Below are 288,358 nucleotides of genomic sequence, written 5' to 3'. Positions count from 1 at the left end.
GCAGAAAAAAAGCAGAAACAAGCTATGGAATTAAATAACGGGAGTAATTAACAGCAAGAATCGGCTTCTCATTAAGAAAGTGATTGGAGTGAAATTGGTTGGAGCTTGAATCCCCAGTTTAGTTGGTCGTCTGTTGGCTCGTTTCACGTCTCATTTCTGTTTGGCTTCCATTTAATGAAGAAAAGAATCAATTCAGAGGAGTGAATCCTTAAAAACAGGGTGATTAAAATGAAAACGAAAAGGAGTTAATTAGCAGTGAAAACTGATCACTGATTAGGAAAAGGGTTAGAATGAAAACCTGCAGCCACTGCAGCCCTCCAGGCCCGGAGTTTGACACCCCTGACTAAGGATTTCATTGAAATATAGTGAAGCCTTATTTTGTATAGTGGCCATCATCACAATGTACAAGACAATTACAGGGGGTCCTCGGGTTATAACGTCTCGACATACGACGTTTCCAGTTTACAACGCTCACTCCCATAAAAACTTTAAAAAAAATTGAGACGTGAGAAGGAATAAAGGTAAGGATTTTTTTTACACTCATTTTTTCTGTTACTACAGTACAGCGTACAGTACAGTATATTTATGTCCTTTTCCTTTTTCTGTGGCTTAGTTGTGTTTTTATGTTCTAGATCAGGGGTAGGCAACGTCGGTCCTGGAGTGCCACAGTATGTGCAGGTTTTTGTTCCAACCCAGTTCCTTAACGAGAACTCAATTATTGCTGATGAAGCACATATTGCTTAAGTGACATTTTAATGCTTCATTTTAGTGGTCTCGCTTGTTTAGGTTCTCCAACCTTAATTGCTTATTTCAATCTTAAACTGCTGCATTCAGTGTTTTAATTGCTCCTTATTAGCAATAAGATGTAAAAGACGAAGCAGCCAGCAGTTCTCCAGCTAGCTTTTTTCCAAGTACATCTGTGTGTGTTCATCGTGCACTGTTTGATTTAATAAAACACTTAATAGAAAAATGTGACAGACTGAAAATGATCTGTTTTAGGCTTCATATCATTTGGATGATATCCTTGGAAAGGAAAAAAATCTACAATATAAGAGCCTTACATTGCACAGACTAACAAGCCATAAAATTAAATAAGGTCTGAGATTGGCAATGATTGGTTTCTAATTAAGCAATTGGGTTGGAATGAAAACCTGTAGCCACTGCGGCTCACCAGGACCGACGTTGCCTACCCCTGTTCTAGATTATGATTTTGCAAATGTGTTAGGATAGGTAAGTGACTTAGGCTAGGGTGTGTTTCGACTTACACCAAAATTCGGGTTACATCACTGTTGTAGGAACGGAAGTGTGTCGTAACCCGAGGACCCCCTGTCTGTACGTTAAACTGTACAAGGGTCAATTACTGTTAATGCGGTCAGGGCTAACCACCGTAGAGGTGAACAAGGAGGTCTACTAGGGCAGTTTTCTGGGAGTGGCGTTTTGTCAAACATCATAGACTTTGCTATAGAAAAACTTAACATCAATGTGGACACCAATGCGCTCTTTGATGTAATATGTTAAGGTTCAACCAGTATTTTCCCCTGGCTGGAGGTTCACAGTTGTGTTTTTGTTTTTAATGTCTAATTTCATGTCATTTATTTGTATTTATGCTTCTTCTGTTCATTATGTACATTATTCTTTGTGTTTGTTTGCGAACAGACAAACAAAACAGACTTGCGGTTTTATTTATATACTACAGATACATCAAGCTATGTATGCCTAAGCCTACTGTTAAGGTTCAGCCACCATTTTCCCCCTGGCTGGGGGTTCACAGTTGTGTTTTTGTTTTTAACGTCTAATTTCATATCATTTATTTGTATTTATGTTTCTATTATTTATTATGTACATTTTTCTTTGGGTTTGTTTGTGAACAGACAAACAGATATCCAAATGACTTGCGGTTTTATTTACCGTATATACTCTTTTATAAGTCGGGTCTTGAAACCTGAAAAATCGATCATAAAATCAGACCCCGACTTATACGCCCGTTCAAAAATGCGAAACTTCAGTTTATTGTTTACACCTTCTTGCCTCCTCCAATCTCGCATCAGTTTCTCAGACACATTGAATTTTGTTGCAGCAGCGCAGTTACCAATTTCTTTTGCTACTTCAACGACCTTTAATTTACAACCAGCTTCACATTTTCTTCTGATCGAACGCTCCATCGTAGATAAGGGATGCTCTTACGATAAAGGTGTATGAGGGTGTGAGACATAAAAAACACAAATCAGTGCAAATGTCGCTTCGGAATAGTTTGGGTATTACCATGTGGTCACACAGGCACAATACACAGAAAGACAAGGCCGTGTGCTCTGTGGTTACTCTCTCAGGTGGGCGTTAGCATATCGTAATTTCTTGGACCAATAGCGTGTGTTTTCTGCATTCAACTTATACGACCGACATTATAAAATACAAGAACTTATACGATAAAATCAAGCCTTGACTTATCTGCGAGTATATACGGTACATACTGTTGATATATCAAGGTTCAGCCAGCATTATTCCCCTGCCTGCGGTTCAAAGTGGAGTTTCTTGTGTTATTTTATGCCATTTATTTGTATTAATATCTATTATGTACATTTTTTTGTGTTTGTTTGTAAATGAAGGTGCCCTTGGTTGTATTCCTTGTGTTTTGTGGGTGGTTCCCCAAGGGGTGGGGTCACCTGCCAATCAACACCAGGAATGACCCTCCTCCCTATTTAAGGGAGGACCTCCCACAGTTCCTGGAGAGCTTCTAAGTCTTTGCTTTTGCCTTTTGATTTTCTGGATTTTTGTACCTGGGTTCTGTTTGGATTTTGTACTGGTACCGTGTTTATTGATTGTTGAAGCTCTGCTCTGTCTTCTATTATGATTTTTGGATTCTGATTTAGGACTTTTTTGCAGAATTGCCTTGCCTCGTCAGGTATCCTCCTGTGCTCTTCTGAGCTTTGTGCTTGCACAGTCTTTGTGAAAATAAATCTTTCTATATTTAATAAAGATTGGTCTTAACCCTTTGAGTTTCTAGTTGGGGTTTATGATAATAAAGTGGGCAACCTATGAATGTGTTAATCTACCTGTGCTTTTGAGACTCCTGAGTTCTTTTTTTAGAATGTAGAGCTCGTTATTAATTTGCGATTGATATTCTTCGATTTCGGAAATTCTGTGTTTGTAATTTTAAACTTTCAAGCAGAATATTAGGCAGTATGGTACACTTGATGATTTAGCAATTTCAAATTTTAAATGTTGTGTTTCACCAAATAAACAAAACATGTAACACTAGAACTCTTGGCCTCTATATTTCTTCACAGTACCTCAAAATCAATTGAAATGCAACATATGCGCACCGCCGCCTTTTTGCTTACAGAAAAAGCACTACTAATCTTAAAATTGACACATCATCACACTCCTAGTCATCAGACCGAGCAATGGCATAGCCACCATCAACAAAACAAGGCCACAAAGAGACTTCAGAGGACACAGTCAAAAAAAAAACAATGTGAGGGACAGAAGCAGGAGAACAACTATCAGATATAAGGCAAAAATTTTGAGACAAATCAGTGTTGGAAAGGTTGCAGAGACTTCAAAATCATGAGAAACAAAGTAAAGAAAAATTTCAAAATGGTCCGAAGGGTTTTGGAATCTGTGTAGTTGTATGAGGAAGTTTACCCCTAACAGGGCCTTCTATCCCAACACATCCTGATTGACAGGCCATGACCTCTGTGGATCCGCCCACGCCGGGATGTTCCTAGCAACAGGAATCAACAAGAGCACCAGCAAAATGGCAGTGATATAACGGCCAAAATCAAAAATAAATGAAACGATGGCGCAGTGGTAGCGCTGCTGCCTCACAGTTAGGAGACCCGGGTTCGCTTCCTGTGTCCTCCCTGCGTGGAGTTTTCATGTTCTCCCCGTGGTTTGCGTGGGTTTCCTCTGGGCATTCCGGTTTCCTCCCACAGTCCAAAGACATGCAGGTTAGGTGGATTGGCAATTCTAAATTGGCCCTAGTGGGTGGATGTGTGTGTGTCCTGTGGTGGGTTGGTGCCCTGCCCAGGATTGGTTCCCTGTGTTGGCTGGGATTGGCTCCAGCAGACCCCCATGACCCTGTGTTCGGATTCAGCGGGTTGGAAAATGGATGGATAAAACCTCCAACATATGCAAACAGGCCCGGTTCTGCTGGTCATGCAAAGGGTGCATGCACGAAGGTGGCCGAACATAGAGGGCCGCGGCCGCCCTCAACAAAACGCAGGCTCGGCGCGGGGCTCGTCTTTTCCCGTTGAATGTTGGTAACTTGCTTCAAAGAAAAATGGGCAAGTCACAACACGTGAATTGTGGCAGCTCAAGTACGCAGAACATCAATCAAATGTTTTTGTAGTGTTCAGTGTTTGTTTCTACAATCTTTGATATTGTTAAAAGCACAAGTTTAAACATAATTTTGGAAGTCATTTTACCTGTAAATCGGGAGGTAAAGTATATTAAAGTATTACATATCTAGTTCATACGGTTTGGCATGAAGGGACTGTATTAATATAAATTAACTTGTAATATTTTTCCTTAACTTTAGCATGATGTGAAGAAATAGACTTTTGCTAAAAATGTGTATTAGTGAGAATATGAGGCAACGTCTTTTTCAAGAAAATTAAGTCTATAATTGGCACTCGCTTTATATTCAGAATTTTACTGATGAATTAATTAAACTTGTCGCCGATTTGTTAAATGCGTAAGTCAAGTTTTCTTCTACCTAAATTTATAATTTTGAATACACTGGTTTAGAATATGAGTGATAGGTATTATAGGGTGAGGGGGTGGCTGAAATTAAATGGCATGATGGTGGCTTCACCTCTAGAATCAGACCTGTATGCAAAAGATATTCAAAGTAGGGCAAGAACTATTCCTGAAGAATTTTAAAGGCCAATGAACAACTGGGAAACATCAGCCTGATCTGAGGCCTCACCTGGAGTTCTGTCTTTAGGCTCCAAAAAAACACACAGTGGCACCCAGGGTCATCTTAATGCATGGGCATGCTGGGCAGTTGAGCATAGGTGCCCCAAGCTGTATGGTTTACCAATTGAGTATCATTTTTATGTTGAAACATTTGTGTTTTTCAAGGCTCATGTTATACTGTTCAAACATTTGTGTTGATTATTCTTTGCTGTACAGCATGTTTTTAATTTTTAAACACTGATTTTGTTCGAAGTACCAATACAATAAACATATGTTTAAATTCATCAACTATTTTTGTTTTTTATTCCTGTGAGTGGTTGTGTAGGTAGGGGCCCCAGTGCACAGCTTTGCCCGGGGGACTATAATGCTGTTTAGAAGGCCATGGAGTCACCAGAGAAAGTCCCATGGAAAGCAACTAGGATGAATCTGAGACTGCAAAAATGTTATTTTGTTATATGTTACTTACCCCTTGCAGTTTGTTTGATGAGAAAAATGTTTACTCTCAAGTTTTCATGCAGAATGGAGATAACAAAGTTTCTGATTGAATGGGAATCTAAGTTGACCAATGCTGGACAACAGCAAACAATATCAAAAACCTCCCTTAAAGAATATTCAGGTTACTCGTGTCGCATAATCTACATGTCAAGTCTTAAGTTCACATCTAGTGATGGGAGAACTTTGTTGAGTTTGCTTTGCCGTGAGTTGTGAGAAATAAACGGGAAGTTTGGTGAACTTGTTGAAATGCTTTGAAGTCAATAGGAACTAAGAAACTGAACAAGTTTTGAGTGGATTATAATGCTCAGTCAGTCATTTTCTAACCTGCTTAGTCTTGAACAGGGTTGTGGGGGTCTTCTAGAGGCTATCCCAGCCAGAAAAAGGTGGAAGGCTGGAATAAAACCTGGACAGGGTGCCAGTCCAACTCAGGGTGGACACACACACACATCAACCACACACTAGAACCAATTTAGGATCACCAATCCATCTAACCTGCGTGTCTTTGGAATGAGGGAGCACCCAGACAGGGGAGAACTTGCCAAGTCGACACAGGGAGGACCTCCTTATTGTGAGGCAGCAGTACCACCCCTTCACCAGTGTGCCTTCCTGAGATAAAATTATACTTAGAGTCCATAAAGCTCAGAATCCTTTACCTCTGTCTGCATCTCTTGAGCTCCCATCACTATGATTAAGACTACCATGGAACCTGTGATGCAGGGGATCAGTGTTACATACTGCGGGGGGCTGACCAAGTCTCTTTCTGACCTGCGTTACATAGCGGGGAGCATAACATGCATGCATAACATAACAATCCAACAGTGAAAACTCGACATGCTGTGCAATGAATCAATGCAGAACAACAAAGTATTTTCAAAATATTCTGATTATGGTTCACTAATGTACCCCTCAAATAAGATTACTACGATTTTTTTTTATTTCAGGGTACAAATCCATCTGGAATGCCAATCGAGTAGTGAAATCCCACAATTGTGTATATACTGTAAATTATTCATGCATCCTGGAGAAAGCATATGACAGGGTGCCTTGAGAGGAGTTGTGGTATTGGTAGAGAAGTACGTAAGAGTTGTACAGGATATGTACGAGGGAAGTGTGACCGTGGTGAGGTCTGTGGTAGGAGTGATGGAGGTGGGATTACATCAGGGATCGGCTCTGAGCTTTCTTATTTGCAATAGTGATGGACAGGTTGACAGACGAGATTAGACAGGAGTCCCCGTGGACTGTGATGTTTGCTGATGACATTGTGATCTGTAGCGATAGTAGGGAGCACGTTGAGGAGACCCAGGAGAAGTGGAGATATGCTCTAGAGAGGAGAGGAATGAAGGTCAGTAGGAACAAGACAGAATACATGTGTGTAAATGAGAGGAAGGTTAGTGGAATGGTGAGGATGCAGGGAGTAGAGTTGGCAAAGGTGGATGAGTTTAAATATTTGGGATCAACAGTACAGAGTAATGGGGATTGTGGAAGAGAGGTGAAGAAGAGAGTGCAGGCAGGGTGGAATGGGTGGAGAAGAGTGTCAGGAGTGATTTGTGACAGACGGGTATCAACAAGAGTGAATGGGAAGGTCTACAGGGCAGTAGTGAGACCAGCTGTGTTATATGGGTTGGAGACGGTGGCACTGACCAGAAAGCAGGAGACAGAGCTGGAGGTGGCAGAGTTAAAGATGGTAAGATTCGTATCGGGTGTAACGAGGATGGACAGGATTAGAAATGAGGACATTAGAGGGTCAGCTCAAGTTGGACAGTTGGGAGACAAAATCAGAGAGGCGAGATTGTGTTGGTTTGGACATGTCCAGAGGAGAGATGCTGGGTATATTGGGAGAAGGATGCTAAGGATAAAGCTGCCAGGCAAGAGGAAAAGAGGAAGGCCTAAGAGAAGATTTATGGATGTGGTGAGAGAGGACATGCAGGTGACGGGTGTAACAGAGCAAGATGACGAGGACAGAAACATATGGAAGAAGATGATCTGCTGTGGCAACCCCTAACGGGAGCAGCCGAAAGAAGAAGAAGAAGTGAAGCAGATCGGGCAGAGCCATGCTTACAGTACACATGCGTGAAAGTTCCACGCATGCGCGACACAACTCAGGCAGGTAACGCATGATTAGGCAGTGACATCCCCATCCAATATGGATGCTACAGCTCTGTGATGTCATGCTGGCCTTGCAAATCATCATGAGGCACTGGAAAAAAAAGCTCTCTTAAACCAGCCGCACGGAGTTGTCTTAAGGGAAACATTTGGAGCATTTTGATGATCATCACTAGTCAAAACATACAAAACACATGGTCTTTTACTAAACATATTAAATAAACCACTTCCGGAGAACACTCTCATGAACAAAGACAGAATGTGCTCAGATGTGCTCAGGTAGTACAATCGTAGCCTAAGATTATCAGCTGAAGTGCTAAAATGATGCTTTAATGAGGCGTTATTGAGCATCAGACATGATTTGACGCTCAGTCAGTGAGAGCAAAAAGACTTGGGGCAGCTGCAGGTAATTCCCATATAACTGCAAACACAAAATAACAAAATGATTAAAATTTGTTCCACAATAACAAATTCGTTTCTAGATGCGAGTCTTGCAGTAGATTTCCGACAGATGGCGGTGGAGCCAGTTTAGAGGTTGATAGAGAGGAAGAGGCGGGTCCAGGTGATGAGAAACCAGAAGTGATGTCATGACATGTCTCGCTGTCTATCATTGGATCTGCAGGTGAAAACAGAGGAGAGACATTAGGCGACAGCGCCAGTCCTCGTTCCGGGGTGGAACTTCAGTCAAATGAGCCCTTAGGTTGTGTTCCAATCGCACGTGTGTGACACCACACTTGAGGCAAATACAAGACACTGAATTTAACGTTAGTAATATCTTCATTAAAGCTGAAACAGGGGATGAGATTCTCAATTTCATTAATTCACATCAGGTTCTGGGGAGCATCATAATACTGGACAGGTTGGCATCCTGTTCATGCAAGCAGGGCCGATTTGGAAACGCCAATCAACCTATCACATACATTTGGGAGGAAAATGCAGATGGGCACGAGGAGGAATGTAAAAATGTAGCACAGCCTGTGAGATTCAAATTCAGAAAGCTGATCCACAAGACAGCAATATCTTAAAAAGACATGAAAGCTAAGTTCATCCGTCCAACCTCAGAGGGCCATTCCAAAACACCTGTGGTGCGATCACAGAGAATTCCTTTTCTCTCGTCTTTTTTAAGCAACATTTCGTGTGTAAACGGTCGCTTATCTCTTTAGAAGCCAGTCCTCTGCATGTCAGGCTCCTCGGCAGACGTGAAGCCCTCTGGCAAGATGTCACACATGACAGATTTCACTGTAGGTCTCTAATTTGACTTTAAGGCACCCAAATTAAAGAGCTTTCGCTAATACCAGGTGTTCTGACTGCACGCAGTGTTTATATAGCTTTCTGCTTGCAGACGCTTACGTTATCCTTCATTTACGCTTCTTTCCTTATTTATGGTGTACGTTTGTATGTGTGTGTATGTGAATTATTTGACATTATTATAGTCCTTAGTTTATGGCAATCTTTGTAATATTTTAATCTGAAGACGTTACATCCTTACAGGGTATCTATAGTTTCTATGTTGATTTTTGCAGGTTCGTTGTGTTTACCAAAATTACAAGTTTTATTGATTTACAAGTGAAGGGGGACGTGCCATGCCACCTGGGAATTTTCCCTTTGGCAAAGGTGTTTCCACTTTCAGGATATATTGGGTCATCTTGAATTAAATTCTGAAAACCTGTTGCTACTAGCATTAGTCTGGAGAGAAAGAAATTATGAGAAATAATAATAGGATTGTCCCGCTATTTTTAAACGTGCAATACAATTTTGTCAGGTTAAAATATCTAATTAATTGTTAAGGAATTAAGAAAATTCAATTCTTCCTTTCGAGATATGTCTCTTTTTTAATTCTCTTGAGGATTTTCCTTTACACAGCTCTGTCTAATGCTTTATAGAATATGATATTTACTTACATTTATTTTGCCTATGGAAATTGCAGATCCCAAGTGTACGGTGTATTTTCGCTGGTATGTGTGCAGTTAGAGCACTGGCAGGTAAAACAAGTCAGTCAGGCTCTGAAGTGTCCACCTTGTGCTTCACGGTACATTTCTGAGTTTTTGATGCCGATGTCACATCACGCGACTTCTAGTTATTGTGTACTCTGCCCACATAGTAGTGAAAAAGGTGTCACAAACTCACACAAGAGCCATAGCAAGGTTTGGGGCAGCCACCTGTATATTGTTTTCCTGGCTGCTAAATTGCAAAACAAATGCTAGCACTGATGTGCACAAACCAGAGTCCAAAACAGAACTGAGGGAATAGGGGAAAGGTGGAGGCTTTTAAAGGTCAGTATATGAAGTGACGTCAAAGGGGCCAGGATCTTCAACCATAGGCTCGAGCCCAGACATGACATCAAGGGGGCCGGAACCGGAAAGGTTTTCATTCATTAGTTCGGACCCGGAAGTGACGTCAACAGGGCCAGGCGGAATTTCCCATGAATGGTCTGCAGGAAAGCGAGAAAAAGAATCAGTGCACTCTGCCACATCCTGGTCTGATTCGGAATTGCCCTCATTCAAGCCCTTTAGCTGCCTCCCATGCACACATGTGTGACAAAGGACAAACTTTAAAAATCAATAAAAAAATGTAATTCTGGCCCAGCAGAAATTAGGTATCCTCCAATGTCAAATGTTGGCACTGTATCTGATCATGTTCAACTCTGACGGGAGAGCGTCCCCCACGTGGGGGAGAATAGCACGTGGCCGTGGTATCTCTGGCAGTCAGCAGCTACCCTCTAAAATACACGTAGCTCTGATCTCTCTCTCAAAAACGTCAAACGTTGTTCCTTAACAATCTCTAGATGATAATGTCTGGTGAACAAACAGGTGTTGCTAGCTAAGTGGAGGCAGGGTACGCTCCAACACGTGGCGAGGGGTAGAGCGACTCGAATGGAGGCTGGCACGTGAGTGAGGATGGCCCCGCCTCCTTCCCCTTGGCCCGCAGCCTCTCTTTCAGATTTGCGCAAATAAATCGTTACCGCAAGCGAACTATGATACATAGCGTGATGAGAGAAGTTGCTAAAGCAACCGGAATGTTCAAACAAATTCTAGAAAAAAAAACAATCTAAATCCGTTAAGTAGTTCTCTTGTGAAAAACAGGCAGATGTTGGATTTTATATATATATATATATATATCTATATACAGTGCTCAGCATAAATGAGTACACCCCCTTTAAAAAGTACGAATTTAATCAGTAGCTCAATGAACAAAAGAACAATGTCCACAATGTTCACAAGGCTGAGTTTTATTGAACACTTGTTAAACTCCATAACATGAAATTAAGGTTAATAATATAACTTAGATCACAAAATCTTCAGTTTCACTCAAATTGGTTGAAGCAAAAATGAATACACCCCGCAACAAAAACTACTACATCGAGTATTTTGTATGACCACCGCGATTCTTAAGGACAGCACCAAGTCTTCTAGGCATGGAATGAACAAGTTGGCGACATATTGCAACATCTGTCTTTTTCCATTCTTCAAGAATAACCTCTTTTAGAGCCTGGATGCTGGATGGAGAGTGATGCTCAACTTGTCGCTTCAGAATTCCCCACAGGTGTTTGATTGGGTTCAGATCAGGAGACATACTTGGCCATTCAATCACCTTCACCCTGTTCTTCTTCAGAAATGCAACAGTAGCTTTAGATGTGTGTTTTGGATCATTATGTTGGAAAAGTGCACGACGACCAAGTGCATGGAGTGATGGCAGCATCTTCTCCTTCAGTATAGAGCAGTACATTGTTGAGTTCATGATACCATCAATGAAATGCAGCTCCCCAACACCAGCAGCACTCATGCAGCCCCACGTAAGGACACTGCCACCACCATGTTTCACTGTACGCACCATGCATTTTTCTTTGAAATCCTCACCTTTACGACGCCATACAGTTTTGAAACCATTAGTTCCAAAAACAGTGATCTTTGTCTCATCACTCCAGAGTACAGAGTCCCAGTAGTCTTCATCTTTTTCAGCATGGGCCTTAGCAAATTCTAGGCGTGCTTTTTTGTGCATGGGCTTTAGGAGAGGCTTCCTTCGTGGACGATACCCATGCATGCCATGCCTCTGCAGTGTGCGCCGTATTGTGTCATGGGAGACGGTTACTCCAGTTTGGCTTTCTACTGCTTTAGCTAACTGCAGTGAACTTGCATGGCGATTTTCTTCAACCTTTCTCATCAGAAGACGCTCCTGTCGAGATGTTAACTTCCGTGGACAGCCTGGACGTCTCTGTAAGATGGTTGCACTTCCATCTTTCTTAAATTTTTGGATCACTTTTGCAACAGTATTTTGACTTATATGTAAAGCTTTGCTGATCTTCTTGTAGCCCTCACCTTTCTTGTGTAAAGTAATGATTTCCTTTTTCAGATTTTTTGACATTTCTCTTCCATGTGGAGCCATTGCTGACAGCATGAAATGGGAAGAGCTTTTCTGCTGGACACCTCTTAAATGAATCATTAGACTCACCTGTGGTTGAATGCCTGTTAATTGGACTTTTGTAGTCTTCAGTGTGGCTTTTCTCCTAAGACTATAATTGGGGTGTACTCAGTTTTGCTACATGGGCTTGAATGAATTTGTTAGGATAATCACTTTTTTGTGTGTGCAAATTAACAAATCTTGTTTGCAATCAATGGCACACATTTGTGGGAGTATTTTGTAGTACAGTATCTCATAGACAATGTTGATACTGAAAGGAAACTAAAGGCTTTTTGATAAATGTAGTGGGGTGTACTCATTTATGCTGAGCACTGTATATATATATATATATATATATATACACTAGCCGTCCCCTGTGGCTCTGTCCACGTAATAGTGAATAGTAAAAATCAATAAACAAACAGGTATTACTAGCTAAGTGGAGCCAAGGTACACAACTAGACGGACTCGATCAAAGGCTGGCGTGTGAGTGAGGAGGGCACTGCCCGGCTCCCTACTCCTGACTTCACGCTTCACCCTCCTCTCGGCCCGCAGCCTCTGTCTCAGGTCAGCATGAATATTTCGCTCCTGCAAATGAACTATGATTCTTAGCACGATGAGAAAAGTCACAAAATTAACTGGAATGTTCAAGCAAATTATAGAAAAAAACCCAATCTAAATCTGTTAAGTAGTTCTCTTGTTCGCTAGCTAAGCGGAGGTAATGTACACCCCAGGCTGTCGCATGAGTGAGGAGATCCCCGGCCCCCCCTCCCCTTGACTCACTGCGTGTTTCTTGGATTCATTTAAATAAATCGTTACCGCAAGCAAACTATGATACTTAGCGCGATGAGAGAAATCATAAAATCAACTGGAATGTTTAAACAAATTATAGAAAAATACCTGATCTAAATCCGTCAATTAGCAGACAGACATACAGACTGACAGAAAGAAGTTGGATTTTATATATTGTGACAGATTGAGGTCTCTCTTGACCCCTTGAACCCTCAGACCACACTTCAGACACCAGGTGAAAGTCCAATAATTATTTATTTGGACACTAATAAAGTGCACAAAACACTTACAGTCCACAATACTCATATAATAAACACAATAAACAATCAATAATCAATCCTCCACACTCTCAGACGCGTTGCCACCCTTCCACCCAGCTCAGCTCCATGTCTGGGATTTCCCACAGTCCTTTTATAGTCCTTGACCCGGAAGTGTTTCGCCCTCTCTGTCCATGTGACTAGGAACACTTCCGGGTCAGATAAAAATCCTTTTTCTTCACCCATTCCTCCTGTTCATGTGACTTGGATGTACTTCCAGGGCGTAGGGCAAATAATCCTTGTTCCTCCCTGCAGCGTCCCCTAGCGGACCCCATGGCATCCAGTAGGGTTAGGGATAAAAACTGCATTGTCCAGGATACCCTGCTGGCATTCGGGGCACCTCCATGCTGCAGGGAGGGCTCCACCTGGCGGCCTGGGGGTATTGGCCGGGATGAACGGCCGGCCACATATCACAATACAGTGGAACCTCGGTTTGCAAGCTTAATTCGTTCCGGAAACGTGCTCGTAGTCCAAAGCGCTCGTATATCAAAGTGAATTTCCCCATAAGAAATAATGGAAACTCAGATGATTTGTTCCACAACCCAAAACTATTCATATAAAAATGATTAATACAAAATATAAAGTAAAAATACATAAACCAAATTAACCTGCACTTTACCTTTGAAAAGAATCATGGCTGGTTTGAGTGAGTTTCTAAACTCGTGTGGGATTGCACCCAACGGGACGACACGCGGAAGAGCGTCCCAAAGCAATCACAGTCTCCCAGCGCTGTAGCAGTTCGCTGTAAAAGCGAATCTGAAAAGATCGTGGACATGCTATAAGCACCTGCCTTCGATGGGTGATACAAGGAACATAATAAATGTGCAGGGCCCTGCCTGACTGCTGTGTCTGTTTCAAGCTGAATAAAGCTGGTGTTACTAAAGTACTGAAACTCAGCTTTGTGTTTTAGTGTGCAAGACGGGGACTCGCTTGTCACAGCACACACACGAGCGCACACACGCACACACACACACGAGCGCGCACACACACAGTCACAATGCTAATGCTGTAGTAAACAGTATACGCTCATACGGATGTTTACTATGAGTGAGGTACGCCGACTCAGACAGAGAATAGGAGACGATTGCCCACAATCCCGCAGCGAGAGAGAGAAGAACCATCAGCTCAGTTGTGATCACATGACGCTCAGCAGACAAAGAGTATACATACTACTCGTACTGCAAGACTTTGCTCGTTTATCAAGTCAAAATTTATTAAAAATTTTTGCTCGTCTTGCAAAACACTCGTAAACCAAGTTACTCGCAAACCGAGGTTCCACTGTATATATATATATATATAGAGAGAGAGAGATATAAATATAGATGTTAGGCTTGCCGAACCATGTCAAATTAAACGACTGAAAATCACTGGCTGTATTTCATGACAGCATACCGACCTTCCAGCACAATCCTACTTGCCTCTTTTTGTAACAGCCAATATGGTGCTGCCTGGCAAAGCCCATGCTGTACAAAAGGTTTACAGTTTGTGGCACCCGGCTGGGGTTCATGCCCGGACGGGATGCCCAGGAGGACCGGAGGAGGGCTTGTGCCTCCTCCAGAACACGAGGGGGCATCCTCCCTGGTTGCTGTGGGGGCCACGGGTACAGAGCATGGAAGCTCTACCCTGTGGGGGCCCATGGTCACCGCCAGGGGGCGCCCCAATGCCTTGGGAGCCCTGGACCTCAGCACTTCCGCCACACCCGGAAGTGCTGGGGGGAAGAGGATTGGGGACACCTGGAGGACTTCCGGATGCACCGCCAGAGCTTCCGCCACACAGGGGTGTGGCTACAGAAGCTCCTCAGGATGCACCTGGAGTCCATCCGGGACGTATAAGAGTTATTGGCAAGAGTCGGGAGGAGAAAGACGGAGTTACGAAGAGAGGAGTGGAGGCGGACCAGAGACAGTACGAGGCATTGTGTTGTGGCCAAGGACTCAAGGAGTGTTTGGTGCTGCGGCACTGGGTTTGTGCCACAAACTGTAAATATTAAGTATAATAAACGTGTATGTGGTGAAATCAACATGTCTACCTGTCTGTGTCCGGGCTGTTCCCCACAAGTTACAGTACGACGAGTTCATACACATTCTCAACCTGTTTTTAATTCTTTCCATTCAGTTGTGCTATGTATGGCATGACACATCAGACAGGCGAGCTTCTCTCCATGTTTCGAGATTGAGAATCCTTATTCCTGGTCACTGCATTCTATGCATTGTAGTTCTGGATGAGCATTGATTGGTTGTCAGCTCTCATACACACAGAGCCCATCCCTACAATTAAAGACAAAATCAAACCTGTTTGAATTGATTGGAGTGAGTCACAGACTAGTTGGAGCGAGTCGCTGGGTATGTCAGACTATGTGACTGAATTCATGGGTGTGCACCCCTTATGTAAATCAAAACTACGAAAAATCAAAGGAAAAGTCGTCAACACTGACATAGTCTTAAGGTATAAACATAAGAAAGAGTTAAATCCATGCTTAAAGTATAAAAAGAACTAAACAAGCAATTTAACGGTTGAGGATCTGCAGATGATCATTAAGTGAAAACGTTTAACCAAGTAAGCTTCTGAAAGTTGGTCAGAACAGCAATGGAGTTTTTATTGTATTAATAGGATATTCAATGGCTTCATGTCCTATGTCTGAATGAATAGTGTAAGAGATCAAACAGAGCACAATTAAGAGTTCGGGCACCACCAGGTGACGCCGTATAATTGGAACACAAGCAGTAACTGCAGCAAACGTCTTTTCAGACAGGAGTTCCAACGTAAACTGATTTCAAAATGGCCATAATTCCTTCTGGCAGGATGAGGAAGGTCCAGGCAGACAGACACTGGAAGTGATGTCAGAGATGTTACAGCTGTCAATCATCCAGTATGCAGAGGGATGAAGGGGAAAGACATTAGAACACAGCGCCAACCCCTGGAGCGGCTGGCAATTACAATCACCATTGCCCCCCAATGCGCACGTGCGTGACAATATTTTATGAACTGGTTAATCCAATATTATGAGCAGAATACTTATTAAGCTACCAAACCTTCCCAGAGTGCATTCAGATGAACTGTGTGGACTTGCTATTCCAGCCTGCATTTAAAAATTGGAGGCAGTCCCCTAATGATGAGGTAAAGGTGGTCCTGCATCTGGGGATCCACTCACAAAACACAAGGAACATAGCAGAACATTGCATATATAGAAACTAAATAAACTAAAAATAATATAAAATACATGACTAAGTAAAAAAGTAAAAATACATATCAATATTTACATAAGCGTGTCTGAGGTTTGCCTTACGGGCTCATTGAAAGGTAAGCACGACCACTCCAGGACGCAAGGGGGTGCTGTCTCTGACAGTATCATCTCCATTATCACTCACTGCCTTGAGAGACCATCTACGGAGGGAAACTGACTCTGCCTCTTCCAGTCCCGCTGCTATAAAACTGAGGTGGTCCCGGCCGAGAGCAGGCCAGAGAGTAGAGCTCCCACCTGAATGCTGACACTGAAGTCCTCTTATTTATTCTTTAAGTTGACACTGCTTTTGATTAACCTTTATTTAATGCACCATTTTAATAAGTTTACGGCTGTGAAGAGTGTTTTCAAAAGTCTCTATTTTTGGGCAAATGCCGGGGTAGCATGTATAGAAGGTAATAACAGAATTAAATGTCTGGTTTTTTACATGAAAACATAGAACTGCGGACAGGGCCTTAGGTTGAACAGATGATGTGAAGTCCTGGGTTTGTATAAATACCTGCTTTTCTCTGTGCCTGCAGTGTTTTTCCTCCCACTATTTCAGTGTTTCTCATACATCCCAAGCATAATTAATTCAACTTAGAATTGCTAGTTAAGGTAACCTGCACATCTCCGGTATTTGGAAAATTTGTGGCAGATGAAATGTGATGGAAGTCAATGTAAAGTGTTATGTGTAGGAAGTAAAAAGGTAAGGTTTGAATTTACAATGGGAGGTCTGAAAAATGAAAGTACACCTTATGAGAAGGATTTAGGAGTCGTAGTGGACTCAACACTGTCAACTGCCAGACAGTCTTCAGAAGCCATTAAGAAGGCTAACAGAATGTGAGGTTATATTATATTATACAATCTCCAGTTAATCCAAAATGCTGCTGCAAGAATTATTACAAGAACAAGAAAATACGAACACATAACTCCAGTTCTTAAATCCTTATGCTGGCTCCCGGTTAAGTTTAGGGCAGATTTCAAAAGGCTCCTTTCAACATATAAAGCATTAAATGGCCAAGGTCCAGCTTACTTGTCTGAATTTATCAAAACTTACAAACCAGAGAGTATATTAAGATCTCAAGATGCCAGTCTGCTTATGATTCCAAGAATTTATACAGTAGGAATTAAGAGTTAAGAGATATTAAGAGTGGTGTTCCACAGGGGTCAGTGCTAAGGCCGCTGCTATTTTTAATATATATAAATGATTTAGATAGGAATATAATTAACAAGCTGGTTAAGTTTGCAGATTATACCAAGATAGGTGGATTAGCAGATAATTTGGAATCCGTTATATCATTGCAGAAGGATTTGGATAGCATACAGGCTTGGGCAGATTTGTGGCAGATGAAATTTAATGTCAGTAAATGTAAAGTATTACACATGGGAAGTAAAAATGTGAGGTTTGAATACACAATAGGCGGTTGGAAAATCGAGAGTACACCTTATGAGAAGGATTTAGGAGTCATAGCTATTGACTTCCATGTTCAGAAGCCATTAAGAAGGCTAACAGAATGTTATGTTATATAGCGCCTTAATGTGTGGAGTACAAGTCCAAGGAGGTTCTGCTCAAGCTTTATAACACACTGGTGAGGCCTCGTCTTGAGTACTGTGTGCAGTTTTGGTCTCCAGGCTACAAAAAGGACATAGCAGCACTAGAAAAGGTCCAGAGAAGAGCGACTAGGCTGATTCCAGGACTACAGGGGTTGAATTTTGAGGAAAGATTTAAAGCCTTTATAGTTTAAGCAAAAGAAGATTAAGAGGTGACATGACCGAAGTGTTTAAAATTATGAAGGGAATTAGTCCAGTGGATCGAGATGGTGACTTTAAAATGAGTTCATCAAGAACACAAGGACACAATTGGAAACTTGTTAAGGGTCAATTTCACACAAACATTAGAAAAATTTTCTTCACACAGAGAATACAATTCAGTACAATACAATTTATTTTTGCGTAGCCCAAAATCACACAAGGAGTGCTGCAATGGGTTTTAACTAGGCCATGTCTTTTAGATAGATAGATAGATAGATAGATAGATAGATAGATAGATAGATAGATAGATAGATAGATAGATAGATAGATAGATAGATAGATAGATAGATAGATAGATAGATAGATAGATAGATAGATAGATAGATAGATAGATAGATACTTTATTAATCCCAAGGGGAAATTCACATACAGCCCCCCAGCCTTGACTCTCTAAGAACAACAACAACAACAACATTTATTTCTATAGCATATTTTCATACAAAAAGTAGCTCAAACTGCTTTACATAATGAAGAAAAGAAAAATAAAAGACAAAATAAGAAATTAAAATAAGACAACATTAATTAACATAGAAAAGAGTAAGGTCCGATGGGCAGGGGGGACAGTAAAAACAAAAAAAAACTCCAGACGGCTAGAGAAAAAAATAAAATCTCTAGGGGTTCCAGGCCACGAGACCGCCCAGTCCCCTCTGGGCATTCTACCTAACATAAATGAAATAGTCCTCTTTGTTTTTAGGGTTCTCACGGAAGGACTTAATGATGATGGTCATGTAGACTTCTGGCTTTTAATCCATCACTGTTGGAACATCACGGTGTTTTGAGTAGATGGTGGTGACCACCACCAAAAGGACACCGGAAAAGGAAACAGAAGAGAGAGTAGGGGTTAGTACAGAGAAGAAGACAAATTCCCCCAAAAAAAAAAACCCTTGTAGGGAAAACAAATTGAAGAAACCTTGGGAAAGGCAGTTCAAAGAGAGACCCCTTTCCAGGTAGGTATGGCATGTAGTGTGTTTCAAAAAAAAGTGGGTCAATACACAGAACAGGAAACAAGTAATCTTCAATACAATATAATAGTGCAATAGAAATATTACAAGGACAGAGCAGAATTCAACAGTAGATGATATCACGGAATATGATTCGGATTTGGTCAGAGTCCTGGAGACCTCGGCCATCAAGCTGCCTCCCCTATTGGCCATTCCACAGCCAAATCAGCACTGGGCTAGCCAATCTGATGAAAGATCCCCTCTACCCGACGATTCCTGCGATCCTCCATCAGAGATGACTTTACCTTAGGCAGGCAGAACAACTTGGCAGGTGGGCAATGGCACCAAGTGCCACATTTGAGTACCGAGAAGGGAAAACAGAATAGGTGAGTGTTAGTAACAAATTAAAACTATCATATTACTTATGTTTTAGTGCTATTGACTAACAACAGAGCTGCAGTCTGTACAGTTAATCAGCAGCTCTAGTCAGGGTGTGCTAAACTGAAGTAGTGAGTCTTCAGCTGGGATTTGAAACATGACACCAAAGGGGCATCTCTCATAGTAGCAGGCAGACCATTCCACAATTTAGGGACCCTGTAACTACAGACATATGGAATTAGTGACCAAATAGCATGGTAGGACATAAAGGAACTTTCAAAACTCGACTTGATGTTATTTTAGAAGAATTAAGTGGACAGAACACAAGTAATCCTCAATACAATATAATAGTGCAATAGAAATATTACAAGTACAGAACAAAATTCAACAGTAGATGATATTACATAATGCAATTTAGATTTGTCCTGGAGACCTCGGCCATCAAGTTGCCTCCCCCTATTGGCCATTCCACAGCTGAGACAGCACTGGGCTACCCAATCTGATGAAAAGACCCCTCTATCCCACAATTTCTACGATCCTCCATCAGAGATGACTTTACCTTAGGCAGGCAGAACAACTTGGCAGATGGGCAGTGGCACCAAGTGCCACATTTGAGTACTGAGAAGAGAAACAGAATATGTGAGGGTTAGTTACAAATTCTAATTATCATATTACTTATGTTTTAGTGCTAATGACTAACAACAGAAATGCAGTCTGTACAGTTAATCAGCAGCTCTAGTCAGGGTATGCTAAACTGAAGTAGTGAGTCTTCAGCCGGGATTTGAAAGTTGAGACCTTAGGGGGATCATTTATATTAGCAGGCAGATCATTTAGCAGTTTAGTGACCCTGTAACTACGGACACATGGAATTAGTGACCAAGTAGTGTGGTAGACAGTAGGACATTAGGGACTTTCAAAACTCAATTTGATGTTATTTTAGAAGGATTAAGTGGACAGGACTGGTGAGCTTTGTTGGTCTGAATGGTCAGTTCTCCTTGGGACTGTTCTAATGTTGATACTCAGAGGAGAACCTGCACCAGCACGGGGAGAAGGTACACACAGACAACAACTGGGCAGAAGATTTGAACCCACTGAAGCCATGAAGAAGAAGTGCTACTCATGGCTCCATGCTCACTACCTTTAGCAGGCAGAAATAAATGTAATGTAGTGACTTTTGTGTAATGTGAACCTCTGATGAATCCTTCTCTTATTAACACAGATGGGAATTTTACTAGGAATGCCTTTTTTCTGTTTAAATCTCTCTTGGTTAATGTCCAGCTGGGAAGCTGGCAAACCTCTTTTGCAAAACACTCAAAGCATTCCTTTTGGATTTTCCAGTAGGATTTCCGGAACTACCAGCAGTCCTTTTTATTGTTGCCTTTGCTGCTAGTTAACTGACTTTCTTAGCTAATTTTGCCATTAATAATCTGGTAATACTTCAGAATATCATTGGCAGTAAGAGTTATTTATTCTGCAGTTATTTATGAGGTATCTGACCATGCAGGATGATATTGTATGTTATCCCCAAAAGTCGCCTTATAGGGTGGCACAGTGGTAGTGCTGTTGCCTTGCAGTAAGGAGACCAGTGCTCACATCCCGGGTCCTCAATGCGTGGCGTTTGCCTGTTCTTCCTGTGTCTGGGTGTTCTGGTTTTCCCCCTGTTGCCCAAAGACATGCAGGTTAGGTTGAATTGGCAGTGCCAAATTGGCGGTGCCAGGATGTGAACCGTGGTCTCCTGACTACAAGGCAGCAACGCTACTGCTGCATCACCCAACCTGAATTTTAGAGGTGGGCTTTTCATGACTTTGTCATTACTTTGTCTGCCACCTGTGTCAGACTGGTGTTACATATCGACCTGATTACCTGAATCTCAAAGACAACATAATGGCTCCTCACACTTTTTCATTGGTCATATAGTTCAAATCTCAAGGTGCCATATCCAGGCTTTTCCTTTCTGTCAAGGGCAAACTGAATCTGTTCAAGCATAAAGTCAGCAGTGTTGGTTTCTCCCGGCCTTCAATGGGTTTGTCCAAGCTGATCAACCATCACTATGGCAATTCCAGCCATTAAAAAGGAAAGGTCAAAGCCAATGTGGCAGCAAGCAGTCGATCATGCCTTTCTGTTCCCTCGTTATCTGAATTGACCCCCAGCTGTGAGTTATTCACAATGATGGTGTAAGCTACAAAAAAAAAAAAATATTCAAAAAATATTTCATTGTTTAATTGGGCACAGAGAGCTTTTATCACGTTGACCATTTAATGAGTTTCATTCTCTCTTCATTAAAAATGTAATGCTTAGCTGTGTGGCTTAGAGTAAAGAAATTGGAGAAAATGACAGTCCCGAAATGAAGCCAGTCAGGCAGACAAAGAGTGTCGGAGAGCCCCCAGCAGATTATTTATTTCATATGCATTTTCTCACCTCTTCTGGGGGTCAGAGTCCAGCAGGCTACAGCTCTATAGCTACCAAAGGGCATTGAGAGGCGCCAGTAGTTAGATGGGCGTATTGAAAGGGAGGGGGGGCAGACGGCGGCCAGCACTTAGGAAAAGGCTTTTTTATTGGTTAACAAAAGTTTAAGAGGCGTCTTGGTGGGTTTATTCCCTTTATTGTGTGTCGTGGAGTCTCGAGTGTCTCATTTCATTATGGATTTCAGAATTCCCTTTTTTTTTAATTTTGAGATTATTATCCATTTACATAACCACCTTAATGTAGTTTCAGAGTCATGGGCCCTAGCCATGTGGCCATTGGGTTGCTCAGTAGCAATGAGCAAAACGGGGACATTTTGATTTATATACAGTGATAAGAAACTGACTGCAGATTATTTTGCAATGGAACTCTAAAAAATGATTTTTGTGTCTGCGTTAAAGTAAAAAATCATCAAAAAAACATCAGAACTGGCTGCAGTTTATTAAAGATACTACATAAGGAACAACAAGGTCAGTCAGTCAGTCATTATCCAACCCATTATATCCTAACTACAGGGTCACAGGGGTCTGCTGGAGCCAATCCAAGCCAGCACAGGGCGCAAGGCAGGAACAAATCCCGGGCAGGGCACCAGCCCACCGTTGGGCACACACACACACACACCCACACACCAAGCACAATTTAGGATTGCCAATGCACCTAACCTGCAATGTCTTTAGACTGTGGGAGGAAACCGGAGCACCCGGAGGAAACCCACAGAGATATGGAGAGAACATGCAAACTCCACGCAGGGACGCAGAGAGGACCCGGGAAGCAAACCCAGGTCTCCTTACTACGAGGCAGCAGCGCTACCACTACGCCACCATGCTGCCCCGAACAACAAGGTCACTTTTCAAAAACATTTTTATGACTCACCCTACCTCCGTTACTCAAGTAGTTTTCCTTATTATAAATACAAACATTTTTTTTAACATTATAACTTGAACACACAGACTTCAAGGACTACAACATGTCAAACATATTTATAAAATGTAGCAGGTCAGGTAAACAGCCCTTAATTATAAGTAACACAGTCCAGACGGTCAACAAAGCCACAGTATCCAGGATTTGAACTTCTAACAGTGAATATTCATATCATTGTCCATCAGGCCGACGCGTCCATCAGCACAGCATTCTCAGGGTTAAGTTTGCATTCCCTCTTCCTACCTCTTTGAACTTTCTTTTTTGAGTTACGTTCATGCTAGATTCATTGGTGTCCCCAAATTTGTGTGTGAGTATGCAAGTGTGCCTGCCCACCGCTGCTTCTTCCCTTGTGTCCCTTTGCCCAGTGTTGCCGGGAAAGGCTTCACTCCTACAATTCAAAATTTGATTAGGAACGTTTGAGAATTTTATGGTACTATTGCCTCACTGTTAAGATTACTAGCATTGACAAGTGGCTGAATGCTCTTGCAGATTTCCCTTACTATTATTCTGTAGCATTTTTATTAATATTGCAAAACTTCCAAACCAGTGTAATCATGTGCTGCGATGAAGCCATTAAGGCATTAATAGAGTCACTGTCACTAGTATGGCACCTACTGGGTAACTAAAGGTACCTTCATTCTCATAAAATGCAACCCATTGCATGGCCAAAGATGCCACTTTAGATAGATAGATAGATAGATAGATAGATAGATAGATAGATAGATAGATAGATAGATAGATAGATAGATAGATAGATAGATAGATAGATAGATAGATAGATAGATAGATAGATAGATAGATAGATAGATAGATAGATAGATAGATAGATAGATATTTTTATTTTTAGGAATCAGTCAGACTGGCTACGTGAATGGGGGGGTCAGGCTGTGCTTAGTCACGGATCCCATATCAGTGCTGGGGTTGCTGTGCTGATTTCCAAAACTGTAAATTTACAGATCACTAATATTAGTGAGGTGGTGGCTGGGCGCCTGCTGGTGGTGCAGATTAAAGATGGCGATCAGGACCTCGTGTTCATTAATTCCTATGCACCAACAAATGGAAGAGAGAGGATCTGTTTCTTTGATTCATTGAGAAAGGTGGTGGAATCGTTTATTAATGGGGAAATTCTTCTACTAGGAGGGGATTTTAATTGTACAGAAAATGCTCAACTGGATCGAAATGGTGCTGAGCCTCATCCAGCTTCTGTCAGAGTATTACATACTTTATTACAGCAGTCTGATCTGGTGGATGTATGGTGGAATAATTTTCCTACAGATAGAAAATATACCTGGGTAAAAGGGGGGGGGGGGGGGGGGGGGGGTGGCCGCATTTCAATGGCAAGGTTAGACAGGTTTTACTGTTCAAGACATCTTTTGAATACAATCACCACTACTTATATCTGTCCTTTCGGTTTTTCTGATCACTCGCTAGTAGCATTAAAGCTCACCTTTTCTAAAAAACTTTTATTTAAGTCTTTCTGGCAATTCAATGTTTCCCTGTTGGATGATTCAAACTTCCTTCAGTGCTTTGAATTTTTCTGGCAGCAATGGACCCTCACTAAATTCAAATTCACTTCCCTCAAACAATAGTGGGATGTCTCGAAAGTACAGATTAAAGCTTTTTGCCAACAGTACACCAAGCAAATGACGAAGAGGAGTGTGGACCATATGAAAAGCCTGGAGGAGAACATCACTGAACTACATGCTACTCTTCAAAAAAATTTTGATAAGGATACCTTTGAAATTTTAACAGCAAAAAAACATTCACTGTCTCAGCTTCTGGAGTTGCAGGCTCAGGGGGCTTCAGTGAGGTCTCGCTTCCAGAATCTGAATCACCTGGACGCACCCACAAGGTTTTTTTTTTAGTCTTGAAAAGAAGGAAGCACAGAGCAAGACAATCCATATGCTCCGTGACACCAACGGTCAAGAACTGTGTACTACAGGGGAGATAAGAGACTTTGCTGTATCGTTTTACAAGAATTTATTCAAGGAGGAAAGCATGGATGAGGATGCAAGGTCTGAGTTTTTGGACGGTATGCCAACAATTTCGGAAAAGTTAAAATTACATCTGGACACAGAGATTAATCTGCAGGAACTCTCCGACTCGCTGTCTAATTTAAATGTTGGAAAGACTCCGGGGATTGACGGGATTCCAACAGAATTCTATAAGCAGTTTTGGCATCTGTTGGGACCAGACATGCTTACAGTGTTTCTGGAGAGTATTAAGGTTGGTGAATTACCACTGAGCTGCAGGAGAGCCGTCATCGTTCTGCTACCAAAAACAGGGGACTTGTGTCAAATCAAAAACTGGCGTCCCGTGAGCCTATTGTGTACAGACTACAAGATCTTTTCAAGGGCCTTGGCCAACCGCCTGAGGAATGTAATGGACTCCATAATTCACCCGTGTCAATCATACTGTGTGCCAGACCAGTCAATTCATGACAATATATTTGTATTGCGGGATGTTATCTCAGCATGTAATCTGTGTGGGGTTGATTTGGGGATTCTGTCCCTAGACCAGGAAAAGGCTTTCGATCAAGTAGATCACCGATATTTGTTTAATACACTGAAAAGTTTTGGTTTTGGGGACAGTTTTATAAATATGATAAGGCTGTTATATACTAATATTTTTGGTGTTTTAAAAGTCAACGGTTCGTTGAGTGCCCCGTTCTCAGTAAAAAGAGGAATTCGACAGGGCTGTGCTTTATCTGGAATGCTATATGCTTTGTCAATTGAACCATTTTTACGTCAGATAAGTCGCAGACTGCAGGGTGTGGGTTTTCCTATGTGCCCAACTGTTAATTTTAAATATTTGGCCTACGCTGATGATATTGTCATCTTTGTCACATCAAACGATGACATTAAAATGTTAATTTCATGTCAACAAGTATTTGAGAAAATATCTTCAGCAAGAATCAACTGGGCCAAAAGTACCGCTTTTTTGATTGGCTCCTGGACAGCATGTTCACCACCAGATCTGCCCTTAGAAATGAGGTGGGACAGAAGGTGTTTTCGATATCTCGGGGTGGTGATGGGTGCTGAGGGGGTGGATAACAGTAATTGGGAAGGATTTTTAGATAAAGTAACTATGAGACTGAACAAATGGAAGTGGATTGTGTCTAAGCTGTCTTACAGGGGACGTGTGATTGTAATTAACAATTTGATAGCCTCTATGCTCTGGCACAAACTTGTGAGTGGGGACCCTCCTCCTGGGCTTTTACACAGAATCCAGAAACTTCTGGTTGATTTTTTTTGGGTGGGCCTACACTGGATTAAACAAAGTGTACTGTTTTTACCTTTGGAAGAGGGTGGTCAGGGGCTCATTGATGTTGTCTCTAAAGTTGCACAATTTCGACTTCAGGTTCTGCAGAAGGTTTTTTTTGTTTCTCATCCTCTGAGTTGGAGAGAGATGGCGATGGGTTTCTTCCGCCGAGTGGGAAGCTTTGGTTTTGATAGACAACTTCTGGTGATGAACATTCACAAAATGGACCTGTCCAGCCTACCCCATTTTTACAAGGGAGTCTTATTAACGTGGCACTTTGTCTTTAAAAGAAACTTTGCTACATCTGGTTGGTTGGCTGATGAGCCTTTAGTTTTCAACTCTGTTTTTTCATGTCCTCTGTTGTTAAGCGATAGTTTTGTTAAAACACTCATCACACATAAAATACTTACACTGTCCCAAATTTATGATGACAGCAAGAAGTCCTTTATTGACCCAGCAGTGCTATCTTCAATACTGGGGGTCAAGTCAGTCAGAATGCTTCAGAGTTTTTTATCATTCATGGCCAAAGATTATCATCGGCTGAACAACTCGATCAGACCAGCGAACTCAGAGATGGAGGTCTGCCCTGCTGTTGATCTGTCCTCGCTCACCGACAATACGATCGTGTCATTCCATAAAGGGGAAGTCGTGAGTTTTAAGTCTCTGTCAAAGGGTGACCTTTATAAATATTGTGTAAAAACTATACACTTTGCAGCACTAAAAACAGCATATGACACGCCATGGAGAGAATATCTGGGGGTGGAAGGTGGGAGTGCACCTGCTTGGAGGGAGATATATAAGCCCCCGAATAAGAAAAGAACAGCAGACTTGCAATGGAGAATTCTGCATGGGATTGTTGCTACCAATTCCTTTTAAAAATAATTGAGCAGAAAGAGGATGATACTTGTATATTTTGTGGACAAAAAGAAACAATATTCCACTTATTCTTGCAATGTATGAGACTTAGTTTTTTTTTCATTTTTTTAGTGAAATATGTAGTAGGTTAATGGGGAAATTTAACAATATCATGTTCATTTATGGAACAAAATATAATAAGGAAAATCGTCAAAAAGTTCAGCTATTAAACTATTTATTGGGTGAAGCAAAATTAGCAATTTTAAAGAGTAGAAATAACAAATAATCTGGGACAGGGGCTACTGATGCTGTGTTGATTTTCAAGATAAATGTATGCTCCAGAATAATAATGGAATATACGTATTATAAATTGATGAATACATTAGATTTATTTAAAAATGTGTGGGGGATTAAAGGGGTGCTTTGCTCAATTGATGATGGAGAACTACAAATGAATGTATGAGACATTATTGAAGCTCTCTCTTTTTTTTTGATTTTGTGTTTTCTTATAATGATGTAAAATAGATGATCTAATCAAATGGTGTAAAATCATAATATTTCTGTTGAAGTTATGATTTGGGACTTTTTAAGTGCTTGTTTGATATGGGCTCAGGGGGTTTGAATTGTAAATTAGAAGAATGGAAAAGTTTTTGGGGTCATTTCAAATTAATATAAGAAATAGTATATCAAATACGGACAGCAAGGGAATTGATTCTCATTTTGATGCAGCAGCCTGTAAAATATTGGTTATTTGTTACCTGTTATATATGAATTTAGTTTATTGCTATTTGATCAATAAAGGTCTTTTTAAAAATAAAAAAAAAAAATAGATAGATAGATAGATTATGAAAGGCATTATATAATAGATAGATAGATAGATAGATAGATAGATAGATAGATAGATAGATAGATAGATAGATAGATAGATTATGAAAGGCATTATATAATAGATAGATAGATAGATAGATAGATAGATAGATAGATAGATAGATAGATAGATAGATAGATAGATAGATAGATAGATAGATAGATAGATAGATAGATAGATTATGAAAGGCATTATATAATAGATAGATAGATAGATAGATAGATAGATAGATAGATAGATAGATAGATAGATAGATAGATAGATAGATAGATAGATAGATAGATAGATAGATAGATAGATAGATAGTAGTTTATTTGTCTCAAGGTCAGACTTAGCTTCTGCAGAAGTATGGTGTGACCAGGCTTTGTGTGCTCAGGTGCCACTCCCTTCATAAAACTCTCCCACTGGGCTCCTGAGACACAAACTCAAGTCCACACCCAACATGGAATGCAAAAGTAACCATCTTAGCCAGCCACTACAAAAGAGCCCACCATCAGCACAAGTAACACTTTGGCCTCTGACTGCTAGGGTGTCTCTTCTTCACGGTAGCCTTGTTTAATTTGAGCCCTGCTGCAATTTCCTTTCTTTTCAGGGAATCCAGCCCTCCATTGCTCCAGCTGTCTTTCCCGATTACAGCTCCAATGTAGTTAAGTCCAATTCAAGCAGGGCGAAGATCCAAGTTTGTGTTCTGGTGGCCCACAGGGTGTGTGCTATGAAAGGACTACCACCTGAATGAAAATAACCCAATTAAACTGGGAAATAAAGAGGTGCCCTTTGTGCGTGCTAACATTCGGAGCTCATTCCGAACAGCATTTCTAGGTTATGACACACTTTCATTTCTAGTTAAACAACCGTAGATCATGGAATGAAACTTTTGAAAGTGTGCCGAAAACAGTCAGGAAAGGTTTAGTCTAAACTCTGATGTACTGTACATTTATGTATGAAGGTGTCCTGCTTTCTTCTAGTTTCTTGAAGCCTGGATTTTTTTTTATTACTTTAGGAACATCAATCAAGCTCCTTTACAAAATGTAACATGAAACAAAGGCTTAATGTTTGTATTAAATTATAAGCATGTTAGAACCTGATGTACAGTGGATTTATGAAAGGAGCTTTCAACTGCTTATTTGAACGCAGAAATCTAATTTCCAGATTTCTTTTAAACCTTCTTGCCCACACATTTATTATTCTCTTACTGGTGAAAATTTTTATACTTTTCAAATGTTAATGCTGACAACTAATACTCTTCTTCCATAATTTGGTCTGCATGTTAGCAATCTGTACCAACTCGATGGTATTTGTCATTTTCTGCTGTGGCAGCTGTTTCAACTTCACGATACACCTGGTTCGCTACTCCCATTTTCTTTGTTTATGCATCTGTTTTTGGTTTCTTTTTCTGTAAACAGCTCTGGCTGAAGCCATAGGTCCTTATTTAGATGGTTGGCTCAATGGTTCAAATTTCACTAATTGAGAGAAGAGGTTCAGGCTTGCCAGGCTGCCAGGTCTGCTAATGTGCAGCTGCTTACTGAAGATCAAGAAAGGCAGAGGATCACATAGTAAGACAACATGAAATAACATAAACAAGTAGTAGTAGTCTTCAGATTCTTACTCTCATGTCCAACTAACATGCAACACATCATCACTCACAGGCATGACGAAAATGGAATTGTGTACCTGTTTACGTTCATTCTTACAGTTAAAATAAATGTACAAGATGTGATCAAAAAATACGGCGAATGATTCAATACAAAAATAATTGTTACAGTTAAAGACACATTGCCATTAATCCCCCTTAAAATACTCCCTGTCGACATATCCCATCATTCTTGCCACTTTCTGAAGCAGTCCTGGAAGTCCTCTTTCTTGAATGTGTTCAGTTCTGCTATCATGGCTGCCTTGATGTCCTGAATTGATTCAAAATGTTTACCTATCATGGTCATTTTGACTTTGGGGAAGAGCCAGAAGTCACATGGTGCCAGATCCAGTGAAAAACGTGAATGAGGACACACCGTAATGTTTTTATTTGACAGAAATTGCTGTACCAGAAGTGATGGGTGACAAGGGGCATCATCATGATGGAGGATGAAACCGTTTGCCTATTTCTCAGGTCATTTTCTACGCACATCGTTTCTAATAAGTCCTTATAATATTTAGAGTTCACCATATTGTTCCTGGGTACAAACTCAGCTCGCACAATTCCAACAAGATAACAAACTACAATCATCAACACCTTGATGTTAGATCTCGATTGACGTGCTTTTTTCGCACAAGTAGAACTGGGTGATTTCTATTGAGAACTCTGAACTGTGGTCTCAGGATCATAACCATAGACCCAAGTTTCATCTCCCGTAAAAATCTGGAATCTGAAGCAGCACGATCGCACAACTCCAATTGATTGTTGATTGTCAAAACGTGTGGAGCAAATTTCACCTTCACTCGCCTCATGTTCAAATCTGATATTAAAATGTTTTGACTGGAACCATACCTAAGAGATGTTCAGATCCTCAGAAATTTCCCTAATAGTCAATTGCCTGTTTGATGGAATCATTCCGCTTACTCTTTCAACATTCTATGGGATTTCTGATGTTGAAGGACGTCCCGATCTCTCTTCGTCTTCAACCGATTCACAACCATTACGAAATCGCTTGAACCACTTGTAAACCATCTTCATGGTCACTGCAGCATCACCATAAACTAATCTTAACATTTCACGTGTTTCTTTAGCACTTGCTTGCACTTTGAAACAAAATTTCATGTTAATGCGCTGTTTGCAATCCGTGATTTACAGCACACTTTACAACACACCCTTCTCTCGACCGTAGCTCACAACCGACTGACTGTAGCGAACAAGTCGAAATTTGTCGCACATTGTTACTAAGGTTCAATACATATTGAAAATCCCTGCCTTTCCATTGGATGGTGCTCGGCAGTGGCAGTCACCGTATTTTTTGATCACACCTCATACTAAACATATTAAGTTTAGCTTATGTCACGGTCAAATCACCTCAAATTTTAGATATAAAGTTGACTTAAAAGTTGTGTTTGTCTGGTATACAAATATACACCATTGAATTTCACTCTACCAAATTTTGCACAGATTCATATTTATACATGGGAAGACCAAAAAACTATGTTTGTTCTAAAATGAAGCCAGTGCCCTCACCTCGGGCAATGCCAGGTTGTCCACTTTTATTTCACACTGTTGAATCACTCGTCAACACATTTTGCACAAATTTGTACGGGGGGAACACCATAGGCTATTTTTCATTCTGAAATGTAGTTGGTGCCCTCATTGTAGGCAGTGCAGGTGAGTTCCCACACCCTGGGCAGTGCCCATCCTCTTTGTTCATATTTGTCCTGCAAAAAAATCCACACTATCGAACTTCTCTACACCACATTTTGCACAGATTTCCTATTTGTATAGGTGAACATCGTAAGCCATGTTTCATTTTGAAATTTAGCTGGTGCCCCCATCCTGGGCAGTGTAGATTGGTTCCCCCAGCCTGGGCAGTGCTCGGCCCTCTATGCCAGGATAATAAATAATGCTTAATGTGTGTTTATACAGTATGCAAGTCCACACCTTTGAATCTGTCTCTACCGAATTTGGCACAGATTTCCCATATGTATAAGTGAACACCATAGACTATGTGTCATTTTGAAATTTAGTTGGTGCCCCCATTTTGGGCAGTGCCATGTAGCCCTGCTAGCATAGTAAATAACACTTAATGTGTGTTTATACAGTAGCAAGTTCACACCTTTGAGTCTGTCTCTACCGAAATTGGCATAGATTTCCCATTTGTATAGGTGAACACCATAGGCTTTCTGTCATTTTGAAATTTAGCTGGTTGCCTCATCCTTGGCAGTGCCATGTACCCCTTCTAGCATAATAAATAATGTTTAACGTGTGTTTATAGAGTAGCAAGTCCAACAAATTTTGCACAGATTTGTATGGGGGAACACCATAGGCTATTTTTCATTCTGAAATGTAGTTGGTGCCCTCATTGTGGACAGTACAAGTGAGTTCCTGCACCCTTCGTCAGTGCTCGGCCCCCTTTTGTTCATATTTATCCTGCAAAAAAAAATCCACACTGTTGAACTTCTCTACACCACATTTTGCACAGATTTCCTATTTGTATAGGTTAACTCTGCAGTTTGCATATCAGGAGAAGGTGGGAGCGGAGGATGCCATCATCTATATGCTACACCGATCCCTCTCCCACTTGGACAGAGGCAGTGGTGCTGTAAGAATTATGTTTCTAGACTTCTCTAGCGCCTTCAACACAATCCAACCTCTGCTCCTTAGGGACAAGCTGACAGAGATGGGATTAGATTCATACCTGGTGGCATGGATCGTGGACTATTCTTAAAGACAGACCTCAGTATGTGCGTCTTGGGAACTGCACATCTGACATTGTGGTCAGCAACACAGGAGCGCCACAAGGGACTGTACTTTCTCCGGTCCTGTTCAGCCTATATACATCGGACTTCCAATACAACTCGGAGTCCTGCCATGTGCAAACGTTCGTTGATGACACTGCTATCGTGGGCTGCATCAGGAATGGGCAGGAGGAGGAGTATAGGGACCTAATCAATGACTTTGTTAAATGGTGCGACTCAAACCACCTACAACTGAACACCAGCAAAACCAAGGAGTTGGTGGTGGATTTTAGGAGGCCCAGACCCCTCATAGACCCCGTGATCATCAAAGGTGACTGTGTGCAGATGGTGCAGACCTATAAATATCTGGGAGTGCAGCTGGATGATAAATTAGACTGGACTGCCAATACTGATGCGCTGTGCAAGAGAGGACAGAGCCGACGATACTTCCTTAGAAGGCTGGCGTCCTTCAACATCTGCAATAAGAAGCTGCAGATGTTCTATCAGACAGTTGTGGTGAGCGCCCTCTTCTACGCGGTGGTGTGCTGGGGAGGCAGCATTAAGAGGAAAGACGCCTCACGCCTGGACAAACTGGTGAGGAAGGCAGGCTCTATTGTTGGCATGGAGCTGGACAGTTTAACATCTGTGGCAGAGCGAAGGGCGCTCAGCAGGCTCCTGTCAATCATGGAGAATCCACTGAACAGGATCATCTCCAGACAGAGGAGCAGCTTCAGCGACAGACTGCTGTCACTGTCCTGCTCCACTGACAGATTGAGCAGATCGTTCCTCCCCCAAACTATGCGATTCTTCAATTCCACCCGGGGGGGTAAACGTTAACATTTAACATTATACAAAGTTATTGTTTGTTTTTCACCTGCATTATTATCATTCTTTAATTTAATATTATTTATTATATCATTATGCTGCTGCTGGAGAATGTGAATTTCCCATTGGGATTAATAAAGTATCTATCTATCTATCTATCTATCTATCTATCTATCTATCTATCTATCTATCTATCTATCTATCTATCTATCTATCTATCTATCTATCTATCTATCTATCTATCTATCTATCTATCTAACACTGTAGGCCATGTTTCATTTTGAAATTTAATTGGTGCCCCAACCCTGGGCAGTGTAGATTGGTTCCCCCAGCCTGGGCAGTGCCATGTACCCCTGCTAGGATAATAAATAATGCTTAATGTGTGTTTATACATTATGCAAGTCCACACCTTTGAATCTGTTTCTACTGAATTTGGCACAGATTTCCCATATGTATAGGTGAAGACCATAGGCTATGTGTCATTTTGAAATTTAGTAGGTGCCCCCATCCTGGGCAGTGCTATGTAGCCCTGCTAGCATAGTAAATAATGCTTAATGTGTGTTTAGATAGATAGATAGATAGATAGATAGATAGATAGATAGATAGATAGATAGATAGATAGATAGATAGATAGATAGATAGATAGATAGATAGATAGATAGATAGATAGATAGATAGATAGATAGATAGATACTTTATTAATCCCAAGGGGAAATTCACATACTCCAGCAGCAGTTTTATACAGTATGCAAGTCCCACACCTTTCAATCTATCTCTACCGAATTTGGAAAAGATTTCCCATTTGTACAGGGAAGACTGCAGGCTAGGTTTCATTACAAAACTACCAACTTCTGGTAGCACTGGGTGTACCTGCTAGAATATCTAAATATCTATGGCTGCTCAGTCAAACGCAACTGAGACAGGATGTGCCAGGCAATGGAGGCTGACACCCATGAATATACCAATGGAGAGGCGCAGAAAGAACACTGAGAGTCATCATTAAACACAGAGCGCATTTACAAGAATGTAAATGAGTCTCCACAAGTAATAAGGGTGTCTCTACCATTGGCGGTAGTCAGAATGCGAATGGGAGGTGAGCAGCGTGCCTTGAAACGATCGAATCTCAGAAGTAGGCCTTACGGGAATGCAACCGAGGGAGGAAATGCCAGTCAAGATGGTACTGAATAAAGGCGTAGGACAAAAGCTGAGAGTATATATAAGGCAAGAGATATCAAATATAGTATAATGGAATCCAATCTAATCTATCAAATGACTAAGGACAGCAAAAAAAAATTCATGCATCTCATTACATTCACGTGAAGTTGCGGACTTAGTTAACATCTCAGTCCAATACATCAAATTCTGGATGAGGTGGAACAGGAACTTTGCGGCATCAATATGGGTCTAAACACGCTGCTGCAACTGCATGATGCTGTTGAGTCAGGGTGGGCTAAACTCCTAGGCAATGTTTTCAGTTCCTCGCTAAATCCTTGACTCAAAGAATACAAACTGTTTTAGAACATTAGAACAATCCAGTCGAGAACAGGGCATTCAGCCTAACAAAACTCGTCAGTCACTTAAGTCTTCTAAAACAACATCAAATCAAGTTTTGAAGGTCCCTAATGTCCTACTGTCTACCACACTACTTGGTCACTTATTCAGTGTGTCTGTGGTTCTCTGTGTAAAGAAAAATGTCCTGATGTTTGCCTGAAATTTACCCTTAACAAGTTTCCAACATTTTCCCCGTGTTTTTGATGAACTCACTTCAAAGTCACAGTATTCGATCCACTGGACTAATTCCCTTCATAATTTTAAACACTTCAATCCCCTTAGTCTTCTTTTACTTAAATCTGGATGCATAGAGGGTCCCCCATCCAGTACTTGAAGGGTAGACCTAATAAAGTGGCCACTGAGCGTGTACAGTAATAGGATTTGTAGTCTACAATGGTAGAAGTAAACCTATGCCAATGAATGAGAAGTCCATCTTGAAGGTATGATAGGTGAACTGGGGTGGCTACAGGGCAGTGGTTCATGTAAGTAACTGGTGCCAGATATATTCACCCCAGCCATTAGATGATATTAATGAAACAATAAGCTTTGGATAGATGTGGTGGAAAACAAGCAGGCCAGGGCTGAGAATAGGTGCCTGGACCTTTCAAATCAGAGGTGCAGTAGCACCCAAAGCCACCAGATGGCACTCAGCTGATACGGTCCCAGAACTTCATATGACATCTCCTGAAAGTGACATTGCAGTTATCTCTGTATACCCACAATAAATAGAGAGTTAGAGGCGAGCGCACAACAGTGTGTTTGTGAAGGACAAGCTTGCTAGCTTGGAGTGTACTTCTTGGTAAGCCATGCCTAGTTAGTAAGGAAGCTTGGCTTTCTCTCGCTATTTAGTTTATTCCAGCAGCAGAAGCCATAAAATGGCAACAACTGAGTTGGGTTAAGTGAAATTGAAACTGTCGTGTTACGTATGTAAGTATCAAGCTTTCCTTTCACGTGTCCTTGTAATTCTAATGGACTTCTTTGGGTTTTGCTCTGATTGAGGTGACGATCAGAGGTGCCTTTGTCAATACATACGTTTCTGTGAAAAAGTAAATGCACCCCGTATTTGAGTAGACCTTCATGAATGCAGTGCCTACAAATAAAGGTGATACACGTGAATAAAACACAAAGACAATTGGCCTTGTCAGTCATTTACTCAAAAAATTAAATAGATGTAATAGTCTAATAGAGGAAAAAGAAAGTCCACCCTTGGCCTCAAAAGCTGCTCATTTCCCTCTTTAGCAGGTAACTTCCCAACAGTCTCTGACATCAACTCGGTGAACGTTTTGAGCACTCCTCCATGCAAAATTCATTCAGTTTTAAGGTGATTGTATTTTTTTTGCATTTACAGCCCATTTCAAACCCCCCATATCCCCCCCCCACCCCCCCACACACACACACTTTAATGGGGATTCAAATAGGGAGTTTTCCAGTCCTTAACCCTCCATTTCTTCTTTCTGAGCCATTCCTTGATGGATTTGCTACCATTTTTAAAGGTCCATTTCTGGACCAACTTCAAATTTCAGACAGACGCCTTCATGTTCTCCTCAAACACTATGTGATATGATGCAGAATTCATAGTTGACTCAATGACTGCAAGCTGCCCAGGTCCTGAGGCAACAAAGCAACCCCAAAGCATAATATTTCCACCACCATGCTTCAAGGCTGGTATGAGGTTCTTCTCATGAAATGCGGTGTGTGCCAAACACTTTTACTGTTACTGTGGCCAAACAACTCAATCTTGGATTCATCTGACCAATGCATGTTGTTCCAGAAGGTCTGGTCTTTGCCCAAATGTTCAAAGGCAACCTGTAGTCATCCTTTAATGTTATCTTTTTATAGGAAAGGCTTTTTTTCTGGCACACCTCACCTGAAACGTGACTGTTATAAAGTAGGACAGAAATAACAATAAAGAGTTGGGGCACCACCTCAATGACCCCATGTAGTTGAACGATTTCAACCAAAAGAAAAACTGTGAAAACGTCTTTCAGATGCAAGCTGGATAACAGAACTGACTCAAGGTGGCAATTTTTGAGACACGAGGTCAAGTGGCACGAAGGGGAGGGTCCAGGCGGAAGAATACGGAAATTACATCTGAGATGGAGTGGCCATCAGTCTTCCGTTCTGCAGAGGGAGGAGAAGAAAAGGCGTCGGTATACAGCGTAATTACCATCGCCATAACCCTTTGGCTTTATTCCATGTGCTTGTGCGCAACACTGCATATACAATTTATGTAACATTATTTACAAATCTTTTCATCAAAATTTGATTATTTAGCAGTCAATTAAACCTTTTGTGTTTATTAGCCTACTGGTTTCACTACCCATCTTGGAAATCTTAGTAATCAATGTAGACCTCAGCGTTAATGTTTGCTGTGCACCATGAATTTATTTTGGAATACATATCATAATAAAATCATTGGATTTGTCATTCCTACAGAGGGCACATCATAAACATTTGTAGTAGTTAAATGCATTACCACAAATATTTCTAAAGTGCCATCTGTGGGAATGACAAATCCAATGTCTCTGATACATGCCTCTAGGTATGAGATTAGTGAAAGCAGTGTTAATATTTGCAATGCGTCATCTGTTGGAATAATAGATGCAAAGTGTTTTATTACTACAAATGTTTGAGATGCACCGTCTGTGGGAATGACAAAATCAATGCATATGTCTCTGATATACACCAATTTGAATGGGATTTGTAAAAGTAGTGTTAATGTTTATGATGCGTCATCTGTTGGAATGATAAAAGCAACGCATATGGCTCTGATACAAGCCATTTGGTATGGGATTCATAAAAACAGTATTAATGTTTGTGATGCATTATCTGTTGGAATGATAAATGCAAAGCATTTTATTGCTATAAATGTTTGTGATGCGCCATCTGTTGGAATAACAAAGGCAATGCATATGTCTCTGATATGCACCACTTGGTATGGGAGTCATAAAAGCTGTATTAATGTTTGTGTTGCATCATCTATTGGAATGATAAAAGCCATGTATATCTCTCTGATATACACCAATTGGTAAAGGATTTGTATAAGCAGTGTTCATGTTTATGATGCGTCATCTGCTGGAATGATAAATGCAAAGCATTTTATTACTACGAATGTTTGGTATGCGCCATCTGTTGGAATGACAGAGAGAGTAACCGTAACCATGCGGACATACAGACAGACTTATACTCTTATTATGGTGGATTTTTTGCCAGTTGTATTTGATTTATTCTTCACCAATCATGCAGCACACAATAAGAGCCTTGAATGACATTTTTATTTCATGCCCCCTTCCCATATTAAAATTTACAGCTGTCAATTCTTTTCCATTTAACTCCTGACCCAGTGACCCTTTCACCTGCTCATTGCCTTTATCTGTCAGTACTGTGGCGTCCATTGAGAGAAACCGCTCGCTTCTGTTCAAATCTCCGAAGTGCATAACACCCATGAATGCTCCCCTGAGTCTCGTTCACACTATCATTTCTCAGCTAATGAAGTGTCTACAAGTTGACACGTCCCGACAGGAGGGCCACCTCTGGTGTGGCATTCCTCGGCTGGCTGAAGGTGTTAAAATGGACTAAAGACTTCTGACCTCTCCGACATCCTTTTCTGCCACATTGCTAGTCCACTATGGGAGTGTAGGGTTTCTTCATGTGATCATCCCGGACCCTGGCAGCAGCTGATGTCTTTAAAAAACCTCCTGCTCCATTTTACTTTCAGCTTAGTGGATCCTCTGTCGTGACAGGTGAGAGGATCAAAAAAAATAAAGGGTCTTCCTTCTTCCACCTGCGAGAATTACAAATGAGAGGATTTGCAAAGCTTTCCATCTCACGCAGCTCACTAAACTCCTGGGCCTGTCAAGCGACTAACAGCTTAAGTCTATAATTACAAAAACCAACCAACCACCACTCCCACACCCACCCCCACAGGTCTTCCAGGCATTGCGTTTTACAAGACAAATAATGAGCCCCCAAAAGTGGCCGTGTAGGCTGGTAGCAGAGCTTGCCGGGCTAATGAACATGCTTCTCTGGGATAAGTTGCTTTTGTTGCTGTGGAAGCTGGAATGTGGTAGGCTTACGGGAATCTGAAGTTAAAGCAACGTCTAAAACGTCTGTCCGCAAAGCCTTTGTTGAAACAATTTGAGACTGTACTTGGTAGGAAAAACATGATTAAAAAATAAAAGAGTGAATGGAGTGAGGGATAATGGCATCCTGTCTATCTGTGGTAGTTTCTTCTGCTCAATGCTGTTAGTCCTCCAGTGATCCTAGAGTGTCAGGTTTACAAATGAATGGATGGACAGACGGCATATTATTATTTATTTCCTGGGCACTTTAATCCAAAGGGACATGCAAGTCACAAACAAATCTCAAATCAGCCTGTAATGTGCAATAGACTCAAGTTAATTAAGTGAGTGTCATGGTGGAACTGTGCTGACCACACTCACATTGCTGGGTTTCAACTCTGTGTGGAGTCAATATGTCCTCCCTGTGCTTACAGTGCATTCAGAAAGTATTCAGACCCCTGTTACCTTTTCACATTTTGTTGTGTTGCAACCCTGCACTAAAATGATTTAATCTTTCACTCCCATAAAGCAACACTCAACATCTCAGAATGACAACATGAAACCAGGATATTAGAGGCAGTTAAAAGTGGAAGAATCCCACCGACACATCTACGTAAGTATCTACTCAATACTTAGCTGAAGTCCCATTGACTGTGATTCCGGCCTGGAGTCTTCCTGGGTTTGACGTGACAAGCTTTGCACACCCACATTTGGGGATTTTCTGCCATTCTTTTCCTGAAGGTCTTCTCAAGCTCAGTCGCGTCAGGTGGAGACCATCAATAGCCAGCTGTTATAAGATCTCTCCAGAGATGTTTGATTGGGTTCAAATCGGGGCTCACTCCAGGATATTCACAGAGTTGTCCCTAAGCCACCCCGTGTAGTCTTTCATTTGTCCTGAGGCTCGTTGTCATCTTGGAAGATGTAACATTTGGCCCAGTCTGAGGTCCAGAGCACTCAGGAGAAGGTTTTCATGGAAGACATTTTTGAGCTTTGCTTTGTTCGGCTTTCCTTCCGACCCTGACTTGTCTTCCAGTCCCAAACCCCACAGCATGCTTGACTGTATTGCACAGGTGATGAGCAGTGCCTGGTTTCCTCCAGACCTGAGGCCAAACACTTCAGTCTTGGTTTCATAAGATCAGAGAATCTTGTTTTTCATAGTCTGAGCGTCCTTAGGGTGCATTTTTGCACCTCCAAGGGGATTCCATGTGTCTTTTAGGAAGGGATTTCATCTGGCCACTCTGCCATAAAGCCTGGATTGGTGGAGAGTTGTGGTGATGGTTGTCTTTCTTCCAGCTCAACACAGGTTCTCTGAAGATCTTCCAGAGTGACAGTTGGTTTCTTGGTCACTTTTCTTAACCAGGTCCTACTCGTTCGATTGCTCAGTTTGGCCAGGCAGCCAGATCTAGGAAGAGTTGTTCATGGTTGTTGCAAACTTCTTCCATTTAACAATTATCAAGATAACTGTGCTCTTGAGAACCTTCAGTGCTGCATGAAGTTTTTTGTAGCTGTCACTAGATCTGTACTCCAACACAATCCTGGAGGCAATTCTTTCAACGTCATATCTCTTTGAGACCTTCTATACACAGCTATGTTCCTTTCCTGATCAGTCCAATCAATTGAACTGTCCCCAGACAAGGTGTGGACACATCTCAATGATGATCAACAGAATGAGATTCACCCGAGTCACATTTCAAGCCTCATGATAAAGAGTCAGAATACTTGGGTCAATGTGATATTTCATTTTTGTTATTTTTGAATACATTTCCAAAAATCCCTAAAATCCTGCTTTTGCTTCATCATTCTGGGGTACTGAGTGTTGCTTGATGAGGAAAGAAATGAATTAAAATGATTTTAGCACAAGACTGCAACCTTACAAAATGTGAATAAGGTGTAAGGGTCTGAATATTTTTCGAACGCACAGTATATGGGTTTTTCACCCACAAAAGACATACAAGTTACATGGATTGGTGTGTAGAACCCTGCTGTGCCCAAAGAAACCCAAGGCGGCGCAACACAGAATCAGGTAGGAGTTCAGGGTGATGTTTGTAGATGGGTGCAGAATCGGCTCAGGCACAGGAAGCAGAAGCTGATGGTGTGCGGAACCTCATTAGAATTGGCCGATGTTAAGAGTGGAGTTCCACAGGGGTCAGTGCTAGGGTCGCTGCTATTTTTAATAAATATAAATGATTTAGATAGGAGGGCAGCACGGTGGCGCAGTGGGTAGCACTGCTGCCTCGCAGTTGGGAGACCTGGGGACCCGGGTTTGCTTCCCGGGTCCTCCCTGCGTGGAGTTTGCATGTTCTCCCCGTGTCTGCGTGGGTTTCCTTTGGGCGCTCCGGTTTCCTCCCACAGTCCAAAGACATGCTGGTTAGGTGGATTGGCGATTCTAAATTGGCCCTAGTGTATGCTTGGTGTGTGGGTGTGTTTGTGTGTGTCCTGCGGTGGGTTGGCACCCTGCCCAGGATTGGTTCGTGCCCTGTGTTGGCTGGGATTGGCTCCAGCAGACCCCCATGACCCTGTGTTCGGATTCAGCGGGTTGGAAAATGGATGGATGGATGGATTTAGATAGGAATATAAGTAACAAGCTGGTTAATTTTGCAGATGATACCAAGATAGGTGGACTGGCAGATAATTTAGAATCCGTTATATCATTACAGAAGGACTTGGACAGCATACAGGCTTGGGCAGATTTGTGGCAGATGAAATTTAATGTCAGTAAATGTAAAATATTACACATAGGAAGTAAAAATGTGAGGTTTGAATACACCAGCGGTTCTCAAACTGTAACAAAAAAGGGGGGCGCAAATGTTGCCATATGTGGTGTAATTTCGCTATTCGTAGGAAAATTTAAAACTTTTAGAGGTGTATCGGCAGCAAAAAATATAGGAATACATTTTATTAGGGTTCCAAAAAAACGTTAGGGGGCGCAATTAAAACTGTTATGAAAACTTGGGTCGTAAATACTTAAAGGTTGAGAAACGCTGGAATACACAATGGGCAGTCGGAAAATCGAGAGTACACCTCATGAGAAGGACTTAGGAGTCATAGAGGACTCAAAGCTATCGACTTCCAGACATGTTCAGAATCCATTAAGAAGGATAACAGAATGTCAGGTTATATAGCACCTTGATGTGTGGAGTACAAGTCACAGGAGGTTCTGCTTAAGCTTTATAACGGACTGGTGAGGGCTCATCTGGAGTACTTTGTGCAGTTTTGGTCTCCAGCTACAAAAAAGACATAGCAGCAGTAGAAAAGGTCCAGAGAAGAGCAACTAGGCTGATTCCAGGGCTACAGGGGATGAATTATGAGGAAAGATTAAAAGAGCTGAGCCTTTACAGTTGAAGCAAAAGAAGATTAAGAGGTGACCTGACTGCAGTGTTTACAATTATGAAGGGAATTAGTCCAGTGGATCGAGACGGTGACTTTAAAGTGAGTTCATCAAGAGCATGGGAACACAGTTGGAACTTGTTAAGGGTAAATTTCGCACAAACATTTGGAAGTTTTTCTTTACACAAAGAACGATAGACACTTGGAATAAGCTACCAAGTAGTGTGGTGGATGGTAAGACTTTAGGGACTTTCAAAACTCGACTTGATGTGTTTTTGGAAGAAATAAGTGGATAGGACTGGCGAGCTTTGTTGGGCTGAATGGCCTGTTCTCTTCTGGATTATTCTAAAAAACTGTAACGATAACTCAAAATTAATTTTAGCATGGCTCTGAACTCATGTATAGTAGAAATAAATATAAATGCCAGCCAATCATTACAGGGTACACTTATGATGTATTAAAGTCTTCCCAGGTGTACCATTAAAAGAAGCTTCTCTTTAGGCAGCTTAACTGGAATGGCAGTGGACTAAACTCACCTAAAAAACGAGAAAAGAGAGGAGAATTCTGTGGATTAATGTGAAGGAGGAGTCTGAGTGAAGATGATTGAAGAAAATCAAAGATGTGGTTGGTGTCTGAGTTTGGGGTGCAGGGTGCCCACTATCTTTCACAGCTTCTACGATGTGGAAGAAATACCAAAGCATCTTAAGAAAAGTCCACCCAGACAAAGGGAGAACAAAACAAACCGCACACAAACACCAACTGGCACCAAGATTCAAACCCAGGACTCATCAACTACATGACGGTGCCACATTCAGAAATTAAAAAAGCTCAACATTAAATTTTTAATGCCCGCCTATCCTAACAAGCAGTAATAACAAGATGGGGTCCATTGTTCGTAGTATAGAATGAGAGCTGTCAAAAAAGGGACAAATGAGCCACAGTGGTTTGGGGCAGCCACCCATATATTGTTTCCCGGCAGCAAAAGAGTGAATTGTTGTGTACATTTGAGTACAGATTCGAGACCAGAACAGAACTGTCTTGATGGGGCAAAGATGGTGGTTTTAAAGGAGAGGACAGGAAGTGACATCGTCAGGGTCGGAACCGGAAGTTGTGTCCTCAGAACCAGGCGGAATTTCCCATAATCAGTCTGCAGTGGAAAGAGAGGAAGGGTCAATACACTCTGCCACCCCCTGGTCTGGCATGGAATCACTCTCATTTAGGCCCTTTAATGCGCACTTGTGTGACAGAGTGAATATATACGGCCTGCAATTAAACAATTAGGAGGTGACCTAGGACTGAACAAAATGGGCATAGAAAATATATGGATGGTGCAATAGTCTATTTGACTTGGCTCCAGTTTCATAAAATTGTTTAAAAATATGGGTAACTGCTAACCACAGTGGGCCATTAACACACAGGAGCTGGGCGGTCTTCAGGTTAAACAGATAAAGTAAAAAGACAATTACGCAAATGGAGCATAGAAGCCAAGAACAGACTGTGCTAAGGATTGCAGGACAAGGTGGGAGGCGAGGTTAGAATCTGTAACCTTGTGCTGTCAAAGTGTCTCCTTAAGCCATTACATCATGGTGCCTGTCCCCGATAAGGAGACTGCTCTTCAGGCCCAAAACAAACACAACTGAAAGGGGGGCTGTCAACGGTCTGTAAACAGTCTGATGTTCCCAGCAAGAGACTTCAAATAATGAACTTAAAATCCGCACTAAAATGCATTCTCATGATCATTGAATTGCTTTCTTCATATTATTAGCACTGATAGTCTTTAAACTGTAGCGAAATTTAAAAATACAATGTCCTAAAAATGGTAAGACATTCCTTCACAATGTGAAGTTTGCTGTGCATTTGTGCAACTGCACAGACTTTCACAGGGACAAAGCATTTAGTCAGCGGATGCCATTTAAGTCCTGATTTGAGAGTTCAGTAGTTCAGCATCAGCCACTAGGTATTGTTGTCCATACTGCACAAAATCCTTTCCTTCTAAATATTGTAGCACCTCCCTGGGTCCAGAACTGAGAGATATACATGTGGAATATCTGGAGAAGCAGCCCATTAAGCAGCAGGTAGGGGAGTGTAGACACTGCACTTAGAGGGCACTTTGATTGTGCCTCCCGGCTGCTAAAGCCCATCGACCCTGATGCGTGGCCATCGGCAAGTCTCAGATATGGACCCTAGGTGCCTCAGACCCCAGGTGAACGGACTGAGGTGGTACCAGGCAGTGTGTATGAAGTGGGGGTCCACATCAATGACAGGTTGGACTGGTCTCAGAACAAGTAGGAACTATAGAAGAAAGGGTAGAGCAGGCTCATCTTCCTTAGGAGACTGTGCTCCTTTAATTTGGGAAGTAACATCCTTTACATCTTCTACAGCTCTGTAATGGCTAGTGGATTTTTTTATGCTGTGGTGTGCTGGGCTGGTAACCTTACTTCAAGAGAGGCCCACCGAATCAATAAGCTGATTTAAAAGGGCAAGCTCAGTTATAGGACCCCCTGGAGGTAGCAGAGGAGAAGAAAAATTAAAACAAAACTGAGTGCCATTATGAACAATGCTACACATCCTCTCACTGACACACCAACACTGAGGACTTCAGGCAATGAATTTCTTCATTTTTTATACCAACGGGAATATGCCTGCTTAGCGCCTCACTGGGACTGACACTGCCAAGTCAGAACTTTTCTTTCTTTTTAACTTTCTTGCTTTATAGTGTGGCCACCAGGGGGCGGTCCAGCTCCCCAAACACCTGACACAAAGGCTCAGACACAAGTATAAAATGAACAAGAGGATTTATTTTGGGAAACTCTTCTCCTGGAAGTGTTTTTCATAGCACAGTCACAGTCACAAACCAGCACACAGCAATACTCTTTGTCTTCTCTCTGTAACTCTCTGTCTTCTTCATTTTAGTCTCTGCCTCCTCCACTCTTCCCAGCAAGCTTCATCCTTCCTCCCAACTCTGGCTTCCAAAGATGAGGCAGCCAGCTTCTTTTATGCTACACCCAGAAGGACTTCCGGTGTTCCGGAGCTGTAGCTTAGAAGCACTTCTGGGTGAGGTGAGAGCCCGACAAAGTAGGGTTCCCCATTCCCTGCAGCAACCCCTGGCAGCACCTATTGAACCCAACAGGGCTGACTCCAAGAACTCATGTTCCCATGATGCCCTGTGGGAAACCGTGGTGCTGCCACAACCCAGGGAGGCTGCCATGTAGCAGTGTGGGGGAGACAATGCCCAGGGAAAGCTGTCTATCCCTGTCCTTCCATCTTGAGAGCATCCTTGCCAACTGTCCCTCACATTAGTGATTCTGGTGTGAGTTCAGACCAACTGTGTGTGTTTATTTATTTAGCCAATGTCTCTCTAGGGACAAATAAAGTCTTGTCTTATCGTATCTTATCTTATCTTATCTTATCTTATCTTATCTTATCTTATCTTATCTTATCTTATCTTATCTTATCTTATCTTATCTTACCTTATGCTGTCTCTGAAGCTCTCAGAAGCATGAGAGAAGCAGCTTCTGAAGAAGCCAAAAGGGTCCTTTTTAGGGCTGATCACCAGCATTCAGTGGAAAGACGCTAATTCCATCCCTCTGTCTCTTGCACCCCAGGCTCATTACAATATCGTTTCTCTCAAATCTATAAGGCTGCCTATTTGTCTTGTGTCTGACTATAAACCTGTCATAACACACCACTGCCCAAAAATGTTGGCAATGCTTCCTGAACCTCATCCAGAATTTACAAGATCCATCCATCCATCCATCCATCCATTTTCCAACCCGCTGAATCCGAACACAGGGTCATGGGGGTCTGCTGGAGCCAATCCCAGCCAACACAGGGCACAAGGCAGGAACCAATCCCGGGCAGGGTGCTAACCCACCGCAGAATTTACAAGATAAGTCTGCAAATGATTCTATGGTTAATTTATCTTCTCATCTCATTTCCAAGCTTGCTTAATCCAATTTTGAGTTGCTGGAGTGGGATGGGGAGTTGTGGAGCCAATCCCAGCAGCACTGGGTGCAAGACAGGAAACAGAGCAGGAGACAATGCCAGAACATCACAGAACTGCCCCAAACACACAGACAAACACAAACCACAGCTATTCAGAGAGGTACAAATGATATTATTTACTGTATATTGATTTTTCAAAAACCTTATGAGAAGCAACAAAGGAGTATTAGTGGAATCTACCACTTTCTCCATCCAGACTGTACAAAAGCCAGTAAGAAGGCTAGTAGGACATGAGGTTATATAGTATGTTCCCAACTTTTTGACTTCTGGACCAACTAAAGTATGAGAGACGTTTCACTGACCCTGTTGGTGGAAATTAGAGAACAGAGGGGGTGTCCCTCATGGAGTTTGTGGATCATGGGCTGCTGCCGGTGGGTTGTGAGTAGCTATTGTTATACTGATAGTGGGTCACAGCGCGTCATGAGTGGCTCATGCTTGATAAATGCACTTGACTCACCAAGTATTAAAGCCATCGACAACAGAGCTCGATCTGTCTACAGAGACCCCAGCCCCTCAAGGTCAGAGGATCATCCTCAAATCTCCAACCTCCACCCTTAAATGGGTTGCAAAGACAGGTTCATGGAATAAAGTGGGGTCACAAGACCATAAAGGTTCGGAAACACTGGTCTAGTTTAAGAAGCATTTAATTGGAATCTCAATCCTTGGAGTATCAAGGAATGTGAAAATCTGGAGTATCGAGTGTTCACATTTGCTAATATTACAATAATCATCAGAGAACTTTTTTTGTTTCGCACAAAGTACAACAAAAACATGAAATAAACGATCAAGTAGTGTGGCACAGTGGACTTTAGGGACCTATAAAACTTGACTTAATGTTACTTTGCAAAAATGAGGTGGATAGGATTTCTGAGCTTGGTTGAGCTTAATGGCCTGTTGTCATCAAACTTGTTCTAATATTCCAATTTAGACGAGACAATTAACCTAACCTAACCTAACCCTCACATTTTATGAAGTGAGAATTGGAATGTTGAGGTACCTGGAGAAAACCCCCTCAAAACACGGACAGAACATGCAAACTCCATCTAAGGAGCACCTCGACATGGCTTACTCACTGCACCGCTGTGCTGCCCCTGCGCCGCCCCTGTGCTGCCCCTGTGCTTGATGTAAATTGTCCCACTCGCAACTGAAGATCCTGTTTCCCCAGGGTATGTGCAGGTGGTCCTGACGTCGTGCAATTTAAACACTTGGAGTGGGATATTTCTTCCTCCTCTGTCCTACAGCCCAGATCTTATTCTCTGAGATTTCCACCTCATTGGAGCTGCCTTGAGTGTAGAAAGGTTTGAAAGTGATGATGAGGTTATTGCAGGATTAGGACTGGCACAAGAAGGGTATACATGCTCTTGTTTCCCACCGGAACATTACCTCTTGAAGTGGGCTGGGGATTGTTTAGAAAAATGAGACGTGTAGCAAATACATTTAGTCATCTGCTAAGTAGGTCCAAACAATAAATTAGGAGAAATAAAAATAATTGTGTGATGAACAATTCTGGGGAACCCCCTTGCTTTATAATATTCAGTTTTTCGGGTGGCAAAATGGTAGACAATGATTCTCCTGATTCCTTTGTATGTGTGTGCCTGCAATGATGGACTGGTGACCCTCGCTGAGGTTGCTCCTGAAAACCTTGAAGTGGATTAAGTGGGCTTGAAAATGTTATATTATATCTTGTCCTGCTACTTAGATGTTTACACTGAGGAGTGTGGTGTTACATAACTAATTAAATTATCACTGGAGACGACGCATTAAAATGATGTTGTCTTACAGCTTTAAATGCTGCTCTCAGCTTTCATGGCTTCAATTTAAATTCCTCTTAGACAAGTGGCTCGCTGGAATACGAAACTCCCTGACGGTGAATACCTGTGGGTCTTTCTTGTTGAAAGTGCACTTAACTAGCAATCACTATTTACCTTGTAAAATGGACATCCTAAAAACTGTCTCCTATGTCTGATCCTTTCCTCTTCTATCTCATCCTGTTGATTTTTACATTCTGGGTATGTTTTCATGCTCCGGCAATCACAGCATTGTCCTGAAATGATGATTCCGAAAGAAGAGCTAGAGAAGTCTTTGAGATCAAATAGTTCCTTCCTATTTCAACAATGCAAGTATGTTTTTAATTGTGCAAGATTTAAAAATCTGAATTAGGATTAAGAATCAAAACAGAACAGCAGGCCGTCTGGAGTTCTTCTGCTTGTTAGCTGGACTCCTCTTTTGAAGTTATTGGCACCCTTTTGTGTCCATAATAATATACACACGTCTGCTCAATGGGCAAGCGTCAGCTTATTGGCAAATTTGATAAAACATCAATAATACATATTTACAATGGAAGCATATATGGAATGTCGGTACAGAGTGAAAATTAATGTGAAGATCGTATTAACACTGACTTAAGATGCCAGTGTTGTCCAGATTTGTATAGTGGGTTACAGCAAGAGAGCAAAAGTTTGTCTTTTTTAAAATGTTCGCCCTTTTGTCATTGTGGCCCAAAATCTATGTGTCCCATTTGTCATCTGCACTGCTATTTCTCTTCTCATGAGTTGAGTGTTATGTTTCAGCCAGGATTGCCACCCCGCTACTGGACTTCAAAGTCTTATTTAATGTCTGTTTTCTTAATATTGTTATTCACTTAGTTTCTGTGTCTCTATTGTTATGTTCCATGTATTTTTTTGGTGGTTCCCCAAGATGTGGGACCCATCTGGCCATCACCGACTGCATTATAAAGTCAAGAGTTTCCTGGCGGTCCATCTTGAATGCACTTGGGAATCAGTGAGTGTTTCTCTGTGGTTTTTTATGTACTTTTGTGATTTATTTGGAGTTTTTGACTGTTTAGATTCATCGGGTTTTTGACAGATCTCGATGCTTTAAGGTCTCCTGATACCAAAAACATTGACATCTTGATGATTGGTGTGTGTCTGTCTGTGCGTGTGTCTGTGTGTCACAGCTTCTTGTGGACGTTCCAGAGCTAGTAGATCACTAGTGCTTTGATTGCACTGGAGATACTGCAAAAATAGCATACGTTGTGATGGGCGACCACGGCCATTACCCACCCGGGAAGCCAATGGAATGGAAGGACCAGGGGAGAGAGCATTTCTGAGGCAATATCTCCCCATGGGACATCAGAGGGCAGCCACCCATTGTGGCTGTGGCACCAAAGATTCTCACAGGGCATGCTGGGAGCTGCAGTTTGGTGCAGCCCCGTTGGGTTCCGTGGGGGCTGCCAGGGGGAGCTGCAGAGCCATTCAATGGATTTCCACCACACCTGGGAGTAATTTCATTTTATCCTGATGAACCACCTGGAGCAGTACCAGGTGCTGAATAAAAGGAGCCAGAGTCGAGAGGAGGTGGACAAAGCTTGCAGGGAGAGGAGTTTTTCCCCACTTGATTCTAGTGTTCATCAGGGGTCTGTTCTGCTCCTACTCTGTCCAATGCTTGTATGGACTGGGTGTCGGACAAGGTCGTGGGGTCCAGCGGCTGTGGGGCATATGTTGGTGAAGAAAGATTCATGGATCTTGACTTTGCTGACGATGCTGTGATCTTCGCGGAGTCAGTGAAGGCTCTGATCGGGGCGCTGGAGAGACTGAGTGAGGGGTCTAAGTGTCTGGGCTTGTGAGTGTTCCGATAAAAACTAAGATACAGGCCTTTAATGACCTCTTGGCCATCAGCAGTATGTCTGTCTGCAGAGAGAGTGATGACCGCGTCAAGAGGTTTACTTACTTTGGCAGTGATCTCTGGTGACTCGTCCTATGAAGTCAGTAGACGGATTGGGAGAGCATGGGGGGGGTCATGAGGTCACTGGAAAGGGGTGTGTGGTGCTCTCGATATCTATGCAAAACGACAAAGGTCCAAGTCTTTAGAGTCCTGTTTTGTTATATGGTTGTGAGACATGGACACTATCCAGTGACCTGAGACGAAGACTGGACTCCTTTGGTACTGTGTCTCTTCGGAAAATCCTTGTGTACCGTTGGTTTGACTTTGTGTCGAATGAGTGGTTACTCATGGAGTCCTGAATGAGGCACATTACCTGTAGTGTGAGGGAGCGTCAGTTACAGCACTACGGCCATGTGGTGTGTTTCCCAGAGGGTGACCCGGCTCGTAAGATCCTCATTGTTGGGGACCAGAGTGGTTGGGCCAGGCCAAGGAGTTGCCCACATAACACCTGGCCGCGCCAGATAGAGGGTCATTTCTGAAGGGTAGGAGTGGACCTCATGTCTGCCTGAGGGGTTGCCAACCAGGATCCCGAGTTGTTTCATCGTGTAGTGGGTGCGGCAACGCACTGTACCAGTGCATGTTCCCCAACTTGACTTGACTTGACTTGAATTGTGGAATTGCAACAGCAAATTTAGAACACATGGAAGGTGAGGAGCAAATGCACTCTCTCCGCTCTCTCTCACTGCTATAAATGTAACATTCTTTTTAAATATAAACCTTACCGATATGCGTGTAAAGAATGCTGATGAGATATGAAACATAACCAGTAGTCAATGTGCATGCTGCCAATTGAATAGTGGATAAGCTCTTCTTTTGGGTTCATATATTTGTAATTCTGGCCCTGAAGGAGTCACCAGCCATGAACCTCACCACACGTCACTGATTTGAAGGTATGAGTGTGTTAAATTCCATCAATTACAACAATTCACACTTACAGTAGCATGTGTGGCCGGGTGCAGGAATGGCAGCTTGTCCAAAGGAAAGATTTGGGGCACCAACAGGGTCGTCCTGTTTAATATCCAAAAGTATAACAAAAAAATGTGTGCTCATTCGGTGTACGTGTCCCACAAAACAGGGCTGATAATCCAAATAAAGCAATTGGCTGGTTAACCACAAGTTAGGTCACTCTGTAGCAGAGTTCTGTCTGGCAAGTAGCTAAAAATGATTCCTCCTTCTGGGAAGCTTGCGCTTTTATGGGGAGTGAAGCGGAAGGGGCGGAGTCATTTGCCCTCACTGGGCGGTTTCTGGACACTGTGGGGAGACAAGTAGATGACAATGTTAGCAATAGCGCCCCCTGTTGTACTGGAGGGTCATTACATACCTCGACAGAGCCTATAATGAGATCCTCTTATATGCGTGATTATTGATTATTTTACAAATTAGGAGATGAACATTATAAGAAATACAAGATCGTAGCTGCAGACCACGTGGCTCGTTTTTCTGACATCTTTTATATTTACGAGCCTTGATGAAGTATATAGGAATCCATCTGTGAGAGAAATGACATTAAGTTAGGCATGCGATAACATCACAGACATAACAATAATGTATTTTGAGTTGAAATGCACCACACATGGAAGCTGAAAAAACTTTTCTATGTTGTTTTTTTGTGACTCTGATATGAGTCTGGTTAATGGATGAAGAAAAACAACAGAAGAAAAAAGTGTATGCAACCATGAAGGAGGCAAGCAGCATGTGAGCTCATCAGAGCTTAGCCAAGTTTCTTTCATGATGGGTAAGTGATAAGTTGGCATAAATGATATTTTGTCTGGACAGAAGGATCATTCTGTACCTAATGTTGTTATGTGAGCAAGTCAGAAAAACACAGCTGCTTTTTTGAGAGCTCCGGTGGGTCTATAATATACTGTATACTGTACTATACCATCCTGTTCTGTAGAAGTGAAGAAACTTCCACCAGTAACAGAGCCAGTCTGGGTTATGAAGCGGTTAGAGATGAATCACCATTTCTCACCCAGGTCACTAGAAAGCAGACAACCCTAGAGGTGCCAGAGATGCCTAAACTTCTATACTGTTAAATTATGAGGTCATGAAGAGCCGGGGCACTCGTTAGGGTCTGTGGCATGCAGGCAAGTTTTTAAATCAAAATGGGGTGGCTCAGGCCCCATAGGGGGTCTGGGTGTGTTCGTGCAGCCCCAGGATGTTTACTGGAGACACTGGGGCTGATCGCACTTGCATGTGAGGGTGCAGCTGGTTTTCTGATTGACTTTCTGTGAGTTGTAATGAGGACACCACCACCATAGAGGTGTAAAGGAGAGCCTGAGCGAGTTAGAAGGGGAAAATCTTGAAAAAGAGGTAGGCAGAACCAGGGTGGGCGGTGGTCCTGTGGAGGATCGAGCTGACGGCACTCCAGGGGTGGATCATTCCTGCTGACCACTTATCAAGAATTGGGGACAAAAGAGGCGTCTTCTCTAGGACGTGGTAGATGCCAGGATTTGAGGCGTATTTGACACCAAAAACCAAAAACTAAAGGCACCTAAATCACAAAGAAGGTGAAAAAAAACGTTTAGTCTAAGGCAATATAAAAGAGCTAAATATTGTTTCTTTTTCACCACAAAACACACAAAACATATACTTATCATTATTAATTTTTTATATTTTTAGAAAACAATTGGTAGCAATAACTGCATGTAATATCCTCCACTGTAGATAGATAGATAGATAGATAGATAGATAGATAGATAGATAGATAGATAGATAGATAGATAGATAGATATGAAAGGCACTATATAATAGATAGATAGATAGATAGATAGATAGATAGATAGATAGATAGATAGATAGATAGATAGATAGATAGATAGATAGATAGATAGATAGATAGATAGATAGATAGACGGGTCCTCCCTGCGTGGAGTTTGCATGTTCTGACCGTGTCAGTGTGAGTTTCCTCCCACAGTCCAAACACATGCAGGTTAAGTGCATTGGCGATCCTAAATTGTACCTTGGTGTGTGCTTGGTGTGTGTGTGTGATCTGCCCGGGGTTTGTTTCCTGCCTTGTGCCCTATGTTGGCTGGGATTGGCTCCAGCAGACCCCCATGACACCTGTAGTTAGGATATAGCAGGTTAGATAGATAGATAGATAGATAGATAGATAGATAGATAGATAGATAGATAGATAGATAGATAGATAGATAGATAGATAGATAGATAGATAGATAGATAGATAGATAGATAGATAGATAGATAGATAGATTTTAATTTTAGTATAGTAGGCAGGATAAGATAGACAGAAAGAGTCTGTGGTTTTCTTTGCCTTGTTCTTTATGTTTTTACAGAAACAACTGCTTTTCAGTCATGTTGGTTCCTTTTAAGAAATTTTATGTAGCTACTTGTTTTGAAATTCTTCCATTGTATATTTCTATTAAAAATAAAAAGCTAGTAAGAGCTTGATGAAAGACGTAATATTCAAAGAGAAGAGAAACAACAGAAATGTTCCAAACAGTAGACTTAGTGACCTGGAAGGAGCCCCTTACTGTCTCCACTGCTAGTGCTCACTAAACGTGTGTCTCCAGGCGTAAGGTGGGCTTTATTGATTAAAGTCTTAGCCTGTAAAGTGCAGGTTTGCTAGTTCAGCGCTCACTGGCCCAGTGTGTGAGTTGACCTGCCTACACTCTGATTGCAGGTTTATGATTATATCATCGTAAATTGTACATTGAAGTACTGCCTAAATGTGTGGCGTCATGCAGTATGTGTTAAGCTCCTTGGGCTGTGGCTCACAGCAGAAAGTTCCAATAGAAAGTAAACTTTGCATGGAGGGAGTGTTGCCCTCTAGTGGCTTTGTCTGGAAAGTGAGTCCAGTATTTTGGTGAGCCTGCAACTGCTTACATTAGAGAAACACAACTGTAGTTATCAGTGGGCTTAAAGTGACTGTGATCACAGAAAGAAAAACTATTAAGTGTGTATACATGGGAGTGATGTACACCGAAGTGGATGAGCAGACATCAAGGATGTGAAACAAAAATGCATTAATTGGAAGACAATGCTGTAATTTACTTGGTTTTTGTATTGAGCACAATGTGTTGGTGTTCTCTTTATAAAAGAAAGGGTAAAAATCAGCTTCGATCAGAGTATCTTTGGTATTCAGTTTATTTATTATGGCTGAGGAAAGCACAGCAAGCTCCATGGATAAATGTTTGGGTTACCAACCCGGTCATCCCTATTTAATTCTGTCCACAAAATAACAAAAAGGGCTGCTATGCACGCCATTATAAGGTTCAAAAAAATAAACCAAACAAGAAAGCCTTCAGTCTAAGCAAATGTCAGGTTCTGGTAAGGGTGGAAGGAGCTCCATCTTGCGATGATGTTTGTTCCAAACTGAACAGCTCCTTCTAGCAGCTGCTGACTTTATAGGTGGGGACCTGGAAAGGGCAGAAGTCATTTGCCCTCACTGGGTGCCTCCTTTGTACTGCGGGGGGAACAAAAGTGGAGAAGGTTAACGCAAATGGGGATCACCGGACAAGACATCACACATAGTGCCATACTTATGACAAATGTTAGATGACGATAACGACATCAATAAATTATGCAATATGATTATAGCCCTTATAAAATTATTAAAGATTTAAAGACCAGGTGGGAATGGAGAACAGGAAGACGAAACATACCGTAGCAACGCTGATGCATAGTGACACAAATCTTTGTGATCCTTAAATTAAATATTAGATGGGCCTAAGAGGTCCGGACATCCAACACCTATCTGAGCAATCTGCTGGTGTTGGTTATTGATCAATAAATCAATCAACAAGTCAATCAAACTTGGACTTGTATCTCATCCTTTGTTGGGTCTGCCATTACAAGGCATTTAAATGATCTCATTCAAGTCAAACCTGGGCACCTGCTCATATATTTCTACCTGCAATACCAAAAAGAACCACAAGGTTGTTGCATCCTTTACTTTGGGGTTTCTGGGGTAAGACCGCCAGTCCAATTATTTCTCTTTCCTGCCATTGTCCATATTAATTCATGGCCATACATACTGCATTTTCAGTCTGTACAGTTTTATTTCATACTGTGTAGGACCTTTACAGTGTGTGAAATAAAACAAGTGCAGAATAAATAAGGAATAGAATAGGAAAACATGAGAACCTGAGGTGCACATCATTGCTTGCATCAGCCATCCACTAGCCTGCCCACTTAGTCCACAAGGATATGAATAATCCTGGATGGGACACCAATAAAATGAAGATGCCATTGAGAAATTTCAGTTGGGTGAAATGCAGCCTTTGTTTTGTAGTAAATCCTAAATGTACTGACAACGCCATAATCTTCAGTAAAGAATATCGAGAATCTTCAAACATACATCAGGAAATCAAGAACAACATGACGGAACTACATCTACGAATAAAAAGTAATGTAGCAGTAGTAGTAGCAGTACCAGTAGTTGTTGTAGTATTGTAACAAGTATTGAGTACAGTGAAATTCTTACTCGTATGTCACACCAGCATGCAACACAGGCAAGGCATGGAAGGGCAGATACAAGTCAGTCAGACTGAAGGAGACAGGATTAAACCAAAACAGCAAAGACAACTGAGATCCTTAAAGGAAGATGAAATCAAATGAGTCCCCATGAGAATAATTGTACCAAGCGCCACATGTCATCTTAATTGGTGACTTTAAACCAGCCTTATAGGAACGAAGTGTGTGTGGTGTGTGTGTGGTCTGTGATTGAATATCTCCCTGTCCAAGCTTAACTCCAGAGCTGTTAGGTTAACCTGCAACACAGAGCTGGATCAAATGTTGTCCATAATAGATGGATGGATGGAGTAATACTTGTGCACTTTTAGGCGACGTCCATACTATTACATTTTCATAGCTATTAGTCTCCATCTTCGCCTTTTGTTCACACTACTGCAAAAAATGGAGACCTTTGAAAACGCTCTCCAGAACCGTAAACTTCTGAAAATTCCAGCTTGGTCTTGCAATGTGGATGGGTGAAAACCCTAATTTCCAACCATCCATCCATTATCCAACAAGCTATATCCTAACTACAGGGTCATGGGGGTCTGCTGGAGCCAATCCCAGCCAACACAGGGCGCAAGGTAGGAAACAAACCCCGGGCAGGGCGCCAGCCCACCACAGACCCTAATTTCCCTTTGGGATTAATATAGTTTATCCAATCTAAACTAACCTAATCTAATCTAATCTAATCTAATCTAATCTAATCTAATCTAATCTAATCTAATCTAACAACAACCCTAATCTTAAAATAGTAATGGGAGACCCTGATGTTAAAATTAATTTCTTAGGGTCCTATATTTTTTTTTATATCTACCCCTACACCTTAACCTAAACTTAACAAATATATACTAGCCCTAATCTTAATAAGGCCCTAATGTTAAAATTTAACCCTAGAGATCCTTGAAACAATTAAAAAAATGTAAATAGTGCATTTCTTCTAGGTTTATAGGATGAATTATAAAATGCTATATATTTCAATAATGTGAATGGACACAGCTTTGAATAGACATGACTAATTTATTTTTGAGGTTTATATAGATCTGAATGATTTGAAAAGTTTATATCATAGCAGATCTTTAAAAGACAGTATTTTAGGATTGTTAATATGTGTTTATTATTCTCCAGGAAAAGAATATTTAGGGCATTCATTTATTTATTCTTTATTTTTAAAGTGAAAAAAGTATGATTATACAACTGTATGGTAACTGCAATATAAAATATATTTCTATGATGAAAACTAAGTGTACCAGAGAATAGCATTTTTGCCCTTCATTCTCTCCTAACCTAACCTAACCTAACCCTCACATTTTATGAGGGTTAATCTTATTTTATCTAATCTAATCAAATCAAATCAAATCTAATCTAATCTAAAATGCAGACTTTCGAAAATGCAAACACTAACCACACTCCGATTTGTTCATGTTTATAATGTAGGCCTTCCCTGACTGAATTCTGCACATTACGACGTCTCATTCCCTAATTGGTTACCCTTCACTGAAGAACACCACATTCCAACATAGCGGATATCTAAATTACGTTTTCTACAATTTGAACTCCATATAATTTAGTGTTTCGCTATAATTTTGTGATGTATCTCCTGGCCCTTTACAGGATTTTTCCACCGATACACACATTCCTAGTGTAGGCGAACGTCTACGTCTTTTGCGTTTTTGGTCGTTTCAGTGTGGATGGAGATATAACTGTAAATGATGTGAAAATGCTAGTATGGGTGGAGAGCTCTTCTGTTTAAAAACACTGTTTTTAAATGAAAATGTAGTGGTGTGACCATAGCCCTAGGATGCTTGCCCAATGTGTTTTTAATTACTTTGACTCGACCCATTGACGTAATTTGTTGAAATTAGCATTTACTTTTGAAATGCTATAGAAATGCCTGCAATTTCTATCAACGTTTACTATAAACTATGAATATGGCACCACTGCATACAAAATTAGCCAGACATTTTGTCCTAAAAATAAGTCAGTATCAGAATTCGTCCCAAGTTGAAAGCTGAGGCATTGTCTGTCACGGGGTGTTTGGTAGGTGGACCCTGCCTGACGCTTTTGGCCAAGCCCTCTGCCCTCATTTTTGCAGCCTAGTCATGACAGGTTGTAAGCAGCAGACATTATAAGACTAGCACACCACAGGTGCTAAACAGCAAATCCTGCAGCTCATGAAGTCATTAAACACGGTAAGAGCTTACAACAAGTACAGTTCAAAAACGCTACAACACGTCTGAGTGAGCGAACTGTTTTCACAATTTTAAACCAGCTCTGCACACTCACTGTGGCCATGATCTAACAGGCCCACCACGGGTAAGTGGCAAGTCACTCAATGACTCACAATGTTTTGTGGTAAACACATAGGGAAAAAAATGTCGACAACATATTAAGTCATAAAACTTTAATTAAGCATTAAATTAAAATTACAAGCCATCTTGTCAAGGAGACATCCTCATACTGCTGGAAAGCACCGTTTAGTTCGCCTTCATTTATATGCAATATCATTGGCTCACAGGTGACCCTAAACTGGACAAGGGGTTGGGGGGGCTGTCACTAGAATAACTCCACTAAAGCTTTAGAAATCGACCAGTCAGTCAAATGTTCAATTATTATATATCTTTGGTTGTACACATTGTTTGTGTAATGCTTCACAGCATTTTATATACAATACAGAGCTATTCATAGAGATCCCTGATTTAAGCGCTCTTAAAATTTCAATCAATAAATTTTTATTTTATTTGACGACATGCAGAACATCTCATTTTGATTTTTGTCTGAAAGAAATCTGCAAAAGAATATCGATTGTATTATATACTAGCTGTGTAAGCCCGTGCTGTAAAAAGCCTGGGGTCCTAGAAACTATGGAAATCGTCAGAAAAAAAACCTGAAATGTAGAGATGTCAGGTAATTGAAAGGAACTACTTAGGGAATCTCTCTCCAAGGACGATTCGTTTGGCCGAAGTGCTCGCATCACTTGTGCATTAGCGGATAAGCGAGTGACTCTTTCTTCAGAGGATTCGTTTTGCCAATGTGCTTGCATCGATTGTGTATTAACAGCGGGAGGAAAAGTAAAAGGGATACTGTTTTGCCGATGTGCTCGCCTCACTTCGGTGTTAGCAGCTAAGCGACTGACTCTTTCTTCTGAGGTTTCGTTTGGCTGATGTGCTCGCCTCGCTTGTGTATTAGAGGGTAAGCAAGTTTCTGTTTCCTCGGAGGTGAAGCTCTTACCCCGACTCCATCTCTCACTGCCGGGCCAGACAGGCACACACACACACACACACACACTTCCACGTGTAGACGTTTATATATAAGACAGAAAAATATATGCTTTAATCAGAAACACTGTATTAAAAGCAACATCAATATTAATGTTCATACAACATCTTTCATACAGCATCTCCTCCTGCCTGATTACTGACTCAAAGAGGTTCTGTCAGACATGTCCTAGCAGAGGATGAGTTTCTTTTTTAAATTAATATTTAAAAAATTAATGTTATTTTATTAATAATAATTAATATTTCTACCACATAGGTGAAGGCGCGTGATGTCACAGGCTGTATCACCGGTGGTCACGTCATAACAGTCAGGGCCCGTGGTAAAAACAACAAGCCGGCGACCAGGCAAATCAATGGCACACAATAGTTGGAAAATGTAATGGTTAAAAGTAACAATACTAAGAGAAATATTATAAAAATAAGAAAAACTATAAAAATTAAGCATACATGGACAAAAATCAAAATTTATAACATTGTCCATCAGCAAAACTATAACTATACTTTCTTTCATTATCTAACATAGCACCTTTACTTGATCTATCTATCATATAGTGCCTTTCATTATCTATCTATCTATCTATCTATCTATCTATCTATCTATCTATCTATCTATCTATCTATCTATCTATCTATCTATCTATCTATCTATCTATCTATCTATCTATCATATAGTGCCTTTCATAATCTATCTATCTATCTATCTATCTATCTATCTATCTATCTATCTATCTATCTATCTATCTATCTATCTATCTATCTATCATATAGTGCCTTTCACTATCAATCTATCTATCTATCTATCTATCTATCTATCTATCTATCTATCTATCTATCTATCTATCTATCTATCTATCTATCTATCATATAGTGCCTTTCACTATCTATCTATCTATCTATCTATCTATCTATCTATCTATCTATCTATCTATCTATCTATCTATCTATCTATCTATCTATCATATAGTGCCTTTCTTTATCTATCTATCTATCTATCTATCTATCTATCTATCTATCTATCTATCTATCTATCTATCTATCTATCTATCTATCTATCTATCTATCTATCTATCTATCATATAGTGCCTTTCATTATCTATCTATCTATCTATCTATCTATCTATCTATCTATCTATCTATCTATCTATCTATCTATCTATCTATCTATCTATCTATCTATCTATCTATCATATAGTGCCTTTCATTATCTATCTATCTATCTATCTATCTATCTATCTATCTATCTATCTATCTATCTATCTATCTATCTATCTATCTATCTATCTATCTATCATATAGTGCCTTACTTATCTATCTATCTATCTATCTATCTATCTATCTATCTATCTATCTATCTATCTATCTATCTATCTATCTATCTATCTATCTATCTATCTATCTATCAGATGTTGTCCTTTCACATCGGTCTGTTAAGCAGCCTATGAAGAGTGCTATAGTAAACTAAATTGAATGAAATTGGGCTCACTGTCTTAAAAATCTTTGAAAAATGCAATGACTATTTAATGTAATTATTCAGCCTCATTCATGTGACACACTATCTATCAGTGATTAACAAAGCAAAATGATGGTATTTCAATCCAACAAATAGTAGAATGCACTAGTAATGTATCTGACAGAGACACAGTGACTGGTGATAAAATGTCACCTCAAGGCTGTTTATTATTTCATTCATATCTGTGATACTATCAACTAAAATCCCGTTAAGGAAGTGATCAACGAAGAGAGATTGCTGTATTTATGTTTTCTTCTTATCTATGTACGCTGTTGCAGAATTTTATTTTACATAACAGCTGAGATCACCACTGTAATGGTTCTAAAGGACATCCATTATTACAACTGATCTGACTTATAAACAATGTGGATTCACAAATACAAATGCTAACAAAAGTGGAAATCACATAAACTTATGAAAGCTAAGCTAATTTGCGTAACATAGATGTAAATACACACTTTACACCCATCAAAATACACAGAGTAGTGCAGCCCATCTTATCCTATGTTTTGTATTGATGGAAAGGCTCCAAAACACCTACATAGATTAAAGATCTTCGGAAAAGAAAACATTTTATTGAAAAGGAACTTCTTATTTATAAATGAAAGAGTTAGGGAAAGAATTACGATCGAATCACCTCCATGGGAAATGTGCTGGAAGTGATGGGCACATGAAGTCTTGACTAAACAGAAAATTTCCCTTACAATCCGTTGTCAAGCCAACTCAAATCAAGTGGTTTTGTCATCCCATCTGTACACCATACTGCAGAATACAGTGGCATGAAATAACATTCTCCAGGACTGCAGTGCAACAAATACATAAACACAGGACAAGACAAGTAATAAACTGTACTATACTATACTATACTATACTATACTATACTATACTATACTATACTATACTATACTATACTATAAATAGATATAGGTAAATAAATGAATAATAGGTAATACATTGGAGCAGATAGTAATGAATAAATAGTTACATACATTCATAAACAAATAAATAAATAAATACATATCCATACAGCAGTAGTAACAAAAGTAACAAATGTACGGCATATAAATAAATTATTAGGATCAATCAGATCTATGGTAAGGGGGGCCGGCACAGAGTTCCAAACACCCAAGGGGTAGAAGCTGATGCAGAACCTGGTCAGACTGGTTTGAATGCTATGGTACCTTCTGCCAGATAGAAGTGAGACAAAGAGATCATTCGAGGTGTGGCAGTGGTCCTCCACGATGCTGTATGTGTTCTGGATGCAACACTTAATAAAGATTTCCTTAATGGAGGGCAGAGAGGTCCCAGTGATTTTATTCTATAGGATGTAGGGTCTTGCAGTCAGAGATACTGCAGTTCCCAACCCAAACCATGATGCAGCTGGTTAGAACACTCACAATGGTGTCCCTGTAGAATATGTCTTTATTCACCAAAGGAAGCAGAGACGCTGCTGGGAGGAAGAGGGGATGGAGGTGGTTTTAATTGACCAAGTAATGTCAGCTGCCAGGTGCACACCAAGGGAGTTTGGTGCTCTTGACCAGTTCCACCACTGAGCCCACGATGTACAATGAGCGTCTGGGCCTTCCTGAAGCCTTTCATCTTGTCCTTGTTACACCTGTACCAGCCCACCAAACGTCATATCTCTATTCTGCAAGCTGGCTCCTCAATTCTCTTTTCTCTTAGCTGACTGTTCCCCATTGCTGATAAGACCCACCATAGTTGTGCCGTCAGCAGACTTAATGATGGTGTTAGAGCTGCAGCCGGCCAGTCAATCTGTTGACGGTCGTGACTCAGCAATTTTGATTGGCTACTGTAAAATAAAACACAAAAAGAATGTAATAGCAAGTACAGTATGTTCAATTTATAATGTCAGTCATTTTCTTCTTCTTGAACAGTTAAGTCCTTTCACGTTTACAGTGCACTGCGCTCTTACCTGACTTCATTCCTGTTGTTGTGCGATCAGTTCCAGTTCGTGTCTGCTGCTTCTCACCGGCCATCGCACAAATCCAGTTACGATGACCGGTAAATCCTAATTTGCACGGTGGTGGAGGTGAGTAAGCGTTGTGACGAGAGTCGATTTACGCCTCTCGCTCATTCCACTATACACTTTGGCGGACTAAGGATGCTAGATGTTTGTAGAGTCTGTTGGCTCCTAATGTGAAAATGTGCTATAAGATTAATGTTGTTGTGATTGTATAAGAGATAAATGCGTAAATGAACCATTTTAGTGACTTCTTTCGTGTCAGCAGATTTCGCTTTGAAGCATAAAGCGGTCTGTGAGAGCTGCGCACGCGTGCACGACAGCGCCACGCGCTCCCACTGAAATGACAGCCGTGGGTCACCTCAGTCTCCACCTGTCACGGTCACTTGTTGCAGCTTACACTCTTTGGGGTCCTTGATCCCCTTCAACACAGTAGGGATGGTGAAAGTTCAGGGGATTCACGCTGCCGACAACATTTTTAAGTTGTTTTAGAAAGCAGGTGGACCCCCTGCTCATTGGTGTTCAGCACAAAAGAAGTAAATAATCAGCGCTCCCCCGCGGGGCACACACATCAGTACGGTATTGTTTGGACAGGAGGCTGATTGTTTCTGAATGGTGAAGGAAGTTGCATCAGTATGCATACTAAATGGGCAAGGAGTGGCTTCTTAGTCAGGGACACAGTCCTAGAACTCAGAGTCTCTCCCTCTCACTTTATCACTCTCACACAACGGGAAATGTTTTGTCTCGCCGTGCTTCGATCGGAGAGTTCACTTGGTTATGCGTGCGCAACGGACAGCTGGAAAAAGCGACTATGAGGCGGGCGCCTCAACAACACTTTGACACCTGACCAAATCGGATTGTAGGGGGCATTAATCCCCCCATCGTCACCCCCCACTCCCCTACCCCGCCTTCCACCCCGACCCCCTACCATTCACTGGACCCCCACACCCCCACCCCACCCCCTCACTCTGGATACTTTCTGTAACGCATGCATCTGTCATCATGAATCAACGAATACGAGCCAGGAGCTGCGATACTTATCTCAGCATAAAGGTAAGAGCTGCAACAGTTCCTACCTTTTACTGCTTTGTATTGTCGGACATGCCTGCTCAGCTTTGGGTTACCGGATCGGAAAACAAAAAACAATTCTAAAGGCGCTTCTTACGTTTTTGTATATCAAGAATGTTTGTTTGATTGCACCTGTGGAACACAGTAAAATAACTTTGAAGGTGCGGGATGTGAACCTGAGTGCACCGTGTGGGTGGGATACTTATTATGGTGGTGTGGTGGTCTGTGAGTGTGTGTGTGTGTGTGTGTAGGGGGGGGGGGGGTAAGGGAAAATTCCTTTTTCACAGACAATAGCTCATTGGAATTTCGCTCTCCCCTATTAACAGCAACCTGATCACAGGCTGCATTTTCCCACAAATACTGATGGGACAAGTGAAAATGTTCCTGCGGCGAGTTGTACTCAGTTGACTCAATGACTTATTATTTGTTGTGCTGCTAGCTCTTAAACCTCTGATTTTGTAAGGCAGTTTGAATCCTGCTCTCTCTGTAGATCTTTGACATCATATGTAGAATAGATACACGTCTTATCAGTCTCCAAGCTGATTTATCAGTCACTCGTCAGAGCCCCTTTTATTACCCCACCTATGAAAGGCGGATGTGCTTTTATACGTTACTTATTTATGATTATTACTACGAATATGTCACAGACTTTTTTTTTTCTTAACAAACCTCTGATCTGTTTCTTTCCGAACGCAATAATGACAGTCTGCACTTTGAATCACTCAGTATTGACTCTTAAGAAGTTTCACTTCACTTCGTACACTTACCGGCTTTAGATATCAACACCTTATAGCAAAGTGCTTTGTTTAAAAATAAAAAAAGATTTTCAGATGGGAGAGAAATGTTAACATAAAATATAAAATAACCCTAAAACGGCCTGTAACGGAGTTCATGGTGAAATACGTTATAGTAAATAGAGATGAGTGGAGTGAAAACATAGCATCAAATCTATCTACAGTATCTATCTATTATATAGTGCCTTTCATTATCTATCTATCTATCTATCTATCTATCTATCTATCTATCTATCTATCTATCTATCTATCTATCTATCTATCTATCTATCTATCTATCTATCTATCTATATCCTAAGTACAGGGTCACGGGGGTCTGCTGGTGCCAATCCCAGCCAACACAGGGCGCAAGGTAGGAAACAAATCCCCGGGCAGGGTGCCAGCCCACCGCAGGGCAGATACACACACACCCACACATAAAGCACACAATAGGGAAAATTTAGAATTGCCAATGCACCTAACCTGCATGTCTTTGGACTGTGGGAGGAAACCGGAGCACCCTGAGGAAACCCATGCAGACACGGGGAGAACATGCAAACTCCACGCAGGGAGGACCTGGGAAGTGAACCCTCTATCTATCTATCTATCTATCTATCTATCTATCTATCTATCTATCTATCTATCTATCTATCTATCTATCTATCTATCTATCTATCTATCTATCTATCCTAAAAATTAATATACATATGTGTTTCCCATGCTGTCTACTTCATTATGCACATTTATTGATCTACATTATTCTGCCAATTCTGGTATTCTGTGGCAAATACCAATCGAGCTCCACGATGCCCACTAGAGGACTTTGGGCCCTCAGGCCACCCTCATGAAGTCTGTTTCTGATTGTTTGGTCAGAGACATTCACACCAGTGGCGTGCCTGCTGGAGGTCATTTTGTAGGACTCTGGCAGTGCCCATCCTCCTCCTCCGGTCCTGCTGATGGGTTAAGGACCTTCTACGGCCCTGTCCAGCTCTCCTGGAGTAACTGCCTGTCTCCTGGAATCTCCTCCATGCCCTTGAGACTGTACTGGGAGACACAGTAAACCTTCTGGCAATGGCACGTATTGATGTGCCTGCCATCCTGGAGAAGTTGGACTACCTGTGCCACCAACTTATGTAGGGTCCAGGAATCGCCTCATGCTACCAGTAGTGACACTGACCGTAGTCAAATGTGAAACGAGTGACAAAACTGATGAGGAGGGAAAAATGTCAAACCATTCATTCCTGTTTTGGGGATCGTCTCATTGTTGCCCCTCTAGTGCACCTGTTGTTAATTTCATTAACACCAAAGCAGCTGAAACTGATTAACAAGCCCCTCTGACCAGATCAATAGCCCAGAAGTTCCATTGTCTTGATGCTATACTTCGATTGTGTTTGTTTCATTTGTTTGAGCAGTATATATATATATATATATATATATATATATATATATATATATATATATATATATATATATATATACAGTGGTGTGAAAAACTTTTTGCCCCCTTCCTGATTTCTTATTCTTTTGCATGTTTGTCACACAAAATGTTTCTGATCATCAAACACATTTAACCATTAGTCAAATATAACACAAGTAAACACAAAATGCAGTTTGTAAATGGTGGTTTTTATTATTTAGGGAGAAAAAAAAATCCAAACCTACATGGCCCTGTGTGAAAAAGTAATTGCCCCCTGAACCTAATAACTGGTTGGGCCACCCTTAGCAGCAATAACTGCAATCAAGCGTTTGCGATAACTTGCAGTGAGTCTATTACAGCGCTCTGGAGGAATTTTGGCCCACTCATCTTTGCAAAATTGTTGTAATTCAGCTTTATTTGAGGGTTTTCTAGCATGAACCGCCTTTTTAAGGTCATGCCATAGCATCTCAATTGGATTCAGGTCAGGGCTTTGACTAGGCCACTGCAAAGTCTTCATTTTGTTTTTCTTCAGCCATTCAGAGGTGGATTTGCTGGTGTGTTTTGGGTCATTGTCCTGTTGCAGCACCCAAGATCGCTTCAGCTTGAGTTGACGAACAGATGGCCGGACATTCTCCTTCAGGATTTTTTGGTAGACAGTAGAATTCATGGTTCCATCTATCACAGCAAGCCTTCCAGGTCCTGAAGCAGCAAAACAACCCCAGACCATCACACTACCACCACCATATTTTACTGTTGGTATGATGTTCTTTTTCTGAAATGCTGTGTTCCTTTTACGCCAGATGTAACGGGACATTTGCCTTCCAAAAAGTTCAACTTTTGTCTCATCAGTCCACAAGGTATTTTCCCCAAAAGTCTTGGCAATCATTGAGATGTTTCTTAGCAAAATTGAGACGAACCCTAATGTTCTTTTTGCTTAACAGTGGTTTGCGTCTTGGAAATCTGCCATGCAGGCCGTTTTTGCCCAGTCTCTTTCTTATGGTGGAGTCGTGAACACTGACCTTAATTGAGGCAAGTGAGGCCTGCAGTTCTTTAGACGTTGTCCTGGGGTCTTTTGTGACCTCTCGGATGAGTCGTCTCTGCGCTCTTGAGGTAATTTTGGTCGGCCGGCCACTCCTGGGAAGGTTCACCACTGTTCCATGTTTTTGCCATTTGTGGATAATGGCTCTCACTGTGGTTCGCTGGAGTCCCAAAGCTTTAGAAATGGCTTTATAACCTTTACCAGACTGATAGATCTCAGTTACTTCTGTTCTGATTTGTTCCTGAATTTCTTTGGATCTTGGCATGATGTCTAGCTTTTGAGGTGCTTTTGGTCTACTTCTCTGTGTCAGGCAGCTCCTATTTAAGTGATTTCTTGATTGAAACAGGTGTGGCAGTAATCAGGCCTGGGGGTGGCTACGGAAATTGAACTCAGGTGTGATACACCACAGTTAGGTTATTTTTTAACAAGGGGGGCAATTACTTTTTCACACAGGGCCATGTAGGTTTGGATTTCTTTTCTCCCTAAATAATAAAAACCATCATTTAAAAACTGCATTTTGTGTTTACTTGTGTTATATTTGACTAATGGTTAAATGTGTTTGATGATCAGAAACATTTTGTGTGACAAACATGCAAAAGAATAAGAAATCAGGAAGGGGGCAAATAGTTTTTCACACCACTGTATGTTATAAAAGAATATCTTCAGACAAGATGAGACTATTTCCAAGAGATTTTTTTCAAGTCCTGCCCTCCTCTCAACTATAAACGGCCCACACCCACGGTCCTCTCACCTCTCATTTGTGTGAATGCTTTTGTCAGACACAGTTCCTGCGCTCTTATAAATTTTTATGTTTTCCTCACTTTAACTTTATGTTTTCCTCACTTTAACTTCTGAATAAAAGAAGACGTAACATATTCAAATCTTAATGAAGAATTTCATCACGAAGGGTTATTAACAGAAGAAATGAGTACACCAGCAATCCTAACACCAAGAAACGATGAACTCAAATGAATTAACACAAAAATTGTCGATTGGTTACACCCCAAATTGGTTAAATGCGTATCAATAGACTCTGCTGAAACAGTTGGTGGTGATGTTGCGGAAGATGAAAACATCAACTTACAATACCCTGAAGAATATCTACAATCGTTAACACCGTCTGGTCTTCCACTTCTTTGCTGTTGAAAGAAGGATGTATCGTAATGTTATTGCGTAATTTATGTCTGAGTGATGGGCTGTGCAACAGGACAAGATTAGTTGTATTCAAAGTTGGTCAAACAATTCTGACATGTAAAATTTTACCAGGCGACCAGAAAGGTATTGTAGTACATCTTCCGTGGAAAACATTAGAAACCAAAGGAGATCTTGATATGCCATTCGTATTAAAACATTTACAGTTTACCGTGAGAATAGCTTTTGCTAAGTCAATTAACAAATCACAGGGACAAACATTTGAAAAAGTTGGTTTATTTATTAGAAAGAAAGAAACAAAATTCACTCATGGGCAGTTATACATTGCGTTGTCACAGTTTTACAGTAAAATTGTAAGTTTAAAAAGTATTTGCATGTTAATTTCAAAGCCAAACATAATGAAAATGTATAATGCAACGAATACCTCTAATGCAACATGAAACATTATTTCTTTCAATTTATTATGTTTTACTATTTTTTACTATGGTTAATTACTCACTGTGATGTAAAATAGTTAGTTCTATTATGCATATGTAACAATTCCCATGAAAATAACAATCTGTTTAAATTGTACATCCGCATCCCCATACAAGAGTGGCAGAGCCATGAAGTGGCTAGTCCATAGCGCTTGCACAGGGATTGGTGAGCGAAGCGAGCAGGGGGCAGAGCCCCCTAGTATATAGGGCACCATGGCAGATGTTAGCCGACTTGCTGACCAACCAAGCGTTACCTGGTAGGTAACTACCCATACAATCAGATTGTGATTCAGACTACGAATGCCATGAATATATATACAGTATATATATATTTATATATATATAAACTTTGATTTTTCTTTACCTGTGGGGCACGTCTTCCCCGTGACCCACAGGCACAACACAGTCCCAAGCACATCAAGCAAAACCCACACAGAACGTCTTTGCACCACAACTCCTCCCAGCAAGCATAGTCCTCCTCCTCCTCCCGACTCAGGCTGTCAGAGTGGTGGCTGCTTGCCCCTCTTATAAGGGTGTGGCAAAAACACTTCCCATAAGGGCTCAGGAGTCCCAGATGCAGCACCCCCTGGCAGCGCCTACGGAACCCAATAGGACTGCACCAAACTCCAATTCCCATGGAGCCCTGCGGGAAATCTGTGAACAGCCAGCCTCTTTAGCAATGACCTTTTGTGTCTTGCCCTCCTTGTGCAAGATGTCAATGGTCGTCTTTTGGACAACTGTCAAGTCAGCAGTCTTCCCCATGATTGTGTAGCCTACAGAACTAGACTGAGAGACCATTTAAAGGCTTTTGCAGGTGTTTTGAGTTAATTAGCTGATTAGAGTGTGGCACCAGGTGTCTTCAACATTGAACCTTTTCACAATATTCTAATTTTCCGAGATACTGAATTTGGGACTTTCATTAGTTGTCAGTTATAATCATCAAAATTAAAAGAAATAAACATTTGAAATACATCAGTCTGTGTGTAATGAATGAATCTAATATACAAGTTTCACTTTTTGAATGAAATTACTGAAATAAATCAACTTTGTCATGATATTCTAATTTTATGACCAGCACCTGTATAACATAGTTTGACGTCTAATAGGCTTTTCCTTAATACCTCCCATTATCCGACATTTTCGTTTATCCGACGTTCTGTTGGCCCGTTTATGTCGGATAAGCGAGACTCTACTGTGCTGGCGAAGTGTAGAATCTTGTCTGCGTATTTAAACGAGTCCACACGCATTGTAATACCAAGGAAACAAAAATTAATGAGAGACGCTATCTCTTCCAACTTTTCACCTCGAACAGATACTCAAAAACATTCATTAATCGGAGTCTACACAGCAGACGCCAAAGGAATCAGCATACAATCGACGTAAATCAGAACCCCCACCCCACCTGGCATTCACTCCCATATCACCATAATGTGTCAGAAGGCACGGCACGCACCCTGACCAAGTGGGGCATCAGAATAGCACATAAACCCACGAACAATCTGCGCATGGTCCTGTTTAATGCTAAAAACAAGAAATCGACAGCCGAAACACGAAACGCAGTTTATAGTATTCCATGCAATTCTTGCTCAGCGGTATACATAGGACAAACGTCAAAAAGAATTTCAACACGTGTACAGGAACATCGCAACGCCGTCAGAAGAAAGGACGAACTATCTTTGATATATGCACATACTAAATCGACAGGACACACATTCAACTAGGACAACGTAAAAGTAAAATTTAAGGCCAGTACTAAAAGTGCCAGAGAGTTGGCCGAGTCTTGGCTATCAGATGAAAACGCCATCAACAGACACTTGGACATAAACCCAGCATATGCTAACTTAAGAAGAACATGTACACAATAATTAAACTATACAACACCCCCCCCCCCACCCCCCTTGATCATACTGACTTAGTCACCTCCAACCCCCCACCCCACTGAATGTGTTGCTATATATTGCCTTTGATTCTTGTAAGTCTAAGCATTATCCTCTGATGAAGACCCCTGATAGGGGTTGAAAGCTCAGGAATAAAACTATTTTATGATACGTGATTCGTTTTTTCTCCCTTCGTGGATCTCCAACTGCAAATATATATATATATATATATATATATATATGCACATTTAAGAACTCTTTTAAAGACTGAGCACTTTACACTCAGACCATTTGAACTCTTCATGGCCCAGGCCTATCGAGTTTATGCAGCGTGTTGCATGTCCAAGGGCGCCTCTTCCCTGCTTTACCAGGATAGTTTTGCATGTCTCCATTCCAGATTTGCCTTGTTTCAGCCTCACAAAACATCAGGGACAATCCGAAATAAACAGACCTCGAGATAAAGCAGTGAGGGCTCAGATCGGGCGTGACGTCTACAATGAAGCCAAAACAATTAGCGCAAAACAAACATCAAACACGTTATCAACCGAATTCGAGACATGGAGCAGGTGTGCTGCTAAATAAAAGAAAAATAAAGAAGCGGGAGTTTCATTTACAGAAATTAACCGAAATTACGGCTTAAGAAATGCACGACAATTAACTAAAACGCCTCCTAATTAAAAACCATTTCATACTGGTGAAGAGCTGGCTTTTCAGTTTATTACTTTTATTACCGAGCTCTTTACCTCGCTTGAACTCAGCGTGTTTACAGACGCCCAGCCCTCTGCATATGCAATCTCATACTCTTTTCATTTTCTAATAATTTCCCATGAGTAATGGCTGTCAGTAGTGTTCCTGAAAAGCAATAAATCACAGCTGGACCGTGGACTGAAACACCTTGTTCCCTGTCTGGGCCGAGTCAGCATGCTCTACCTGGATGTTTTGTTTAAATGGATTTGTAAGTGAGACCTGGCATCACACTTTCTGTCTCCTGCTGCATGCTGCTGTCTTTCCATAACCTGTAATGAAACAGTGGAATTAGGAAATACACAGAAGGATGACTGCGGTGGGCTGGCGCCCTGCCCGGGGTTTGCGTCCTGCCTTGTGCCCTGTGTTGGCTGGGATTGGCTCCAGCAGACCTCCATGACCCTGTAGTTAGGATATAGCGGGTTGGATAATGGATGGACGGACAGAAGGATGATGCACAGATGACCTCATTATCAATGCATAAAGAGAAGCATAGGAAAGATAATAGTGCTGGTTAAAAGCTAAATAAATAATTCAAAAGAAGTAAAAACAGGTTACTGGAGAAATTAATAAAGAGCTAAGAAAACACTGGCCTTTCAACAATAGTGAAACTGAATACGCCACTTGAGAATTGTTGTTAAAAGGCCTTTCAGAAAGGGCGTGCCTTTTAAACATACAAAGCCAATAGTCATTGTTCACAAGTCTTTTCTTTCCAATCTCTATCAAAATATTGTTGGAAAATATTCATGCAGAGTAATATTATGGCAATGATGAGTTATGGCTCCTTTCACTGAAAACTCCAGAGAAAAGGTCCTTCCAAAGCAATTCAGACTTCAGGACACATGGAACCAGTGCAGTGAGTGATAGTAATGGAGTCATTGCAAGGTGGCAATCGTAATTCTTATTAGTTATTATTATAGTTATTCACCAATAAGACAGAGGTTGGGAGCATGCGCGGATTACAGGGAGTTGTCGCACCCACTGCACGATGAACCACCTGGTTTGAGATCCGAGTCCGGCCGTGCAACGGGTGACACCTCAGCACCACACTGAAGAGTGGAGTGCCAATCCTGCCACCGACCCCCTGGTTTTCACTGCAAGTTTGCAGGGCTGGATGCAAGTTAACGTCATACCCAGGACAGAGCTATTGCTGGTAAAAGGCCCTGCTCAGGGGCCCAACGGAGCAGAATCACTTCTGACGTTTATGAGATTCGAACTGGCAACCTTCCGATTGTGGGTGCAAATCCTTAGCCTCAGGGCCACCACTCCGCCTACCAATAAGACAACAGACATAACATCACAACTTATTATGGACGGAACACATCTGACAGTAAATTATTTGGATATTGAGACATAATTCTTAATATGAACATTCCAATCCCTGTCATACAGGACCCTCTAAAGCAGGGGTCTCCAACCTTTTTTCCCCTGAGAGCTACTTTAACAATATGAAAATGGCTAAGAGGTACTCATCTTTAATAACGTTTATTCTCATAGCTTATTTCAACCCAAACAAACTGAATAAGCTTGTTTTGCCTGATCATTTATAAAATGTTGGTGTCCACAACTCACAATTTGCATTAAAACATCACAGAAAATATTGAGTTCACCTGCAAGTGTATTTTGTGTGTCTAGTGTAGCTCACACTATTGAATTAAAACGTGAATGCTGTCAAAATAAAACAATGCAATTCCAAATCCACAGGTATGACTTATTCATTTGTCATTTTGTCACATGTCACTGTGTCACTTTATTCACATATCCAGTCTCATGTGTGATGTGCGTTTTTAGTTAGTCAGATGACTGGCACTGAGGTGTATGGTGGAGTTGAGCCACTCAGGTTCACTCTTCTGGAGTCATTTAAATGTTGGTCTGTCAGTCTTGTTCTGAACTTTAACTTCAGGACATTCATGTCAGACTCACAGAGGCATGGAGACCCAAACAAAGCCGACATTTTCAGAGCTGCTTAGTGAAGATTCTTATAGTTATCTAGCTCTACTAAGCTCCAGAAATGCTGAGAATGCTGTTGAGACTTTAACTGCACATTATTTTGAAGGTTTAGTCATATATAATATATAAAATCCAATGTCTGTCTGTCTGTATGTCTGTCCGCTTTTCACGAGAGAATGACTTAACAGATTTACATTGGATTTTTTTCTATAATTTGCTTGAACATTCCGGTTAAATTTGTGACATCTCTCATTTCGCTGTGTATCATATTTATTTGCATGAACCTGAGTGAGACGCAGCGAACAAAGGGGAGGGGAGCGGGGCCCTCCTCACTCATGCTGCAGCTTTGGGGCGTGTGCCTTAACTCCATTTAGCTAGAGAACGAGGGAACAATTGAATTCAACTTTGTTAGATAAAGTGTTACTTAGGACTTGATAAGTTTGAGTCCGGATATTCTCTTATGTGTAAGCCACATTGAAAAGAGAGATTGCAATTCAGATTGTGGATCGTGATTTTGTGTTAAAAGGATCGTGATATGATTTTTTGGAAAGATCGCCCACCCCTAATTTGACTAATCAAGTTTTCAAATGTATGTATTGTTCATTAACCCTTTGGCGAGCTGCTTGGAAAGGGGCTGTGAGCTACCGGTAGCTCACGAGCGATGTGTTGGAAGCCCCTGCTCTAAAGTGTGTACAGACCAATGTGTGTGCGTATAGTATCTATCTATCTATCTATCTATCTATCTATCTATCTATCTATCTATCTATCTATCTATCTATCTATCTATCTATCTATCTATCTATCTATCTATCTATCTATCTATCTATCTATCTATCTATCTATCTATCTATCTATCTATCTATCTATCTATCTATCTATCTATCTATCTATCTATCTATCCTGCCAACTATTCTAAAAAACTATTCTATCCATCTGTGTTCCCCTGCCATCTACTTTATGCTAAAATGTACATTTATCGATCTACATTATCCGGCCTATTTATTTTATGATCCTGCTAACTACGCTTAAAATGCTATACACAATATATCTATATTTTATCCAGTATGACGCCATTCCTATTTATTTATATTTTGTAATTCCAACAACTACACTCTATCTATCTATCTATCTATCTATCTATCTATCTATCTATCTATGGAAGTATTGGATCGGCATTTGTGTTTACTACGCACTAAAGACATTTGGGTTTGAGATCTAAGGGTGAATTTTATAAGATGAGAGTTCAGAATTTCAGCTCTTACTGTATGTCATGGTTTTGACATCTAAATGTGTTGAACAATATAGAAGATAGCACCTTTTATAACAAACCCTCCAATTATTTAGATGAGGAAAGGTATAGGAACACTCTGAGTCCATTTGCCTCGCTCCAGATCAGGGGATGATTCATTGTCTTGTTTCCAGTTAGCTTGTTTTTGTTTTACACTGCAAAGTTTTAAGTGAACTAAACATGCCAGTAAAACCCATGTGGACTTCTTTTCGATAGATTTGTCAGCAGCCATACCATCCGTACATCAGAAGTGGTCAGCCACTTAAAGTTAAACATGTACAGGCCTGGCCAGTACTTCAATGAGAGATTATCAAGGAATAGATTTACTTGATGCTGGAAGCGGCGTTGGTGAGGCCAATGGTCTGAATGTGGATCCCAATGCCCCAGTGCAGTGATGGGGACGCTGTGCTGTAAAAATGGTGCCATTTTTAAGGTGAGACATAAAACAGAAGTCTTGACTCTCTGTGGTCATAAATGATCCCTGGGCATCCTTCATAAAGATCAGGGTGTATCCTGATGTCCTGGCTAAATTGCCCACCATGGCCTGGTCATTCTGACCCTCTAATCATCCCCTGTCTCTGATTGGCTATCCCTCTCACCACTTCACCACCTAATAGGTAATCTATGGTGCTTGGATAAAAACAATCGATGAGTGAGTTGGGTAGGGGTTCCCCATTCCCCAATGGAGTTTCAAAATTATCTATCCTAGGGTTTCTTAAAACTTTTTGTACTTGTGACCCAATCTTGCCCTTTTTAGTGACTTCGAGATCCATTTCTTAACTATTGTCAGAAGTGGAGTGGGGGAGGGGGGGCTTAGAGAATTCCTGCCAACTGTCATAGCGAGGGGAGGAGGAGGTCCCATCATTAATCGCTGCCGATCATCATAGTGGAGCAATGTTGTTTGCTTATTCAACCCATAGCGGCACACTTTGCAAATCATACACAACCCATTCCCATTAAATACAATGGCGACTCTTGACACTGTGTGACTCAACAGCAGCAAACTGTGATCCAAAATCCATAGTTTAGGAAAACCCTGGTCTGTCCAGTATGTGGATTCAAAGATCAAGGCGTGGCCCCTTGGGCTACATTAGGGGCTGTACAATTGCCACAGAGATCAGAGGACTGCCAGTATCGATCGTGAATATCTGGGAATGATGGTGCTGGGCACCAAAGATCAAGGACTAAGTAAAGCCCCCTGATGCCACCCCCTCTCAATGCTACTGTTCCAGAAGCAGCCACGCCAGCCCAAGCCATGACATTACCTCCACCGTGCTAGACAGATAAGCTTGTATGTTATGGATCATGAGCAGATCCTGTCTTCTTCCACACTGTAGCCTTCCCATCACTTTGGTAATGGGTGATCTTGGTCTCATCAGTCTTTAACATTTTGTTTTAGATATTTTGTGGCTCATCTCTGTATTTTCTTGCAGATGCCAATATGGCTTTCCAATTCTTACTGCTGATGAGTGGTTTGCATCTTTTGGTGAGGCCTCCATTTCTCTGCTGTAATTGTCTTCTGGAAACTATGAATTGTGAAACCTTCACCCCTGCCCTGTGTAGATCGTTGTCTTTTTTCTCATAGCTCTGTCTTTCTTCTGTCATCACCTGTTGTTGTTTACCTTCACTGTCCCATTTCAGAACATTCCAGATTGTTGCGTTAGCTATGCACAATGTTTGTGCAATGCCTCCAATTGATTTCTCAGATTCCAAATGGCTCACTTTTCTCCTATAGACAGCTCTCTGCTCGTCATGTTGGTTTATGCCTTTTAACAACAAATGCAGTCCGCACAGGTGAAACCCAAGGTGAAAGTTCATCATATTCACAGCTGTTTATCGTTGAAACGGTCAACCAAGCAAGACACACTTGGGGAACAAGAAACACCCGTCACTCACACGGACCCAGGCTTTTACTCGCCTTAAAAACTGGGTGGTCTGTTACAAAAAGTGCCATCTTGTACACTGTTTTAACACCTCCAAGATGGCAATACCAGGAAATAAAAGCTGAAATTCTGAACTCTCATCTCATACTCATCTTTTGATCTCAAACCCGAATTGCCTTCACAGTATAACAAAAAACAAATGCATTGGTCTGGCTGTTCCAATACTTTTGGATGGAGCTGTATTTGATATTATCCATATTACTAACCGAGAATGCTAAACCGGATGGACGCAGGGACATCCGGCCATGGGCCGTAGCCGCAAAAAGACGTACTGCGCAGGCGCCCCAAGAAATGAGGTGCTGCGAGAGGCGGCCGCGACCACAGAAAAAAGGAGTCAGCACAGAAAAAAGGGGTCAAACGCAGGCGACGCACACAGCGCCGCACGAAACCCATTGCACACGAAACTAGCACACAAAAAAAAAGAAGCCGCTCGCGCCCACCTGCAAGCACCCACCCCCCCCTACAAGCACCGGACGGGACACACACAAAGAGGACGATTCAACAAGCCCCTGACACACAAACACACCCAAAGCCCCATTTCTAAAGGAACCGTCCATATTAAACATACGTCATCTCAACACCTTCACACTATGCAGCATAGGTGGATCTCCTTACAATAAACCACTATTAACCGTTCAACTGCAGAAAAGGCTCCATATTAACAGTGAGTGCGATCCTCCTTATTACTTATCCATATTTCGCACGCTGAGGAACAAACAAGTCATGAATACACGCTCACGGGTACAAAACGATTCGGCTCGGATAACGGGACCAAACACACGAACCCGCATGAAACAACAAAATACACGGCGGCGCATACAACGCGCTTCTGAAACTCCGGGAGAAAAAAATGTCTCGGCTCCAAAAACGCAAAGCTCAACTAACCCCGTTACAGAGACGTGCCCAAATGGACAGACACAATGAACGTAGACGCATACAGCGCGCGTCTCAAAGTGCTGCATTGAAACAGGCACGAGTTCAAACCAAGAGACCTCGCGTCTCAGACATACAAAAACTGGAGCGAAGAGACAGCATAAATGAACACAGACGTCTACAACGCGCATATGAACTGCCAGAAAACAAGCAAGCAAGGCTCCAAAAACAGAAAGCTCAACTGACCGATTAACAAAAACGGACAAGGCTCGATACAAACAATGCACGACGTAGACTGAAACGGACTTTTCGCACAGCACAGGCGAATCGATTACACCTCCAAAATAGCGCGTCCCAAATACTGGACATGCAACAACGCGCCTCTCAAACGCCACAAGCAAAACCTGCCCGTCGCGGACATCAACGCCAGACACCTGCTAAACGCTTGCGCCACTTGGCTGACAACGCGTTCAATAATGAGTGCACTATTGAGGAAAATTCATTGGGATTAATGAATGTCATTTGCAATCATTGTCATTCACTTAACTTCCCTGAAGAAACAACTCGCAATACAAGTAATGAATTTACACGTTGTTGTCAAAAGGGTCAGATTAGACTGCCTCCTTTACATTCATATCCTGAATATCTACAGAAGCTTCTAACTAACGATGTACCTGAAAGTAAAAACTTTATGAACTGCATTAGATCCTACAATAGTTCATTTGCTTTTGCATCTACCGGAGTACATATCAGGCCACCAAAAGGCAATGGCCCATACTGCTTTCACATATGTGGACAAATATGACATCCGTCTTGCGAAACTGTTAATTATTGATGAATGTACAATGGCATCCAGTCACTTACTCAACACCATTGATAAACTTCTACAAACGTTGATGAATAATAATATTCCCTTTGGAGGAAAAGTACTTTTATTAGGAGGTGATTGTAGACAATGCTTGGCTATTGTTCCACATGCCATGCGCTCAGCTATTGTTCAGTCCACCTTAAAATACGCAGACAATTGGCATTGCTTTCAAACAATACAGTTAGTACAAAACATGCGATGTCCAGATCCAGAATATAACAATTGGCTATTACAACTGGGAAATGGTACACTCATCAATACAGATGGACTTCACCCAGATATTATTACAATTCCCCAATCCTTTATCTGCGACGACTTAGTTACAGAGATATTTGGAACAGCAATCTCATTGGACCAAATACCCCTTTTAACACAACGAAGTATATTATGTCCAAAAAATATTAATGTTGATCACATTAATAACCAGGTCATTTCATTACTTCCTGGAGAGGCACGGCTCTTTCTAAGCTCTGACAAAGTTGACTCTGATGACGACAATGAACATCTGAATTTCCCCTTAGAATATTTGAACACTATTAACCCAGCCGGATTACCACAACACAATCTTAGCCTTAAAAACGGAACAATAATCATGCTATTAAGAAACCTTAACACTAAACAGGGTTTATGCAATGGCACACGTTTAGTCGTCAACACCATGACACACAATGTTATTCAATCAACAGTTCTTACAGGATCACATGCTAACAATACTGTTCTCATTCCTACAATTGACCTTACGAGTTCTGACCTAGAATTACCTTTTACATTGAAACGCCGACAGTTCCCCATTAAACCTGCATTTGCCATGACCATCAACAAATCACAAGGACAAACCATGGACAAGGTTGGCATCTACCTCTCTGAGCCCGTTTTTGGACATGGACAACTTTATGTTGCCTTCTCACGTGTTCGACGTTCATCTGACGTTAAAGTTAAACTTATAAATGCTCCATGCCAAGGAAGACTCATTCAAGGACAGGACACCATCTTTACTACTAATGTTGTGTACAAAGAAATATTCCAATAAACCATTACTCTGTGCCAAACACTGTATTTTTTGCTTTCTATATGCATCATCCACACCTCCACACTATTCTATATCTCATTCATACATCTCACTCTTTCTCATGCCCCAACGCCAGGGGTTGGCGAGCGAAGCGAGCAGGGGGCGGAGCCCCCTAGTGAATGAAGAAGACACACATGTGACAATCATCAGATATTTCAGGGTTGTGTGGCTGGAGCCGCCTATTATTATTATTATTATTATTATTATTATTATTATTATTTATTTATTTATTTATTTATTTATTTATTCTTGCCTATTAGGAAATGTGCTCTTAAATATTCACCTGACCCCTGATGCCAGTGAGATTAGGCCCAGTCTGTTCCCATTGAGTCAAGAAGGATTCACCACATGTCTACCAATAATGCCCTTTAAATGGGTGGCAGCTGGCCATTAACATCAAGTATTACCAGCTTCCTCACTAACGGTTTTGTACCACTGCAGGTGCAGAGGTGCTCAGAAGCCTCCCATTATCTCTTTTAAGATGCTGCACGTTTTTGAGGTCTTAAGCAGGTGTCACGTATTGGTTGATTTTTTTCCTCTGTAGATGCCACTTGGGCTGGACGGACATCTTGGCCAGGAGAGGGGATGGTACCTTACCTAGACGGGAGGACCAAAAGGGATGGATGGACAGCTCACTAGGAAAGAGAGACGTCACTGGAAGCTTTTTATTCCCCCAGCACGCTAGATGGCAGCAGCCCCGGATGTCAGTGCTCATCAGGAAACCAGCAAGGCATGCCGGGAGATGTAGTTCGGCAGAACAGACCTGCTGGAGTCACTGGGGGCCACGAGAGCGCATTGCAGGGAAACAAGCTTCCTGTTATAATGGACTTCCATGGGACCTGGAAGTGCTTCCATCGGGCAATCGCCCTGGCACTGGAAGTACTCCCGGGTCTGTAATAAAATGGACCGCACTACCTCCCAGCTCTGACTCCTCTGGATAAGGGAGTGCTGGGGGAATAAAAAGCTTCCAGCGACGTCTCTCTTTCCTAGTGAGCTGTCCGTCCATCCCTTTTGGTCCTCCCGCCCGGGTAAGGAACCATCCCCTCTCTTTGCCGGGATGTCCGTCCAGCCCATGAGGCATCTACACCTACATGAAACCTCATGAGATTATAGCTATGACTATTGATACAACTGGCTGCATGGATTCTATCTGTGTGGAGTCTGCACATTCTCCTTGTGCCTGCACAGGTTTTCCTCAGAGTACTCGGGGTTTCCTCTCACATCGCAAAAAGATGCGCAGATTAGACTAACTGGAAATTCTCTGGGATTTTGGGGTGTATGTTTAATGGTTCCTGTAGTGAACTGGTCCACAGTTAGGTCCTACCTTGCATCAGATGCTACAGCCCCTACAACCTTCAAATGAATTAAATGATTTTGAGAATGTTATGTTACTATTATTACCATCAACCCATGGCAACCTTTGACACACCGGTGACCCACTGGTTAGGACGACCCACTGTGGCCCACTTGCAGACCAACAGACGGCAACCTGCTACCCACCGTCACCACAATCCAATGGCTGAGAAACAATGCATTACGTGGACCCAGCAAGTGTGCGCCAAGAAGTGAAGCGAAGATCGGTTTGTGCTTCTCCATTACCAACAGTTAAAGTAAGCGCACCACTGACCCACAGAGCCTTCATTGCAATGACCTGCATACTTGCCAAACAGCCGAACCCAGATGGAGTCGTAAGTCATCACATGACTTTCTACGGAGTGTGGCCATTAACTGTCACTTGCCCTTACATCCCTCTTGCTTTGTGTTTCTTGCTGTCTCTGCTCAATCAACATTCTTTCTTTTTCTTGTGCCTCACATAGATTTTTAACTTCTTTCTCATGTTCTAATCACTCGTCATCTGAAGAAGAACGCATTTTGGGTCGTACTAATTCCCGAGTTAATTAATTCAAAGTACAGTAATCCCTCACTTATCGCGGGAGATAGGTTCCAAGGCCGACAGCGATAACTGAATTTCCGCGAAGTAGGGACACCATATTTATTTAATTATTTAACGTGTATTTGGATGTTTTTAAACCCTCCCTGTATTGTTTACAACCCACCCTTTACTCTATTAATAACAGGGACAACTGCTAAGCAATATGAAATCGGTAGATAAGTTTACACTTACTGTATAGCGAAGTACACGTAGCTATATATGACGTGATGATGGTGATGAATATGCTGCTCCGTAAAAATGATGACGATGAAGGTGATAATCCCCTGAATGCAGTAGCAAGAGCACGTTAATGCTGAATGAGTGAGATGAGACTTCCTGGTTAATGCAACGCTCCGTCGCTGAGCCAATCAGCAGCACACAGGAACTTAAGTGCGTGCTCTGATTGGGTAGCTTCTCAGCCATCCGCCAATAGCATCTCTTGTATGAAATCAACTGGGCAAACCAACTGAGGAAGCAAATACCAGAAGTAAAAAGACCCATTGTCCGCAGAAACCTGCGAAGCAGCGAAAAATCCGCGTTATATATTTAGATATGCTTACATATAAAATCCGCGAAGTCGTGAATCCGCGAAAAGTGAACCGCGAAGTAGCGAGGGATTACTGTACCAACATTTTAAAAGATATTCTTGAGGAAACCACACAACATGCATGACCCTGACATGAGTAAATGCTGCTATGGAAGTGGGCATTGATGGATGCTGGATGGTTTTCAGTATGTAAATACTGCTATGTTACACCCGGGGCTGGCGCCACCATTACGGCAAATTAAGTATTCACCTAGGATGCAGACCATAATGGGGGGGGACCCAGCCAAACAGGTTAGCTACATATCAGTCGGTTGGCGTACTAATAAGCTTGGCCTAGGGTGTAACATGACCTAGCACTGGCACTGGTTACACCCGGGCACAGTTGGTTACTGGATGGTTTTCTAAGTTATGCCAGACAGTTTAGTATGTTATGCCAGCCACAGATGGATACCAGACAGACACTGGCATTTTGTCATTTGTAATTGACTACATATTCCATGAGAAAATGTTGGGGTCCCAACCTGGTCGTCTCGTCCAACCCAACAAAATTAACGCAAATAGTCACTCTGGGCAGAAAAATGGAACAAAATGGCCTGAAAAGTAAGAGAGAAGTAGTCAGACTTGACAGTTCCCAGAATGTCGGTCATTTGTCACCAGATAGGAGCTCCATCCTGTGGTGCGTTCTGTTCAGAATGGAACTCCTCCTTGCCAGTGCTTGTGGAATTGACAGGTGGGGGACTGGGAAGGGGAGGAGTCAATTGACCTCACTGGGCATCTTCTCAGTACTACAGAGGAAACAGAAGAGGACAAGGTTAGTGTCAGCGCCCCCTCTTGACCCGGAGTGGTAGTACAAACCTCAGATGAGCCCGGAGAGGGATCCACAGATGCACACGTGTCACACATTTATATCCATCCATCCATTATCCAACCTGCTATATCCTAACTACAGGGTCACAGGGGTCTGCTGGAGCCAATCCCAGCCAGCACAGGGCACAAGTCAGGAAACAAACCCCGGGCCAGCCCACCACAGCACATTTATATAGATATATAGAAATAGTGAATCTGTATAAGACCTCTGTCTATGAAACAATGTACATAATACTTGTATACTGATTACTGTTACTCCGGTGGGCTGGCACCCTGCATTACTGTTATTTTTAGATAGATAGATAGATAGATAGATAGATAGATAGATAGATAGATAGATAGATAGATAGATAGATAGATAGATAGATAGATAGATAGATAGATAGATAGATAGATAGATAGATAGATAGATAGATACTTTATTAATCCCACCGGGGAAATTTTATCATTAGTTTGACAATACTATTTTAATAAATTCAATGCTATTAATTCTAATAGTGAAATGCATTACTTACTCTTTACAGTTTGCTAGTCCTACTGTATCCAGAAATGGTCATAATTTTGAACGGAGTAGTCACAGGGCTGAGTTATTACAATAAGAATACTCACTTTAGCAGATGAAGTAGCTTTGCTTTTTAATTAATTGACGAGGACAGTCCTCTCCCAGATGGCTTTGTTTTGTTTCTTTTTTCCAAAAGCTGCAGTTTTGATTTTGTGCCCTTTGATTCAGTGCCAGCGCTTTCATGGTCCTTTGTACCTGTGGCCCCCATTGCAGCCTTCATGTTCCCATGAAACGTGAGACAATGCTGTGTTTTCATAATTGGCAGAACAGTCGTGGCGCTACACCCTTGCCATCAGAAGTGCTCTAGCCTCAGGCCTGCTGGAGCAAGCAAAGCATGAAAAGTCTACTCTGTTTACGTCTGGACGGTGAAAGGTGAAAGAGCTAAAGGGCAATTTAAAAATCCCACGATGCAATCTGATGTTTAAAAATGAGACCATTTTATCTCTGTGGTTTGCAGGCGTAAGTCTGCTGTGTTTTGTCATTTTATTTTTTTTTTGGTCAGATTTTGTTTTCTGTAAATCCTTCTGAGACTGATGGATGACATTTAATTTATGCATAAAGAAAGAAAGAAAGAAAGAAAGAAAGAAAGAAAGAAAGAAAGAAAGAAAGAAAGAAAGAAAGAAAGAAAGAAAGAAAGAAGTGATGTAAACTTTTATTTATGCATTTGGGTCAAATGACTTTCAAAATTATCAGAAATAAAGTCCAGTAGGATGTGCAGCCTTTATGTTTTATAGAGCGGACATGAGACACATCTCGCTCCTGTAGGTTTTCATTGCTATCAAACTCTTAATCAGCATCGACTTAATTTCCGTAATGAACACCACTGCAAGGTGCTGCCCCAAGTGAAGAAACCGAAGCAGCCTAAGTCCCTTGCTCAGGACCACACAGAGAGTCATTCATTACTTTCTCATTTAATTTGGGATTTTTTCATTCAGAGAAGCCAGCAGCGTGGCTTGTCCTCTTTTTAGGAATATTAACAATAACCCAGTCTAGGATTACAAATCAAGCAGCAAGGCAAGTTGCTAATTTCCATTTAAAAATCTGGAAGATGTGGAGCAAAAAAACAGGATGATAGTAAATGGAAGGTGTAATCATAAGGGGGCGCCACTGAGCCCCAAACCCAGTACACAGTAACATCCAACACACTTGTAGGGTTTACTCAAAGTTCTTTATTAAACCTTGGCATGTTCCAGACCACTTTTCCAAAGATCAGTTGTACAATCACAATATGCTGAGTGTTGCCCGCTGCATCCCGACACTGACTCCTTGATGTGAGGCAGCGGGCTCCTTTTAAAGCTGGACCCGGGCATGCTTCCATTGCCGTGCCATGTCTTCCTGGATCACCTAGAGAAAGTAGGAAGGTCCTTCCCTGACAGCACCCTCTATAGGCACCCAGGGACCCCAACAGAGTTGCACTTCTGGATTCCAACTCCCAAGCACCCTTGCAGGTGTCCTGACTGGGCTGTCACACAAGGTCCACTGCCACCAGGCGTATGGGGGAATGGAACTGCTTCCGACTTTTGGCTTCCGCTGGTTTATTCATTATTTTATACCAGTAACGGTGTACTGCACGATAACGTGCAGTGAACACACTTGACTTGACCATTCCTAGTTTCTTTCTCTGTCTCTGTTTACCATTCATTTGCTCAGAGGTTGATGTGCTTGCTGCTTCCTGAGCAGATCTTCTTTTCTCCACCCTAGCGGCCCTCTTCTTCTCTTCTTTTGTCGGCATCTTTTCGCGTTAAAGCTGATTAAGTCAGTGTTTTTGTTGCTATTACTTAGTACGTTTTCTTTCATTTTTCACTTGAGCTGGCACTTAAGTGTTCAATCTGCCTCAAGAATGATTTAAGATATGAAGAGGTAGGGGAAGTGATGGCAAAGATGGTAAGGGTTTAAAAGAATGGCGCCCGTGCACATGCGCTGCACGGTTGCCCTGCTGGCCGCTGCCAAGAGTTGATTCTACAGTAAAATAAAATAAAAAGAGGAATAACCTTGGAGGTCAATCATCACCCCGAAAGCGAATAGTAGACGTCACGTAGTATATGTGTACCAAATTTCAGGTCAATAGGTCAAACGGTTTGCAAGCTACAGATGATTTAAAATCCTGGACAGACAAACGTGAACTGCTGTCTTCTTTGTCATTTTCATCTCTTTGTTAATTGACAGCTGGTTAAGAACACAAGTCACAACTGAGAATGCAGCTGTCTAAGGGTTAGGTTAGGGAAAACATAAGGCTCCCATAGGCCCTGTCCACAATGCTGCCAAGATGAGCTGTTTGTTTCCAGTCTGATGGGTGCCCAGAATGCATGGGCCATGAAAACCAATTTTTTTTGGGCTGTCACCGAGGTCCCCTCATGTTCAAACCTGTTGGGAAATGTGTCTGGAGTAGTTTTATCCAGTTCCTTTCTGCCCTTTTCCTCTCCCTACTCTGCCACCTTGGATTATGTTCCTCTACTGTTACTGTTAAGGCTTCCAGACCGTGTGTACATTACTGGATAAGTTTAAGATATTATTTTTAATTTCCCCATCTGCAGGTGATGAGGTCACGGGGGCAAATAGTTTTAAAACTTAGTCCAACGAGAATTGGCCAGAATTTAGGTTTAGGATTAGGGTTAGGGTTAGGGTAGGACTGTTTTCATCCACACGAACCTCAGCATTTTGAAACCAGAGACTTCTGAAAAGCAGTTCACTTCTGAAAACACCGGCACAGTGCTGCAATGTGGATGGGTGAAAACGAGTTTTGGAATCGCAGACTGTCTGATTTTTATGTGCTTATTACGTAGTCCTTCCATGATTTGATCCTGCCGATTACAACATCTCATTCCATGAATGGTCACCCCTCATGGAAGAAAATGGTATTGCCTCGTAATGTAAATAGAAGAGTTGTTTTCTGTGACGCTCGTTGTGTTGCTTACCTGTATGAGTCGAAATTGTATTTTGTACAGGTTCAGAAGGCAAATAATTTACCAGTTGCCTGTAGCTGGCGACATTACTATCCCATCAAGAATTTTTACGCCAATGAGCACGCGCCCAGTGTAAACGGACGTCTGTGTCATATGCAAATTTGTTCATTTTAGTGTGAATTAAGGCACCTCCATAAATGATGTGAAAATGTTAGTGTGGGCTGTTTTGATTTGAAAAGGTTGTTTCTAAGTGAAAACATAGTGGAGTGGGTGTAGTCTAAGGCTAAGAGAGGTGATTTGTGGTTGGCAGTCTGAACAAGCGAATTAACTAAAATGAAGCACAATGGTGTTGCTTGACAAACAATTATCTTCTAATTAAGAAACCGACTTGTGTAATAGGATTAAGTAATAATAATAATAAGATCCATTGTACATTATTATACTTGTGCTCTTACTTTCTCTCGAATGAACCTGTTAGCATGACAGAAATGACCGCAGACATAAGCATGACCCTGCACTGGGAACCCCGCACGCTGCGCACAGAATGTGACGATATGGACATGGCACTGTGTATCCAAAGTGGTGAAAACATTTGCTCAGAACAGCAAGTAATTTGAAACTTAGGAATCGTTTATTTCTAGAATTTTCCATTTACTGTTTTCAGCCCATGATAAACCGCAAATTGATACTGAATTCACAGATGCGGGGCTTCTACTGTATTTGTAGTTCAAAAAATATATTAAAAAGATTTAATCTGAAATATAAGGAAACAAATGTTTCCCTTAATATACTGTAACGGCACATGTACAAATATTTTGTGTATCAGATATGCAATACACTGTGTGTTCACACCCAGACAGATCATTCATGGCTTTTTACCTGGAAAGTGATGGGATAGGAAAAGGGTCCTTGTTGTCATGAATCTGGAGTTTGTTTGCTGTTTACTCATAGTTTCTTTTCTCATTTAATAAACTTTTCTCAATTACGGTTTAAATTTTCACAATATTTTTGTGTTATGCAATTCATTATTTCACCTTCGTTGAGTTAATACGTTATGTATCACATTTGTAATTGCCGATTTGTTTTCAATTATTCTTCTGCTGCAACATCATTGCTGTTTTCAGATGAGTGCTGCCATTTTGTGTTTCGGTTAACCTGACACATAGACACATTCCTAGAAACGTTCGCAGGAAGATGTGTCTGCATGGCGTCAGCAACTGCATCGTCTTTTTAAACCAGCTCTTTGGCATAGCCAGTGTCCAAATTTTCCAAAAGATTTAATCACCACTAATGAACCTTGCTCATCTTTAGTTTTCAGTTTTCAGAGTTATGTTTTTAGCTTTGGTACTCGTTCCATCAGGTCCTCCTGTTTCGGACTCCTGTTATATCTTGACAACATTTCATAATTGTTGTCCATTTCCTAGTCCAACACTTCCCTTCTATTGTCTGCCTCGGCAGTCAGCCCAACTGTGACCTTAAACTAGATAAATTAATAAATGGGTAGATAGGTGGATGGATGGATAGCTTTAGTAAATTGTTAAATACTTAGTGATGTGGAAATTATAGAGAGAGAAGTGCTGCTTAGATTAAATAGGCTGAAATGTTAACAATTTGAGTTTGAATCGGAATATCTTTATCGTCATTGCACATTTCTTGCACAATGAAATATGCAGTGCAGTCCCCTATGATGTACATATATCTAGTCATTCAAAATTCATCACACTTTACACCAGAATAAATTTACACAAGATATAAGTTAGAAATTTACACTAAGACATACAATTCTAAGCTGAAATGGAGTTCAGTTCAATGGATTTTCTTTAGCTTTTTAGTGCAAGTCTTTAGGGTTCTATAGTGCCTACTTGATGGTAGCAAGGAAAAGAGGTGAAGGCAGGGGTGAGTTGTATCCCTCCAGATGTTGCTAGCTCTGTGGAGGCAGTGAGTCTTGAAGATATCTTCCAGTGAGAGCAGAGGAAGTCCTTTGGAGCTGTATTAATGACTCTCTGTAATGCCCTCCTGTCATGCTGCTGTGCAGTTGGCATACCACGCTATACTACAGTACGTCAAAACACTCTCAACAGAACAGTGATGACACGACACGAGCAGCTCTGCAGCCAGGTTGGTCTTCTTAGGTGTCCTTAAATAACAGAGCCGCTGCTGAGCCTTCTTAACTAGGGCAGTGGAGTTGGATGTCTATGTGAGGTCATCAGTGATATGGGTTGCTAAAAACATGAAACTGGAAACCCATTCTATTTCTTCTCCTATTATGTTTAAAGGAGACTGATCCTCACGTGGTCTCCGAAAATCCAGAATAATTTCTTTGAGATTTTTGGTGTCCAGTGATAAGTTATGTTTAAAGGAGACTGATCCTCACGTGGTCTCTGAAAATCCAGAATAATTTCTTTTGAGATTTTTGGTGTCCAGTAATAAGTTATTTAGTGAACACCATTCTATCAGTTTAGCAACTTCATCTCTCATCCCCACCTGAGATCAGCCCCTCCACACAAACTTGACGGTTGTATTTGTAGGATGTATGGCGACACAGTGGTATGTGTACAGGGTATAAAGAAGAGGATTCAGCACACAGCCTTGTGGCACACCAGTGCTGAAGATCAGACTTGAAGAAAAATGACGACCGAGTCTAACTATCTGTGGCCTGTTGGATAAAAAGTCCTTGATCCTCATACACTGAGGACTACTGAGGTCTTGCTGGGGACAACAGTGTTGAATGCAGAGCTGTAGTCCACAAACAGCATTCTCACATAAGTCCCCCGTTGACCCGAGTGAGTTAGTGCTCTATGGAGATTGCCACACCCACCACACGACGAACCACCTAGATTTGGATCCGAGTGCAGCCGTGCAACGGGTGACACTTGTGAGTTATAGCAATAGCATCCTCTGTTGGACAGAGTGTTTTTAAAGTGTTTTAGGACCATCTCTCAAAGCACTTTGTTATAATGGGCGTGAGTGCCACTGGTCTATAATCATTTAGACTGCTGATGTTAGACTGTTTGGGCACTGGTATGATAGTAGCCGATTTCAGACATGTAGGTACCTTAGCCTGTGCCATAGAAAGGTTAGAGATGTCAAACACCTCTAGGGCAGAGTAGTGGCTCTGAGATTAGGGATCTGCGTCAGCAACTGGTTTGAATTCCATAAACGCCAGAAGTGAATCTACTCTGCTGGGCTACTTGAGCAAGGCCCTTAACCTGTAATTGCTTTGTCCTTGGTATGAAGTTAATCCTATTGCAGGGAAAACTTTGGGGTTGGTGGCAAGACTGGCACTCTAGCCACTGTAAGAAACCTTACACTGTTCCAGTGTAGTGCTGAGGTGTCACCTGCTACACTCGGGTCCCAATCCAGGTGGTTTATCGTGTGGTGGGTACGGCTCCTTTCCTAACCTCTCTCTGTAAACATCTCTGCCAGTTGAACAAATCACCAGGATCAGATAACATTTACCCTTGAGTGCTTGAGGATAAGTGAGTGAGTACATATATAAACCCTTGACACATATTTTTAGGAAATCACTGCACACCGGGGAAATTCTGAAGGACTACAAAAATGGCAGATGTTTTCCCATGTGGAGATTCAGCCCCTTAACACAGACAGACACAACACCAGATGTTCACAAAACACACACGTTTAGTCTTCCTTTTGGTGTACAGCACCACACAAAGTACAAATCAGCTATGTTGCTCACAGTCCCTTCTTTCCTTTACTCCCTCTCAATTCTTCGTCCGCCTCTACTTCTCTCCTCGCAAGCTCTGTCCTCTTCCTCCTGACTCCGGATCATCTAATGGAGTGAGGCGGCCCCTCTTATATTGTCCCCAGATGTGCTCCGTGACGATCCTGGTGTGGTGGAAGTGCTGCAGACCAAGGCTCTGTAATCCTCCGGGTACCCCCTGGTGGTGGCTTCTAAGCTCTGATCCCGTGGCTCCGATGTAGACCAGGGCGGCTGCCCTCTCATAACCCGGTGGAGGTATTGCCCCTCTCCCGGTCTTTCCACCTTCCAGGCGTCCCGGCTGGGCAGGATCCCAAGCTGTCTACCACAGCCATTATATAAAAAGGGTGGCCAGACAGATCCAAGCAACTATAGGCCAGTAAGCTTAACGTGCACCACAGGAAAATTAATGGAAGGAATTACTGCTGAGAACATTGGACAACACGTGGCAAGAACAGGAGTTTTAGTGAGTAGTCAGCGTGGGTTCAGGTGGGGAGGTCGTGTTTTACTGATATGCTGGAATTCTCAGAGTAACTAACAGTAGGATACAATTGGAGTTGAGCTTATCATACTAATTATCTTGATAATCAGAAATCAAGCACAGGCGGCCGCTGCTATTTTTAATATATATAAATGATTTAGATAGGAATATAAGTAACAAGCTGGTTAAGTTTGCAGATGATACCAAGATAGGTGGATTAGCAGATAATTTGGAATCCGTTATATCATTACAGAAGGACTTGGATAGCATACAGGCTTGGGCAGATTTGAGTCAGATGAAATTTCAGTCAGTAAATGTAAAGTATTACACATTGGAAGTAAAAATGTGAGGTTTGAATACACAATAGGCGGTCAGAAAATCGAGAGTACACCTTATGAGAAGGATTTAGGAGTCATAGTGGACTCTAAGCTATCGACTTCCCCACAGTGTTCAGAAGCCATTAAGAAGACTAACAGAATGTTAGGATATATAGCGCCTTGATGTGTGGAGTACAAGTCCAAGGAGGTTCTGCTCAACCTTTATAATGCACTGGTGAGATCTCATCTTGAGTACTGTGTGCAGTTTTGGTCTCCAGGCTCCAAAAAGGACATAGCAGCGCTAGAAAAGGTCCAGAGAAGAGCGACTAGGCTGATTCCAGGGCTACAGGGGTTGAATTATGAGGAACGATTAAAAGAGCTGAGCCTTCACAGTTTAAGCAAAAGAAGATTAAGAGGTGACCTGACTGAAGTGTTTAAAATTATGAAGGGAATTAATGCAGTGGATCGAGATGGTTATTTTAAAATGAGTTCATCAAGACCACGGGGACACAGTTGGAAACTTGTTAAGGGTAAATTTCGCACAAACATTAGGAAGTTTTTCTTTACACAAAGAACGATAGAAACTTGGAATAAGCTACCAAGTAGTGTGGTAGACAGTAAGACGTTAGGGTCTTTCAAAACTCGACTTGATGTTTTCTTGGAAGAAATAAGTGGATAGTACTGGCGAGCTTTGTTGGGCTGAATGGCCTGTTCTCGTCTAGAGTGTTCTAATTACAAATGTGCACCCATAACGCCCTGATGGTTGATCCGCCACTGCCTGCAACCTTCTATTGGGATAATCAGCACCAGGAAATGAATGAGTTCATCCCATCTTATTGCAGGCTGCATGGAGGCCATTCTTGTGAAAAGCTCCTGGTTAATGTTCCCAAACATGTCATGTCTGATATGTGGATGAGTCAGTGTTGGGACAAAGGACACTACCACCCCCATCACTGTCCTACTCGGTGTAGGCCTGTGCCTTAGAAATAAGCACACTGAGGCTAGAGGTCTCCGTGCTGCACTCCCTTTTTTTTTTTTAAACAGTTTCCCACGTCTTCCCTTTCCCATTGAATCCCCCCGGAGTCGCCTTCCTCGAGTGTCAAGCAGTCAGTGGAGACAGATAGCATTTTTTTTTTTTTGCGTCTGGATTAAGGCCCCAGGACAGGGCAGGCAGCGTTGCAGGTTAATAACATTTGTACAAAATCCTCAGCGCTGCATCAACATGCTTGTGGTGCAGTGCTGGAAAGCGGCTTTTTTTCTGTACGCGGAGGTGGGTGTATTGTTTCGAAAAGGCAGCAGCTAGCAGCTGTTTGTAAAAGAGAGTGAACAATGAAGGCCTTGTTGGTGAAAACCGGGAGACAGATTGCACAGCGGGCGTAGTGAAACTCGGCTAGAGTGACAAACGGTGAAAGGCAAAATGCAGAAAAGGGGGTCGGATTAAAAGGCATCGGGGGCAGTAAACTTTTATAAAAAAAAAACAAGGCTCCAGTGAGACCTGGTGCTCCTCAGTCCTGGTAATCAGTGGCACACATCATCGTGGCATGGAGTTTCACAGAATGGCTGCTACTTTGGGTTTGGGAGGAGGTTGACCAGGCGTTAATGGGCAGGTTACAATGTGGTTTGTAGGCGAGGTGACATAGCATAGGTCACAAGTGATGGCATGCTAAGTGCGACATTATGGCTTTGTCAATACCAGATATTTAACCAAGCATAAGAACGCAACAAAATGTGGATAGACGCTGGTGTATAGGCATTAGAGGGGGAATCTCCGACCTTTTATCCCCTGAGTGCTACTTTTACAAAATGAAAATGGCAGAGAGCTACTCATGTTTTCTAATGTTTATTCTCATAGCTTATTTCAACCCAAACAAACTGAATACGCTTGTTTTGCCTGAACATTTATAAAATGTTGGTGTCCACAACTCACATTTTGTATTAAAACATCACAAAAAATATTTAGTTCACCTGCAAGTGCATTTTCTATGTCTGTCTGTATGCATTTTCTAGTGCAGCTTTTCTCACCCTTTAAGTATTTGCGACCCAAGTTTTCATAACAGTTTTAATTGCGCCCCCCTAACATTTTTTTGAAACCATAATAAAATGTATTCCTATATTTTTTGCTGCTGATACACCGCTACAAGTTTAAAATTTCCCTACGAATAGCGAAATTACGCCCTTTTTGTTACTTCGTGCCCCCCGCCCCACAGTTTGAGAACCGCTGTTCTAGTGTATCTCACACTATTGGATTAAAACGTGAATGCTGTCAAAACAGAACAATGCAATTCCAAATCCACAGATATGACTTATTCATTTGTCATTTTGTCACATGTCACTGTGTCACTTTATTCACATGTCCAGTCGCATGTGTGATGTGTTTTTTAGTTAGTCAGATGGCTGGCACTGAGGTGTATGGTGGAGAGGAACCACTGAAGTTCACTCTTATGGAGTCATTTAAATAATCGTCCATCAGTCTTGTTCTGAACTTTGATTTCATGACATTCATGTCAGACTCACAGAGGTATGGAGACCCAAACAAAGCAGACATTTTCAGAGCTGCTTGGTGAAGATTCTTAGAGTTATCTGGCTCTACTAAGCTCCAGAAATGCTGTTGAGACTTTAACTGCACATTATTTTGAAGGTTTACTAATATATCATATATAAAATCCAATGTCTGTCTGTCTGCATGTCCACTTTTCACGAGAGAACTACTTAACGGATTTAGATCATGTTTTATCTATAATTTGCTTGAACATTCCGGTTGATTTTGCGACTTCTCTCATTTCGCTATGTATCAGAGTTCGCTTGCGGTACCGATTTATTTGCGTGAATCCGAGATCCACACAGCTTGCCGAGGGAAGGGGCCTTCCTCACTCACTCGTCAGCTTCGGAGCTTGTGCCTTAACTCCGCTTAGCTAGCGAACGAGAGAGCAATTGAATTGAACTTTGTTTGATATTTAAAATAAAGTGTTAGTTAGGAGACCAGAAGTCCACATGACCGTCATCATCAAGTCCTTCCATGAGAACCCTGAAAGCATGAGGACTGATTGATATCATTTATGTTAGGTAGAATGCCTAGAGGGGGCTGGGTGGTCTCATAATAATAATAATTCATTAAATTTATATAGCGCTTTTCTCAGTACTCAAAGCATTATCCACACAGGGAGGAACCGGGAAGCGAACCCACAATCTTCTTACTGCAAAGCAGCAGCACTACCACTGTGCCACCTCATGGTCTGGAACCCCTGCAGATTTTATTTTTTCTCCAGCCGTCTGGAGTTACCTTACTTTTATTCTATGTTAATTAGTGCTCTCTTATTTTATCTTATTTTGTCTTTTTCTTTATCTTTCTTCATCATGTAAAACTACATTTTTTGTATGAAAATGTGCTATATAAATAAATGTTGTTGTTGTTGTTGTTGTCTTGATGAATGTGAGTCCGGATATTCTCTTAAGTGTACGCCACATTGAAAAGAGAGATTGTAATTCAGATTGTGGATCGTGATTTTGTGTTAAAAGGATCGTAATATGATTTTTTGTAAAGATTGCCCACCCCTAATTTGACTAATCAAGTTTTCAAATTTATGTAGGCTTCATTAACCCTTTGGCAAGCTACTTGGAAAGGGGCTGCGAGCGACGTGTTGGCGACCCCTGCATTAGAGTCCTTGTTAGATTGTAACAACTGGCAAATCCCAAATTAGTGCCACACTCAGACCCAAATGGCAGTCATAAGCGAGATGAAGAATATTGTGTTTGTATTTTGACTGGCATCCTGGCTGGAGCTGTGCTGCCTGAGATCTTTACCCCATCGGGATGCCAAGGGCATGGAAGGAAGGGGAAAGGCAGCTTACTCAGGGCATTGCCTGCCCCGGGCTACGTTGCTACCACGGATTTCCAACAGGGCAACTACCATTCCCCTTGTGCCCTGTGATTCCAGAAGTGAGACTTCCTCCTGCAGTTATGCAAAATAAAAAGAATTTCTGCTAAAAATGCATCTGCTCGTGTGGACCTCATCATACTAGACACTGTACCCTACTAGGAATTCATTTTCTGTTTTTAAAGCTATTCAGTTTTTTTTTTTTGTTTGTGTTCATTTTTTGGCTATGCACTCTTACAGAGGGAGCTGCACAGCTGCTTCCCGAGTCACGGCCGCTGGTCGCATTGCCACTTTTACTAAGAACATCTCAAGCTGCTCTCTTGGCACCGTCCGCCGATGACAGGTTAGTTCTGAGTATCATCGAGATGACAGCCCTGCTCTCAGATCTACAGCCTCACCTCTGCAGCACTCGGGTTTTGAAGAGCTGATGTCATGCACTTTATTTACCAGGTCATCACTTGTCAGCAGCTGCTTTGTTTCCATGAAAGACGCCCGTCTGTGGAATTTGTGTGTTATTACAGAGACAGGAAAAACATCCATTTGCCAATGAATCTGATGGAACGTTCCTGCTTACGCAAAGACGCTGAGACTCTCACATGGGGAAAGGAATGGTGTTCCGTACTTGGCGTCCTTAGTTATTGTGGAACATTTGAAAAGGAAGCTGCAAAATGGACTCTACAAATATACTGTTAAAAAAAATGAAAGGAACCATTTCTAATCTGAGTATAGCATCAAGTCAGTGAAACTTCTGGGCTATTGATCTGGTCAGTTGAGTAGCAGAGGGGCTTGTTAATCAGTTTCAGCTGCTTTGGTGTTAATGAAATGAACAACCGGTGCACTAGAGGGGTAACAATGAGACGACCCCCAAAACAGGAATGAATGGCTTAACAGGTGTAGGCTACTGACATTTTTCCCTCCTCATCTGTATTTTCACTCATTTTGCATTTGGCTCCGGTCAGTGTCACTACTGGTAGCATGAAGCCATACCTGGACCCTACAGAGCTGGCACAGGTAGTCCAACTTCTCCAGGATGGCACATCAATACGTGCCATTACCAGAAGGTTTGCTGTGTCTCCCAGCACAGTCTCAAGGGCATGGAGGAGATTCCAGGAGACAGGCAGGCAGTTACTCCAGGAGAGCTGGACAGGGCAGTAGAAGGTCCTTAACCCATCAGCAGGACCCGCCGGTATCTGCTCCTTTGGGCAAAGAGGAACAGGATGAGCACTGCCAGAACCTACAAAATGACCTCCAGCAGGCAGGCCACTGGTGTGAATGTCTCAGAAACAAACTTCATGTGGGTGGCCTGAGGGCCCAACGTCCTCTAGTGGGCCCTGATCTCACTGCCCGGCACCATGGAGCTCGATTGGCATTTGCCATAGAATACAAGAATTGGCAGGTCCACCACTGGCGCCCTGTGCTTTTCACAAATGAGAGCAGGTTCACCCTGAGCACATGTGACAGACGTGAAAGGGTCTGGAGAAGCCGCGGAGAACGTTATGCTGCCTGTAACATCGTTCAGCATGACTGGTTTGGTGGTGGGTCAGTGATGGTATATCTGGGGAGGCATATCTATGGAGGGACATACAGACCTCTACAGGCTAGACAACAGTACCTTGACTGCCATTAGGCATCGGGATGAAATCCTTGGACCCATTGTCAGACCCTGTGCTGGTGCAGTGGCTCCTGGGTTCCTGCTGGTGCATGACAATGCCCAGCCTGATGTGGCCAGAGCATTCAGACAGTTCCTGGAGGATGAAGGAATTGATGCCATTGACTGGCCCCCACGCTCGCTCGCCTGACCTCAATCCAATAGAACACCTCTGGGTGGGATATTATGTTTCGGTCCATCTGATGCCACCAGGTTACACCTCAGACTGTCCAGGAGCTCAGTGATGCCCAGGTCCAGATCTGGGAGGAGATCCCCCAGGACACCATCCGTCGTCTCATTAGGATGTTGTCAGGCATGAATACAAGCATGTGCAGGCCATACAAACTACTGAGTACGATTTGAAATTGCTGCAATAATATTTCGGCAAAATGGACTCGCCTGCCCCATCGTTTTTCCCTTTTGATTTTCAGGGTGTCTTTGAATTCAGCCCTCTGTAGATCATTTCCATCAACCATACCAGCCCATATCAGTAGACATAGCCAGCAGGATTCTTTATTTCCCATTGAGATCTGATGTGTTTTCAAAGTGTTCCTTTAATTTTTTTGAGCAGTTTATTTAAAAAAGACTGATGTTTGCATTTATGGTGTTTGACAGATCAGCAAGAACGACAGGGAAGGTCTACAGGATGGTAGTGAGACCAGCTATGTTATATGGGTTGGAGACAGTGGCACTGACCAGAAAGCTGGAGACAGAGCTGGAGGTGGCAGAGTTAAAGATGCTAAGATTTGCATTGGGTGTGACGAGGATGGACAGGATTAGAAATGAGGACATTAGAGGGTCAGCTCAGGTTGGATGGTTGACTCGCTGTGTGAGAAGGGCCAAAAACATTCTCAAGAACAAAACTCATCCTGGAAATTCTTTGAGCTCCTCCTGTCAGGAAGACGCTTTAGGCCAATCCATGTACGCACAAACAGACTAAAAAATAGCTTTTTCCCATCTGCCATAAACTTTCTCAACTCTGAATCTTCTCAGTCTGAGATCATTTTTAATTGAACATGTGCAATAAGCTATATTGGTAATGTGCAATATACTAATGTAATACAATATAGAATATGTAATGTACTATTTATTCATCAACAGGTGCAATAACAATTTATGCTGCTGTACTTTGAGCAATAATAATTTGCTCTGGTTACTTGATCACTTAACACTGTATATGACATATTTGGAATTATTTGACTTTTCTTTAAATGCACCTTGGGGCTGTCACAAAAAGTAATTTTGTTGTGTCACACAATGACAATAAAGTGCTTGAACTTGAAAGTCAGAGAGGCGAGATTGTGTTGGTTTGGACATGTGCAGAGGAGAGATGCTGAGTATATTGGGAGAAGGATGCTAAGGATAGAGCTGCCAGGGAAGAGGAGAAGAGGAAGGCCTAAGAGAAGGTTTATGGATGTGGTGAGAGAGGACATGCAGGTCATGGGTGTAACAGAGCGAGATGATGAGGACAGAAAGATATGGAAGAAGATGATCCGCTGTGGCGACCCTTAACAGGAGCAGCCGAAAGAAGTTTGCATTTATGGTGTTCTGTACACTGCACCTGTGCCTTATACAAAGAGAACAGTGGACCCTTTGAGCATCTCACAAATTAATGGTCTGTAGATACCAGCATTATAGGTCATTTACTTATACGTTGGACTTGCAAGTAATTCTGTGACAGATGGACAAACCTTATTATACAGTATATACTGTATACAGATTGCTAATTAATGTTGATTATTCTCTTAATTGTATCTTGAATTGTTATTTGAATTGGGATCCTTTTTGTGACAGTGATTGTTGAACGTTTAATTTATTAACTTGTACTGCATTATTTTATGATTTTTAAATGTATATTTACTTCATTGTAATATTTGTAATGTGAGTTTTATTACTGTTTATCCTACAGTATGTTCAAAGCTTACTGCATGGCACATTGGCAAAGATGAACGTGTTTCTGATCCTGAGAGGAAAAAAGGATTACATTACAAATATAATCAAATGTAAATAATTAGTCATCTGCCTGCTCGGCAAAAGATAAAGTGTTTTTGGATTTTTCCGTGTAGCCTTCAGCTGTGCAATGGCAACACTGAACTTCCAGCTGCTTCCCGTGTTGAGATGCCTCTTAGGCTGCTGTTTCCTTTGACATTTAACTTGTCAGATGATGCTTGGCACAGAACGAAATGCTCTCTGTTTCCCTGTTTCTCAAGAAAAAAAGTTAAAAAAAATTCTAGAAAAGTAAATAATAATAAAAAACCACCCTATCAAACAGAACTGTAACCCAATTTGAAATTTATTAAAATATAGCATTTTTTAAAGCCAGGTGCTGCAGTGATTCACAATGCTGTCTGATAATCCTGTTGTCTGGGTTTAAATTCCACACCTGCTTATTATTGTCTGTGTGGAGTTTGCAGTTTTCTCCCCAACTCTGTGATGATTTTCTTGCAGGTTGTCCATCTTCCTTCCCTCATCCCAATAATACATGTGTCTTAGGTAAACTGGCAAGTGTAAATTAGCCTTGTGATTGTGTGCAAGAGTGGGCCTTGCAGTGGACTGGCACCACATCCAGGGCTGGTTTCTACCAGGGTAGGCAATTAGATTAAACAGGTTTGAGAATGAAATGTACTACTATGGTAAAACTGGAATGACATTTACATTTTCAATAACAAAACGATGGTTGTGTGTAAAAAGTCAGTTTGTGAAATACTCAGACCAGCCTGTCTGGCACCAACAGCGTTCAAAGTCACTTCAATCACCTTTCTTCCCCATACTGATGCTCAGTTTGAACTTCAGAAGGTTGTCTTGACAATGTTTAAATGCCGAAATGCGTTGAGTTGCTGCCATGTGATTGGCTGATTAGATAGTTGCATTAACAAGCAGTTGAACAGGTGTACCTAATAATGTGGCCAGTGTGTGTGTATTTATATATATATATATATATATATATATATATATATATATATATATATATATATATATATATATATATATATATATGTATATGAGTGCAGTGAGTGTGTACACCTGATGAGCCCAGTACGTGTTGCGTACTCTTTGCATTATTTGACAGTAAACTATTTCAACCATATATATATATATATATATATATACATATTGTGGACGCTCAGGGTCACTGTTGCCCTGTGAAACCCACCAGACAGACGTTCCGGACACACGTTTTAAAGCACCAAGGATAATTTAAAATTATTTTCTTCAATACAGTGCACAAAGCACCATAATCACCACAATTCTCAATACAAATAATCAATAATCAATAATAGTACACTAATCCTCCACTCCCAGCAGCTTCATCACCCAATCCTCCTAACTCCGGGTCAACTTGCTGGGTCTCTACCAGTCTTTCATATATTCCTTGACCTGGAAGTGCTCCTTCTCTTCTTCCGGGTCAAACGCCACATCATCAGTCCTCAAGTAGCCCGGAAGTACTGTGGGCTTCCATCCTCCTGACTCCGAAATACTTCTGGGTTGTAGGAAAAGTAGGAGTCCCCAGGTCCTTTATGAGGTCCCCCTGGCGGCACCCACGGCACGCAACAGGGCTGAGAAAACGGACTCCATGTCCCAGGATGCCCTGAGGGAATCTGGGGCACAGTTACTGTCCTGGGATGCTGCCACCTAGTGTCATGGGGGAGGCAGTGTCCTGGAAAGGCAGCCTTCCTCCATTCTTCTAGTTCAGGGACGTCCCGGCCGGATTGAGCTGCCGGCCTTCTCTCTCAATGTATATATTTATATATTGTGACGCTCAGGGTACGTACAGCACGTACACAGACAGGAAGGACACGACTTTGCCATGCAGCACACGGTTTATTTGTTCAAAACACAGTCCAGCACAAGCCCATTTCACAGTCCTCCACTCCTCCTCAACAGCTTTGTCCACTTCCTCCCTACTCAGCAATTGGCCCCCTTTCATAGGGCATCCGAAAGGAGTCCAGGTGTCCAATGAGCTTCTTCCAGCAGCACTCTCCAGGTGTGGCAGGAGTTCTGACAAATAGGGTCCTGTTAAAGTCCAGGCAGCCCCTGGCAGTGGCCATGGGCCCCAGCAGGGTTGAGCTTCCATGCTCATAAACTGTGGCCCTGCTGTAAGCCAAGGGGGCTGCCGTCTGTCGCTCCGGGGGAAAAATACTCTTCTCCCCCGGTCCTTCCATACTCAGGGTGTATTGGTTGTTGATGCCTTTCTCGGATGGGAGGTCATAGCAGAAGGACAGGAAATGTCAGCTTCCCATTGTCATATTTCCCCCCGAGTGGCACTGAGTGGCATCATCCCCTGTTGGAGCTCCCATTTGTACAACTGCAGAACATAGTGAGAGTGGTAGTCCTGATGGTTTTCCTATTGAGGTACTTGAGTGCTGCCAGGGGGAGCTGCAAGGGAGCAATGTCCCTACTTTGGGGGGCTTCCTCTTGACCCTGTTGTGCTTTAAGTGCCTTGAGCATGGGAAAGGCGCTATATAAATAAAATGTATTATTATTATTATTATTATTATTATTATTATTATTATTCCAACATTCAGTGTTTAAGTTCAAAGAATATCCGACTTGGCCATTACTCTTCTGTGTTCAGCTTAGGTTTATAGGGACTGAGGAATTTGTTTAGCAGTATTTGCTGATAAATAGGAACTAACCCCGGACCTGACACCAGGCCTTCACAGGGCAAACATATACATAACCCATACAAAGGGGACATCCCACAAAACCCTAGAGATAGGGGGCATTTTAGAGGGTACCACCGAATCTACACAATTCCACATTCAAACCTGGAGCTATAATGAACCACCAAAACAGAAGATTGTGCTCAATTACTAGGAAATGAGCAGCAAATGATGCATTTGGGCAGACTTTATGGGTCCAGATCCTTTGGGTCTGATGCACCTGCTTACACTGTAATCTTAAACTTAAAAGTGTTGCGGCGTCTTTTCCAGGTTCCCAAAATTAAGCAACTACTGAGTTGGCGAGGTGGGATCCAGCATGAGTCAAACACGTAACAAAAGAAAATTTAACGTCAAATAGAAAGGTTTAGTGAAAATGTACAAGGGAACAAAGCACACAAAATTCAGAAAAAAGTTTTCACACATGCAGAATAAAAAGGAAAAAGGGAAAATAAGTCTTCTTCTGTGTCTTCTAAAGAAAGTGGCTTTAACTTCATTGTTGATTTATATTCCTTCATATGTTCGGTGTTGTAAATGTGTTTTTTGTCTTTTTGGGTCATGTTCAAGTTGACTGATCATAAACCCGATTGCCTTTCTTTCATCTTTCAAGCACAACAGCACGGCCTTGAATTGAAGAAACCGTACCACTGCTTCTTTCAGTTTCTTAGTCTATGACATCTTTTACGGTTTCAGTTTTCTCTTCCCTGCTTGTTGAGTTTACTACACAGCCTTTGATTTCGGGATCATCTCTATATATAGAAAATCCAACGTCTGTCTGTCAGTCCGCTTTTCACGAGAGAACTACTTAACGGATTTAGATCGGGTTTTTTTCTAGAATTTGCTTGAACATTCCGGTTGATTTTGCGACTTATCTCATTTCACTATGTACCAGAGTTCGTTTATTTGTGCAAATCCAAAAGAGATGCAGTGGGCCGAGGGGAGGAGGACAGGGCCCTCCTCACTCATGCGCGAGCTCTCAGGGCATGTACCTTACCTTTGCTTAGCTAACGAACTATAGAACTACTTAACGGATTTAGATCAGGTTTTTTTCTAGAATTTCCTAGAACATTCCGGTTAATTTTGCAACTTCAGAACTACTTAACGGATTTAGATCAGGTTTTTTTCTAGAATTTCCTAGAACATTCCGGTTAATTTTGCAACTTCTCTCATTGCGTATTAAAGTTAGACTGCGGTACCAATTTATTTGTGCGAATCCGAGAGAGACGCAGAGGGCTGAGGGGAGGGGGAAAGGGCCCTCCTCACTCACGCGTCAGCCTCGGGGCATATATTACATCTGCTTAGCTAACGAACGAGAGAACTACTTAACGGACTTTGATCAGGTTTTCTTCTAGAATTTGCTTGAAAATTCCGGTCGATTTTGCGACTTCTCATTGCGTATTAAAGTTAGACTGCGGTACCGATTTATTTGTGCGAATCCAAGAGAGACGCAGAGGGCCGAGGGTAGGGGGGCGGGGCCCTTCTTACTCACGCGTCAGCCTCGGGCCGTATATTACATCTGCTTAGCTAGCGAACGAGAGAACTACTTAATGGATTTAGATCGGGATTTTTTCTAGAAATTGCTTGAAATTTCTTTTTGATTTTGCGACTTCTCTCATTTCGCTATGTTTTTATAGTTCACTTATTTGTGTGAATCCAAGAGAAATTCAGCGGGCCGAGGGGAGGGGGACAGGGCCCTCCTCACTCACATGCCAGCCCTCGGGGCATGTACCTTACCTTTGCTTAGCTAACGAACGAGAGAACTACTTAAAGGATTTTAATCGTGTTTTTTTCTAGAATTTGCTTGAACATTCCCAGTTAATTTTGCAACTTCTCATTGCGTATTCAAGTTAGACTGCGGTACCAATTTATTTGTGCGAATCCGAGAGAGACGCACAGGGCTGAGGAGAGGGGGAAAGGGCCCTCCTCACTCACGTGTCAGCCTCGGGCCGTATATTACATCTACTTAGCTAGCGAACGAGAGAACTACTTAATGGATTTAGATCTGTTTTTTTTCTAGAATTTGCTTGAAAATTCCGGTTGGTTTTGCGACTTCTCTCATTTCGCTATGTATTTATAGTTCACTTATTTGTGTGAATCCAAGAGAAATGCAGCGGGCCGAGGGGAGGGGGACAGGGCCCTCCTCACTCACATGCCAGCCCTCGGGGCATGTACCTTACCTTTGCTTAGCTAACGAATGAGAGAACTACTTAACGGATTTTGATCGGGTTTTTTTCTAGAATTTGCTTGAACATTCCCGGTTAATTTTGCAACTTCTCATTGCGTATTAAAGTTAGACTGCGGTACCAATTTATTTGTGCGAATCCAAGAGAGATGCAGAGGGCCGAGGGGAGGGGGGCAGGGCCCTCCTCACTCACACGTCAGCCTTGGGCCGTATATTACATCTGCTTAGCTAGTGAACGAGAGAACTACTTAACAGATTTAGATTGGTTTTTTTTCTAGAATTTGCATGAACATTCTGGTTGATTTTGCGACTTCTCTTATTTCGCTATGTATCAGAGTTCACTTGAAGGAGTGTTATGTGTTTACGCTAATCTGAGACAGAGGCTGCGGGCCTAGGGGATGGGGAAGCGTGATGTCAGGAGTGGGGAGCCGGGCAGGGCCCTCCTATCTGTCCTATTTCACTACTACGCAGGCGGAAGCCGCGGGGGACGGCTAGTCTTTAATGAGGAAAGTCCCCTTCAACAGGTCTTTGTGGCCATTTGTGTTCTGGCTTTAGCAGGAAGCTTGGGCCTTGAATCCACATCTTACTTTGGATGAAACTTCTTATGGTCGATCCTCCTGATTCTTGGTCAGCTGGATTTAATGCGGCTGTGACACACCTCCATTGTGAGGACTGAGAGTGTTCTCTTATCACAGTTAGCAACAAAGGTTCTGAAGTGAGCAACTTCATTCGCAATGTACCTTAACCTCCTTAGCATTATATTTTTCCTCAAAAAAACATGTGAAAAAGATTACTTTTTGTGGCTTGAAAAATAACATTATTAAATCTCATCTTTCTACTGTAAAACGTGCAAAACACTACAAGTCAGAATTGTAGAAAGTATAATAATGATACAAATAATATCAAGGCCTTCAGATGGAAAGTTTTCTGTCGAAAATGTAGATGCGTTTTTCCAAAGTTACCAAAGTTCAGCAGCTCTAACTCAAAAAAATGGGATTCAACAAAAGCCTGACTGGTAGAAATGATTCCACAGACAAAATATCTTCGTTTTTAAAAGTTTAGTTAAAATTCAAAGTAAAACAGTTCACACAAAAAAGAAAATTAAAATAGCAAAAAAATGGAAAATTCTTATTAAGAAAAGTTCCGTTCAAAGCTTAAATCTTGTTACATCTCAAATCGTTACTATTTGCTTAACATTTCTGAACCATTTCAAAACGGTCAGAAAACTGTCTGCTTATGTCTCTGAGTACTGGGACCTGTTCTAAACACAACTGAATCTGTTATCACACTGTTTCTCAGTTATAGCAAGAAGGTTCTATCTCTTACTAACTAACTTATAGGGGAAAAGACTATACCATTGTCTATGACTATGGAAGAAATTATATTCTATTCAAATTAAGCAAACATTAATATGAGTTTAACTCAAAACTTTAACTTTCTAAGTGTAGCCCAGGTAGAAATGTGTTTCAATCACTAATTAATGTAAAATTGTAAATGTTGTGTTGTAAACTGTTAATTTTAGTGTAATAGTTTGTTTATGTAGTTATGAAGACTTTTATTTTGATAACCGGAAGTGGTAGTAAAAAGGGCGGTAGGAGAGAAGGTGGAAGAGATGAAAAAAAAGAGAGAGTGTGACACCGAGGTGGTGTAGCAGAAAGTTTGAGAGATAAATTATCAACCAGATAATTTACCGGGTATACGAACTGCTGAGATAGACGAAGAAGTTTGATTAGATATTCGCAAGGTCTGTCTGGTGAGGAACGACTTGTTAATTCAACGAGGGGAGTAACGGAGCGAACTACCAGAGGCAGGAGTTAACTCAGCTCAACATGCTAATGGTGAACATTTGCTTATTTGGATGACGGAGATATTTTTGGATTCACTAAACAGCGGCTACCTTCGCATAGACAGAGGCAGAGTGGTCAGAAGGATTTCTTGGACTGATAACAACATTGCCAAGTAAGGTACCTTTCTCATTTTATTTTGTTGCTCCTGTTGGAGTGAAAGGACTGATAAGTTTTTTGTCGCAACGTTCCCAAGCCACGAATCAGGCCTGCAACATTTTGTTTCAAATAGAGTGACAAGACTAAATGTGTTTTATTTTAGTATTAACAAGTAAACCCCATTCTAGGAAATCCTAGAATGGCAATCAGTTTCTGTTCCGTCCGATATGTGGATGGATGACATATCATGGAGGGCGGGTACGTCTGGGGAAATGTCATTTAATCCAATAGGCATATCTGTACTAAAGCGGTTTCATTTTGTGGAGACGTGAGTCTGTTGCCTTCGCTGACACCGACCGCTTCAACAGATTATGTTGTTTGGGGGCCACCTACTGACTCTGGGAGGCCGCTGCGTCTGACTGTGGGGCGAGCGCCACAGCACAATATGTGCCTCGGTGGGAAGCCGCTGCGTGAAGACTTATCATGGAGGGTATATGCGGTGATGTGGGAGGTCGCGTCCGGGCGGCCGTACAACCTGGCGTGCACGCTGCACCTCAGGTGTAGTTCACAGGTCGTAGTCTCGTTTCTGTGTTTTCTTTGGTTTGAGCCGCGACTCCTTTCGCAAGTGCGTTGTAGGCGCGTGCATTGTCACAGTTGGTGTGAGCCGTGACTCCTTTCGCAAGCGCGTTGTAGGCGCGCGCGTTGTCACAGCATGGACCTTTGGTTTGAGCCGTGACTCCTTTCACAAGCGCGTTGTAGGCGCGTGCGTTGTCACAGTTGGTGTGAGCCGTGACTCCTTTCGCAAGCACGTTGTAGGCGCGCGCGTTGTCACAGCATGGACCTTTGGTTTGAGCCGTGACTCCTTTCGCAAGCGCGTTGTAGGCGCGTGCGTTGTCACAGTTGGTGTGAGCCGTGACTCCTTTCGCAAGCACGTTGTAGGCGCGCGCGTTGTCACAGCATGGACCTTTGGTTTGAGCCGTGACTCCTTTCGCAAGCGCGTTGTAGGTGCGCGCCGTGTCCGTACATCCGGTGAGCCCTGCGCCCATCCGGTTTACAACCTTCAGTTAGTAGTATGGATAGTGTAATATAGTTCCTGATTATTTTCATTTTATTAATTGTATTTGTTGACTTACAGTATAATTAAATGGGGAGTTCATTATTGTTTTATAACCCAGTTTCCTGGTGTTTATTATAAGTTTGTGTAAAATAAACTATTGGGTTAGGAACGAATGTTAACAGGTAATTTCTTTTACCATTATTTGTTATTATCTAACTTGTGTATTGATAGAATTAATTAATAATGTTTTGTTCAATGTAACCTGAGATGTAAACTATTAAAGTAAGTAGAATCCTAACAAATTAGACATTAGAGTAAAGAACTTGGGCCCCTTTCTACACACAGTTGGAGTAGACGGGCTACATAAGATTGGCTCTTACATTTATTAATAATAATAATATCAACAGCACACTGTACATGTGCAAGTGATGCAAGCATCACATTCGGATTCACCAGGTGGGTGTAACAGAGCAAGATGCAGAAGACAGGAAGATATGGAAAAAGATGATCCGCTGTGGCAACCCCTAATGGAAGCAGCCGATAGAAGAAGAAGAAGAAGAAGAATTTCAGTTTCACGGATCGTCTTAATTTCACTGCCTGAAGACAGATTCACTTCATCATCACTTCTAATGAGAGGAGTTTCTTATGATGCGCCATTATGAGGCTAGGAGATGACGTGTCTACATGGTTGCCCGGGTAACGTTTTACACAAGGCACTCCCACACTGTTGCCCGAGTAACCCTTGCCACTAACGCTGTCACCACTTTCGCGACCCGAATAATGACACGAGCTGTGTGTACGCTGTTGCCAGAGTGACACTCAGGACTAACACCTTTAGCTCGGTTTTTACAGCCCAAGTGACGCTCGGCAGTCCAAAAAGTTGACTCTTGTATGGGAATTTGCAGTTCACGTTTCAGCATCTTCTCTGTTTTAACAGCTACTGTTAATTCCAACCTTGGTCTAGTGACAGGTTTCAGTGTTGCCTCTCTGGACTGCCCCATTAAAAATGAACAATGTCTCTTGTGTTCTTCATGAGTCAGGAGAAGATAAGAAGCAGAGCCATTACCATCTTCTGAAGTGTTGCCAAAGTGATGCATTTGTGCAAACTTTATGTGTCCAAATCCTGTGGGTTTGATGCTCCTGCTTACCTTGTAATCCTCAAGTAGCTGCAAATCGTCCATCCTTTTTCTCCATTGCTGGACTTACTTAACTTCCACTTTTTCATCCCATCGGGTTCCTTAAAATAAGTTTAGCAGGCAGTATAACTGGTGCTAAAAACCCAAGGGGGTCATAAAGTGAACTGACAACTGCCAGAATACCACATCTAATGGCGGGCCTGTCTTGTAACACACATGGAAGTGTCTCAGGTTTGTTCTTGCTGCAGTACAGTAGGTGGCAGTGCATTGCCCCCCAAAAAGCAGGAAGGCATCACACGAGGGAGTGTCACTTTGGACGTCTCATTGTTTGAAAGAATTCTGCTGAACAAAACTTATGAAATGAGACCTAATCCACACTCCCTCATCAAAGATATAAGGATTGTGGGAAAAAATGTAAAAACTGAACAAAAAGGAAATCTAAACCCTGCTTCTGTCAAAAAGAAGTCAAAGGGTAGCTCCCATGGGGTAGTGAAGCATTGATAAAATATTCCTTCTGAGCATTATAATCCAAACAGAAACGGAGACAGGAAACAACATACAATAATATTTACATCATGTAATTTCATTTGTGGACTATGAACATCTTTTAGGCTTGTATTTGTACGTGGGTACTCTATTACAAAATGACCATATCTTTTCCCTGCTATATAAATTGATCATTTGTTTTTTTATTTTCTGCACACTGTAAATCTCTAATAAAAGGTAAAATCTTATTCTGTCCTCGGACTTCTGAGTTTAGCAGAATTGCTACACACAAGTGGTCTGATGCTGCCCGGATAGGCTACGGCCCTCCCCACCACTCTGATAGTTACCCATAAAATCAAAATAGGGTGCTGACGGCTGGCCTGGCAGCAATGAACCCAGAACAGGAATCAGGGTTATGGCATCATTCCATATCACTTTTGAAACTAGGAAGGTGGACTTTCATTGAATGAAAAAGTATCATCCATCAATAAACATATGGAAGATATTATCAGGAAATCCAATGATTGAAGTTTTTAAAATCTTAAAATTAATAATAACTAGGGGGCTTTGCCCCCTGGTCGCTTCGCTCGCCAACCCCCGTTTTTGTTTTTCCAGATACACACTTTTAAGGTTTTTTTTTTTCTTTGAATTGTTGCTATTTCATTAGTTTCAATTTTATTTCAGAACTTGGGTAAAAACAATATTTGGAATCTATACTGAATCTTTTAAATGAGGTCCGTGAGACATGTGTTTAATGACTGTGTACCCTAATTCAGGATAGCTCTCTCTGTTTGGAATTTCAGCACAGACAAACGATCGACGTCATCAGCAGTTAATAATTTTTTTTGCAAAGTAACCAATAAATGCACGTGAGGTAAACCCCGTTTTTGAAATTCTCTGACTTAAACTTCAAAGCCTTACACTATTTACATACTTCTGACATAGATAGATAGATAGATAGATAGATAGATAGATAGATAGATAGATAGATAGATAGATAGATAGATAGATAGATAGATAGATAGATAGATAGATAGATAGATAGATAGATAGATAGATAGATACTTTATTAATCCCAACATATCACCTGTGTCCATATATTTGATCTCTATTCGCCTTTTCGTTATTTCTCTGAGTAATAATTTCTCTTTCTTTGCGCTAATACGTCGTTTTTTTCTGCTTTCATATTCTGGATTCTTGCTCTGCATTTGTTTCGCGCCCTAGTTTTGTAATCTTTTTATGATGTTTTACTTTGTTTTCTACTCTGTCTTTTATTTCTGACCTCACTTTATCCTGCTTTTGTTTCAATGACACCTGGTCTGTGGTGATTATTTTCCCTTTTTCGAGTAATAATTTCCATTTGTTTGCGCTCCTGTGATCTTTACTTTCTTTTTTTTATACCTTCTAATTTTTCTACTTTCATATTCTTTAACTTTCTCCACATGTGTATCGCTCCAAATATTTTTTTTTGAGCCTTTCGAATTCCACTGCTTTCATAATCTCTAACCTGCTCTGCATGCGTATAGCACCAACATCCCAATTAGACATGCTTTTTTTTCAATCCCACTTGTTCCGGGCTGATAATTACTTTCCTTATTTCCTGAATTTGCACCTCGATTATTCTTTTTTCTTTTTTGTCTCTCCAATGCTTTTGAGTCTCTTTTCTCTGCGCTGCTTTCTTCTTCGCTTTGTCGTCTACGCTTCATTTATAACGTATTGTCCTTATACGCTTTATATGCGCTGAGAGCCCTGGATCTGTGTGTGCTCAAAGCCAAAACACGACTGACAGTGTTGCTGGCTGCCCTTGCTCTTATTTATTTGTAAGTAGGGTGTGTCTTGCAAGAATCTGATGTTCTACGTCATCGCAAAGCAGTCCTGAGTCAATCTCTTGGCACAAAGTCTCATTTTTAAGGTCCCTGCGAGACGCTCCGTGGCCAACCTCTCTAGTCTTGCGGGTCTTTTAAGTGTCTCCTGTGATCTTAACGTGAAGATCACGTATCGTAGCCATACTGTTTCTCTATGCGATTTTTTTTTATAATAGAGAGATAATAATTCTTTACATTTATATAGAGCTTTACTCACTACTCAAAGTGCTTCAGTGAGGGGGGGGGGGGGGGGGGGGGGGGCACTACTAATTTGTAGTATCCACTTTTTATGATCTACATGACAAAAAAATAGGTGGGAGAGCCCCAGAAATCTCAACATCTTGCATTACTAGACATCGAGATGAGTTGAATGGTATGTCGTAAATGAGAGTTTTCTCAAACCAGTGAGTCAGGAGATGTTAGACAAAAAGTGTTGAAGTGATCTGAAAGCATTCATGAACACAATGTCCATAGAAATCCGAGGCGGACACTGGAGAACATAAAAGCTCAGAAGTGGACCATCAACGAGCTTGGGATTTGACTCAGCAGGCGAGATATGATGTGAGGCAGCAGTGCTAACCAGTGTGCCACAGGGCAATGCCTGAAGGCAGACCTTAGCAATCAACCAATCAATCACTCAGTGTTTATTTGATACCAGTAATGGCGCACTGCTATAACGATAACATGCAGTGAATACACTTGACTTATAGTTTTCATCCTCTTCTTCTGTATGTTTAGCGTTCGTTTGCTCAGAGGTTGATGCGCTTGCTGCTTCCTGAGCAGCTCATTTTCTCCACTCTAGCAGCCCGCTTCTTCTCTTCTTTCATCGGCATCTTTTCACATTAAAATTGATTAAGTCAGTTTTTGTGTTGTAATTACTCAGTACGTTTTCTTTAATTTTTCACCTAAGCTGGCACTTAAGTTTTCAATCTTTCTCAAGAATGATTTAAGATATGAAGAGGTAGGGGAAGTGACAGCAAAGGTAGGGGATGAGAACGGTGCCCGTATGTATGCGCCCTGCTCCGAGAGTTGATTCTACAGGACCGTTCTTAGGCATAGGCAAACTAGGCGACCACCTAGGGCCCCCACTGCCAAGGGGGCCACACCGGGCACTTTTGTTTTAACCAAATAGCCTACAACTTACAGGTCCATATATTTCAGAAGTACAAATTCCCTCTGGTGGTGGAATTATCAATATGGTTACGTGTGAGCAAAGAGGAACAGGCAGAATCGAGGTGACGGAGTGGTGGGTGGGGCCCCAGTGGGAGGGCACTGATAATCCACCTCGCCTGCCTCCAAGCGTCTGCGCAACAAATCGATCACGCTATAAATAACGGAAGCGTTATTACGTAAGCGTTCCACAAAGCGACTCGACAGTGGGTGGTTTGCTCCGTCCCTCCGTCTGCTCTGCTATAATTATACATGTAGGCTATCTTTTCCGTTGACTAGTCGCATTATCATTAGTCTGTGTATACATGTTCACGAGTTCTATCTGGCAGTAACATAATCAAGAACACTGGTCTATGGTCTACTGTACCATCAGTATTTTTGTATGTACAAGTGAGTAATCATTAGCTAATAATGCAACTTGATTTTGTCCTCCCTGTTTGAAAATGAAGCGAGCTCATCAGTCTGGTGCTGCTAAACGTAAGAAAAAGCCGCTGATAGAATTTTATTGCTTCGCAAAGTGGAGCTCTGTTGAACTTTGTCACTCGCAAAGAAGAAGGTTCTAGCCTTAACATTAGTGGCAGGGACGCAAATCTCTTGTCTGAGGTCCATTTTGCAACTTCACAATTCAGTTTTATCCTCAGCTCCAGTGGGGGTGGTGCCCCCTACCTACGCTCCATGCCTATGGCCCCCAAAAACCTAAGAACGGCCCTGGATTCTGCAATAAAATAAAAAAAAAAGAGGAATAACCTTGCAGGTCAATCATCACCCTGAAAGCGGATAGTAGACGTCACGTAGTATAGGTGTACCAAATTTCAGGTCAATAGGTCAAACGGTTTGTGAGCTAAAGGTGATTTAAAATCCTGGACTGACAACACAAACACTGACTTGATCAGTTTTAACGCGAAAAGATGCCAACGAAAGAAGAAAAGAAGCGGGGCGTTAGGGTGAAGACAAGCAGAGCTGCTCAGGAAGCAGCAAGCGCATCAACCTCTGAGCAAACGAATGCTAAACGTACAGAAAAAAAGAATGAAAACTAGGAATGCTCAAGTCAAGTGGATTCAATGCACGTTATCATGCAGTGCGCCGTTACTGGTGTTCTTATAAATGATGTCTCTTTATGACATTTCTAAAGCAAATGTTTATATATTGCAATGTGTACTGCGACCCAAAATACTTAACTCCTGTTACCTCTGCATTATTCTCTCAAACTGGAAGTGGTGAAGAACTGACCAGTCAGTTCCCGGAATATTTGCACATTCATTTCCTTCAAACATCTCATCATCATCCTCATGTTACATATTGCTGCCCACCGTACCTTTCCTAAAGACTCACAGATTACAGATCAGTGTAACACAATAGATATGATAACATTGCGTGTATTATTAGCAGAACTATGAATAGAACTCCTGATGAGAAATCTAATTTGGCTCCCGGCCACTCTCCCACATGTGCTAGGCACAGATTCCCATATCTGGAAGCTGTCACTCATCACCGGCAATGATTTGTAAAAATACTTTCAAAAAAAGAGTTGGTTGATGCTTCCCCCACACTGACAGCCTGAAGCAATTGTCTTTTGACTTAGCATTTAACAGGCCGTGCATTTATATCCATCACACACACAATGTAGTGCTAACTCAAGTGGTAACTGCTCCTAATTTGATCCTCCTTAGGAAAGCTGGGCTTGAAACTTAGTTTCTAAAATGTTTGCAAAATCATAGTGCCGGGATTTTTACATATGATGATTACTGCCTCGAAGGTCTTTGGGAAAGCGTTGAAATTCAAATTCACCTTCCTGTATGGTAGACAGTATGGCGTTCATAGTAAGGAGGTTTGTAGGTTTAACTCACATTCCTGGTTAAAAAGAGCCACTAAGGACATAACGTAACACAGGCTCAAATTTTTTGCCATTGTACAATTAGACGAGTTTATCATATAATATCATATAAAAAAAGAGTCAATCAGTATAGTATTTAGGTTCAAGTGTATGATCATGAGTACATACAGTACAATGAAATTTATACTCTCGTGTCTCCCACAAACTAGTAATGCAATACCAACAATATATAAAAAGGACAATGGATGTGACCACATTGTAAAAACAAATAGGCAGACAAAACGGATAAAAAGGGCTGGGGAAACAGAGGAAGTCCTGCCAAATAGCCAGTTGTTGAGCTACACAAGCTGAAAAAGAATGAATACTGAATAATAATAATAATAATAATAATAATAATAATAATAATAATAATAATAATAATAATAATAATAATAATAATAATATGGGAAAGAGTAGTGGAAGCTAGGTTAAGAAGTGAGGTGATGATTATTGAGCAGCAGTATGGTTTCATGCCAAGAAAGAGCACCACAGATGTGATGTTTGCTCTGAGGGTGTTGATGGAGAAGTAGAGAGAAGGCCAGAAGGAGTTGCATTGCGTCTTTGTGGACCTGAAGAAAGCCTATGACAGGGTGCCTCGAGAGGAGTTGTGGTATTGTATGAGGAAGTCGGGAGTGGCAGAGAAGTACATAAGAGTTGTACAGCATATGTACGAGAGAAGTGTGACTGTGGTGAGGTCTGCGGTAGGAGTGACGGATGCATTCAACGTGGAGGTGGGATTACATCAGGGATCGGCTCTGAGCCCTTTCTTATTTGCAATGGTGATGGACAGGCTGACAGATGAGATTAGACAGGAGTCCCTGTGGACTATGATGTTTGCTGATGACATTGTGATCTGTAGCGATACTACGGAGCAGGTTGAGGAGACCCTGGAGAGGTGGAGATATGCTCTAGAGAGGAGAGGAATGAAGGTCAGTAGGAACATGACAGAATACATGTGTGTGAATGAGAGGGAGGTCAGTAGAATGGTGAGGATGCATGAAGTAGAGTTGGCGAAGGTGGATGAGTTTAAATACTTGGGATCAACAGTACAGAGTAATGGGGATTGTGGAAGAGAGGTGAAAAAGAGAGTGCAGGCAGGGTGGAATGGGTGGAGAAGAGTGTCAGGAGTGATTTGTGACAAACGGGTATCAGCAAGAGTGAAAGGGAAGGTCTACAGGACGGTAGTGAGACCAGCTATGTTATATGGGTTGGAGGCGGTGGCACTGACCAGAAAGCAGGAGACAGAGCTGGAGGTGGCAGAGTTACAGATGCTAAGATTTGCACTGGGTGTGACGAGGATGAACAGGATTAGAAATGAGGACATTAGAGGGTCAGCTCAGGTTGGACGGTTGGGAGACAAAGTCAGAGAGGTGAGATTGCATTGGTTTGGACATGTGCAGAGGAGAGATGCTGAGTATATTGTGAGAAGGATGCTAAGGATAGAGCTGCCAGGCAAGAGAAAAAGAGGAAGGCCTAAGAGAAGGTTTATGGTTGTGTTGAGAGAGGACATGCAGGTGATGGGTGTAACAGAGCAAGATACAGAGGACAGGAAGACATGGAAGAAGATGGTCCGCTGTCGCGACCCCTAACGGGAGCAACCGAAAGAAGAAGAAGAAGACTGAATAAATGATGGCATGCTGCGAGAGGAGTGGATTGGAATTGTTGTCTTGGTTGTCACTTTCAGTACAGTCCAGCTGCAGACTTCCATCTCTCCACTTTATTGATGAGACAATCAATTTTTTCTTTTAGTGATTTTTAATCCTCTTTTCACCATAGACAATTTCTTGTATTAGGAATTTGTCATTTTTCTCAAACCTTAAGTTGCTCTCCAGAGAGCTTTGGTGTAACAGCGCAGGGTCAGCTATTTGTACAGGGCCCCTGTAGCGATTGTAGATTAAGGGCCTTGCTCAAGGTCCCAACGGAGTAACATTACTTCTGTCAATGCTGGGATTCGAACTGGCAATCACTGATTTACCAGCTCAGCTCTGATATCACAAGTCATGATATATGACATTTCGAGCCATTTGTGTATTTCTCAAAACACCGATTGCGTGTTGTTTTAATAATACATTCTTACACTAGAGTTAAGGTTAGAGATGTGGGAGTGTTAACTTACCTTATTCAGGAGTAATAATGACTATTGAGTAGGCATGTCTGATATAGGCGTGACTCTACTTGGAGTGTCACGTGACATAAACATGCAGTGTGATTGGCTATTCAGTGGAGCTCCTGAAACTCTGCCTTTAAAATTGGTGGTGGAGGAGGAAGACACATGGATAACACAGAAAATAAGTTTGTGAAAGGGAAGGTGATTTGGGTCACACAGGCATGTGAAGGCCAAAGTGCGTTGAGTGAGTTTTAGATGGGAAGGGCGATTTGGGTCGTATGAGGGTTTGAAGGGGAAATCAATTTGGTTCAAGTGTCATTTTGAAGGAGAAAGTGATTGATGTCATACAGGGTTTTTGAAGGAGGAAGCGAATCATGTTGCGCAAGCTTTGAAAGGTGGAAGTGATTCGGGTCATGTGATCTTTTGAAGGAGGAAGCTATTTGGCTTGCGCAGGCTTGTGAAAGTAATTCTTGTGCGGGCTTATGAACGGAAAATCAATCCAGTGTGCATGTGTAGTGCTAGACACATTGGCACGCATGTGTGAGTAGGTGACATTCTCAGGGCTCGGGACAGGTAAGCCTTACCACCGCTGGAATGAGAGGGGACTCTGTCGCTGATGCAGCATCTCTTTTCTTCACAGTTTAGAGGAATGTTGGCCGGATGATGAAGGACCTCACTTCACAGACCTCACCTTGTCACCAAACCCTACTTCTTCTGAGAACCAGTCCCTTAAAGAAGGCAGTCATTCTTTGACTCCATAGCGAGCCGGTTGAGTGTACCTTTCTTTTGTATTTTAGCACCCGTGTGTTCTATTTATTTTCCCTCTTTTGCTGATTTCCAGCTTTTGGCATTAAACAAGCACCTACTGTTTCCCCAATACTTTGTTTGACTCGATGTATTTTTGTCAGTTTTAAGGTTTTAACATAGCAAGATTCCATTTTTGTCATGTATTTCACATTTGGAGTTAAATTAACAAAGTCGTTTCTTGTTATTGTGTTTTCCGTTGTTCATGCAACATCTAGTGGAAATTGTCATGTGATCTGTTTCGTCGTGCTGACGATGGCACCTTTGTGACAATATAAATATGGTGGTGATCGACACAGTCATCTCAATAATAGTGTTAGTTAACAGATTTTTCAACTAAGTTCTGATGTTAGGATTGCGTTCAGGTTTTTGACTCCTGATTATTGTCTTGCCCTTTGATTCTGGTGGCTTGGCTAATTTTTATTTCTTGGTTTTTGACCTTTTGCTCTTTCTGCTCATGTCTTCATCATTTATTACGAGGAATTGCTTCCTGTGGTTTATTTGTGGATTCAAGATAAATTGAAAAAGCACTTTCTCTGTTAACCATCTTGCTGTCTAGAGCCACGTGATCGCACAGCAATGGATGTGACATTTAAATAAGACTGTGGTTCATTCAGTCTTCATCCCGCCATTCATTAGAGCAATTGGCTACCGAGTTACCAAGTATCTAACTACACTAATGAATAGCATTAGGACTGATTTTCGGTTTTTGTGTTCCATTTCTGATTGAAGAAGGTTTATGGATATGGTGAGAGAGGACCAGCAAGTGATGGGTGTGAAAGAGCAAGATGAACAGGACAGAAAGATATGGAAAAGGATGATCTGTTGTGGCGACCCTAACGGGAGCTGCCGAAAGAAGAAGAAGAGGAAGAAGTGTTCCATTTATGATTGATGTATTTTGCTCAGCCCTTTGATTCTTGTCTGCCTGGTTTTGTTTTTCACTGACTAGCTCTTGCTTATTTTATACAATACAATGCAATACAATTTATTTTTGTATAGCCCAAAATCACACAAGAAGTGCAGCAATGGGCTTTAACAGGCCCTGCCTCTTGACAGCCCCCCAGCCTTGACTGTCTAAGAAGACAAGGAAAAACTCCCAAAGAAACCCTTATAGGGAAAAAATGGAAGAAACCTTGGGAAAGGCAGTTCAGAGAGAGACACCCCTTTCCAGGTGGGTTGGGTGTGCAGTGGGTGTCAAAAAGAAAGGGGTCAATACAATACAATACACAGAACAAAACAAATCCTCAATACAGTATAAAAATAAAAATATTACAAGCACAGAGCAGAATTTAAACAGTAGATGATATCACATAATAGGATTTGGATTTGTTTAGAGTCCTGGAGACCTCGGCCATCAAGCTGCCTCCCCCATTTGGCCAGCCAATCCGATGAAAGGACCCCTCTACCCCACGATTCCTGTGATCCCCCATCAGGGATGACTTTACCTTAGGCAGGCAAAACAACTTGGCAGGTGGGCCGTGGCACCAAGTGCCACATTTGAGTACCGAGAAGAGAAACAGAATAGGTGAGGGTTAGTAACAAATTAGAACTATCATGTTACTTAAGTTTTAATGCTAATGACTAACGACAGAGATGCAGTCTGTACAGTTAATCAGCAGCTCTAGTCAGGGTATGCTAAACTGAAGTAGTGAGAATTCAGCTGGGATTTGAAAGCTGAGACCGAAGGGGCATCTCTTATAGTAGCAGGCAGACCACTCCACAGTTTAGGGGTCCTGTAACTAAAAGCTTGACCTCCCACTGTTATTAGAACATTAGAACACTCTAGACGAGAACAGGCCATTCAGCCCAACAAAGCTTGCCAGTCCTATCCACTTATTTCTTCCAAAAAAACATCAAGTCAAGTTTTGAAAGTCCCTAATGTCTTACTGTGTACCACACTACTTGTTAGCTTATTGTAAGTGTCTATCGTTCTTTGAGTAAAGAAAAACGTCCTAATGTTTATGCGAAATTTACCCTTAACAAGTTTTCAGCAGTGTCCCCGTGCTCTTCATGAACTCATTGTAAAATAACCATCTCGATCCACTGGACTAATTCCCTTCATAATTGTAAACACTTCAGTCAGGTCACCTCTTAATCTTCTTTTGCTTAAACTGTAAAGGCTCAGCTCTTTTAATCTTTCCTCATAATTCCCTCCCTGTAGCCCTGGAATCAGCCTAGTCGCTCTTCTCTGGACCTTTTCTAGTGCTGCTATGTCCTTTTTGTAGCCTGGAGACCAAAACTGCACACAGTACTTAAGACGAGGCCTCACCAGTGCGTTATAAAGCTTGAGCAGAACCTCCTTGGACTTGTACTCCACACATTAAGGCACTATATAACCTAACATTCTGTTAGCCTTCTTAATGGCTTCTGAACACAGAAGTCAATAGCTATGACTCCTAAATCCTTCTCATAAGGTGTACTCTCGATTTTCCGACCGCCCGTTGTGTATTCAAACCTCACATTTTTACTTCCTATGTGTAATACTTTACATTTACTGACATTAAATTTCATCTGCCACAAATGTGCCCAAGCCTGTACAACAACAACAACAACAACATTTATTTATATAGCACATTTTCATACAAAAAGTAGCTCAAAGTGCTGTATGCTATCCAAGTCCTTCTGTAATGATATAACGGATTCCAAATTATCTGCTAATCCACCTATCTTGGTATTATTTGCAAACTTAACCAGCTTGTTACTTATATTCCTATCTAAATCATTTATATATATTAAAAATAGCAGCGGCCTTAGCACTGACCCCTGTGAAACACCACTCTTAACATCTCTTAACTTTTAATTCCTACTGTATTAATTCTTGGAATCATAAGCAGACTGGCATCTTGAGATCTTAATATGCTCTCTGGTTTGTAAGTTTTGATAAATTCAGACAAGTAAGCCGGACCTTGGCCATTTAATGCTTTATATGTTCAAAGGAGGATTTTGAAATCTGCCCTAAACTTAACCGGGAGCCAGCATAAGGATTTAAGAACTGGAGTTATGTGTTCGTATTTTCTTGTTCTTGTAATAATTCTTGCAGCCGCATTTTGTATTAACTGGAGGTTGTATAAAGAACAGTTGAACATCCAGTGAACACCACATTGCAGTAGTCAATCCTACTAGAAATAAATGCATGAATTAATTTCTCAGAGTCCTGTATATTTTGAAAGCACCTTAATTTCCCAACATTTTTAAGATGGAAGAAACATGATTTGGACAACTTTGTAATGTGCGTTTTAAATGACATGCTACAGTCAAAGATATCTTCTAGACTGAGATAACTCCTAGATTGCGGAGACTGAGTTTTCCATCTCCCGATTGTTTTTCTCACAACAATCCTCGATTGCCTGTTAGCATCCATAACATCAGTAACTTAAGACTTGCATATTTTCATAATCTTCAGGACATGGGAGGACAAGTGGAGTAGAGACAAACATCTGCAGACACGGTGCCCAGGCCAGAATTTGAACATCACGCCGGATGAAGGTGTCAGTGCCAACATCTGTGCCACTATGCCATCCCATTATCCTTATTATTCAGAAGTAGTGCAAGTTATCAGCTTTAGATTTGCTGCTGGTATTTGTTTGATACACATGCATTCCAGCTGCCTGTCTGAGCCTCAACATCTGCAGAATTTTTTTTTCCCCTTAAACAGTCCTGTCTGGTGTGAAAGTTTTCTCACAAAGTGCTGCGCTTGGAGATCTCCAAACAGGATTTACTGCACCGTTATTTACACAGCTGTAGCTGGAGATTAAATAGAGCCACCTTATTGTGGCTTTACACGTCAATTCTGTAATGCTGGATAAAAGGCTGTACAGTAGATGCCTTAGAGCTTCAGTTGTTTTAATTTCCTAAGAATATTAGAATGAATAAAAGCTTTCATCTTGGTAACCATTACCTTTAACGTTATGATAGAAAAAAAGGGAAAATTAAAAGGTGCATCACTGGTGTAGTAGGCGGGATAAATCGTGCCATCCTCTAGATAAGCTTGTAACTCTTTAAAGACCAGGCACATCACGCACAGTATCTAATTTAACTTCCTTAGTGTTATATTTACCCTGAGAAAAATGAGCCAAAAACTTTGAATTTTTTTCAAGCAGATAAAAAATTTATTACATATAAAAGAAACATGTAAACAGTAAAACGTCAATAGAAATACAGTAGGAAAGTTGTGTCTAGATTCACTGCTGCACTAATGCAGATTTAGTACACATCTGTCGTGTATTTTGAACCAGCACATAGACCCATGTTTCTTTACACACTTTCCTCATAATACATGAGTTTCCCATAAGACTGTTTTCCAATATATATATAAAAAAATTCTTTTTAAAAACCATGCTTATATTAAGTTAAAAAGTGTGCTAAAAAGTAATAAATAAGTCTCTCATACATCACTTGTAAAATAAATGGTGGGAACTTTTGCTAAGATTTTAAGAAGTTTTTTTTTAATGCTGATGAAAAGTGCCCACCTTTTATTTTACGAGTGATGTATGAGAGACATATTTATTACTTTTTAGCACACTTTTTAACTTAATATAAGCGTGTTTTTTAAAAAATATTTTTAAATATATATATATATTATTTGCAAATTTTTAGTCTTAGGTTTGTTTTAGTATAATTTTGTAATCAATATTTTAACACTTCCTTTAATATTTTTATCAATTACTAGCGCCATCTATTGGTGAAATCTTGAACTATTCTTCATATCAAAATTTCATTTCTTAATTTACATGGATTAATTGATCAATTAGTGAAACTGATTATTGATTCATGTATTGTCATCGGAAGTGAGTAAGTGTGCAAAATTTCAAGTCATTTGAACAATAGGAAGGGGGTTAAAAATCGATTACAAGCTTTGTACCAGACAACAAACAAATGATCAGACTCGACACACTTAAAAGGTTTGGGGCAGCCACCCGTATGATGTCCCTGACTTTAATGGGTTTTGAAAATAAGACAGTAGTGTCTTCTATGGAGTCCAAACAAGAACTGTTTAATAGTGGTTAAGATGGCAGCTTTACATGCCAAGACCGGAAGTCATGATTGATAACTGGAAGTGACCTCCTTCTGACGTCATAACCGGAAGTGACACTCTTCTAGGCGCCTGAACCGGAATTGACGTTCTTCTGGGCACCAGAAGTGATATTCTTCTAGGCAATTGAACCGGAAGTGGCATTCTTCTAGGTGCCGGAACTGGAAGTGACGTTACTCTAGGTGCTGGAACCGGAAGTGACATCTTTAGGGATGAGTCAGTCCTTTTTGTCCATTTTTGAATATTTTGGTTATATTAATATTGCTTGCGTTTATTATTTGTATTCTTTGTTTGAATTTTGTCTATGTATCGATGCCTTGGTTATGTCCCATGTATTTTACATTTACATTGCATTTATTTATTTGGCTGATGCTGTAATCCAAAATGACTTACAACATTTATGATTCAAATGGTTACATTTCTTTTGTTTTTCCAGTTGGAGCACAGGCAGGTCACGTGACTTGCTCAGGGTCACACAGTGTCATTGGTGGGATTTGAACCCACAACCGCATGGTTTAAAGTCCAAAGACTTAATGACAGCACCTCACTGCCAGCCTATATTTTGTAGGTGGTCCCCTCAAGAGGCGGGGCCACCTGCCAATCATGGCCAGGAACTGCCCTTCTGCCTATAAATTCTTAGGGTCTCCCACAGTTCCAGGTGGTTCAAACCAATGCATGTGGGTGTTTTGGTGACTTTTTACGTTTCTACTGTGCTTTTATCTGGACTTTTTGATTTTTTACTAAATTTGATTACATTTCTAAAATTCTGTTTCCACTTTGTCATTCTGGGTTATTGAGCGTTACTTGACATAAAGAAAAAACAAATTTAGAAAGTTTTAGCACAAGACTACCACGTAACGAAATGGGAAAGAAGTGAAGGGGCCTGAATACTTTCAGAATACACTGTCAAAGTGAAAGCAATAAAGAAATGACATTTTGAGGTGCCCACCCCAAAATTGGATTGTGATTACGCAAAATGTTTGCCACCTTGTGTCTTCACTACTGTTGCAGATCCAAAAGGAAATTTTTGGGCTGTTTTGTTGCTCCAGAGTGAAATGAGCAGATTTCATCAAACTGGCTACATACACCTTCAGAGAGCTTTCAGTTTGATATGTGTAATTATACCAGATAGATAGATAGATAGATAGATAGATAGATAGATAGATAGATAGATAGATAGATAGATAGATAGATAGATAGATAGATAGATAGATAGATAGATAGATAGATAGATAGATAGATAGATAGATAGATAGATAGACACACACACTTTTAGTCTGAACATAATGCCATATAATAATAGCAGTAGTAATAATACCAAATCCTGGGCATTAACATCTTTTGACTAAACATTTGTTCACACTTATGCTTCAGACAGTAAAAGTGACCTCATCTGGTGGCCCTTCCAGGAGTTGACAAAGCAATTTGCTTTCCTACAGATGTTACTGCTGCTGACATGTGTGCCCACCATTGGTCAGCTCTTATAATCATCGCTGGGCTGTGCCAGCCAGCTGCTACTTAAACCCACAAGATGAGCTGAGAGAGAGAAAATGTGCCAAAAATGGCCCATAACATGGCATGTAGCATTATCATAATCGCTTCAGCATCCAGAAATGTGCACAGATGCCAGCAATAAAATCAGATCTCAACAGCAATATCCCAGAGCGGTGTGATTTGAGAAAGGAAAGGTAAAGTACTGTGCTTCCTGTAAGCAACATCACTGAGCAGTAAAAAAGGAGCAATCTAAATAACGTTAGCAAATGTGCTCATTCTCTTTTCCCAATGTCATTAAAATTGCCCACACTCAGCACACGAGTTGCAGGTTGCAGATGGTTTGACCCATCACTGCCTTTTGAAAGCAAAGTAACATTACATTCCCGATTACATCAATTAAACCACATCACAGGGAAACTGAATACATGATCAAACCCGTTTTATGTATGTCGAGTATAAAGAAATCTTACACAACACTCCATTGTACAAGTCCTCGGAATTTTTTTGCCCTCCAACTTGATGAGATATAAGATGCGCAAATTATAAACTAATCTGTTTTATCAAGTTACACTTTCCAGTACAGGATCATTTGTATTTGAGTATATTAAGGGACACGATGACTCACTCAGTTATACTCACATAGTGTAGAATCCTCAGTCAGTTGACCACAACTTCGGGGACTGGAAGAAGGAAGGGAAGTTCCCGTATGAAATGAGGAAAAGTCAAAGAGAACATTGAAAATCTGCAAAGAGAGGTCCAGATACAGCGAGGTGACAACGGGTCCATTTTAAGCTACCATTTGCAGAATTTACAATTTGCCACTTTGAAAGCAAAGAAAGCAGGAAGCAAGTATTTGATGGGAAGCATCTATCTATCCTTATCATATACAGTGCTTATCTATCTATCTATCTATCTATCTATCTATCTATCTATCTATCTATCTATCTATCTATCTATCTATCTATCTATCTATCTATCTATCTATCTATCTATCTATCTATCTATCTATCTATCTATCTATCTATCTATCTATCTATCTATCTCCTGTACATTAGTTGATTGGGACCCTGGCTGTGGTGGAAGGCTCCTTACCCCGCAGGGCTGCATGAGAGTTGTAGCTTTACTGGGCAGCCCTGTTGGGGTTCTCAGGTGCCACTAGGGGGAGCTGCTATTCCCTATTATGGAGAAGTTCTACCAGACATGGAAGTGCTTCCAGGTGGCAATCCTGTCGCAGAAGTACACCAGGGTTCGTGTTGAAAAGCAACCGTCTAATCTAGCAGTCAGAGTCAGGAGGGCATGGACAAGGCTTGCTCGGAGGCAAGTGAAGGTGGAAAGTGGAAAATGGAAAGGAAAGGAACTTGAAAGGTGGCCGATTTATCTGGTGATTTAAACCTGTAGAAGGTGTTTTGTTTTGGATAAAAACTTCTTTCCTCAAACCTGTGATTGTGTCTGGGTGTTTGGGGTGCAGGTGTGCTCCTAAAGATTCCTAACATTGCTCTTTTTCTGTGACTAGCCAGGGAAATCACGGTTTTGCCGTTTAGTGGGCCTTTTTGGGTTATTGTTCAGAACTGTATGATTAGGAACTCTCAAGTTCACAACAGTTGTAAGCAATGATTACTTACTGACTCACTCACTCATTTACTCAATCAATTAGCACTGTGCTTAAAAAGTACATTTTGATGATTTTACTATTTAAGAATCATTAGATTCAATTCAGCACCTTGAGGCAATCAGTCAGTCAGTCAATTACGTCTCTCACAATCGCACTTACTCATCACTCACTCTCTAGTCCAACATATACCAGACTGTATCTAACCAAACCACTTCATGAGCAAACAAGTTTCAGTTTAACCTCCAACAACTTAAATGAGCCTCTGGTCGATCACTCAGTCAGTTCAGCATTTACATGAAGACATCTTTAATGATTTTTGTAATAATGGGCTTTGGCAGCTGTGATTTCTATGTAAGCTAAACCAGTGTAGCCCAATGACAAAAAGCAATCAGATTTCTTCCCTCCAGCTGCTATGCAAGGCTACCAAAACAGAAAGCTTTGATTACCAAACATGTACGCTTTGTAAACCTGCAGAGCAGCTGAGTACAGTCAAAGGTATAAATTATCGGATAAAAGACGAACAAAGAGGGAGTGAAAATAAAAGCAGAGCCACGGGCTGAAGAAAGGATGTGTATGATTTTTAAATGTGATCATCTAGATGCTGCCAAACTGTATAGGGTTTCTGGTTTAAAGTAGATGCTACTCTTCTAAAGTTCACTTTCGCTGCTCCAGACGTTTATTGCCGTACATTTTTTATGACTGCTATGGTCACTTCTTCTATGGTGAGCACTTGATCTTCTTGACACATGTAAGCCAGCAAACCACAAACTTATCAGATAAAGAGAATTAGTTTGTGCCCAACAGGTACACACCACACTAAAGATGGACTTCTACATGGTGGTGTGGACAACAAGGAAAGGAGAACCTTCCTGAGAGCTCCATGAGCCTCACTAAAGTGGAGAAAATGGTGTCACCTTACCACATTTTCTTGCTGTTTCTTACAATCTTCAGACTCCTCCAAATCCCTTTCATCTCACCACCTAACTGGCAGCTTCTCAAGCAGATGTTGTTAGGCTACTGAAAAGTAGAAGGAAAGAAGAGTAGGACCAGGGGCCTCATGTATAAATGGTGCGTACACACAGAAATGTTGCGTACGAACGTTTCCACGCTCAAATCGCGATGTATAAAACCTAAACTTGGCGTAAAGCCACGTACATTTCCACGGTACCTCATACCTTGGCGTACGCAATTTCTCCGCTCAGTTTTGCAGACTGGCGGCACCCAGCGTCAAAGCAGTGCTACTGTTCCTGCGTGGTCACCCTTTCTTAATTAGCTCCACATTCCTGACGCGGCTTTATAAATACACTGAAACTAACTGCATATTGTTTATTAGTGTAATGCATCTGATTGTAATTAACCTGCAGCAATATAATGGTCCAGGGAATAGCCATAGTATTCCAAATACCATAACTGCTTTAGCGTTGTTACTCTCAATGCATCTTCTTCTTCTTTCAGCTGCTCCCATTAAGGGTTGCCACAGCAGATCATCTTTTTCCATATTACTCTAACTGCACCACTCGGAGTATTTATATCACTGTATCTGAGTGGGGAATCACAGCAGCAGCTGATCGGAAAGAGAAATATCGGTATACAGCATGAAGCAGACGCTGCCTGAGCCACGGCAAAACGCTTCTGAGACTTCCCTGTACGGACTTCGCGGTTTAGAAAAAGTTTCATCCCAAGAACTCTAAACACACTCAATCAGTCCATCAAGTGCTCCTTGTAGAACTGTTTGTACTTATAAGTACAATTACCTCACTGTAAACTTGCAATACAGTTATAATATTGCAGAACCTGCGCCACTTTATGAAGCGCATATTTACATATGATGACAATATCATTTTTAAGATGAAATGCAGCAAAATATGTTGATTGTATTATACAGATAAAACTTTAACTTCATTTAAATAATCTTTATTGTTAATAATTAAACATGTGAGGACAAGGTGCCGCAGCGCTAGCTAGTTCACATATAGCTCCTGCCTTGCGTTGTATTCTTGCTGGTGCTGACGCGACACTGGAAGGATAGACGGATAGAATAATTAAACATGTACTACGAAGATATTTCAATGTTCCTTAAAAGTTTTGAAGAATCGGCGTTCTAAGCTTACAGATGGCTTCACGTCTATTACAGAGCTGATTGTGTGGTGATTGGGTATTTGGAGAAAGAAAAGTAAAGACAGGAATTGGAGGTTAGTACGTTTGAAAGAGACAGTACTTCTGTAATAAATTATTTCATCGAAGGTCGCGCATGGCGCAGCAAGCCTCTTGCGTGAGACATGAACAAGCACCGTGTTCCCATGTTTAATAACATGCTTTCATTCCTATCATCATGAAAAAGATATCACGTATACATCTCAGTATTTTAATTATTCAGAGAGCTGTAATATCATGAATGTAATGGATTATGTGTCCTGTTGGAGAAAGAGAAAGCCCGTTTAAGAAGCAGGTAGTGATTCACACACATAGAGCACATAGAAGATCGAATACAGAACAAAGCATTTAATGTGCCACTTTAGTTATAATGGGATTTGAGAAACTAGAAAATTAAACGATTTTAAGATGAAGTTTATGATGTTCTACTTTAATGGCAAAATAAACTGCATGATTAAAGTGGAAATTTCGAGATTAAAGTTGACATTTCGTGCTTTTTTCCCACTGTGTGCCTATTTTTTTGTCTGTACCCTAATAAGCTTTCATATGACATTCAGACGGTGGGCTATGACTCGCCTTTTCACGGCGACTCTGATATGTGATTTCTTTTTTATTTTGGGCACTGTACGACTTTGTGAACTTGAGAGTTCGAGTTTGTCCAACACTCTGTCACTTGATCAACTTCCTTTTGTTGATTATACCACTGTTTAAACCAACAAATAGTACGTTTTTCCTTTGCCTCCACTTGGTATTCGCTGAAATTCTTTTATTTCCCCCTGTGCTTTTCCCATTGTCTTTTCACGGAAGGCTATTTATATCGATTTGCATATTCAAAGAGGCGTAATTCTGGGTGGAGTTGGGGCGGGACAGAAGGCGCGTGCACGTACGTTACTTTAAACACTGATCAGGATTTATGTAATGGAAGAACGTGAAAGTACATACAGATTCCTGCATCTGGATTTTTCTGTGCGTACGCACATTCCCACTTTTGTGCTTACGCCATGTTATAGTGTGAGTTCTACGTATGGCATTATACATGAGGCCCCCGGAGAGGAGACTTAGACCAAAACGATAGACAAGTCAAAAGCGAAACCCGAAAATCGAAATTGCGTGAGTTAAAATCAAGATAAAGATTTACTTTGAAAGCAAGACTGCTGTTGAGAATCGGTCCTACATAAGGAGACACGTCAAATCTTTGACCTTTTGACTCGCCATGTGGTGATGCCGAGGTCATGACCTCCAAGGACACGCCCCTAACCACTAGAAGAAATGTAGTTATGATCCATCCATCCAGTATCCAACCCTCTATATCCTAACTACAAAGTCACGGGGGTCTGCTGGAGCCAATCCCAGCCAGCACAGGGCGCAAGGCAGGAAACAAAGAAAGAGAGCTAAGACAGGTCCTTTTGGTATCATTTTATACATTGTACTTGTGTCAGGTGGGATCAGAATTGTAGTTAACAGGGGACTTCTATTGTATTATTACTAGTCATGCTACCTGAACGTACCTGCCTTTTAAGGCAACCAACTTTTATCCTCAATTTGTGTGCCCTCCATGTGTACATCAGGCATGTAAGTGTAGAGAATGAGAACATTAAAGTGCCAATTCATAACATTTCCCGAAAACCTAAGTTTTTTTATCCCCTCGAGTGCCTGTCCAAACTTCGAGTGTACGACTCCATAATAATATACTTGAAACTCATAGGGGAACAACTCTCCCGCTGCCATTAGCTCAGAAATGGTACCATAAGTTTGAGACTTTGACATTTTAGTGAGATACTGAAGCTCATTTGTATAAGAGATTCCTGACGGCATCATTGTAAATGGCTGACACCTTGACCAATTACTTAAAATATGTCGTACAATGTCAGTCCAAATCTGTACCGCTAAATACGGAGAGTCATGCACTAAATAAGCTATAGATGAGAATAAGCAAGCACCATCTCCCCTGATATTTACTACGCGGTGAGGCATTTGTACTCCATCAACATTAATTATTTCCAGAGACATAATTTTGTCTATTTTTCCAGCGCATCGCGCACAAAAGCAAGGGAACGATGGGAGCACCAGATTACTCTACTCACATTGCGTCGCTTCGTACCGCAAGCCGCAAGTAGTAAGTCTGTGATAAGCGGAATACCGCTACGCTTTGCACTCACGAGACGGAAGGACAATCCCGACCGCTTTTATATAGTAGGATGTTTGGAGGTTGCAGGTTCAGGAGCACTTGGGGTCACCAGAGGAGTTCTAGAGATATGTCTGCAGGTCTTCCACACCCCAAACATAATTCCTTAGGGACACTAGGAAGCATTCATAAGTAGGGTATACGTGTCCTTTATGGCCATTGGACTGTCTGTCTGTCTGTCCGTCCGTCCGTCTGTCTATTTGATACCCTCTGGAGGAACACTCTGTGTCTGCATGACACAACTTCTCCAGCATGGAGGATTTTATATAAACCTCCCATTGAAAAAAGAGTTGGGGACCTGCAGTGGAGGAATTTACTGTATATGTAGAAATAGCCACCAATTCATTCTGAAAAAACCATTGGCGCTAGAGCAACAGATCAGGGTCCATTTTGCTTTCAGAAAGAAGCAATTTAACACTTATTTCCATATTGTACCACATTAAAACCACTGTTGCATTTCTTTGCTTTATTGTTTATGGAATTGGGAATTGTATTTAATGAACTAATTTATATTTTTGGAATGTCTGTGTCAAGAATATGTAAAAGGGATTGTTTACTTAGTAATTTTTTGTTAGGCCAAGATGGCAATTTTAAAAACACGAAGAAATAGGGATAAAGATGTGAAAAACACTGATGCTCTATTTTGGGGTGTTTAGCCCCGTATACTGTAAAGCAAAGAAGGTCAAATAACTATAACAAATCATCAGACACAAAAGGATGGGTGGACGGACATTTTAAAGAGCTGGACCAGAAATTAGGAATGTGGAATGCTGGGAAGGCATGGTGGTGGATGGGTAGTAGACGTCATAAGTGGGGGACCAGAGGAGAGAAAGGGACCCGGAAGTGTTGTTCTCTTAGGTGTCCGGGTGGTGGCGGTGCTTCGTCTTTTCTACAGAGAGAGAGAGGTTAGTACCCTGCCATTGTCCCCTGGCACGACTTGTCACGATAAGCTTTGGGTCCTTAAGCTGCTCCCCATGCGCTTGTGCGTATCTATCTATCTATCTATCTATCTATCTATCTATCTATCTATCTATCTATCTATCTATCTATCTATCTATCTATCTATCTATCTATCTATCTATCTATCTATCTATCTAGTTTCCAACCCACTGAATCCGAACACAGGGTCACACAGGGGTCTGTTGGAGCTAATCCCAACCAGCACAGGACGCAAGGCAAGAACCAATCACCAGGCAGGGCGCCAACCCAACGCAGGACACACACAGACACACACACACAGCACACACTACCATTGCGCTACTGTGCCGCCCTCTATCTATCTATCTATCTATCTATCTATCTATCTATCTATCTATCTATCTATCTATCTATCTATCTATCTATCTATCTATCTATCTATCTATCTATCTATCTATCTATCTATCTATCTATCTATCTATCTATCTATCTATCTATCTATCTATGTGTTAGTATAAATGTACTGGTGATATATTCTATTTTGGGAGACTGATTACCATAAAGTCAATAAATAAAATATACATTGATTATGTGACATTAACTTGATTAGTACATATATTTAAAAAAAACTAAATTCCTTAGATGAAACCAAAAGATCTGAAGCAGAAGTGCAAGCAAATTGGGATGCAAGTTAAAAAGAAAATTGTGCAATGAGATGAGATGTGCAACCCTTTGTAATTACCATTGAGAAACACTTTCTTGCTTTAGAAGTTTAGTCCCGGAAGTCTTTTCAAGTTTAGCCAACCTGCAAGCCTTGCATTTTTAACTCTGTAGTTTATTGTCTAACGCATTTATCCAAGGCAATTTATGAGATCAGGGCACAAGGCAATTGTTGGCACACATCCTTTATGTTCGGGGGAACAAGAAGAAGGTGAAGTCACTTGGTTGAGGTGGCACAGTAAACTGGAAGTGGAAAGTAAACCAGCAAGTCTGTGATTTAAACATCAGTGGCTTAGCTACTAAAACATCATGCCTGATGCAAAGCACTTAGTAAAGCACCCTTCATAGTGAACTAATAGCTTGAAATGTCACCTTAAATTAAAAAAAAAGAAAATCCGTACACTCAGTGGCCACTTTATTAGGTCCTCTTGCTCTGTAATGCGTAGTTTGCTCCTCCAAATGGCTGTGGCTCAGCACGTACAGAATGCAGACCCAGTCGAGAGGTTTAGCTGCTGATTGGTCTAACATGCAAATGGACACGATTGAGGTTGGTGTGACTCTTAGTGCCAGAATGTGGTGGCTCCAGCATCTCAGAAAGGGCTGCCCTTCTTGGATTTTCACTAAATTGTAGTCTCCAGAGATTACTTAGAGTGGGGATATAAATAACAAGAATTCAGTGAGCGACAGGCCTTTGGGCAAAAACACCTTGTGTGGTTAATGAGAAAAGTCAGCGGAGAATGACCAAACTTAGTCAAGCTAACAAAGAACCCCCCAATATATCAGGTGCTGTTTAGGACATGAATCATTCTTAGCAGAGCACAATGAAACACTTACACTAAACCACCTCAACTGGTTCCTCTCGACTCTTCTTTGGAACTCTAATGAATCGGTGAGCTTCTCACTCTGTCACAGAGTGTCTGCCCAGCCATCCTACGACAGGATATCATTTCTGACGCTTGTACTCGCAGTCCCACTCATTCAGTCCTTAACCACAGCTCATGGCCAACAGGAAGGACAGGGATGGGCTCCCACTTCACCAGCACAGGCCAGTTCAATGCTTACAGAGCACTCCAATCTACTGGTTGATCTCACATTCCCCATTTTTCCATCTCAACTCAAGAACAAGATCCTGAAATACTTAAACTCCTCCATGGAGGCAGCTGTTCCTCCCTCACCAGGAGTTAGATTTAAGATATCAAGGCAGAGCCGAGGATATGAGGGTGTCTGGATGGTGAGGCTAGGGGTGACATCTTTGCTTTATCCAGATGATGTTGTCCTCTTTTCCTCATCTGACTGTGACCTTCTGCCTGCACCTGAGTGTAAACACTGAGTGAGTAAAAGCACAAATAATGTGGCAATTATGGACGTTTTGACATCTCATAAAGAATGACAGGCAACTGACATCCACTCCGTATGCCATATTTGTTACGGTTAACTTCCTGAGAAAAGGCCTTAAAAAAATACCTGCGCCGCATTCCTAAGAAGCGTATGCATGTTAAGCAGCTTTTACCCAAAGTATTTCTTCCTCCAGGGTCTGGTGAGTTTTAACATTCTTTTTATGACCCCTAAACAGGCCTTTGCTTGCAGAGTAACATTTATTATCCTGTGGTTAAAACAATAATTGCATTGTTGTTCATCCTGTTCCTTTATTTGCTGATGTGCCACTTTTTGAAGAAGGAAATCCCCACGTTGGGTTTTAATAATCAGGAGCTAAGCAATATGACTGGGAGCTTTCACGAATTTCCCACACCAGCTTTCCTCCATAGGACCTGCCGCATTCTGAAACTGTGTTACCTTGGGCTTTGTGGTGTTAGTGTGCTGGAGCTTCGGCTACCAAACCACCTCCTCCTCCTCTGAAGTGGTGCCTGCCAGCGGGGCATGGGCTCACACGGCCCACTGGACTGATGAACAGTCTAGCAATGCTTTATTCACTAATCGTTAGTCTAATGACAAAGGAATATCAACCTACACTCAGTGGCCACTTTATTAGCTCCAATTATCAAGTAGTAGGTAGGACCCTCTTTCACCTCAAGAACTGCCTCAATTCTTCAAAACATGGATTTAACAAGGAGCACCAAATGTTCCTAAAAAATTCTGAACCATGCTGAGTTGATAAAGTAAAAAAAAATTCATCCTGTGAACCTCTAATCTCAAATCTTCCCTTTTTGGACTGAGATATGGGAACTGTGCAGACCATTAGAGAAAATGGAAGTCACTGTCCTACAAGAACCAGCTTAACAGTTTGGTTTTATTCGATATGGTACATCATCCTGTAGGAAGTATTCAAAGGGAAAAGTGCAATTGATGCACTAAATAAACTGAGCAAAAAGGCTCGTTCAGTCTTGGGCTGGAGTCACTGGTGGCAGTGGTACAACAGAGGTCACACAGGAAGCTGCTGACGATCATGGACCATGACTCTCACCTCCTGTATGAGGTTTTGGCTAAGCAGAGGAGCACATTTAGTAACAGACTGAGACAACTGAGATACTCCAAGGAGCGTCCTGTGTAAGGTCACTTCTACTCTTAGCCATCAGGCTCTAGAAGGAGTCAGCCCTTAGCCATGGTGGTCTTGTTCCCCGTGTGCTGAATGCAGACATCTAGACAGACAACGATGGTATGTGCTATCAATTAGATAGTGTCTTATCTATCTATCTATCTATCTATCTATCTATCTATCTATCTATCTATCTATCTATCTATCTATCTATCTATCTATCTATCTATCTATCTATCTATCTATCTATCTATCTATCTATCTATCTATCTATCTATCTATCTATTGGCCCAAACCCCCTACACGAACACATCAAGAGTCCCAGGTGCAAATAAAGGATGGTTTATTCAATCCATATTCCTTCTTCAGTAGCACAAAGTAGCACACAATTCACAATAATCTCTCTCCTTCCAGCTCTTACCATTGCACTGCCCTCCTCCAGTTGAGTATTGCCTTACTTCCTCCCAGCTATAACAAACCTGGACATGGGAGTGTGGTCCCTTTTATTAGGCCACTGCCCGATGGAAGTACTTCCGGGTCATACAGAAGTCCCATTTTAGGTGATGCATCTACCTGTAGCGCCCCTTTGCAGCACCCAGGGTTTCCACCAGGGCTGTGTTGCCTGGTTACACTTCCCAGCATGCCCTACTGGTTCCATACTGGGCACCGCTATCCAGGGCCACTGCCATCTAACATGCTGGGTGAGTAAACAATCCCTAGTGACATCTTCCAGTTCTGGTAGGCTGTCCATCCATCCTATCTGCCCCCCTCTTCCCCTCTTTTAAAACCATCACCTCTTTTGGCTGTGATGCTATCTATCTATCTATCTATCTATCTATCTATCTATCTATCTATCTATCTATCTATCTATCTATCTATCTATCTATCTATCTATCTATCTATCTATCTATCTATCTATCTATCTATCTATCTATCTATCTATCTATCTATCTATTATATAGTGCAAAAACTCAGGATGATTCAAGATGGCAGTGGAACCCCTTAAGAGGAAGCCAAAGTAGAAGAGGTGGGCTCAGGGGGCCGTGACCCAGAATTGACGTTACTGGTGTAGTCAGTCATCAGATCTGTTAGGGAGGAAGGGGGAGAAGCATTAGGCAGCAGCGCCAGCCCTTGACTCAGGGTGATTTTACTGTTTGATGAACCTGCAATTTGCCTCCCAGTCTCATGTGTGTGACACTATATATGAATAATCACACACATATTGTCTAATAATGTACAACTTTGTATACAATCCACTTTAGCAACTTCCTGATATACAATGGCATACAATTAGAGTGCAGGTAGGCAATGTGACTAAAAGCCATGTGATATTACGTGACATTTCCATAATCTCAGTGTGCTCCTGTGAAGGCCAGTCACGTAATCATGACCAGCAATTCACTCCTACTAGCCAAAAACTTGCTCTGAGAAGGTCACATATTTTGGATTTTGTTTTTAGTTGCAAGGGCACTCCCTGTGCAAATGAGCTGACAACCAAGCTTGGTTTTTAATGTTTTCATTATCATGGTGATTTTTGTTCTGCTTTTCCAGATATTCTGATTATTTAATCCATTACAAGTTAGTGCATTAGTAGGTCTGACATTGAAGAAGTTGCAGCCTTTCATCATTTGCTGTCATCTTCCCAGCTGCCTGCTCGGCGCTTGTTGTTAATTGTCATTATTAGGTGTAACCACAAGGGGGTGCCACTGAGCCCCCCAAACCATAGAAACAGTAATGCGCAACAAAATTCCAGGTTCAAAAAGGGATTTTAATTGTCATCAACATCTCCTCCAGAACAGTAGCAAAAATACAGCAATACACAATTCTCATTCCACCTCCAAGAGAGTGCTGCCCACTGCCTCCCGGCTCTGACTCATTTAAGTGAGGCGGTGGGCTCTCTTTTAAATTCAACCTGGGAACTGCTTCCAGGACCTGCCTCACTCGTCCAGAGCACTTCCAGGTCATCCGATGACCCCAGCAGGGCTAAATCTCTGGAATCCAATTACAACGCCACACTGTGGGTGTCTTAACCCAGTCCAGCCTTGAGGCCTCAACACTGCCACCTGTAGTGTGGGGGAATGAACTGCTCCCGGTATGCCTACTCGCATAGTCCATACCATTAAGGCCTACTGACCGAGCAAGACTCCTTCCTTTATCCCAGCCAGGATGCCCATTCTTCCTTCCTAGCACCTACATAGGATACAATTAAGGGAGCAAACTGCACAGCAAAAAAAGGCAAATTAACAGGAAAACAACCAAAATAAACAAAGCATTTAAAGTTATGAGAAAAATGCAAATGTTTCTAAACATCTCAAATCATACTGCCGTGCTTTTCTGAACGTAGAATAAGAGAAGAGGGGAAAAAAACAGACAAGCAAATGAAAATGAGATCAGTTAGAGGTAAAATGACTCACGGATTGCGAAACTGGCTGAACAAAAATCTGCAGCCACAGGGAGGGAGTTTGAGAACCGACGGCCAAGACACACCTGTTGAGTCAGCCGTAGTATTTAACTCTGCAATCTTGCCAATCAATATTTGTGTAAAATTGTGCCTTCAAGGGTCGAAGACATTCCACAACACTTGTACAACACGATACCCAAACACGCAGGGTGTGCTCATGGAGCTGAACGGCATCGACATCTTCCTCAGGCAGTCCTCTGGTGGGCAGTCCATCCATCCTATCTGGCCCCCTCTTCCCCTCTTTTAAAACCATCCCCTCTTTTGTCCGTGATGCCCCTCCAGTCCCAGTGGCATCTATCTATCTATCTATCTATCTATCTATCTATCTATCTATCTATCTATCTATCTATCTATCTATCTATCTATCTATCTATCTATCTATCTATTGGCCCAAACCCCCTCTTATTTTTTTGTTCTTTATTTCGCCTTATACAATTTCTTGTATTAGGAATTTGTTAGTTTTCGCGTACCCCTAGGGGTCAGAGCGCAGGGTCAGCCATTGTACAGCGCCCCTGGAGCAATTACAGGTTAAGGGTCTTGCTCAAGGGCCCAGCAGAGTAGGATCTCTTTTGGCAGTGACAGGGATTCGGACCAGCAAGATTCTGGATACCAGTGCAGATCCTTAGCCTCAGAACCACCACTCCGCCCTATCTATCTATCTATCTATCTATCTATCTATCTATCTATCTATCTATCTATCTATCTATCTATCTATCTATCTATCTATCTATCTCCACTCCGCCCTATCTATCTATCTATCTATCTATCTATCTATCTATCTATCTATCTATCTATCTATCTATCTATCTATCTATCTATCTATCTATCTATCATATAGTGCCTTTCATATCTATCTATCTATCTATCTATCTATCTATCTATCTATCTATCTATCTATCTATCTATCTATCTATCTATCTATCTATCTATCTATCTATCTATCATATAGTGCCTTTCATATCTATCTATCTATCTATCTATCTATCTATCTATCTATCTATCTATCTATCTATCTATCTATCTATCTATCTATCTATCATATAGTGCCTTTCATATCTATCTATCTATCTATCTATCTATCTATCTATCTATCTATCTATCTATCTATCTATCTATCTATCATATAGTGCCTTTCATATCTATCTATCTATCTATCTATCTATCTATCTATCTATCTATCTATCTATCTATCTATCTATCTATCTATCTATCTATCTATCATATAGTGCCTTTCATATCTATCTATCTATCTATCTATCTATCTATCTATCTATCTATCTATCTATCTATCTATCTATCTATCTATCTATCTATCTATCTTTTATATAGTGCCAAAACTCAGGATGATTCAAGATGGCAGTGGAACCCCTTAAGAGGAAGCCAAAGCAGAAGAGGTGGGCTCAGGGGACCGTGACCCAGTATTAACGTTACTGGTGTAGCCAGTCATCAGATCTGTTAGGGAGGAAGGCGGAGAAGCACTAGGCAGCAGCACCAGCCCTTGAGCCTACTGAGCCAGCTGGGGGATTTCAAAGTGTGGCCTGGTGGTGTGTAGTATCGCGTTTTGACCATGTTTTTATACAAAGTAAAGCAACATCCATCTCAGACTTAATGTGCAAGTATGCAAGAAATGGAGCGTCTCGCAGCAGGAAAACTGACGGTTGGTAGGTGTCTGCACATGCACAAGCGTGTCATCCACTGAGCGGCTCTTTTACTTTCTAATGACGGGTTGCGTCGATTTCACAAAGAATGCTTCACCATTGACAATTTTATAAACTATCAGAAGTCAGTGATGCAGAGTCGGTGACTCTTGGCTAAACGGACAGATATGCACGATGGCTTATCAGATTTCTTATTTTTAACATTTTTGATGCTTCTTTTAAAAGTTTAACAGGGCAAGTTGAAACTCATTATACACTACCAGCAAAAAGTTTTAGCACACCTCAGTTTTTCTTCACATTGAATCAGCTGAAATGCAATGAATGACCTGAAATGGTGAAAAGGTAAGCAGTAACCTGCCAGAGCTTTAAATGTAAAGTTTAGGTTAGCAAAAACTGAAAAAGAGGAAATTTCAGAAAATTAAAAATGGGCCTTCTTCAGGGAACAACTAATAGGTTACAACCTACAAAGGGTCTGCAGCAATTCAAGTAAATGAAGCAAACAATTTGCACAGGTGTCCCAACTTCTGTTGATTACTTAAAATCCCCCTCTGTGTGTCTTAAAGCAGAGTTGGAACAGACTGTGTTACTGCACCCTCTGAAGTACGACTTGGACAATATTACACTGTAGAAAGGTGTAAATTCCAGTGATAATGGCAAGAAAACAGCAATTAACAAATGAAATGAGACAGAGCCTTATTAACCTTACAAATGTAGGCCTTTCATTTAGAGCAGTGCTTCCGAACCTTTTTTTGGCCATGCCCCACTTAGGTCGCTGTAAAATCATGTTGTCCCCCACTGTAACATATACCTTATTCTTATTATTACCTGTTCAAAAAGTGAACTCCTACTCACGTGGAGGAAGCCCATAATGTCATTAATTTGGTCTAAACAAGCTTCCAAAAAACACGGAAACAAAAGAGAGAAAGGAGAGTTTTATTGCAGTTTGCAGCTGATTACCGTCCTCTACCCCTGAATTTTGACAAAAGTCGACATCAGCCCTGAATCAGTTAAAGCAAAGTGTCAGTTTGTACTGTGAAGAGGAGACATTGTGCTGCAGGTTTGACAGGGCAAGTGGCAGGAAAAAAGCCATCACTTAAAGGACAAAACAGAGCCTTGAAATGCCAGCTGCGCACTACTGCAGACTGGAAGAAAGTCTTACGGACTGAGAAATCCAAATTTGAAATTTTATGTTCATCACACCGTGTGCTTGTATGCCATCGAGTTGGTGATAATATGGTTCCTCAGTGTGTGACATTAACTGTCAAACATAGAGGAAGGAAGAGTGATGGTCTGGGGGCACAGGTGGTGACTGGCACAGACTGACTGGCATTCTGAATCTAAAGGGTAACCACAGTTTAGCTGTTATATCATCAAAAGGTGCAGGCTACTTTAATGAATCACAAATTTGAAAAATCCTTAATGATTCTTCCATCCATCCATTTTCCAACCCGCTGAATCCAAACACAGGGTCACGGGGGTCTGCTGGAGCCAATCCCAGCCAACACAGGGCACAAGGCAGGGAACCAATCCTGGGCAGGGTGCCAACCCACCGCAGGACACACACAAACACACCCACACACCAAGCACACACTAGGGCCAATGTAGAATCGCCAATCCACCTAACCGGCATGTCTTTGGACTGTGGGAGGAAACCGGAGCACCCGGAGGAAACCCACGCAGACACGGGGAGAACATGCAAACTCCATGCAGAGAGGACCTGGGAAGCAAACCTGGGTCTCCTAACTGCGAGGCAGCAGCGCTACTACTGGGCCACCGTGCCACTCCCTTAATGATTCTTTGACTTATTCATTTTTTTTTATTTGCCATTGTTTATTTGTTCTATTCCTTGATTTCATGAAACATTAAGACATTAAACTGCGTGCATTTCCATAAAAATTGAAAAAACGGAGGAGTTGTAAAACTTTTGACCAGTCATGTAATGTGTTGGCCAAGATGATAGGAGAAGCTGAGGAGGAATTTTAAACTTAGGGTTCGAATAGTATATAGTAACCCTTAACAACCAAAATGAATGCCAAAAGGATACTGAGACAAAAAGAAAAGTTCTTCTGCTCTAATCCCTTCCGCTTTCAGCAGGATTATTCCTTTTCAATTATACAGAAGTGCAGGAGCACATGGCAGTGCTTTCTTCTTATTTTCTTTTTTTACTTTCCTCTAATTGAGAAATCAGTGTTTTTGGTCTTCTTTCTTTTTTTTGTTTTATTTACGTAGGCTTGCCTTTGGAGCTGACCTACATTCAACATTCTTACTTCTCCTAAAAGTGTAAATGTGGCTCTTCTGCTCCAGGGTTTCTTAGCTGCCCTCGTTCTTGTATTTATAATCCTAAAACTTTTGTTAGGGTTGCTCAAAGGGGTCCATTGAGAGCTTTCCTGTTGCCATTGTAACAGCGGGGATACAAATACAGCCCTGATATTCTGCAAGAAACATTCAATCTGCTGCTGCTTCAAAAAAAAAGTGCTTAGCTTAAGCTTCTGAAGTGGGCACTGCAGTGTACTGGTGATGCCTGCTTCCCAAATTTCATTTTGGAGACGCTCAGAGATGTGGATCTTTAAACAAATACATTTTTTAATGTACAGTATGTGTGTACTGTATAAATAATATTGTTTATTAATTTATATAATTGATTATATACAATTAATTATATGTAAATGTATATAATGAATTATATATTTAACATGGTAATTCTTTTGTCCTTGTTCTGTTTCCATACTCAAAGCATGACAAACCATGTAAGATGCATATGTAATTAAAACAAGATGTTTCATTACAGAATCACAAGTGAATGACAGTTCTGCAACTCATAATGATTCTGTCACGAATCAAATGAACAAGAGTCATTAGACTGATGTCTCGGGCAGTGACTTGTTCAAGAATCAAATGAATGTGAATCGTTACGCTGTTTCTAGTGTAGTGACTCGTTAACAAATTAAAAAAATGGGAATCGTTACACTGATTCTTAGGTAGTGACATGTTCAGGAATTAAACAAATAGGAATCGTTAGGCTGTTTCTAGTGTAGTGACTCGTTAACAAATTAAACAAATGGGACTCGTTACACTGATTCTTAGGCAGTGACTTGTTCACGAATTAAACAAATACGAATCGTTAGGCTGTTTCTAGTGTAGTGACTCGTTAACGAATTAAACAAATGGGAATCGTTACACTGATTCTTAGGCAGTGACTTGTTCACGAATTAAACAAATACGAATCGTTTCACTGTTTCTAGTGTAGTGACTCGTTAACAAATTAAACAAATGGGACTCGTTACACTGATTCTTAGGCAGTGACTTGTTCACGAATTAAACAAATACGAATCGTTAGGCTGTTTCTAGTGTAGTGACTCGTTAACGAATTAAACAAATGGGAATCGTTACACTGATTCTTAGGTAGTGACTTGTTCACGAATTAAACAAATACGAATCGTTAGGCTGTTTCTAGTGTAGTGACTCGTTAACGAATTAAACAAATGAGAATCGTTACACTGATTCTTAGGCAGTGACTTGTTCACGAATTAAACAAATACGAATCGTTACACTGTTTCTAGTGTAGTGACTCGTTAACAAATTAAACAAATGGGACTCGTTACACTGATTCTTAGGCAGTGACTTGTTCACGAATTAAACAAATACGAATCGTTAGGCTGTTTCTAGTGTAGTGACTCGTTAACGAATTAAACAAATGGGAATCGTTACACTGATTCTTAGGTAGTGACTTATTCACGAATTAAACAAATACGAATCGTTAGGCTGTTTCTAGTGTAGTGACTCGTTAACGAATTAAACAAATGAGAATCGTTACACTGATTCTTAGGCAGTGACTTGTTCACGAATTAAACAAATACGAATCGTTACACTGTTTCTAGTGTAGTGACTCGTTAACAAATTAAACAAATGGGACTCGTTACACTGATTCTTAGGCAGTGACTTGTTCACGAATTAAACAAATACGAATCGTTAGGCTGTTTCTAGTGTAGTGACTCGTTAACGAATTAAACAAATGGGAATCGTTACACTGATTCTTAGGTAGTGACTTGTTCACGAATTAAACAAATACGAATCGTTAGGCTGTTTCTAGTGTAGTGACTCGTTAACGAATTAAAAAAATGGGAATCGTTACACTGATTCTTAGGTAGTGACATATTCAGGAATTAAACAAATAGGAATCGTTAGGCTGTTTCTAGTGTAGTGACTCGTTAATGAATTAAACAAATGGGAATCGTTAGACTGATACTTGGGTAGTGACTTGTTCGTGAATCAAATGAATGAGAAATGTCAAACTCATTTTCGGATAGTAACTCATTTATGAATCAAACGAACGAGAGTCATTAGACTGATTCTCAGGTAGTGACTTGTTCATGAATCAAATGAATGAGAATCATTAGACTGATTCTACTGTAGTGACTTGTTCACGAATTAAACAAATGGGAATTGTTAGACTGATTCTTGGGTAGTGACTTGTTTATGAACCAAATGAATTAGAATCGTCAGAGTAATTCTCAGGTAGTGACTCGTTCATGAATCAGATGAATGAGGGTCATTCACCTCATTCTCAGGTAGTTACTCGTTCACAAATCAAATGAATGAGACTCGTTAGACTGATTATTGCATAGTGACTCATTTGCAAATAAAATGAACGGGAATTGTTAGACTGATTTTTGGCTAGTGACTTGTTCATGAATCAGATCAATGACAATCATCAGACTAATTCTCAGGTAGTGACTCGTTCATGAATCAGACAATCGAGAGTCATTAAACTGATTCTCAGGTAGTGATTTGTTCATGAATTAAATGAATGAGAATCATTAGACTGATACTAGTGTAGTGATTCGTTCATGAATTAAACAAATGGAAGTCGTTAGGCTGATTCTTGGGTAGTGACTTGTTCGTGAATCAAATGAATTAGAATCATCATAGTGATTCTCAGGTAGTTACTCGTTCGCAAATCAAATGAATGAGAAACGTCAGACTGATTTTCAGGTATTAGCTCATTTATAAATCAAGCGAACGAGAGTCATTAGACTGATTCTCAGACAGACAGGTAGTGACTTGTTCACGAATCAAATGAATGAGACTCGTTAGACTGATTATTGCATAGTGACTCATTCGCAAATAAAATGAATGGGAATTGTTAGACTGATTTTTGGGTAGTGACTTGTTCATGAATCAAATCAATGACAATCATTAAACTGATTCTCAGGTAGTGATTCGTTTGTGAATCAAATGAATGAGAAATGTCAGACTGACTTTCGGGTAGTAAGCTGTTTACAAATTAAACGAGCAAGAGTCATTAGACTGATTCTCAGGTAGGTATTCGTTCAGAAATCAAATGAATGAGAATCGTTAGACTGATTTTTGGGTATTGACTTGTTCATGAATCAAATCTATGAGAATATTCAGACTAATTCTCGGGTAGTGATTTGTTCATTAATCAAATCAATGAGAATCGTCAGACTGATTCACAGGTAGTGACTCACTCATAAATCAAATCAAATCAACAAGAGTCATTAGTCTTGTATCTTGGGTAGTGACTCATTCTTGATTCAAATGAGCAAAAGCGTTAGACTGATTCTCAGGTAGTGACTCGTTCACAAATTAATCGATTGAGAATCATTAGACTGTAGTGACTCGTTCTCGATTCAAATAAATGATAATTGTTAGACTGATTATCGCATAGTGACTCATTTGCGAATCAAATGAATGAGAATCTTTAGACTGATTATTGCATAGTGACTCATTCATGAATCAAATGAGAACCATCACACTGATTCTCAGGTAGTGACTCGTTCATGAATTAGATGAATGAGAGTTAGTTAAAATGATTTTCAGGTAACGACTTGTTTGTGAATCAAATCAATGAAAATCATCAGACTGATTCTTGGGTAGTGACTCACTCATGAATCAAATCAAATTAACAAGAATTGTTAGACTTATTACTTAGGTAGTGGCTCATTCTTGATTCAAATGAGCAAGATCGTTAGATTGATTCTCAGGTAGTGATTCGTTCACGATTCAAACGATGAGAATTGTTAGACTGATTCTCGAGTAGTAACTCGTTCATGAATCAGTCAAGACACATGAATTAGGGTTCTTGCACGTGCACTTTAAAACTTCTATCAATGAATGGATAGACGCTGACGACATCATGTCAGAAGGACACGCATGTGCTTTAACACTTCCGTTGAGCCCTAATGAACCAATTTGTTCATGTTTACGGATCGGTTCATATTATTCACTAAAAACTGTTGTTCAAAAAGAACAAATTATTTGTGAATCATCTATCACTCTAAACCAGGGGTGTCCAACTCCGGTCCTTGTGGGCTGCAGTGGCTGCAGGTTTTCATTCTAACCCTTTTCCTAATCAGCGAGCAGTTTTCATTGCTAATTAACTCCTTTTCCCTTCATTTTAATTGCCCTGTTTTTAAGGATTCCGTCCCCAGAATTGATTTGTTTCTTCATTAAATGACAGCCAAACAGAAATGAGATGTGAAACGAGCCAACAGATGACCTTCTAAATTGGGGATTCAAACGCCAACCAATTTCACTCCAACCAGTTTCTTAATGAAAAGCTGTTAATTAAAGTCGTTGTTGAATATCACGACTTGTTCCTGCTCTCGTTCTGCCACAGCAGACTGTTGATTTTCTAATTTTTCTAAGACCACCATCAAGATGTTTTGGTAACCTGAGTAGACAAACATGACAGAGACCTTCACCTTTCTTTATTTTCAGGTTAGCTGGTCATGTGACGGCTTGTTTTGTGTCTCATTATTGTTTGGCTGCTCATTAAGGAAAAAGACACAACTAAAGGGTCTGAGTCACGTCAGTTAAAACGAAGGCAAAACAAGTTAATCAGCAGCAAAAACGGCTCACTAATTAAGAAGATGGTTAGAATGAAAACCTGCAGCTACTGTGGCCCACCAGGACCAGAGTTGGACACCCCTACTCTAAACAGAACATTTATAGCAACAGCTAGTTAGCTGATTGACTGAATGATTGAATTAATGAATAATTGAATGAATGAATGAACCTTTGTCATACATAAAATACGCCTTCAGCTTTTTAAAATGTTCACACTGTGGAACATAACAATTTAATGACATTTGAAAAGTCTTAAAGTGCTTCCCAGAATGCTAAGGGATTCATTTGAAAGATTTATTGGATGACCCACCTTTGTTTTACAGTGAATTTCTAATATCTGACAACATCACGTCTATGACGTATTTTATTGCTAACCAAAATATTTAAAAGAACAGATAATTGACCGGCTGACTGAACTAATTAATAAATTAATCCTTTTTGTTGGTTGTCTGCTTTATTTAAAGATCTCAAAGTGCTTTTGTTAAAGCCATACATGATGTTTCTTCCATCTTTTCTTGTTCTTTTGCACAGTTTCCACAGAGAGAGACTCTTATTGTAGTTTTGCCTTTTCAGTTAAAGCGAAGATTAAACCGTGTCTCAGAATTTGGAGGATTTCTCTTGCTGCGCTAACACTCATTCCCTTTATCCTTGTTAATCCCGCAGGATTCGGAGTCACTTGACACCTGCATTCAGAGCACCTTGTCCGCTCTCTACCCGCCATTCAACGCCACCGCCGCCACTGTATTGTGGCAGCTCTTTAGTGTGGTGGAGAAAGTGTACCGTGGAGATGGGCTTCGCTGCCTGATTGACTTTCTTGTCCCTGCCAAGAGGATACTTCAGTCCATTCAGGAAGAAACATGCGTAAGTAGAGAATCATCTTTGTTCTCAACTGATATCAAGTGAAACGCGATCTGCCTGATGTCAGCGCTGAGTTGTTTCAACTGGTGGGCATCTCACTGAAATGTGATCACCACTCTTAAGCACAGCTATTGTTAGACAAGAGAAGTCTGTCTGCAAGCCCCCGGGGATTTTGTTCCCGGGATGTCCCACATCTGTGCTTTCTGTGACAGTTCCATTGCGTTGGTGGATTTGTCCCTCACTCGACAGACAGCATCATGCTTGGAACCACAAAGTCAGGGGGGCACCCCAGGCCACCAGGTGTGTTTGCACGTAGGTTGTGTTTTGTGGGTTACAGGGGTCAGGTGGGTGAGAAAGAAAGTTTAGGAATGTTCAGCCGTGATAAATGAGGAGGAATTTCCCAGAATGGATAAATGAAAGGAAGTAAAGCAAAACAGAGCAGTACAGCCACTTCAGATTTTGTGGCAAAAGCTAGGTGGTCCCGTTTACTAGGCAAGACAGATAAAAATTGGGCACAATGTCACAACAGAAAAGACGGCTTGACAAAGCCCAACAAATTAAGAGTTCCCAGGTTAAGGAAGCACATTGTTGAAGGATTCTCCAGATTGGTTTCCGGGTCAGATGCCATTTTCTGGGACCATCCCGTTTTCTAGAGCCCCGTCTGAAAAGGGCAGGGCAAGCTGTGGGTTAGTTGCCCTCACTTCTCAGAGCTGTGGGTGGAAAAGGAGAGACAGTTAGCATGAGCGCCCCCTCTTATCCCAGAGTAGTAATGCTATCCTCAGGGGATCCCTAGTTTTGTCATTTTTTTAACCCATTTAATTCAGACCAGGGAAGTGGGGAGTTCAGAGCCTATCCCAACTAGCATAGGGCACAAGGCAGGAACCAATTCTGGACAGGCTGCCAGTTAATTGCAGAGCAAACACACACACACACACACACACATTGGGGCCAATTTACATAACCTGCATATCTTTGGACAGTTGGAGGAAACCTGGAGTACCCAGAGTAACCCCACACAGACAGAGGGAGAACATGCAAATTCTATGCAGGGATAGCCCAAGACACGAACCCTGATCTCCTTCCTGTGAGGCAGCAGCCCTAGCACTGTGCCACCATGATGCCTCATGTTGAATGGCCTCTCTAAACTGAACTGAAATTTATGGGTGTGGGTTGATGCACAAGCGTCTCCGTCCCCTCTGCGGCTTCCTGTTTTGAGCTGGACGCTGTCTGAACAAGCGTGTAAACAAGTGCAGAAACCAAATGGAGACTGGCCTCAGAGAGCCTTACTTAGATTGCTCAATTTCGTTTCATAGGTATTAAGTAGAGATTGTGGAGATTAACACAACGGGCCAAGGCTCGTTCCCCTTGTTCATTTTCCTTCCCTCTGCATATAAATATTATGAACGACACACGTGGGGTGCTTAAAATAAATGCAAAAGAAAATTTCCAAATGGGTGGAGAACATTCCATCCATCAGAATGATTTGCTAGGTCATCCTAATAAAATATTTGAAAAGCTGGCAGAGTATTTATTCATTATACATTTTCTGATCCTGCTTATTTTATTACATGGTCACAGGCAGTCAAAGACTAAACCAGCAACTCTGGAGGGGACGATCAGCCATTGCAGATCAAAGTAAAGCATACAAACCTACAAATTCTTATAACATGAGATGTTTGTGATACATGGTGAAAGTGCCAGCTCCCCACAAAATGAGGTCCTTGAAACTGTGAGGCAGCAGAACTAACTAATCCCTCTGCCACCATGGTACCCTGAAAGAGAATCCACTGCAATAATTCATATTTTATTCAAACGTTTTGCTTCCTGAAAATTATTTGTTTATTTCATATACTATATATTATTATTTGGCTATTTATCCAAGGTGACTTACAACATTTGAGAGGAGCAAAGTCTTAAATGGTGGGTCTGAGTTTAAGGATCTGCACTGGTATCCAGAATCTTGCTGGTTTGAATCCCCATTACTGCCAAAGGGGATCCTACTCTGCTGGGCCCTTTTGCAAGGACCTTAACCTGCAATTGCACCGGGGCGCTCTACAATGGCTGACCCTGCACTCTGACCCCAAGGGGTCTGCAATAACTAACACATTCCTAATACAAGAAACTATATAAGGTGAAATAAAGAAAAGAAATCCCAGGGTTTGAAAGCCAAAGCCTTAATCACTACATTTTACCTCCTGCTTAAACTTTGTGCCTTGGCTGGAAATCAAACCCGGGTCAACTGCTTGGAAGGCAGTGATGCCAACCGCTATGCCACCAAAGCTATGAGAGTCAGCTTCAAACTAAGCACAAATAGAATGTCAGATTAGAGAAACCTTTATAATTGCCTTGGCACCACTGAAATGGGTTCAGAATTAGCTCAGACCCAGGAAGCAGAGGGTGATGGTGCCAGGAGCTCCATCAGAACTGGTTGATGTTAAGAGTGGTGTCCAGCAGGGATCAGTGGTGGGACCGCTCCTGTTTTTAATATACAGGGTGAGTCAATATTATGTTAACACTAATAGTACTGCTATGTATATGCTTAAATACAATTATTGTGGACAATTTATGTGCCACAAATGGTACATGATGGTGAACAGGTTGAGACATTCCTGTAAATCATCTTGCACATATGAAGTATGTTTTGTGAATAAATTGTTTCCACCATTCAAATGTTAACATAATTTTCACTCCCACAGAATATACAGTAAATGATTCGGATAGGAATATAAACTCGTTTGAGAATCTGAGGAGCGTGGGAAGTAGACAGGCTTGGGCACATTTATGGCAGATTAAATTTAATTTCAGTAAATGTAAAATATTACATGTAGGAAATAAAATGTTAGGTTTGAATACACAATGGGAGGTCTGAGTCCACCTTATAAGAAGGATTTAGAAGTCATAGTGGACTTGACACTATCACCTTCTAGACAGTGTTCAAAGGCCTAACAGAATGAGAGATTATATAGCACCTTGACATGTGGAGTACAAGACCGAGGAGGTTCTGCTGAAGCTTTATAACACGCTGGTGAGGCCTCATCTGGAGTCCTGTGTACAGTTTAGGTCTCCAGGCTACAAAAAGGACATAACAGCACTAGAAAAAGTCCAGAGGAGAGCGACTAGGCTGATTCAGGGCTACAGGGGATGAGTTATGAGGAAAGATTAAAGGAGCTGAGCCTTTACAGTTTAAGTAAAAGAAGATTAAGAGGAGACATGATTGAGGTGTTTAAAATTATGAAGAGAATTAGTCCAGTGGACCGAGACTGTGACTTTAAAATGAGTTCATCAAGAATATGGGGACACAGTTGGAAACTTGTTAAGAGTAAATTTCACAAAAACATCTTTACACAGAGAACCACAGACACATGGAATAAGAGATCAAGTAGTGTGGTAGACAGGAGAACTTTAGGGACCTTCAAAATTTTGGAAGAATTGGAAAAGACTGGTGAGCTTTGTCCAGATTGTCCTAATATTCTAACTCAGTGCTTCCCAAACTCAGTCTTGGGGACCCCCTGTGGCTGCTGGTTTTTGTTCCAACCAACTTCCGTTTCTCATTGGTCCCTTAGCCTAATTGAGTCAGTCATTATTTCCCAGTTTCTGTGTTTTGGAGTCAATTTAGAAATTACAAACTAAGTTTGGTAGATTTTTATTAAAATGTAATAAGCAGTTATATCATTTTTTTAAGTATTAACAGTATCTATACATCCATTATCCAACCTGCTATATCCCAACTACAGGGTCTGGTTTTAAATTAAAAGTCGTTGAAGTGGTAACTGCGCTGCTGCAACAAAAACTGATGTGTCTGAGAAACTGATGCGAGATTGGAGGAGGCAAGAAGATGTAAGAAAAAATCATATTTTTGAACAGGCGTCTGATTTTATGATCGATGTTTTGGGTTTCAAGACCCGACTTAAACGCTAGTATATATGGTACTTTTACTCATAAGCTCCACCTACTTGTTTTTTCCTTGCTCTTGTAATAGTAAGTTAGTCGCTATTAGAAGATCTACGGTTACGACTTAGAGTGTAGGGGTACAGGACCTCCAAAATATAGGAAGGAGCAAGATTATTAGAGCTTTATCCATCCATCCATCCATTATCCAACCCGCTATATGCTAACTACAGGGTCACAGGGGTCTGCTGGAGCCAATCCCAGGGTGCAAGGCAGGCAACAAACCCCGGGCAGGGTGCCAGCCCACCGCAGGGCACACACACACAAAGCACAATTTAGGATCGCCAATGCACCTAACCTGCATGTCTTTGGGAGGACACAGACACGGGGAGAACATGCAAACTCCACGCAGGGAGCACCCGGGAAGCGAACCCAGGTCTCCTTACTGCGAGGCAGCAGCGCTACCCACTGCGCCACCGTGCCACCCTAATAACAGTATTTTCAACCTTATTTTCATTCTGCTTTTCCCGGTGTTCTGGTTATTTAATTGACTAATTATCGGGTCTAACACTAAAGTCGTTGCTGCTTTCTTCATCCTGGGTGTCTGCTATGCTGGTGTCAGTATTAGGGTTAAATGAAGGGAGCAAACTACACAGGAAAAGGGGAAAATAATAGAAAAACGACAAAAGAGAGTTAAGCCTTTATAGCTTTAGAAAAAAATAGAAATATTTCTAAATGCCTTGTAAATGTAAAAACCACACTGTTGTGTTTTTCTGAATGTAGAATAAGAGAAGAGTAAAAAAGACCGGCTCATTAAATGAGATCAGTTGTTATTGATTATTATCACTGGTTGGAACAAAAACCTGCAGCCACAGTGTGTCCCCGGGATCGAGTTTGAGAACCCCTTATTCTATTTCTTTAAGTGGCAAACTACTGGCATTACTAAAGTTCATTTCTGTTTTCAAAATTAAATTTCTAATTTTTTGTTTTTGCCCCAAACGGTCAAACATGCATTAACAATTTCAATCTATAAACAGAACACAATGTACGCACCATCAGTTTAACTTGCCTTTCCGTTTCTTTCCTTGCAGGCAAAGTTCAAAGGCTTTATTTTTTATCATGAAGGATGGCCTCTGTGCATTCATGAGAAAATTATCGTGCAGCTTGCGTCCCTTCACAAAGTAAGATTGAAACCCGGGGATTTTTACATACAAATCGTTCCACTGGGAAAGCAGTCGGCAAAGCTGGTTTTGAAATGTCTTTCACGGAGTGGAGAAGGTATCCAAGAAATCCTGGTCCCGGAAAGCATGTATGGGAGTATCTTTACAACTGAGTTCCTGCAAAATGTGACAGAAGAAACAAATTGTTGCCCACTTCTAAACTGTTTACTGACCACGGGCACAGTGGTGTACAGGACGCCTTGGAGGAATATTGTCAATCCTGTTTTTGTCACCTCGCCAGATAGCATGCTGCCAATTTTTAATGGAAATGCTGGCCATGACCAAAACAGGAATAGTAATGTGCCAAGCGATAATGTGACAGATACTCTTGAAAGTCACAGCTCTCAAGACAGCTTCACCTCAGGTGACACTGACTCAACTGTCATTGAAGTTGCCCCTCATGATAATCAAGGGAATAATTCTTCCAATGAGGTCTTCTCCCAACAAGACACGACTTTGGTGAAGGAAAACGAAGTTGGGAGTTCTGATAATCAGGACATGCGATTTTCTAACAGTAAAAAGACAGACGGACTATTGCTGGACAACGAAGAGTCGAAAGACGTAGACATGGAAGACAGAGGTCTGGCTCTGAAAGCTGATACTAGAAGTGCTTCACGTGTTCTTTCTTTTAACACAACTGACCTTAGTGATCCAGGACCTCGAAGAAGGCCACTCAGGGATTCTACCTATTTTGAAACAAGACGTTTGTTCAGGAAATCCTACATGGAGGCCTTACAAAATCCAATGCATCTCGGTTCCAGCTCAGAGGAGTCCATCAACGAGGAGACGGTGCAACAGAAAGATAATTGTTTAGATGTGTCTCACACTAGCAGTGACGACAAAGATAACCAAAGAGAATCCATCCCTTGTCAAACCGACAGTGTGCGATCCAGAGAGGTCTCTAGACCGCACAACCCACCTGGACCTGCTTTAATCGAAGACAATAGGCTAAATCAACGACGGTCTAAGTCCCTAGATCGTACTCCTCAGAGTACTGAGTCCAAAACCCACAGGACCCGTTCATCTTCAGGCGGCCCAGCAAGTCGAAGTTCCAAAAAAACTCTAAACGGATATACCCAGAGGGTCGGGAAACTGGATTTTGAGGAAAGTGACAAAGGGTCACAGTGCACTAAGGCAGACTCTGGTAAATAATTCTCTTTTTTTTTTAATCATGATCTTTGTCTTTTTTGTAAAAACATTACAACAAATATATACAATGAACTGATGGAAAAGCACAACAATGCAAGCAAGTGTCTCGTGATACAAATAATGGGAAAACAACTTAAATCTCAAGGGTGTCATTATTTTCTGGGAGCAGGGAAAAACAAGCTAAAATACACAGGAAATGATTTAAGTAAATTAAAGACAGAAAAACAAACAAACAAAAAAAAACGAGGATGTGTCCCTCCTACTGGGGACGCTAAAAAAAGCAGTTTTTAATTTAGTGAAGACTGGAAGGATACGAATATCAGATGCAGTCAAATAATTCAAAGTTTTTCAGAAGAAATATTGTAAATAATCATTAGATAGATAGGAAATGCACTCTGTGATTAATAGATCATGTGGGAATAACGGGCTCAAACGAAAATACATTTTTGGGGTGTTGACCCAGTGGCCCCCCTTTACTTATAAGTCGAAACAAAAACAGAGCTTGATGGTATAAAAGGAAATGAAATGAAACCTATCGCCTCCAGAATTATGTGGCTGGTATTAGCTAGGCTTTCTTGTCTGCCGTCTGAAAAGTATGGAGCTCCTTAGCTCTAGTCACTTTGGATAGATGTAGCCTGATGAATCATGTTAGCAATGATGAAATGTCTTTGGTCTTGTGTGATTTTAATCAACATAGAAAATATATTAGTCTAATTACAAATAGAGCAGTTGGAGTTGGTGTTGCTGGTGCCAGAAATTGAGGAGTCAGAGTCAGAGTCAGAGTTGGTGGTACCAGAAATTGAGGACTTGGAGTCAGAGTTAATGGTGCCATAAATTGAGGAGTCACATTCAGAGTTGGTGGTACAAGAAATTGAGGAGATGGAGTCAGAGTTGGTGGGGTTGGAGTTGGAGTTGATGGTATCAGAAACTGAGGACTCAGAATTGGTGGTACCAGAAATTGAGGAGTTGGGATCAGAGTTTTTGGTACCAGAAATTGAGGAGTTGGGGTCAGTTGGTGTTACCAGAAATTGAGGAATCAGAGTTGGTGGGGTTGGAGTTGGAGTTGATGGTATCAGAAATTGATGAGTTGGTGGTGTTGGAATCAGAGTTAGTGGTCCCAGAAATTGAAGAGTCAGAGTTGGTGGTGTTGTAGTCAGAGTTGGTGGTACCAGAAATTGAGGACTTGGAGTCAGAGTTAATGGTGCCATAAATTGAGGAGTCACATTCAGAGTTGGTGGTACAAGAAATTGAGGAGATGGAGTCAGAGTTGGTTGGGTTGGAGTCAGAGTTGATGGTATCAGAAACTGAGGAGTCAGAGTTGGTGGCACAAGAAATTGAGGAAATGGAGTCAGAGTTGGTGGGGTTGAAGTCGGAGTTGATGGTATGAGAAACTGAGGAGTCAGAGTTGGTGGTACCAGAAATTGAGGAGTTGGGGTCAGAGTTTTTGGTACCAGAAATTGAGGAGTTGGGGTCAGAGTTGGTGTTACCAGAAATTGAGGAATCAGAGTTGGAAAGGTTGGAGTTGGAGTTGATGGTATCAGAAATTGATGAGTTGGTGGTGTTGGAATCAGAGTTAGTGGTCCCAGAAATTGAGGACTTGGAGTCAGAGTTAATGGTGCCATAAATTGAGGAGTCACATTCAGAGTTGGTGGTACAAGAAATTGAGGAGATGGAGTCAGAGTTGGTGGGGTTGTAGTCAGAGTTGATGGTATCAGAAATTGAGGAGTCAGAGTTGGTGGTGTTGGAGTCAGAGTTGATGGTATCAGAAACTGAGGAGTCAGAGTCAGAGTTGGTGGTACCAGAAATTGAGGAGTTGGGGTCAGAGTTGGTGGTACCAGATATTGAGGAGTTGGGGTCAGAGTTGGTGTTATCAGAAATTGATGAGTCAGAGTTGGAGGGGTTGGAGTTGGAGTTGATGGTATCAGAAATTGATGAGTTGGTGGTGTTGGAGTCAGAGTTAGTGGTCCCAGAAATTGAGGAGTTGGGGTCAGAGTTGGTGGTACCAGAAAGTGAGGAGTCAGAGTTGGAAGGGTTGGAATTGGAGTTGATGGTATCAGAAGTTGATGAGTCAGAGTTGGTGGTGTTGGAGTCAGAGTTAGTGTTCCCAGAAATTGAGGAGTCAGAGTTGGTGGTACAAGAAATTGAGGAGATGGAGTCAGAGTTGGTGATACCAGAAATTGAGGAGTTGGAGTCAGGGTTGAAGTCAAAGGTTTTGTGTACCGACTCCACAGCCCTGCTCTTAGATTTCAGTTTTGTGCCCATCATTGGTGATGTGGGGGTCTGCACATTCTCCCTATGTCTGTGTGAATTTTTTCCAGTGTATTCAAAGACATGTAGACAGTGCTGCAGCAAATACATATAGAAATGATAGATTTCAGTTTTTGATTTTTAATAAATTTGCAAACCTTTCCGGAAACATGTTTTCACTTCATTATTATGGGTTATTGAATGTAGATTGATGAGCAACAACAGCAAATTTATCCATTTAAAATAAAATCTACAGTTCAATAAAGTTTGCTTTATGAATTCATTGTGTTTTCCTCTTGCACACATTTCTAATCTGATTTTTAGAAATGGAACAGAATACTTTTGTACACAAAATAAATCAGTTTATCTGGCATGGTTCTGGATCTCACACTACCAAGAGCAGCTTTTGGAGCTGGAATTGTAAGCTTGTTACTGTGTTTCCATGCTATTGTTGAGACTTCTTATTTTGCATTACATTTGTACTTTGTATTTGGGCCGTCGTTTCCTGGCTTAATGTGTCACACTTGCTTTCTGGAGTCCTTGCGGTGCTAACTGACAGACACACACTTTTGCTTTAGACGGGTGACTGATGCCACTACTGGACTGTGCTTCTTATTCTTATAACTTGTGTGGTGGCTCAGAGGCTAAGGATCTGCGCTGGTATCTGCAAGTTATCCACTTCAAGTCCTGTTACTGTCAGAATGGATTCTTCTTTGTTGGGCCCTTGAGCAAGGCCCCTTAACCTGAAAATTGCTCCATGGGTACTGTACAATGGCCGACTCTGCGCTCTGATTTCCAAAGGTGATGTGTCAAGACAATTTACCTTTGGGATTAATGAAGTACATCAAATTTAAAAACATATTCTGTCCTAAAGGGACACACACTGTGTCTTGTGCAGTGGATCAGTTTTACTGGAACAAGAGCAGTGTAGGAAGCAGCCGTTTGGCTATTCTTTTTTCCTCAAATTACGCAGAATGCAACATTTTCCTATTTTTTCTCTCACATCCTTTTATTCTGACAGTGCAACAGATTCACATTCTGCTGTACATTTTTGCAGCTTGCATCCTGACCATCATGACCTATGCACAAATATCTGTTTCAGTTTTCCTTTTAACAGTTGAAGGAAAAATAATGCAGCATTAGACAAGCCAAGGTTTGATTAGAAAATACCAACGTAAAATAAACATGCAAAAAATTGTGGTCTGGAACCATTTTGTCATTGTCCAACCCGCGTAATCCAAACCCGGGTCATGGATGGGATTGGGGGTACTGGAGTCTATCCCACCTAGCACAGGGGCACAAAGCAGTAACAAACCCTGAACAGGGCGCCAGGCCATCACAGGGCAAACTCACACGGGCCAATTTAGTGTCGCCAATTGACCTAACCTGCATGTCTCTGGACAGTGGGAGGAAACCCACCCAGACAGGGGGGGAACATATAAACTCTAGGTGGGGATGGCCTGGGAGGTGAACCCCGGTCTCCTTACTACAAGTCAGCGACACTACCATTGTGCTACCATACTCTAAAATTGGTGGGGAGAAAAGATCAAAAACATGAAATGTACAAAAGAAGTTAAAAAAAAGGTAACTTTATAGATCAGTGGTTCCCAAACTGCACCCTGTGGACCCCCTATGGCTGCAGGTTTTTGTTCCAACCAGATTCACAATAAGTGATAATAACTGATCTCATTTAGTACACTGGTCTTTATTTTCTCTTTTCTTTTATTCTGCATTCAGTAAAGCACAGCAGTATGATTTTTATGTTATTAGATATTTAGCAATATTTCTATTTTTTGCTATACCTTTAAATGCTTAAGAAGTTTTTTGCTATTTTCTTATTATTTTTCCCTGGTTAAAGGACACTGCGGCCGTAGATCTTATATTCTTTTCCTCCTTTTTAATATAACGAACCGTGGACTCATTGATGCTGTAATGGCGTCCTACAGTGGCGTAGCTGTTCCCTTCCTTCTACGTAGCCAAAACTTTTACCTTTTCGGCAATCGTTGGCATCTTCCGTTGGCACTTGGGCACGGCCCCCATGCTCTAAAATTGGTGGGGAGAAAAGATCAAAAACATGAAATGTACAAAAGAAGTTAAAAAAAAGGTAACTTTATAGACTTATAGACTTATAGACTTCTTAAGCATTTAAAGGTATAGCAAAAATAGAAATATTGCTAAATATCTAAAGCAGTAGCAAGAGCAGGTTGTTTTGAAGCCATAACAAAGGGCTCGACTACTAAAGATAAACACAAAAGAGCACAAAAGTGAACTCTTTACACAGCGGAACACACTGATGCTGAATGAGCGAGACGAGATGCTGGCTAACGCAAAGCGGAATCGAATGCTGCTAAGCCAATCAGCACCTAGGAACTTGACCGCATGCTCTGATTGGGTAGCTTCTCAGCCATCCGCCAATAACGTCCCTTGTATGAAATCAACTGGGCAAACCAACTGAGGAAGCATGTACCAGAAATTAAAAGACCCATTGTCCGCAGAAATCCGCGAACCAGCAAAAAATCCGCGATATATATTTAAATATGCTTACATATAAAATCCGCGATAGAGTGAAGCTGCGAAAGTCAAAGTGCGATATAGCGAGGGATTACTGTATTCTGTGTGTGTTCTCTTCATTGTATCCTGTAGCTGCGTTTTTCCAAAATTACCAGAGTTCAGCAGCTCTAGCATAAAAATGGGATTCAACAAAAGCCTGATGCGCTGAAATGATTCCACAGACAAAATATCTTTAAAGGTTTTAGTTAAAATTGAAAGTAAAACAGTTCAGACAAAAAAAAAAGAAAATTGAAATAGCAAAAAAAAAAAAAAGAAAAGTTCTTGTCCTAACTATAGGGTCACGGGGGTCTGCTGGAGCCAATCCCAGCCAGCACAGGGCGCAAGGCAGGAAACAAACCCTGGGCAGGGTGCCAGCCCACCGCAGAGCACACACACACACCCACACACCAAGCACACACTAGGGACAATTTAGGATGGCCAATGCACCTAACCTGCATGTCTTTGGACTGTATATATACACACACACTATGATCTGAACACACACCAGAATGACTAAAAAGCAATACAATTAAAAACAAAAGTTCAGTCCCTGTGAGACGTGACGCAGACGTATTGCTGTTGGTATAAAGGAGCCCCCGTCCCGTTTCTTGACACACTTCTGCTGAATAACTCGTTGGCTGAAAGTCTTCAGTGTTGATGTGTCACAGAGAGAGAGAGAGAGTGTGCAGCATTGGTCATAATGGCACTCAGTTTTATTTTAATTATGTCCTCCTCTGCTACCTCCAGGGGGTCCAGAGTGTGTCCCATAACTGAGCCTGCCCTTTTAATTAGCGTATTGATTCGGTGGGTCTCTCTTGAAGTTAAGTTACCAGCCCAGCACACCAACAATATAGAAAATCGCACTGGCCATCATGGAGTTATAGAAGATGTGAAGGAGGTTACTTCCCACATTAAAGGACCGGAGATCAGAAGACATAAAAACTGCTAAAAGGAGTGACTTCTAAATGTGGTTTGTTTTCATTAAAATAATAGAATAAAAGTAGCCTTGTGGAGAAATTCAATCTATTAGTGTGTGCTTGGTGTGTGGATGTGTTTGTGTGTGTCCTCCGGTGGGTTGGCACCCTGCCCAGGATTGGTCCCCTGCCTTGTGCCCTGTGTTGGCTGGGATTGGCTCCAGCAGACCCCCGTGACCCTGTGTTCGGATTCAGCGGGTTGGACAATGGATGGATGGATGGATGGATGGATAGGTTTTTTTTTTTTGGACCACCCTATTGCGGCAATGCTGAATTATCCATCCATCCATCCATTTTCCAACCCGCTATATCCTAACACAGGGTCACGGGGGTCTGCTGGAGCCAATCCCAACCAACACATGGCGCAATGCAGGAAACAATCCTGGGCAGGGCGCCAACCCACCGCAGGAAATGATGAATTATGGATTAGTAGAAAACAGCACTATCATCATCATCATCATCATCTTCATCACTGGCATATGAAGATCCTTTTAATCCAAGTCCTTACGTTGGTAGAGGTGGATAGCCAGAAGTTCAGCAGCAGTTATGAAAAGAATTGGTAAAATTGAGCAACCTCGTCTGAGTTTATGATCTATAATTTTTAATATTTTTTTTTAAAAAACATGCTACTAGGCCTGTACCAAGTCATTGTCAGTATGAAGTTTCCATCAGCTCCATGTGTCTGTGTGTGATTTTTCTCCCGGTGCGCCAGTCTTCTTACTACATCTAAAACCACAAGCATATCCAGATAACTGGCAGAGTGAATGTGGCTCGAGGCATGACCGGTCCTGGAATGGGCTGATGTCCATCTAGGATTTGTTCCTTCCTTGTTCCCAAGGCTGCTTTATAGGCTTTATAACCTGAATTGGATTGAGCACCTTTGAGAATGCTGGTGATTTGACTTACTGCTGCCTTGGAAATCTTCAATCCGGAACTGGCCTTAGCGCGTTGGACTTGATCCATGATTAACCTCAACTTGGAGAGTGAGGTGATCTAATCATTGTTTATGTAAATTGAAAGTGTTTCAAAAATGCTCTTCAGCTTTGTTCTTTCAAAGCATCGGCTCATTTCCTTTTTTCAAATGAAGATGCCTTTGTTAAATTAAAGCTGTTAATTACAGTACATGGCTTTTATATGTTATGTCTGTGAATTTCCCATTGGGATTAATAAAGTATCTATCTATCTATCTATCTATCTAGTCAGCTGTTCTTCTGTTAGACAGGAAACAGCATCAATGTGCTTCATGTGCCTTTGTATGGTTATTAAATAAAGACGTTTACTTTCAAAATTGAGAATGTATCACCAAGAAACCAGTTTGAGCCGCCATAGTAATTAATTATTGGTTGTGCTGGAGCAGGTTAGCTACATAAAGAAAAAATTAGGATTCCTACTGGAATCGTCCCAGAATACATTTAGGTTATGCATTGAAGTATTTTATAAGGAAATGACCATTTCTTATAAGTCATCGTGAATGTGTTGTGTTGTGCCATCTTCTATCTGTTGCGGCTACAGTGAAATGTTCAGATAACCTTTACTTTTTGATTCCCTCTCGTATTACATGGGCTTCCCCGATTAGATCCCACTCATTACATTTTCTCAGCTGCTTTCCTTGCCTTATACTTTCATCCAAACTTTCATGTTTTTATGTCTTTTGTTTTTTCCATTGCTGTGTAATCGCACATTCCTAAAACGCTGGGGATGGAAATTACAATTGCTTACCTACAGAAAGCCATTTCTCTCTTTTAAATACCTTAAATGACATTACAATATGGAAGAGAGGTTAGGAGCACGCACTGATACAGCACATCGCCCCACAACAAACTACCTCAGGATCCCAACTTATGACTTGTGGGTGACACCTCAGCACCACACCACTTTGAATGGAACAGTGTGAGTTTTTTTATACAGAGGCTGGAGTGCCAATCCTGCCACCAACCCCCAGATTTTCCCTTGCAAGTTGCAGGACCTGCTTGCAGGGCTGGATGCAGATAAACGTCACACGCAGGATGGAACAATTGAAGATGTGCTAATTACACCTTTTGGTAAAATTAAGTGAACACATGATTGTGACTTTTCATGCAGTTGGTCATGCGCCGAAAATATGTTTGAGCTTCAAAACCTGCTAATTGGAACAGTGTAGCGCTATAGTTTTAGGGATTTAGTTTCAAAATCTGCTTACGGACCCAGATTTTCCTATTTATGTCCAAAATTGATCTTTTGTACTTAGCTGATTTTGGAACTGAGCTCTTCAATTGTAGGTTAAGGGCCTTGTTCAATGGCCCAATGGAGTGGAGTCACTTCCGGCATTTACAGGATTCGAACCAGGAACCTTCCGATTGCACGGGCCACAGATTCCTAATCTCAGAGGCACCACTCTGCCTATAACATGCAGTGATCATAATGCTAGTGATTACAAATACACAAAGAAATGAATCAACTGCAAAAGGAACATTAACAAAGCAATGTTTCAGAAAACCAATGCAGTTTTGTGCACTGTGTTCATTTATCCTCTGCATATTTTCATTTTCTTTTTTTTTTTAAATTTATTTCATTTCAAGAAAATAGCATTGCATACAATCAAGTTGAACCTATGCAACAAATATCTTCATACAGTGGTACCTCTGGTCACGACCGTGATTCGTTCCGAAACTCTGGACGCGACCCAATTTGGTCGAGACCCAAATGTAATTTCCCCATAAGATTGTATGTAAATACAATTAATCCATTCCAGACCATATGAACTGTATGTAAATACAGTAATCCCTCCTCCATCGCGGGGGTTGCGTTCCAGAGCCACCCGCGAAATAAGAAAATCTGCGAAGTAGAAACCATATGTTTATATGGTTATTTTTATATTGTCATGCTTGGGTCACAGATTTGCGCAGAAACACAGGAGGTTGTAGAGAGACAGGAACGTTATTCAAACACTGCAAACAAACATTTGTCTCTTTTTCAAAAGTTTAAACTGTGCTCCATGACAAGACAGAGATGACAGTTCCGTCTCACAATTAAAAGAATGCAAACATATCTTCCTCTTCAAAGGAGTGCGTGTCAGGAGCAGTGACTGTCACAGAGATAGAGAGAAAAGCAAACAAATCAATAGGGCTGTTTGGCCTTTAAGTATGCGAAGCACCGCGGCACAAAGCTGTTGAAGGCGGCAGCTCACACCCCCTCCGTCAGGAGCAGAGAAAGAGAAAGAGAGAGAGAGAGACAGAGTTTGTTTTTCAATCAAAAATCAATACGTGCCCTTCGAGCTTTTAAGTATGCGAAGCACCATGCAGCATGTCGTTTCAGGAAGCAGCTGCACAAAAGATAGCAACGTGAAGATAATCTTTCAGCATTTTTAGACGAGCGTCCGTATCGTCTAGGTGTGCGAACAGCCCCCCTGCTCACACCCCCTACGTCAGGATCAGAGAAAGTCAGCGCAAGAGAGACAGAAAAGTAAGCTGGGTAGCTTCTCAGCCATCTGCCAATAGCGTCCCTTGTATGAAATCAACTGGGCAAACCAACTGAGGAAGCATGTACCAGAAATTAAAAGACCCATTGTCCGCAGAAACCCGCGAACCAGCAAAAAATCCGCAATATATATTTAAATATGCTTACATATAAAATCCGCGATGGAGTGAAGCCGCGAAAGGCGAAGTGCGATATAGCGAGGGATTACTGTATATATATATTTTTAAGCACAAAAATAGTTAATTATACCATAGAATGCACAATGTAATGGTAAACTAAATGTAAAAACATTGAATAACGCTGAGAAAACCTTGAACAACAGAGAAAACTAACATTGTAAGAGCTGGCGCTAGACCCTTACAAACTGCTCGCTGTAAACACTTTTTATGAGTTTTAAGCACAGGGTTAAAAAAATTAAATGCCACATCTCTTGCGAAACTTTTCACACCATCCTCTACTAGCTTTAAATTCCTCACCTTCGCTACTCGAAGAAGGATTTTTTTTCATCAAATCGTCATGCATCTTCGTGGCTTTCTCGCATATGATCGCCTCGCTTACGCTATCCCCTGTAAGTTGCTTCTCGTTCAGCCACACTAGCAACAGTTTTTCCACCTCTTCCAGCACTTGAGGCCTCTGCTTGGTTAACATTGTAACTCCTTTTGAAACATCAGCTGCTTTGTTAGGCCCTGTATATGCAAACAAAAGAAAATGGGAAATGGAGAATGGCAAATCATTGGGGCGTACGAACGCGCGTAGGAAAACTGTCCGCCAGTGTTTTTGTTCGCCACCAGAGCGTGTAGTTGTGAACAGATGCAAACTTTTTGGTCGTAACCTGATTTGTACGTGTTCGGAAACATTCGTGACCAGAGCTTCTACAATATTCAAGCTAGTTAAAAAAAAAAAAATTTGGATGTAAGCATCAGTAGGCTTTGTGCCCTAAGAACCAAGTTACCCGAACTACTCTCTAACATTTCAGTAATAATTACCGCTCTGATGCTGACCTTACTGATCATAAATTATGCCATTACGATAGCAACTGATGAGAAGAATTCATAATGAATTGCAGAATTTCGGTATTTGAGGGTTCCTCTCAAGTGCCTCCTTCCCTTGCACGATTTGGCTCAAAAACTAATCAGCACAACGTCATCTCATAGCAGGGTTAAGTTTCGAGTTTGGTATTTTTCCGTCGAGCCATTTTAGCTCTAGACTGTCCTCAAGAAACTGTGACACACAGACAGACAGACACACACCCATCATTGAGATATCGATGTTTTCGGTATCCAGGGACCCTCAAATGTCGAGATCCAATTAAAGCCGAAGATCGAAATTTTTAACAAATCTAAAGTTTTCTCTCCTCCCCCATAGATGACAGGTTATAGTGGGGGAGGGTGCAAAGCAATAAAAGATAAAAAAAAAAGAAACAAAAAATAAAAAGGAAAGCAGAAATAAAAAGAGACAAAACCTGAAAAAAACAGAATTCAATCCCCACCCAAGAGACAGAGAGGAGAGCCAGCAGCCTACGGACAAAAATAGTCAGATGGAAAATTAAAAGAAGGGAAAACGTGCTTTTCCCCTGATACAAATGCTTATTGTAAAATTTTGTTAATTAAATCTTATTTTAAAAATCTTTTGAACAGATCCTCGCAGCGAGAATTTGTTTTGTTTTTATTTCCAATTTTAAATAATAGAGAACATCAGTTACCCTACTGAGATATATAAGGTGGGTAGCAATTCTTCCATTTAAGCAAAGTAAGTCTACGTGTTAGTAGTACTAATGCAATAAATGACTTCATAGTCAACCTAAAAAAAAAATATAAGAAATAAACACCACACAAAGCATCAGAAACTTAAAAAAGGAACAAAAGAGACAAAATCAAAAAAAATTAAATCCAGCCCCCACCTGAGACGAAGTGAAAACAGGTTCAAGGTAAGTCTACGTGTGAGTCATGTGGGATCGGCAATTACAATCAATGTGTCCTTCTCCACTTTAAGACCATCTGTGAGCCCACCAAACGCAGCTGGTAAGGGGTTACGAGTGATCAAGAAGGCCCCAAGACTGTTTGATAAGCATTCAAAGATTTTTCTCCAAAACAATGTTAATTTGGTTCACTCCCACAACATGTGGCCCAGTGGGGCTGGAGCTCGATTGCAATGTTCGCAGGTCGGATCTCACCCTGGAAACATTTTGGATAGTTTTAATGGAGATAAATGCACTCAATAAAAGATTTTAAGTTGAATGATTGAATGCTTTGCACATATGGAGCTGGAGAGTATTCTGTGCACGGCTGCCTTCCACCCCTCTTCTGAGATTTCCCACTGGAGAGACGTTGAGATGGTTTTATATACTGTTGAGGTGCTCATCAGTGTTGTTTTCTAGAATAGCAATGAGTGGGAGGTGTGGAAAATTGGGTACGTTTCTTTTATCAAAATTTCTGATTTGAAAGTAGTGGAAAAAATTTTAAGCTTAGTTAATAATAATAATATTTTTTTACATTTAGATAGATAGATAGGGCGGCACGGTGGCGCAGTGGGTAGTGCTGCTGCCTCGCAGTTGGGAGATCTGGGGACCTGGGTTCACTTCCCGGGTCCTTCCTGCGTGGAGTTTGCATGTTCTCCCCGTGTCTGCGTGGGTTTCCTCCGGGCGCTCCGGTTTCCTCCCACAGTCCAATGACATGCAGGTTAGGCGGATTGGTGATTCTAAATTGGGCTTGGTGTGTGGGTGTGTTTGTGTGTGTCCTGCGGTGGGTTAGCACCCTGCCCAGGATTGGTTCCTGCCCTGTGTTGGCTGGGATTGGCTCCAGCAGACCCCCATGACCCTGTGTTCGGATTCAGCGGGATTCAGCGGGTTGGACAATAGATAGATAGATAGATAGATAGATAGATAGATAGATAGATAGATAGATAGATAGATAGATAGATAGATAGATAGATAGATAGATAGATAGATAGATAGATAGATAGATAGATAGATAGATACTTTATTAATCCCAAGGGGAAATTCACATACACCAACAGCAGCATACTGATAAAGAAAATATTAAATTAAAGAGTGATAACAATGCAGGTATACAGACAGTCAGTAACTTTGTGTAATGTTAACATTTACCCCCCCAGGTGGAATTGAAGAGTCGCATAGTTTGGAGGAGGAACGATCTCCTCAGTCTGTCAGTGGAGCAGGACAGTGACAGCAGTCTGTCGCTGAAGCTGCTCCTCTGTCTGTAGATGATCCTGTTCAGTGGATGCAGTGGATTCTCCATAATTGACAGGAGCCTGCTCAGTGCCCGTCGCTCTGCCACGAATATCAAACTGTCCAGCTCCGTGCCTACAATAGAGCCTGCCTTCCTCACCAGTTTGTCCAGGCGTGAGGCGTCTCTCTTCTTTATGCTGCCTCTCCAGCACACCACCGCGTAGAAGAGGGCGCTTGCCACAACCGTCTGATAGAACATCTGCATAGCAAGGAGCAGTACAGGACAAAGCTGGAGCTGGACTCGGAGTTCCTTCTGCACGCACTTAAATAGCACTTTTCTCACTACTCCAGGCAATTTTCATTGTGAGTGGGGAGCCACTTCAACCACCACTAATGGATGAGGCGATGGCAGCCATTTTTGTGTCAGTACGCTCACCACACATTAGCTTTTAGGTGGTGAATTAGAGATTATGGATGATTAGGGGGCCTGAATGACCAGACCATGGTGGGCAATTTAGCCAGAACTTCAGGATACCCCCTACTCTTTACAAAGGATGCCCAGGGATCTTTTATGACCACTGAGAGTCAGAACCTCGGTTTTATGTCTCATCCAAATATACAATATACAGTTCTCTAAGTGCTTTAGTCCCGGACGTTTTCCAAAGATTAAAATACTGTTTGAGAGGTTTGACAAGTGGTGATTATCGTGTAAAGGAGACATATTTTCATTTCCAAGCGTATTACAATGCTTTAAAAGCTTTATTGGTTGGTGTTCAGTAGGAAGGGCAGTCTAATGTTATTTATTGTTATTTGTTGCTACATAATCTAAATTCCTTCGGTGTTCTAGCACTTTTTCTTTTCTTGTTGCATCTGTTTATAATTTGATTCATTTTTATCAATCAACAGGCATTCCTCAGCACTGCACACATGAAGAAGAAATCCGAAGGAGCAGTGAAGGCCACGAGTCTGGCCAACTTGTCTTTAGCCGAGCCCCCAAATGTGAGAATCTCTTCCTGCAAGCAACGACTTCCGAGCCCACTGCTGGTCTGCCAGGTCATGCGTCCGAGGTCAACCAGGATCTTCTTTTATCGGAAGCTGTTATTTTGCCAGGTGTGAGCACAACGGTTTGTCATCCAAAAATATTTTTAGAGTTAAAGGTTTATTATTTTTGATAGAAAAATCATGTATTACGGCTGAGTATGGGGGAGTAACCAATGTTTTTAAAGTACAAGGATGTTGACGTTCACAGCTGACCGCAGTGGCTTTTTCCAAGCTCTAAATGATGTTCCCTTTCACTTTAGAGGTCAACAATCACTAAAAGAGAACTTTGCTTGTGGTTAGCTGGTGTTCTCTAGAACATTCAGGATATTACAGGGGTTTCTTTTTTATATTTTTAGATATTTCATAGATAGAAAAATGGGAGCATTCGGTTATTCCAGAATTAAATAACTGAGCCCATCAGTGTTAATCCTGATGCCAATTCGGTTTGTGATATTAACGCTGCTGTAGGTCCCTTCATAGCAATAATCAGAGCCCTTAAAGCCTGTGCTGTGCATTATTATAATAACGGCAGTGGCCAGTGGGTGTCACTGCTTGGGCTCAGTAACACTTTCAGAAACCATCCTGTGAACCCTGTTCATTTCTTCTTCCACAAATGCAAGTTAAAACTCTACCATATAAAGCAGTAACCATATACAGTGGGTACGGAAAGTATTCAGACCCCCTTCAATTTTTCACTCTTTGTCATATTGCAGCCATTTGCTAAAATCATTTAAATTAATTTTTTCCCTCATTAATGTACACACAGCACCCCATATTGACAGACAAAAAAAAAGAATTTTTGAAATTGTTGCAGATTTATTAAAAAAGAAAAACTGAAATATCACATGGTCCTAAGTATTCAGACCTTTTGCTCAGTATTTAGTAGACGCACCCTTTTGAGCTAATACAGCCATGAGTCTTCTTGGGAAAGATGCAACAAGTTTTTCACACCTGGATTTGGGGATCCTCTGCCATTCCTCCTTGCAGATCCTCTCCAGTTCTGTCAGGTTGGATGGTAAACGTTGGTGGACAGCCATTTTTAGGTCTCTCCAGAGATGCTCAATTGGGTTTAAGTCAGGGCTCTGGCTGGGCCATTCAAGAACAGTCACAGAGTTGTTGTGAAGCCACTCCTTCGTTATTTTAGCTGTGTGCTTAGGGTCATTGTCTTGTTGGAAGGTAAACCTTCAGCCCAGTCTGAGGTCCTTAGCACTCTGGAGAAGGTTTTTGTCCAGGATATCCCTGTACTTGGCCGCATTCATCTTTCCCTCGATTGCAACCAGTCGTCCTGTCCCTGCAGCTGAAAAACATCCCCACAGCATGATGCTGCCACCGCCATGCTTCACTGTGGGGACTGTATTGGACAAGTGATGAGCAGTGCCTAGTTGTCTCCACACATACCGCTTAGAATTAAGGCCAAAAAGTTCTATCTTGGTCTCATCAGACCAGAGAAGCTTATTTCTCACCATCTCAGAGTCCTTCAGGTGTCTTTTAGCAAACTCCATGCGGGCTGTCATGTGTCTTGCACTGAGGTATGTGTGGAGACAACCAGGCACTGCTCATCACTTGTCCAATACAGTCCCCACAGTGAAGCATGGCGGTGGCAGCATCATGCTGTGAGGGTGTTTTTCAGCTGCAGGGACAGGACGACTGGTTGCAATCGAGGGAAAGATGAATGCGGCCAAGTACAGGGATATCCTGGACAAAAACCTTCTCCAGAGTGCTAAGGACCTCAGACTGGGCTGAAGGTTTACCTTCCAACAAGACAATGACCCTAAGCACACAGCTAAAATAACGAAGGAGTGGCTTCACAACAACTCTGTGACTGTTCTTGAATGGCCCAACCAGAGCCCTGACTTAAACCCAACTGAGCATCTCTGGAGAGACCTAAAAATGGCTGTCCACCAACGTTTACCATCCAACCTGACAGAACTGGAGAGGATCTGCAAGGAGGAATGGCAGAAGATCCCCAAATCCAGGTGTGAAAAACTTGTTGCATCTTTCCCAAGAAGACTCATGGCTGTATTAGCTCAAAAGGGTGCTTCTACTAAATACTGAGCAAAGGGTCTGAATACTTAGGACCATGTGATATTTCAGTTTTTCTTTTTTAATAAATCTGCAACAATTTCAAAAATTCTTTTTTTTGTCTGTCAATATGGGGTGCTGTGTGTACATTAATGAGGGAAAAAATTAATTTAAATGATTTTAGCAAATGGCTGCAATATGACAAAGAGTGAAAAATTGAAGGGGGTCTGAATACTTTCTGTACCCACTGTATACAGGTAATCATAATCTAGAAACACAGCCATCTTCTCTGGGCCTGAGCTCATTTAAGATGGACTGAGGTAAAGTGGAAAACTGTCCTGTGGTCTGACGAATCAAAATTTGAGATTCTTTTTTCGGAAACCATGGATGCCACATCCTCTCGACTAAAGGGGAGAGAGACCATCTGGCTTGTAATCAGAGCACAGTTTAACGTCTAGCCTCTGCGATGGTATGGGAGAACATTAGTGAACATGGCATGGGTAGCTTGCACCTCTGTGATGGCACCATTAATGCTGAATGATATATACAGGTTTTGGAGTAACATATGCTGCCATCCAAAGTCTTTTTCATGGAAGAACTTGTTTATTTGAGTAAGACAAGTTAAACAGCATTCTGCACATATTACAACAGCATGGCACTGGGTGCTAAACTGGCCTGCCTGCAGTCCAGACCTGTCACCCATTGAAAACATTTGGCACAATATGAAATGAAAAATACAACAAATGAGACCCCAAACTGTTGAGCAGCTGAAATCTGAGATCAGGAAAGAATGGGGCAACATTTCACTTTCAAAACCACAGCAGTTGGTCTCCTCAGTTCCCAGACGCTCACAGAGTGTTGCTAAAAGAAGAGGTAGACAGGCCCCTGCCCCAACTTTTTAAAAAATGTGTTGCAGGCATCAAATTCAAAATGAGCACATATTTTCCAAAATACGATGAAATTTCTCAATTTCCACATTTAATATGCTCTCTTTGTACTGTTTTCAATGAAGTATAGCAGTTGCGTGGTTTGCAAATCATTGCATTCCGTTTTTATTAATATTTTACACAGCACCCTAGCTGTTTTGGAAATGAGATTGTATCTTATCTATGGTCATCTCTTTTTTTTTTACTCACATTATTTATGACTGAAAGTAATTTATTAAATAAGTGACTCTGATTTGCTGGCAGGAAGCAGAGACCGAACTGGACATGCTGTAATACAAGTGGATACCAGAAACAATATATGGGGAAATGAAAAATGCACAGCAAAAGAGCTCTGTCACCTGATGGTGTATTTCTACTCCATTCTGAGGTATGATTTTCTACTGCTTTAATATGTTCTGCTTTGTATTCTCTCAAATTGAAGGATGAGAAATTGAATATGCAAAGAGGATTACACACAGAGGTTGTAGCAGGGGTGAATGGTGAAGCAGGGCAAAAGCCAAACGCTTGTGGTGCCAACCATGCAAAGCCCCGTTTAATTCCAGCAACAAAAAAGAAAACTGCAATGAAAAATGCACAGACTCATTGGCGCTCTTAATGGGGGACAATTCCTTTGAATCAGTGCTCTCTTAGGGTCGCGTTTTCTCTCCTTCTCTCTCTCTGTTTCTAGCGTTCGTTATTGGGATCAGGACTGAAATGAGATGTCATGTTCCACGCGCTTCTCCCTTTTATACTGAGCAGACCGGAAGTTCAGGGATTCCTTTGGCTTTGTTGCTCGGAAGGGGCGGGGCTTCCTTTGCCTTTGTTGCAATAAAGGGGCGGAGCTTCCTTTGCCTTTGTCGCCCTCAAAGGGTGGCGATTCATTTGGCTTTGTTGCACTCAAGGGGCGGGGCTTCATTTGCCTTTGTTGCAATAAAGGGGCGGGGCTTCCTTTGGCTTTGTTGCCCTCAAGGGGCGGGGCTTCCTTTGACTTTGTTGCCCTCGAGGGGCGGGGCTTCCTTTGGCTTTGTTGCCCTCGAGGGGCGGGGCTTCCTTTGCCTTTGTTGCCCTCAAGGGGCGGGGCTTCCTTTGCCTTTGATTTCTCAAGGCTCTGAGGAGAAATGGAGACAAGACTGTTAGCAATTAATGATGTGCAAAACGATTCTTTTTAGTGATTCAATTCATTTCATTCAGTTCACCAAAATGATTTGGATCATTAACTATTGATTCGTTCACTTCAAAAACAACAAGCTACAGTGAAACCTTAGATTGCGAGTAACTTAGTTTGCTAGCGTTTTGCAAGGCGAGCTAAATTTTTTAATAAATTTTAACTTGATAAACGAGCGAGGTCTTGCAATACGAGTAGTACATATACGCTTTGTCGGCTGAGCATCACGTGATCACAACTGAGCCGATGGTTCTTCTCTCTCTCTGTCACCGCGGGATTGTGGGTATTCGTCTCCCATTCTCTGTCTCAGTCAGCGTGCCTCACTCATACAGTCAACATCCATACGAGCGTATACTGTTTACTATAGCATTGTGACCACGTGTGTGTGTTGTAACGTGTGAGTCTCTGTCATGCACCCCAAAACACGAGGCTGAGTCTCAGTACTTTAACAAAACCAGCTTTATTCAGCGTGAAACAGGAACAGCACGGTTATTTATTGTAGCGGGATCTACCGCTCTCCTATACACAGACACAGCAGTCAGGCAGGGTTGTGACCATGTTAGTGGCCAAGTAATACTGTTTCCTTGCATCACCCATTGACGACAGGCACTTATAGGGCAACCGTGATCTTTTCGGATTTGCTTTTATGGCGAACTGCTACAGCGCTGTGAGCCTGCGGTTGCTTTGCTTTAGGATGCTCTTCTGCGTGTCGTCCTGTTGGGTGGAATCCCAAAAGAGTTTAGAAACCTTACAGTGCGTAAAGCATTTTTTAAAATTTTGTGTCCAAGTGTAGTGACTCTTCAGGCAAAAGCAGCTGTCATTGGAGAGGCTCCTTATTAAAGTCGCAAAAAAAGAAAAGATTCCAGTGAGCCAACAGATAGCAGGGACTCCATTAGTTAGAGTGAGAGTCGTCCTACACAATAACTCTAACCCTCCTCGTCTCCCTCACACCAGCCATGATTCATTTCAAAGGTAAAGTGCAGGTTAATTTGTTTTACATATTTTTACTTTATATTTTGTATTAATCATTTTTATATGAATATTTTTGAGTTGTAAAACAAATCATTTGAGTTTCCATTATTTCTTATGGGGATATTCACTTTGATATATGAGTGCTTTGGATTACATGCGCGTTTCTGGAACGAATTATGCTCGCAAACCGAGGCACCACTGTATATTCTAGTTTAAAATTTAGAACAGTATCATAACAGTATAAAAACTTTAACTACCAAAACAATATAAACAATCTAAAAATCAAGCAACTAAATAAATAATTCATACATGATAATAAATAAGCCTAGATGTCGAAAGAAACACAACATGTGAGTGCTTACATCTTTGCTGACTAAATAAAATTGATTTCAGTTGTGGATTAAGCTAGCGTAAAATCTACGTAAATAGAACGGGATAGGGGGCGTATGACAAAGTTGTATGTGCCTATAGTATGCTGTTAATGTATACTACAGTTAAAACATTGGCTAACAAAGTTGTATTGTTCATATTACAACTGTACGTTTATAATAGATAGATAGATAGATAGATAGATAGATAGATAGATAGATAGATAGATAGATAGATAGATAGATAGATAGATAGATAGATAGATAGATAGATAGATAGATAGATAGATAGATACTTTATTAATCCCAATGGGAAATTCGCATTATCCAGCAGCAGTATACTGACAATAATGCGTCAAAATAGTAATAATAATAATAAATAGGATGACAAACCTAACAGGTATGGAGTGAGCAATGACATCTCCATCTCGCATATAACGACAGTGACCGTAGCTTCTCATGTCACAGAAATGTCCTGCCAAGTTAGCCAACAAAGTTGCTTGTTTTCCTGCTCCTTAGCTAGGCAGGTTGGCGCACAGTGATTGAATCTGAAAGGGATACGGACCCACAATGGACGTAACACTGACCTCTTATTTTGTGTAAAAATTAAACAGTTTCTTTATGTGTCTGCATTATGTAAATATCCATCTGTAAAGTTTGCAATTATATTTCTGCTCTGAAATTTTTATAGCCCTCTAAGCTTGCACTTAGTGAAATGCGCTGTACAAAAATAAAATGAATTGAGTTTTAGTAAATTAAAAAAATAAGGCATGCAATGTGGCTTACTGGTTAAAGCGCTGGACTGTAAAGCAAGTTTTCTGATTTGATACCTACCCCCTGTTTGCATTTTGCAATGCATATGATTCTGTTTTATGTCATTTGGTATGGGATTTGTAAAAGAAGTGCTAATGTTTGTCATGTACCATCTGTAGGAGTGACAAATGCAATGGATTTTATTACTAGAAATGCTTGTGATGCACCATTTGTTGGAATGATGAACACAGAGATACACAGGCACACAGACACTTGTCCTTTTATTAAGGTGGATAAACTGTCTTTAAATGTCAAACCCAGATCCACCAAACTTTGTAAACATGGAAAATACACCAAGAAGAGTCTTTTTACATGTATTTATTAATTACTGTAGAATGGGATGAGAGTAACGATTTCTTAATATAGTGATGCATATTATCTTCTCTTCCTCAGAAAAGAGAAACAAGAATTAGGCCTGACTGTTGTGGTGGATGGCCGCAGATATCAGTCGCTTTCAGTAGTCATTGACGCATTGATGGAGGTGCAGGTAGGTGCTTCTAGGCCACCTGATCCATTTTTTCTTGCTGTTCTCTCTGGTAATCAGAAGTGTGAGGGGAACGTTGACCAATTGTAGGTTTGACTGTATAAGAGAGGAAGAGATAACTGGTGACAGCACCATGAAATTGAGGACTTCTTCAGTTTGAGCCTTTTTTGAGATATTTTGCAACTCCCTAAATCAAAGTACTTTACATTACTCAATGAGAGCTGTTTGCCTTGTTTTGAAAGCTAATAGTGTTTTAATTATCATGTTTACAGGTTTTACAATTCACGCAAGGCTGTATTTTCACATGTATATAATGGCTAATGACTGTTTTTCACACTAGTAATTATTTTTCCTTGCCAAACATCTTGTCACTCTTGCTGTTGCAATCTCTTTATGAAACTAAAAATGTCTGTGAGAAGGAGTGGGGTGGAGATGTTTGTGCATCCTGCGTAGTCATGGTGGTGTTCAGAGGCTCCTGTTCAGTTTTTCATTACTTCTTCTAAATACCTTATTAATAAGCTACTTACTGATGAAATGTTTGTATTTCTTTTACTCTGATTAAATGAATGAACTTTTTGTTAAATTTCCACACCATAACTAACTAGAGGTTGCTGCTCCTTTGTTACTCAGCAGCGGACATTCAAAGCAGCAGCCCAACAAGTCTTTAATCATCGGGCTATTGGCCACCATGAAAGAAAGATGGTGCCAGAGCCTTGTCCCTTTCCTGTTAGGGACAAATAAAGTTCTAATCTATCTATCTATCTATCTATCTATCTATCTATCTATCTATCTATCTATCTATCTATCTATCTATCTATCTATCTATCTATCTATCTATCTATCTATCTATCTATCTATCTATCTATCTATCTATCTATCTAACCTTTCAGTCTGACAGATAGAGAGAAATCATGAGGCAGATCTGAGTTTCACAGTCTGCATTAATTGAAATCTTTGGTCAAAATGCAATCAGGCAAGTCATTTTGACTTTTCCAGTCCCTTGCTGCTGTCTGTCACAGTGAGCTCAGCGTCTAAGGAGACCCCAGACCTGTCCCTGTTTCGTTTTGTAGATGATTGCCGTAGTCATCCTCTCCTCTACAGTGTTTGCTCAAGGGCTAGGAAGCGTGCTTCCTCCTCCTGCGTTACACTGCTGTAGGCCTTCCTAATCGTTGGAAAGTTTCTGCCCGAGTGACAGGAAATGTCAGACTTCTGCAGCTGAATGAGACCCTCTGCTTTGTTTCATTCCGTCGCTATTATTAGTGCTGAGTGAGAGTGACACACAGTACATCCAGAAAGTCTGCAGACTCCTTCACTCTTTTCATATTTTGTTATGTTGCAGCCTTGTGTTAAAATCTTTTCTATTCATTATTACCAAGTGCAAGTCACACTTGTATAAGCTTCTACATCTTTTGTGGAATTCACACCAACTCCTGTGGCTGTGGTTGAGTGTGAGCACAGAGAAGGGCTCCACACACACACATACACACGCACATGCACACACACACACACACTCGCGTGCACACACACATGTCTTTCGTTTATAGATGTCTAATACTCTAGACAAGGCTCCAAAGACAATGTCCCAGTTCATTATCAGCCACATTTTCATATTTTCCCACACAAACACATCAACCCCACCCATCTTATAAAAGCCACGCCCCTCCCATTCTCTCCACCCTCCAATCACAATCATCTTGATTACTGCTTATTGACCCCATTTTATAAGTAAAACTAAACTATTAAGTCAGAACACAAACATCAAGTTATTGTCAGGATATTTACAAAGTGTGTCTTTCACACAGTACATAACTTGAAACTGCAAGATTTTTAGTAAACTTAAAGAAATGATAGATAGATAGATAGATAGATAGATAGATAGATAGATAGATAGATAGATAGATAGATAGATAGATAGATAGATAGATAGATAGATAGATATGAAAGGCACTATGTGATAGATAGATAGATAGATAGATAGATAGATAGATAGATAGATAGATAGATAGATAGATAGATAGATAGATAGATAGATAGATAGATAGATATGAAAGGCACTATGATGATAGATAGATAGATAGATAGATAGATAGATAGATAGATAGATAGATAGATAGATAGATAGATAGATAGATAGATAGATAGATAGATAGATAGATTATGAAAGGCACTATATGATAGATAGATAGATAGATAGATAGATAGATAGATAGATAGATAGATAGATAGATAGATAGATAGATAGATAGATAGATAGATAGATAGATAGATAGATAGATTATGAAAGGCACTATATGATAGATAGATAGATAGATAGATAGATAGATAGATAGATAGATAGATAGATAGATAGATAGATAGATAGATAGATAGATAGATAGATAGATAGATAGATAGATAGATAGATAAGCAGCCCGGACACACACAGACGGACACCATATTCAAGTCCACCACACGTTTATTTACACTATAATACAGTCCAATAAAGTGCACAACCCAGTCCTTCTCGCACCAAACTCCCCCAAAGTCCAGGCCTCTTTCTCTCTCTGTCTGCTCTTCAGGCCGCCTCCTCTCTCCTGCCTTGAAACCTTGTCCACTCCTCACCCGACTCCAGTCCTCCTCTGCAGGGAGGCGGCCCCTTTTATAATTACCCGGATGGGCTCCAGGTGATTCCCGACACTCCCCCGTGTGGCGGAAGTGCCGGCTATACTCCCGGAAGCCCTCCGGGTGTTCCCTGTCTTCTTTCCCCCAGCACTTCCTGGTGTGGCGGAAGTGTTGGGGTTCCGGGTCCTTCAGGCATGGGGGCGCCCCCTGGCGGAGACCACGGGCCCCTACAGGGTTGGTCTTCCAAGCCCTGCACCCGTGGCCCTCAAAGGAACCAGGGCGGTCGCCCCCTCATAGTCTGGAGGAGGCATGAGCCCTCCTCCTGCCTTCCTGGGCGTCCCAGCTGGTTACCTCCCCCAGCCACATGCCACAATAGATAGATAGATAGTGAAAGGCACTTTATTAAAGATAGAAATTTGTCACAAAGAGAAATTTAGCCTTTACAGAAGCTTAATAAATATAGAACTGTAACAAGCAACAACCCCATCAAACATACACAAGAATTTCATAAAAGAATAAAAATAAAAAAGGAGATAATCAATCACAAGATCCTGAATATACTCTTCTCAGTTTGTCTATATGCCTCAAATCACACAGTTCTGCAGTTTCCGGGGTGTCTTTTTTTTCACATTATAAGATAAGAAAGGTCTATTTTCATTAACTAACTTCTTATTAAGTCAAGATATGAATAAAGTTGAAATAATTTTAACCCAAAGGAGCAGAGACTGAAACTAAAATTTAATAACAGAAGCGAGTTCGCTATGACACAACACCCCAACTTGGACATAAAATGACTGAAAGATCATACGGGAAGCCACAGAAAAAACTGAAAACCAAAGCAGATTGTGACAGCAGGCGTGACTCCTAATGACAGTGGATGTACAGATATTTTGTCTTTTCTCTTTCTTTCTCTCTCTCTCTGCTTCTCTACCTTATTCTCTCAACTGCTAATTCACTACAAAAACTGAAATGCTGAAGCTTCTTTTCACAGCACATTATGTAAAGCATATCTTTTCTTTTTTTGCAGAAATGGCAAGATGTTCATGAGAAAGCCTGTTCTTTGGATCATTAATATTTTCAAACCTTTGTCCACAGATTATTTTTCCAAACAGCATTCACTCCGTTTTGATGCTGGTGGACAAAGAATCTCCATTTAAATGTGAAAGAGACACAGCAATTCAGGTAAATAACAGTTTCATTTACTTTTAATGAGTAAACTTCTGTTAAGGTGTATTGGATGATCAGTGCAGTGGATGGTCACGTTTATGGCCAGAGACAGAATCTTTTTTATTATTATTATTATTATTATTATTATTATTATTATTATTATTATTAGCTCTCAAAATAAATGCATTGTAAAAGAATGAGTCTCAACACAATAGAAAGGTTTGGCACAGCCACCCGTATATTGTCCCTGGCTGCAAAAAAGGCTTTTGAAATAAGCACTGATGTGCATGGGTTGAGTTCTAGACTGAACTCATTTAGTGGTGGAAAAGATGGCAGCTTTAAAGGGTGGTACCGGAAGTGATGTCATTTGAGCAGGGAAACCTGAAGTGATGTCTTTCTTGGTGCCAGAACCGGAAGTGACATTGTTGTCACATCAGGTAGGTCTTCCCGTATTTGGCCTGCAGATACAACAGAAGATGGTTTAGCGCACCCCACCACCCCGTGGCCTGGTGGATAATTACCTCCACTTGTTCCACTCAGCTTCCTCCTAATCGCACATGTGTGTGACGGCATGTACTGTATACATGTTAGTCAGTCATTTTCAAACCAGCTTAGCCCTGAAGAGTCTTCGCAGGGAGTGCCAGAGCCTATCTCAGCTAGCACAGGGCACAAGGCTGGAACAAACCCTGGACAGAGTGCCAGTCCATTACAGGGCAAACGAACACATACACACACACACACACACACACACACACACGTTAGGACCAGTTTATCATCACCAGTTCAGCTTACCTGCACGACTTTGGATTGTGGGAGGAAACGGGAGCACCAGGAGGAAACCCTCACACAGACACGGGGAGAACAGGTAAACTCCATGCAGGGAGGCCTGGTCACCTTACTGCAAGGCAGCAGCTCTACCCCTGCATCACCATGCTTCCCCATTTATATACATGACAATACTAAAACAACAAGGACTCCTACAATGAAAAAGAGTACAAAACAAGCAATTCAGGTACACACCGTATCAAGGATCACGTTACAATATGGAAAAACATAGCTGAATGAAAAATGCAGTCAATGCAACGTTTCAAAAGACTGAGCCGAAATGAATTAAATTACAAAACCCCACCCTTACCCAATCTGGAGAGCTATTTGGAAAAAAAAGGCCAATTATAAAATAATTCTTCAGATAAATTAAAACACCAGAGGGAAAACAGAAACAAAGGCAGGAGTCTGGCAGACTCCCTGTAGAAGAAACGTTAATAAGATTTGGTCTTGCCAAACTTTGAATAAGGCTCTACCCTGTTTAAAAAAAAAACATGCTTCTTTCATTTAAGGAAAGTCAGTTGGTGGTGTAGGATATCAGCTGGAGACCAATGTTACTCTGAGTAGTGGCGTTTAAGGGTTAGGAGTGACTCCCGTACGGCTCAGTACTGTAAGACGGGTAAAGCTAATTGCATTCCTGAAATACACTCCTGAAACACATGACCTAATGAGGCTGGCTTTTATGCTTATACAGTCCATCAATCAGATTTGGAAGTGTCATTTGTAATGGAACCGGGGATTTCAGCAAGCCCCAAACTTCCAACACGATGACAAAGAAAGTCCCGGGTTCAAATAAAGAGTGGTTTATTAACCAAACCACCTCAAAAGTAGCACAAAGCACAGGTTCAAGTAATGTCAACCTCTCACAATCTCCTCACAATTTAATTCTCATCTCCTCTCACCACTGCACTGCCCTCCTGCTGTCGAGTGTCAGGGGTGTCAAACTCTAGTCCTGGTGGGCCGCAGTGGCTGCAGGTTTTCATTCTAACCCTTTTCCTGATCAGTTTTCGCTGCTAATTAACTCCTTTTCCCTTCATTTTAGTCGCCCTGTTTTTAAGGGTTCAGTCCTCTGAATTGACAGCCAAACAGAAATTAGACGTGAAACGAGCCAACAGACGACCAGATAAACTGGGGATTCAAACTCCAACCAATTTCACTCCAAGGAGAAGCCGATTCTTGCTGTTAATTAACCCCGTTGTTTAATCCCATGGCTCGTTGCTGCTTTTCTTCTGCCACAGCAGACATTTCCAAAACTGCTGATTTTCTATTTTTTCTAAGAACACCCTCAAAATGTTTTAGTGAGCTGAGAGATCAATCTTACTGAGACTTTCATCCGTCCATCCATTATCCAACCCGCTATATCCTATCTACAAGGTCATGGGGGTCTGCTGGGGCCAAGCCCAGCCAACAGAGGGCGCAAGGCAGGAAACAAACCCCAGGCAGGGTGCCAGCCCACCGCAGGGCACAAACACACCAAGCACACACTAGGGACAATTTAGGATCGGCAATGCACCTAACCTGCATGTCTTTGGACTGTGGGAGGAAACCCACGCAGACACGGGGAGAACACGCAAACTTCACGCAGGGAGGACCCAGGAAGCGAACCCAGGTCTCCTAACTGCAAAGCAGCAGCGCAGCAACTGTGCCACCGTGCCACCCTGAGACTTTCACATTTCTTTATTTTCAAATATTGTGTGATGGGAACAGGTTAGCTGGTCACCTGTTTGCTCATTTTGTGTCTCATTATTGTTTGGCTGCTAATTAAGGAAAAAGAAACAACTAAGGGGCCTGAGTCAAGTTAATTAATATTAAGGCAAAAGAAGTTAATTAGCAGCAAAAACTGGTCACTAATTAAGAAGATGGTTAGAATGAAAACCTGCAGCACTGCGGCCAACCAGGACTGGAGTTTGACACCCATGCTCTACGTCCTCCCAGCTCCGACTCCCCTGGATAAGGGAGTGCAGTGTCTCAAGAGAGTACTTCCAGTGCCAGGCCCACTGCCCGATGGAAGTACTTCTGGTTAATACAGAAGTCCCATAGATTGGGGAGCACATCTCCCGACAGCTCCTCCTTGCAGTACCCATGGTCTCCAGCAGGGCTGTGTTGCTGGACTACATCTCCCAGCATTCCCTGCTGGTTCCCAAATTGAGGGCTGCTGCTATCTCGTGGGGCACTTTCAGGTTGTTTGAGAAGCAGGGCAGTCCTCCCTCAACAGCTCCTTCTAATGGCACCCAGAGATGTGGCCCTTTGTGTTTGGAGGTCCCCTGTCTTGCGGGGGCTTCAGGGGTGTCTGCTGCACCTACTGTTTACTGGGCATGGCAGATGATACTATACGTGATGATTTCTGATTTCTTTTTTTACAAGACCTGCTGTAGTTAGTGGTCTTTCCCTTAACATGATTATGTAGAACAGGACTTCACATCTGATGGCTCTATGACAGGGGAGGACAATGTCAGTCCTGGAGGGTCACAGTGGCAGCAGGTTTTTGTTCCAACTCAGTTTCTTAATAAGACGTCAGTTATTAAGTGGTCTTGGTTGTTAGGCTTCCCTTAATTGCTTATTTCAGTTTTAATCAGCTGCATTCTGTGATTTTAATGGCTCCTTATTAGCACTAAGATGTAAATGACAAAGGAGCCAGCAGTTCTCTGTCTAACTTGTTCCCACATCTCTCTGGATTCATCATGCACTATTTGGTTTAATAAAACACTTAAGAGAAAAATATGACAGACTGAAAATCATCCATTTTAGACTTCAAATCATTTGGGTGATATCCTTGGAAAGGAAAAAAATCAATGATATACAGTGCATCCGGAAAGTATTCCCAGCGCATCACTTTTTCCACATTTTATTATGTTACAGCCTTATTCCAAAATGGATTAAATTCATTTTTTTCCTCAGAATTCTACACACAACACCCCATAATGACAATGTGAAAAAAGTTTACTTGAGGTTTTTGCAAATTTATTAAAAATAAAAAAATTGAGAAATCACATGTACATAAGTATTCACAGCCTTTGCCGTGAAGCTCAAAATTGAGCTCAGGTGCATCCTGTTTCCCCTGATCATCCTTGAGATGTTTCTGCAGCTTCATTGGAGTCCACCTGTGGTAAATTCAGTTGACTGGACATGATTTGGAAAGGTATACACCTGTCTATATGAGGTCCCACAGTTGACAGTTCATGTCAGAGCACAAACCAAGCATGAGGTCAAAGGAATTGTCTCAAGGCACAAATCTGGGGAAGGTTACAGAAAAATTTCTGCTGCTTCGAAGGTCCCAATGAGCACAGTGGCCTCCATCATCCGTAAGTGGAAGAAGTTCGAAACCACCAGGACTCTTCCTAGAGCTGGCCGGCCATCTAAACTGAGCGATCGGGGGAGAAGGACCTTAGTCAGGGAGGTGACCAAGAACCCAATGGTCACTCTGTCAGAGCTCCAGAGGTCCTCTGTGGAGAGAGGAGAACCTTCCAGAAGGACAACCATCTCTGCAGCAATCCACCAATCAGGCCTGTATGGTAGAGTGGCCAGACAGAAGCCACTCCTTAGTAAAAGGCACATGGCAGCCCACCTGGAGTTTGCCAAAAGGCACCTGAAGGACTCTCAGACCATGAGAAAGAAAATTCTCTGGTCTGATGAGACAAAGATTGAACTCTTTGGTGTGAATGCCAGGTGTCACATTTTGGGAAAATCTGGCACCATCCCTACAGTGAAGCATGGTGGTGGCAGCATCATGCTGTGGGGATGTTTTTCAACGGCAGGGACTGGGAGACTAGTCAGGATAAAGGGAAAGATGACTGCAGCAATGTACAGAGACATCCTGGATGAAAACCTGCTCCAGAGCGCTCTTGACCTCAGACTGGGGCGACGGTTCATCTTTCAGCAGGACAACGACCCTAAGCACACAGCCAAGATATCAAAGGAGTGGCTTCAGGACAACTCTGTGAATCTCCTTGAGTGGCCCAGCCAGAGCCCAGACTTGAATCCGATTGAACATCTCTGGAGAGATCTTAAAATGGCTGTGCACCGACGCTTCCCATCCAACCTGATGGAGCTTGAGAGGTGCTGCAAAGAGGAATGGGCGAAACTGGCCAAGGATAGGTGTGCCAAGCTTGTGGCATCATATTCAAAAAGACTTGAGGCTGGAATTCCTGCCAAAGGTGCATCAACAAAGTATTGAGCAAAGGCTGTGAATACTTATGTACATGGGATTTCTCAGTTTTTTTATTTTTAATAAATTTGCAAAAACCTCAAGTAAACTTTTTTCGCGTTGTCATTATGGGGTGTTGTGTGAAGAATTCTGAGGAAAAAATGAATTTAATCCATTTTGGAGTAAGGCTGTAACATAACAAAATGTGGAAAAAGTGATGTGCTGTGATGCACTGTAAGAACCTAACATTTCAGACTAACAGTCTGAGATTGGCAAGGATTGGTTTCTAATTAAGCAGTTGGGTTGGGGAACGAAAACCTGTAGCTACTGCGGCCCTCCAGGACCGACGTTGCCCACCCCTGCTCTGTGATTTTCACAGATCTTGGTTCTTCATTTCTGCTTGAATTGCTGTTCATCAGCAGTGGTAGTGAAGAGCTGCACTCCTTGGGTGCTGCATGTAGTGACCACCAGGGGGGTGTTGCAGCTCCCCCTGCTGGACACAATAGTAGGACACAAGTTGCCTTGTGCTTTAAAGGTTTAATTCTTTTTCATACCTCATACACGGGGCTTCAAAACACACAAGCTAAACACTCAGTAACTCTCCTGTCTCTCCTCCGTTCTTCCAGGCAAGCTTCATCTTCCTCCTCCCGACTCTGCCTCCCTGTACTGAAGCAGACGGCTCCTTTTATACAAAACCCGGGAGTACTTCGAGTGTAGCAGGGGAGTATTTCCAGATGTGTTTGAAACCCCACAAAGGAGGGATCCCCAATCCACTTAGCGTCCCCCTGACTGCCCCAACGGAACCCAAATAATTGCAATTCCCAATATTCCCTATAGGTATCCATAGCAGTACCATAACCCAGGGGGGCTGCCACCTAGTGTGTTGGGGAAAGGCAATGACCTGACTACCTTGTCATCCCCTGTCACACTGGCATCCCGGCCAGGTAAAGATCCTGGTACAGCTCTGGCTGAGATGCCAGTCCCTGCGTGACGTCTCTGACAAGGTTTATGTGGCAGGTGGATGCCATCCCCTCACACGTTAGCTATACTCGCTTCTATACTTGGAACTGCAGTGAGATTATAAAGTTAATTATGTGATGGCATCACTAATGTCGGTGTCAGAGGCCATCAAATGCTCCTGGATATTGGACAAGTTCCTTTAGCCTGGAAGACTCACCACTCCATTCTGTGACATCCTGGAATGACTGATGAGAGTTGATGATGGTGGTGTAGCTCAGCTCACTGCACTGATTGTGTCCTGGTGGGCATACAGAGGCCAACGCTGACTGCTTTTAATGACTTTTATTCCTGAGACATGTTCTTTTTTTTATTATGGGCAGATTTCTGACCACCATTTTATTTATTTTTTTGTAATTATCAGTATGAGGTCTTGATGTCCCTGAAAGCCCTGCACAAGCACGTCGACCTGAGTCAGCTGACGCAAGCCTTTGAAGGGTCTTTCCCTTATGACCATAATCAGTGGATACAGTTCAGGAAGGTAAGGAAATGCAAGTTAAGCTCCTCTGCCTTTTACTTCAAAGCTTTTTGTATTTGTCGGGATTACAGACGGTTTGCCTTTTTCTTAAAGCTGTGTCAGCATCACTGTGGATGAGCAGCCCTTCATTTTGACATTCTCTCCTATGTCTGCATGATGAATACGCTCTCCTCCTAAGAATAATTTTATTGATCTGTTCTTACATACAGTCATATGAAAAAGTTTGGGAACCCCTCTTAATTTTTTGGATTTTTGTTTCTCATTGGCTGAGCATTCAAAGTAGCAACTTCCTTTTAATATCTGACATGCCTTATGGAAACAGCAGTATTTCAGCAGTGACATTAAGTTTATTAGATTAACAGAAAATATGCATCATAACAAAATTAGACAGGTGCATAAATGTGGGCACCCCAACAGAGATATGACATCAATACTTAGCTGACCCTCCTTTTGGCCTCTAGACGCTGTTCTCCTATAGCCTTTGATGAGTGTCTGGATTCTGGATGGAGGTATTGTTGACTATTCTTCATACAAAATCTCTCCAGTTCAGTTCAATTTGATGGCTGTCGAGCATGGACAGCCTGCTTCAAATCATCCCATAGATTTTCGATGACATTCAAGTCAGGGAACTGTGGCGGCCATTCCAGAACATTGTACTTCTCCCTCTGCATGAATGCCTTTGTAGATTTCGAGCTGTGTTTTGGGTCATTGTCTTGTTGGAACATCCAACCCCTGCGTAACTTTAACTTTGTGACTGATGCTTGAACATTATCCTGAAGAATTTGTTGATATTGGGTTGAATTCATCCAACCCTTGTCTTTAACAAGAGCCCCAGTCCCTAAAGTAGCCACACAGGCCCACAGCATGATGGAACCTCCACCAAATGTGACAGTAGGTAGCAGGTGTTTATCTTGGAATGCGGTGTTCTTCTTCCGCCATGCAAGGCACTTTTTGTTATGACCAAATAACTCAATTTTTGTCTCATCAGTCCAAAGCACTCTGTTCCAAAATGAATCTGGCTTGTCTAAATGAGCATTTGCATACAACAAGCGACTCTGTTTGTGGCGTCAGTGCAGAAAGGGCTTCTTTCTCATCACCCTGCCATACAGATGCTCTGAATTGTAGAACGATGTACAGATACACCATCTGCAGCAAGATGTTCTTGCAGGTCTTTGGAGGTGATCTGTGGGTTGTCTGTCAGCATTCTCACAATCCTGCTCATATGCCGCTCCTGTATTTTTCTTGGCCTGTGTGAATAAGGCGCTATATAAGCGTCTGATCCGGCACAGATTCACACTGAGGCACATATAATTTGTACACAAATCTTTTTATTTTCTCTTCAGCCGTGGGGCACGTCTTCCCCGTGTCCCACAGGCCCAACACAGTCCCACAAGCACTTAACACAATCAACACAAATAAATCTTTTTCTTCATCTGTGGGGCACGTCTTCCCCGTGAACCCCACAGGTACAACACAGTCCCAAAGTACCTCTTTATAATGACAGCAATCCTTCCGTTGGCACCACCACTCCTCTCACGTCGTCCTCTTCCTCCCGATTCTAGCCCCGAGTGGTGGTTGTTGGCTTCTTTTATGGCCCTCCCGGGAATGCTCCTGTTGCTTGCTCACCTGTTCCCAATTGCACTCCCGTGTGGGCCCAATGATTATACCAGCTGGGCTTAACTATCTCCGCCTCGCCCCCTGGCGGCCATCCCAGGTCCCCACAGGGTTGGGAAGAACTCCATCTCCCATGAAACCCTGTGGGAAACTGAGGCATCATCAACCAGGGAGGCTGCCACCAAGCGTCCCGGGGGAGGTATTGAGGAGTTTATGGCTGCTCCCCCAGAATATAAGTAGAAGGGTCGTCCTCCACACCTGCCAGACCTGCTGGGTTTAACAGCAACTGTGCCTGTGGCCTTCCATTTCCTGATTGCATTCCTTACAGTTGAAACTGACAGTTTAAACCTCTGAGATAGCTTTTTGTAGCCTTCCCCTAAACCAGGAGACTCAACAATCTTTGTTTTCAGATCTTTTGAGAGTTGCTTTGAGGATCCCATGCTGTCACTCTTCAGAGGAGAGTCAAAGGGAAGCACAACTTGTGATTGACCACCTTAAATACTTTTATATCTCATGATGGACACACCGGTCTATGAAGTTCAAGGCTTAATGAGCTCATCCAACCAATTTGGTGTTCCAAGTAATCAGCATTGAGCAGTGACAGGCATTCAAATCAGCAAAATGACAAGGGGACCCACATTTGTGCACAGCCAGTTTTTCACATTTGATTTAATTTCATACAACTAAATACTGCTTCACTAAAAATCTTTGTTCAGAAAACACCCCAGTGCTCAGATGTTCCTAGGAAATGAAAGACATACCACTGGTATCTTTTTTGTTGAAAGGAGAGTCAATTATTATGCAGGCTGAGAGTTGTTCCCAAAATTTTTCATATGACTGTACTTATAATTAATTCTTTATTTAGTTCTTGCATTGTAATGTAAAAGGTAGGCAAGGTGGACAAGCAGAAGTAGCCATTCCTGTCACTTTGCCGTGATGCTCCATTTGCTGAACATGCTGTACATTGATGGGCTCTGTTTAAGACATTGGCAGCATTTCATCAATTCGCTCTTCCACTGATGCTTTAAGCCCAGACACCTGATCCTGATACATAAAGTGCTTTGTGATGAATACTTAATATGCAAGGCACTATACACTCAAAGAACAAAATAACATTAATACTGAGTAGGGCCTCCTTTACCTTTGAAAACATCCGCAGTTGTTTATGGCACGGAGTCCACAAAGTCCATGTCGACATGATCGCACCAGGAAGTTTCTGCAGATTTGTCACCTACACATTCATTCTGTTCTTCCACATCCCAAAGGTGTGCCACTGGATTCAATCGAAATGTCGGGACCAAAATGTATTCAAAGCCTATTAAAGGAAAGTCTGCAATGTGCACTATAATTACATCTGAATTGTTTGATTTGTAATTTTAAATTGCGGAGCAGAGGGTGAAATCAAGGAAAAAAAAAATGTGTCTTTGTGCCAAACCTTATGGAGGGCGCTGTGAGTGCTTCTCAAATAGATGGATGAAATGCAATCCCTCTTCTTAAAGCCGACCACACGTTAAGGCTGCTGAACAGAGTGATGTCGCCATCTAGTGGTGCTTTTCAGATACTGCACTTTCCATTTTTGACTTTCTCGTATACGAAGTATTGTAATCGTCCAAAGATTCGATGTCGAGATTTTGATGAATCACGACGTTTTAGACCTCTCTGACTCCGAAAATACCATTTTTGGAATAATGTCTGTGTGTGTAAACACGATAACTTGAGTACGCTTTCACTTAGGTCAACCAAATTTTGCATACAAGTATTAGGTACAAAACGTAGATTTCTATCAACTTCTGAGCTATTTCCGCTAAATAGGTTTGGTGGCAAGTGGGCGACAGTCAACTTGTCGAAAAGACAAGTCGGCGAGGAAACAACATGGCGACATCCTTTACCAGTTAGGTTCAAAGAGATTTTTAAATTATATTTAAATGACAACGTGATTTAAAATGTTGAAAATAAATTTATATAAGTGACGAACGAACTTTATTCTGCAGATGGAACAAACTCTATCTTACATTATCTTCTGCAACCAAAATTGCTAATCCTTTATATAAATTGTCCATCCATCCATTCATTATCCAAGCCGCTCTATCCTAACTACAGGGTCACGGGGTTCTGCTGGAGCCAATCCCAGCCAACACAGGGCGCAGGCAGGAAACAAACCCCAGGCAGGCAGGGCGCCAGCCCACCGCAGTTATATAAATTGTATTGATTGTAATCGTATGATAAAGTTATTTAGAATACAAAAGGTGACCTGCGAGTACGGCTTAAGGAATATCTTTACTCTTAACGTATTGGGACTCTCATAAAGCAGGTGATTATGTGGATTTTCCGGTGCCCTACGTTGTCATTTAAATGTCATTAAAAAATCTCTTTGATCCTAACTACTACCTAACTGATTAAGGATGTCGCCGAGTTGTCTTTCGCTGAGATGTCTGTCGCCCAGTTGCCCCTGAACGCTTTTATTAATGCAGCTGCAGAGTCCGATTTATTCAACTTTACTTTTCTAATAATTGTTCAATATATTATTAATTTGATTTGATTTGTTGGTGGTGGTTCTTTAATGTACGTAATATAAATATTTAATCATTGTCTTGCGGGCGGTTTACTCCTCAAATACCCGTCCCCATACCTGAGTAAATGAGAAAGTCGAGGGGAGACAACTCCCGAATTTTTTCTTCCAAATGATCTCAATCAGGTGGCAGTGAAGGCAGATTCTCACTTGTTCTGAAGATGTCTTTAAAACATGTCATCTAATTCTGTGGCTCGTTTCCATTCTTATTTTGCCATTTCACACACTAATATTTCAGATTTGGACGTTAGTAAGAACCAGACCAGATTTGTAATTCTCAGTCTGTGTCTTCATTCCAGATATTTGGTAAAGCGCATACCTTACCTTAGACACATACTGAGCATTTCCAAATGCAATGAAGGTTGCTGGTTTGCTTTTAGATTACTTTTTAAATTAGCAGCTAATAAAGGAACGAGAAGCAAATAAAAGAGTAAGCGGAGTTGTGCCACCCTAAAAGAAGACAGCATTCGAAATCTTAGCAATGTTCATTTCAGTAGCTGACCTTCATCTATCTTTAAAGGCGTAACTCTGCTTTGTCATTTTCTTTGTAATTCACGTTTTTCTGAAGCGTTTGCTCTCTTCATTAATAATGACAAGCAGAGCAACCAGCAGTGCTAAAGATGAGCGGCTATTTAAGGGTTAATGACGTGTGTGCTTTATAAGTAGATAATGGAACTTTCTAGAGGGAACACGATATCAAAAAGGCCAAATGAATGAAATTCTTACCCATCTAAAACACAGAAATGCTCAATTCTTTCAATAACCTGCACAGTTTCTACAACTCCCTTCACAATTTGTTAGGCTTGACTGGTCAATGAGCGTATTTACTTTTATTGCTTTATAATCACTTTTCAAAGTTTGCTAATTTAATATGTCTCCTGCTTTCTGAGACTTTTTCACGTAAAAAAGGCAAAAGTTTCGAAGTAAAGCTGTTACACTCACTACACTCATGGAGACACAGACTGTGAATATATTGTATGCTGATTAGCACATGCAAGTAAGAATTTCACCATACTCTGCACTTGGGTCCCAATCCAGGTGGCTTAGTATGTGGTGAGTGCGCCAACACGCTATCAGCGCATGCTCCCAACTGTACACCTGACAATAATGATCCTATATTCCACCATGATAAAGGAATTAATATGTGTGTCTGTGAATAAGTGTCCATTCAGTTGCTATGCCTTTCCTTCCAACAGATGGTGCATCAAAACTATTTGTAGTAATAAAATATATTACATTTGTCATTCCAGCAGATGGTGCATCACATACATTAACAATGCTTTTACAAATCCCATATCAAAAGTCATATAATAGATATGTATGCATTGTATTTCTCATTCCAACAGATGGTGCATCACAAGCATTAACACTGCTTTTACAAATTCCATGCCAAAGTGCATATAACAGAGGCATATGGATTGCATTTGTCATTCCAGCAGATGGTGCATCACATACATTAACAATGCTTTTACAAATCCCATATCAAAAGCCATATAATAGATATGTATGCATTGTATTTCTCATTCCAACAGATGGTGCATCACAAGCATTAACACTGCTTTTACAAATTCCATGCCAAAGTGCATATAACAGAGGCATATGGATTGCATTTGTAATTCCAATAGATGGTGTATCACATACATTAACAATGCTTTTACAAATCCCATATCAAAAGCCATATAATAGATATGTATGCATTGTATTTCTCATTCCAACAGATGGTGCATCACAAGCATTAACACTGCTTTTACAAATTCCATGCCAAAGTGCATATAACAGAGATATATGCATTGTGTTTGTTATTCCAACAGATGGTGCATCACAAATATTTGTACTAATAAAATGCTTTACATTTGTCATCCCAACAGACGGCACATCTCAAAAATTAACAGTGCTCTTACCAATCCTATACCAAATGGCATATAACAGAGATATATGCATTGTGTTTGTTATTCCAACAGATAGAACACCAAAAACAGTTGTAGTAATAAAATGTTTTGCATTTGCTATTCCAACAGATGGTGCATCACAGACAGTAATACTGCTTTTACAACTCCAATATCAAATGGCGTTTGTCATAATAAAATGCATTGCATTTGTCATTTCAATACATGCTGCATTACAAACATTAACACTGCTTTTTCAAATCCCATACCTAATGGCATGTAGCAGAGACATATTCATTGCATTTATCAGCCCAGCAGATGGTGCATCACAAACATTTATACTAATACATTGCATTTTTCATTCCAACAGATGTCATATTAGAAACATGAAAACTGCTTTTACGAATCCCAAACCAAATTATATATAACAGAGATGTTTGTATTACATTTTTATCCTAACAGATGCATAACAAACATTTGTAATAATAAAATGCATTGCATTTGTCATTCCAATTTGTTCAGTTAACCATTAATTGCACAATCTCCTTGGATTATCTTGTTGGCAATAAGGACCCATATCACACACATTAATATTGTATAACAGAGATATATACATTGCACTTGTCATTCCAACAGATGGCACCTCACAAATGTTTGTAGTAATGGGATGAATACCTGCAGCCACAGGGAACCCCCAGTGCCCTCAGGTCATGATATACTGACTTCTTTCATCCTTTCGTTCAGTTAACCATTCATTGCACGATCTCCTTGGATTATCTTGTTGGCAACAAGGCCCCTTATTATATTTTTTCTTACAGAAGCTAGAGCCTTTTTCCAGGAGCTGCAACAACGCCATTGCATCTTTGCAAAGTTCAATTGCTACCCTAAACGCCAGCTGCACTCTCAATACAGTTCAGGTATGTATAATGCCAAGCTGTGTGGGTTTGAACCCCATTCGTCTTCGTAGAAACAGACTCGGGTCAGTGTTATTGTTTCAACAATTTGTTTTTCTTACAGTGTAATGACCATGTAAAGAAATTTTTAAAAGGAACATTCTGAAAGACACTTCATCCAATTCAGGGTTATTAAGGCTAGTTAGCTCATTGTCCAAATGCAGACTTCAAGAAGAGCATGTATTCAGACTTTTCAAACATTGTAATAAAATGATCACATCTTAGCTTAGAGAAAAGACAACGTTAAACAGTAGAACTCATATGTGACTGAAAACAACAGGAATATTAGGTTCAATGTCTCTTAACTAGCATTTGTGGGTGGCACTTTTGCTTAATGCTTTCTCCTCACAGATCCAATATCCCAGCTTTGCAATCTCACAGCTGTCAGTCCTCCATATTGTCTGCTAGGGTTTTCTTCTGGTCACTCCAGTTTCTTTCCCACATCCCCAAGGGAGTTCACGTCAGTTTTACTGGTGGCTCCAAACTGACCCTCTGACTCTCAGCGCTCACATGTTAGATGATGGACTGGCCAGGGTTGTGCCCCACTCAGCACCCAGTGTTTCCATGATAGGCCCGGCTTCTTGTAACTCTGAATTGGACTGAGCAGGCTTTAGAATGAACCCCTGCTCAGGGTACAAACGGTGGATGGATGGATGGATGGATGGATGGATGGATGGATGGATGGATGGATCCATTGTTTACAGCATCTTGCCTTTTAATCCCTTGGCCTGACAATGTCTTAGTAGAGTTTGCATGCTCTCCCTGTCTCTGTGTCAGTTCTTCTGTGGGGACATCATGCATGTTGGCAATTCCAAACCGGCCCAGTGTAAGTGTGGGGCACACTGGTGAACCATCTTATGGATTGGTGCCCCGTCCCAATTTGCCTTCCTGTCTTGTGCCCGATGCTGCAGGGGCAGACGTTTGGTTCCCAACATACAGATTGGATTAAACGGGATATTAATTGGTATTTTTGATTTATTTATTATATAATTGATGCTGCACTTTTGCTGTTGTGAGGTATACCCCACGCCTTTGTGAATCTAAACAAATCCAAATCATATTATGTGATATCATCTACTGTTAAATTCTACTCCGTACTTCTAAAATTTTTATTTCTTACTATATTGAGGAATTGTTCTGTTCTGTGTATTGTATTGTATTGACCCCCTTGTTTTGACACCCACTGCACGCCCAACCTACCTGTAAGGGGGTCTCTCTTTGAACTGCCTTTCCCGAGGTTTCTTCCATTTTTTTTCCCTACAAGGGTTTTTTGGGAGTTTTTCCTTGTCTTCTTAGAGAGTCAAGGCTGGGGGGACTGTCAAGAGGCAGGGCCTGTTAAAGCCCATTGCGGCACTTCTTGTGTGATTTTGGGCTATACAAAAATAAATTGTATTGTATTGTATCTTCTCCTGATCTTTTCTTCACTTCCGACAATTCCTATGTCCTATAACACCAGTAAGCTTTTGACTTTAGCTTTTGCCACAATGGAGGACACACGCACTTTCTGCACTTTACGCTAAGGCTTTTTCAACAGTTTGAGGACTGTGCCGTAGTTATCCACACTTCACTTGATTAAAGGGCAAAATGAGTTCCTGAATAAGAGTGTGACTTCACTGGACCTCACAAGCAGGAACACTGAGGTGATGTCTTGTCCATAATTATTGTTATTTTTTTTTTGCAGGAGGTTGTAAACCTTACTGAGAAGCAGAAATCCCTGATGAAGTTTGTGCTTGATGACACCAGTCTGGTAAGACTGAGACTGGAGGGGGGCACCATTCTGGCAAGACTTAAGAAGGAGGAGTTCTGCGATACTGAAGATTACAGGTAATCAAGCAGACTGGATATCACAGAATGTCACGGGATGCACCATTACAAGGTGCGACTGATAACTTCTACTCAACGTCATCATTATTATATGATATTTACTAGTGCTGCTGCCTTCCTGATTCAGGAATTACTTGCCTAGTTGCTGCATGTCTGAAATTTGTATGTGTTCCCATGATTGAACAAGCATTGTGATGGCCACTGTAATGTGAGACACCATAGACAGAGCCGAAAACAGGCGAGCGTCCAACCGGGCCCGGTGGAGGATCTCCTATGAAACTAATGAAGCTTGAGCCTTAGGGCCCCTGATCATGGAGGGGGCCCAAGAAGTGACTTTAGTCCACTTTTTAGGTGTCTACTTTATGAGAAGTGTTTTAAAAAAATTAATAATATCCATCCATCCATCCATTTTCCAACCCGCTGAATCCGAACACAGGGTCACGAGGGTCTGCTGGAGCCAATCCCAGCCAACACAGGGCACAAGGGTGGGCAGGGTGCCAATCCACCACAGGACACACACAAACACACACTAGGGCCAATTTAGAATTGCCAATCCACCTAACCTGCATGTCTTTGGACTGTTGGAGGAAACCGGAGCGCCCGGAGGAAACCCACGCAGACACGGGGAGAACATGCAAACTCCACGCAGGGAGGACCCAGGAAGCGAACTCAGGTCCCCAGGTCTCCCAACTGTGAGGCAGCAGCACTACCACTGTGCCACCGTGCCGCCCTAATTAATAATATTAATTATGTAATGTAACTCAAAATAATAGTTAAAATAAGTATCATGTAGGCCAGCAATAAATGAAAAAATGTTCAAATTAAGATTGATTCATTCTAAATATATTTAATATGAAAAAATTACAAATAGTTTAAAACTCTATTAATATTTTTTTATTAAAATTATTTATCTTAGGCTAGTCATAACTGAAAAAAATGAAAGCATGCATTATTTTGTTGCATGTGGTTATTTTGGTAAATTTTTATTTATACAAATAATCTTATAAAACCTTAAAATATACTAAACATATAATACCATTACATGACAACAATTTTATCTATGCACAATTAAAATGCAGTAAAAATTAAAATGTAATAAAAATATCTTCTCTGGCATATACAGACAGTAAATGATAAGTTGTGACAGAAAAGGGAGGCCATTGAAGTGGCAATCGTGATGTTAATGTGAATCACGTTAGCATAGCGATCTGGACAAGAATCTTTTTCAATAAAGTGTTCATAAGGATGCAGTCATTTCATTACACCTTACTCAATAAATATTGTATTTAGAAAAGTAAGTTAAATATTAAAAGTGAAATAGTGTTAGAATAGCCTAAGCCTATTGTTTTTATGAATAGAAGTTATCCAGATCTCATTGCTGGTTGCGAAGGGGCCCCCATAACAGTTCAAGCGTCAGGGCCCCAAACATGTAGGTCCCCCACCGTTCAAGTCTGCTCAGAAAAAGCTCACCTTCCAGCAGCCGAAGTGACCATATGGTACTTTGGTTTCAAAACTGTTCAAAAAATGTGACAATTGTTTCAAAAAATGGTCAAAATGCCCCACAAAGGAGAGGATAACAGTCCACCCCTGGCTTGTAAAGAGCACGGCCAAAGAGAATCTTTATAAAATAAAGGACTTTACTCACAAAAATAGAGAGTATTACAAAAAAAGCAAGAAAGAGGCCAAAAGATTTGTCTTGAAAGGGAAAGCTAAGATGAAAAAGTCCCAAAAAACTCAATCCAAGCATAATCCAATGAGCATAAGCAAAAGTTAGCCAAACTAGTAAATTCAGCAAACATAAAAATCATAATACTCACAGGAAAGACAAAATCATCTTCACTTGAATCCATTTGAATGACATACAAGGGGCTGAAATTCCCAGCCTGCCTTTATTGGCTCGGGGGCGGTCCCTTAGGGGGTGAGGTGAAGGTGGCCCCACCTCTTGAGGAACCACCCACAAAACAAAAGGAACATAAGAAAACATAATTGTACACATAGAGACTTCACATAAAATGCATAATTAGGCAAATAATATCAATACAGTAAATAAGAAGAATTACAATCAGAGATAAAAATGAACAAATTAAGGCATAAAATATAATTGTAATCATAAATCAGGGAATGAACACTGACTTAAATATAACAATGTGTTTTCCTTTGGTTTCATCAATATTTTTCAGCATCATGTAACATGACTTCTAGTTGGAGGAGATGACAAACTGGACAATTGCAGTTGCTGATCTGGTTACCTAATGATGTCAGATCACATGTCTAGGAATCGCAGGAGATGACAGATTACACGACTCCGTGGTAACTTTGCAGCACAGTTTCACCTTTTCAAAGTATTGCAAACTCTCCTCTTTTTATAACGGCCAATATCTGCTGTATGAATGCTCTCCAGCCATAATTTTTGCCTCTTTAATCTGTCATGCTACATAAAATAGGAGGCATCAGGCAGATGAGCCTCTCTTCTGTTTGCATTGTCCAAAAGTCACATTTCCCATGTTTCCTTGCGGCTGCATTGCATGTATTGAACTTCCTGCTGAGTGGTCATTGGCTGCCAGCTCTCACATGCACAGAGCTCTCCCCTATGACTTAAGACAAAATCAGAACTCTTGATTTTGTCAGGGTGAGCTACAGACTGGTGGGACTGAGTCAGTGGGCATGTTGGACTACATGACTTGAATATCACAGGAGTGCATCACGACTGCCATCGACTTGCTTAAGATCATGTAAATGAGTCTGCGACTTAAAATCATTTGAAAAATCTTGTAACGTGACAGGGCCTTAAGTGTCAAGGGTGTTGGTGAATGGGCCATATTATTGACTCGCATCCCACTGATGAAGGTTCCTTGCCTTCGGTCCAGTGTGGCCAAAACTGGTTCTAGCTCCCTATGACCCTGTAATAGACTAAGTGAAATTAGAAAATGGAAAAATGACAGTGAAAAAAGAGGAAATTAAAGAGCTCTTGACGGTTTTCCCAGACTAGTCATGTTTCCCTTTGCGTGTTTGGAAGGAAACCAAATGACTGCAGCAAAGAGTTCAGCCTTATAGGTCACAGAATTTTTAGTTGATGTTCATCTGCAGAGAATAACCATTGTAACCGGTCATTTCCACAGGGATTCTATTGAGATGGTTACTGCGCTGTACAATCAAGTGGACGAGGAAGTTCACAAGCTGGTGATGCTGTCAAATAAGTCTCTTCAGCACTTGGAAAACCTCCTAGCTCTTCGGAAATTTGAAGAAGGCTGTAATCACGTGAGTTCAACCATGTGACCCCTCAATTTGTAGGTGCACAGAAATGAGGATTGTGAGCCCTTTATTACACAGCTTTAATTCTGGAGTTAATAATTAGCAAGGTATATTATTGGAAATTTATAAGGTGAAATAAGCAATTACTAGGAAATCATACAATGTGATGAGTGGCCAAGGGAGGGCAACATTCCAGACAGACGTACGGTACAAGAAGTGACCCAAACATTCCCAGAATTGTTTAAAAAAATATTATAAAACATACAGCAATTCCCTTTCAGTTACCTTCAAAATCCTCTCCATGGGTCCTAAACTGTATAGGGCACAGACCACAAGGGGCAGAGTCAATTGCCCTCATTAGGTGTGTTCTCAGTGCTGTGGAGAGAAAAGTAGACAATGCCATTTGTGTCGTGGAGAAAAACTCATTCTCACTTGGAAGAAAACATGCAGAGTTTCTGGTTGAGCAATCAGAATAAAACTTTATTGCATAAAGCACAAATCTGACTCAGTTCAATGAAGTGAGTGCTGTTAGTCTGGTGGAACCTCATATTTATTACATTTCTTATCACAAGATTACTTCACTCTGCATATTTTTTATCATGATCGGACTCTTCCATTTCTCTCTCTTTGCTTACACCGCCAAAATCTTCTCATGCTTAATGGACATAAATAATTTTCTGATGGACATATTTGCCACCATTTTCTTGACCTGAGAGGCATGTTAGCCATCTGGCCAAAGGAGTGGCCACCTTTTAATTACCTGCCAAATTCTTAACCCTTGGTTTGTAAATATTGCTGGCATTCCAGATTACTTAAAAGAATAAAAACAACAAGCATAAGCCTTTAATATTTAACTTTTTAATTGCCTGAAGCCATCAGTTACAATATCGCTCTATTACATAAAAAAATCCTGGGATGAGACAAAACTTTTTAGCCTGGGACAAGACGTGACTTTTTAGCCTGGGACAAGACAAGACTTTTCAGAGAGATACTTTCATGTCCCGCGAGACGAGACTTTGTGTCAAGAGATTTAACCACACCCGGAGCCGGAAATAAAGGACAAAGAGTAGAAGACAAAGTAGAACGTCATAAAGAATTCAAAAATGTTGGCGCGATACTCATGTAGAGCAGGTTAGAGATAATGAAAGTACTAAAATTCGAAAGTCTCAAAAAAATGATAGTAAAGATCGCATTAGTGCAAACAAACGGAAAAGAATACTCAGTGAAATAACGGAACAGCAAAAAGAGATCGGATATATGGACATAGGTGATATGACAGAAGTATGTAGATATTGTTTGGCTTTAAACTTTAAGTCGGAGATTTGTAGATCGTCTAATTCGTGTTGCCATCAAGGAGAATTAGTGTTTCTTCCCAATGAAGAGGCGTATCCACGAGAATTACAAGATTTGTTGTTTGGTGAATGTGAAATCTACATACGCGAGCAGCAGAGACGCAAAGTGGTTGGTACGTAGTGCAGGTAAGGGGGTTGGTGAGCGAAGCGAGCAGGGGGTGAAGCCATCTAGTTTTGTTATAAATTATCAGGTTATCTAAATAATGAAAACAAAGAAGGTAATCCAGATGCTAGTATGTTTAAGAGAATTTCCGATAAAGGTTCATTCAATAAATCCATTAATTCCCCCACTATGGAGGTTAAAGCAGAAAGGGGCCAGTTAGTTAACGCAGACCGGGGATTGGCGAGCGAAGCGAGAAGGGGGTGAAGCCCCCTAGTATATACTTATAAATAAGTGTTACTATGAATGCATATAAACTGCCTATGTTAGTGACAGCACCCCCTGTTATCCTGGAGTAGTATTGCATACCTCTGATGAGCCCAGAAGATGATCCTCTGGCACACATTCATGACATAAGATTACAGCTAATTCATCTCATTTATTCTCTATTATAATATACTGACAACATAGCAAGCTAGGAAAAGTGGTTCACTGAAACTGTTAGAATACCAATATAAGAAAGTTAGCAAATTTGCCTTGAAAATCACCTTGTCCAATTTCAAAGTGTTTGTTGTGTAGTATTTTTCCATAATACTTCTTATATTGCAAAAATTGATTATTGGAAATAACAGTAGAGGAGAGGTATAAACGTGACCCATTTCTGGCTGACTAACAAGAAGTACATTTATCTGTTAATGTGTCATTTTGTAAAAATATTGAAACGTGCATACTGTTTGCTCACATAGATTTAATTCAGGCTCCTCCAAACTATTCAATTGGCCAAGAAAACTGGCGGTTGTGCGGCCATTTAATTGGAAGCTGTGGTCCAGGATTGCATAACCGTTCTTCTAGAACCTTCCCTAATGATTCTGGAAGTTGTCCTGGCCAGTCCTAACACTGAAGGTTGCCTTTTTTCAAGTACATGCTCAAAAGTTCATCTTACCCCAGACAAAGACATCATTTGCTCAAGTCTTCTGGTGGCCCATCTTCAAACATTGTAATAAAATGATCACATCTTACCTCAGAGAAAAGACAACGTTATACAGTAGAACTCATATGTGAATGTAAACAACGGGAATATTAGGTTCAATATCACTTAACTGGCATTTGTGGGTGGCACACTGCTTAGTGCTTTCTCCTTCACAGATCCAGTATCCTAGCTTCATGCATGGTACTAATAATCTTTATGTTGCATCTTTTCAGATTAAGCTGTGGTTTATTGCAGAAAATGAGAAACATTTCACTCCAGTGGACAATCTGACGATTTCTTTGGATGTACTGAAACAAATGCAACAAAGATTCACCGTATTTGAGGAAGAGTCTTCGGTACGTACTCTTATCTTCTTTTTTCACTTATTGTCACAATCTGAACGATTTTCCTCTGTCGTCACACTTCTGTTTGTTGTTTTATTTTGTACAGAAACGTCACAAGCAAGGCTTACAGCTCATCAAAGATTCCAAAAATATAAGCAGCTGCCCTCTGGTTGAAGCCACACATCTGGACGAGAAAGTGCAGAACTTCAAGCAGTTTCTGAACATAGCCCTCATTCGAGCAGAAAAGCGCAAGAGTGAGCTGAACATATTGGTGAACCTGTATGAGTTTTATGATACGGTAATTTTGACTGCTGATGAACTTGAACTTAACCATCAAGGGTATAAATCTAGACTTACTCAGGAAGAACCCATAACTGTAGCAGAGAAATGAAACACTATAATCATTTATATATCACGATGGCACCTCAACAATATAGAAACTTGGGGGCCACATTCATCATTTATCTTTATCATAAAAGATGACTTGATGTTCGAATATCATTAAATAACCCCAATCCACAAAATGTCAAAGAAGACACAACACATACTGTCCATACAGTGCTCTCTTCGTACTATGATCCTTGTCATTTTCTGGGGTTTTGACGTACGTCATGTTATTTTTTTCACCTTAAATTATCGGTATTTTTTGTCCTTTTAATTGTTTGGAAGATAACTTCAAGCCATACAACTTCATTGGAGTATTTTGCCATTTTGTGTTCCCTTTATCTCGTTGTTTCTAGCCAACACGTTATCTGTGGCATTGTTGCATTTGCTGTCATCATACTGCCTTACATAAGACTAGCATAGTGAAACATCCATTTATTAAAATAGACGTAATGGCACAATAATAAGTCTGGCTGTTTCATCGTACATTTATGAGACTCTCTTTACCAGATATGCTTTACATCCCTCTTCCTTTGCTGCCTTTTTTCACCAGACCTTCTAGCCCTTACATTCCACTTTCTTTGTGTGTCTTGTTGCCTTTCTTTGTCAGCCATGCCAGCCATGTTGTTGACGTTGGATTATGTGACGCATGGACGTACGCCACACAGTTTACTATCTTACGCTGCACATTTGCCATTGTTCATTGGACGTAGGATGACACTGTGCCCAGGCAAGGACATGGATGTCTTATCACTTTATACATTGTGGATGGGTGTGGCAATGACAGGTGTCCCAGACAGCAAAAGAGAGGTTGGGGTGCCAACCTGGTTGTCCCTGTTACTGTCCGCAGACTGCAAAAAAAAAGCAAAAGAAAAGAAATAACACAGTTTGTCATGTGTCCAGTACGCAGAAATTCACTAAACAGGAAGAGTCAATTGTAGTTACCACTAATGGAGATCCATCCAGTGGACACCTCCTTCCAAGACACCTGGGGCTTTATGGCGGCTGGACCGGAAGGAGCGGGGTCAAATGCCTTCACTGGGTGGCTTCTCGCTGCTGTGGGGAAAGAAGGAGAAGGCAAGGTTAGCGGCAGCACCCCCTCTCGTCTTGGCAGGTTACTATATAATTCATCTGAGCTTGTGTGGAGGTCCTCTGATGACAATATGCAGTCATGACTCAGTTAGCAACATCCATTGTGCTTTAACGATGGAGATTCCATAGAGATACAATTAATAAAATTGGGTACTGTTGGAACACCATTGTAAGTGGTCATATTACAGAATGAATATTATTTTTTAATGTATTATTATTACTGCGGTGGGCTGGCGCCCTGCCTGGGGTTTCTTTCTTGCCTTGCGCCCTGTGTTGGCTGGAATTGGCTCCAGCAGACCCCTGTGACCCTGTAGTTAGGATATAGCAGGTTGGATAATGGATGGATGGATGGTATTATTATTATTGTGGTTCAATAATTATTATTAATTTATGTGATGTATATATTATGCTGATGTTAGGTTAACTTACTTGAGGTTAGGTTAGCTTAGATTAGGTTACGTCAAGTCAAGTGTGTGCTTGATGTATCATCACTGCAAAAATTACACAAAGGCACGTCACTGTGTGTTGTTGACACACAGCTTGGTTTGTCAGCGTGGCAAAAATGACATCAGACGCAGATGCACCCCCCCCCCCCCCCATATACATCAATGCGTTTAATGCCAAAGCTGACCGACGACGCACTGGTTGAAACCATATGCCATCATTAAGTTTGACGTGACTGTATTGAGATGGTGGCATGAAACTATCCTCATTTTTGGATAAACTCATTGGGTACTTCACATTTCCTTTGTTCAAGAAAACTTAGTGTTACTTTTGGTTTTGTCCTTCCACTGCATATTTCTGATTACAGTATTCTCCTCATGTTTCAAACATAGCTGCCAGATTATTGTTTATCCATGTCTTGACCATGTCTGTTATAATGAGTTTGTCTTTTGCTTGAATTAAAATACTTTTTTTTCCCCAATCACATATTTACCTTGTTTTTACTTTCTCGTATACAAAGTATAGGGAAAGTATTGTAATCGTCCAAAGATTTGATGTCGAGATTTTGATGAATCTCGATGTTTAAGTCCTCCGTTACTGTCTTGTATATGAAGTATAAGGAAAGTATTGGAATCCTCCAATAATTCCTTTTGAGATTTTGAGGAATCTCAACATTTTAGGCCTCTCTGAGTCCGAAAATACCATTATTTGAATTATGTTTATGTGTCTGTCTGTCTGTGTGTGTGTGGGTATGCGATAACTTGAGTACGCTTTCACTTAGGTCAATCAAATTTAGCATACAAGTATTATGTAGATTTCTATCAACTTTTGAGCTATTTCTGCTAACCAGAAGTGGTACTTTACCTTTTATTCATGCAGTTGCAGAGTCTGATTTATTCAACTTTACTTAGATAGATAGATAGATAGATAGATAGATAGATAGATAGATAGATAGATAGATAGATAGATAGATAGATAGATAGATAGATAGATAGATAGATAGATAGATACTTTATTAATCCCAAGGGGAAATTCACACAATTAGGGTGATAATATATATTTATAATATATTTATATATAATATAATAATTAATATAAAAATATAATTATTGTCTTGCGGTTTACTCCTCAAATATCCATCCCCATATCTGAGTATACGAGAAACTCTAGGGAAGACCACTCCGATTTAGGTTTAGGTTTAAGGTTTCTTTATTTAGTCATGTTTACACAGCCTTCTCAGTTGCATCTAATAACAGGTAACAGACAGAATGAAATAAAACAGACAAATAGAAATAAGAAAGGTTAAGGTAAGGCAGTTAGATAAAACATATTTATACAAAAAAAAAAAAAGATAACAGTATATATATCAAAACCTTAAACATTATCTCTGATATTTCTTATTGAAAAGTCGTATGGCACTAGGAAGAAAGGAGTTTCTGGAGCGATTTGTGTGGGTTTTCAAAGCAACTATCCTTTCTTATTTACTGAAGTTTAGTTCTACATGTAATAGATGTCTGTCATCAGTTGAGATGATTTCCAGTTTCTTTAGCATTGCCCTCTGACACACACTAGTCAAATCATCTACATCAGCCCCAATAACTTTAGCTGCATACTTCGTAATCTGCTGGAGCTTTTTTGAGTTTTGGTTTGTCAGACTATTAAACCAGGCAATGAAACTGAAAGTGACCACGGACTGGATCATACTGCGATAGAAGGACAACATGAGGTCCTTGTCTACTTTAAATAGTTTGAGTTTATGGAGGAGAAATAAGCGCTGGTTGCATTTAGAAAATATTTTTTTTGTATTTGTATTCCAGTTAAGATTGTTATCTAGGTAAGTTCCTAAGTATTTATATTCATTCACTATTTCTACCTCCTCTCCCAGAACTACAATAGGTGAACATACAGATTTCTGTCTCTTAAAATCAAATATCATTTCTTTGGTCTTTTTATTTAGAAGTAAATCCCAGACCAGTGGCACTTACATCTATTCCAATGAAATGCTTTGAAGATTTAGTGAAAAACATTTTAATGACAGAGACAAAGTCTTCTCAAGACAACAGTCAATTTGCTTATTGTGCAAACAGAAGTGTGGAAGATGTTCTGCTTGTTATCTTACATCAAATCAACACCTTTCTTGATCAGCGTGGTTCATATGTCAGAGCACTATTTTTGGATTTTTCTTCAGCGTTCTATACTATACAGCCTCATATACTGACTGGGAAATTGAACAGTATGAATGTAAACCCATTTATTACACTTTCTTTTAAACCGTTGACAGACAGTTAAAGTTCAGGACACTTTTTCAATTGTCATTCATTCAAACACAGGAAGTCCGCAGGGCTGTGTCTTCTCACCATTACTGTTTACTCTGTACACAAGTGATCTGAGACAGAACAATGACCACTGCTCCATTATCAAGTATGCTGATGACACCATGATCATAGGATGCATATCTGGGGAGGATGAAAGCCACTATCTAAATCAGGTGGACTGTATGGTAAACTGGTGCAACAAAAACTCTCTCACTCTGAATGTAAAAAAGACAAAATAAATTATATTTGATTTTAAGAGACAGAAATCTGTATGTTCACCTATTGTAGTTCTGGGAGAGGAGGTAGAAATAGTGAATGAATATAAATACTTAGGAACTTACCTAGATAACAATCTTAACTGGAATACAAATACAAAAAAATTATTTTCTAAATGCAACCAGCGCTTATTTCTCCTCCATAAACTCAAACTATTTAAAGTAGACAAGGACCTCATGTTGTCCTTCTATCGTAGTATGATCCAGTCCGTGATCACTTTCAGTTTCATTGCCTGGTTTAATAGTCTGACAAACCAAAACTCAAAAAAGCTCCAGGAGATTACGAAGTATGCAGCTAAAGTTATTGGGGCTGATGTAGATGATTTGACTAGTGTGTGTCAGAGGGCAATGCTGAAGAAACTGGAAATCATCTCAACTGATGACAGACATCCATTACATGTAGAACTAAACTTCAGTAAATCAGGAAGGATAGTTGCTTTGAAAACCCACACAAATCGCTCCAGAAACTCCTTTCTTCCTAGTGCCATACGACTTTTCAATAAGAAATATCGGAGATAATGTTTAAGGTTTTGATATATATCCTGTTACCTTTTTTTTGGTATAAATATGTTTTATCTAACTGCCTTACCTTAACCTTTCTTATTTCTATTTGTCTGTTTTATTTCATTCTGTCTGTTACCTGTTATTAGATGCAACTGAGAAGGCAAATTTCATGTTTTCCTGTGTAAACATGATTAAATAAAGAAACCTAAACCTAACCTAACCTATACTTAGGAACTTACCTAGATAACAATCTTAACTGGAATACAAATACAAAAAAAAAATTATTTTCTAAATGCAACCAGTGCTTATTTCTCCTCCATAAACTCAAACTATTTAAAGTAGACAAGGACCTCATGTTGTCCTCTTATCGCAGTATGATCCAGTCTGTGATCACTTTCAGTTTCATTGCCTGGTTTTTTTAGAGAAAATATACTAATGTAATGTAATACAATATACTGTAGAATATGTAATTTACTATTCATTAACAGGTGCAATAACAATTTATGCTGCTGTACTTTGAGCAATAATAATAATTTGCTCTGGTTACTTGATCACTTAACACTGTATAAGACATATTTGGAATTATTTGACTTTTCTTTAAATGCACCTCGGGGCTGTCACAAAAAGTAATTTCGTTGTGTTACACAATGACAATAAAGTGCTTGAACTTGGTTGAATAGTCTGATAAACCAAAACTCAAAAAGCTCTAGAAGATTACAAAGTATGCAGCTAAAGTTATTGGGGCTGATGTAGATGATTTGACTCGTGTGTGTGTGTGTGTGTCAGAGGGCAATGTTAAAGAAACTGGAAATCATCTCAACTGATGACAGTCATCCATTACATGTAGAACTAAAGTTCAGTAAATCAGGAAGGAGAGTCGCTTTGAAAACCCACACAAATTGCTCCAGAAGCTCCTGTCTTCCTAGTGCCGTACGACTTTTCAATAAGAAATATCGGAGATAATGATTAAGGGTTGGATATATATCCTGTAACTTTTTTTTTTTTTGGTGTAAATATGTATTATCTAACTGCCTTACCTTAACCTGTCTTGTTTCTATTTGTCTGTTTTATTTCATTCTGTCTGTTATTAGATGCAACTGAGAAGGCAAATTTCATGTTTTCCTGTGTAAACATGACTAAATAAAGAAACCTTAACCATAACCTTCTTGTGGTTCACATCAGACATTTCTAATTAATCCATAGCAATCACACTCTTTTTCTCTCTTTATCTTCAGTCTGACACAACAACCCCATCCCATTTGTGGCATCTCTGGAACATCTGCACAAGGTGATCCTGGTTTTTTGAAATTTGACTAACTGTTTTTTATTACGTTCTTTACAGGCAAACCGATGGATTGAGCATTGCCAGGATTACTTGACGCAAATGAGTGCAGAAAAGGACTCCACCATGCCATCCCTTACAGCTCTTCGCACTTTGCACAGCTTCCACAGAGAGGCCGCCAAATTTTCACCAGAAAACTTCCACAAGCTGAATGAAATGGTGTTAAACCTGAACAGTACCAAGGAGATGAAACAGTGGAATTCACACTGGATGAAATGTCAGACTGTACGTCAGGAGCTGGAAGAAATTTTGTCCAGGTCCTCAGAGCTCCCTAAAGGCTACTCGATCGATGGGAGCAGCGAAAAGACTTGTGGGGATTTTAATCATGTGGACATGACTCAGATGCATGGGCAAAATGTAGACAACAACAATAGTGCAGAAATACAGACTACTTGTCAAATGGACGAAAGTGATGTCAACAGAAACTCACAAAGCAGCCTCTTGTTTCCTGATCCGGAGCGATATATCAAGTCAGCATCGGTGTTTGATGACACTGACAGCGATTGTACTGTTGATTCTTTCTCTGTATCTTGTCAATCCGAGCCTCTGTGCTCGCCCGTCTCTCGTCAGAGGAAACATCCACTGAAGAAGATCATGAAAAAAACTCTAAGCTATGATCTGTCGCAAAGAGACACAAGCCATGGAGAAATCAGCCCTCTGGGATTCACGGGAGTTTATATTAAAGGCCTGGAAATCGGCAACAACATCTCGGGTGACAAAAAGACCCACCGAGCAGGTGTTAACAGTCCACACCTCAGCAGGAGTCGCAGTTTGTCATCGCCTCCCAGCGTGCATTGCAGACATGCAGATGACAACAAACCAAACAGGTAACACAAATCTGTCGAAGGGCATCGGTTGTGCAGTTGATTTGTTAAGGTCGGGGGTTAAAGTGACGATTAGGAAATCACAATTTCTAACCATTTCCTAGCCCATATTATCAGACAGCTGACTGCCATGCCCAAAGAATTTTTTGTTTATGTGCCAACGTCGAGGTAACTCAAAAATGATTTTTTTTTTTTAGAGAAAATACATTTTTATTGCAAGTTTTGATTAAAAACAACATAATTACTGAATTAGTAAATTAAAATAACACCCTGATTTTGCAATGGTATCAGGAATATATTTACCTCTTCGGCAGTCAAGGAGTCAAATGGTTTGAGTGGCCAACGTCAATTCATATTTGTGAATGTTCTGTATGATGGGTATCAGGGGTTTGGCTGGCGACTTTCATTTCCTCTGTCTGTTCTGTGGTCTTTTAAATTATTTTAATATTGTTTTCAGGATTTTGAAAACAAATGTTATGTTTGTTTTATTTCAAAGTATTTTAACAATGCTGAAAATGAACTACACACTCACCAGCCACTTTATTAGGTACACCTTGCTAATACCGGGTTAGACCCCCTTTTGCTGTAATTCTTTATGGCATTGGTTATTCAATGTGCTGGAAACATTTCTCAGGGAGGGATTGTGGTCCATATTGACATGATAACATCAAGCAGTTGCTGCGGATTTGTTAGCTGCACATCAATGATGCGAATCTCCCGTTCCACCACATCCCAAAGGTGCTCTATTGGATTGAGATCTGGTGACTGTGGGGGCCATTTGAGTACAGGGAACTCGTTGTCATGTTCAAGAGACCAGTCTGAGGTGATTTGAGCTTTGTGACATCCTGCTGGAAGTAACCATCAGAAGATGGGTACACTGCAGTCATAAACAACAACAACAACATTTATTTATATAGCACATTTTCATACAAAAAGTAGCTCAAAGTGCTTTACATAATGAAGAAAAGAAAAATAAAAGACAAAATAAGAAATTAAAATAAGGCAACATTAGTTAACATAGAAAAGGAGTAAGGTCCGATGGCCAGGGTGGACAGAAAAAAACAAAAAAAACTCCAGAAAGCTGGACCAAAAAATAAAATCTGTAGGGGGTTCCAGGCCACGAGACCGCCCAGTCCCCTCTGGGCATTCTACCTAACATAAATTAAATAGTCCTCTTTGTAGTTAGGGTTAGGGTTAGGGTTAGGGTTAGGGTTGGGACATAAAGAGATGGACATGGTCAGCAACAATACTCAGGAAGGCTGTGGTATTTAAACAATGCTCAGTTGGTATTAAGGGGCAACAAAGTGTGCAAGGAAATATATTCCCCATACCATTAAAACAGCACCAGTACCAGCCTGAACCGTTAATACAAGGCAGGATGGATCTGTGCTTTCATGTTGTTGATGCCAAATTCTGACCTTACCATTTGAATATTTCAGCAGAAATCGAGACTCATCAGACCAGGCAACATTTTTCCAATCTTCTGTTGTACAATTTTGTTCAGTCCGTGTGAATTGTAGCCACAGTTGCCTGTTCTTAGCTGACAGAAGTGGCACCCGGTGTGGTCTCCTGCTGCTGTAGCCCACCTGCTTCAAGGTTTGACGTGTTGTGTGTTCAGAGATGCTCTTCTGCACACCTCAGTTGTAACGAGTGCTTATTTGCGCTCCTGTTGCCTTTCTATCAGCTCAAACCAGTCTGGCCATTCTCATCTGACCTCTGGCATCAACAAAGCATTGTCACCTAGAGAACTGCCACTCACTGGATATTTTCCATTTTTCAGACCATTCTTTGTAAACCCTAGAGATGTTTGTGCGTGAAAATCTCAGTAGATCAGCAGTTTGTGAAATATTCGGACCAGCCCGACTGGCACCAACAGCCATGCTACGTTCAAAGTCACTTCAGTCACCTTTCTTCCTCATTCTGATGCTCGGTTTGATCTTCAGCGGGTTATCTGACAATGACCTAAATGCATGAGTTGCTGCCATGTGATTGGTTGATTAGATATTTGTGTTAACAAGCAGTTGAACAGATGTACCTAATAAAGTGGCCAGTGAGTGTATGTTCTCCCGTGGCTCTGTATTGTATTTTTGATGAAGGTTGCTATACGTTTCGAGTGTGTCATCGACAACATGACTATATAAAGATTCCTGATCATCTGAGAAATCAGATATCTTAAGAAAGACCTTTAGTGATCATTCGAATTGATATTTTCTGGTTACAAATTCTTTATCGTTTCTTTAACTTTATTTAATGTCTGCTCAGTTTTACTCTGGTTACTTGCCCCCTTTTGGCTATGAAATCCACTACCGTATCCCAATTTTGATGTCTGATTCACATGTTAAGCTTTATTTCTTTATTTTATGTCTTCACGGTTCTGACCTTTGGCTTGTTATTTTGACTTTGCGATTTCTCCCAATTCTCTTCTTATTTAAAATTCCTTACTGCACAGCGGATGCAGTACAATGAGCTGGGTCCTCATCCAGGGTGTTGGCACCAGTCTTGTGCCAAACCCCTCCAGGATATACTGTAAAGTACCTTAAATTTGAGTTAATTAAGCAATTACAGAAAACTGATGAATGGGTTCATAAAATAAATGGATTTTTCAAACCAATATTTTTTCTTCCATCGGATAAAAAATATACATCAGAACGGGTAACCCACCTGAAGCTAAGCATGTTTGGTTCCAGCCAGTACTTGAATAGGAGAACATCTAGGAAAAGCTTGGGTTGCTGCTTCAGGGGACACCTACTCTATGTATCCCAGAGCCCCAGTGCAATGAGGGAGACACTGTGCTGTAAAAATGGTGCTGTCCTTCAGATGAGATGCCTAATGGAGGTGCTCACTCTCTGTGATCCTAAAAGATTCCTGGGCATCCTTTGAAAAGAGTAGGGAGTATCCCGGTGTCCTGGATCAATTGCCCACCACAGCCCAGTCATTCTGGCCCCCTAATCACCACCTGTCTCTAATTGGCTATCCCTCTCACCCTTTCGCCACCTAATAGTGTGATGTGTGGTCAGCATACTGACACAAAATGGCCGCCATTGCATCGTCTGGGTGAATGCTGCATGTTAGTGGTGGTTGAAGTGGCTCCCCACGCATTGAGTAGTGAGAAAAGCGCTATATAAATGTAAAGAATTATTGTCACTATTATAATTGTTACTTGTCAACCTCCACAGCAACAGGCTTCAGCACATCATGGATGAAATGATCATGACAGAGAGAGAATACGTCAGGTCTCTGGGTTACATCATTGAAAATTACTACCCAGAGATGGAGAGAATGGACCTGCCCCAGGACCTGAGAGGGAAGCGAAACATCATATTTGGAAATCTGGAAAAGCTCTATGATTTCCACAGCCAGTATTTCCTTCAAGAACTGGAGCAATCTGCCGAATGTCCACTGCTTGCCAGCAGCTGCTTTCTCAGACATGTAAGTTCAGTGTGGCCCATTCGGGAACAGGGGATAATATGTTGAATGGCACTATCATGGTATTAGTAGATGTTAGTTAGAAAAGACAGTTGAATAAAACACGCGGGCGGCACAGTGGCATAATGGTAGCGCTGCTGCCTCGCAGTATGGAGACCTGGGTTCACTTCCCTGCATGGAGTTTGCATGTTCTCCCCGTTTCTGCGTGGGTTTCCTCCGGGTACTTTGGTTTCCTTCCACAGTCCAAAAACATGCAGGTTAGGTGCATTGGCAGTCCTAAATTGTCCTAAGTGTGTGCTTGGTGTGTGGGTGTGTGTGGGGCCCTGCCCGGGGTTTGTTCCTGCCCTGCGCCCTGTGCTGGCTGGGATTGGTTCCAGCATACCCCCGTGACCCTGTGTTAGGATTTAGCAGGTTGGGACACTTAGACTTAGACACGCATCATCTCTTCAGAGTGCTCTAGCATTCTGAATTGGACTAGTTACTTCACAACTTACTGTATCTGCCTTTGATGGTGACAAATTCAACATGCAGGCACCACAATGTCACTTAAACAGGTGAATAAGAATTTTACTAAGTAGAACAGTAGAACTTTAGGATCTTTCAAAACTCAACTTAATGTAATTTTGGAAGAATTAAGTGGGTAGGACTGGCGAGCTTTGTTGGGCTGAATGGCGTGTTCTCGTCTAGCTTTAATGCAAAGTTAGGTCAGGTCAGGTTGGGGTGTATGCACTGGTACTGTGCGTTTCCGCACCCACCAGACGATGAAACAGCTCGGAATCCACATTGGCAACACCCCCAGGCAGACATGCGGTCCAGTCCCTCCCTCCGGAACTGACCCTCTATCCGCCGCAGCCAGGTGTTATGTTGGCGTCCCCTTGGCCTGGTACAGCCGCTTGGGTCCTCAACAATTTTGTTTGTGTCTGCCACAGAACAACTCTGGATTTGGTGCCATCGGAGGGCACACTCACATGTAGAAATGGGTCTTGCTGGCCACAAACAGAGCCCTGTCCCCAATCTCACTACAGTCACACTGGAAGGATGTACCGCCGTTAACCTAATGTCAGCTTTGGGATAGTTTGTATATTATTTCATAGCTAATTAATTAATAGGGAAATACAAAAATGTCCCATTCTTCTTCTTCTTACTCTTTGTTTTATTTATATTTTATTTTTTTTAAAGGAGGAGCAATTTGGGATGTATGCTTTGTACAGCAAGAACAAACCTCAGTCTGATGCTCTTCTTGCCAGTCACATCAATGGATTCTTCCGGGTGAGTGCAGCTTGAGAAGATTATCTGACTTCACACAATTCCATTATCTTCTGCTGCATCATCCTTCTCTCTTTCCTAATTTTTTCTTTTATTTATTTTGTAAATCAAAAACCTTCACACTACCCTGGTATAATCGACTTTTCAAATAGTTTTCAACACCTTTTTGCTAGGTAGTTAAAATGGCATGGTGGCAGGTTAAATGATTCATGAAAGTACATGGATTGTATGACCTGTAGGGGGCATAAGAGCACCACAAACCCCTGGCACAACCTCACAGACAAAAGTCCCAGGGTCAAATATATGACTTATTGTACCTGTACCTTTAAACACAGGCTCCTTGTAGACATTATGATACAATAAATCAGGGATTCCCAAACTCGGTCCTGGGGACCCCCTGTGGCTGCAGATTTTTTTTCCAGCCAGCTTCTGTTTTTAATTGGACTCCTGGACTAATTAAGTGAACTGTTATTTCTGTGTTTTGGGAACAATACGGAAATTAGAAAACTAACTTTGGTAAAAAATCCATCCATCCATCCATTTTCCAACCCACTGAATCCGAACACAGGGTCACGGGGGTCTGCTGGAGCCAATCCCAGCCAACACAGGGCACAAGGCAGGAACCAATCCCGGGCAGGATGCCAACCCACCGCAGTTGGTAAAAAATATATATATTAAAATGTATCAAACACTTATATGAGAATAATGCATTTTGTTTTCTTTTTAACAATATTTTCATCTTCATTTTCATTCTCTTTTTTCGGGTGTTCTAATTGTTTAATTAATCCATTATGTACTAATTAGTGTATCTGATGCTAAAGTAGTTGCAGCCTTTCATTATTCAGTGTTGTTTGCCAGCGTGTGTGCTCTGCTTGTTTTTAATTAGCATTAATGAGACACGGGCAGCACGGTGGCGCAGTGGTAGCGCTGCTGCCTCGCAGTTAGGAGACCTGGGTTTGCTTCCCGGGTCCTCCCTGCGTGGAGTTTGCATGTTCTCCCCGTGTCTGCGTGGGTTTCCTTCGGGCGCTCCGGTTTCCTCCCACAGTCCAAAGACATGCTGGTTAAGTGAACTGGCGATTCTAAATTGTCCCTAGTGTGTGCTTGGTGTGTGGGTGGGTGTGTCCTGCGGTGGGTTGGCACCCTGCCTGGGATTGGTTCTTGCCTTGTGCCGTGTGTTGGCTGGGATTGGCTCCAGAAGACCCCCGTGACCCTGTGTTCGGATTCAGCGGGTTGGAAAATGGATGGATGGATGTACTAATTAGTGTATCTGATGCTAAAGTAGTTGCAGCCTTTCATTATTCAGTGTTGTTTGCCAGCGTGTGTGCTCTGCTTGTTTTTAATTATCATTAATGAGACATGGGAAGCACGGTGGCACAGTGGTAGCGCTGCTGCCTCGCAGTTAGGAGACCTGGGTTCGCTTCCCGGGTCCTCCCTGCGTGGAGTTTGCATGTTCTCCCCGTGTCTGCGTGGGTTTCCTCCCACAGTCCAAAGACATGCAGGTTAGGTGGATTGGTGATTCTAAATTGGCCCTAGTGCGTGCTTGGTGTGTTTGTGTGTGTCCTGCGGTGGGTTGGCACCCTGGCCTGGATTGGTTCTTGCCTTGTACCCTGTGTTGGCTGGGATTTGCTCCAGCAGACCCCCATGACCCTGTGTTTGGATTCAGCGGGTTGGAAGATGGATGGATGGATGGATTAATGAGATTCAATAAAGGGAGCAAACTGCAAAGAGAAAGGGCAAAATATAATGAAATCAACAAAAGAGAGTTGAGCATTTAGATCTATAGTAAAAATGGAAATATTTCTAAATGTCTTATAAATGTAAAAATCATGCCTCGGTTCTTTCTTAATGTAGAATAAGAGAAGAGAAAACAAATACCAGCTAATTAATTGAGATCAGTGTTATCAGTCGTCACTGATTATGAATCCGGTTGAAGCAAAAACCTGCAGCCACAGTGGGCCCCCAGGACCGACTTTGAGAACCCTTAACTTAGCACATTTTAATATATATATATATTTTTACCAAACTTAGTTTTCTAATTTCTATATTGTTCCCAAAACACAGAATCTTGGAAATAACAGTTTACTTAATTAGCCCAGGAGTTCAATTAGAAACAGAAGTTGGTTGGAACAAAAACCCGCAGCCACAGTGGGTTCACAGGACCGAGTCTGGGAATCCCTGCAATAAATTCTTCTCTCCTCCGTATTTCTTCTTCTTCTTCTTCTTGTTCTGCTTCACCTCCTCCTCACCCTACTCCACTCCTCGCAGGTAAGCTTCATCCATCCTCCACACCCGACTCCAACTTCAACTATTTGTTGGAATCCAGGAGACAGAGCTGGAGGTGGCAGAGTTAAAGATGCTAAGATTTGCATTGGGTGTGACGAGAATGGACAGGATTAGAAATGAGGACATTAGAGGGTCAGCTCAAGTTGGATGGTTGGGAGACAAAGTCAGAGAGAGGTGAGATTGCGTTGGTTTGGATATGTGCAGACAAGAGATGCTGGGTATATTGGGAGAAGGATGCTAAGGATAAAGCTACCAGGGAAGAGGAAAAGAGGAAGGCCTAAGAGAAGGTTTATGGATGTTATGACAGAGGACATGCAGGTGATGGGTGTAACAGAGCAAAATGACGAGGAGAGAAAGATATGGAAGAAGATGATCCACTGTGGTGACCCCTAATGGGAGCAGCCAAAAGAAGAAGAAGAATTTTTACTACCATGTCATCTTAGTGGAGGTGGGAGAATTATAGATGCTAAGATTTATATTGGGTTTGACGAGGATGGATAGAATTAGGAATGAGTACAGGGTCAGCTCAGGTTGGACGGTTGGGAGACAAAGTCAGAGAGGTGAGATTACATTGGTTTGGACATGTGCAGAGGAGAGATGCTGGGTATATTGGGAGAAGGATGCTAAGTATAGAGCTGCCAGGCAAAAGAAAAAGAGGAAGGCCTAAGAGAAGGTTTATGGATGTTATGAGAGAGGACATGCAGGTGATGGGTGTAACAGAACAAGATGACGAGGATAGGACAATATGGAAGAAGATGATCCGCTGTGGCAACCCCTAACGGGAGCAGCTGGAAGAAGAAGAAGAAGAAGTGAAAACACAAGTCACCTCCATTCTCTATGCTATTTCATTTCCATTAGTGATCAGTCCAATGATGATGGTGGTGTCATCAGCAAACTTAATGATTTTTACTCAAGTCATATTAAGACAATAAATGTGACAATATAACAACACATAGCGGTGGTTAATCTTACATTCGGGAATGTGGAACAAAGAACAACATTTGTACAAATGGACATCATGTTGACAAACAGCAGTCAGTGATGATAGGAGACATACACAGGCCAAGAATGAAGAGGAATCCTGAAGAGATGAGTAATTAGATAAGAGCCAATGATAAGGGGGGCAAACGTGGGGGTAACATTGTGACTAAAATAATTAAGGCTCAACTCATTTGTTTCCACATTTGTATAAAAACGAAACTGTCAGCTTCTCGTCGATCTTCTTCCTTCTCTTCTATTTCCTTTCTCTAAAACACTTGGTTTGAGTAACACATAGTTGTTGTTTTATTGCTTGTAACAGAACAAACAGCTAGAGCTTGGTGACAAGATGGACTTGGCCTCTTACCTCCTGAAGCCGATTCAGCGGATGAGCAAATATGCCCTGTTACTCAAGGACATGATTAAAGAGTGCAGCAAGTCACAGGAGCAGGAACTGGACGACCTCCGTGCGGCTGAAGAGATGGTGAAGTTCCAGCTACGCCATGGCAATGACCTCCTAGCCATGGATGCTATACGTGGATGTGATGTGAGAGCTTTTGTCTTCTTTTACAACAGTGAACGCTGCAGTGTGATTAATAATTAATATCTAGTGTGCTGCGTCGTGCTGCCACATCCAACTGACGAATTATAATGCAGAGACTACGAGATGAAATATAAGTCAGAGCCAAAGCCATCTTCCTAAACCAGAGGATCCATCTCATCTGTCATCTAAATCCAAAAAAGAGAAACTATAATTCAAAGTCATTAAATTCAGTAAATCCTCACTCTCCGCGGCATTCCGATTCCTTTGATTTCACTTATCTCCTATTATATAAGTGTAACCCATTTTGTGACACCCGTGGTCGAATTGCAGATCTTCGCGGAGAAGGTCCTCGTAGTGGCGGGGACAGAATTATGGGGTGTGTATTCACAGAAATGCACAGCAGAAAAATAAATTCCAAAAGGCCTTTCATGTAGCAGTGCAGCATGTGAGATTGACTAATAATGGGTCTGTGATTCCCTTAGATACTGTATATCTGGGGCTGCATGAGTGCTTCACTCAGTGGATTGATGTGTGTCTACCTGGCGCTAAGAAGTGTGGGTAGGCTGTTGAACCCCATTCATGATGGGGATCAGAGTTTAAGTGAATTAGGAAATTCCCAATAAGTTCGAGTCATAAGCATGTATGTACTGATTAAGACCCTGCCCTTTGTACACACCGCTGTGAAGGACAGCCAGAAGACCCTCAACCTGGAAGCACACGAGGAGATAACTTACACAGGCCTTTGTTTCCCCAAGACGCTAGATAGCAGCCAACGCAGGCTGGGATCCCTGCATGGATGCCCAGAATGTTCCAGTTTGTCTTTGTGAAACCAGAAATTGCAAGAACAGCGTAGACATATATGATGAAATAAAACCTCTTTACACTCTTGGAAGGCATCATTCCATTTATTTTGACCAGAATGCCACACTCTTGTCAGAAATGGGCCACCAGACCAAGGAGATGTTTCACATGCGGTTACATACCAGCATCACCGTACTTCTATGCAACTCTACTTCTAATATACTGGCATATTTATATATGTGAATAAATATGTATGTGTATACATATAATATTATAGTATGTGAATTTCCCCTTGGGATTAATAAAGTATCTATCTATCTATCTATCTATCTATCTATCTATCTATCTATCTATCTATCTATCTATCTATCTATCTATCTATCTATCTATCTATCTATCTATCTATCTATCTATTTGTTAACCAAATATTTCCAATTTGGACTCATTACTCAAGAAGAATTTGTGCCATTTGTTGTAGCTCCATGACTTGTGGCCTTCTGTGTAGTACAAATTAGAACATTAGAACAATCCGGACAAGAACAGGCCATTCAGCCCAACAAACTTGTCAGTCCTGTCCACTTAATTCTTCCAAAATAACATCAAGTTGAGTTCTGATGGTCCCTAAAGTCCTACTGTCTACTACACTACTTGGTAGCTTATTCCAAGTGTCTGTCATTCTTTGCATAAAGACAAACTTCCTAATGTTTGTGTGAAATTTACCCTCAACAAGTTTCCAGCAGTGTCCCTGTGTTCTTGATGAACTCATTTTAAAGTCACCGTCTCGATACACTGGACTAATTCCCTTCATAATTTTAAACACTTCAGTTAGGTCTCCTCTTAATCTTCTTTTCCTTAAACTATAAATGGCTCAGCTCTTTTAATCTTTCCTCATAACTCATCCCCTGTAGCCCTGGAATCAGCCTAGTTGCTCTCCTCTGGACCTTCTCTAGTGCTGCTATGTCCTTTTTGTAGCCTGGAGACCCAAACTGCACCCAGTACTCCAGATGAGGCCTCACCAGTGTGTTATAAAGCTTGAGCAGAACCTTCTTGGACTTGTACTCCACACATCAAGGCGCTATATAACCTCACATTCTGTTACTTTCTTAATGGCTTCAATAAATGAGAAAGCTAATGCTTGAGCAACTCACTATTTTTATGTCTGCTGTCCTTCCATCATACGACTGCCACAGGCTAAGAAAGGCGCACAGATGGAATGGACCAGGAGCTACAGGCAGGTCTATGGAATTGTTCAGGGTGGATCTGCGCACATAGCTGGCACCGCCATCTCCAAAAATGGAGCTTCAGTCAGGGTCATCTTAGCAGCATCATAGGCCCCCGGGGTAAAGTAGTGCACTGGGGACCCTGTTGTGATAGCAAAACAGAAACATACATAGGCATCAGAAGTATTGTGGGCTCCTATGCTCCTGGTGTCTCCAGCCAGTGCCCATTGTGCCCATACATTAAGACGGCCCTGGGCCTTCAGTAAAAATATCTCAAACACAAACAATTTGTACTAAATGTTAGAACAAAGAAACACATTCAAGACTTTGCTAATTCCATATAATGCATGGATTTTAAAAAGTGGAAAAAATAATCATTTCAGGTTAACTTGAAGGAGCAAGGACAGCTGCGCTGCCAAGATGAATTTATTGTCTGGTGTGGAAGGAAGAAATATCTGAGACACGTGTTCCTTTTCGAGGATCTCATTCTGTTCAGCAAAACAAAAAAGATAGACGGAGGATACGACATCTACATTTATAAGCAGTCTTTCAAGGTAGGAAAAGTGCATTTGTTCATTCCCAGTTATGGAAATAATTGTTTCTTTCCTTTGTCAGCTATTGCTTGTTCAGTCACCAAATGACTTTTAATATAAGCCACATTCTTCATGGCGTGCAACAGTGTCAGGCACTTTTATGAATCATACAAGAATATGATTTAAAGCAACAAGTTATCAATCGTACTAGAATATGACTTAAATTAACAAGATGAGTGAAAGAAAAGATGGAAATTAACACTGGGAAATGTATAAAACATGAGCACCAGATGGCAGTTGTTCATTCAAGCTTCCGCAGGGCACACACACCCACACACCAAACAACAATTTAGGATCGCCAATGCACCTAACCTGCATGTCTTTGGACCGTGGGAGGAAACCCACGCAGAAACCTATATCCTAACACAGGGCCACAGGGGTCTGCTGGAGCCAATCCCAGCCAGCACAGGGCATAAGGCAGGAAACAAACCCTGGGCAGGGCGCCAGCCCACCGCAGGGCACAAACACCCACACACCAAGCACACACTAGGGACAATTTAGGATCACCAACCTGCATGTGTTTGGACTGTGGGAGGAAACCCGAAAACCCAGAGGAAACCTACGCTGATGTGGGGAGAACATACAAACTCCACCTGGGAAGCAAACCCGGGTCTCCAAACTGCGAGGCAGCAGCACTACCACCGCGCCATATGGCGCCCAAAAGTGGATAATGAAGTGATTAAACACATTAAATTCATTAAAAGTTAATTTCACGTTTCTCCAAACTCCTACATGATAGGACCCATGTTATAAAATGTTAAAGGGTGAGTGCGCTCACAGAATTGAATATTTGTTTGTTTGTTTTTTTCAGACAGCAGAAATTGGCATGACCGAGAACGTTGGTGATAGCGGCCTGCGCTTTGAGATCTGGTTTCGCAGGAGGAAATCCCAAGACACCTTTATCCTGCAGGCCAGTTCTGGAGAAGTGAAAGCTGCATGGACAACGATAATTGGGAAAATTTTGTGGAGGCAAGCCCTACGTAATCGAGGTGCAGTACAAGGACATAATTGTTGCTTTCTTCTTTTTGCAGTATGCACCTTAGCGTAGGGGTGGCATGTCAGCTGCATTTTACAGTATACACTTTATACACTTAGTAGTAAAAGCCCCACCAGAGTGCAACTTCTAAATGTGCAGATTCTGTTGGCAAGAAGTTTCTATTGTTTTGTCAATGCCAGGAGATATGGGCATATGTAATCATTTTGACTGCACTTTGTATTTCTTCAAGAGCTTGATCTTACTTCATTTTGAAATATTATTGTATTTAACTCTAATTACATCCCCTTTATTAATGTTGTTGTATTTTCATCATAGAACTTCGAATGCAAGAAATGGTTTCAATGGGAATAGGCAATAAACCTTTTATGGATATTAAACCAAGTGAAGCAGCCATCAGTGACAGAGCTATTGACTACATCATGAAAGGCACAGGTATGTATGCTGTGTGTCCGCAACCCACCAGAGGAGGGGGGACCCCCTCCATGAATTTAGTGCAATCGTTTGAGGGTGGGTGGGGTGGTCCCCTTTGGTTAATCGAGTGTGGTTGTTAAAATGGGGAGGGGGCCGGAGGGGTTGCTTGTTGGGCTGGTGGGAGTGGGTCCTTCAGAGCATTACATGAATCAAGCGCGATCGTCAGTGCTTTTGCTCTTTAGTGAATCGAGCACAATCATCAGGGATGGGACGGGGAGGTAACAGGATCAGCCGCAATCCACCTACGATGCTGCTGCTGTCAATCGAGCACGGCTGGGGGACTGACCAATAATGGCTATATCCATTTTGAAGAATGAGTGAATTTTATTTTTTATAGTTTCAGACAGTGTAATACATTGAGTGGTGTTGTTATTGTAGTTTATTATAATCTATCTATCTATCTATCTATCTATCTATCTATCTATCTATCTATCTATCTATCTATCTATCTATCTATCTATCTATCTATCTATCTATCTATCTATCTATCTATCTATCTATCTGTCATATAGTGCCTTTCATAATCTATCTATCTATCTATCTATCTATCTATCTATCTATCTATCTATCTATCTATCTATCTATCTATCTGTCTGTCTGTCTGTCTGTCTGTCTGTCTGTCTGTCTGTCTGTCTGTCTGTCTGTGTAACAAAGCAGAGCCTGACATTTTCTTGTCTAAGCCATATTAGCATAGATTTATGTGGTTTTGTAGTAATAAACATCTCAGAGGAGTGTGCAGTCCCTGTATTTGAAGACAGATTACATATTTCTTTGTAGAAAGTGAGCAATTTTGGATAACTGGAAACCACAGGTGAGAAATTTGCAATGTATTCTTGGTGCGTAATAGGAAACACAGTTTTCATTCCCACCTGTGTGCTCTCCCTAAAAAAAAATCTGAAGAAGTAATCAGAGGCACAAAATAACCTCGATAGAAAGGGAACACTTCAAGGCGAAATAAACATCTACCCAGAATTTAAATTTCAACTCTCATAAAGAGCACTTTCACAAAGTACTCCAGCTGACTCTTTTAAACTGTGTTTTTTTTTTGTTAGTTTCATTATGTATTGTTTAGTGAAAATTTTTAATGTCATGTCTTGTTATAGCTCTTTTTATACTAAAACACTCCACAGACCACTTTAATTATGGATAAATAAGAAGCTTTTTACATTGAGAGTCTTTTCACAAAGCATTTTACACAGCAGTAATGATTCAAACTGTCTTTTATAAGGCACTTTTTCTTTTTTAAACAAAGAATTACAAGTCAAGGAGCATTGAGTCTTACATACAGTGGCATTTTCACACTGAGAATTTTTCAAATCACTTAGCAATAGAACTATAGAATACCAAATATTGCGCTATTATGCAGAAAGGTTTTATAAATCAGTATAAAACATAAGAATATCCAAAATGTGCATCACCTGTAATGTACTGTGTCTATAAAAAGTATCCACCCCACATTTTATGGTTTGAATCTCAGTGGATTTAATTGGCTTTTTTTCACACTGATCAACAGTGAAAGTAGGAATCTAAATAAACACCAAATAATTGATCACGTGTGTATCGACTCCTTTCAAGTCCGTATTTAGTAGACGCATTGGTCAGCCATGATTGCCTTGAGTTCAGGACTGTCTCTCTTCCTCTATCCGCTTTGTTGTTTTTAAGCTACTCTTGCATAGCTTTGGCTTTAGACTTGGAGTTGCTATCTTGCTACGATGGACGTTCAAAAAGTTTCCTCACTTTTTTTTAACTCTGTTTAGTAGCAGTTTCAAAAACAAATGACACCATTTTTCTACATAGTCACCTTCATTTGCAATGCAATTTTCATACCAACTTTTTAATGCCCAATTACTACTCCTCCCACATTCACCATTTCCAACGAAATTATATAAAAGTGTGGAAACGTTTTGAACATCCCTCGTATAAAAACAAACCACCTTTTCGAGATGATAAAGATGGCATCAGGTTTCCTTTCAGGATTTCCCCATATTTTACTGCATTCGTTTTCCCCTCACAAGTCTTCCAGGTCCTGCTGCAGAGAAGCATCCCCAGAGCCCAATGTTGCCACCACCATACTTTACGGTCGGGATGATGTGCTTTTGATAAAGTGCAGTGTAGGGTTTACACCAAATGTAGTCTTGTATGAGAATATGCATCTGGCGTCAACCCATTAAAAAGTGTGTAGTGAATGGGTGGCAAAGTCCTGTGCTGTAAAGGCTACACACACAGGGCATCTTCCTAAAACTCCCAACCCTGGTTTATGATTAGGCTTTGGTGATTATGGGTTTGTTCTTTAAGGTTTGGACTCATTTCTGGTTTGACAAACATTTCATCTCCTGGTCCGTTTCTCATTTTTGGGTAGAATATTTATAATGTACTGTGGAAGATGCCCGGAACACAGACAGAGACGGACTCAGAATGTCCCAAACACACACGTTTATTTTACTTTCTAGTCCTCAGCACAACACAATGCAATGCACAAATCCCACAGTGCTCACATTCTTTAACTATTACTGTTTCTTCTGCCGCCTCCACTTCTTCTTCACAAGCTCTGTCCTATGCCTCCCGACTCCGGCTCCCTGAATGGAGTGAGGCGGCCCCTTTTATAATGCACCCGGATGTGCTCCAGGTGCTCCCTGATGACCATCCTGCAGCACTTCCTGGTGTGGCAGAAGTACTGCAGTCCACGGCTCCGGAACCATCCAGGTGCCCCCTGGCGGTGGCCACAGGTCCCCACAAGGTTGAGCTTTCTAGCTCTGTTCCCGTGGCCCCCATGCAATCCAGGGTGGCTGCTCTCTTGCATCCCATGGAAGATACTCCCTCTTGTGGTCCTTCCCTTTTCCAGGCATCCCGGTGGGGCTAGGTCCCTGGTCATCTATCACAGTGCGTTACTCACTAATTTGACATGAGTAACATATTACATTCTGTTGGTCAAACTATTGCATCCAATATGCAGAACACCATCTTGTCCATGTTGCCTAAAGCAGAGCTAAAGATGTAGGGGAGCTCAAAGGTCAGCCCAAACTCCTAAATTGGGGTCTTTCTTTTTCAGTCTTGAGCAAGTCAATCATTGTGTACTTCAAGTGTAAGAATAATGTGCGTGTGTGTGTCTATTACAGATGTTTCAGTGTTTATCGTTCTTTAGGACTGCTATCAGCATGAAATGTATTTTATAAAATTATTAAAGGGCGGCACGGTGGTGCAGTGGGTAGCGCTGCCGCCTCACAGTTAGGAGACCTGGGTTCGCTTCCCGGGTCCTCCATGCGTGGAGTTTGCATGTTCTCCCCGTGTCTGCGTGGGTTTCCTCCGGGTGCTCCGGTTTCCTCCCACAGTCCAAAGACATGCAGGCTAGGTGGATTGGCAATTCTAAATTGTCCCTAGTGTGTGCATCCTGCAGTGGGTTGGCGCCCTGCCCAGAGTTTGTTTCTTTGCGCCCTGTGTTGGCTGGGATTGGCTCCAGCAGACCCCCGTGACCCTGTAGTTGGAATATAGCGGGTTGGATAATGGATGGATGGGATTATTAAATATCTCTTATCAAATGTACATTACTTAGAACTTGGTGATGCTTGTTACTTTTTCATATACAAGATATAAGTATTGTAATCATCCAAAAATTTGATGTTGAGATTTTGATGAATTTCGACGTTTTAGACCTCCCTGACTTTCTCGTATGCAAAGTATAGGGAAAGTATTGGAATCCTCCAAAATTTCAATGTGGAGATTTTGATGAATTTCGACGTTTAGACCTCCCTGACTTTCTCGTATACAAAGTATAGGGAAAGTATTGGTATCCTCCAAAAATTCAATTTCGAGATTTTGATGAATCTCGATGTTTTAGACCACCCTGAGTCTGAAAATACCATTTTTGGAATTGTGTCTGTCTGTCTGTCTCTCTGTGTGTGAGTATGTAAACACGATAACTTGAGTACGCTTTCAGTTGGGACAACCAAATTTTGGATACAAGTATTAGGTACAAAACGTAGATATCTATCAACTTTTGAGCTATTTCCGCTAACCGGAAATGTACTTTTTTATTCATGCAGCCAGAGAGTTTGATTTATTCAACTTTACCTTTATTATAATTGTTCAATATATTATTAATTTGATTTGATTTGTTGTTGATGGTTCTTTAATGTACATAATGTAAAAATAGAATCATTGTCATGTGGTTTACTCCTCAAATATCCATCCCCATATCTGAGTATACGAGAAAGTTGAGGGAAGACCACTCCCGATTTTTTATATTATTAGTCAAAGAAAAAAAAGTGAGTTGAAGAATGTTGTGTAGAACTATAGGGTTAATCTAAATTTTGAGTGTTTAACTTGGATGCCCCTCAAACGCCATCATGTTATAAGTTATTCCTAACTGGAATCTGTAACGTTAATCAGTTCTTTAAGATGGCATTCCCGTTTGAAGAGTCAGAAGTCACATGACTTACTGCATGTAATATTTTGTTATTTTTTTTCTCCCCATTCCATGCCCCACCCACCAACCTTTTTTTTTCTTTCAGAATCCAGATCAAGAGCTTCCATCGCCGTGTCTTCCTTTGACCACTCCACTCCATTCAAAAGGCCGCATTCGACCATCTCCAACAGCAGCACCTCGTCTTCCAGCAGCCAGTCTTCTTCTTCCATTCTGGGATCTTTAAATTTACATTTGTATCACACGCCCTCGTACGCCGCCTCGAACTGCACAAGTTACCCACACTGGTCTTACGACATCGGGACGTGCATTGAGGAGGATGAGCTGGAACAGGAGACGGGAAGCCAGCCTTCCATGAGTGAGTGAGCATTCGTTTTTAATGTGAATTAATACTCCACTATACTGTAGAGCAGAGTTGATCTGGAGTGGCTTGTGTAACATCACCAGCATTTGAAATTACAGATGTAGGAAAGGATCTTACTTTCAAGCGAGTGGCCATTTCTTGTAAAACAGAATCAGTCTGTGCAGGTAGAGCACAGCAAGTATTGGAAAAGGGAGACACAAAATAGATTTTTCTTGAAAGCGTTGTATTGTGGTAGCATCTCTCAAACAATACTGGGGTCTCATTTATAAAACTTTGCATGGATTCAAGTGTGAAAGTATGCGTAGACCTAAAAGCACAATAATGCTTACGCCACAGAAAAGTATAACATATGCACATTTATACTTAGTTGAACCTTTACAAATCACAATCATCTTTAAATGTCCGATCGTGTGCCTTGAACCCCACATGCTTACAGTGAAAGCGTGAACTTTACTTTACATACTTTACATACTTTAGCGTGAAAGTATGCGTAGACCAAAAAGCACAATAATGCTTACGCCCAAAAAATTTATAAAATATGCACATTTATACTCATTTGAACCTTTACAAATCACAATCATTTTTAAATGTCCGATCATGTGCATCGAACCCCACATGCTTACTGTGAAAGCGTGAACTTTACTTTACATACTTTAGCGTGAAAGTATGCGTAGACCAAAAAGCACAATAATGCTTATGCCCAAAAAATTTATAAAATATGCACATTTACACTTAGTTGAACCTTTACAAATCAGAATCATCGTTAAATATCCATTCGTGCGCCTCGAACCCCACATACTTACTGCCCTCAAACAATCATACATGGACCATGCTAATCAACTTTTGTTTATATTCTGTCACAATGGTGCAGACCTTCATTGGCTGGTAAAACAGCTTCCCACCATCGAGACAGCGCCACCTGTATTTGAGGAGGTCTATGGCAGGCTCCACAAATGCATTGTAGTTGCTTTCCTCAGTGCTCAGGGGGTTGGGGACAAGGCGTAAGGCGGGTCCATACTATCCCCTGACACATGTAATGATATGATTACCGTTACAATGAACAGTACAGGCCATATGAAATGCTGAGAGTTTCAGCCAGCTACTTTACCAACAAGACAGCCATCATATAGCGCCATTAGAAAGTCATCTTCCAACATTACTGTTGTATATTCTTATCTTCTGTATTCGTCTAAATACAACCAATCCCACAGGGTGATGAACAACAGGAAAACTTTATTTAATGAAACTGAACCAATCACAAATGCTATTATCTTTCTCACACACGTGTCCTTCTTTTGCTCATTCCATACACACTGTTTGCTCTACACTTCACACTCCCTTATTTATATTACACATGCTCACATAACCATGCCCTTTACCAATAAGAAATAACAGAATACCCCTTGATATTTTACAAATCAAGATGAAAACTTAATAATTACTTAGCCTCGGAATAATTAAATCATGGGTTGACCCAGGCCACTGAGTCACAACTGATTCAGCCATTAGCCTTACCCACAAACCAGCCATCCTACTGCACCATCAACAAGTTGTGCTACTAGCCTCAGAATAATTGAATCACTGGTTGACCCAGGCCATCGAGCCACAACATTTGTTGGCCTCACCTTGGCATCACAGATGACTTGTGCATTAATGGAAAGTCCCTCCTTGTGGTTAACAAAAGCAGCTTCATTCTCACTAAGTGCCCTTATTGCAATACGACTGCTGTCAGTTACCCCATTAACGTTAGGAAAACCGGACGTTGCTGCAAGCTGCCTTTTCATTTTGGCCTGTACATCCACACAATACGGAAACTGAATGCAGCACCTTGTCAGTTGGTTTATGGCATGATGGACCTGAAGCACGGTTAAGATATTCCTGACTTGTCTGCCAGTTCCTTCTCATAGGTTCTTATTGACAAAAACCCAGTCTTTGTTAAGACCTGACTATGAAAAGGTAGTACAGTATGTGATTTCAAATGCCGGAAGCAAGAATGACTCTTGAAAGTCTAAATCAGCTGTGAAAGGATTCAAACAACACAGGAAAAAGTTTGGGGGCAGCCGCCCGTAAACTTGAAGTATGGCTGCCAAAGATGAAGTTTTGGTTCATATTAAACTGGTCTTAACAGATCTCAGTCCAAAAAAACGAACCAACAGACAGGCAAACATGGCAGTTTTAAAGTCAAGCAGGGGAAGTGATGTCATCGGGGCAGGAACCGGAAGTGATGTCCTCTGTGCCTAAAACTGGAAGTGACGTCCTCGGGGGTACCGGAACCAGAAGTTATGTCATCAGGTCCGAAAATGGAAGTGACATCATTGAATCCAGGCGTAACTTCCCGTGGTCGGTCTGCCAATGAAAAAGAGAAAGGATCAGTGCACTCTGCCATCCCCAGGTCTGGCGTATAATTACCTTCATTTGAGTCCTTTAGCTGCCTCCCAGGCGCGCGTGTATGATACAGCTCATAAGACAGTCACCATCATCAGCACAAAAATCCTGCAGGTCCCTAAAAGTTTGTTCCCTTTCTGTGTGACCATTTGTTTACTCTTCTAGCAGCAGAAAACAAACCAAGTTATGTCAAACCATTAGGCTACGAACGAGCTGTAGGGCATGAGATTTAGAGCTCTCTCTGAGTTGAGAGTGAATCACGCCTCATACATGTTTTGACAATAAGTGACTGCAATGGTTTCCAGTTTTGAGAAGTGACAACAGTTAGCCTACATAAACTGCGGAAAACCCAAGTAAATAAATTGTGTCAATGCCGATACACAGCATTTGCCTAAAACAAACTGGAGTTTGTACATCATATTCATCACTTTGGAACTTTAATATGATTGTCATGTCAATACACGTTATAATAAGAGATATGAATTATTATGCTTGTGAGTCATGATTTAGCAGGTTTGTCTGCATGTTCCTACTTGATCAAGAGTGTTGCCATTGCCAACTTCCTCCTAAATGTCGCATATGGAAGACTCAGAGTTGCCATAAATATGCACAAATTCTCCCAACTAATGTATAGAAAGTTACGTGACGCACATTTCAGGCCTTTTTTTGTCTGTACACAAGTTTTATAAATCTGACCCCTGATCACTCAGATGGGGAGCGTTCTTTAATAAATTTTTTGCTCAAACTCACTGCAGTAGGCAGGGCCAGATAAGCCCAATCTGTATTAATGAACAGTCTGGAACGACACTAGCGAAACCAGTTTATGAACTTTAACAGGAGCTTGTCTGTTCTCCTTGGTTCAGCTTTAGACTTACATTTGATATACCCCCTGTGATAAGAGGTCCATGGTGAAGTGTGATTTTTAAATAAATAATCGAGTCCCGTGGCGAACGAGTGCGGGTGTGTGTGTGTGCTGGCGGCACTCCAAGGTTAATTGGGGTGCTTGGCTGATTCACATGTAAAAGTGAACGGGATCAGTCAGGTGCCTCATTCACACCTCGGAGTAAGTAGAAGACAGGACCTGCACCCAACTGGCAGTGTATGGGGAACCTGCATGCCAGAGAGGGTGAACGAAACAAAAAAATAAAGAAAGAAAAGTACGCCATGGAGGTTAAAGGAAAGGAAAGGAGAGAAGGCCAGAAACAGCGCAGAAACAGTGCAATATTAGAGGGGAAGCAGGAGGATGGGAAGGTGAGCCCTGGATGAGGAGTGTAGGGCCAGGCGCTCAGGAAGGGGTCAGAGGGGATCAGGGCCGTCTTACAGGTTTTACAGCCCCCTGAGCAAAGTAGTGCACTGGGGCCCCTGTTTTGATAGCAAAACAGAAACATGCATAGGCATCAGAAACATCGTGGGCCCCTATGCTCCTGGGGCCCCCTGGCCAGTGCCCATTGTGCCCATACGTTAAGACGGCCCTGAGAGGGGTCGCTCCTACTGAGCGTTTTGGAGCAGGATTGGCCAAGTGCTCTTCCCGTAGAAGCCCAACAGACTGTGGCGTAAAGGGAGAAAGGAGCAAAGCTCAGCACGACGCCGTGCGAATGCAGAAGGACTGGCAACAGGGGCCCTGACTGAATTAAAGGGTTATTGGTGCCTGCTGGTGGACGTCTCCTCGTGCTGAGTAATCCACAAAGGGTAAGTCGAGGAGATGTCAGTTTTAGAGAGAAGCACAGAGGCTCTGAGCTTTTACAACAGGATGTATGCACTTGATTTTAACCTCATTTTTATGGAATTATTTATTTGGACATTGTAACCTCCATGTGGCACTTGGATTTTATGGATTATTTAGTTATTGATGATTGATTCATTGCACTTTTAAACACTGTAATAAAAGCACTTGGCACTTTTGCACCAAACCCCTTGCTGACTGTGTGTCCTCCTTTGTCCGGCTCATCTCGGTTTAGGCCTATCGACGGTTTCCAGGTTCAGGAGGTTCCTGGAAGCTACCAAGGAGTGTGGAGCTGACCTGGACTGTCACACCCCGCTCTCTGCTGCTCACTGTTCTTGTTTATTTTGCTCAGTTACAGAGAGCTCCGAGACCTCGTCACAGGGCACGTCTGCCGAGAGCATGAGCGGGTTCAGCAGCGTATCTCACAGCTGCCACTCTCAGCTTCCGATTGAGTCTTTCACGGACGAGGACGGCTCATTCTTCGCTTCGTCGTCACCTTCCCAATCCACCTCACCACAGCTCTACAAGAAAGGCGCTGACCTGAAACAGCCCAGCAACCAGTACATCACGGCGGTAAGTTGGTTTCTCCCTTTTTTGAGTTTTGTTGAAACTAAAGGCAGACAATTTACATGTTTGTTCTGTTTCATGTAAAAATTCCTTTCCATCCCTTCATTCCAAAATACATTCTACACAAGTTTGAGTTTTTAATCAACAAAATGTTACTTTATTTATAGCATTTAGGGCTTAACAATAAGCGGCATAATGGAGGAAGTAGGGGTTACCTCTCGTTTACTGTTATTATTGACCTTTGACCTCCTTAGCGTTAGCCCTGAGTGTCACTCGGGCAACTGCACAGGCGTGTCTCGCATAAGCGTTAGACCAGAGGATTACCTGGGCTGTAAAAGTGCTAACAGCGTTAGTCTCAAGCATTATTCGGGCAACGGTATAGACGTGTCTTACATAAGCATCAGGCTCAAGTGGGAAATGCTGTAGATGCGTCTTCTCCTAGCCTCATAAAAAAACATTTTTCGGCAGCCCAGGTGTTGTATGCTGTTGACGGTGATACGAGCAGTGATGTTAAGGAACCTCTCATCTTGAGTGATCATTAAGTGACTCTGTCGTCTTCAGTCACTCAGTCGTGTTTGGGTTTCTGTTGACCCTACATCAAATAAACCAGCACCACCTCGTTTAGATTTTGTGGGGCAGCCAGGAATAAAAGTGAACATTGACAACCAAGATCCATCCTTGTTGATGACGTAATCGAAAGAATCTGAACAGTGTCAGGTAAATGACCGTACACCGAAGTAATTTTCCCGTTCAAAGATATACCACAGAGAAAGACACATTTTGACAGTACAGTATATACAGTATGGGCATCAATTTTATTATTATTTGTATCACTATTATGCGTTTTACAATTCTGACCTTGTACTTTTAGTGTTTTGTACAATTTACCAGTAGAAAGATGAGATTTAATAAAAATGTCATTCTTTGAGCCAAAAAATGCAACGCTTTTTACGTTTTTTGGGAAAAAATGTAACGCTAAGGAGGTTAAATTCTAATTGTGACTCCCTTCCTCTACACTTTGCAGCAAATCCAAAAGTTTAGAAGTGTTCCTCATTGTCAGATGAACATGGCAAGAAGGAATGGCGGCGCTGACTGCAACATTTTTAATTCGGTCTCAGTACATGAGCTCAGGAAGCTGTGAATTACTGCTTAAGATCAGTATTGACTGTAATGTTTATTGAATTAGTATTGCATTTAATATTTTATTAGTAAAGGGTTATTATTTTTATCTTCACCTCCAATTTAATAGCAGCGTGTGGAATTTGTTGGCCTGACATACAAAAACTATGCAGAAGTGTTTCTTTTCTTAGTATTTATAAGATTGTATGTTCATCATTTAAATTAAAGTCCTTTCATCTATGTTCCAAGTCATCAAACAAATTCATCATAGTTACATGAAAAATAATACTTTACTAACATCATTTTGGATTAACAATTACTCATTACATATGAGGAGTACATATATTCATAATATTAATAGTTCATCAGGACAATTAAATGTGAGGACATCATTGATTGAGTCATAACTACCTAAGCAGAAACACAATTATTTATTTTAAAATGATAAATGACAGTACCTTTTATTAGGATAAAAGTTTAGAATTATTATAATATGATGATTATGTTTTCTTATTCTAAACCTACACTCTTAATCCTAGATCTTCAATGATACTTTCTGGTTCTTTATTGTGTTGTGTGGTCCCTTGAGGTGTCATTTCATATTGGACGTGTTCTTTGCATATGAAGTTGGTTCTTTGTGCTTTGAAAAACTTCCTAATATGTAGAGAAAAAATGAAATCTTTAATGCATAGTACATTAGAGCAGGACAGTAACAGATTAAGAAAACCTGGACGTAGTCTGTGCTATTGGACGTACAGTGGAACCTCGGGTCACGATTGTAATTCGTTCCAAAATTCTGGTTGTTACCCGATTTGGTCGTGACCCGAAGTAATTTCCCCCATAGGATTGTATTTAAATGCAATTAATCCGTTCCAGACCGTACAAAATGTATGTAAATATATTTTTTTTAAAGATTTTTAAGCACAACAATAGTTAATTTTACCATAGAATGCACAGCGTAATAGTAAACTAAATGTAAAAACATTGAATAACACTGAGAAAACCTTGAACAGAGAAAACTAACATTGCAAGAGTTTGCGCTATAGCGCTACGAACCGCTCGCTAAAAACACTTTTTTTTAATGAGTTTTAAGCACAGGGAAAAACATGAACATTTGAAAAACCCGTAATTTAATAAACAACCAAGAAAAGTAACATTGCAACAATGCACGCTACAAACCGATCGCTGTAAACAGAAGTGAAGTGGAGGTTAAAATCCAATAGAAAAAAGTCTTCATTAAATACAACGAGGTTAAAACAATACTCGAATCAGTCTCTTTAAAAATAAGCCCGGTGCATTCTTTAACTGCCTTCTCAGCCTTACGTGGCCAGACCTCTCTCTTGTTTGCTGCACAGGGAATGCACAGGGAGAGACTGAACACGTGCAGAAATCATCGGTGCGTATAAACCGGAAGGGAAACTGGCTTGTTCGTATACCGAGTGTGCGGTCATGAACAGATGCAAAAGTTTGGCGAACTTTTTTGGTCGTAACCCGATTTGTACGTGTTCCGAGACGTTCGTGACCCGAGGTTCCAATGTATGCAGAGAGAGTCCTTTGAAAATCAGGAGCCATTGGGGTTTCACAGATATTTACTGTATGGAGCTTGCTATGGAGTTAAATAAATTAAGGTTCTTTCTGGAACCTTCATGTGGATGGGTCTTTTGGGAACCAAAATCTATTCCACTATGTCAGTGGAAGAAATCTTGGGAAGGGCGATTAAGAGAGAGACCCGCCTCCAGGTAGGTCAGGCGTTGAATGGGTACAAAAAAGATGTAAATACAACACACAAAACAGATGGCATTGTGGAGTGTCAAGATGATCTTTGGCAAACTTGATGCACGGAGTGATAATTTGTTTTTTGAAGAGCAGTGACCTCCACCCGGAGACACCATGCCTGTTCAATGGTTTGTGTACGGTAGAATCATGAACAGTCATGTTCAGCTGTTCCAATGGTTCCTTTGGCTGTTACTCTAGGGTTCTTTCTTCACCTCATTGAGGCTTCTGCGTTGTTAGCTGGTGTCCATTTCTAGGGAGTGTCACCACAGTAGTAAATCATCTCCACTTACACACAGTTTATCTCACTGTGGACTGATGGATATCTAAACTCATTGAAATTACTTTGTAAGCCTTTCCAGCTTTATGTAAATCAACAATTCTTGATTGTAGATACGAGATTTCACTTTTGTGAGTCATGCCTCTTGGGAATAGCAAACTCAAAATGTTTTGAGCCTTTTTTTTTTTTCTCGTATACGAAGTGTAGGGAAAGTATTGTAATCGTCCAAAAATTCAATCTCGAGATTTGGATGAATCTCGATGTTTTAGACATCCCTGAGACAGATTTACTTTCTCATAGGGAAAGTATTGTAATTATCCAAAAATTCAACCTCGAGGTTTTGATAAATCTCAACGTTTTAGACCTCCCTAAGTCTGATTTACTTGCTCGTAAGGAAAGTATTGTAATCATTCAAAAATTCAATTTTTGAGATTTTAATCAATCTCGACATTTAAGACCTCCCTGAGTCCAAAAATACCATTCTTAGAATTATGTCTGTCTGTCTGTGTAAACACGATAACTTGAGTACGCTTTCAGTTAGGTCAACCAAATTTTGTATACAAATATTACGTACAAAATGTAGATTTCTATCAACTTTTGAGCTATTTCCACTATCTGGATGTGGTGCTTTTTTATTCATGCAGCTGCAGAATCAGATTTATTCATCTTTACTTTTATAATAATTGTTCAATATATTATTAATTTGATTTGATTTGTTGTTGATGGTTCCTTAATATACATAATATAAAAATATAATCATAGTTTTGCGGTTTACTCCTCAAAATCCATCCCCATATCTGAGTATTCGAGAAAGTCGAGAGGAGAGCACTCCCGATTTTTTACTGTGTATTCTGCTTATTCAGGTTGCCTTTTGTATTATAGCCTTTTGAATCTTCTTTTTTTACTGTGTATCGAGTTTACAAAAGCCAGTCGTTGACTTACTACCACGTTTGGTTCAGACTGACCGAACATAAGACGGAGTGGTATACGGTACATTATTCTGTTATTACTGTTGTTCATATGAATGCTGAACATTTATCGGCTTCACGAATCCTTTCCTTGTCCTAAAAATCATCGACACTGTAGAATGGAATAACTTCACGTGTCACATGCGATCTCGTTCGCTTTCTTTCCTCCCTCATACTGCTTGATCACCTTCATTTGTGTGTCGAGATCAATGGCCTTTCTTTTCCTTCTTGGCAGGTCCAGCAGTAGACAAAGGCACTTTCTTCTTGGTTGACAGGTTTAGCGGTTGTAGTGTATCCAGATTGTATGTTTGTGTTTTTTGGCTAAAAAGTAACCAAAAAGGCATTGTGGGGATTGTTCAATAAAAAAAGGAAAGGAGAGAACAAAAAATTAAAACAGCAGTGTGTCTGACCTTCTTTTGGATATTGAAATTGATACAATTAAAGGGCTTTAGAAAAAAATGCTAATTGTAAGACAAACGTAACTGAATGTGTCGAAACCACTACAGGTCATAAGATAGAGATGAATGAGTCACGGCATATGGCAACTCCAAAGAGAGCTGACATGGCGAAAACTGTTATAGCAAGTTTAGCAACACTCACACTGCCAGACATGAGACGTGGTAGCTGTTGTTAAGTTGGACAGTCATAAAGCGCTTATGTCATAGTCGATGACTGACAATATACTAAATTTGTTGTGAGATCTGAAACAATTAAGTGTTATGAGTAAGTAAAAATTAAGGAGATCAAGAAGGGGTGAATACTTTTTCACAGCCCTGTATGTGACAGATGCCATTATTCTATTTAAGGAAACAGGAAAATAATGTAATTTAACTAACAATTGTTACCAATTTGGGGAAATACGTATGACACACAACCCAAAAGCCTACCACTAATCAATTTGAGACGGATGTTGATCCATCACAACTACAGTATAAAAGCAGTTCTAGGAGTCCTGGAGTTAAAACAGTTACACCTTACTTGATCAAGTGGCTCTCTTCTTGTGGGTTAATGTGCAATTGACTTGATTTATTTCCATATTTCACTTCTTTTTCTTACCAGAGCAAGACCAATCATATAACAATAAGCCTCTCAACAATGGTCTGACTGAAAAGTTTTTAGCTCAGTAAGTAATTAGTTTTGTAAGCTCAATCTTTCTCTGCAAAAACAATGAGCCTCACAAATACTAATAAGAAGGGAATTTCATTAATCCATTTTTGTTTCTGCTGTAAGACTAATAACTAATACACACTGCCTCACGCTTAACTGTTTTGTCTGCATGAGAATATCACGTTAAGAGGGTACAGCGGTTAATGCTATTAACTGTGCCGGTTTGCTGCTTTTTACGACTTGTGTACTCAGTAGCATGAGCAACGTACAGCGGATTCAGCAGGTATCCTGGTCCTTCACTTTCTGCACACTTCATTGTGTTGTAGATTTAATTTTCAATGGATAGATTTGCCATCGTTGCCCATCATCCTACAGTCAATAACCCATCAGGACAAAGTGAACTCATGTTTTCAGAAAGGTTTGCAAATGTATTAAAAATCAAAAACTGAAATCCCTTATTCATATAAGTAAAGTAGTCAGACACTCAATGCAGTGCTTTTCGAGGAGCTCCTTTGGCAGCAATTACAACTCGGAGTCTACATGGGTAAGTCTCTACAAGCTTTACATTTCTAAATCTGGGAAACTGGTAACATTCTTCTTAGAAGATTCACTCAAGTTCTGTTAGGTTGGATGGAAAGCATCTGTAAACTTCCATCTTAGGGTCTCTCCTCACATATTCTATGGGGTTTACATTTGGGCTTTAGCTGGGATACTAAAATGGCAGTCAGCGTTGTCTTAACTGTATGCTTCAGGTCATTGTCACGCTGCAAGGAGGACCATCACCCCAGTCTAAGGTTGTTTGCACTCTATAGCAGGTTTTCTTCATGATCCTGTCTGTATTTTGCTGCCATTATTCTTCCTGTAATTCTGATCAGTGTCCCTGTCCCCAAAGCATGATGAGTCACCATATGGATGGTATTAGGCAGGCAATGGGCATTGCTGAACTTTGCTAGACATACTACGTTGTATATGGCGTAAAGTTCTACACATAGAGTCCAGTTTTTGTATCATCAGACCAGAAAATCTTTTTCCTCATGGTCTCAGAGTCCAAGTGGACTGTCATATGCTGCTGTTTAGCCACCTCTTCCATAAAGCCCTGATTGATGGAGTGCTACTCCAACAGGTTCTTCCATCTCCACAGAGAACTTCTGAAGCTCTGTTAGAGTGACCATTGGGATTCTTTGGCATCTTCATGACCAAGGGCCATCTTGCCTCAGCATTGGGATTCTTTGGTACTTTTATGACCAAGGGCCTTCTTGCCTGGTTACTTAGTCTGGCTGGACTAACTCCAGAAAGAGTCCAGAAAGAGTTTGCAAGAGTGGTTGCAAAATTTTTGCATTTCACAATTAGAGCATTTGAATGATTTAGATGAGAACAGGCCATTTGGCCCAACAAAGCTCGCCTGTCCTATCCATGTAATTCCTCCAAAATAACATCATCTTTTTTGATGCCACTGTGCTCCTGGGAACCCTCAAAGCTTTGGAAATAGTTTAATCCCCTTGTCCTGATCTGTTTCTTACCGCAGTTTGATTGCAGAGGTCTACAGAGAATTCTTTGGACATCATGGTTTGGTTTTTGTCCTGACGTGCAGTGTGAATTGTAGGACCTTCTATACACAGGTACACATGTGCCTTTCCAAACGAGGTCCAGTCAATTCATTTTGCGACAGATGGGGGCCAATCAAGTTCTCAACACATCTCAAGGTGGATTAAAGCAAAGAGGAGGCCCCTGAGCACAACATGCAGTGCCACAGAAAATCTGTCTGAAAACATCTATGAACAGGAGATATCAGTTTTTGATTTTTAATAAATTTCCATACATTTCTCAACACATTATGGGTTGTTGAGTGTATATTGATGGGCAAAAATGGCAAAATGTATCCATGTAAAATTAAATCCACAACATAGTAAAGTGTAGAAGATATTGAAGGGGGTACAAGTACTTTCAGAATCCCCTGTACATCCATTGCATGTATTGCAATAAAAAACGTATCGAAAGGAATTCAAGGATTTGCTTAAGCTGAATGAATTAAAGAAACCCCTAATGGAGGTGCGGTTACTAATAACCCAACTACTGTTTGTGTGTTGTTTTTGAAGTCGGTACATTTTTGTTATTTTGTTGTTTTACATTTTTGTAATTTGACTTGTAAATTGTGCTGAATGAATCACCCCATTTTCAATCCTCATCTTCTACCTGTTCTTCTTCTTACCTTACTTTATTCTATGTTGATTATTACTGCCTAATTTTATTTTTATGTTTTTCTTTTTTCTTTCTTCATCTTGTAAAGCACTTTGAGCGACATCATTTGTATAAAAATGTGCTATAGAAATAAATGTTGTTCTTCTTTTTTGTCATCTTTTCACACTTCTATGTATGGTTGATGTGCCTGATCAGCCTTCTCCTTACAGCTCAGTCCTGCACCTCCTCGCCAGTCAAGCCCCTTTTCCCTCACATCTTCCTTTACTTTGTCCATTCACCTCCACTTTGGCCTCCTTCACTTTCTCTCCCCTTTCATCACTCTTTTGCCCACATCTTCATTGTTTCTCTTCATCACATGTCCACACCACTTCAGCCTCCTTTCTTGTAAATTCTTAGATTTCTCTCCCACTCTTGTTGTACTTCTCATTGTCTCATTTCCTATTCTGTCCTTTCTTGTAGCTCCACAGTTCCATCTCCACCTTCTCATTTCTGCTACATCTTCTCCTACACTCCCTTTACTGCTCATGTCTCAGCTCCGTACTCCATTGCTGGTCTCACCACTGTCTTCAAAACCTCTCCTTTAACCTTCACCTTAATTCATCCCATTTTCAATAATGGGGCAATTTCAGGTACAACAGGAAGTCATTTTATAATTTACAATAACAGGTCACATATTTTGATTTGCTAGGCTGATGACTTTTGAGATTTCAGAAGGCACTTACAAATGTCATCAGAATTTTACCACAACAAGGATCATGAGCAGGACTCACTGGGATGGCTAACAATCCAAAAAAATATAAAAATAAGGGATGCTGTAAAAATCTGAAGCGGTGACAAGAGAACTACAGTGCACCTCCTGAAAAGGGCAATTTCATTTACTACATGAGAATGTATGGAAACCAGATGTGTTCAAAATGTTCAGATCACCTAATCTGACAAATATTTGTGAAAGGTTCCACTTTGAAATTATTTATTGGATAAATACCATCAAACACTGCTTTTGTTTATTGTGGAAACAGAAGGTGCAATATAAGTAACCACAATGGGACGCCACTGAGCCCCAAACCTCAGACACAATACCACCCAGCACAACTCTGGGTTTAAAATAATGGATTTTATTTCCGCACACCTCCTTTCACAGTGCTCACAGCCAGAAACACCACAATATTACGTTAATAAATGTCTTCCTCTCCTTACACTACTCCAGTTGAGTGTTGCCCACTGCCTCCCGACTCTGACTTCCAGATGTGAGTCAGTGAGCTCCTTTTCAAGTAACATCCAGAAATGCTTCAGGTGTCACTATGCTTCATTTCAGGAGCACTTCCAGGTCACGTGCAAGCCATTGTTGTCCTCCCCCCCCCTGCAGCGCCCTCTGTCGGCACCCAAAGACCCCGACAAGGCTACACTTCCATACTCCAACTCCCATGCAGCCCTGCTGGAGTCCTGGTTGGTGATCAGCCTTGAAGAACAATGCCACCTTCTGTATTGGGGTTTGAACTGCTCCTGGTCACCCAGTCCTTTCATTATACTTCGATGCCAGCTGGGATGGAGATTACTGGACGCACTGGCTGGATTGTGGTTCCACTTTTGCAGACTTTTCATTATGGCCTGCTAGTGGGACAAGAACTCAGTCTCCATCCCATCTGGGATGGCACTTACACTCTATAGTTCTGAATGATAGAATGTGCAGCATTGACACCACATGGCCGAGCACACCAAAGGATTTTCTGTCATGCAGATGATGGGCTCAAAGAATTAAGCAAAATACAACAGCAGACTAGCAGGGAGCCTACTGCTAGAAATGGAGCCCCAGTATAGAGACTGGAATTTTACTAACTATAATACAGAGCAAGCAGCCCAGTATGGAAGATTATCTGTGCCAAAATTAAATGCAATCCAATGTGTTGGCTACATTGCAATGCAATACGTATGCAAGTAGAGACATTTCGTTTTGGCACAGTTTTATCGTGTCACAATTAAAAACATATCAACCCTGTTTTTAAGGATTCAGTCCTCTGACTTGATTCTTATCTTCATTAAATGGCAGCCAAACAGAAATATGATGTGAAATGAGTCAACAGATGACAAGATAAGTCGAGACTTCAAACTCCTAAACAGTTTCTTAATTAGGAGATGATTCTTGTTGTTAATTAAGCCCACTATTTATTTCCATGGCTTGTTCCTGCTCTCATTCTGCCACAGCAGACATTTCCAAAACTGTTGATTTTCGTTTTTTTCTAAGAACAACATGAAGATATTTTGGTGACCTGAGCCGATCAGCCTTACTGAGACCTTCATCCTTTCTTTATTTTCAAATATTGTATGGTGGACACAGGTTAGCTGGTCATATGGCATCTCGTTTTACGTGTCATTTTTGTTTGGCTGCTAATTAAGGAACAATTCAGGGATCTGAGTCAAGTCAATTAAACTTTAGGCAAGAGAGGTTAATTAGCTCTAATGAAGAAGATGGTTAGAATGAAATCCTGAAGGCAATGCGGCCCTCCATGTCCAGAGTTGGACACCCCTGAATGAACCACTCCACGGTCTGTACTGATTAACTTGTGCTCACCACCAGAATACAGAAATGTTTAGAAGTGGACCGCCTCTTAGCCAAACTGTCGACACCCATCGCCCCTCCTTTTGATGCTGATTGGTCGTGTTGGTTTTATATTTGTAATTAACTTAGACCTCTTTGTACAGATCTGTTTTCCCCTTGACATTAAAGAGTCTTTTTTGGTTGACCAGTGTCAAACATCCAAATTAAATCCTGTGTGGTGTGTAATAATAAAATGTGCAATCTTCCAAGGGGGTGAATACTTTTCAAAGGCTGTAAGACGCTAGGGGTCACTGTCACCCCTTTAATCCCAATGGACAGATACACTGGACATGGGTTAAAAGCACCAAGAAGATATTTTAATCATTTTCTTCTTAATAATCGTGCCCAAAGCACCACAGCCACAATAAACACAAATAAATCAATAATCACACTACACAATTCTTCTCTCCTCCTCACCTCCCAGCAAGCTCTATCACACTCCTCCCGACTCCGGCTCGCTTGCTGGGTCTCCTGCAGTCCTTTATATAGTCCTTGACCCAGAAGTGATTCTGTTCTTCTTCCCACGTGACTTGCCAGATGGAGAATCCCAATTCTTTAATCAGCCTGGAAGTACTTTGGGGCTTCTGTACTCATGACTTCCTAGTACTCCAGGGGAGCTGCCATCTAGCATTTTGGGGGAGGCAGTGTCCACATGTTGCTGCCTTCCCCCATCGTTCCATTTCATTGGGTGCCAGCCGTCTCTCACAAGGCACTATATATATGTCCAAGTTATGAAAAATATTAATGCAAGCCTCCAGGGTCACCCAATGGCACTGTTCCTTTCATGGTCTTCCACAGTCCCTTTATGAAGAACAATGAAGAGAACCCGTGCTGACACTTTGGGTTTTGAGGTAGAGGAGCCGTGTTATGCAAATGGGATTGGAAAAATTCGGACGCGATCGTCAGTAAGCTTTGAGGCCTAGGAACCAAGTTACACAAACTATTCTATAACATTTCAGTAATCATTTACCACTCTAATGTTGATCTTTCTTATCATAAAATAGGTCATTACAATAGCATTTGACAAGAAGAATTCATAATTAATTGCAGAATGACAGTATTTGAGGGATCTTCTAGAGTGCCTCTTTCTCCTGTGCGATTTCGCTCAAAAACTATTCAGCGCACTGTCATCTCATAACAGGCTTAAGTTTCAAGTTTGACATTTTTCAATCCAGATGTTTTAGCTCTACACCATCCTCAAGAAACTGTGACACACAGACAGACACACACCCATCCTTGAGATATCTATGTTCTCGGTGTCAGGGGACCCTGAAACGTCGAGATCCGTTGAAAACTGGTGATCGAAATTTTCATTCCTCCCCCATAGACAACATGTTAAGGTGGCTGAGTGTGCAAAGCAAAAAATAAACATGTGAAAAATCCCACGTATTACATTTTAACATGCTGGGTCGGAGAATTTGAAACAACTGCTAAGACTCCATTCTCAGATTGACTCACTTGGTCCGTTGTATGTTATGATTTGTCTGCTCATTGTCTTCTGCATTCCCTTTCTTTTGTAGTTGTGAAGAAGATCTGAAGACACCTGCTCACTCGTGAACCACCAAGTTGTCTACAGGATCGTTGTTTTTTATTTTTATTTTTTCCATCGATGGAAGAAGAAATGAAAACACGGCCAAATGAGAGGGCCATGTGTGACCCTACATGTGCATCCATGGTAAAGACTTGGAACTGGAAAACATGAGGAATATACATTGCACTGTTTAAGGCCCAAACCCTTCCCCTTAGAAAGAAAAATGTACATTTTAATTTAAAATAATTATATAATTCTATTAAAGTAAAAGTAATAAATCTCATTGTATGCAAACAAGACGTCTGTGGAACATTTGGTATGATTTTTTTTTTAAGAACAGCTTTTGCAAGTTAAAGAAAGTGCACCGTGTGAACAATAAAAGCACCACAGCATCGCCATTTCGGCAGACTTTATGAATGAAGTGATGAAGACGCTCATTTATGAATTTCAATCGTTCACTCTTGACTTCTTAATGGACTTTATGGCTTTTGAAATGTTGTACAAAAATTTGTTAAGCACTGTTTCACGTTCAATGTGTGCAGAACTTTTGTGTACTGTGTCGTGTAATACTAATCCACTAGCTGCCTGAAATGGCTTGGCCATGTTTACTGACAAAAAAGTGTAGAAAGCCGTAATAAAAAACGAAAATGTCTGTGTCGAAAAAGGTTATGATGTGTATAGATTCAATGCTAAACATGTCATGTTTTATCCAATGTTATTTTCTACATGTATAATATTGTAATACTAAACAGATGCATTTTGTACTGTAACGACTGGGCCTATTGTGATTTGTAAAAGCAGTAGCAGCAGATCACATGACTTGTTTTGGCAATAACAGCTTTTATTTTATTCGTCGTTTATCAGATTGGCTGAACACACAACATGAAATACACCTCGAAATGGAAACTGCCATTTTCAAGCGTCAAAGCAGAGAGTTTGGGTTTTAATGAGTACTGTGCTTTGATTGGTGCATCATCGGAGAAGCGCATGCTCATGGTTGTGACTGTGCGTCCTGCAACAGGTGACACCTCAGCACCACATGAATTTGAATGGAGTGGAATAGCATGGGGGTTTTTAAGGTTGCTGTAATGCCAATCCTGCCACCAACCCCCAAGTCTTCCCTGTTAGTTGGAGGACCTGCTTGCAGGTCTAGATGCAGATTAACGTCATACCCAGGACTGAGCAATTGCAGGTTAAGGGCCTTGCTCAGGGGCCCAATGGAGTAGAGTCACTTTTGGCATTTATGGGATCTGAACCGGCAACTTTCCGATTGCTGTTGCAGATCCCTAGCCTCAGAGCCACCCCGATATCAATAAGTGCTCCTTAAAATGGCGTCTTGCAAAGTAAGCAGCGATTGCCTTGAGTTTGTAGCTCTCCTGGACAGGGAAACCTCCAGTGCCTTTTTGCTATGGACATTCTGTTATTCAGTTGAAAGTTCTATAACTACAAATTAAAAGGTTCACACTGTGTCCAGTTTTTGAGCCATTGATAGGAACAAATGATTTATCATAATAAATAGTGAACTTTCAAATCTGCTCGCCCTAATAATCATTTTGAACTGTAACAGAAGCCATGACTTTCTCAGATCATCTGGAGAGGCTGGACCTCCATGGCCATGATGTAGCTGACCTCTACCTGGCAATGTTCTTCAAACTCCTGAGTCGCGCCTCGCACACTTTAAATCTGAAGGAGTGCAATATTGGGGAGGAACATATCAATCTGATGATTGTAGCTCTGGTGCCATGCTGGAAGCTTACTGAATTTAGGTTTTTAGGTAATCCTTTCTCTTTTCATGCCCTGAAATTCTTCTTTAAAGCATTTCTGGACTTTCCGCACCTGAAATATGTGGAGTTTCCAGTTCCCAGAGACTGCTACTCAGATGATGTTACTTACCCGCTGGATGATGCCAGTTTAAGCAGTTATGACAAAGACCAATATGAAAGAATGAGAGAGGAGCTGATGAAGAGTTTATATGAAGCCAACCGGGAAGACATATTGGCCTCCACGCCACTCTTTGGAAGCTACAACCCCGACATTCAGGAAACGAGTAATGAACGTGGGGTTTTTATGATCCAGTCATTTAAAGACACACTGTCAAGTTTTATAGAGAGCCTCAAAACCTAAAAATATAATTTAGTCCAGGTGGGTTAGTTTGGTATAAAAGTACATTGTGGGTACCGCAGATCTGTCTGTATCTTAATATACTATTGCACAAATGAAGCAAATGGCCGTGCACTTAATTCAGTAAGTAAAGCAAGAGCTGCATACTTTTCACCACGTAAAAATCCAAAACTAACCACAGAATGAAAATAAAGCAGTCATTATGATAATGTAACGGCACCTCTGTTATGATTGATAATCACATTTAACTTTTTATATGTTTTTCTGCATCGATTTTGCTCTTTCTTTTTCAATGCATTTATAGGTTTTTGGTGTTGCAGAATTCAATACTGACGTCAATTTCTTGCCGGAAGGTGTTTATCATCATAATCTCGACATCGAATTTTTGGAGGATTACAATACTTTCCCTATACTTTGTATTCGAGAAAGTAAAAAACAAGAAATTAAGAAAAATAAAATAAAAATCTAAACAATAGTCTTACTGATAATAATAATAATAATAATAGTCTGACTGGACTGCCAATACTGATGCTCTGTGTAAGAAAGGACAGAGCCGACTATACTTCTTTAGAAGGCTGGAGTCCTTCAACATCTGCTGCAGATGTTCTATCAGACGGTTGTGGCGAGCGCCCTCTTCCACGCGGTGGTGTGCTGGGGAGGCAGCATAAAGAAGAGGGACGCCTCAAGCCTGGACAAACTGGTGAGGAAGGCAGGCTCTATTGTAGGCATGGAGCTGGACAGTTTGACATCTGTGGCAGAGTGCTGACGGGCTCATTCTTCAGTTCCACCTGGGGGGGGTAAACGTTAACATTATACAAAGTTATTGTCTGTCTGTATACCTGCATTGTTATCACTCTTTAATTTAATATTGTTTTTTGTATCAGTATGCTGCTGCTGGAGTATGTGAATTTCCCCTTGGGATTAATAAAGTATCTATCTATCTATCTATCTATCTATCTATCTATCTATCTATCTATCTATCTATCTATCTATCTATCTATCTATCTATCTATCTACTGTAGATTTTTGCAGCACAAACCTCAATGAATCTTTTAGGGACATTTTGAAGTGTAACAGAAGCCATGACTTTAGACAAAGATCACAGATCCAAAATTAGACTTTCCCACGTGACCCCTCAGCCTCCCCTGCAAGTCGCCAGACAGCTGTTTCTCAAAATAACCAGAGCTGCTTCACTTTGGACAAGACGCAGAGCTGCTTCCCTGGGCTCTGCTCTGTTTGTGACCAATGAAGACTTTAAAATTTCTTGCTGCTGAGAGTTTTGTACGGGACACCGAGAAGGCGCAGCAGAGCCTTTGCTGGCTGTCTCACAACCTGTTTCCGCTTCTCTTTAAAGCGTCTTACCTACACGAGCAGTCGCAGGTTCTTCATGATGTCGTCCAGCACTGGCCTCTGGCAGAGCTCAGCCTCAAAGATCTGTTGGGCCGTACAGCAGACTGCGATGACGATTTGACCGATAGGACCTGTTCAGCCGCTTTGGGGGCACTTTTGGATGGTCTCAGGGATCATGTCCTTTGCCAGCCTGTAACCTATACCAAGCACCTAAAGCTGGTGGATCTCACAGGCATTAGAGATGTTCAGTTCCAGCTCTGCCGCTGCAGGAGATCCCTGGGGAAATGGGCACGCACTGAGAAGGTCACCAGCATCTGTTTATGAACTGCTTTTGGCGATGGAATCACAAGACGTCTCTCTATCCGTGTTTGGAGTATCCATTGACATCCGGATGGATGTGTTTGTGACCAGCCGCAACTATGAGGCGGCAGTCCAGGCCTTGCTACTGAGATGCCACTGTCCACTGAAGATCCGATGTGTAGAATTCAGGGCTGACAGCCTGCCTCTCAAAAACCTCTTTTATATCATTAAACTTGCTGAACCGGCATCCCTGCAAAAGCTGTCAATTGTTCACAACATCCGAATGGAAATGCCCTATCTGGAGGTGCTGCTAAGCCGCGTTTCTTTTCCTAATTTGAGGGCCCTGACCCTTCCTGCCAGAACATTTGATGTGCGGAGATACGCTCCAGAAGACATTGAGATGTTAGCAAAAATTGGAGAAATGCTGAGCCAGCTAACCTGTCTGAGGGAACTGAGCATCCCTTTCTCTCCACTCTCGGGACAAATAAGGAAGCTGCTAAGGTAACGTAATGTCATTGTTTCTAATGCCTTAAACTTATCTTTAGCTGCTGCTTAATTTTTGGAGTTATTTGATTCATCTGCATAATACTAACCCACTTCTAAAAAGTTGGAAGGTATGGAAAATGTTAATAAAACATTTACAGATGATGTGGGGATGCTTTGGATAATGAGCTGTTCCACGCCTTCTCCATACTTTTTTCTTGCCATCATTCTGGTAGAGGTTGATCTTGGTTTCATCTGTCCAAAGAATGTTTTTCCAGAACTGTGCTGGCTTTTTTAGATGTTGTGATAGTTGCCCGGACACCACCAGTCGGAAACCACTTCTTTATAAAACACACACGTTTATTTTCCATTAATAAACAATTCCAACACTACACACAATGCACACAGCAATAATCACCCCAATATCTCAGTCCTTTGCCACCTCTATCCTCCTCCAGGGAGCTTTGTCCTTCTCCCACTCCCGACTCTGGCTCACTGACTGTAAGGAGGCGGCGCCTTTTATCCCTGCCCGGATGTGCTCCAGGTGGCTGATGAAGTCCATCCAGCAGCACTTCCTGGTGTGGCGGAAGTGCTGCCCTTTGAACCGGAAGCACTCCGGGTGTCCCTGGCAGGTTCCTCCGCCATCTTGCTGAGTGTGGCGGAAGTAACAATATCCGGGTCTCCAGAGGCTTAAAGCGCCCCTGGCGGTGGCCACAGTTCCCAATGGGTCAAAGCCTCTTTGTCCCTTTCCCCGTGGTCCTCTTTTAATCCAGGGCGGCTGCCCCCTTGTGCCCCGGAAGCTGTTAGTGTCCCTTTCCGGTCCCTCCAGGCATCCCAGCCAGGTAATGATCCCAGTCATCCGTGACAATGTTCTTTAGCAAAGTCCAATCTAGCCTTTTTATTCTTGAGGCTTATGAGTGGCTTGCACCTTGCAGTGCACCCTCTGTATTTACTTTCATGCAGTCTTCTCTTTATGGTAGACTTGGATATCGATACGTCTACCCCCTGGAGAGCGTTGTTCACTTGGTTGGCTGTTGTGAAGGGGTTTCTCTTCACCATGGAAATGATTCTGCGATCATCCACCACTGTTGTCTTCCGTGGACGTCCAGGTCTTTTTGCATTGCTGAGTTCACCAGTGCTTGCTTTCTTTCTCAGGATGTACCAAACTGTAGATTTTGCCACTCATAATATTGTAGCAATTTCTCAGATGGGTTTTTTCTGTTTTCGCAGCTTAAGGATGGCTTCTTTCGCCTGCATGGAGAGCTCCTTTGGCCGCATGTTGTCTGTTCACAGCAAAATCTTCCACATGCAAGTGCCACACCTCAAATCAACTCCAGGCCTTTTATCTACTTAACTGATAATGACTTAACGACAGACTTGCCCACACCTGCCCATGAAATAGCCTTTGAGTCAATTGTCCAATTACTTTTGAGCCCCTGAAATGAAGGGATTGTGTTAACAAAATGCTTTAGTTGCCTCACATTTTGATGCAATCGTTTTGTTCACCCCACTGAATTAAAGCTGAAAGTCTGCACTTCAACTGCATCTGAGTTGTTTCATTTAAAATTCATTGTGGTAATGTACAGAACCAAAATTAGAAAAAGTTGTCTCTGTCCAAATATTTATGGACCTAACTGTACATTGAGGGAGTCAGCAGTATGGGTGGAGGTGGGCAGCCCATTCCACCAATTAGGAAATACACAGGAAAAGAGTCTGGATTGAGACTTGGTACCATGAAGGGGTGGCATCACCAGACTCTGTTCCCTGGCAAAAATGAGTGGGCGAGAAGAAGAAGACCACCTCACCAGTGTCTCCATATACTCAGGTACTGACTCATTGACTACTCTTTAGGCAAGCATCAGGGATTTGGGCTTAATGAGTGCTGCTATAAGGAGCCAATGTAGCGACCTGAAGAGAGGAGTGATGTGTGCCCATCTCAGCTGGTTAAATACAAGATGGGCCGCTGCATTCTGGACCATCTGTGATGGATTGATAGCACATGCGGGTAGTCCTGCCAGAAGTGAGTTGCAGTAGTCCCGATGTGACAAGACCAAAGCCCGGACCAGAAGTTGTGCTCCATACTCTTGTCAGATAAGGTCTGATCTTGTAGCTGTTGTACAGCGTGAAACCTGCATGAACGAGAAATGTGGTCATAAAAAGATAGCTGCTCATCATTTTGCATATTAATTTGGCAGGTGTTAGAAATATATAGAATATTATGCGCAAAATATGTGAATGTCACACATATATTTGTACATTTTCTTACTTTGTTTAATCCTGAGTTTCAATACGAGAAGGAGTTCTCAGAGAATGATTTTATTCAAGCCTCTTCCATTTGGTACATGCGGCACCTAAAGGTCTGACATTTTTTTAATACTTCTCTGTGTTTTCTTCCAGCCCACTCGACACGCCACTGCAAGTACTTGAGGTTGCGAATTGCTCCCTGAGTCACACTGACATGGTCTACCTGGCAAACAGCGTTCACGCAGAGCATCTGGAGAGGCTGGACCTCAGCGGCCATGATGTAGCTGACCTCTACCCGGCAATGTTCTTTAAACTCCTGAGTCGCGCCTCGCATACTTTAAAGAGTCTTACTCTGGAGGAGTGCAATATTGGGGAGGAACATATCAATCTGATGATTGTAGCTCTGGTGCCGTGCCGGAAGCTTACTGAATTTAGGTTTTTAGGTAATCCTTTCTCTTTTCGTGCCCTGAAATGCCTCTTTAAAGCATTTGTTGACTTTCCGCACCTGAAATATGTGGAGTTTCCAGTTCCAAGAGACTGCTACTCAGATGATGTTACTTACCCGTTGGATGATGCCAGTTTAGGCAGTTATGACAAAGACCAATATGAAAGAATGAGAGAGGAGCTGATGAAGATTTTATATGAAGCCAACCGGGAAGACATATTGGCCTCCACACCACTCTTTGGAAGCTACGACCCCGACATTCAGGAGACGAGTAATGAACTTGGGGTTTTTATGCTCCAGTCATTTAAAGACGCACTGTCAAATTTTATGGAGAGCCTCAAAACCTAAAAATATAATTTAGTTCAGGTGGGTTAGTTTGGTATAAAAGTACATTGTGGGTACCGCAGATCTGTCTGTATCTTAATATACCGTTGCACAAATGAAGTAAATGGCCGTGCACTTAATACAGTAAGTCAAGCAAGAGCTGCATAATTTTCACGTACGTAAAAATCCTAAAATATCCACAGAATGAAAATAAAGCAGTCATTATGATAATATAACGGCACCTCTGTTATGACTGATAATCGCAATTAACGTTTTATACGTTTTTCTGCATCGATTTTGCTCTTTCTTCTTCAATGCATTTATAGGTTTTTAGCATTGCAGAATTCAATTCTGACGTTGATTTCTTGCCAGAAGGTGTTTTTCCATTATTAACAGATTTTGTTGTGTGTTATTCTGACTCCATCTTTGTTTTCATGCGAGTCCCATTGTTAGGACACATTCCCATTTATCAGGGCCATCTGAATTCATTGACGTGATTGTGTTATGCCCAATGTGCTATGATTTGTTCACTTTGAGATCTTTTACTCTTGAATAATTTTTTTTGGAACGGTAATGTATGTGGGAATATGGATTGATTTTTTCTCTGGCACTTTCGATATGGTTTTCTTGCATTATAAAGCTTCAAAAATATAATGATTAATTCATTCACAGTTCCGCAACCTTATTTTGTTTTGCGTTTGGGTGCCTCTATGTCGCGATTCCTGTTGCTGCTACACTGTGCCCAGACGCTATTGGAATGTTGGGTCAGAAAATAAAGCAGTCATTATGATAATGTAATGCCACCACTGTTATGATTGATAATCGTAATTAACTTTAATACGGTTTTCTGTATCGATTTTGCTCTTTCTTTTGAAATGTATTTATAGGTTATTGGTGTTGCAGAATTCAATTCTGACGTCGATTTCTTGCCGGAAGGTGTTTTTCCATTGTTAACAGATTTTGTTGTGTTTTAGTCTGACTCCATCTTGGTTTTCTTGTGACTCCCATTGTTAGAACACATTCCCATTTGTCAGAGCCATTGCCCCCGGAGGTCACGGCCTCTGAATTCATTGACGTGGTTGTGTTATGCCCAATATCTTATGATTTGTTCACTTTGAGATCTTTTACTCTTGAAATATATTTTTTTGAAACAGTAATGTATGTGTGAATATGGGTTGCCTTTTCTCTAGAACTTTTCTGTATGGTTTTCTTGCATTATAATACTTCCAAAATATAATGATTAATTCATTTACAGTTCCGCAACCTTAGTTTGTTTTGCGTTTGGGTGGTTCTATGTCGTGATTCTTGTTACCGCCACACTGTTCACAGATGCCATGGAATGTTGGGTTAGAAATTATAAAGCAGTCATTATGATAATGTAACGGGAGCTCTGTTATGATTGATAATTGCAATTAATTTTTTATACGTTTTTCTGCATCGTTTGTAAGAACAGCACACCCCTCTCTTGTTCTGTATCCATGATTGGGATTAAAAACACTATGGAATTCTTCCTCAGAATTCTGGCTTCTGATTTTACCGTTTTCACTCTGATTTCTGGTTAGTATTGCGGCCTTGGCAGCGATGGACCAGCACCCTGTCGAGGGTTTGTTCTGTACATACGGCACATTCAATATGGTCAATACGATACGTTACAGGATACGGTCTGAAAACGGTTTGCCCTCCATGCCCTACCAACTGCAAGGCAGATTATAAACTGGGACTGATCAGCAATCAGAAGGACAAGAGATAATTAGAATATTCCATTTCAGTTTAGCTTGTCGGGGATATAATAGAATCTCCCATAGACTATGAATTAATATATAGGCAACCATTTTAAGATAACTAAGAAAATACTTGTGTCAATTTATCATAACCTAAATAACTAACAGGCTCTTACAGCCAGAGGTGGGTAGAGTAGTCAAAAATTGTACTCAAGTAAGAGTAGCGTTACTTCAAAATAATATGACTCAAGTAGAAGTAAAAAGCAGTCATCCAAAAAATGACTCAAGTAAAAGTAAAAAAGTATTTGGTGAAAAGACTACTCAAGTACCGAGTAACTGTTTGATCATAATAAATGATTTATTTTTTTAGAAATGTAATAAGACAGACAAAAATATAAAATAATAAATAAATAATAAATAAAAATGAGTAAAAAAAAATAATATCTTTACAAAATAAAGATGCATAAATAACACAAAGTTCCAAATCTCAGTTTTTCACAACAAAGCTTTTGAAGCCAATACCTACAGTAGGTAAAATGTATGTTTGAACAGTGCAAACTACTTACAGAGACAAGATATACTGACTGTACACTGACTTTTTATATATATATATATATATATACTGTATATATATATATGACGACACGGTGGCGCAGTGGGTAGTGCTGCTGCCTCGCAGTTAGGAGACCAGGGCTTGTTTCCCGGGTCCTCCCTGCGTGGAGTTTGCATGTTCTCCCCGTGTCTGCGTGGGTTTCCTCCGGGCACTCCGGTTTCCTCCCACAGTCCAAAGACATGCAGGTTAGGTGAATTGGCGATTCTAAATTGTCCCTAGTGTGTGCTTGGTGTATGTGTGTGTGGGTGTGCATTCTGTGGTGGGCTGGCGCCCTGCCCGGGGTTAGTTTCCTGCCTTGCGCCCTGTGTTGGCTGGGATTGGCTCCAGCAGACCCCCGTGGGTTGGATGATGGATGGATATACAGTATATATATATTGTGATAAAGATGCTATATATCACCCGACCCGGCACAGACTACACAGAGGCATATGTTAAAAGACACAAAAGCACTTAATATACACAGACCAAACACTCTTCCTCTAGCACCACCATTCCTCCCAGGCAACCTCGTCCTCTTCCTCCCGATTCCGGCCCAGAGTGGTGGTTGCCGGTCCTTTTTATAGCCCACTCGAGAGTGTTCCAGGTTCTTGACCACCTGGGTCCAATTGCACTTCTGGGAGGGGCTGAAGAGTTGTCCAGCTGGGCTGTGGAATCCCAGCAGCACCCCCTGGCGGACACTCCAGCTCCCAATTGGGCTGTTGAGGACTCCATTTCCCATGGAACCCTGCGGAAGGTTGAGGCATCACCGCCGGCCAGGTAGGCTGCCACTAAGCATCCTGGGGGAGGTATTGAGCTGCCCATAGTTGCTCCCCCGGAACATATGCAGCAAGGGTGTCCCGACTGCCCACCACAACATATATATGGTGCATCCAGAAAGTATTCAGAGCACATCACTTCATCCACATTTTGTTATGTTACAGCCTTATTCCAAAATGGATTAAATTAATTTTTTTCCTCAGAATTCTACACACAACACCCCATAATGACAACGTGAAAAAAGTTTACTTGAGATTTTTGCAAATTTATCAAAAATAAAAAAATTGAGAAAGCACATGTACATAAGTATTCACAGCCTTTGCCAGGAAGCTCCAAATTGAGCTCAGGTGCATCCTGTTTCCCCTGATCATCCTTGAGATGTTTCTGCAGCTTCATTGGAGTCCACCTGTGGTAAATTCAGTTGACTGGACATGATTTGGAAAGGCACACACCTGTCTATATAAGGTCCCACAGTTGACAGTTCATGTCAGAGCACAAACCAAGCATGAAGTCAAAGGAATTGTCTGTAGACCTCCGAGACAGAATAGTCTCGAGGCACAAATCTGGGGAAGGTTACAGAAACATTTCTGCTGATTTGAAGGTCCCAATGAGCACAGTGGCCTCCATCATCCGTAAATGGAAGAAGTTCAAAACCACCAGGACTCTTCCTAGAGCTGGCCGGCCATCTAAACTGAGCGATCAGGGGAGAAGGGCCTTAGTCAGAGAGGTGACCAAGAACCCGATGGTCACTCTGCCAGAGCTCCAGAGGTCCTCTGTGGAGAGAGGAGAACCTTCCAGAAGGACAACCAACTCTGCAGCAATCCACCAATCAGGCCTGTATGGTAGAGTGGCCAGACGGAAGCCACTCCTTAGTAAAAGGCACATGGCAGCCCGCCTGGAGTTTGCCAAAAGGCACCTGAAGGACTCTCAGACCATGACAAAGAAAATTCGCTGGTCTGATAAGACAAAGATTGAACTCTTTGGTGTGAATTCTAGGCGTCACGTTTGGATGAAACCAGGCACCGCTCATCACCAGTCCAATACCATCCCTACAGTGAAGCATGGTGGTGGCAGCATCATGCTCTGGGGATGTTTTTCAGCAGCAGGGACTGGGAGACTAGTCAGGATAAAGGGAAAGATGACTGCAGCAATGTACAGAGACATCCTGGATGAAAACCTGCTCCAGAGCACTCTTGACCTCAGACTGGGGCGACGGTTCATCTTTCAGCAGGACAACGACCCTAAGCACACAGCCAAGATATCAAAGGAGTGGCTTCAGGACAACTCTGTGAATGTCCTTGAGTGGCCCAGCCAGAGCCCAGACTTGAATCCGATTGAACATCTCTGGAGAGATCTTAAAATGGCTGTGCACCAACGCTTCCCATCCAACCTGATGGAGCTTGAGAGGTGCTGCAAAGAGGAATGGGCGAAACTGGCCAAGGATAGGTGTGCCAAGCTTGTGGCATCATATTCAAAAAGACTTGAGGCTGTAATTGCTGCCAAAGGTGCATCGACAAAGTATTGAGCAAAGGCTGTGAATACTTATGTACATGGGATTTCTCAGTTTTTTTTATTTTTCATAAATTTGCAAAAATCTCAAGTAAACTTTTTTCACATTGTCATTATGGGGTGTTGTGTGTAGAATTCTGAAGAAAAAAATGAATTTAATCCATTTTGGAATAAGGCTGTAACATAACAAAATGTGGAAAAAGTGATGCGCTGTGAATACTTTCCGGATGCACTGTATAGATATATATATATATATATATATATATATATATATATATTTACCATACTTTCTATACTGTTCCCAAAACACAGGGAAATAACAGTTCACTTAATTAGCCCAGGAGTTCAATTAAAAACAGAAGCTGGCTGGAACAAAAATCTGCAGCCACAGACCAAGTTTGGGAAGCACTGTGCTAAAATGTCGTTGTCTAATGTAGCATTAGCAACACCCTAACCATAGCCCCCCCTCCAGCAGCTTTTACAGTAAGCACCATGCAGTCCAGAAGGTGGTGTTCTCCTGGCACTAACCAAACCCAGATTTGTTCATCAGACTACCAGACAGTGAAGTGTGATTCATCACTCCAGAGGTCACTTTCCCACTGCTCCAGAGTCCAATGATGGCATGCTTTGCACCGGCATTGCACATCATGATCTTAGGCTGGTGTGAAGTTGCTCGGCCATGTAAACCCATTTAATGAAGTTTCTGATGCACAGTCCTTGTGCTGATGTTGCTTCCAGAGGCCATTTAGAACTCTGTTGTGAGTAATGCCAGAACAGACGATAGACAATATTTACTCACTATGAGCAATAGCACCCACTCTGTGAGTTTGCGTGGCTTACCACTTCATGACTGAGTTGTTGGTGCTCCTCAGCGCTCCCACTTCACAACAACAGCACTTTCGGTCAAGCGGGGAAGATCTAACAAAGTAGAAATTTCATGTTTTGACATCCTACAACAATTTTAAAGTCACTGAGCTCTTCCATTCTACTGTCAATGGTTGTCAATGGAGATTGCATGGCTATTTGCTTGATTTGATCCAACTGAAACACCTGACCTCAATAATTTGGGTGGGAGTCTGCATACTTTTTGTACCTTAATGCGATTCTCAAATTGAATTGCTCAACTTAGTTTTGTAACATTCTTAATGCTATGCTAATACATCAATAAAAAAATGAAACGCAGTAGCAACCAGTGCCACAGAAGCAGCAGACTGGAACAAAGACGAAAAATAAAATGATTCTGAGGGCATAGGCCATTTGCACATGGGAGGCCATTGATAAAAATGTTACATTGCAGTCAAGCACTTGGCGGTGAAAGTCAATGGATTAAAGAGCAATTAGCGAAATAAGTGGGTGGTTGTCAAGCCTGTAATGGCACCATTATCTTGTCAAGTTAATACCACCAATAATCAAAGAAGAAGATGCATTGCTTCGGCCGTGAGTTATTTTAGGACAATTCTTTGTGTACATTTTAATTAGCGAGCTTTGCATTTAGGAAATTTTACCACACACAATTTCTATCACGTCATGCAAACAAATTTTGCTGCTTCTTACTTTATTTTTTTAATTAGTTATGAACACGGCTGAAAGCAGACTGCAGGAATCACATACTGTGGCTCATTTTCTTTTCTGTGGGATGACAGGATGCAGGAGCGAAAGAAAATAAGAAATCTGACAAACGAGAGGAGAGCATTCAGTCCGTCAAGCTCGCTTGTTTAGATGATGCCAAATCTGTCCCAAAATCTCATCGTGATACTCCTTAAAGGTTGTCAAGGTTTCTAATTCAACTCCATGACATGGTAGTTTGTTTCAGATTCCCACAGCTCTGCTTAGAGGAGTGCTTTCTGGCTTCAGTCCTAAATGTGCTTCCCCTAAACTGATGTTGAGTATGAGATTCACCATTAAATTAGAAGAATTCTGCTGGATCTACTTTATCAAGGCCTTTGAAAATTTGGAAGACCTGGATTCTTACCCCAGGCAATGTTAGCGGCAGCGCCCCCTCTCATCTCCACAGTTTACTGCATACCTTAAATGAGCCTGTGCACAACTCTGTACAGTCTCTAAAGGAATGTTTGGATGATGAGAGCTAGAAATGTTCTGCATTTTTAAAACGAACAAAACTGAGGTTTTGGTCCTTCCAAGGTAGTAGTCTTGGTCCACTGGAACAAAATTGTACATCATCAGTTAGGAATCTGGGTTTCATTTTTGACAGCAGTCTTAAACTGGATAAACAGATAAATTCTGTTGTTAAAAACGGATTTTTCCAGTTGAGACTGTTGGCAAAGGTAAAGCCTTTTCTTTGTTTTTCCGACTTTGAGAAGGTCCATGTTTTTATTTCATCCTGTCTGGATTACTGTAACTCTCTCTGCTCAGGAGATGGGGAGTCCCTCCTGCATTGCCTACAGCTTGTTCAAAATGCAGCTGCTAGTCTTTTGACAAAAACTCGAAGCGAGTACACATTACTCCCATGTTGGCCTCTCTTCATTGGCTACCGGTTAGTTTTAGAATCAATTTTAAGCTTTCATTGCTTGTTTATAAGTCTTTAAATGGTTTAGCACCAGTGTATCTCATCAGTCTTCTTAAACCATATCTCCCGTCTCGGTCTTTAAGATCATCTGACCTGTTGCTACTGATGGTACCTCAGATAAGGCTGAAGCATTGGGGTGATGCGTGTGTGGTGGCTGCTCCATGGCTCTGGAACAACCTGCATGTGCAGATTAGATCTGCTCCGAATTTGAACATTTCTGAATCCAGATTGAATGCACATCTTTCTTCCATCCATCCATCCATCCATCCATCCATCCATCCATCCATCCATCCATCCATCCATCTATCCATTATCCAACCCCCTTTATACTAACTACAGTGTCACAGGGTCACATCTTTCTTCCCTGGCTTTTAATTCCAAATTAAAGGGGTGCTGGTTTGTATTTTAAGTATTGGATGGTCACTGTACTTTATACATGTTGACTGTAATTATGGAATGTTTGTCTGTTATGCTATATGTTGTTTATTGTCTTTCTGTTATTACTATTATTTACTGTACAGGACTTTGGTAAACACTTTAGTATTTCTATAAATAAGGTTGGCTTGACTTACTGTGAGGAGGTCTTCTGACATGCATGCGTGACAATAGACTACATATCTATTAGATAGATAGATAGATAGATAGATAGATAGATAGATAGATAGATAGATAGATAGATAGATAGATAGATAGATAGATAGATAGATAGATAGATAGATAGATATTTATTAATCCCCAAGGGGAAATTCACATACTCCAGCAGCAGCATACTGATAAAAAAAACAATATTAAATTAAAGAGTGATAAAAATGCAGGTATAACAGACGATAATTTTGTATAATGTTAACGTTTGCTCCCCCGGGTGGAATTAAAGAGTCGCATAGTGTGAGGGAGGAATGATCTCCTCAGTCTGTCAGAGGAGCTGCTCCTCTGTCTGGAGATGATACTGTTCAGTTGATGCAGTGGATTCTCCATAAGCTAGAACATCCTGACGACATTTTGCATTAGAAAATGAGAACATATTGTGGTATACCAGGGCCGTACAGCTCCCTGAACCCGGGCACAGACAGGCACAGAGACACAAGTGCAAAAACGATACATGGTTTATTTCTTTGTGGGACAGCTCAATTTCCCGCTCCCCACTTCAGAGCACAGTACACAAATATTCACAGGCTTAATGCTCAGTCCCTTCTTCCTTCTTGCTCTTTCCTTCTCTCTTTCTTTGCCACCTCCACTCCTCTCCCAGCAAGCTTTGACTTCCTCCTCCTTGAATTCGGAGTGAGGCGGCCTCTTTTATAGTGCACCCAGAAGTGCTCCAGGTGCTCTCTGATCCTCTTCTGGCAGCACTTCCAGGGTGTGGCAGAAGTGCTGCATCCCAGGGATCCGGAAAAGTCCAGGCGCCCCCTGGCGGTGGCCACGGGTTCCAACAGGGTTGTTGCGAAAAGCCAGAGCCTTTACCCGGTACATGGAAGGACTGGGGGAGAGTGTATTTTTAAGAACGTTTTTTCCCCCCAGACTGACAGAGGGCAGCCCCCTTGGCTTGCAGCGGGGCCACGGGTCTTGAAAATAGAAGCTCAACCCTGTTGGGGCCCATGGCCATCGCCAGGGGTTGCATGGACATTTGCAGGGCCCTATTTAGCTATACTTCCACCACACCCGGAAGTGTGGCCGTAAGAGGGTCATTGGTCACCTGGTGCCCTATAAAAAGGGGTCAGTTCCAGAGTCGGGAGGAAGAGGACAAATCCTAAGGAGGAGTGGAGGCGCATGGACTGACGGCAGAGAAGGGACTGTATTGTGTCTTGGTGCTGGTTCACTGTGTGCACAGAACTGTAAATAAACCGTGTGCTGCGTCTGTCTGTGTCGGGGTTAGGGTGGGCTGTACGCGCACGGGCTTCACAGTTTCTAAGCTCCAAACACGTGGCACCAATGTAAGCCAGGGGGTTTGCCCTCTAGTGTTCCAAGGGAGATATTGCCCTGAATTTGTCCTTCAGTCACAGGGGTGTCCTGGCCAATATACTGTATAATATTTAATTTTGTGCTTTGTTCCGTGATAACAGTTTACATAGATAGATAGATAGATAGATAGATAGATAGATAGATAGATAGATAGATAGATAGATAGATAGATAGATAGATAGATAGATAGATAGATAGATAGATAGATAGATAGATAGATAGATAGATAGATAGATAGATAGATACTTTATTAATCCCAAGGGGAAATTCATATTCTCCAGCAGCAGCATACTGATACAATAAACAATATTAAATTAAAGATTGATAATAATGCAGGTAAAAAACAGACAATAACTTTGTATAATGTTAAATGTTAACGTTTACCCCCCCGGGTGGAATTGAAGAGTCACATAGTTTGGGGGAGGAACGATCTCCTCAGTCTGTCAGTGGAGCAGGATAGTCTGTCGCTGAAGCTGCTCTTCTGTCTGGAGATGATCCTGTTTAGTGGATGCAGTGGATTCTCCATAATTGACAGGAGTCTGCTCAGCGCCCGTCGCTCTGCCACAGATGTCAAACTGTCCAGCTCCATGCCAACAATAGAGCCTGCCTTCCTCACCAGTTTGTCCAGGCGTGAGGCGTCTTTCTTCTTAATGCTGCCTCCCCAGCACACCACCGCGTAGAAGAGGGCGCTTGCCACAACCATCTGATAGAACATCTGCAGCATCTTATTACAGATGTTGAAGGACGCCAGCCTTCTAAGGAAGTATAACCGGCTCTGTCCTTTCTTACACAGAGCATCAGTATTGGCAGTCCAGTCTAATTTATCATCCAGCTGCACTCCCTGGTATTTATAGGTCTGCACCCTCTGCACACAGTCACCTCTGATGATCACGGGGTCCATGAGGGGTCTGGGCCTCCTAAAATCCACCACCAGCTCCTTGGTTTTGCTGGTGTTCAGGTGTAGGTGGTTTAAGTCGCACCATTTAACAAAGTCATTGATTAGGCCCCTATACTCCTCCACCTCCCCACTCCAGATGCAGCCCACGATAGCAGTGTCATCAGCGAGACACTGCTCATATGAGAAGAGTTATTTCTTATATCTAGGATTTCTTAATATGTTTAATTAGTTTAGGACTTTACATGATACTTCATTCAAAGGTGTGTTTCCAGAGTATCCCATCTACCCAAAGATGATTGGTGAAAATTAAAATATATTCAAATGTGTTATGTAAATGAACCCCACTGATTAAAGGAGGCCTTTCTGTTAGAGTCTTCAGTCTGGCATGATGCTTTAAAGAGGTTCAATTGGGGTTACCACCTATATGCACAAATAAAGGATAGTGTCACAAGAATGACAAATAGACATCATAAATGTTTGGGGCAGCCACCTGTATAATGTGCCTTGACTGCAAAAAGGTATTTAAAGATAGCGAGTTGTTCACAAGAATGAGTCTAAAACAGAACTGCGGTATTGAATCAAGATGGCAGCTTTAAAGGCCAGTGTAGGAAATGATATCATCAGAGGAGAGACTGAAAGTGTCATAATCAGAGGCAGGACCAGAAGTGATGTTATCGAAGGCACCAGAACCCTGCGGGATTTCCCAAGAACGGTCTGCAAGGGATCGAGAAAGATAGTTAGTGCACCCCGCCAACCCCTGGTCAGAAGTGGCAATTGCCATTATTCAGGCCCTTTAGTTGTCTCCTACTCGCACGTGTGTGACAATAGCCATGTTTGAATTTCACATATAATGATGGCTCCTGACTCTCCTTTATTTAGGTCAGCTCCAGGCACTTCCCTTTATTTTGGATTGGATAATAAACATTTCCTTGTTGGTGTGCCCTTTCATTTGGCTTTGTTCTCTGACTTTGATGACCCTCTGCTTTGGCAAAACATAGGATGGACTTTTGGGTAAAGAAACTTGGCTTGGCTTTTGATAATGATTTATCTTCTTATTTATCACTGTCTTTCCTTGCTTCTTCCTGTATAGGGAATAACAATCCTTGTGTATAGTCAGACTAAGTTCAAAATAGTTTTTGGCTACGTTCTTCTTCCTCTTTATCTTTAAGGGCTTCTCTTGGGAGGCCAGGGTTTTGATGTGTTGTAGGTTTCCACTATAATGGAAATTAACTGTACGACTCTACCAGGACAGGAGAGGTTAAAACTCACTTTAAAATATCCTTTCCAAATAGATTGCTATTAAGCCAAATAATTCAGCATTTGGTTATTTAAGTAGCATGAGCAGTAAAGTACACATTGTACATAATCATCATTTAAAAATTGTAAAAAAAGGCCGTCCAATTAAAAAACTGGGTATTACCACAGAGAAAATAAACCACAAGAGGTGCACTGAATCACAGAAAAACTATGAAGAAAAAACCCAGCAGTGAGTCATCTTCACTATGTTTGAAGAAATGGCTCATGAAACTGGCAGATAAAACAGTAAACAGCCGCTAAATTTAGCTTATGCTTCAAAGAGAGCTACATCCAGCTTTGCTGAACACAATATTGCACTTACGAGGCACATCACAGAGAAAATGCATTTTGTTCAGTAAAGTGAAATTAAAGATTGGATAAATGAGAAAATGGAAGAGTTGATATGTGTGTGTATGAGGGTGCTGAAGCCCATTTTTGAATGCATGAAGAAGATCTCTGTGTGAGCGTCAATTTTACCAGACCAGATACACATATCTATACGCATGCAGTATGTAGCTAAATGTCTGAGGACACCTGAGCATCACACGCATATGAGCTTGCTGGACATCCCGTTCCAAAATCATGGAAATTAATATGGAGTTGCCCAAAGCAGCAATAACAGCTTCCATTCTTCTTTGAAGGCTTTCCAGACACATTTTGGAGTGTGTGGCTGTGAGAATCTGTGCCCAAAAGAACATTTGAGAGGTAAGGTACTGATGTTGGACGAGATAATCTGGCTCACATTTGGTGTCCCAATTCATCAAACAAGTGTGAATCAGGGTTGAGGTTAGGGATCTGTGTCGGCCACTCGAATTCCTTCATGTTTTTATGGATCTGGTCATGCTGGAACTTAATAAGACCATCACCAAGCACATAGTTGGAAGCACATAACAACCTAAAATGTGTTTACCTGGTGTAGCATTAACAGCACCCTTCACTGGAACCTATGGGCTTAAACCCTGAAAAATGTGCCCCCCTCCACCAAGCTTTACAGCAGGTACTATGCTGTCCAGAAAGTAGAATTCTTCTGGTGTCCTCCAAACCCAGATTGGTCCATCAGGCTACCGGATAGCGAAGCACAATTTCCACTGAGAACACATTTCCACTGCTCCAGAATCCAAGGTTGCATGCTTTACACCACTCCAGCCCACACCTGACATTGCAAGTAGTGATCTCAGGCCTGAGTGCTGCTGCTCAGCCATTGAAACCCATTATATGATGCTCTCCATGCACGGCCCTTGTGCAGAGTCACTCAGTTGTTGAGTGACGCGGTATCGATGTGAAAGTAGATCAGTTATTTTTACACGCTATGGGCTTTAGCACTCAGTGGCTTCACTCTGTAAGGTTGTGTGGTCCACCACATTACGGTTGAACTGTTGTTGCTACTCAACACTTCCACTTATAGTTGAACTAGCTGTGCCTCGCGTCTCCACCCACATAGTAGTGAAACAGAACAAACTTTAAAAAGCCATAAAAAAAATTTTAAAATGTAATTCTGGCAAGAGAAAGGTAGGTATGCTCCAACGTCAAACGTTGCCACTGTAACTGATCATGTTCAGCTCTGATGGGAGAGCGTCCTCTGCGTGGGGAGAAAAGCACATGGCCGTGATATCTCTGCCAATCACCAGGGCACCACCCCACTCCTGAGGTCCCGCTCCCCTTGGCTCTCTCTGTTCGATTCGCGCAAATAAATCGGTACCACAAGCAAACTATGATACTTAGTGTGATGAGAACAGTTGCAAAATCAACTGGAATGTTCAAGGAAATTATAGAAAAAAACCCAATCTAAATCCGTTAAGTAGTTCTCTCGTGAAAAGCAAATAGACAGACAAACAGGTGGGCAGGTTTGGTTAACCGAATATACAATTTACAGAGATTGTTATCTTCATGGAAATTGTTACATATGCATTATTTTCACTTTTATTTTAAAACTTTAGTAAAAACAATATTCGGAATTAACTTTTCTTCAAGATCACATTGAATTTTGATTCCATGTTTGGACTTACATCGTGACAACTATGTGTGCTAATGTGATCTTTACTATGCTTTTTTTGAGACTTTCGAATTTTCGTATTTCTATTATCTCTAACCTGCTCTGCATGTGTACCGCGCCAATGTTTTTGGAATCTTTTAATTCTCGTAGATACGCCTCTTCATTGGGAAGAAAAACTACTTTATTATTTCCCTGATGGCAAAACAAATTAGACAATCTACAAGTCTCCGACTTAAAGTTTAAATCCAAACAATATATTCGATCTCTTTTCGCTGTTCCGTTATTTTACCGAGTAATAATTTCCATTTGTTTGCGCTAATGCGATCTTTACTATCCTTTTTTTGAGACTTTCGAATTTTCATACTTCCATTATCTGTAACCTGCTCTGCATGTGTACCGTGCCTCGTCTCATGAGACGTGTAAGTGTCTCTCTGAGAAAATCACGTCTAGTCTTCTTCCAAGATTTTTTTTTATAATAGATATATATATATATATATATATATATATATATATTGTATATATATCTTAATACATAATTCGCCTGCCTCCTCACTCACTCACTCACTCACTCACTCACTCACTCACTCACTCACTCACTCACTCACTCACTCACTCACTCACTCACTCACTCACGTCCGTCCGAAGCCGAATGCGCAGTCGCCTTCTGCGCACGTTAGAAGCTGAATGCACAGTCGCCTTCTGCGCAGTTGCCTGAAAAACCTTATGAGACCAACATCCAGCCCCAACATCGCAGCAGGCGGTGGATTTACGGCCGTGAAAATTCAAAGAGAAAGGCAACTTCGATTAAAGCTCTAGAGGCCTGAAAGGCGATTTCGACTACAGCTCGAGGCCTAATTACGCATTCTGATTCAATTACGCATTCATTCAATACACCTATATCAGGTATGTGGTGCTTATACTTATTACTATTCCATATTGTACTGGAACATTCATCATTCAATATTATACTATAGGCCTGGAAAATTCATCAACTAACAGTACAAGCCTGTACAGTAATGAGTAAAGCGGACTACAATCATTACAAAACAACTTCTTCGTTACTTATCATTTGTTCTTCATACACTGCTGACACAAACTTGTGCCTGTTTCATCTTATGTTGTCAAAACGGGCTCTTTGTCTAGTGTATATTTATATATATATATATATATATATATATATATATATATATATATATATATATATATATATATATATATATATATATACATATATATATACATATATATATATATATATATATATATATATATATATATATATATATATATATACATATACATATACATATACATATATATATATATATATATATATATATATATATATATATATATATATATATATATATATATATATAGACTAGGCAGATCACAAATTTCACATACTGAAACAAAGGTGACATCCTATGACAGTGCCACGTTTAAAGTCACTGAGCTCTTCAGGGCCACCACAAATGCTTGTCAATGGAGATCACCCACACGGGAATGTGCTTGATTTTATGCACTTAAAAGATGTCAGCAGTAGTGCCAAATAATTGACTTCATGAATGCCAGGAGTACGCTCTCCATGAAGACACCATGTCTTCCAGTTTCTTTTTTGGAGTTTGGAGGGAAGTAGCCAGAGGCAGGGTTACTTTCCTCTCTTGGCTTGGATTCCTCTGACCTTTCAAATAAAAGTCTTACTCTCATATCATATTTTAGTGCAGCTCAAGAGAAAAACAAAACAGTTATTTTCATAGATAAGTTGACAACCATTTTTTCTTGAATAAAATAATTAATTACCTTGGTTTTCATTTTCAAAGGTGATTGTGAAAGGCTTCTTTTTGTTTTTTGCTTCGGTTCAGTGACTGTAATTAAAATTGATTGTTTTTTCCCCAGTTTTTGTCTTCATGAAATTATTCCAATGAAAAGTCTCATTAATTTACAAGATATACCGTCGATGATTCATGTATGTTGTAGAAGAATAATTAGAATATGTGTAAAGTGTGCATATTAATATCTTCATTGTTGCTCCAAGTTTATTCAATATAAGGAATTTTAAGTCTGGAATCAGGGCACGAAATCTCATTTTCTTATGTTAGCGGATCCAAATAAGTGGTTTCTGAGTTTTTTTTTTTTTTGGCTTTTTGTAGTGTGGTGTAGCAGTTAAGACATTGGTCTTCAAACCTTGAGGTTGTGGGTTCAAATTCTCCTGCTGTGTGTGAGTAAGTCACTGCACCTGTCTGTGCTCCATCTGGAAAAACCAAAAATATGGAAATAGTCGTAAGTCAAATGTTTTAAGTTGCCTTGGATAAAGGCGTCAAGTCAAATAATAATAATGTTTGTTGAAAAGGATCTTTCCATTAGGATTAGATACGGAATAGAACTTTAAAAAAAAAAACACTACATGGACAAAAGTATTGAGAGGCCTGACCATTACACCAACAGGGACTTTAATGACACTGCATTCAAATACGTAGACTTTAATATGGAGTTGGTCCCCACCTTTGCAGCCATAACAGCTTTCACTCTTCTTGGAAGGTTTTCTACAAGAGTTTGGGGTGTTTCTGTGGGAATTTGTGCCCATTCATTCTGTTGAGCATTTATGAGGTCTGGCACTGAGGCTGGATGAGAAGGCATGGCTCGGAGATCACCCCGCCGTCGCTCCATGGATTGGCATGTTTAAGCCAAAAAAATGGATCCATATAGTCTTGAGGTGTCCTCCAATCACTGAGCTTCTCAACTAGCGATAAAGAAGTACAGCACGTGAGTGGTGGCACCCCGTCAGGGCTCAAGTGGAACTGTGTACATTTTCAGGCCTTTGAAGTGATTCCTAAGCAGTCATGTCTGACAGTAACCGGGACAAGATCCAAATTGGGAATGCAGCCATGCCTGCCTGAATAGGCTGAACATTGTTGGAATGCTTTTCTGGCTAAAATTCTTTAGCATATCTTTCAGATTGTCTTGGATTAAAAGTGAAAATGAAACATCTGGGCTATTGATCTGGTCAGTAAAGTAGCAGAGGGGCTTGTTAATCAGTTTCAGCTGCTTTGGTGCAGTAGAGGGGCAACCATGAGACGACCCCCAAAACAGGAATGAATGGTTTAACAGGTGGAGGCCACTGACATTTTTCCCTCCTCATCTGTTTTTTTCACTCGTTTTGCATGTGGCTACGCTCAGTGTCACCACTGGTAGCATGAGGCGATACCTTGACCCTACAGAGCTGGCACAGGTAGTCCAAGTTGGCAGGTACATCAATATGTGCCATTGCCAGGAGGTTTGCTGCGTCTTCCAGCGCAGTCTCAAGGGCATGGAGGAGATTCCAGGAGAAAGGCAGTTACTCTAGGAGAGCTGGACAGGGCCCATCATAGAAGGTCCTTAACCTATCAGCAGGACCCTTTGGGCAAGGAGGAATAGGATGAGCACTGCCAGAGCCTACAAAATGACCTCCAGCAGGCAGGCCACTGGTATGAATGTCTCTGACCAAACAATCAGAAACAGACTTCATGAGGGTGGACTGAAGGGTCTAACGTCCTCTAGTGGGCCCTGTGCTCATTGCCCGGCACCATGGAGCTCGATTGGCATTTGCACCACCATTGTCCACCACTGGCGCCCTGTGCTTTTCACAGATGAGAGCAGGTTCACCCTGAGCACATGTGGCAGACATGAAAGGGTCTGGAGAAACCATGGAGAATGTTATGCTGCCTGTAACATCGTTCAGCATGACCGGTTTGATGGTGGGTCCGTGATGGTCTGGGGAGGCATCTCCATGGGGGGACACACAGACCTCTACAGGCTAGACAACGGCACCTTGACTGCTATTAGGTATTAGGATGAAATCCTTGGACCAACTTTCAGACTTAATGCTGGTGCAGAAACTCCTGGGTTCCTCCTGGTGCATGACAATGCCAGACCTCATGTGGCGAGAGTATGCAGGCAGTTCCTGGAGGATGAAGGAATTGATGCCATTGACTGGCCCCCATGCTCATCATTTGCCTGACCTCAATCCAATAGAACACCTCTGGGTGTGACATTATGGTTCGGTCCATCTGACATCGCCAGGTTGCACCTCAGACTGTCCAGGAGCATGTCATTGTCAGGCAAGCACGTGGGGGCCATACAAATTACTGAGTACCATTTGGAGTTGCTGCAATGAAATATTGCTTTTTCACTTTGATTATCGGGGTGTCTTTGAATTCAGCCCTCTGTAGGTTGATCATTTTTATTTCCATCAAGCGATGTGGCCTCCTTTCACTCCTAACATTACCTGATTCATGTCAGTAGAGATATCCAGCAGGGTTTGCTTTCCCATTGAGATCTGATGTGTTTTCAAAGTAATTTTTTGGAGCAGTTTATATACAGTATATACATATTGTATATACTATAGAGGGGATGCCCAGCTGTTACTCAGGCTGGAGAAAAGTGAATCAGTTTCTATGCATTATTTGACAATTAATTTATTATTCGAATCTGAGACCCCCCCCCCCCCCCCATTCTAAAGGGGTGGGTGGTGAAATGCCAGTGTGACTCAGCACACACAGTTGAATATCTCAGGGGACGTGTTTATTTTTAAGTTTTGAACTGCCCACAGATTTTATTTCAGCAGATTTTAACTGGTCGACTGACAGCGCTTCGTGTTCAACGGCCGTTGCCAGTTCTTGCAAAGAACTAATTTGCTTTCCAGTTTGACGACGCACTGATTCATTTAAGCGAGGAGCAGATGGAAGCTTTCATTAAGTGCGTACAAAGGAAAGCATTCTCTTGAAAAAAATTAAATGTGCATTTTACAATCCTGGGTATTTAGGAAATACGCTGTATTGATAGAAGCCCATTTGCTCGATTTTAGATTACGTTCATTTAGAGAAGCAGAGTACTCATTCTTTGGACAACTGAGTCCCAAATGAGAAATGACCTGATATGAAGTACTGTGAGTCAGCCCAAGGGTAGAACCTGTGCTTTTATGAATATATGAATATAAATTCTCAAATCTGCTTAATCCCTGGCAGCTTCAGGTTCAAGGCACGAAACAGTCCTAGGGAGGGCGCTGTTACATCACCGGGCCCACTCAGGGCCGTCTTAACGGTATTATAGGCCCCTGGGCAAAGCAGTGCACTGAGCCCCCTACCCTACACAACTACTCAGCAAGTCACAACATACATAGATTAGCATGAGGTCCCTATGCTCGTGGGGCCCCCAGGCAACTGCCCAGCATGCCCAAGATGGCCCTGGGCCCACTCATGCCCACATCAATGAGGAAGAGGCCAATTTAGATTTGACAACCAACCTAACCTTTGGAGATGTAGGAAGAAGATATAAGCAGACATAACTAGAAAATGCAATGCCTGCTATGGCAAAGACTGGCCATTGGATTTGAACCCAACCATACTAGACCATTGCTCTACCACACCACCCAGAGAATAAAAACTAATTAATAAAAATATACAGTAAGTAGGGTTGGCCAATTATGAAGATGTGTGCATTTGTGAGAGAAAGTGTACTCCAGTGGACTGCTGTCTATCTCCCTTGAGACCAAATCTGATTCTGGATTGGGCTGTGTCTTTATGGATTTTGCATGTCCTGACCATGTCTGTGTGGTTTTGTTTACCTCATCCCTTTATTACCTCCTGATTATGTACTGTGACCAGTAGGGGGCATTGCAGCCCCATACCCAAGACACAAACACCAAGTCAAACAAAAGGTTTATTAACCAGAATATCTTACAAAAGACTTTGAAAGTAATATAAACTCACATATTCTTCTTCTCTTTTCCCTCTCCTTCCACTCTTCCATGATGAGCTTTGTCCATCTTCCTCCCAACTTCTTTTTTCTTAGACCTGGGAGTACTTTTAGGGCATAGTACTTCAGGATCAAACAGAAATCTCACAAAGCATGGAAGATGGATCCTTGCAGCACCCCCTGGTGGCCTCCATGGAACCTGACAAGGCTGCTCTATGGGACTACAGTTCCCAGCATGCCCTGCGGGTGTCTGCACAGGTAGCGTCACCCAGTAGGGCTGCCACTTAGCATGTCAGGGGAGCCTGTAGCCCTGTCAGGTTGTGTCCCCCAGTCTTCACACCACATTGGCCTCCCTGCTGGGTATTGTTCTTTGGTCCAAACTGCCAGGATGTCAGTGTAAAAACTGCTACAATGGCATTTTCTGTCTGTCTCCCGGTTGAGGCAAGATGATCTTCGCCCTCCTTCTTGTACCATCGAAAGGACTCGCCTCACATCCAGCTAAGAAACCTTGACCAGTCCTGACTGGGATGCCTGCCCATGTGTGCCATCCATCACAATACAGAAAAACAATTACTTGTTTACAAAACCCAAGCCATGAAGTCCAAGGAACTTTCTCTAGACCTCTGAGATCAAATTGTGGTTACGCACAGATTAGGCCAAGGGTTTACAACCATTCCAAAAGTTTTGAATGTTCCCAGGAGCACAGTGGCCTCAAAAATGGCAAAACTGAAGAAGTTTGAAACCACCAGGACTCTTCCTAGAGCTGGACACCTTGGTCTGGAAGATGACAAAGAATTCAGCAGTCACTCTAGTAGAGCTTCAGAAGTCCTCTGCTGAGGTGGGACGAACTGTCAGAAGTAGGGATGGGCGTGAAGTATCGATACTTCAAGTGCTGACCTTTTAATTTAAACCTTGATGTTCACATTAAATGAATTGATATTACACATCTCTGTATATATAAAATCCAACGTCTGTCTGACTGAATGTCTGTCCGCTTTTCACGAGAGAACTACTTCATGGATTTAGATCAGGTTTTTTTTTCTATAATTTGTTTGAATATTCTGGTTGGTTTTGTGACTTCGCTCATCGCGCTAAGTATCAGAGTTCGCATGCAGGAGCGATTTATTCACGCTAATCCGAGAGAGACGCAGCGGACAGAGGGTAGGGGGGGTTGAGTCCTCCTCTATCACACATCAGCCTCGGGGAGTGTACCTTACCTCTGCTTAACCAGCAAATGAGAGACCTACTTAACGGATTTAGATCGGGTTTTTTTCTATAATTTGCTTGAGTATTCCGGTTGATTTTGCGACTTTGCTCATCACACTAAGTATCGGAGTTCGGAGTACCGATTTATTCGCATGAATCCGAGACATGGGCTGTGGGCCAAGGGGAGGGGGAAGTGTGACGTCAGGAGTGGGGAGCCAGGTGGGGCCCTCCTCACTCACGCACCAGCCTCCGTCCAAATTGCTCTACCTCTCGCCATGTGTTGGAGGGTACCCTGCCTCCATTTAGCTAGCGATACCTGTTTGTTCAGCAGACATTATCATCTACAGATTGTTAAGGAGTAACCTTTGTCGTTTTTGAGAGAGAGATCAGAGCTACGTGTGTTTTAGAGGGTAGCTGCTCATTGGCCACATGCTCTTCTCCACACACGGGGGACGCTTTCCCGTCAGAGCTGAACACGATCAGATACAGTGCCAATGTTTGATGTTGGGGCGTACCTACCTTATGCTTGGCCAGAGATCCCTTGCCAACTTTTTACATTTTTGGCAAAGAGATTACAGTTACATTCTCGCTCCTGATAGCAAAACTAAAAATATTGTATATCAAGAGGCCCTCGGATATGAGAGCTATCAATATAAATTCGACTCAATACAAATTATTACTTTTTTGTATTGATTTTTAACGTTTGTCCTGTTTCACAAGTACGCGGGCAGAGCAGTGGAGGACAGCTAGTTTTCAATAATATACAAGTTTATTAGAAAATATTTTTAAAAAGCATTTGATGGTGAGAACACATGTCATACTGTGTAAAACAGAAGCTGCTTTTCCTTCCGTGTTTTTCATCATCCTGCATTCACACTGCTGGCCAAAATGGTGGAGCTGTTCATGTGAGGTAGTGGCAGAAAGAAAACGAAGTGTTGTTTGGAGTTACAGTGCATCCGGAAAGTATTCACAGCGCATCACTTTATCCACATTTTGTTATGTTACAGCCTTATTCCAAAATGGATTAAATTCATTTTTTTCCTCAGAATTCTACACACAACACCCTATAATGACAACTTGAAAAAGGTTCACTTGAGGCTTTTGCAAATTTATTAAAAATAAAAAAATTGAGAAAGCACATGTACATAAGTATTCACAGCCTTTGCCATGAAGCTCGAAACTGAGCTCAGGTGTCATCCTGTTTCCCCTGATCATCCTTGAGATGTTTCTGCAGCTTAGTTGGAGTCCACCTGTGGTAAATTCAGTTGACTGGACATGATTTGGAAAGGCACACACCTGTCTATATAAGGTCCCACAGTTGACAGTTCATGTCAGAGCACAAACCAAGCATGAAGTCAAAGGAATTGTCTGTAGACCTCCGAGACAGGATTGTCTCGAGGCACAAATCTGGGGAAGGTTACAGAAAAAATTTCTGCTGCTTTGAAGGTCTCAATGAGCACAGTGGCCTCCATCATCCGTAAGTGGAAGAAGTTCGAAACCACCAGGACTCTTCCTAGAGCTGGCCGGCCATCTAAACTGAGCAATCGGGGAAGAAAGGCCTTAGTCAGGGAGGTGACCAAGAACCTGATGGTCACTCTGTCAGAGCTCCAGAGGTCCTCTGTGGAGAGAGGAGAACCTTCCAGAAGGACAACCATCTCTGCAGCAATCCACCAATCAGGCCTGTATGGTAGAGTGGCCAGACGGAAGGCACTCCTCAGTAAAAGGCACATGGCAGCCCACCTGGAGTTTGCCAAAAGGCACCTGAAGGACTCTCAGACCATGAGAAAGAAAATTCTCTGGTCTGATGAGACAAAGATTGAACTCGTTGGTGTGAATGCCAGGCGTCACGTTTGGAGGAAACCTGGCACCATCCCTACAGTGAAGCATGGTGGTGGCAGCATCATGCTATGGGGATGTTTTTCAGCAGCAGGGACTGGGAGACTAGTCAGGATAAAGGGAACGATGACTGCAGCAATGTACAGAGACATCCTGGATGAAAACCTGCTCTAGAGTGCTCTTGACCTCAGACTGGGGCGACGGTTCATCTTTCAGCAGGACAACGACCCTAAGCACACAGCCAAGATATCAAAGGAGTGGCTTCAGGACAACTCTGTGAATGTCCTTGAGTGGCCCAGCCAGAGCCCAGACTTGAATCCGATTGAACATCTCTGGAGAGATCTTAAAATGGCTGTGCACCGACGCTTCCCATCCAACCTGATGGATCTTGAGAGGTGCTGCAAAGAGGAATGGGTGAAACTGGCCAAGGATAGGTGTGCCAAGCTTGTGGCATCATATTCAAAAAGACTTGCGGCTGTAATTGCTGCCAAAGGTGCATCGACAAAGTATTGAGCAAAGGCTGTGAATACTTATGTACATGGGATTTCTCAGTTTTTTTATTTTTAATAAATTTGCAAAAACCTCAAGTAAACTTTTTTCACGTTGTCATTATGGGGTGTTGTGTGTAGAATTCTGAGGAAAAAAATGAATTTAATCCATTTTGGAATAAGGCTGTAACATAACAAAATGTGGAAAAAGTGATGCGCTGTGAATACTTTCTGGATGCACTGTATTTTACTCCTCTGAGTGAGCAATAATGAAGCAAAATGTGAAATACGTCAAAAGACCGGCAACACTCCAAAGAGACGCAGCGGACCGAGGGGAGGGGGGTTGAGCCCTCCTCACTCACGTGCCAGCCTTGGGGAGTGTACCTGAGGTCGAGAGCACGCACTGACTGATACAGCGCACACGACAAACTAACTCAGGATCCAGATTAGGACCTGAGTGCAGCCATGGAACGTGTGACACCTCAACGCCACACTAGTTCAGATGGAATGGAACCAGTGTGAGGTTTTTTTATGGTGGCTGGAGTGCCAATCCTGCAGGTTGGAGGGCCTACATGCAGGGATGGATGCAGATTAACGTCATACTCAGGACAGAGCAATTGCAGGTTAAGGGCCTTGCTCAATGGCCCAATTGGCATTTATTGGGATTTGAACTGGCAACCTTCCGATTGCCAGTGCAGATCCCTAGCCTCAGTGCCACCACTCCGCCCAACACTACTATGAGGGGTCAAAAAGTATTCACATGTAAACCAATAGTTTTCATACAAAAATATATGATTTATGGCCTGTTTGGCCCCTCATAGTCACGTTGCCAAACACGTGGGGTTACAATGGCGGAGATCTGAAGAGTGCACAGACACTCAGGCTGCACTCTTCTCTTAAAAGAAGCCTTCCATTAAGGCAGGCAGTACCCAGTGTCACACACGTGTGTTTAGGAGACAACTAAAGGGCTTAAATACATGTGATTCCATGCCAGACCAGGGGTTAGCGAAGTGCACTAATTGTCCCTCTCAATCTTTTGCAGACCATTCTAGGGAAATCCCGCCCGGCTCTGGGGCAGCCTATGATGTCACTTCCGGTTCCATTATTGACGACATCACTTCCTCCACTGGCCTTTAAAGCTGCCATCTTGTCTCAAGAGAATCAGTTCTGTTTTGGACTCAGTTGTATGAACATGTCTTTCTTTTTGAATCAGTTTTGCAGCCGGGAACAATTATATGGGTGGCTACCCCAAACCTTCTCAACGTCTTATGGTCATTTGTGCGACACCAGGCAACGTTAGTATTGTAGTCTGATGTAAGGTTGTTGTAAATGTTTGAACAGAAAATAATCAAGGTCCATTTTTAGGAGGGTGTATATTATATTGGGGGCGGCACAGTGGTGTTGCTGCCTCGCAGTTAGGAGACCTGGGTTCGCTTCCCGGGTCCTCCCTGCATGGAGTTTGCATGTTCTCCCCGTGTCTCCATGGGTTTCCTCCCACAGTCCAAAGACATGCAGGTAAGGTGCATTGGCGATCCTAATATTGTCCCTAGTGTGTGCTTGGTGTGTGGGTGTGTGGGTGTGCCCTGTGGTGGGCTGGCACCCTGACTGGGATTTGTTCCTGCCTTATGCCCTGTGTTGGCTGGGATTGGCTCCAGCAGACCCCCGTGACCCTGTGTTAAGATATAGCGGGTTGGATAATGACTGACTGACTGACTGTATATTATATTTACAGCTTGACAAATGGACATTTTCAAACTTAATATGTTTATTATGTCCACTTAACTTTTACCCCTAGTTCATTGATGTCTTGCAGATGTAGATGTTTAATAGGGGTCTTTTAGGAGACATTTCAGCTGTAGACAGTTTATCATAATCAGAAGCTTGCTCTCTGCCAGAGCATCATTGCTCTTTGTAGTTGCAAATCACTGTCGGTACTTTTGAGCACTGCCTTTATTAACATTGCATTAGTTTAGAAATGTGACACATCAGTCAACCATCTAATCGTTCCCACCCAGTTTTAAGCAAAATTCACTCCTGGTTGTCTCTGCTCTGATGTATACAGTTAGGTCCATAAATATTTTGGACAGAAACAACTTTTTTCTAATTTTGGTTCTGCACATTACCACAATGAATTTTAAATGAAACAACTCAGATGCAGTTGAAGTGCAAACTTTCAGCTTTAATTCAGTGGGGTGAACAAAACGATTGCATAAAAATGTGAGGCAACTAAAGCATTTTTTGAACACAATCCCTTCATTTCAGGGGCTCAAAAGTAATTGGACAAATTAAATAACTGGAAATAAAATGTTCATTTCTAAAACTTGGTTGAAAACCCTTTGCTGACAATGACAGCCTGAAGTCTTGAACTCCTGGACATCACCAGAATGCTGGGTTTCCTCCTTTTTAATGCTCTGCCAGGCCTTAACTGCAGCGGCTTTCAGTTGCTGTTTGTTTGTGGGCCTTTCTGTCTGAAGTTTAGTCTTCAACAAGTGAACTGCATGCTCAATTGGGTTAAGATCAGGTGACTGACTTGGCCATTCAAGAATTTTCCACTTCTTTGCTTTAATAAACTCCTGGGTTGCTTTGGCTGTATGTTTTGGGTCATTGTCCATCTGTATCATGAAACGCCGCCCAATCAATTTGACTGCATTGAGCTGGATTTGAGCAGACAGTATGTCTCTGAACACCTCAGAATTCATTCGGCTGCTTCTGTCCTGTGTCACATCATCAATAGATAGATAGATAGATTGATACTTTATTAATCCCAATGGGAAATTCACAATAAACACTAGTGTCCCAGTGCCACTGGCAGCCATGCACGCCCAACCCATCACACTGCCTCCACCGTGTTTTACAGATGATGTGCTATGCTTTGGATAATGAGCTGTTCCACGCCTTCTCCATACTTTTTTCTTGCCATCATTCTGGTAGAGGTTGATCTTGGTTTCATCTGTCCAAAGAGTGTTTCTCCAGAACTGTGCTGGCTTTTTTTAGATGTTCTTTAGCAAAGTCCAATCTAGCCTTTCTATTCTTGAGGCTTATGAGTGGCTTGCACCTTGCAGTGCACCCTCTGTATTTACTTTCATGCAGTCTTCTCTTTATGGTAGACTTGGATATCGATACGCCTACCCCCTGGAGAGTGTTGTTCACTTGGTTGGCTGTTGTGAAGGGGTTTCTCTTCACCATGGAAATGATTCTGCGATCATCCACCACTGTTGTCTTCCGTGGACGTCCGGGTCTTTTTGCATTGCTGAGTTCACCAGTGCTTGCTTTCTTTCTTGGATGTACCAAACTGTAGATGTTGCCACTCATAATATTGCAGCAATTTCTCGGATGGGTTTTTTCTGTTTTCACAGCTTAAGGATGGCTTCTTTCACCTGCATGGAGAGCTCCTTTGACCGCATGTTGTCTGTTCACAGCAAAATCTTCCACATGCAAGCGCCACACCTCAAATCAACTCCAGGCCTTTTATCTGCTTAATTGATAATGACATAACGACGGACTTGCCCACACCTGTCCATGAAATAGCCTTTGAGTCAATTGTCCAATTACTTTTGAGCCCCTGAAATGAAGGGATTGTGTTAAAAAAGTGCTTTAGTTGCCTCACATTTTTATGCAATCGTTTTGTTCACCCCACTGAATTAAAGCTGAAAGTCTGCACTTCAACTGCATCGGAGTTGTTTCATTTAAAATTCATTGTGGTAATGTACAGAACCAAAATTAGAGAAAAAGTTGTCTCTGTCCAAATATTTATGGACCTAACTGTACATTGTATGTCTGACTTCGGTGATACTAACAGTTTACAGACACTTCCCATTCAGTCTAACGGGGTTTGAGAGGATCTGCCAGGAAGAGTGGGACAAACTGTCCAAAACTCAAGTGTGCAAAGCCAAGAAGACTCAAAGCGGACAAAGGGGCTTCTACAAAGAACTGAATTAAATAATAATGATTCAATGATACTGACATTGCACAGGTACAATGAAATGCAGTTATTGCATCCCCCTTGAGGTCAGAGCGCAGGGTGCACTGCTTCCTGGAGCAACTGCAGGTTAAAGGGCCCAACGGAGTAGAATCCCTTCTGGCAGTACTGAGAATCGAACTGGCAACCTTCCAGAGACCAGCGCAGATCCTTAGCGTCAGAGCCACCATGAATAAATGACAGATTTCAGTTTTGACTTTTAATAAATTTACAGACCTTTCTGAAAAAACTATTTTCACTTTGTCATTAAGGTTATTAAGTGTAACATAGTGAGCAAAAATGGCAATTATATCTGTTTAAAATGAAATCTACAACACAATGAAATGTGCAGGAAGTGAGGGGATCTGAACACTTTCTGAATTTACTGTACAGTGTCGTCCATGGATCATCCTCCTGGCTCTTCTGATGTATGTACTGCCACCCTTGGTCGAGAGGGGGCGCTGGTGCTAACCTTATCCTCTTCTATTCTAAACGGTGCCCAGTGATGGCAATTAACTCCACCCCTTTGTGGTCCTCCAGGGTAATCAGTCACGAAACGCCCTTTGAGTCAGACTACCCAACCAGAGTGTAATGTGATGGGCGTTTTGTGACTGACGTTGAGGGCGTTTCGTGATGCTGGGTCGTCACGTGACTGACCTCATAGGCTCTGTTGGAGCTGTCTCTTGATTTGATGGCACACCGCAGGGCGGAGCTCCTTTGTCCCAAGTGATTTTAGCTGGCTCTGTTAGCCGAGAAGGATTCCTAAAGCAAAGGAAAACCTGATTTTCATTTGTCTTGGCGCACTTTTGTTTATATCTTTCTTTTGGTTAAATGGGGACGGCCGGATCTTTTCAACTTGTGGATCTGCAGTCCTTCCCTTCGACCACAACATACAGTTTGTATTTTAGCCAGGGTGGATTTCTTCTCCATTTCAGATGATCTCTTGGTGGAGTGCAGCAAATTCTCTGTTTAACACAGGAAAACAAGTCGTCATTTAAGAAAACTAACATCGCACTCGTATTCAAATTGTTTTATTGAATATGAAAAGTAGGACATTTATATTAAGTAATTACACGTGCAACATTTATAAGACATTTTGATAAACGCAAAGATAGGAGTTTTGTGAAGCAATCAAATTTAAGTCAAATGCAGTGTGGCCATTTAATGAGTAAGGCTCAAAAATGAAACCTTCCTCAAATAATACGCGGGATTCTTACTGAAGGGCGAAATTGCATACAGACTCTCATCTTCTAATGGTACGTCAGTCAGTAATTGTCTACCCTTGTCAATGATAACATGTTAGGGTCCTTGAACAAAAAAAAAAAAAGGAAAAATATTGTCGGCATACTCGTATGGTCAAGTAGCAAAGTTTTCCTAAAGGTTAGGATAAGAATATCTTCGTCTGTGCTTTCACCCATCTTCTAGACTGACTATCAATTATACAGTACTGTGTATCCATTACTGGGCGCATGTCGGGAACCAAGCCCAGGTGCATCGGGTCAGGGGGGGGGCAGTGAATCCATCCATTTTCTAAACCTGCAAATCCAGAGCAGGGTCACTGCTGCCTATCCCAGTTAGCTTTGAGAAACAAGACAGGAGTATTTCCTGAGAAGAGTGCCAGCTCATGGCAGGGTGGTAAACACCCACACACACAAAGAGCAGGGCCCAAGTTAGCATCGCCAGTCCACCTAGCCTGCATGTCTTTGGACTGTGGGCGAAAACTGGAGCACCAGGGGAGAACATACACACTCCACGCAGAAAGTACAGGTCTTCTTTTTGTGAGGCAGCAGCCCCTACCACTGCGCCACCATGCTGCCCACCCAATCCATCCATCCATTTTCCAACCCGATGAATCCGAACACAGGGTTACGGGGGTCTGCTGGAGCCAATCCCAGCCAACACAGGGCACAAGGCAGGATCCAATCCCGGGCAGGGTGCCAACCCATCGCAGGACACACACAAACACACCCACATGCCAAGCACGCACTAGGGCCAATTTAGAATCGCCAATCCACCTAACCTGCATGTCTTTGGACTGTGGGAGGAAACCCACACAGACACGGGGAGAACATGCAAACTCCACGCAGGGAGGACCCGGGTCTCCTAACTGTGAGGCAGCAGCGCTACCACTGCACCACCGTGCTGCTCACCCACCAAATCCACTTATCCATTTTATTATTTTAGGATGGCAATGACCTGGGATCAAACTCAGAAGAATCAGCTGACTCATGCATACTGCCACACTCAGTCACACAGGGCCAGAGTGGAGTCACCAGGTGGGTCCTTTTTGGGATGTAGAAGCGCACGTTTTGTTATTTCAGTTATGGCTGTAGCTATGACAGGATGGCATATTCATATTCTGCACACCCTATTGCGTTGTAGATTTAATTTTATATGGATGCATTTGCCATTTTTACCCATCAATCAGCACTCAATAACCCATAATGACAAAGTGAAAACATGTTGTCAGAAAGGCTTGCAAATGTGTTAAAATTGAAACACTGAAATGTCTCATTCATGCAAGTTTCCAGATCCTTTGCTGTGTTACTCCATATTGCACTCATGTACCTCCTGTTTGCTTAAATTTTTATTGAGATGTTTCTAGAACTCATGGTGGCGCAGTGATAGCGCTGCTGCCTTGCAGTTAGGAGACCCAGGTTCGCTTCCCGGGTCCTCCCTGTATGTAGTTTGCATGTTCACTGCGTGGGTTTCCTCCCACAGTCCAAAGATATGCAGGTTGGGTGCACTGGCGATCCTAAATTGTCCCTAGTGTGTGTGGTGGGCTGGTGCCGTGCCCGACGTTTGTCCTGTGTTGGCTAGGACTGTGTCCAGCAGACCTCTGTGACCCTGTAGTTAGGATATAGCGGGATGGAAAATGGATGTAGCTATGACTTTTACTGTTACTGCTTGAAAACATCATGAATTGAAATGGTTCATTTTTCTGAACCCGCTATGTTTCATTGTCAGGGGATGCCAATGAATCTCAAAGGGCACTCAAGTAACATTTCATTAGTATATTTCCTCATGTTAGGAAATCGGGAGTGGCAGAGGAAAGTCTCTGTTGAACACATGGAGAACATGAGACCTCCACACAGAAGACACTCCACACTGGAACTGTTAAGCTCAAGCATTGTGAGGCTGCAGTGTGAAGCCCTGCAATGGCTGTCTGTTTGTTTAGCTTGTAATTCTCAGGCATCTAATACACCTACTTTATGGTGTAACAGAATAGTTAGCTTTTAAAACTGAGAGTCCTTAGTCGTTCTTAACTGGCAAATCTCTTGATTTAGCGGTTCGTTATTTAAAGGAATCTCTGTAATTAATGTGTATTATAATGACCAGGCTGCACTAGTAAAAATGAAGGTGCTATAATGGTCCTTTAGGGTAACCACTTCAAATTCCCAAAGAACTATCCTCATGAAGATTCCAGAAAGAACCTTTTTTCGTTTGTATCCAAAACCATGAACAGATGACAACAGATTGGTGGCATACCAATGGATTTCTGATTTTAAAAGAACTAGTTTTGCATACATTAACACAGACTAACCTCAGGATTTCTTGAATTATTATACTATTAGGTTGACTACTATACATTAAACAATTCTGTTTCATTTTGTCTTTTTTTTTTTTGCATATAAGGAATCACTTTCAGGTTCTACGCTGAACCGCACAACCCAGTAAAGTGCCATTAAATAACCGTATGTTTTAAGAGTTTGAGGCTTCAGATGTCCATGTGGCTGCATAGCTGGCGAGCTTCGCGCTTTCTGCAAATGAAGCGTCTCGGTGAGCGCGGAGGGGAGGGGAAAGGGCGGGGAAATGGGCGGGGAAGGGGAGGGCACTAGTTGGAAGGAGCGCAAGATACGGACCGGGTCTTAGAGTGGAAGGTGGCGCATCACGGAGCAGAGTCTAAATAAGAAAACAACTATTTGCCGGACTGCAGTATCGGCACAGCACGAGCCGAGCGAAGCAGCTGGCTGGAGCAGCGCTACATGGACAATAATAATAGAATGAGAAGAAAACGTGAATATCATGGCAGAGAGCCCGCCAGGGAGCTGGACTTTTATCTAAAGAATGTTGTGTATCGTAGAAAACCAGCTATACTGGCCGCGCTTCGAGAAGAAACTGAAACGGCATGGGCATTAGTCTCACTGGACACTTTGGCCAGCGTTGTTCAAGCAGGAGTTCGCAGTAGTCAGAAGGGTCTGGACGCTCATGGTAACCATTTTGAGGACCTGTTGTAAATGTAGAAGTCAAAATTAACTTTAATTCATCCTGATATCCGTATAATTTTAGTACAGTACAGGTTTTTCTTTTGTTGAAGTGTGTATACATTTTTGGTCCCCTCTGTATTTTGTTGATGTACTTTCATACTCTTAAAAATAAAAGTGCCAGAGTGGTTCTTCAGAGTGATGCCATAAGGGAAACTTTTTTGGTTCCCAAACGAGACCTTTAAAGTTTCCAGAAAGATTCTCAATTTATTTAGATTTGTGTACAGCAAATAACCACGAAAAGACTGTAACTGATTTGTGAAATACCAACTTCATATGCAAAGAACTCTTCCATGAATGAAGTGATGCTTGGTCAAGCAATGGCTCTATGAGGAACCACACAACCCAGTAAAGAAGCAGAAAGTGCCATTAAAGAACCAGGATTTTTGAGTGTACCTCATGAAGAAAAGTCGTTACATTTTACACCTTAAATTGCTCTGTTTTTGTTTTTGCTGTGCACCACCGAGCTCTCGTTTTAAATCACTATGCATCTTTCTTTCTTTCTAACACAGCAACACGTCATATGTAAGATCTGATAAAAGTGACCTATGAGATACCTGCAACTGTATCAAGCAACCAGAATTCGCATTTTTCTTTTTAAAAGCTTTTTATTGAGGTCTGACTGAATTTGCCCGTATTATAAGTGAAAACCTGGACCTTTCCCGTTTATTGAATTATTATTATTTATTTATGTATTTTTTTTTTTTGGCGAGCAGGGAGCCCAAGTCCCTTTGATGGTTGATCCGGTCATTCCAACAACAACAATATTTATTTTTATAGCACATTTTAATACAAACTAACTCAACGTGTCTTACAAGATATCAAAAAAAAGAAAGTTACAAGAAAAAAAAACAATAATAGGCAAGAATATTAACGAATAAATGACAAAGACAAAAAACGATACGATTGTACGGGGCTACCACGGCAGTGAAGACCATCCCAAACTACCAAACCCCCCCCCCCCCCCCCCATACCCCCCCCCCCCCCCCCCTAAAGTACGTGTAGCTGCGTACTGCCTGGTATTCCAGAATATTCATTCTAACACAATTGGCCACGAACAGGACGCGGCGCCATGCAGGGCCCCACTGCACAAAACATTCCCCAATAAAAGTAATCTACACGAACAGAGGAATGTTACTTGCAAATAAAAAATGTGGAAAAAAGCGCAATAACAACACGCAATTTTAAGGTAAACATTTCCAAAGAAGCCGATATGTCTATAGTCGCGCAGTGACGATTTTGTCATTCTTGTGACATTGGTTTTTGTCGATTAATAACTAAATATCAGATGTACTGCATATTTCTTAAAAACAGAGGTTCTAAAATAGCGCTTTATTGGGTTGTGTGTTTATTTTTAGAACCATTTCATTCTGAGAAGCCTTTTTTGCATATGAAATGTGTTCTTCAGACTCGGAAATGTTCCTCATTTGTGGATGACATCTTTAATGATAGGCGACCCAGCAAATTATTATAAAACTTTAATCACAAAACAATTGGGTACCGCAGGGTACCTGCAGATGAAGAAAACCTGAGTTATTGTGTACACTGGGAGTCCATAAAATCAGCACCCTGCTGGTATTTCCTAAATCTGTAATCCCCTATTTATGTTTATTTATTGAAACTGTTAGAGATCTAAATTAATAAAGAGTCTTTCCTGGCCCGTTCTGGTTCTTTTGGAAACCAAGAATGGTTTCCCTGTGTGGCATTGCTCTGGAGAGCCACCTTGCTATCTTTATTTTTCACACGTACTTTGTATCTACTCCGCACCATTCTGATGAAAGAGTATAAATAATACCTCCTTATTATAGCCCATCTCATTTAAACAGCACCGTTCCTTCCACCCATTTCCAAAAAATCCGCTCTTTCCTGAGCGAGGTCGCTGGAGCCTCTCCAAGTAAGCACTGGCTGTACGGCAGGACCAGTTCCTGAAGAGGGCGCCAGTCCTTGGGGTGAACACAAACCGACTGCACTCACAATTTAGAATCGCCAATCCGAGTAATCTGCAAGAGTTTGGACAGAATCAGGAGCGACCGAGGGAAACCCAGGCACATACGGTGGAGAACATGCGATCTCCACGCAGAGAGGTGAGCCCTGGTCTTCTTGTTGTGATGCCAGAGCGCTACCACTGCGCCACCATTCCAACGATTTATGTTTTGTTTTACGGTGTTTATAGTTTGACAAAGGACGTACACAGGCTCGTCATCCAACTTTCACAGTACAAATGAACACACTTTTTTTATTTTATTTAAGTAAACATTGTGGTGTAATCGTCCACTGTTCGTGACCGGTACGCAATGTCTAAGTGGCCCTCTCACCTGTCACTTCTGCCGCTCAGTGGTATCAGTTAAATCTTTAGAGCCTTTCCTTATAAAGCTGACCACCATGAGTTGGTGAGCTCTGTGTCTAAATTTCTGGTCCCTAACGCTATAGATGATTACATTCCAGCAACTATTGGTGGTCAGAATCCAAAAGGCAAAGAAAGAGAAGTTGCACCATTCGTTTCCGATGACATTCCCCACTACGAAAACTGCGATCGGAGTAAAAGAAACCGTGAAAGCCACCGTCAGTGTTCCTATTGTCTTTGCCGCTTTAATATCGGAAAACGACGGTCTGCTGACTTTGCTATGGAACTCCGGTTGTGCCAAAAACTGCCTTCTCTGAGAATGCTGGCGGATAGTTGTTAATGAGAGTATGTTGATGACAATTGTACTTCCCAGGAGGGTAAAGTCAAAGGCTGGGAAGAGTAAAAGGACATTCCAGCCGGTGTCAGATCGGGACCGAACCCCGACGGCGTAGTTACACATCCTACTGCAGGAGTTGTACTCCAACTCGATCCCCTCGCTGAAAAGCATGGGCGACATCGCCAGAGAGAAGCTGCAAAGCCAAGACAAGAAAATGAGCACCAGTGTCCGTTTTCTTGTAATGACCGCTCCCTTGTGCAGCGGCTTCACGATCGCCATGGTGCGCTCAATGGTTAACAGAAATATGGTGCTGATCGACACAAGCGTGCAGCCGGCAAACAGCGGACCGATGAAAGTACAAAGCTGGAAAGTGTCTCCGAAAGAGATGTCCCGGCTCTCCTTTAGCAGGAGGGTAATCTCCGCATACACAGAAAAGGGCACCACGAAAACACCAACGGCGAGATCGGCTACGGCCAAAGAGGCTTTCAGGTACCCCTGGGGGCTTCGGAAGTGCTTGCTACCCAGGAAAACCGCAAGAGTCACCGAATTTCCAAAAAGGATGGCGATGATCAGCAAGACCATAAAAATTATGATTAAGATTTTGCTCAGAAGCGTACAGCAGCAAATGTTACAGCTGTCTTGTGTGGAGTCGAAAGGCATTGGCATCTTTTATCCAAAGCGGGAGAGAGGCGCGTGCAGCTTCTGACTCGAGCCTGGGCGCAACTAACCAGACCTGCACAGCTAGGGGCCGCGCACAGGCGAGGACGCGCAGTTTAATCGGAGCCGTTCGGTCTACTTGAGCTTGTCGAGGTGCTCTGCGCTTCGTCTAATCCGCTTCCATTGCTACTGCTCGACTCTAGAAACGAGACTCGCCACAGTGCATTAGCGTTGGAAATGAGCGGAACTATTTAATAATAATAATAATAATAATAATAATAATAATAATAATAATAATAATAATAATAATAATAATAATAATAATAATAATAATAATAATAATAATAGGGCGGCACGGTGGCGCAGTGGGTAGCGCTGCTGCCTCACAGTTGGGAGATCTGGGGACCTGGGTTCGCGTCCCGGGTCCTCCCTGTGTGGAGTTTGCATGTTCTCCCCGTGTCTGCGTGGGTTTCCTCCGGGCGCTTCGGTTTCCTCCCACAGTCCAAAGACATGCAGGTTAGGTGGATTGGCGATTCTACATTGGCCCTAGTGTGTGCTTGGTGTTTGTGTGTGTCCTGCAGTGGGTTGGCACCCTGCCCGGGATTGGTTCCTGCCCTGTGTTGGCTGGGATTGGCTCCAGCAGACCCCCGTGACCCTGTAGTTAGGAATATAGCGGGTTGAAAAATGGATGGATGGATGGATGATAATAATAATAATACATTTTATTTGTATAGCGCCTTTCCCATGCTCAAGGCACTTACAGAATATAAGAAAGAAAGGCAGGTATAGCATTGTACAAACCAGATAAATAAATGAAGAAGATTACGACAATGAATTCAGAGAAAAAAAAACAGACAACATAACTGATGGTCTCGCACACATGCAGGCTACATGAGCATCTTAACAGAGAGGTAAACTAAGAGAAGAGTAATAAAGTCAAGCAGAGCTAAAAGCCTTCCTGAACAGATGAGTTTAAACTTGTTTTTTAAAAGAATTTATGGAGTCAGCTGACCTGATTAATTTCGGTAGGTCATTCCAGAGTCTGGGCGCTATACAGCTGAAGGCCCTGTCACCCATGGAGTGTAGATTAGTGTGGGGTACAACAAGATTGTCAGAAGCGGACAGGCACATAATAAAACAATTGTAAGAAAGTGTAGAATTAAGGCCAATTTTGCAAAAACCGCACTAAACAAACACAATCACTGTAAAAATTCAGTAAAATACTTTACATTAACTGTATATTTTCAAACTAAACAACTGGTATTCAATTTAAAGCTAAAATAATTAGATTAAATACACTCTTGAAAATACTGGCTCTTTAGTGTCACTTTATGGTTCTTTAGTGTGTTGTAGAACTGTTGCTTGACAAATCACCATATTGTTCTTTGAATATGAAGTTGACTCTTTGTGCTTGAAAAAACCTCCGCATAAAAAAAATGAAATATTTAATATGGTGTATTACCTAGCAGGGCACTAACAGATTAAGAAAACCGTTCAGCGAGAGCCCTTTTAAAATCAGGTCCCACGTGTGACGGACGACCACGTCCATTACCTGGCTGGGACGCCGGATGGATGGATGGACCGGGACAGGGAACATCCATAAGATATTATGGATATCGGGCAGCCCTCCTGAGCGGTTATGGCACCACAGATTCCAGCAGGGCACTCTGTGAGTTTGAGTTTGGTATAGCCCTGTTGGGTCCCGTGCATGGGGACAGCCAGGGGGAGCACTGCAGGACCCTACTTTGGATTTCCATCACACCTGGGAGTGATTCCACTTAACAGGGATGAGCCACCTGGAGTACTCCCAGGTGTAACATAAAAGGAGCTGCATCACTCCATTCAAAGAGGCAGAATCAGAAGAAGACGATGATGATGATGATGATGATGATGATGATGATGATTGTGCTGTAGTCTGTGGTGCCTGGTGCTTTGTACTGTACTGTTGTGGGGAGTGAGGGAGAAGAGTGTCCCCACTATAAATAAACGTGTGCGTTGCTGAACTTGTGGGCTTTGTGGCTGTTGTGCCAGGGGCTTGTGGAGCTGTGCGTTCCTTGGTTTCCACACATGGTATTTCACAAATCTGTTACCACCTAAACTTCTGTCTATCTTTCTCTCTATTCATGTTTATTTCTGGATGGAGCCTCTTACAGTGCTAAATAATTATATATATTTTTGGTGGTACCTTCCTGCGGATTGGAACCAAAAATAGTTCCTCTATGGCATTGCTCTGAAGAAGCACTCTGACTACGTTATTTTTAAGAGCGTAGATAAATGTACATCTATTTAGATTCAAGAAGTGTTTTAGCTGTTGAGGACTATTTTATCAGTAATTGCTGCATTGCTGTAACCTCATAATGTTTCAGAATTCTATTTGCATAAAATTAGTATATTAGCATATGGGAACGCCCCCTTTGAAGCGTGGCTGCGCATTCTTCCTTATAAACCCTATACAGTAGGTGTGCAGTGTGAGAAACAAAAAAAAAAAAAAAAAGATGTTTGGAAAAATAATATTTCGGGTGTTTTGAATTTTTTTTGTGGTTATGGAAGCTGATATTTACCGAATTATTTTTGCTACACTGGCAGAAATATACACTATATTAGAAAAGATACATTTTCTTCTCCACTGGACAGCATGAATTTCATTCTATAAATACTGATTTAAATCTAAATGGCTGTTGGTGTACATATTGTAGTACAGTTGGTTCAGATATTGTATTTTGTACTGTGTAAGAATTATTTTAATAAAAAAATAGTATAGTTAAACGTTGTAGTTCATGGTATACAGGTACATAAACTGTGTGGAATTCTTGTATTTAAATAAGTTAAAAACTACATCACTAAGGAACTTAGTTTTCATTTGACATAACTGATGTAATTTAAAAACAATTTAACATTATTGATAATATACTGCTCAGAAAAATGAAGGGAACACTTAATCATCTCAGTCTTACAGTCAGTGAAGCTTCAGGGATATCAATCTGTTCACTTAGGAAGCACAAGCAATTGTTAATCATCGTCACCTGCTTTGGTGCAAATGAAAGTGACAACAGGTAACCTGGGGCCTCATGTATAACGCCGTGCGTAGAATTCGCACTATAACATAGTGTAAGCACAAAAGCGGAAATGTGCGTACGCACAAAAAAATCCAGATGCATAAATCTGTGCGAACGCTAACTTCCACATTCTTCTGCTCCATAAATCCAGATCACCGTGAAAAGTAACGCACTTGCATGTGCCTGCTGCCCCACCCCAACTCCTCCCAGAATTACACCTCTTTGAATATGCAAATCAATATAAATAACTCTTAAGCTCAGCCTTCTGTGAAAAGACAATAGCAAAAGTACGAGGGAAAATAGTATGTTTTTCCTTGCCTCCAGTTGGTATTCGCTGAAATTCTTCTATTTGTTGGTTTAAACAGTGGTATAAACAACAAAAGGAAGCTGATCGAGTGACATAGCATGTCGGAGAAACTCGAAAGCTCAAGTTCACAAAGTCGCACAGTGCCCGAACTAAAAAAGAAGTTGTCACATATCAAAGTCGCCGTGAAAAAGCAAGTCGTAGCCCACTGTCTGAGTGTCATTTGAAAGCTTATTAGGGTACAGAGAAAAAACAAGGCACACAGTGGGGATAAAAGCACAAAATGTTAACTTTAATCTCAAAATTTCCACTTTGATCACATAGTTTATTTTGTCATTAAAGTAGAACATCATAAACTTCATCTAAAAATCGTTTAATTTACTAGTTTCTCAATCCCATCGTAACTAAAGTAGCACGTTAAATGCTTTGTTTTGTATTTGATCTTCTATGTGCTCTGTGTGTGTGAATCACTTCGTACTTCCGGGCTTTCTCTTCCTCCGACAGGACACAGAATCCATTACATTCATGATATTACAGCTCTGTGAATAATTAAAATACTGAGCTGTATACGTGATATCATTTTCATGATGATAGGAATCATCATTAAAGCATGTTATTAAACATGGGAACACAGTGGCGCTGTGATTGTTCATGTCTCAGATGCTTGCTGCGCCATGCGCGACCTTCGATGAAATACTTTATTACAGAAGTTCTGTCTCTTTCAAACATACTAACCTCCAATTCCTGTCCTTACTTTTCTTTCTCCAAATACCCAATCGCCACACAATTAGCTCTGTAATAGACGTTAAGCCATCTGTAAGCTTAGAACGTCGATTCTTCAAAACTTTTAAGGAACATTGAAATATCTTCGTAGTACGTGTTTAATTATTCTATCCATCTATCCTTCCAGTGTCGCGTCAGCACCAGCAACAATACAGCACAAGGCAGGAACAATCCGTGAACGGAGCGCCAGCTCGTCACTAGTGCTGCGGCACCATGTAGTTAAAGTTAAAGTTTCATCTGTATAATGTAATAAATATATTTTGCTGCATTTCATTTTAAAAATGATATCGTCATCATATGTAAATATGCGTTTTATAAAGTGGCTCAGATTGTCCAATATTATAACTGTATCACATGTTTACAGTGAGGTAATTGTACTTATAAGTACAAACAGTTCTACAAGGAGCACTTGATGGACTGATTGAGTGCGTTTAGAGCTCTTGGGATGAAACTGTTTGTGAACTGCGAGGTCAGTACAGAAAAAGGCTCTGAAGTGTTGGTCATATGAGAGCAGTTCAATAGACAGCATGGCTGAGGCAGCGTGTGCTTGATGCTGTATACCGATAATTCTCTTTCTGATCAGCTACTGCAGAGCTGTGATTCACACTCAGATACAGTGATATAAATACTCCGAGTGGTGCAATGAGAGTAATATGGAAAAAGATGATCCGATGTAGCAACACCTAACGGGAGCAGCTGAAAGAAGAAGAAGAAGGTGCAGTGAGAGTAACAACACTAAAGAAGTTATGGTATTTGGAATAGTTTGACAATTCTGTGGACTATTACATTGTTACAGGTTCATTACGATCAGATGCATTAAACTAATAAACAATATGCGGTTAATTTCAGTGTATTTATAAAGCCGCGTCAGGGATGTGGATGTAAAACAAGAAAGGGAAACCACACAGGAACAGTAGCACTGCTTTGACACTGGGTGCCGCCAGTCTGCAAAACCGAGCGGAGAACTTGCGTATGCCAGGGTATGAGCTACCGTGGAAATGTGCGTGGCTTTATGCCAAGTTTAGGTTTTATACATCGTGATTTGAGCGTGGAAACGTTTTTACACAACATTTCTGTGCGTACACACCATTTATACATGAGGACCCTGGAGAGGCAGAAGCAAGACGACCTCCAAAAAGGCCACAGACAGTTGCTCTCTCCTTATCCTTCCTGACTGATTCCTCTGTAGTTTTGCATTTTGCTTGTGTTCTTCTCACTACTTGGTAGCATGAGAAGGTACCTGCAGCTGATTCAGGTTGCACTGGTAGTCCAATTCCTCCAGGATGGCAAAGCCATATGTGCCATCGTAAGAAGGTTTGCTGTGTGTCCCAGAACAGTCTCCTGAGCATGGAGATGATACCAGGAAACAGGCGTATCCTTGGAAGGTTGCACAGACAGCAGCAGTGCCCTGACCACTGTTAGGTACTGGGATGAAATCCTCACACTACTGTCAGACCTTCTGCCTATTGCAGTGGGTCCTGAGTTCCTCCTGTTGCAGGACAATGCCCAGCTTCATGTGGCTGGAGTGTGTAGGCAATTCCTGGATGACAAAGGTATTGATACCATTGACTGGCCTGCACGTTTCCCAGATTTGAACCCAATTAAGAACCTCTGGGATATTACATAACGGTACATCCAACACCGACAAGCAGTGCAACAGACTGTCCAGGATCTCACTGATGGCCTGATCCAGGTCTGGGAGGAGATCCCCCAGGACACCATCCACCATCTCATCAGGAGCCCAGATGATGTCAGAGTGGATACAGGCATGTGGGGGGCATACACACCACCGAGCCATGAAGAAATTCACACAAGTTGGATCAGCCTGTTTGACTTTGGTTTCAGTGTCATGTTGAATCAGCCCTCAATGTGTTGGTCACTTTTGGTTTCCATTGACTGTTGTTACATCATTTTGTTCTCAACAAATGACGAAGTATTAGTCAGTAGTTTTTCCACTTGAATATTTCATTGATCGAGATCCGATGTGTGATTTAAGTGTTCCCTTCATTTTTTGAGCAGAATATTAATCGTTGACTGCAGTAATTTTATTGAGACCAACAGTACACTGTCCATGCTCCTGATACGTTTTTAATGGTTAACCGTCAACTTACAGCAATTTTTTAACAGTGATAGATAGATAGATAGATAGATAGATAGATAGATAGATAGATAGATAGATAGATAGATAGATAGATAGATAGATAGATAGATAGATAGATAGATAGATAGATAGATAGATAGATAGATAGATAGATAGATAGATAGATAGATAGATAGATAGATAGATAGATGTTGGTGAAAACAACAATAACAAAAAAAATGCTTAAACCACGGCTCGGTGAGTGTCTGCTCGAGACTCACCTTTGTCTTACATCTTTTTCTTCGACCCTAACCTATCATCTCTTCTACGCGTTATTTGCAGCAGGGGCACAAATATGTGGGATGCAGAGGGTGCGTTGCACGAGGTTCCATTAATAGCTTCAATGCCCCTGCTTAAAGTACAGCGCTTAATCTCCAAATGGGGACAGACAGTCTAAACCCACCCCCTTCTCCCCTCGGACTGAAGTACATTTTGCACGGCCACTTCAAACCAGCTTGCTGTGCCCCTGCTTTGCCACAATAGCTGCTGTTGCGTATTGCGCCTTTCATTTGTGAGATTAAAAAAGAACTCAAATTGAGCCTTGGCATTTAATGTTCTTTTCTAATTCTGAACTGTGCGTAATTCACGAAGATACAAAGAAAGAAGTCGAGCCTCACAACAAATCTTGGTGGATGGATGGAACTGCCCATCACTCCTACATTCCAAAGCACACAATTGGTAGTACTGTATAATATAGCTAGACATCAAGCTAGGACAATTTAGTGATGATTTGTGGACATGGGACAAAAAGCGCAAAGCACCCAATAATTCAACTTAAAATCTTTCATCGATTACACTTATCTCGCTTAAATTTGTCCAAAATGTAATCAGGGTATCATCCGACTTGCGAGCGTTACCATCTAGCTTCCAGCATGTTCTGGGAGTGCACCAAATTAACATCATTTTAGACAAAAATCTTTGAATGCCTGTCAGATAGCCTTGGGGTCACAAGCACTCCTACTGCATCAACAGGTGTGTTTGGTGGACTCCCACGGGTTTAAAGCGGAGAAGACAAATTGATTGTAATTGCTGATACCACACTGCCAACACGCAGACTTATCTTGCTTAATCGAAAGAATCCAAGCCCACTTTTTATATCTCAGTGGGTACCTGATGTTCTGTATTATATGAAATTGGTAAAAAATCAAATTCTTTCTTAGAGGATCTGTCCAAAACTTTCTTTCTTTTTATATTAGGACTCAATTAAGAAAATCAGTATAATCATTCATACGGGAATAAAGATGTTTTGTTTTTTTCTTGTTTCTTCTTCCTCTGCTCATGGCTCTCCTTATTTTGTTTTTCAATTTTGTCTTTTTTCCTTTTTTCTTTTAAAACTTCTCAGTTTTTAAATTTTTTTCTAGATTGACTTTTAAGTTATTTTTGTTGTATAAGCTCTGCAAGTTGTATCTGCTGGATTGTATACTCAGTTACTTTCCCGAAAAAAAAGGCAAAAAGAGAAGCAGACAGATAAATGTCAATATGGTTAGAGAACCACTTGAGGCAGTGCAGGTCGAAGCCAATTTGAAGACCAAGGTAGGGCGGATGGACCAGGGCCAGATTAAGACCTTTAGGGGTCCTAAGCACTTAAAAAATTTTGATGCCCCCCATATGCAGTATATGAGCTGCACTCACTGTCAGGGAACAACTGAAAGGGACTTATGTGACCAAGGCAAGAACAATCATGTGAGCCTCTGGTGGATCGCGTGTGGCAGTTATCAGATTCTAATTTTGTTGTATTCTGAAGATTAATATACATCATTAACCTCTATTATTACTAGTTTGCTATATATATATATATATATATATATATATTTATATATTCACGGCATTCGTAGTCTGTGTCACAATCTGATTGTATGGGTGGTTACCTACCAGGTAACGCTTGTGGTTGGCCAGCAATCTGCTAACATCCGCCACGGTGCCCTCAGTTTGTGAGGAGCAGATCATAGAATGGTTGAAATAGTTTACTGTCAAATAAATGCAAAGAGTACATGACACGTGTTTCGCCCTCATTCTGGGCTCATCAGGTGTACACACTCCACTGCACTCCCTCTCGGGAATCGAACCTCGGACGTCAGCGCCAGAGGCGATGCCCCTAACATTGCGCCACGGCGTGTGGTTTGTTTATTTGACAGCATGTAGATCGGGGTAATTACATTCACGGCATTTGTAGTCTGTGTCACAATCTGATTGTATGGGTGGTTACCTATCAGTACACCTGATGAGCCCAGAATTAGGGCGAAACACGTGTTGCGTACTCTTTGCATTATTTGACAGTAAACTATTTCAACCATTCTATGATCTGCTCCTCACAAACTGAGGGCACCGTGGCGGATGTTAGCAAATTGCTGGCCAACCACAAGCGTTACCTGGTAGGTAACCACCCATACAATCAGATTGTGACACAGACTACGAATGCCGTGAATGTAATTACCCCGATCTACATGCTGTCAAATAAATGAACCACACGCCGTGGCGCAACGTTAGGGGCATCGCCTCTGGCGCTGACGTCCGAGGTTTGATTCCCGAGAGGGAATGCAGTGGAGTGTGTACACCTGATGAGCCCAGAATGAGGGCGAAACACGTGTCGTGTACTCTTTGCATTTATTTGACAGTAAACTATTTCAACCATATTTATATATATATATATATTATGGGGGACGGCCGGCTGTTCTAACCGGCCAGGATGCCCAAAGCAGAGAAGAGATGGGGGAAGGCAGCTACAGAGGGACACTGCCTCCCCCAAGAAGCCAGATGGCGAGTTCCCTGCAGCACAGCTGTGCCCCTAGATTCCCACAGGGCATCATGAGATCTGTAGTTTGGCATCACGACCCTGCTGGGTACCGTGGGTGCCACCAGGTGATGCTGCAGAAAGATCTAGGGATTTTTATTTTCCGTATAGCCCTCAAGTTCTCCATCTGACCCGGAAGTGCTGGCAAGTCATGGGGAACAGAAGAATGGAAGCAATTCCGGGTCAAGGACTATATAAAGGACTACTGAAGACCCAGCAAGGGAGCCAGAGTTAGGAGGTAGAGGGCAGAGCTTGCTAGGAGGTGCGGAGGAGAGATTTGTGTTGATTTATTTTAGTTATTATTGTTATCGTCATCTTGTTCTGTTACACCCATCACCTGCATGTCCTCTCTCACCAAATCCATAAGCCTTCACTTAGGCCAGCGTTTCTCAACCTTTAAGTATTTGCGACCCGAGTTTTCATAACAGTTTTAATCGCACCCCCGTAACGTTTTTTTCAAAGGATCCCACTAATACCAATTTGTTCTTTTTTAATTAATGATATATCATAGATGCATATTTTATTAAACCTACAGTACTTAACCTTTATTAACATTTATCTAACTGTATATTTATTTTTCTAGTATCAGAATGTAGTTTAAGTTAATTTGTTTTGGTTTCAATAGATGTATTTTTCATATTTTCGATTCTTGTTTTCTTTTTTTCCCCTAAGGGGGCTCACCCCACAGTTTGAGAACCACTGTCTTAGGCCTTCCTCTTTTCCTCTTCCCTGGTAGCTCTATCCTTAGCATCCTTCTCCCAATATACCCAGCATTTCTCCTCTGCACATGTCCAAGCCAACGAAATCTCGCCTCTCTGACTTTGTCTCCCAACCGTCCAACCTGAGCTGACCCTCTAATGTCCTCATTTCTAATCCTGTCCATCCTCGTCACACCCAGTGCAAATCTTAGCATCTTTAACTCTGCTACCTCCAGCTCTGTCCCCTACTTTCTGGTCGGCGCCACTGTCTCCAATCCATGTAACATAGCTGGTCTCACTACCATCCTGTAGACCTTCCCTTTCACTCTTGCTGATACCCGTCTGTCACAAATTACTCCTGACACTCTTCTCCACCCACACCACCCTTCCTGCACTCTCTTCTTCACTCCTGTTCCTTAATCCCCATTACTCTGTACTGTTGATCCTAAGTATTTAAACTCATCCACCTTCGCCAACTCTACTCCTTGCATCCTCACCATTCCTCTGACCTTCTTCTCCTTCACACACATGTATTCTGTCTTGGCCCAACCGACCTTCATTCCTCTCCTCTCTACAGCATATCTCCACCTCTCCAGGGTCTCCTCAACCTGCCCCGTACTATCGCTACAGATCACAATGTCATCAGCAAACATCATAGTTCACGGGGACTCCTGTCTAATCTCCTTTGTCAAGCAAACATATAACTAGAACATTAGCCACTCAGGCTACAAAGGTTTACCTTGAGGTGAGATGGTAAGTTCACTTGCGAGTTTGGGAAATGGGAGATCTTCCTCCAGCAGTGCAAATAATAAAAAGAACAGGCTAAATACCCCGACCTGCCCATCAGAGAGATCAGGTCAACATACCAGAGAGCTGGGCCTACCTGTGCATTGCTTCTTCTGTCCTTCTTCTGTCAAAGTGACAGCTGTTAGGTTTTACAAATCCAGGAGTTGATATTATTATTATTATTATTATTATTATTTTGATCTTTTCACTTGTAGAAATCAATGTTGTACCTTTGTCCTACAAAACGTCTTTCCAAACAACCCCCAGGCTACTGTTTACTCCATTATGTTGGCATCTTTTGTAAGTTGCTTTGAATAAAAGGGTCTACTAAGCAAATAACTGCAACTCTCCCCCTCTTCTGTAATCTAGTGAATATTCAGTGTTATATGATAGCTGAAAACATAACATTCTCAAACCCATATTAATAGTTAATCTATTTTTACAGGGAAAATATCTCATGCTCAAATGCTTCATAACCTGATAATGGCTAAAGATAAAGGTGAGCTCATGTCAAGAGAGACGTCTTGATTATAGCAGCAGTGAGATCTGTCCTCTTAGTCTATGCATTAAGGTCCAAGCCTCTTTTCACACAGTGGTGCCTCCATTGATGAAGCATCTTCAGGTACATTTCATAGGCAGGTTGGCCTCCTCTGTAGGTAAGATTTGCTCTTGGCTTAATATCCAGAACGTGAAAAGTCTGATGGTTTCATGATATAAAGACAACGTCCAGCGGGGGGGCTGGAGGTCAAGCGCTGACTGCATTTACAGTTTTGTTTACCTTTTCAGAACTCTTTCGGTGAGAATCAAGCAGACACACCTTGACATTACAGACCGATGCTTCCACTCTGGAAGCTGCAGACACTTGCACAGTGTTGGCAATCCCAAAGTATCCCTCAGGCTAAATACATTTCATTGTGAGTGCTATCTCAAAACAATTATTACCGTGCAATAGTAATATATTGCGATTTAGTGTGTGCAGCTCTCCCCACATCACGGCATTGCTTGCTAGTTTCCTTCAAGCACAGATCTACATGCACACACAAGCCATACCACCTGCACTTCGGAACAGGTAATCCACCTGAAACTAAACATGTTTAGGCCCAGCCT

The 288,358-nt window shown here is 41.5% G+C and overlaps 3 protein-coding genes across 4 annotated transcripts; 2 read left to right on the top strand and 1 right to left on the bottom strand.

The window, feature by feature from the left end:
- The first annotated feature begins 62,542 nt into the window (after positions 1-62,542).
- On the top strand, positions 62,543-236,100 carry LOC114663495 (pleckstrin homology domain-containing family G member 4B-like). 2 transcript variants are annotated; one of them, XM_028817258.2, is made up of 24 exons: positions 62,543-62,904; positions 142,787-142,984; positions 147,961-149,233; positions 162,559-162,762; positions 165,906-166,029; positions 169,353-169,446; positions 173,140-173,226; positions 179,562-179,678; positions 186,563-186,661; positions 188,379-188,521; positions 191,641-191,779; positions 194,429-194,551; positions 194,646-194,837; positions 200,896-201,722; positions 204,896-205,148; positions 206,325-206,414; positions 209,995-210,219; positions 212,621-212,791; positions 213,642-213,819; positions 214,143-214,259; positions 218,807-219,076; positions 223,543-223,763; positions 228,957-229,020; positions 235,320-236,100. In XM_028817258.2, the coding sequence occupies exons 1-23, from the start codon at positions 62,854-62,856 to the stop codon at positions 228,999-229,001; spliced, it is 5,241 nt and encodes a 1,746-aa protein (XP_028673091.2). In that variant the 5' UTR covers positions 62,543-62,853; the 3' UTR covers positions 229,002-229,020; positions 235,320-236,100. The 2 variants fall into 2 exon arrangements, with proteins under 2 accessions (XP_028673091.2, XP_051791689.1); XM_051935729.1 differs by lacking the exon at positions 228,957-229,020.
- A 2,552-nt stretch (positions 236,101-238,652) lies between these two features.
- lrrc14b (leucine rich repeat containing 14B) lies at positions 238,653-242,643 on the top strand. The gene is given in 3 exon segments (XM_028817257.2): positions 238,653-239,119; positions 239,121-239,602; positions 241,982-242,643. Coding segments are annotated over 3 exon segments (1,545 nt in total). The 5' UTR covers positions 238,653-238,696; the 3' UTR covers positions 242,622-242,643.
- Positions 242,644-275,416: 32,773 nt separating this feature from the next.
- On the bottom strand, positions 275,417-276,747 carry LOC114663778 (adenosine receptor A2a). The gene has a single exon (XM_028817702.2). It carries the CDS (start codon positions 276,700-276,702, stop codon positions 275,674-275,676), a length of 1,029 nt encoding a protein of 342 aa, XP_028673535.2. The 5' UTR covers positions 276,703-276,747; the 3' UTR covers positions 275,417-275,673.
- Between the last annotated feature and the right edge of the window lie 11,611 nt (positions 276,748-288,358).

The sequence above is a fragment of the Erpetoichthys calabaricus genome, chromosome 13, assembly GCF_900747795.2.
Source record: "Erpetoichthys calabaricus chromosome 13, fErpCal1.3, whole genome shotgun sequence".
Lineage (NCBI taxonomy): Eukaryota > Metazoa > Chordata > Cladistia > Polypteriformes > Polypteridae > Erpetoichthys > Erpetoichthys calabaricus.
This window is presented reverse-complemented; position numbering and strand designations above follow the sequence as displayed.

Coding starts and splice junctions, on each gene's coding strand:
- LOC114663778 (XM_028817702.2), bottom strand. CDS start 276,702: ATGCCAATGCCTTTCGACTCCACACAAGACAGCTGTAACATTTGCTGC.
- LOC114663495 (XM_028817258.2), top strand. CDS start 62,854: ATGAATCAACGAATACGAGCCAGGAGCTGCGATACTTATCTCAGCATA. Junction 212,792..213,641: donor TTTATAAGCAGTCTTTCAAG/GTAGGAAAAGTG, acceptor TGTTTTTTTCAG/ACAGCAGAAATTGGCATGAC. Junction 219,077..223,542: donor GGGAAGCCAGCCTTCCATGA/GTGAGTGAGCAT, acceptor TATTTTGCTCAG/TTACAGAGAGCTCCGAGACC.